Raw genomic sequence first — 260,005 nt, forward strand, 5'->3', positions numbered from 1 at the left:
CATGCAGTTAGCATCATAGTAACTTGAATTCCTCTCTGCATCTGTCACAGGAAAATTGTTGGCGTGAATATGCAAGGCCTCTTTACACAGACAAATGAAATTTAGTAGGTATGTTTCTATTCATTGCTGATAACTAGGTAAAATGTTAATCATTTGGGGTCTTTAGCGTGATTTCGAGGAATTTGAATCCTTTCCAAAATGACGAAGAACTAACAATATTCTTCTACCCGTTTAAACAATTTTTCGCCGGAAACGAAATTCTTAAGCGTGTGGATACTTATCCACCTTATTTATTTTCACCGAGATAATATTTCTTTTATGTCTTTCTTGATGCTTGCCGACTCTTCTTTGATCAGCAGTAAATACGGCAACTAATAAGATGCGATAACATTTATCTCTAGTCGACATTTAAAAAAAAACAATTAGAAATAAGCTTTAATTAGTTTTTACCGACATTGCAAATCATTAAATAATCTGATTTATCAGATAAACAAACACATTAAAATGCATACAAATGAGACATTTCACATAGCACATGTAGTTAAAAATAAGTACGTTAAACACTTTGAAAGCGGAAGTATTTAAATATGAACTTATGGTATGGTTAATGAAACATAGCACATGTTAAATCTTGGAACATGAAAATATGCAAAGTTAGCCCGTAAATTAAAGATATAATTATAAGTCAATATATCTTAAAATAGAAGGGAATACATATATATAAATAAAAACATGCTGAGATGTATGTATTTTTTAAGCTTTATCAAACCAATGTCTTGTTCACAGATCCAGCTATTGTTTTCCATAGATTCAGCTAGTACTGCCGTTATTTCCTTTACGTATGCATTTAACAACAAAAACGAGACTTTTGTTCTTCTATTAAACACACTCTCTTTCAAGTTTCCACCTGAAAATGCCACAAGCACCAACATAAAAGGAAGTTAAGGAGTGTGTTGACATGTTTTAAAGTTAAGTTCCTGCCTAATGCTGTGAGTAATCTATTTCTAGACAACCTTTTCCTCGATAGTTGATTACCTAATTGACAAATCTAGTATCATTTATGTTTTCCAGCCAAACTGAATGAATATCCTCTATTGTGTAATGCCTCTATTAAACCAAACCCCTTCTGCTATGTTTTGGTAGTATGGTCGCCTCCATCTAGGCCCAACGCATTATACTATTGTAATGCCTTAAATAATCAGTCCTGATGTATATCAGCATCGAAATGAAAGGAAGATAAGTAATGTGTTTACATGTGATTTAAAATTATGTTCGTGGCCATTTATGTGTGTAATCTCTTTGAAACATCCATTGTCTCCATATTTGCTTACTTAATTTGACAAAATCTAGTATTATTTATGTGTCCCACTCAGTTAAGTATATATATCCTCTATTCTGTTGTGCCAATATTAAACCAAAACCCTTCCGCAATGTCTAGACCCAACGAAACATAAAATTGTAATACATTTCCATAACAAATCCTGATGTATATCAGTCTGTGCCAACAGCCGCGGGTGGCTGGGTGATCTGACTGTCTGATGCATCCTTTCTGCCTGCTTCCTCTTGCTCTACCTTCCTCTCCTGCCGTTTTTGTCAAAGCTATGCCCAGTTGCTTATCTATGTGGGATGGTCCCTATCCTATCGCCAGAGATATGATAGTCACATATCCAGTTCTTACTTTCTCCCGGAGATGACACGATGTAAAAGAATTGTTTCTTTCCCTCACAGTATTAGTTGGTTCCCTCAAGTTAATATTCTGTTCCCTCAAATTATCATTTCGTTTCTCAAACAGGTAATTCGTCCCATCAAGTTATTATCTCGTTCCCTAAAGTTGTTATTAATTCCCTCAAAATAACAATTCGTTCACTCATATTAACATTTTGTTTTCTCAAACTATCACTTCCTTTTCTCAAATTAATAATTCGCTGCCTTATTATTATTTTGCTCCCTCAAATTCATAATTCGTTCTCCCAAATTAATATTTCGTTCCTTGAAATGGTATTTTTTACCCCTCAGATTAATAACTTATTACCTCAAAGTATATATTTGTTTCCACGAGTTATTAATTTGTATAGTCAAATTAATAGTGCAAAAAATAACAAAGCGGCATTGTCTGCAACCTAAGGTAGACATGACGGGTAACAGCATGTTTGATTTGTTTATAACTTAGTTCACATAAAGAATGTCATTTGTGTGAGTGATATGCAACTAGTGTGATATCTTCAATGTTTTCTTCGCTTTTACTTGTCAAACATCTGGCCATGCACGGTGAATTCGTGAAGCTTTATTTTGTATTTTATATATGTTCCTGCCATAGGTGTCGAACCTTTTTCCGCCGTGTCCCACTATTCCAGCTTCTTCGAGTTAATTTTTCAGGATAGTACCGTAACATTCTGGGACTCTGTATGCAATGTTTTTGTTCGTCTGTTCGTCCAGATCATTTTTGACTCAGAGTTCACCTTTTGTTACCCATAATGTAGATGTGGGAATGAATCCATACGAATTAGGCTATCCTGTTTTCTTGCACTATTTGTTGTAACAGGTTTCTTGAGTGGGTTAGAATACTTTAGCGATGTTGTGAATGGTCGAATGTCAGTGACTGGCCTAGAATTTCACCAACTGCAAATATATGCGTGTGATGCAATATGGCTAAATGACAATGAAGTCAAAATGTCGGAGAAAGAGAACAATTATTTATCTGTGCCGAGCGCTCATGATTATGTTCCGTGTCCTACGCTCACACCGAAAGTCGCTGAGTAAATCGCATAATGGAACAATCTTTATTTAAAATTTCTTGTGAAGTTCATTAACAGATGGCGTTGGCGTGTAGGAAGATCCTCCACGGTCACCTTGTGGTCAATATCGTTGTCACTGAACCAAAAAACGAATATATCTGATCTTCTTCTTTCTGCATGTTTCATGTCTTACTCTAGCATCTTAAGGGCCTCAGAGCTCTGTAAAAGCTTAAATGTATAGTCTCCTTTAACCTAACTTCAGGGTTGACGCTACGATCTAAACATAATAATGCAAGCCGATGTAATCATGTACAGGTGAGGTGTCGACAAATCAGTGATAATGGAGCCATTCGAACGTCCTAATCAGATCGTAAGTACATGTAAAGTTTTCGATGAAGAAGGGACGGGAAAAAGGGAATGCATTTAGCATATATAATCTCCAATGCTCCCAGAGGGATACCACAAAGTAGTTTATGCATATATCACAATGCCAACATACTATGGACATCTTTGTTCCATGTTCAAAACCACCTTTCTTCGAGACACCAAGCTTAAGCACTCTTTTTAAATAAATTTACGTGGACGTAACCGTACAAAGAAAATAGGTACCGTTTATACTCGCCTATTAGATGATGCGCCGGCGGACCTTGGTCTGAACACTTTGTTAGGAGTAATTACTTGAAGAAACAACATAGAACATGATCTGAGAGCGCAATATGCTTACTGTTTGATTCGTCTTATATGCCAGTATACGCGGCATGATGCATCTTCTTTTGAAACATCTCTTGACACCTACTATGACATCTCCTTTCCAAAAATTGCATTTACCAATATAAGGTTGAAACCGTCTTATCTTGTATTAGTTGTTTGTACAGAAGAGAAATCCAATATCGCTCCCCCTGTTTAGGATGTAGAATTTAACACAAGAGGACTGTGCGTACGGGATTTAGTAGCCATGTTTCACTTCTTTTGGCGGAAACTTGTTTCGTATGTGAAGAAGTTCATTTTCTCAAATTGTATAGTGGCTAAGTTGTCTTTTTATACAAGTAAACTCGGTACTAGGACAAAATGGTAGCGGACAAAATGATACGGACAAAATGGTATGGACAAAATGTTAAATGGACATAATGGTATTGGACAAATTGGTATGGATAAAATGGTGCGGACAAAATGGTACGGATAAAATGGTGCGGACAAAATGGTACGGATAAAATGGTATGGGACAAAATGGTACTAGGATTAATTGGTATAGACAAAATGGTATGGTTAAAATGTTGCAGACAAAATGGTATGGGACAAAACAGGATAAAATGGTACATATATTAGAATTTCGATTTCTAATGAAAACAATAATTACCTAAAATCATAATAAAATTTAATTTTTATACACATATTAAAATATTCACGCGTCCATAAACTAACTGAAAAAGATACCAATACAAATGATTTTTATTAAATTCGTGTAACTTCGGAAATGTTAATTGTATTTTATTTATAAAAAATAAAGTGAAACTGCAAATAACTTATGTCGAATCTTTCAAAATGCAACGATACCAAATAGTATTTCAATGCAATTTTAATGACTGTTTTTCTTTTACATACACTTAATTTTTGGTGTCCCGTCGTTTGCGCGCATGTCAAAAACGCGCCGACAATATATTACAGCAATTGTGACATTTGCGATTAGCGGAAAAGTGACACACTAGAAAGCCTGGTAAGACTTACGAGACCTGTGTATATTGCGTATATTTGGTGACGGTCTGCCGTGCAAAATTTTCACAACTCGTACGAGTGACATTTTCCGAACTGCGCGAGTTGAACCTAAAATATAGCCAATCTGGTGTCAGACAAAGCTGACAGTTTAGAGTAGAATAAACTAAATTGCAGTCCGAGTTACAACAGTATTGTACGCCATGTCAAGTTTATCGATCAAAGTATCAAAGTGAACTTTAAGAGGACTTTATTGTCTTGATTATTTATATTTTAAACTTGTAAACAAAATCATCATGTTAGAATATGTTACTTCTCAAAAAGGGACTCGCAAGCTTGCATTTCAAGGTTATCTATTTACCAAGAACACCGATGGCAGTGACGGCAAGGAGCTCTGGCGTTGTGAAAGAAGAACGTGCAAGGCACGAATTCATACACAAGCCAATGTAATCGTTCTTGAAGTTGGAGTTCATAATCACACGGTAACGCATGGGCAAGTCGAGGTTGAAACAGCTCGTGCCAACATGAAAAGGAGAGCAGAAACAACCGAAGAAGCAACACGATCGATTGTTCACAATGAATTGCTGAGTGTTGCAGTTGCAGCCGCTCATCTACTTCCGAAACGAGCAAACTTTTCACGAGATGTACGAAGGCATCGTCAAATGGCTGGACCGACTGATCAACAAGACATTATGGTTTATTCTCAGACACAGAGCAACCACCCATTCATCCGTGTCAACCGAGATAACATGATCATTTTTGCAGCCGACGATGATCTGGATTTCCTTTCGAGATGCCAGCATTGGTTTGCCGATGGCACATTTCGAGTCAGCCCGAGTGGATACGATCAACTCTACACGATACATGGCTTTTTCAATGGCGAAGTTTTTCCTGCAGTGTATGCATTACTATCCGAAAAAAACGAACAAGCATATCAACAACTCCTTCAAGAAATTCTCACCTTGCACGCCGGTTTAGATCCAGTTACTGTTGTATTTGATTTTGAATTGGCAGCAATTAGAGCTTTTCAGAATATATTTCCGATGGCAACAGTAACTGGAACTATGTTTCACTTCGGTCAGTGCGTCTGGAGGAAACTGCAGTCAGAAGGTTTTTCAGAACGTTATAGAGATGAACCTGATTTCGCGCTTCTTGTCAAGCGTCTTCTCGCTCTAGCATTTATTCCAACAGATAGCGTCATAGAAGTCTTCGAATATCTGACCGCAGATCCAGCATACCGTGAAAGTGAAGTAATATGTGATTACATGAGGACAACTTCATCGGAAGACCAAGGAGAGGAAGAAGAGGTACACCAAGATTCGCAATTCAGTTGTGGAAACAATATTCTAGATGCATCGATAACCTACTCTCAGCAACAATGCACTCGAGGGCTGGCACAATGCTTTTAACAACGTTGTTGGTTTTGCCCATCCGACCGTCACAAAAATGGCGCGAAAACTACAACAGGAGCAGCATAGCACTCAACTTCAGCGTCGTCAAATGGAACTGGGAACAACAACCGGAAAGAAGAAGAAAACATATGTTCGCATCAACGAAGCACTTCACACCATAGTGGTCGATTGCAATAACCGAGATCCGGTTACATATTTGGGAGATATTGCTAGAGTGCTCAATATAAATGTTATCTGACTGCGACTAGGTTAAAAAAAGTTTGACCTCATATGATAAATTTTATTTGAGTATGCCTTGGACGTGTGACATTTTTTAGTTAATTTTTTCCATTTCTAAATTATATTGTATAGTAGTCAGAGGTTTTGTACTTGTCTTTTGTCATGAAGCTTTGTAGTTTGCGCTTTATTTTTCTTGAATTGTTTTTTTATTTTAAAATTGTTTGTATAGGTAATTATTAGAAATCATCCATGGTCAGTTCACAATATCAGCCTATTAATGTAATTTAGTAAAAACTTGTCTGTTTTTTTAAAATTTCGTATTAATAAAATTGTAGTCGTACCATTTTGTCTGTACCATTTAATCCTAGTACCATTTTGTCCCATACCATTTTGTCCCTGCCATTTTGTCGGCACCATTTTATCCATACCATTTTGTCCAGTACCATTATGTCCACTTAACATTTTGTCCATACCATTTTGTCCGCTACCATTTTGTCCGGCCACCGCAAACTCTGTTTATGCATACCGCACTGTGTAAGAAACTTTGAGCCACGAAAATCGCTATGATCTGTTTTATATGGTGTGTCAAATAACACTTGCTAGTAACGCCTGATTTAGACAAAATGTGGTATTATATGAGACTGGAACTAGCTGATCTTAAGTATTTTACTTGCATAAGATAGATGCCAAAACTCCAGTTTTGTGCCATATAGACCGGAAGCAGAGTTGACTGTGCCAGAAATGTGCACGCATCAATCTTTGATGAAGGTCCACATCTCTGGTAGCATCTGGCTCTCATGTGAGTAAATTCGTATACTCCAACGGTAAAGTAGGCAACATTCTCCCATCAGTACCATTAAATGGTATTTTTACCACGCTCCCAGCTGAAATTGCTCTCAGTGTCCCAAGAATGTACCCGACATCTTCATCAACCCTCTCTCTTATCACAATCTAATATGGTGGCGCGGTGGCTGAGTTGGTAGAGCATGGGACTCGCAATCAAAATTTAAACCGTCAGCCTAACCCGGTCGTCTCCGTGTGTCCTTGGGGTAGAGTCATTGCTTCCAAACCAACCAAACAAGTTGTTCATATTGTGAGAACATTTAGTTTCTTTTGTATAGGGGCAACGTTCTCCCTTTAATAAAAATTAATTGTACTTTTAAGCAACTCTCAGCGAAAGTAGCACTGAATGTGCCAAAAAGATTGGTGTATTTTTCTATATATTTGGAACAATCTGCTACTGTAAACTTTTTGAAAGGCATCAGAATTTGTATTGAAAATGTATTGCACTTGTTAGTTGTGTATTAGAGTGAGATGACCATAGTAAGAAACATAGCAGAAAGGTTTTGGTTTACAATAGGTACAACACAATGAAGGACTAATACTCCGTTTAGACTGAAAACATGGATGAAACTTGATTCTTTTTTCTTCAAATTATGTAATCAATTATGGACTTACCGTTGGTCTACACAAAGAATTAAACGCAACGTTGAATACGAAAATAATTTCGAAACACCTGTCATAACATTATATAACTTCCATTTGTCTCAGAGCTTGGCCACCAGACTGAGTAAGCTGTGATAAAGAACACGCGTTTCGTTTTTCTTGTGTAATCTGCACGTTCACAAATCTAAGAGTACATATGTCAGCCTATTTAAGACACTCTACAACTATAACGAAGTGAGAAGGACTGAATAAACCACCAGTTTAATAACAGCCATATATATTTAGGTAAGTGAATACGCGTTATAATTTTTAAAATCTCATTTTATTGCATTTTTGTATTTTTGTTTCCTCATTTTAGTTTATTGCAGTATATTCTTATATTATATTAACAAGTAATAATGTTCCGTATCATAAAAATTGAGATTTGAAAGGGTAAAGAAGAGTTTGGAAACGATAATGATCAATCTTTTCTATGTTTAAAGATTAAATCAATGTTACTTTTTAGAACAACAATTTTAATTGTGTATCATGACAAGTCAACAGCAGAATTTATTGCATAATTGACACAAGAATCCAAGCTGTGAATTCACGGTTTTTCCGTTACCTAATCCATAACCGCGACGTGCTACCTAACATTGGTCACGCTTCTAAAAAGGTAACAATTAGACAAATCGCACGTAACGATAGAACAAATTCATAGGCTAGGCTATTATGAATTTCAATTTTATTTTCATATTTTAATATATTAGACAATGTATTCTTCATAAGCTCGGAAACATGTGGCTGCACTGTAATGCTTCCACGTGCTGCTTTGTATAACTCCTACGTCGCTGAGATACAGACTTGTGACCACTCGCCAGTGCAACTATCCTAAGGTCTCACTGGACAGTTCATCTGGTGAATTTTCAACCGACAATGACCTATTGCAGAAAAATGAGAATAATTTTACACTAAAGATACAAATATAAACAAACTAATGATTTTTGTAGAAAGCATGCATGTGAGATTTTGACTGCGGCAATCAGGTTAATTCCTGATACAACTGGTGGCTTTTATACTGAACCAACACTGCCATCAACCCCTAAATTTTACATTCTTTTTTGACAGCAAAGAGCTGTTTTGAATATTTTGCAGTGACAAGGCAGCTAAAAGCATCAGTATGTGCCTTATGCATGAATAAAGTTCACTAGAAGTATAACAAATTAGCATAATTTTCATCACCCCTCAACCATCTAGATTTTTAGATATTTACCTCTGTAGCAGACACATGTAAATACGTAAACCAAGTCGGCTGTTCATTTGCAGCCCAATTTACGCATTTGATCCCAGTGCTTGCCTAACTATGACAGGCAGTCACCAAGAAGCCAACCATTTCCAAGCCTAACTCAAAGTACATCTAAATTAGCGTTCGTTTGAATTTATAAATGCTAGGCTTGTGATAATTATGTTCATGCTTTCTACGTTAAAAATTAGGAAGTGTTTCAAAATACGAAACTATCCAGTGAGACCTAAGCAGTAAGAAGGCTAAATACGATAAACAGTCAGTATGGGAAAACAACCATGGTTCCAGGCGCATGTCCAGCAATCTTTAACTGCCATCAATGATAAATGTTTTGAGCCTACCGTCTGACTAATCCTCGGTTAACTGCTCCATTGGCAAGCAATTTTAAATTTCACAACTATTTTGAGCCTACCGTCTGACTAAGTTTAAATTTCACAACTACTTATTAAGCTAATGAGTATTTTGGTATTAATGTTATTTACTGCAATTTACTTCAATAGGACGTGACTTCAGTATATATTTATACTGTATTGCATGTTATTATAAATCCATTTAGGAAATATCTGCGTTCGTTAAATATAAAGAATACAAATCATATGGTGAATAACAAACCTTATAAGTGCACTAGATCCAGCAAGGATCACGTGTGTCAGGGACTGATTAAGATAAATGCAATAAACTGACAACGAAGGACAAGTGCGAAACTAGTATCAAACTAGCCTGAGTGCTTTCGACTCTTTAATGAGTCTTTTCAAATGCAAATACAAAACATAGAAAAGACAAACAAATAAAACAGAAAAACGGTTATGTTTGCAAAACATAAACCTTCAACATTGTTATGTTTTTTTTTTTTGGAGGGGCACCAGACAGATGCCCCCCCCCCCCCACTTGTCCAAAACATAAAAGGTGTGTTATGTGTAATTGTGTCCCCCTCAGATGTGTTGTTTGTCTACTTTATTCAAAAGAATTTCTGTCAAGAAGATTTTTATGAATTTTGACGGGGTATTTTTGATTTTCCTAGAGTATTCTATAGGGTTGTTCATCCGAATAGGTTTCAATCACCTAACTCGGGATTCCTTCCCTATTCTTTTTAGTTGACCTTGGCTAGAGGTCTCCTATTATCCCATGTGTGCTATTTATGTATATGCTATATTGTATGTGTGCTATACTTTGTTTTTGTGTCGAAATAGCCATCTATTTAAAAATTTTCCCAGTTGTTCTAAGATCCTTATTATTGGATCAAATATTTAAAATTTTATTTATTTAGTCTGGTTAGATAATTTTGAATTTGGGCGAAGTAACAGTGTACTAAGGTTTTACAGAAGAAAAAAAAAATTCCTAATGTATCATGAGTGCTATATGATGTGTTGTTCTTCGCATTACTAGTTTAGGGAAATGAGGTCAGCTGTGTTCGGGTGGTGTCAATACTCTCTTTATTTTTTATGTATATCTCCCAACTCGAATTAGGCTGCCTCTTTTTATTTATTAGTTTATTGCCAAAGACTTTCTAAAGGGTTTAGATTCCCATTTGAAGGGGAAAATTCTGTACAGTAAGGGAGTTGTACAGTAGGAAGGTACTACTATAAGAGGAGAAAGATTTGGAACTTGGTTTTCGTGTATTGTTGTGTGAGTGTATTCCCTATGGGGACGTTTTTCCGGACTCTTTCATAGACCTGTTCGCGCCATGTGACATAGCCCTATGATGTCATTGTCACGTACTTTTCCCCTTAGGGGACCCTGTTCCCCATCTAAATAGCAATTTGATTTTAGGATAGACCCATAAAGACAGACAAAGTACTTGAAAAAGATGTAATTAATTAAATTTTTGAGAGAAGAAAAAAATATTAAACTTTTATTTTACATTTTAGTTAAGTTAATTGATTATCTTTGGTGTTTGTCACTTGTTTTTAAATTAATATAGCTATCGAAAAAAAAATTTTTACGTTAATTCCTTATTTTTTCATTGTTATCACTTGGCCACATGTTTTCATTGTTGTTATTACGTAATCCGTAGCGTTTCTTAGTAATTGTTTATGTTTCAACTAGTTTATTTCAACTTGTTGCTTATACTGGAAAATATTTTTATTGACCTAGAAATCGATGAGCCATAACATCTGTTATATGTAAATTTATGTAACCGCAAATTATATCCCGGATATTTCATTGTTATAGTAGTCATTATAGGCTATTAATCAAATTTAGAGCTTTTATTTGTGCATGGCTGTCTTATTCTATTCTTCTTTGTTATAACCATTGGTTTCAATGTTCTAAAGCGACGTATCAAGTAAAATTGTTTTTCTTTCCTGGTGTGGGAACTCCAGTTGGGATTGTGAGCAATTGCAATAATTGTTATATCACTGAAAGTGTGGTCAGAAGAGAATAAGTGTTCTGCGACCGGGTTTCTGTACAGCTTCCTTGTCATCCAATCAGATATATGAAGGTTGATCCTTTTGTGTAGTATTTCAGTTTCTCCGACATACTGAAGGCTATAGATCTTACATGTGATGAGATAAATTATATTCATTATTTTGCACGTTTTGTTTAGTTTTCCTCTATTCACTGTGCTAGAAAATGTCCTGGTCTCTATCATATGTTGACAGATTTTGGACCTTTTGTTGCACAAGAGCCAGATTGACTAGGGTTGTCTTGCTTAGTGATAGACGTTAGCTTCTCCCTGACTAGGATGTCCTTGAGGTTTGTTTTGATCTCCGGTAGGCTACTGCAGGTTTGTTATGGAGGATTAACTTTATTGCGTCAGACGATGCCACGATGGGCCAGTGTTTCTCGATGATTTTACCTATTTTGAGGTTGTCTGCATGGAAGATCAGGATAAATGGTATCCTATCAGCTTTTTCCTTTTTCCATATTTTAGTAGGTCATCGAAGTTTGTTTGTTTAGCCGTGTGGTTTGCCTCCGTAATCAGGTCTTTGTCGTTGCCTCAGAAAATTAAAATGTTTAGATAGCTCTTCAGACCTTTTTAGGAATGTTTCATCGTCGGAGCCAATTCTACGTATCCTCAGTACCCGGCTATATTGGATGTTTCTAATGCAGTGTTTTGGATGACATCTCCTTGGGAGGAGATACTGGTGTTAGTCGGTTGGTTTCGAGTAGATGTCTGTATGGAGTTTGTTTTCTACCTGTCTGGTTGTTGTGTTCAGGAAACGTGGTTTGAGTTGGAAACTTCTGTCGTAAATTTTATTGAAGGATGGAAGTTGTTTGCCTTTGATATGAAATCATCCAGACGTTCTCTTCCAGGTTGAAATTTCATTTCTTTATCATCGATAAAGCGTACCCACTGGTATGGTGTAGATTCAACCGATGAAAAGAGTAGTTTTCCCATACAAATATTAGCATAGGAAGGGGCCATTTTTGCACCCATTGCGGTTCTATTGATTTTGAGGTAGTTTTGCTTCATTAAATTCAAAGTTATTGAGTTTTAGGACAAGCCCCAGGAGTTGGACAAGGAGGTATGTGTGTGGATTGTCTACAGTACTAGTTTCCCATGCTTCTCTACATTCCTGTATCCCTTTGTTGTGTTGTATGTTAGTATACAAAGATGTGACGTCTAAGGAAACAAACAATGTATCTGGAAGTAATGGTTCGCTTTCTTTGCTTTGTATGAGGTAATATGTCGTTTCCTGAAGATATGATGGTAATACTTCATGCAGATACTAGTTTTGCACTGTTCTTTGCCAGGGTATTGCATAAACAATGTATATACAATCTTTGTTTCCTTAGACGTCACATCTTTGTATACTAACATACAACACAACAAAGGGATACATGAATGTAGAGAAGCATGGAAAAGTAGAACTATATATATATATATATATATATATATATATATATATATATATATATATATATATATATATATATGATTGGGAGATGGAGTTTATGCGAGGGATAGCGTCTATCTTCAATTGTATATGTTCCTTTGGCAACGCACATACGCTACTTACAAGTTAGTAGTACTCCATTGTATAACCGTTTGTAACTAGAAATTAGAACACGGGAAGATCTGACGAGAAAGTCGTCTGCGTGCAATGATACAATCAGAGTTTGAGCTACAAATAAAATAAAATAAAAACATTTAAAGGGCCTGGGGAGCACAACTATATACGCGCTAGTGCATCTATGTGTTGCTTCGAGCATTCCTGTACGTAAAAGAGTATGTGATCGCACATCCATTCTTCAACGTTTTCATTAGACTCGAAGGTTTTCTCCAGTCCAAAGACCACATACATTTACAAAATGTTCCGTTGCACCGAATACCAATTGTCATAACTTGCCACATAACTAACATATAAGAAATTAAGTTTTAATGCTGAATTAAGAACATTGAGAAGACTTACAGACCAAAGAGGTGACTATAAGGAGTCGTGGTAGTAATAATAGTAGTATTAGTTTTAGCAGTAATAATAGTAGTTGTAGTAGTAGAAGCAGCAATAGTAGTAGTAGTAGTGATAATAATAATAATAATAATAATAATAATAATAATAATAATGATAATAATAATAATAATTATAAATAATAATAATGATAATAATAATAATAAATTTTTCTCTGCAGTCATTTTAAAGAGGACGAAGATGGACAAACACAAAGGAATGCTTTATATCTTGGTGGAGTTGTGTATCGTCATCGCACTTGGAAATTGTGCTCCTGTTCAGACAAGAACCTTGAATCAAGCTGACGCTATCGTGAGTATTGTTAACCTTTGAGGTGGAAAATGGTCATACCGGTATATGTAGAGAGAAAGAGAAAAGTTATTTTTAATTTATTGTAATAATTCTTTAACAGTCAGTTTTGAAACGTGTGCTCTAGATGTTCATGGTTCTTGAAGGAAATAAATATGAAAAACTTCCATTAGGCAGTCAATCTGTTAGGAACAATCATATGTAGGGCTTCAGTCCAAATGCACCTGGATTATTTGTAATGAAGAAAATATATTAATTCTGAAATACTAAGGGAAAATTACTCATGGCTTATAAATTCCTTCACTTTTTAAATATCAGGTTATATGTGTATTTATTTACATTTATCAACACGTTTGACATTATTTCCTTTTCTCTTGCATCAGTTTTGTAACCTTCATTTGTACGTATATTTACATTTGTGTGTGTGTGTATATATATATATATATATATATATATATATATATATATATATATATATATATATATATATATATATATATATATATATATATATATATATATAATGATTTGAACGGATTGCAATTAATGTAAATTTACATAGAATGTAAAGATGCATCATGTCCACAGGTAATGCGAATGCAAATGTGTAAATGTGTAAAATATGGTGTTGTTAAGATTTAGCATAGAAATGACATATAGATTATTTTCCAGGACTTTATAAACGATTTACGTTCGATAATGTGTATCTTTCTGCGATGCTCTTCATTTTAAAGAACAATTTATATGTGCACAAATTGATAAATACATGTCTGCTTATACCATATCAATGTATGATCCATACGTAGGAACAATGTATAGAGAGCTGAATTGCTGGTTTTATATCTAGGTTCGATGAATTTATGTTTTAATAGATTATATAAGGTTCCAGCGCACGCACCAAGAAATCGACGGAGCAGACAAACAGAACAAGCGCTCTCTGTCGCAAGTTAGCTGTGGAAGACTACATGAATTTTTATACTAGTGTCGAGCTGCTCCACAAGTTGTGCAATAATTAGGAAGAAACGGCTCGTAGATATCTATAGTACGAATCCCGCCTATCGGTGTTGCCTTTGCTATCGTATGATTGCATGCTGGATATAATTGTTTGAGCCATGTGTACAGTTAACGTGCTTCCATTTTGTCTTAGTATTGCTCGAGACCACGTTGGTTTTATTTTATGTGGCTCGGCCATAGTTAGAAAACCATACCACCGCCAAACAGATTCCGTACAATGATATTGCTAGCACGGAGGGTTTCGATTGCAGTTGTTGTATCTTTCCAAAACTATTCATTGGAGATATCTAAAACTGGCAGACATTCAAATACAAGGACGTGTCGATTTTTTTCCAAAAGCAACGGCGCGGAGAATTTTACAACCCCAGAAACTCTTTTCCTGCTACCATTTCAACTGGCCTCAAATGAATTTCAAAATGCAGGCACCACAAACGACAACGGGGCAGAGGTTTTGTTGCAAATGAAGAACATGATCGTCGGATTTGTATCAATTAGCAGTCTGAGAACTTTGGAAGACTATACATATTACGTTGATGCCCAGTAGTTGCCATGCAGGATGTTCCACCTCGTCTTTGGTGGAAACAAGCACTGATAGTATTGTTGCTTCATATTGTCGAACTTTGTAGATTTTGGAATCCAAAAACATATAGTGGAGCAGACACAAAAGGTATTTGGTTTCCACAACGATAGAATCCTCCGTATTTGTTTGGTAGCCCGAAGCTCTCTACTGTCTTGCTCGAAACGTTGAAGCATGAGATGTATAAGTTCTTGAAACGCGGCGTGTTTTCCTGCGATTGCACAATAATGCTTTCAACTTCTACCGTTGCTGTGCTTTACAGTGTATTTTCTTGTTGGCAAATTTGTTCCCATTCGTTCTTCTGGACATTTGCAGACATTCACAACATTGTTTTCAGCATTTCTGGAACACCAGCGCATTCCATTTGTTTATACGAATTTGTTGTAGACGTTTCAACGACTAATGCTTCAGACGCTGTTTTGCTTGCCTAAAATATGTTAGGAGGAATGTTGCGGTGCTTGCGTTTGGATTTTTCGATTGCATTAGACCGAGTGTGTGTTCGTCTTTTGGGATGTAATAAACCTGTTGTGGCTGCATCTGCTTGAACATTGGACCGAATTGCTTTTGCTACTGGTCCAGCAGCAGTTAGGGCGTCTCCTTTTGCTCTTGGATGCGGAACTTAATAATCGGAGAGAAAACTGCAAAGGTATAGCTCGAATACAACAATCACTCGGATACTGGTTTTATTTATGCTCGAAGTTTGCCGAGTCGAACGTGTGATAGTCTACAATTGATATATCCGACGCAAGATTTATATTGCATAATTTATATTGTATGTTTTAAATCTCTCTCAAATATATGACACCCATATTGTGGCGATTGTGTATGTCTTCGTTGGAATTGTGTGGTAGGTGAAACATTTTTCTGGTTTCCATTTATATTTGCAATGTCGTTTCTCCAACGGGAAAAATACTTTGACTAATGGATGTTTTGGCAGTAGTTGTTCGCATTTGTTTGGAAACTTTATTGTATACTGATTCTATACAAGCTGTGACCATTTATTCCTATACCGAATAATGCGAAAGATTTGTCTTTCTTTTGTGTTCCAATCTGTGGGACAAGAGTTGTGAAATCTTTGGTATTTGTTGTTTTAGTTGAAGCCGATTATGTCATGATGTCTGTATTTGGTACATGGAAATTGTTTTCTTAGGGACTGGTAGCGTGTTTGTTTTGTTGTTTCTTGGAGGCTTTGTTGTTTGAGAAAGTCGCATGGAATAGTATTCAATTTAGGTGACATAGTTGTAGTTTTGTTTGCTTTTCATCATTTGGTTGCCTTTTTCTTTATTCTTGGTTATTGCTGTTCATTTTTCTCTTGTTTTAGGCCGCGTATGTGCTGGGTTTTGTTATTAGATTGGTTTATTTAGGAAGTTGTAGCGTTGGTATGCTCGGACAGTGATTTTTTTATACTTGTTTCTGTTTTTTTTCCTATTGGAATGGTATAATTGTTTGTCGATGTAAATGACCATGGAAGGTTATTGGATCGGTAGTTTTGTCCATGGAAATATTCGTGTATTTTGGAACATATATGCATAGGTTGATTGATATTGGTTCCATTTTTGGTTGCGTCATCTTTGTCTGTTATTTTTGGTGGCTGAAAATTGGCATAGGATTATTAATTTGTGTGTTTCTTTGCCTTTATGGACTTTTTCTGTTGATATGATGATTTGTTGGTCATAGGAAATGTAGTTCAAAAAGTCGTAGAAATCTTAACATTTGTGGATTTATATTTATACTGATCACCGTCTTCAAACGTCATGGCAATGATCTCTTGTAGGGTCGGATATTGGTCACTTTCACAGATTACAATCCACGAGTTCGCATGCATAAATGTTTGATTTATTGTAGTATCATCACAAAGTCATGGGGTATAGAATGCCGTGACCTATATCAGTGACTACGGTTTAAACCCTCTTATTCTAGTACAGTTTGTAGCGGACACACTGTGCATAAATGTTAAAAGTACAAAGGAAATAGATTAAAATGTAGTTCATTTTCAAATTATATATCTAACTGTTTGCCCTTCTTCTCGTACATCTGCTAGTCTTTCAGATTCTGGTCATTGCACTTAAGTTGTTAGACAGCAAGAAATAATAAGATATATCAGCCAAAGAATTTCAGCTTATGATAAGTATACAACATTGGTTACTTGTTTGTCTGTATGTGTCCATTTATATTAATAATTAATGAAAACAATAACATGCTTGTTGAAGTGGGTCATTCACTTTTTTTTTACTGTATCCTGCAATTAGGTTACTTCACGGGCTAACTGGTGCTGATTGTAGTGTTAATTAGCATGAAATTGATATTAATGAAGATAATAACTTTCATTGATATTCAAGGCAATAGGTGATTTAATGAAAATTATCATTTGTGGGCAGCGAAGGGTGTTCTTCGTCTTAATTATGCATCGTTTGCATTTCTTTCTAAAGCACCATTTTGGTTTTTAGGGTAGCTCATATTGGTTAGGTTATCGCGAGGCATTATATCAGATCGTTCTGGTGTGAATGCTTGCGTTTATATGATTGAGAAACATGCTAGGACGATTCTTTTAATCAGAAATTTCTTGCTTCTTACAGGAATATCTCAAAAGATACAACTATATAAGTAAGTCGGTTCCAAGCAGCAATGTTCCTCCTAAAACACTGACAAAGGCTATACGGTTAGTTGTGTTTGCAAACACATACACACCACACACACACACACACACACACACACACACACGATTAGCTACGAGATAAAATATACTTTCTTTTCCATTAAATATAAAATTACTTAGTTCTGCCTTCATTCTTCCACGAAACATTGCTATGCTATTCAACCTACATAAATGTAAAGGTTACCAATATGATGCACAATAAATATTTTCGAAAGTTATCGATAACAAAATGAATTTGAAACAAATCGTCCCTTGCACTTGCCTAGAAAACGTTAAATTCAAAGGCAGAATATATATATATTCCATTCTATGATAAATATTTTATCTTTATCGTCGATATTATTATCATTATTAGTACTACTATTATTATTATGTTGATCGTCACCTTTGTCGTCATCGTCGTCTTTTCCTCGTCATTATTATAATTATTTATTTCTTTGCAAGAATGTTTCAAGAGATGGTAAATCTGAAAGTTACAGGTGAGCTTAACAGCGAAACCTTAAGTTCAATGACGCAGCCCCGCTGTGGGTTTCAAGATAATAACAAGAAAGGAGCTGAGAACTATGTAGCAGGTAGGTGATATACAATAGACACATACAGTCAAATTAATTAGGTACTAAGGTGACGTATACAAAATGGTTTTCTTTTGTCTTTTATTTCTTTCTAAACAAGTGGATGAGCAAAGTGAATGTCTAACAAATGTATAATTATATTATGGAAATATAACAGCTTCATAAATACCATAACTTGTTAATGAAGTTTGAAAAAACTCATGCTCATGGAAATAAATTGTTTCAACTTTTGAAACTATAGTTTATTTACACTCTTTTCGGCACCGCTAAATTTCAGAGGTAAAATGTATTAATAATTTGAATTACGTCAGAAGTTTTCGACTGGTTCTTTGTGTCGAGATGTCGCTTTGCGCTTACTGCCCTACCGTGAAAAATGCAACCAAAAATGTTGTTTAAATGATACATTTTAAAAACCTCAACTGAAAGTAAAATGAGTATACGTCAAGTAAGTAAACTAGCACATAAATACAGAAATCACGAGATTCCACTGTATAATACATGTAAACAGAAACCAACTTTATCATGGCAATGATAGCATTAATTATAAAGGCATTGATTATTCAGTACTTTTAAGTGATCTATTCCACCCATATAAATACAAAGTAACTTCCATTCAGGTGTTCAGTTTATATAACACAACGTCGACTACATACTACATTTAATAAATAAAATGAAACACGGGCTTTTGATGTAGTACATGTTTACGTCATATAATTTGTTGTGTTCAGATCTTGAGAGCGTAGGAGTTGAAGACGTGGTTTCGAGTGAAAAACGGTGATACTTTAAACAGATTTTGTTGTATATAACTTTATTCATTTATCTCGTAAGCCTTTAAAGTTCTGCTTGTTATTGTAAAGGAGTGACTCGCTCGTTTCCTTTTAATACTGTGATTGAAATAGCGTATAAACCTTACTGAGTGTACTAAATTTATAAATTCATTACCTACTCCTTTGTGTGACCTTTATTTAACTTATCATGTCTCGTTCAATTAAACTGGGTCTTTTTTATTTAATCATCACTTTATTACCTCTTTCAATTGCTAGTCAGTCGGTCGGTGAAACAATATGCTGTGCAACTTCTTAATTAAGTGTTTTTAGCAGTCAGTGAATCAGAATAGCTGTTAGTCGGCAAAAAGCCTGGGAAAGCCATTCAGTACTTAAATCAGACAATCAGTCAAACAGCTAGCTGGCCTAAAAAGTTTGTCAGCAGACTGGTTGTTTGGATAACTGATCCATTAGTCAGCAAGATAGTTGGCTTAGAAAGTTTGTCAGCAGACTGGTTGTTTGGATAACTGATCCATTAGTCAGCAAGATAGTTGGCTTAGAAAGTTTCTCGGCAGACTGGTTATTTGGATAACTGATCCATTAGTCAGCAAGATAGTTGGCTTAGAAAGTTTCTCGGCAGACTGGTTATTTGGATAACTGATCCATTAGTCAGCAAGATAGTTGGCTTAGAAAGTTTGTCAGCAGACTGGTTGTTTGGATAACTGATCCATTAGTCAGCAAGATAGTTGGCTTAGAAAGTTTGTCGGCAGACTGGTTATTTGGATAACTGATCCATTAGTCAGCAAGATAGTTGGCTTAGAAAGTTTGTCGGCAGACTGGTTATTTGGATAACTGATCCATTAGTCAGCAAGATAGTTGGCTTAGAAAGTTTGTCGGCAGACTGGTTATTTGGATAACTGATCCATTTGTCAGCAAGATAGTTGGCTTAGAAAGTTAGTTAGTAGTGAGGGACACAAAGTTCGTCTCTGAGGGAGATGCTTATTATATCAATTAGCAAATCGGTTAGTCCGCCAATTTGAGCTTCTAGTTAATGTTTTGTTCGTCAAAAGTTCTTGTTTTAGATTTAAGGCCATTTCTCAGCACACGATATGCTATACATGGCGGCCAGTTTAACTGATGAAAGAACGACCCATGATAACCCCAGGAAGAACCACCGAATCGTTCCGTTGTCTAGTGGTTAGAGAGTCCGCCTCGGATGTGGGAGGTAGCGGGTTCGAAACCCGGCCGAGTCATCTCAAAATACATATAAAAATTCAATTAACAGCTGCCTCGCTAGGCGCTCAGCATTAAGATGTTAGTAATAGGAATAGTTGGCCTGATGTCACTATAATGCGACTGGTAAGACATGATGCAACATGTCTGCGGCATGATGCCCCAGTGCTAAACATCTCTATAAACTGCAACACTGCGGACATCGTTGCGATATGACTGAAAAATAGTTAACGTTACGTAAAACTTCGAAATCACAGAGAGAGAGAGAGAGAGAGAGAGAGAGAACCATCAACCCACGAGAAGCTACTGGCAGCATTCTCGCATACCCAAATTAACCAAGTTCGAGACTCGAACGGACAGAGGTGAGAAGGCAGTGATCGGTAAAGAACAGCGCTTTAGACCACTTGGCCACCCGGGAACTCGTTGTTCTCGTCACAAGATTTTATCTCGTTTTAGAAAGACAGTTGCCTGTCAAAACCAAGTTTATTTTTTCCCGCAGTACAACCATGGCCGAAAAAGAAATTATCCTGGAAGATTGAGAAATACTCTACGACTACGAAACTAACAGAAGCCGCACAAAAGTACGTGGATTTAAATATTGAATTATGTATAGCATGACTAATAGTAGATTAAAATTTCGTTTTTTGTTGATGAATATAGGATATTCACATCCAATAATGCAAACCAAGAAACTGTCCTCAACCGGCATGTGGAATCCACAAACACGTCAGTTTCGCTCTTAATTAAATTTTAGTTCAGCGGATCTGAAAAATTAAATAGGCTCCCAATTATTTTTTAATCCACCTGTTGCTCGTATGCCGTGTTTTATCTAGTCTAGATAATTTAAAAGTAAATTTCCCTTCGGCATAAATCAGACATTTACTTTTTGCCTTTTGAGAGAGAATTTTAATGAGGTTTAAAAATATATATTGGAAAACCTTGGTTTTCTAGATAGCTAAGTAATTTTTGTACTTTATGAGCGAGTAATATAATGTTATTTGTGGACTCATTAACAAGGTAGCATTATCTCTTCTTTTTTTTGGGGGGGGGGCACCAGACAGATGACACCCCCCCCCCCCACTTAGCCAATGAGTAAATGTTTTTATGTGTTTCTGATTCCCCCCCCCCCCCGATATTTTGCAGTGTTTTTTATTCAAAAGAATTTGGTTCAAAAATTTAGTAAACTTTTGCCGGGGTATTTTAAATCCTAGTGTTTCCTATAGGTTTGTTTTTCCGAGTAGGTTTTCATCACCTATCTCGAAGTCCCGCTCCTATTTTATTTTGTGACCTTGGCTAGAGGTCCCTATATATTCCGTGTCTGCTATTAGTGTTTTTGCTATTTGTTTGTGTGTGCTATAATTGTTTTTATGTAGGGATAGCCATATATCTTATTATTCCCAGTTGTCTTATGATCCTTATTACCGGATCTTTATTATTTTTCTCAAACTTTATTCAGAGATTAATTGATTTCATTTTGGAATTTGTAGGTGAAGTAGCGATGTGCTACATTTTATTCAGAAAAAAATTTCTGTTATTGTTTTAAAGTGTGTTATATATGTGTCGCTCTTCACAGTTTTTGTATATATTTATCCAATTTCGAGTGAGCTCTGCATTTTCTTTAATGTTTTATATTTCAATCCCTCGAAATTGTTGTTTATATTAAATCATTACTTCCGAAATCAGAAAGTCTTTCGTAATGTGGTTTTTATATACATATATACACATACATACGTATATATATATATATATATATATATATATATATATATATATATATATATATATATATATATATATATATATATATATATATATAAAATTTTAAAAATTTCCAAGAGGAGGGAGGGGGCGGCTGGTGCGAGTGCAAATCCTTTAAAGGTAACTATCTCATCGATAGTTTTCAATGCACTCGCCCCTCCGCCTTAGGTCCCAATAATTATAACCTGACCACAGGCATTCATCGTTTTCATAATATAGTTTACTAATATCATATAAAGTCTTTTTTTGAAAATTCCCATCTAGATATAAAATATTTTGTTTCTCATACATATTATTTTTCTTAATCTCATTTATAATTTTTGTACGATCCTCTAATGTTTTTTTACATCGTAACATTACATGAAATTGATTAATAGGTCCTATTTTACACAGTGGACATTTTGGCGGTACTTGGACCATACGCCGTCTCACTGCAGCCTCTCCTGTCAGCCATGCATTGTGCATGTATTTGAGGCAGAGGCTCTGGATTTTCAATGATCCTAATTTTTTCCAATTTCCCCACGCCCTATCCCAATTAACATATGTATTATCTTTTTCTATTGTACTTTTTTTATTTTTTGTCATTTCTTCCCTAATCCAATTATAAGTTAAATGTTCATCTTTGTCTCATAATTCCTTTTTATCTCTATATTTTACGATTAAATCTTTATCATTCCTATATTTCCTTGGTATTTCATACTGTTTACATAGTTTATTATTTTTGTAAATGTCATTTCTATTTCTCATTGAGAATCCATAACGGTATATATAAATACCTTCCCATGGACTCTTGGGCTCTGCTCTTATTTTCTTAAATCTATTTTTAAAATTTCCTACTTTTATTATGGTGGGGCTGGGGTGTCCTACCCCCCCCCCTTCTTGAGCCTTATGCAATATATCTTTCTTAATTATAGTGTAACTTAAAATTCCAAATGTAGTCTATTATAATTTTATCTAATGTATTTAAAATTTTACTATTTATATCAATAGATTTTAAAATATAGTTCATGTGTACATACAAATAAGTTTTTGCTACTTGAGTTCTTTCCATTAAACGTACTAGCGTTAGAGCCCAGGTTTTCACATTTGATTTGATTGCTTCTTTGATCTTTTTACAGTTTTCCTTCTCTGCATTTTCTCCAAAATAAACCCCTAACGCTTTGACCTGCTTTTTAATTAAATGTGGGGGTAATCCCGAGTAATTATCTTTCCAGTTTCCTATTTTTAGTATCTCAGTTTTTTCATGGTTAATCTGGGATCCTGACGCTTTACTAAACTTTTCAAATTCTTTAGTCAGGTGTTTAAAGGAATTTGCATCCATTATAAAGTTAGTACAATCATCAGCATGTTGTAACATCTTGACTTCCTCCTTTATAGTCGGTATTATTTTTATACCTTCAATTTCTTTGTTCAGTTGAATTTTTCTATTTAAGTTGTTGTTGTTGTTGTGGGGTTTAACGCCATTTTTCAGCACAAGACAGGCTATACATGGCGGCCAGTATTAATGGTGGAGGAAGAACCCGGGAAAACCCCGGAAAGAACCACCGACCCTCGAGAAGCTACTGGCAAGCTTTCTCACATACCCACATTGGCTGAATCTTAGACTCGAACCGCCGCAGACAGAGGTGAGATGGCAGTGATCCGTAACGAAGAGCGCTTTAGACCACTCGTTTCTATTTAAGATTTCAATTGCTATTACGTATAGTAGCATAGATAGTGGGCATCCCTCCTCACTGATCTTTTAATTTCGAATTTTTCTGTTTTAGCTCCATTTACCTGTATTCTTGAGGTTATTTTGTTGTACAGGATTTTAGTCCATTTTTGGAAGTTATCTCCAAAACCAAATTTTTCTAGTACTTTTTGTACATAGTTATGTTCTAATCTGTCAAAGGCTTTTTCTTGGTCAAAAAGTACCATGGCAGCTTTTTGTCCGGTATCATTTATATGTTCAATAATACTTTTAATACTTATAATGTTATGTTGTATGTCCCTCCCCTTAGGTCCACACGTTTGATTTATATTAATTATATTCCCCATTCCTTTTTTATCCTTTTTGCTAATATTTTGCTAAGTATTTTATAGTCAGTATTTAGGAGGGAGATGGGCCTCCAGTTTTTAAGCTCTTTCCTATCACCCTTCCCTTTGTATATTATTGTTATTATTTCCTCCCTCATGCTCTCTGTCATTGCATCATTTCTTAATAAAATATTGTTATATAACCATTCCAGGATTTGCGACAGCTCTCCACAGAATTTCGCATAGAAATCCGTGGTGAGCCCATCTCCTCCTGGAGATTTCCCTTTAGTGAGGTCTCGGATACTTTCAATTATTTCCTCTTGTGAGATAAAACTATCACATAAGACTTTATGTTCTGATAGGATTTTCTCACATTCGATATCTTTTAAGAAGTCATCTATTTCTTTATCTTCTATTTTTTGTGATTTGTATAATTTAGTATAGTATTCTTCTATATGTTTTATAATTTCATTTTTATCAGATGTTGTTTTGTCATTATTGATTTTTATAACATCTATTATTTTCTCTCCCCCTCTTCTAATTTCCTCCCTCCTATATAACCCTCTCGCTTCTTTGTATACCCGCGTAAAGTTTCCAGGTCTTATTTCATAACCCCTTATTTCTTCTTCCTCTATAGTATTTAGTCTATCTTTAAGTTTATTTTCGAGTTCTATTGGATTTATTTAATTGAAATTTAATGGCTTCTTTTTCTAATTTTAATTTTATGCTCCTTTCTTTTGCAAATTTAATTCCTATATTTTTAAATTTTAATTTCAATTCATCCCATTCTTTAATTATGTCTAAATTCCCTTTTTCTAAACTATTATTTATTAATTTTTTAATTTCTACAATAAAATTTGGATCTTCTAATATTTTGTTGTTAAGTTTCCAGGTCCCTTTTCCCCATTAATTTTCATTTGTCACAGTTACTATTATATATATTAATTTATGGTCTGAAATCTTGAAATTTAATATTTTTGCTTCTTTATAATTTCTCTCTTTAAAATTTGTACATAAAAATGTATCTATCCATAAAAATGTATCTATCCATAAAAATGTATCTATCCATAAAAATGTATCTATCCTACTCCCTTTATTGTGTTTGTATTCAAAAGTATATTCTTTTCTTAATAAGTTTAGTTTGCGATATATATCCGTAAGTTTATGATCCTTAGTAAAAGTTTTTGTTATTAATTTGCATTTCGAATCTTCAATAGTTAAACCCCCTTCTCTATCAATATCTTCTTCTGCCCAATTATAATCCCCCCCCCATTATTATATTTTCCATGTTATATTGCTCGATATATTTAGTTAAGTTATTTATAAAAATATGTTTTCTTTTGTTATCTGCTGGTACATAAATATTAATAAAATGTATTTTCCCAAATTTTAGATGAATCATCCTACCTTTAAAAACATCCCCCTCGTTTACCCTTTCCCAATTAAAACCAGGTTTATTTTTAACTAAAATGGCCACCCTCCCCCTTTTATATCACTTCCTACATAGTCATTTTTAATTAAAATACCATTTAAATAATTCTCACAATATGCCTTTGTATTACCAGTAAACCCATTATGCGTTTCCTGAAAGAATAAAATATCGTATTCTAAATTTTTACCAAATTTGTTAATTTTTTCCTTATTTATTCCGTTTACATTAATTGATAAGACTTGGAAGTTCATTTCTTCCATTTTTCCGCTTCTCCAGGGTGTCGCATTATGGTTTTTCTATTTTAAATTGTATATAATTTGTTTTGAATTTGGTTATTTTATATAAATTTGGAAAATTTCATATTGGGGTAGTAAACCCCCCCCCCCCCCATAGTATTGTTTGCATCCTTCGATGATGTTTCCGTCAGATTTGTGTTATTTTCCGTTGTTTCAGTCTCGGTTCTCATCGTGGACGTCGTTTCCTCCATGCTCTCGTATTCGGATTCTGTTTGGTACTTTTTTCTTCATCATCATCATTTTCCATTTCATTTTCAGTCTCATTTTCATCCCTTATCGTTTCTCTCTTTTTCTTTTGCTCCTGGTTTTCCGTTTCTATCTCCTGTTCTTTGTGTGGCTCATTATCTATATTTACTTGTTCTGTTTCGTTTTCCTTTTCCTGTGGCGATTCAGTCCCGCTTTCCGCCTTTCTTTTCTTTCTATTTCTTCTTGGGATTGGTGTTGATCTTAGCGGTGTTGTTTGTTCTTTATCTGTTAAATCTGTTTCTTCTTCTTCCGATATTTCTTCTTCCTCCAGTCCTTTAAATCTATTTTTGGTCGTAATCCCTTCTTTTGCTGGTGTTGTTGTTGCTCTGTTCTGTTAGGGCTTAGGATTTGTTGTCACTCTATCGATGATTGTAGGTCATGGATTCCGGTTAAGTCAATTTCTGGTAGTGATGTGTTGGTTTCTTCCTCTTCATTTCCTTTTTTTCCCTTCCTTATCTTTTTGATCATTTCCAAAATTTCTTTTTGTTGTTGCCACATTTGTTGTTGTTTTTGTTGTTGTTTCTCTTCTTTTTGTTTTTGTTGTTGTTGTTGTTGTTGTTGTTGTTGTTGTTTCTCTTCTTGTTGTTGTTGGTCTGTATTTCCTGAGATGTTCTTTGGCGATGCTACTTTACTGGCGCATGTATTATTCTCTCCTTTTTCCCCAGATTGGGGTCCTTGGTTTGGACAATCACGTGGCCTATGGCCGGTCTGTTGGCATATTGGACAGCTTCTGTCGTTTTCCGATCCTTTATACCACGTCTTTAGTTTAAATCCTAACACGTAGAAAAAGATTGGTATCTTTTTGGCATCTTCCCTGTTAACGTACCTGGTCCTATTCCCCGATTTTATTGGAGCAAAGCCCCAGACCGTCGCCATCTTGTGTGTTACTGTGTTTACTCGGAAATTTTTCTCTATTTTCAGTTTCAACTCTTCACTGTCCACTTCCAGTGGGAGCCCCATCACTTGTATTTCTGTAAGTTTCGGCTCTATTTGTCTTATGAATGGTTCCGTTGTCATCACTGTGGCTTTTGTTCCTTTTATTTCTATCTCTCCCGGGTCTAGTAGAGGTACTTGATCTTTTGTGTAGAGTACGTATTTATTGATTCCAGCGTGTTGGAGTCCATCGATTTTTTCAATGTTGACTCTCATTGTATTTTAGTGCCGATAGAACTTCTGCCTGTCTAGGCGCTGTAGGTGCCGCTCCAAAGTCAATGGTCTGGCAACCTGCTGGGTGGCTAACAATTAATTTGTTGTCTTCAACTCTTGTTTGAAAGAATTTCCTCAGCTTCGATCCTCTCTGAACTGTATTTACTTGCTTGGTTTGTAAATCCATTGTTTTGGCTGTGATGTGAGCTAATTTCACAAGGTGGGTCGCACACCACTATTATTTGGATAATACAATCCTAAATGCTATTTAATGAGTTTAGAGGCGGTGATGCCTATCCAAAGAGATTATCGAAGTGTTAATACTACACTTATTGATACTATTTACCTAATTTTACGTAGGCAAGTCAAAGCATATGTATGAAAGGGTAAAAAAGTAAGATACCTATTAGTCTCCCAATAGATACTAGTACACAAAACGTTAGTATAAGATACTAATGCAAACAAATATGCATGCACATAAATATCTCACACAATATTTTCTTACTCAGCCTTCTTTGCTCCTTTGCTTCCTGTAGCTTGCTTGGGTGGTATGGTTGATATTATCTCATCTACAATTTGGTTTTACGGTTTAGAAGGCGTGCCTACTACAATAAGCAAATCACTTGAACAAGTATCAAAGAAAATTGTCGATAAATGGGTATTCTAAAACTCGAAATGATAATGATTATTATTATTTTCCCATTGGTGAATGTTAACTTGGAGTCACATTTCCCTGTCTGATTTTATTTGAATATTTATACATATAACATTATGTTTATCAATATATATCATTATGACAGTGACGGTAACATAATAACAATTGTAATAGAATTATTTTAAATTAGTATTTAAAACCAGTGGACCATAAAACATTCCTGTTATGAATTATGAATTAAATAACATTACATCGTCTTGATCTATATTTTAACCTTTGTTTCTTAGAAGAATGACTTATCTGAATGACTTCATATAAAATTATGAATCAATCAGGTTTGATTGGAATCAATAAATGTTTGATTGGAATTAATCAGGTTTGATTGGAATCAATACAGGTTTTAATATCGAGTTTGCTTTTTGGTCTAATACAGGTTTCATAGCACCTGCTTCACAAAAATTATGTGTATAAAACGTTTTAGATATGAAGCAAATAATACTTCATGACGTAACAAATGAAGTCATAAAATCATGCAAATAAACGGAGTAATTAATAATGCACAGAAAATGTATTTCAAACCGATTTCGCAACATTTATCCACGTTTAGTCAAATAGAATCAATATATTTCGTCATGCGATAAATAGAATTGTACATTATCGTTCATTTTAAATGAAATTGATGAAACTGAGGAATCACTTAATTTTTTTAGTCGACAAAAAGGCTCGCACAATATTGGCAGTATCCTACTCGTTCATAATTTCATTTGAAACGAATACTCTTGAATAATTCTTTATTAATAAAAAAAAGAAAAGAAGTCAGTATTAACACTGACTGCATTCAGATTACTCGAAATCAAATCATTACAAAAATCATTGTTTCATTCAAACGAAAGAATTACAATTGGAAGGAATGTTCTCACCGATCGTCAACGAACAGACACACACACGTTATAATCTGTCTGTGGTATGTGCAGTGTAGGCGGTGCCTTAATTTATCGCGACTTGCTTCCTTGATATTACATCTAAATATTTCGAGCATTTTCAATTTCGATCTAGAAAGCTGTATAAATTGAAGGTTCGTTTCGATCAAGGAACTGAACATCAAAGCTGACCAGTAAATCGATTTTTTGCCCTGAATTCGGTACTATTTTCTGATTGCAGGTTTAAATCCATGAAACAAATAAAGGTCCACAACCAATTCGTGATTATGAAATATGTGTCGATGATGAACTTTAAAGGTATCGCTATTATGACATGATTTTGTCATTATTATTAACCTTAATTTCAGGGATGCTATGGCACGAGGTTTCGACATCTGGGCCAATAAAACTCAACTTAAGTTGAAATATGTGGCAAATGAAAAGGACCCAGCTGACATCAATATAAACTTTTTCTCTGGAAAACATGGTGATGGTTATCCATTCGATGGACCTGGTAATACTCACTCTATTCCAATAATGCATCTCTCTCTCTCTCTCCTCTCTCTCTCTCTCTCTCTCTCTCTCTCTCTCTCTCTCTCTCTCTCAGATAGCCCGACCTTTAATCATCTTTTCTTCATATCTTTAACTTGGACAATGTTTTAAGTAACTCTCAACTTGGATCGGAGATGTTATTCGTGCAAGTCTTTTCGGCAGTACACACATTGTCTTGCATATACACCCTGACTTTGGCAACTTTTATTTAGTTTAGTATGACCCTTTTCACAGTTAGGAAATCATACCAGTTGAATGAGTGGACTTTATTTCAGTTTGAACGAAATATTATTACAAATGGGGTTAAAATATATGAGTGAAATTATTTTCTCTTCATATATATGAATGCATGTTTGTGCAAAGATAGAAAGATGAATGGACGGATGGATGGATGACTGTATAGGAAGAGAGAAAGAAACGGGTATTCAAATAATTTGAATGTTATGCAAATTTCTCAGTAAAAATGAATATTTGGACATGCCACAAAGGCATATGCGATCCTGTCCACATTATGCAGGTGTGATCCAGACCTATCGTTTAGTATTGCCTTGTCGATTGGTAGGATACGTAGGTGTACATACGTAGACGACAGGTGGTTGGAGGAACCCATTGTGGGATTTCAATGGGCAAATTCTTCAGCGGCTCCATTATTTTAAGTGTTTCCAGTGCATGAGTTAATCCATTTAACTGTAACGAAAACTCATAGTTGTTGTTTCATGCTCATATTTTATTTTTATTTTGTTGGGAGGGGGGACTGGTGGGTGGCGATGAAGGGATAGAGCGGGGAACACAAGCTTGGCTCCTTTCCCCACCCGTAAAGATTCGTTGCTTCTGTATCATGCATTTGCAAATGGAAATTTGAAAAGCTTGACTGCTGTCCCATGGCTGCAAACTACTCACTATACACCACTTGATTTTTTATGACCAATTTTCACAGTTAAGCGAGTATTTATAATGGTTTTTAAATGGTTTTTTTTCAGAGGGAGTGTTGGCGCACGCGCAGTTCCCCACTGATGGAAGCGTCCATTTTGATGACCAGGAGAATTGGTTTCTGGGTACTAAGGCTCAGAAAAAAGGCATTGAACTCTTTATCGTCGCTGCACATGAATTTGGCCATGCCCTAGGATTAGATCACACCAACGTCCGTGGGGCTGTTATGTACCCCATCTATTCTTATTCGTCCAATCTGGTTTTGCATCAGGATGATATAAATGGTATCCAGTCGCTCTATGGCAAGCCTGGCAAGTCTGGCAAGCGAGGATAAAAGAAAATCATACTTTACGGTATTTAAGAACGTGACTATACAGACACTCGACCAACATATCTCACATCACATGTTGTATTATCTGAAAAGATGCTATATTCCTAAAAATATTTTAAATTAATTTAATTATTAAAAAATCGATGTATGCTGAAAACTGTGTGATTTATACAGACAAGGTTCAACTATTCAGCTCGATTCTGGCAGGCTGGAAAGGCAGTGACAAAAAGAACAAAAATATCTTGTTTCGGTTGCAATCTCAAGGCCGCCGTCTTGATGTGTTCGATTTCTGTATGAACTCATCTAATCTCAACATGATTTTCACCCTGAGACGTTTTCGAATGACCATATAGTATTTTGACCATGAAATTCGTACCATATGTACTCTCTTATAAGTTGAGTCAAACTGCAAACAACAAAGATCCTGATCTGACGTAGCATAATTCCCCTGCAGATCATGGTGTGTGTTATTTATTGTACCGAATTACTCCGAACAAACTGCACAGTGCCAGATCTATCTGTGCATTATGCGACTACAGATCTGAGATTGTGCAGTTTGCAATTTCACTCGACTTATAAGGGAGTATATACTGTATTTTAAAATACGTTCACATGGTATATTATCCTGTAAATCGCATGAAATCTCAATAGATTGTAACGACCATGCAGCTGTAAAATGATAGTATTTTATCAAGATTATTCTTTAAAGGAAACTTAACTCATGTACTCCCTTGAGTCCTAAGTTAAATATTGCTTGGAAGTATATTGAAGAAGAAAAAATTAAAATAATTTCTTTTAACAAACTGTCTCTGAAAGTTATATTTGAAATTTGTAAATTTTTACTTCTATTAGCACCTTGTTTTGTGTGTGGGGGGGGGGGGGTTACAAGGTAGGTAATTTGTGGTCAACGCGAATGTTACTGATCTTGTCGATCAAGAGGTGTAGAATTCCACGTGATGCAAACCTGTATCTATTTTCACGACTGTACAAGCAACACTATCCCTGAAACTGATCAAAATGCACAAATATACATGACAATTCGAGCTAAAAATGTTTTAAAAAATCATATGTTGCAAGATTCGTTCTGTTTTATTTCTTTTTATTATAATAATCGTACTTCTCCTCACTTCATAAGTATTTTTCATGGAGGTAACTTATATATCAATGGTTCGTCTCGTTCAAAGGACTGACGAACCAATCCATTTCATTTAAAAGTCGATATACGTTTAAGAAAAAGGTCTTATTTTTCAATTGGTTTGCAACTTTTGGAAAACGCCTAAAGTTGAGAATTAACAGAAATTCCTAAACTTGTCCAAATAAATATTACACATTACATGACGCAATGATTGAAAAGAACATTAATGTGTTGAAATAGTCGAAAATCCTCACCGTGAATGAGAAGGTTTATAAATACACTTTAAGAGACCACATAATTGATACATTTTACTCTATGTATATATATATATATATATATATATATATATATATATATATATATATATATATATATATATATATATATATATATATATATATAAGTATATGTGAATAAACGGCTACAAAAGAGTATTGCTTATTGTATTCTAGCATATTAATTCACCGATTATTCACACATTGAACTTTAAGAAAGTTATTTCTTCAAAAGTTTCTTGAAACCAGACCTAATGCACTAAGGTTCAGGAAGTTATGTCGCGAGTTTGATCTGGAACCCACGTATTATATTCAAGATTTTGAACTGAAGTCTATTCATGTCGTGAAAACCGAAAGAGACTGGTTCATCAGCACATAGTTTTCCTTTTCAAGGACTCCTTTTTACGCGGAAATATACTCTTCGTGGGATCTAAGGCAACTTGTGACGAAAGAGTATAGTAATATATTTGGAGCTCATCTGCATTTTTCGCTACTCTTTTATAAGCTAAAGAAAGATTTATCTTTTTGCAAGAATTGCCAGAAGCAGGAACGATTGTTACCACATATTTATTCAGACACGAGACGTATGCCATTGTCATTAAACAAGATTATCAATAATGAATATGAAGAGAAATAAAATGATTACTATAGACATAAACGACCTTTCTTTCTTTTATATGCTGATGCAGTACCCTTCCCATGTACGCTGATGTCCAACTTGGTGACTGAACAAGCAAAATGATCGAAGAAACTCACATAAACGTCAAAGTTAAACATGATCACTTTAGTGTGAAACGAAGTGAACAGTTTTGGATAATACGATGTAACCTTTCTCATGGTGGATGTAAATGTTACACTTACACCTGTCTGAGAAAGTCACCGAAGCGTAGCAGTTTCATCAAGCCCTGCAAAGTTGTATTGATAGCTTATGAAGCCTTAAGAAGGTATCCAAATATGAAATTTCACGACTATTTAAACAATAGTAACCTAGAAACTGACCTTACGTTAAAAGGTATATATTATCATTGGAAAGTAGGTCACAGTAACCGGCTTATGATATCAAAATGTAGTGCTCATTATGTAAGCACACAAAAAAAAAAATAATTTAATAAACTATACATGATCAAGTTAACGTGAATGTCACGTGCCCCCTACAGAAATTATTGCTAAACCCGGAGAAGGACGGACAATTAAAAGGTTAAATAGCCCCCATTTAGCAAAGCCGACGATCTAGTTGTATAAAGTATAAAAATAATAAGGTGAAAGGTACAGCAGTTTAATAAACTATATCACGCTATTCAACAATTACAGGAACATATTTCATTGCAACTGCTTTCAATCAATATAAGACCTATTCAAACTGCCATTTATTTCAGAACGCGAAATTAAGGGTGAGAGTGTTTTCTTCCGGTGTCCCTTTTATGTTACTCATCTGTAAATTCCGCATTGTATTTCTTCCGGTACTTCCGGTACTCTTATCTCCATTTCCCCAGCCCTCCTTCTCGGTACCTCCGGTACCATTGTTTCCGTTCTCCCTGCCCTCCTCGTCTCCTTTTTCTCTAATCTTCGGGTGGCACACTATCCCATCTTGAAAGCTTCCTCAGAAGTCTTTCTTCAAAATCTCGTCCGAAGTTCGTAGAACTCATTTTCCGCTATTTTACGAGTGACTAGTTTGCTCTCGGAGTGCAGTTTAGTGTCTCCCAACTCTTTCCACGTCCAAACGTGCGCTGTTTCTTTCACAATGAATGCAACAGAATAATGTCTGGCTGCGTGAGAAACCAGCTCCAAAAATTGGCTGTCTTAGTTTTGATTACATACCGTTGTTCCCTTTGAAAACTGACTGGGGTTGTAGCACTGATACGTTATAATGTCATGTTTCCGGTCTCTAAGCCTAAGCCGAGCAGTGAAATCAGTGGTGATTGCAAAACAGAATTTCTCACCACCGTGGCAAGGTTTCCTTTGAAGTTACCGCGAATTTGACCGTAACGCAATGGCTAAGACACGGATATGTAATTTGTTTGTTTCCAAATTGGTTTAAAGTCGTAATATTATATAACAAGAATTGACATTACCCAAAGCTCTTTGAATTACGAATTCTATCAGAAGACATTTATAAGCGTGAAGTATGAATTCTTAACAATTTTCTCACACACCGTGACAGTGAAGAAGTGGGTTATATTGATTTACTTCTGTAAATATTTTGTTCTGGTGCTTCTCAGCATGCATGAACGTATCCATTTTCGTGAATGAACAAGCAGCAGTGTCTAGAAATTAGCATAAGCTGGAAAAGTGTAAATAATCACTGGAGCGGGAAACGTAGGTCACATTGACATACTTTTGTTATCTGCTTTAACAACTGCATAATCACAAGTAACGAATAAACATATCTAAATTTTCACTTAAACATAATAGCTGGATCAAGAAAATAGGGAATAGTGACCTACATTGTATAGGGTTGTGTCGTACTCCTCAAGCTGTAAATGCGTAAACGATCACTGGAGTGTGAGAAGGAGGACACACTGACATACCTTTGGTATACTAATATTGAATTTCGCAGGATGCATGCATATTAGAGTATCTGCTTTAAATGAGCAATGATTGTGATTTTCGAAAATTACAACATGCGGTTTAACACCACGAATCGTTTGTGTATTGTATAAATCTTTTCTTGAGACATATCAGACAATATACACTGATGTAATTACTTCATAATCAGCGGCCAAATACTCCTTTCCTACACGGTATCAAGACTGATCCCCATCGTGATTTTACCGCTTTCGACATATCGATGTTTTCCGAAATCCAATTTGTTTGTTTCCGAACAAAATATTAAACACGCCCCTCTAAACGACGTGACGAAGACTACATTGTCAGGAAGCCAACTTTAAGGTGTTTACTGTTCGGGTAGGTTACGTTCAGAATATTTAGGAATGAATATTTGATAGCATGTTATAGATGATTGTATTGAACAATATATTTATGAATTGCTTAATCTCGTGAGCAATAATATGCAAGCAAAGCAAACTTAATTTTAGCTAATGATACTAAATGTCATATCATATAAACGTTTTTCCACACAAAAAACATGACATATTTTATACATCTTACAATATAATATTTTTAAAATGTTTTACAACTTTCGTAATATGCATTCTCACTATAACTGAATAGCACTTCACAATTCCCATTTTTCACAAGTAAAACAAATTTTTATCCTAAGATGCCATTCTCTGGTAGTATTTTACCCTAATGGCGATGCTGTACATTGCAAGTATTTTTATAAAAAGCTTTAGTAAACATGTGGGTCTGAAAAATCATTACGATCATGTGCATAATTCCATGCTTTCCGTGACATAACGGTAAAAGGGGAACCTGGAGATGTTTGTTTCCACTACACATCAGGGCACATGGATGGCCCTAGCGATTAAACATAATTATTCAAATCTAGCCGACTTTTATTTTGACATAATATCACAGGTTGGTTTTCTAACATTATGAGAGGTTTGCATACCTATTTAATTTAGTTGTATTTTAATACATACAAAATAGAAGTTAGGCCACTCTTTTAATTCCATTGGTCAATCAGAGTAAAATCACCAGTGTCATGTATTAATCTTTTCTTGTGCAGGTTTCAACTTTATTGAAACTATTTGGTACTCGCATGCGGCTTAGAATGGAACATCTGCATCAATTTTTATGAACGAATTTCCCCAGACCGTAAACCACGTGTCACAACCCAAAATGCACAGCATGCATTCGTTATCGATATGATATAATTGCAGTTATATTCTTGTTGAACTGTACAAAATGTATCTTCAATTAAAATTATTCTATATTTTCCATCTGACGATTCCCGGCTACCACGGGGGAAGGTGAAACAAAACCTAAAATGTTATTACAAGTGATTTATCGAGTTTGGAGATACGTACACCCTGAGGTTTCGACAGAGATAAACAGACAAAATTATAAGGCAACAAAAAGAGGGTTTCGCTGTGGCCTCAACTCTAAAGTGTGAAAACAACAAATCGTAACAGTTCTTATAATAATCTGTTCATTTTTTAATGTATTATAACCGGATAATGTAGTTACTGGATATTCAGGATTAATGTGGAATGAAGTTAGGTTAACAGATGGAGAACATCTGGAAGAGAAACAAATGCAAGAAAATGATGTTGTAGAAGAGGTATCGGTAGGGTTATAGGGTTATAGAAGGTCCTGCTCCTAGAACCAGAGCTAATGAAGCTCGGAACATTGTTCGGATAAGGAAAGCTCGAATACAAAGATACATACATGCATACATACATACATACATACATACATACATACATACATACATACATACGCGCACATATATATCTTATTACACTTGTACTTTATGCAAAGACAATATAAAGCAAAATCAACTTTCGTATAGTTGATAAAGGGTTTACTGTATACATATCAATGTTTAGAAACATTTCCTCTCGAGATTAATTCAAAATTTACTGAGGATACTATAATACGTTGAAAACTGTTAATGTCATAAAATATTATTCATGTTCTGTAGAACACATCACAAATCGAGTAAAACTAAAACGAAATGCAGATGACATGCACTTATGTTTATAGTCATGTATTTCTTTACTTTACATAATTGTTATTAGTATAGATACATATGGCAGGTTTGGTTCTTTCTTTGTAAATGTCAAATATTTTCTAATCGATTCTAAATGTCACAGTCGTAAGACTGCAGTCAGACGTATTTCTATTGGAAAATATGTTTTCTATTTAGACCGGTTGAACTCATACAACTGTTATCCTAAACAAAACACAAGACTTCTAGTCATCTACACACTTTCTCTTTCTAAATGTCCCTATTTCATTGATATCTACACAGTTATCTTCCTACGTGTGCCTTTTGCATTGTTATCTAAAACATATTTCTTCCTACCTATTGCATGTTATCCACACACTTATCTCTTCCAACCTATTGCTTTGTTATCTACACACTTTTTAAGCAATTGTCAGAGACTTTATGATTGCTTGGATCTGTAAGGCACAAAGCCTATTAGAATAGTTTCCCAAAATTTCAAGTGGATTGACAAATATTTCGTTTAGTTCCAAACACATAGAAATAAACATGGAGCACAGAAAAGTGACCAAAATATCAAAAAGTGACATTACTGGTACATTATATGTAAATGAAATTTGATTGCTGTACTGACAACCATTGACATGATTTAGACTTGATCATCTATGGAGTTGATATTTCCATTTGGATTTATCCCACCCATCCCCATGCCATAATGAATGAAAAGCAAATGTTTATTTGTTTCAAATTCAAAATTTCAAAATTCATGTACAAGATCAGGCCTTGAACTTAAAGTCAAGTAAACGTCGTTGTAGAAATGACAAAAGTCAGGTATACAAACGCCTGTTTGCATTTGTAAAATGTAATCTCGCGCATAATTTAACAGCACCAGACTCGTATAGATTTGTTTCTCCCTTATACCACTTAATCTGCAATTGCTTGCATTAATTTGGGGCTACCAGTAACTAACTCGATATTCGTCTTGGATCATAGGGGTCTATCTCCTTCCTTCTCATCATCTACAACTTGCCTGATATCATCCTGATGTTAATTTTTTAAACTGGAATGTATTTATACATTTTTTCTTTCTTATCTGGATAGTCAGCCCAGTGTATGTATTTATTACTAAAGTTTCTGTGTATTGAAAGAGAGAAAAACACGCTTATAAGTTTGTTAAAAGTACTTGGAAATCTAATGAACAATAACAGTCTTTGGCAGATTACACAATATTCCAGAGGACTGCAGAAAGAAGTCATTACAGCCATATTATTGCATAATTGATAAACTGGTAAACAGATGATTCCATGAACTTCAATATACGTGAATCTTGATGGTCATTTTACAGACCAGTAATTAAGATAGAGGAGTCACAGAAACCATATTTAATGTCCATTTAGAAGATTTGTATAAGAAATTATTGTTGTACATAGAGCGCATCGTTATAATAATTCAGTCTAGGAAGTATATTATGTATAATTCAAGGTAAATGCTATTACGTACAAGATCATCACAACATTTTAAACTATTGACGAATGTGACACCAAATTAATACCCCCATAGCAGACCAATTCATGTGATGTAGTACAAAGAATCTATCTAATTAAAATTTGAATAACACTGGTACTTGTTCATCGGATTAATGTGACGGTCAAGACTTTTCAGGCTTTTTCTAGTCAGGTGTTATGTATACCTATATTATGTGTATTATTATTATTCATGGTTATATTTAGCATGGGTTATTTAGTAAACAGTAATAGTAAATACTAATTTTCCCCAATGATGGTAATTTTGCACTTTAAGATGAGACATTCTTGCATATAGTGCGTAAAGCGATTCATTCATGGGTTTTATTTTTGCGGAATACGCTGTAATATTATATCCAGGTACAAATCACGTGATCTAATGTCAGGACATGATTTTAGAAAGACCAAGATGACCTCATTTCTAGTTATGTAATAACTGGTCTTGCTTACTAGTTGAAATTGGGAAATGTGTATTTCATTTGTTTCTAAAAGAGATGTATTACGTATAATTAGGAATTCTTATTAGTACCACCAGTTTTGGAAGTTATTCAGCTTTATTAAGAGAGGAATTCATTTAACGATTCTTTGGTATTAGAGTGCTCGATATATTCAGATTAATTGGAATAATAGCTGTCAAGGTAATACTGTGTACTCACTTGACATTTCTTGGAAACTTAATAGCTGTCACTGAATTACTGTGAATTCATCTCAAGACATGTTACCAATACATCATAGTGATTCTACTGTACTGTTGATACATCAGTACAATATAGAACATCATTCGGTATTCCTTTAGAACTATTCAGATTACTCGTTTCTTTTAGAATTGATAGAACATTTAGGACCTTCGGATTTCATTCAATATAATGTAAGTTATTTTTATTTTTCAGTTTGTGTTTTAGGGAAGTAAATAATAGTTTTAATTTTAAAAAGCTTGGTGATTTTTGCTCTTTCTTGTTACTTATATAATACCATAGAGTCGTAACAAAGAAACTTGATTGCTCGTCTGAGATTGAATATTTAAGAGCTCTAAATTAATTTGAATATTTCAGAGATATTGAAATTGTGTTTGAAATTTAAATTTCACTTTGGGCTTAAATTTTCTTAGTCCCTGGTATTTTAATTTCGCATATTCGGGACATTTGTAGTGAGACCAACAAGCTATCAACTGTGTATACAATTCCAGTTTTTCATAATACCAAACAAATATTAGGTTATTTATTAACCCCATTGAACACAAAAAGGTAGAGAAATGTTTTACTCATTTTGAGAAAATTGCTTAACATTTGCAATGTTCAAGGGAGCATAATGTATCTTAAAGGGTTATGAGAAGGTACCTAAGGCATATAGTCAAAGATTTAGACATTGTGAAAAGGAAATTAGTCACGCTGATTTTGCGTTTGAACGAGATAAAGAACAACTGTTTAATTGACGATATACAGTAAAGAAGGTTGATAACGATTACGATAACCTCAGATAACTCATATTGATTGAAGAGTTCAAGAACTGCGTTAAGACCTTGATGGAAAAAACAGTTGAAACTATAAATAATACAGCTGGTACGGATGTTTTTTGACTCACAAAGTTCATTTGTCAATAATTATTTCTCTCCGCGGGTATTTCCTATAAAGAAGTTCGGTCTCATGCGAGTGCTTCCAAATCTCAAACTGGTACAACTATTAGGTATCAAATTTCTGATAAGACTGATCAGAAATCCTTATATCTTCCCACGTACTCTGATTGTAAGAAGAACGGCTACGTAATTTCTGATTGATAAAGGTTGAAATTTAGGCACCAAGATAAAGACAGCTGTTCTAAATGCTCTTGTTTCTAACAGGTTACCGTCACAGTCATGTATTGAAAGAATTACATTTGTTGGTTATAGCAAACCCCAGTCTGATTTTATTACAGAGAATTGTGAACACGTACACAAGTTCTGTATCATTTGCTATTGATTATACTAAGCCTATTCCTGTTAAGATATCAAGAGACACAAGAGCTTCTTTATTATAAAGTACCTTGCCTTTTTCTGAGAAATCTTCTTCTTGCGAAAGTGTTCCTATTCAGGAAGTATAATGTGAATTTGATAATCATCCTCTCCATTGTATTACCTTGTCATAAGACGTAGTCTCACTATCCGTGATCATAGGAGCGGTGTATCCGTTGCCCCTAGAGGGTGTTCATTTATTACTGGGTAATGACCCAGCTCGAGATAAGAATGTGTTTAATCCATTTGCAACTGACAAACCTTCTATTGATAAAACAGTTGGTCCTACTGAAATTTAAATCCCTAATTTATATCCAGCGTTTGCAGTTACTAGAACTAAATCAAAGAGCTCTAGAGAATGATTTTCATCAGTATGTTATTACCTGAAACTTGCATGGATCAGTCTTGCCCTGGTGTGAATCAGTCAAGAGGTATTGATCACAGTAATACTCTCCTCGCCGTTCATAGTCAATTCTCATAGGGTGATTAAAGGTAATCGCTAATTGTCTTACAGGAACAAGATTCAAAAATTTCTTTTTTCAGAGGGCTATAAGCGTTCCTGAAGCCATACAACTACCAACTTGTTATTTTAGGAATAATCGGGTCCTTATGAGGAAATAAAAACCACCCGAGGTACTCGATGGTGATCAATGTTCAGTAAGTGCTGTAATTGTTAATCATAAATCATATTGACAGTACATTATTAATCTAGTCCGTGACACTCTGTTGTCTGGTCATTTAGGAATCAGTAATATTTATCAAAAGATCTTAAATCTTTTTTCTTGGCCGAATTTTAAAGTGATGTTTCCAAATGATGTAGATCTTGTCAAACTAGTCAAATGATAGAAAAACGCAATCAGAAGGTACCTAAGACTCATCTTCAAGCTATTCCTGCATTTGACAAACCATTTGGTATAATAATGGTCGACTGTGTAGGTCCTTTACCTAAGTCCAAGACAGGCAACCAATGTTTGTTGACGATAATTGTGCGCCTACAAAATGTTCAGATATTATTCATTTGAGGAATATTAAAGCTAAAACCATAGTAAAAGCTTTAGTAAAGTTTTTCAAACCTTTCGGCCTTTCAATATCTGTCCAATCAGATCAATCGTTTAAACGTATGTCTGGAATTCTCCAGCAAATTATGCATGAATTAGGCATTCAGCAGTGTAAATCTTATGTCTATCTTCCTGAGAGTCTCGGTGTTTTGGAAAGATTCAACCAGACATTGAAGAATATGATTAGGTCATATCGCTTTGAAATACCATTGGGACAAGGGTGCTCATTTGATGATGTTTGCTGTTACGGGGTCAGTTCAAGAGTCTTTAGGTCTGAGTTCTTTTGAAATAAATTTTGGGCATTCTTACCGTCGAAGTTATTAAAAGAGAAACCTATATTGACTGAACAGTCAGCAATTCATCTTTTTGAATATGTCTCTGATTTCAAAAATAGATTGTCCACGGCTTGAGAAGTAGTAGGAACTGATTTTTCAGTATGTTCAGTCACAAATGAAATTTAGATTAACATATATACAAAGGATAAGAGGTTTCAGCAAGGTGATAAAGTTTTGGCTCTATTACCCATACCTCAAAGTCCTATATATTGTGGTCCTTATACCATTGAAAGTTAAGCGAGTGACTTAAATTACATAATAAATACTCCTAGAAGGAGAAAACAGAAACACGATAAGTATGTTAAGTAAATTCACTTGTCATTTGGCATAGTACAGATTTTGCCTGCAATAACTTATCAGTGGTCATTTAAAAGTTTGCTGAAATATAAGCTTGAATTAAACTGAAACCTATCATATTAAGATGGTAATGCCACAATGATAACAAATACCTGCAATGAACAACTTTAAAACGTCAGGACATGTTTTAGTGTTAATTTCCATGCATATGTTCAGATTTAAAATGAAACTCAAGGTATTGTCAGAGGTAAAGTTCATGATAATCTTAGAACATAAAAGATATTTGTCAATTTTGCCCATTATACCAATGATACTGTAATAAATAGTATGAAATCTTGACCGTGTTGTACAAAGATTATTTGAAGATATTATGAAATTATTGTGAGCAAAGCATTGCCATTGACTGAGCAGGTACGATACCTATGCTGTATAGCTTGAGGTAACAAAGGTCATTTAATCTAGTTAAATTTTCTTTAACAAGATTACGTGCTTTAGTTTTTATGCCAAATGAGAAAGATAAATTCCGTAGTTAGGATTGTTAAAGAAAAACTGTTCTCCAAGTCATGACATTTATTGTATGTAATACTTAATACAAAATACTAGTCTTTACTCATAATTGGGTCACTTTGACTAGTGTCTAGGTTCACTAGTAAAAAGAATGCGATTGGTTATATCAAACACCGGTTAATTCGGTCATGTTGGTAGATACCATTGTTTGCATGAAAATATCCTATTTTTTTTTCTTAGTCCATAGTACAGTCACGACACATTGGAAGTCTTGAAAAACGTAGTTGGTAATCAGTGTTGCTTAAGGCTGTGGATGGATACACCCCAGTAATTATTTAGAGTCTATAAAATCAGTCTATATGTTGTAGTGTATTAAAGGTAACATATAAAACTTGGGATAAGTGATATTAGTGAATAATGTAATGCAAGGTATAGCAGGTAGATCTTTCTAGGATCATTGCCATTTGGAACAACTGACCTGAAATGGGTTTTAAATGCAATGAATTTAACCCGGACTGGAATGATGTGTTCATCGAATTCTCTCCAGACTTTTACCAATGTATATACATACAAACATTCCAAAACGTTTAGATAAAAATATGAATTCAAGGCTCATGAAAAGTAAAGTTGACAAAACAATGGATGGTTATGGATCAATGTATTTAAGTGTTTATTACAAACAGTTCATACTTCTTTGGATACATGCACTACTGTCTAAAGGATATTAACAAATAACAAAACTTTCGCACTGTTAGCCACGTGTTATCATGAAGTATTTGACAAGTAATTATTGCTATAAAAATTATCCCGTCCGGGAAAACAGTACCATAATAAGGTCGATGGAAACTATAATATATCCACTGAAGAAATCCATATCGAACAGATTTCTGAGCTGATAAAAGACACATATTCAGCTGACTGTTTAAAAATGTGTCGGCAGTATCATGGTGACCTTACGTGTCTCTATCACGAATATATAAAGTCACTTTCCCAAAGCTGATAACTTTTATAGATGAATTCGTTTACGTTATAGACTCTGCAAAAATAAACTCAGAAGTCAACAGTAAACATTAAAGCTGATATCAAGGGCTGGTTATATTGATTTGTTTCAAAGCATATCTTTCAATTGCTTGCAATTTTTAATAAATTAAGTAATATGTTCTCTTAATGCCAAATTACAATACTATCTAAATAGATACGTGCAGGATGCCGTGGGGAAGCATATCCTCGAAAAGAGGCAAATGAAATATGTCCTTAAAATGTGTTTAAAATTGATAAACTGTTCAAAATTCCTATTATTGTCTGTTTATGCTGTGATTTGTCTGATGGGCAATACAATCATTTTATTGATACAAACACAAATGCTGCCAGAATTATATCGTTTGACATATGTTAAGTACATGTATCGGTATGCAAGCCGATCTATCCTTAAGAAAGAAATCGACTCTTCCATACCTCATGGCGTTTTCCAAGAATTCATGCGATCATACCATTCTTTTTCAGTATGTGTTTAATTAGATGTGTTATGTTCTGTGTCGATTAAAATAATATTGAAATACTTCGTGCGAGAAACGAGTCAGGTACATTTAGTTTCATTTAATGACGCGAAACCTGAAAAATTCACTGAGACTGGTAAATTGCCAAAGAAGGACTTCTTCATCCTGAAATACGAACTCACTAAACTGCTGTGATCAAAGACAGATGACGAGCAGATCTTGATGACTTCAAGACAAAAATCAGGAATGACACTTCTCAAATATATTACCAAGCTATAGAATGTACCAAGAGTGAAATTATATATGCAATATTCGGAAGTTTCCACTGTTAATTTAAGGACCTTGCTGCCCATTTAGGTTCCTGAAAATTCCTGATAAATGATAGAAAATCAGTAATTAATTTTCGGAAATTTTTCATTCCATTAAATAAGTTACAAAATGAAAATACAATCAGTAACAAAACAATTAAACAAATCAATGGTACAAAAAACATACAAAGAAGAAACATTTTCTTATGTTTGCAACATGCATGGATTACATGTTAAAATCTAACAGTATACAATACATTACAAATACAAAGCTTTATCTTAAACTATGATTGGAAGCAATTGTCAAACAGTAGATCAATTTTACACTTTCTTGGTCTTATGTGATACTTTTAACGTGTATGCTCTTTCATATAATTACTTCTGGCATACTTATAATTATGTTTTATATTCAACAATTAAACCTAAACATTTTTGTCCTTAACTTCCTTCCCCTCACATCCTCTTGGTAATTAATGAGTTGCGTGTCCGGAATGTAATTAATTACAGTCTCAGTCCAAACATAATAGATGTATGTTAGCCCCTGTGTCTTAAATATCCATCAGTGGAAACGTATTATATTTAATGTTTCTTTTTTATTTAATGGAAAACACAGAAAACATAGTTCATTTTTCGTGGATTAATATTTGGTACTGTGTAAACGTATCGGCAATATCTTTCAAACCGCCGCACAGAAACATCGCCATCTAAAATATAGCAAAGTAAAAGATAAACTTGCAAGAAAAAAGTTTGTAACACTTCTCTCTTTAAAAATGTTATCTCGTTAAACTTGCAACACTTGAACTTTTTACCTAAATCATCCATTGTCCGTAAAAAAATACTTATTGTTTCTCCATTATAAAACGAAACATTTAGGCATAAAGCACGTAATCTTTGACCTTAACGTCTTAAATCACTTAAACTTTGACCGGGAAGAACAGAATATAATTCAAGTAAGAGCCATAACAATCAAAGCATGTCTCATTCTTGCATTGATTAGCATGTTTTCCCTTGGATTCATTCTTCTTTCTTTAATCTCTCAGCAAGTTTGCAGTTCGTGGGGAAATTTACAAGGTAGGTCATCGTTTTTGTAATGCTAATGAGCAAAATCCTATAATAAAACATTTGTATTTTCAGTCCAAGGTATAATTGTTGGTTCAGGTAGTCTCCTTTTAAATTTATTTGCTTCCTCTCCTCATTCGACGAACCACTGTACTTCGTTGATAATGCATCATTTACACGTGAAAGATATAAGTATATTCGTTTATATTTCTCCTGCAGTTGGGTTTTTTAAGAAGGCAGCCATGCTCTCTATCGTGGTTTCGAGTCTCTGTTCGACCGACATTGGTATGTGAGAAAGCTTACCAGTAGTTTCCAGTATTTCAGTCGTTCTTCCTTGTTTTTTTTTTAAATTTGCCGCCATGTAGAGCCTATCATGTACTGAACATGCCATTAAACCCAAAAAAGCGCAAACCGGTCTCACACTAAGTCAACCATTACACAAGACTTGTAATCAGGTTTGTTCATTTACAATATAAAAGAATATAAATACACTATAAAAGTTAAAATTGCTTTGTTTCAATTAATCAGTGCTGACAAATCATAACACAAAATATAAAGACCTTTAAGTAAAAACAACTACAGTGGAATGATACGTCTATCGGTTTAAACTTAAGGAACAAGATAAGGTAAACGCAACAATTATTTACGTTTCCAAAATATAAGTTTATTTAAATAACTTACAATGTAAAAATTCCTAGGATGTGATCCTTATAATTCTAATAAGGTTTGTATCAATTTTTTTCACTAATTGGGAAACTATTCTAAGGTCATCCGAACGAAACTTCTATAGTGCTTATGTGTTACCGTTATAACAGTGAATTCAAGACAGTTGTTATTCCAGATGTGTTTACTTCAATGAAAATCTCATAAACGAATATTATCACTAAAATCCCTGTCATTTTCACATAATCCGATGTAATTGGCTACATATTCAAGTAATTGATTATAATCGCTTAATCCCAAAGTACTGACTGTTTGAAACAATGATTATCCACTCTGTTAAATCCAATGAATATACAATGGTAATTCGCTATTTTCCTCTCAAAGAATCTTAGGAACGCTGTGTATAACTGGAAGAATGAACACGGTGTGTGTATCTTCATTATATATTGTCCTTTCCGGCTTCAAATAAGTAATCTCTGAGTCATAATAATTTCGGACTCTTATAATCTCAACATAATTCAAACTTGTAAACAAAAACCGTCCTGTTGCGACCTTCAAATCTCGCTAGACCAATCAAATGTTAGAGAGCGTGTGCCAGGGCAATTGTACTTTGAATTCCCACGCTTCTGTCCTATACAGACGTTCATTATTCGCGTGTCATTCTGACCTGTTTAGTTGTTGATTCCACCTTTGACCTACCTTATATTGAATGGAACTATTACGACGGAGTATACGTGTACTTTTACGATAGCTCTAACCATTGAAATAAATTAACTTCGTAGTCTCAAACGAATTAAATAAGACTTATATTATAGATTCAAAAGATGATAGATATATAGGAAACATTAAAGGCATGTTGGGATTCTTTCAAATGATATTTAACCATAATAATACAAGACAGTTACCACTAGGGTTAGATTCTCTCTACCGTTACCATAGCGATTACAATATTTTTCTAATTTATTTATATTTTCAGTGCGCCTTGCCGGTACCTATGGTAATACGACTTGGATCGGCTATGGTCGACTGGAGGTCAACAAGGGTGACGGATGGGGTACTGTTTGCGACGACAGTTGGGAAGACGATGATGCAACAGTCGCTTGCAAAATGCTTGGATATAGGTAAGTTGTCCACATCAAGTGCATACGTGTATGTCATGTGGCATGGATGCTAGACCACTAACTTTCCAATTTCGGAAGCTCCTTATTAAAAGATTGATTGGCACCTATCCATGATCACTTTGGGTGTGTTTTTGGTCTTTTCGCTCAACATGTCTGCACTAGTGAAGCATGACATTGCTAACTATTGTCGTGAACGCCATCTTGGTTTAGATCATATTCCAAGGTTAAACATGGTCGCCACTTGTGTACAAAATTTAGTTCCTGTCAAATCTAGGGTATTTGTGGTTCCCGTGTCCAAAAACTAGAGAATATGTCCAATCTAGGGTAGCCCTCCGTTACATTTTGTCGAAACAATGACTTAACACGACCACACTCGAGATCACCAAAACGGTCGATCACTGCGAAAGATGAACATCCTCTAGTCAGAGCACTGACCTAAACACAACCCTCTTAGGTTGTTTTCTCCTGGAACTCTGGTATCTTCCACTATAAAACGTGTATGTTTTACGACGCTTTTCAGAAATCCGAATATTCGAAGTTTCACTTTATCGGCAGTAAAATATACAACATTAAATGAAAAGTGTTTGCAGTATGTTATGCTACTTTATGGCTTGTAGACGTTAGGCAAACGTCTTTTCAACTCATGGAAGAAGTGTTGATTCCATCTCTTGGAGGTGTGTGTGTGTGTGTGTGTGTGTGTGTGTGAAGAGCATATCGTTATTCTTTTTACAGTTGTTATTTTATGGTCATGTTTGAGGTCAAAAATCAAATCCCTTACAGTCCAGATTACAATCTTTTTTGCTGTTAAGTTTGCCACTGTTCCTTACATGCGACCTTTGAAAATTGAAATATAACTTTTGGCTTCTCTGCGTGAGCTTCCATTGTAATGATTCCTGAGTATGCTGTTATAGATCCTTTCAACGATCTTTGTGGAGAACTGATACTCGCCATTCGGAACAAATCGTTGCTAACGATAGCTCTCCCGAAATCATAATGCTACGATTTATCCATTCGATTATTAAAACTAATTGAAACGGGAATCCCAAAGGTCGCTAAAACCGTAACTGTTACCGACGTCTCTCAGATCTCCTCCTATGACTGAGGAGATCTTATTTTAACCAGATTGAGAATAGTATATACGTAATTCGAAAAGAGATATCAAGCCATTGGTTTTGGTTTTATTTTACCATATTTTCGTTTGATTGCTTTGTTTTGCATGCTTATTCGTGTGTAACCTTCTTTGTTCGATTTCGTATAATGTATATATTTTTCCTAAGACATGGTGTCGCTGTTGTGGCTGCTACTTTTGGAAAGGGACCCGAAAATCTGCCAATATATTTAGATGATATGGACTGCAAAAGGACGTACACTTCCCTCGAGCAGTGTGACCGGTATAGAACCAGTTGGAATAAACACAACTGCGGACATGGTGAAGATGCCGGTGTGATATGCCACTGTAAGAATTACACTCCTTTCCCCTGCTGCCACTCAAGTCTATGTGCAGAACGTATCATTGTTCATTTTACAGTTCTTATTTTATCATGGAACTCGATTTTTCAAGTAGACATAGCAAAAAAGAAAGATATCGGCTCTTCGAGCTCTCTCCTCGTGCAACACATACTACGAAAGGGTCAAAATGTATTATCAATGTAGCTAAGAAGCTACACGGAATATGTGCATGGTGTACTAGCATGGACAATAATTTCATTTTTATTTTAACCTGGTAGAGAGCTTTGCATTTGACCTGCAACTTGTAAGCTCGGCTATCGTGTTTGTACGTATGTGTGAACATGTATATACTAGAGAGAGAGAGAGAGAGAGTGAGACAGAGAGAGAGAGAGAACGTGTGTATACTAGTATATAAAAATGTGCGAGAATGTGATATATGTGCATTTTCAGTTTCAGTCTATCTGATACGTTTTTTATAAATAAGAAAGAGCAACTGTAATTTCAAATTATATACATTTAATAATGCCTGGGATCATGAATATATGAAGGTGCCACGTACAATGGATGACGTATAATGATACAAGTTAAAGCATATTAAATAACATATTGTGTATTGGATCAATATGATTCCAGTGTTGTGCAGTGTGATTCATTATCATATACGGTAGATCCAAAATAGCACCGTTATTATATTATATTGTGCATGAATAAATGAACTTAAACATTTTTACTGTATGCTTGGCTATGAATTCTGGATTACCTGAGATAAACAGTTTTGATATCTCACTAGAGCAGGAAGAAAGAAAAAAAAAACAATTTTTTATTGGCCGCCAATTTATATTGATAACATTATTATTATGAAATTCGAAGTTTTTCATTGACGCTTCCACGGTCGAGATGTAAATAATGGCCGCTTGACGTTAAAACGTTAGAAACAAAACGAGTTCAAGTCCAACAATGTGCGAATATACTTATTTTTATTAATACGCTATTTTACTTCTGTTTATATTTTCTGTGCGAATAATCATAAAAGAAAACCTCAGAATATAAATGGTAAACAGCTGACATGGCGCTGGATTCAGTAAGAAATCTGCTTCTTCCCTGTTTTACTGTACATTACTAGCCAATACGTTTGAGCAAAAACGAAAAGAAAATGTGCTTTCCCATAGTGAATAATGGATGTATTTCATCTCGTGGCTGAAAACCTGAAGTATTGTCGAAGCTGGCGTCATAGCCAAGAACGCACTTAAACCTTCAAGTACAGCAGAGCATATATATCCTGGCTGGTGTAATAGCCAAGAAGGCACTTAAATCTTCAAGTACAGCCGAGCATATATTTCCTCTCTCTCTCTCTCTCTCTCTCTCTCTGATACCTAAGACAAACGAGTTTTTAAGAAACAAAAAAGATTTTTCATATATTGTTTAATCTGAAATTAGGCATGTGAGGACATTCATTGAAATCAATTGTTTGCGACCTTAACCCTGCATGGTGGGGAAAAGGAAAACAATCTCGAAAAACGATTTCATTTTTTTCAGATGCGAACGAATGTGACGAGATTGTCTGTGAGAACAATGGGACTTGTCTCGATACAAAAGGATCTCCCAAGTGTCTTTGTCAAACAGGATGGGAGGGGGCACATTGTCAACTCGGTGAGTTTTTTTAGAGGGTCTTTTGTGGGGGTTTTTTGTAAGTTTATTTCCGTGTCATCTTCGACATATAAATGAAAAGAAAATGTTTTGTAACATTTCTTCAGAAACGTGTATGGCGATTTAAACGAAATTGCTTCAAGAGAGACTGTCAAATAAAAGAGAACTTTAATTGCAAGTAGAAGTAAATGTTAAGTAAACAATACATACATACATACATACATACATACATACGACGACAATAAAGTGTTATAAAACTTCAAAATTCAAAATAACTAGGAATGTTCCGCGATTAAATTTCGTTGTTGGTTTGTGACGTCTATTTATTACAATGGTTTGGCAGGACAATATCTTCCCTTCACAATGACGCGTGTTATTTGACACTGAAGAGTAATCGTGAGGGCAACTCCATCGGTACTTATGGAACAGTAAACTTGTGCCTCGCTGTCATCATATTGGTTAAGAACGAAATTTAATTATAAAAATTACTTTTGATGGTTTATAAGGAAACTTCAGGATAAAGCATTGGTAAACGCATGAGAGGCAGCGTTTGTTAAAGTTGATATCAGGTTAACTTAGACCTGTCGAATCCACAGCTGCTTGCAACCAAGCTTAATATTACGTATTTAGAACTATAAAATAACGTCAAAGTGATGTATTAAGATAGATATATATACTGTCGCTTATATTTAACATTCAGGTAATGGAATCACAAGTACAAAGTGGATTATTTTCATTTGATACATCGTAGCTTGAAAAGCGTATAATTACTGTTTTTCTAAAGCTTTTGTCGTGCCGGCTAATAATAAGTAAGATATGTGTCCATTTAGTGCTGATGGAAGTGTCGGAGTCAATATTCGGTTACGGTGGCAAAAGCTCTGTGCAGGATTTGCAGCAGAAGGTTGCTTTATTATTCGGGCTTAATCTTAAGGTAGAAGTGCCCGTTTGATACTCGAACCCGTTCTTACCCGTCCAACACTGTGGTCAAAGTCAAGGCCATTTGAAACTTTTACTGTGCATTTTAGTGAAAATTGTCCGCATCATCGTCTGCTCCACATCGATTTGAAGGATCATTCCATATTTTAGTTTCAGTACTTCGACCATATTTAAATACTGGCAATGTATTACAATTCAAGGAGGCATATTATACTCTTAATGCAAAGTATATACCTTAAAACTTATTTCCTTTCTTCAAATCAAATATGTTTTGTTTTCTTTAGGGAATGAGGTGATTTTACGTTTTCTTTCTAACCTTAATTCAAAACTATTTCTCATTATCGCTTCCAAAAATCAGCCCGCCCTTATATGCTTTGGAGTCATACTCTGAAATAATTCCAGGATTATAGAATAACTGCATTATTGATTATTATCCTACACCCCGTGTCATTAACGTGCTGCTTATTGGCTCATAAATATTAAAATATAAATGTTCGATGTATCTGCATTTGAAGGCCCTAATACAGCAAAAATTGAACTTGATGGACTCTGCAACAAAAGCCTTTCACGTTGTCCTTACGTATCCTTCTGCTAATGTACATGAGCTTTGGTATCAGCCATTTTCCAATTGGATCCTAGTCTACTTAACTGAATGGGAGTGTAGAATTTTAGCAGTGTGCTTGTCTCCACACTATGTTTCGACAATGCAACCTGTACACGTGATAATGAGTGATCTGCTTCGCGTGAACAAGATGCCTCGTGCGCTACATGTGTTTTGGACCTCTAGGATAACAGACATTTTGCAACCGGCTTGCATGTGTGTCATTCTGATTTTGGAGTCCATAGCGGGACTAAAAACATTAATATCACCAGCCAGGACCACTACACGGTTTTAATTATTGTGCCAACAAATTAACGTGATTCATTTATTAGCTTTCCATACCAAGCTTGCAAATTAATATTTGTATCCGATCCTGCTTTAAGGAAATAAGCAACACATATTTTTCCAAACTCTTAAGAAGTCTTATTGTCTTTTTGAGCCTTTTTGTGGACCAACACCTCTACTTCTAAGACAAGACAGTGTTTCCTTTGCCTCTGTTCTAAAAAAGGTTAAATATTTGAGCAGAATCAAACATTCATGTTTCAAAAAGTCCTTATGATTCAATATTTCTATATTCATATTCCGTCAGAATGCTATTACAAACGCCTCTCTATCTTCAAGATCCTTGTCATCACCACGACCGCTTCCTTAATTTCCTTACATTGTGAATATGTCGCTAGCTGGATTCTGTAAATTGTCATGCCTCTTTTCTTCAGCAAGTAATATTAGCCGTGTTTGCTACAAAGCAGCTTAGCTGGTATTATCACATAATCAACAATTAAACAGGAAGTTTAGTTGCTTTAGATGTTTATAGTTTGTGGAGAGATATTACGTTTTTGTCACCATGTGCCCCTGTGCTCCTAAAAGCGAGGTTTTAAGTACATTCTCTCTCTGTCTGTCTCTCTCTCTCTCAATGTAATTGTTGCGCTAGTTATGCAAGACAACGTGGAAAATAACTCTTGTATTTACAATATGAGCAAAGTTTCCAAGGAAACTCAAATGAGCATAAATTGAGTTTTCTTGCATATACGTTTCAGCCACTCTTTCTAGGTTAGGATATGCTTATTTAACGGTTCGCATGACCTAATGGCAGCCAAATTTATACTCTGCAACGCTGTGTGCACTTCGTTTGAGACATGATTCATCTGTTAAATGTTGTTTGACGGCACCTCACAAAAAGTGTGATCAAATCGCATATAATATCTTAGCCTACACTTGTAGTTGAAATTCTATTCCCAATTTAATTCTGCCTGTGCATATGTAAACATAAGCAAAAGAGTATGCATTCCAATAAATTCAAAATCAGAAGAGAACATCATCTTTCTCTTTCGTTCCTGTTTTAAATCTGTGCACATTAAGTTTACATCGTGAGGTAAGGACTGACAATGTGTTTCGTATAAATCTGCCACTAATAAATCAGCTTTGAATACATCATCATGAGGATCAATTAGATAACTAAGGCAAGAACTAATGGCAGATGTAAACACATCAAGCTTAAAATGCGACTTGTTGTACCCCCATAACTTATTATGCCTGAACTGTTGAGTCTCCTCCTAGATTGTAGCTTCGTTTAAAACAATTGCTAACCTATTTGTCTCACAATGACGGTCTATAACTTTTTGAAAGTTAATTGCAAAATGAAATCCTCAGAAAAAGATAGGAATAAGCTGTTGTATGTTGTGAAACTCCGCATTTCAATTGTCAACTAGCTGCAAAAAATGGTATCGTCCACATTTAGAATTTCACTGCCCTAAAGTATGCGATGTGTGTTTCACTTCTTCATACAAAAGTATCATGAGTTTCCATATCGCAAAGACCAAGTTTGCATACATCTGATTTTTTTTTAATTTTGATTTTTGTTGTTATTTAATCTAAGTTCATCGTGAGCTATGGAGTTTGGTGATAGAATCCATATCAAAAAGACAACCCTACATAAAAGAAAACTTTCTTCAACACACTATCGCAGAAGTATCGTGCTGATCGTACAACTGGTTATATTCGCATGAATCTACCCCATGTCTTACTCTTTCTAAGCATTAAATATATAGCATCTGCAACATAAAGGTTGGACCTGCATATGAAGCAAATATTTAGATCATTCATGCATTCAGAACATTCATGTAAACTGTATGACGTGCATACACATAGTTAAAATATGGTGGTGCAAAACGAATTCGTGTTGGTGGGGTTGGGTTGGGGGTGTTTTCGTGTTTCTTTTGTTGTTTTCTTTTTTTTTTGGTGTGGGGGAGAGGCAGTTAGTCATAACGATATGCCACAATGATTAAAATACTCCCTCACGGTTTTATCAAAAGAAGAGCATGTGAAAAATATTCCCTAAACCTTAATGCAAAACTTACTTTGCTGTGTCCTTCACCCCAAGGTCAAAAGTGAACATCTGCCATGCAGAATAAATTGTCCTTACTTCATGATGATTCATTCGAGGAATAAACAGAATACATCGACAAATACGCAAAGTAAACATTGATAATAAGCACTTTGGATAGATCTGGTTGGAATTACACTAGAGAGACATGTTACTCACTTTTAACAAGTATTTAATCAATGGTTGTATAGCTTCCATCAACAAAGATTGTAATCATCTCAAGAAGACATTACCGTGCAGTAATACGGATCAAAGTGATGAATTCAGAATAAAGTGATCTTAACAACGAAATGTAGAAGTACTATACTGAGTTGATAAAACCAAAAGATTCCTTTCAGTTTTCTTTACATTGTATTTCTTTGCACCAGTGTGCGTCAAAGCTGGTTTAGAAACTTGTTTTATTATCCACCGCTACAATCCACATTTTACTGAATCAAAATTCACATACTTTAAGCAAAATTGGACTTACAGCCAATATGAGCATTATGAGAAGAAACGTTTATGCTTCAGTAATTACCTTGATTAGCAACTACATACGATGGCTCAAATGAAAGGGGTGCAGTCCACTCATCTATTTCCTACACTAATTTCCACCTGTACTTCTTTTAAACTGTTGAGGGTAACTATGTTGATTATTAAATACAATTATTTATTTATTTATTTATTTATACGTCTAACTAAATTGGTCACACTAAATTGTGTGCTACGATGTACATAGCAGGGTAAATATATGTGGTCAGGAGCTAAACGGAAATGATGTACCTATGGTGGTAAGTAAGTAGGTCACCGTGGCTTGTTTGTTTAGACTGTAGTACTAACATAACTGTGTATAGATATAAACGTTCACGAATCGAACTTCAAACAAAATGTGAAAACAGTCATTGAAGTCATAAATATTGTCAACATTGACCTCATTCTGCAGTGCATGTACGGTACTTACCATGACGTATCTTCTCACAGCCTCCACACTTGGCGCTCAGCAATAAGAAGTTAAGTGTTTGGACTGGTCGGCCTGGCGTCAGGATAATGTGACTGGCTAGGACATGATGCTCCAGTACTATACATCACTATACACTACCAAACTGCAGACATCGTAGGGATATCACTGAAAAACAAGACTGCAAGAACAAACTTAAAGACCTAATAATGTTTCCTACCTTAGATATTCTCAGCATGTTTTTTTTTAATGTTTTCTAATTTCATGGTGTTTGTTTTTGTAATCATATCATTATATGATTTATAGTTGTCTAATGTTGTAAAGCGCTTAGAGCTTCTAAGGATTGGGCGCTATACAAAAGTCCTCATTATTGTTATTATTATTATTATTATTATAAGCATAAATTATCAGACATTATACATATCTCTTCAATAAAGGAAAAGCGCGTTTCGAGATTTATCTCTTTCACTATGTTCATAGTGTAGTGATGAGATAAACTCAAAAACTTAACCTTTGCCAGTAAACTGTGACGTGAAGGTCATAGCGACTATTTTTGTACGGATGTGGTAATAATAGAAGTGGAACATTCGTCTAGTTTATTGCATTTAGGAGAACATGTTGCAAGCATATTTTAACCAAAGTCAGTGAATCGTGTAATTTTGATCCAAGTGATCTGCAGTTTCCTGAAGGAGTGGTACACATCAAGACCTATCTCTTCTGCACGTTTCATGATCATAGGTATATCAGTAGCTATAAACACTTTAAAATACCTATGTGATCAGGAGCTAAATTGCAAAAATGTCAACCTAAGCCATCAAAAATGTCAACCTAAGCCATCAAAAATGTCAACCTAAGCCATCAAAAATGTCAACCTAAGCCATCAAAAATGTCAACCTAAGCCATCAAAATGTAAAATGCTGGTAAAATTGAATATCTTTAGTTGTAAGTATATGGCACCAGTATAGATGCATAGAATGATCACGTTTGGTGATTCTGGGGTGGACAGACGTTGAGACATACACTTAAATGATATTTTTACCCAAAGTCCGTAAAGCGTGAAATGTGGGTCATCTTGATATACTTCTCTATGGAAGGTGTAGCAATTACATTCCCTCGTTATGTTTTTTATTCCATGTACATATACAATATGCTAAACACAAAAACGTAAACAAGAACATAAAAATAATGTACATATGTATGTATACATTTAGACCCCTTAGCATCTTCCCCAGGGGGTAAGTATTAATGGACACACACACACTCTAAACTGTTGCCAATGACCTATTTTTAAAAATAGTAGCAATGCAGTGAAGTTGTGCATATGCATATGATTTTTTTATATGATGACGCCAAATTTGACACCCAGAATGGGGGGATAGTACAATAGTTATGTATTCGTAGAGGTAAGCAAGCAAACAAAGTACGTTTGTGGAAACATATATGGACTAAATGATGGCCATACATTATATTTAGAACGAGATTATAGTATTTTCTAGATAGATAAAGCTATATCGTCTTCCTTTGATTTTCCACTGTTTCTCGATCTCCACCATTTGTAGCAATTATAATGCAACAATGGTAGGTCTAATGTACATACATGATTTCAAACTTTTCAGTACATTGACTTTTTTAATTTGTCTTAACTATCTGTCTTGTTTAAAAACAAATGTGACCCATATAGTGACAAGGATCTACTGTCTAGTTTTGATCTCATGCAGACGTATACACATCACGGTGTTGGCTCCTCTGTACATGAAACTGAACGACACCATGGAGATATCAATCTATTCACGAACTGGTCCTGTATGTACATACAGTGTCAGGTTTGTGTCAAAGGCATATTAACTCTAGCCAGAAAATTGTAATATGGAAAATATTTTTTCTTCTTCGTAATCATTTTTATTGCATTTCCACATATTTATACATCCATGCACTACAAATGCCTTTTGCTAAATTTAAAACATTATTATGCTAACTTGTTTTGATATTTGTATGTTTTTTTTCAATCAACTTTTGAAATGACCCTTCTATGTAACTGTAGCATCGACTCCTCACCCCTAATGACGATAAATGTGACTCTGACAGAATCAGACGTAACCTACAGACGACAGACGACTGTTGACAGAAGCAGACGTAGCCTACAGATGACAGATGACTGTTGACAGAAGCAGACCTAAGACAAACGATATTATTATGCTAATATAAGTATAAATCACAAAGACGAAGAGTTTGTTTATGGAACAAAAGAATAAAAGATTTTAGGCCCAGTTATACATGCCAATGTCAATGAATAGGAGACTACTGAATCAAACGGTTGATAGATATTAAATCAAAAAATTGAATTCTCAAAAAAAATTATTTTTGAAATGTAACTGAATGATGAAGCAGTGAAATGAGTCACAGCAACAAACAAACTCCAAATATTTTTAATATTAGATGCAAACGAATGCGCCATGGGCCTGTGTAGGAATGGAAGCTGTACTAATATGAATGGATCCTACCACTGCACGTGCTACTCGGGCTTCACTGGACAAAACTGTGACACTGGTACGTTACTTTGAGGGATATACGAGTCAACACATTAAGGACTCAAAGAGAGTGTGAGAAAAGACAATTCCACTTGTAGAAATTCTACTCTGATTTAAAGCAAGTGTAAGATATAATTCCTTGTAAAAAAAAAAAAAAAAATATCTGACTTTAGTAGAGCATATTTCACCAAAATCTGGCGCTTTCGTGATAATTTTTACACATTTCATCAGTGCGCATATGTAACTTTTAACTCGGTTTACATAAGATTATATATGTTATTTACGAGTCTGTATGGAACGAACATGATACCGTATGTCCATCAAAAGTATACGGAGTATACATTTATTTCCTTTTCATACTGTATAAATATAAATTTCAAATGAACATATTTTACAAAGAAAAAACTGTTTTCCTTATGTCTGCGAAAATACAATGTTCGTAGTACTAACCGAGAACACCAAAATTAGAACATGTCAGCAAGAAGTTTGTATTTACCATAAAACCAAATATGAAATAATTGTAGAAGAAGTAGCAAATGGAATGGTATTTGTTATAGCGGCATCAATAATATATTATTATTATTATTATTATTATTATTATTATTATTATTCGATTGAGTACAAATGTTTGATAGAAGGAAAACAAGCTAAACCTACATCGTATTAAGGTTGTGTAATAAGGATCTCGAAACCGACAGAAAAGGCAATTGATATTGGCCCTATTAGTTCCGATCTATACTATAATAATAAAACATGTACCCGTTCAAAATGTCTAAGTGACTGTCAATTCCAAAAACTAGTTCTCGATTGAGAACATGCTTCGTTCCTTTTGCATATGTAAATAACTGAGCAGATTCCATATATGAGACATATGAAACATATCTCAGTACACAAGGGCTTTACAAGTTTCTATCATGCATCGATACACAAGGTTCGTACACGTTTATGTTTCAACATGCGTAACACGGGGCAAGCAGTGAACTATGTAGGTCACTCTACCGTGTTCTTGTATTACAATTCGTGCTTTGGAGAGAAGGAAACAAACAGGAATCGCAAAAATAAATAATGATGTAGTATAAAATATTAGCACTGTTGGAGCTATTAGTTAGTACTTCATCTAGTAGTAGTACTAGTAACAACAGCAACAGTAGAAGCAGTAGTATCAAAAGTAGTAGTAGTAGTAGTAACTAGTGTTGTATTAGCAGTAGCAGTAACAGCATTCAACTTGAAACATCAAGAATTTTAACTGGATTTACATAATATGCTTCTTGAAGATGTTTATTTACTGAAAATTGAATGGAAATTACTAAGCATACAAAGTACAACAAAAATTAACATTGTTGACATTAACATGTATATTCAATTTATATATTTTGCTTAATTTTTGTCTATGTTTGTAAGTTCTAAACAACATGTCTGCAAAGCAAAAGTTCAAGGTCAGTCTTGTTTACAGTTAGACATGGTTTCTTCCGTTGTAAATCTTCCCATTTTATTAGGTCAAGTAAAATGTAAATAACTAGGGGTTTGATAAACAAAAAATAATGTATTACTGAATTAGCTCAGTATGTCAGATATAATTTGAGATGAAATGCTTATTTAAAATATTCATTTAAAATTAGCAATGGGCTCATTGGTCAGTTGGATTAATATACATTACTTTGGATTTTCGATAACTCATTGAAAGGCATTTTGAATTGTACTTTTGTTATATCAAGGCATTCAAGCCTATTGGAATTTATTCGGAGATTTTATATATATGGACTTTTGACTTTAGGACATCTGGGATTTTTTAAGGATTGTTTTCACCTTAATATAAGTATTTATTGAACTCTCAGTTGGTATTGTAAAGAAATAAATTGTTTGTTCATTTTGCTTAAAATTGTTGGCTTCACTATCTGTCTGTTACATAGTTTAAGACCTAAAGTAGTAACATTATGTCTAAGATAATACATTACTATTAAACGTTTTGAAGGAATTATTCTTTAACTTCAGCTACATCTCAAAGCAATCTCAGGCTTGTAAATGCTTCCAATGCCTATGACTTTAATCTCTCACCTAGTCATTAATCTCAGGCTTGTAAATGCTTCCAATGCCTATGACTTTAATCTCTCACCTAGTCATTAATCTCAGGCTTGTAAATGCTTCCAATGCCTATGACTTTAATCTCTCACCTAGTCATTAATCTCAGGCTTGTAAATGCTTCCAATGCCTATGACTTTAATCTCTCACCTAGTCATTAATCTCAGGCTTGTAAATGCTTCCAATGCCTATGACTTTAATCTCTCACCTAGTCATTAATCTCAGGCTTGTAAATGCTTCCAATGCCTATGACTTTAATCTCTCACCTAGTCATTAATCTCAGGCTTGTAAATGCTTCCAATGCCTATGACTTTAATCTCTCACCTAGTCATTAATCTCAGGCTTGTAAATGCTTCCAATGCCTATGACTTTAATCTCTCACCTAGTCATTAATCTCAGGCTTGTAAATGCTTCCAATGCCTATGACTTTAATCTCTCACCTAGTCATTAATCTCAGGCTTGTAAATGCTTCCAATGCCTATGACTTTAATCTCTCACCTAGTCATTAATCTCAGGCTTGTAAATGCTTCCAATGCCTATGACTTTAATCTCTCACCTAGTCATTAATCTCAGGCTTGTAAATGCTTCCAATGCCTATGACTTTAATCTCTCACCTAGTCATTAATCTCAGGCTTGTAAATGCTTCCAATGCCTATGACTTTAATCTCTCACCTAGTCATTAATCTCAGGCTTGTAAATGCTTCCAATGCCTATGACTTTAATCTCTCACCTAGTCATTAATCTCAGGCTTGTAAATGCTTCCAATGCCTATGACTTTAATCTCTCACCTAGTCATTAATCTCAGGCTTGTAAATGCTTCCAATGCCTATGACTTTAATCTCTCACCTAGTCATTAATCTCAGGCTTGTAAATGCTTCCAATGCCTATGACTTTAATCTCTCACCTAGTCATTAATCTCAGGCTTGTAAATGCTTCCAATGCCTATGACTTTAATCTCTCACCTAGTCATTAATCTCAGGCTTGTAAATGCTTCCAATGCCTATGACTTTAATCTCTCACCTAGTCATTAATCTCAGGCTTGTAAATGCTTCCAATGCCTATGACTTTAATCTCTCACCTAGTCATTAATCTCAGGCTTGTAAATGCTTCCAATGCCTATGACTTTAATCTCTCACCTAGTCATTAATCTCAGGCTTGTAAATGCTTCCAATGCCTATGACTTTAATCTCTCACCTAGTCATTAATCTCAGGCTTGTAAATGCTTCCAATGCCTATGACTTTAATCTCTCACCTAGTCATTAATCTCAGGCTTGTAAATGCTTCCAATGCCTATGACTTTAATCTCTCACCTAGTCATTAATCTCAGGCTTGTAAATGCTTCCAATGCCTATGACTTTAATCTCTCACCTAGTCATTAATCTCAGGCTTGTAAATGCTTCCAATGCCTATGACTTTAATCTCTCACCTAGTCATTAATCTCAGGCTTGTAAATGCTTCCAATGCCTATGACTTTAATCTCTCACCTAGTCATTAATCTCAGGCTTGTAAATGCTTCCAATGCCTATGACTTTAATCTCTCACCTAGTCATTAATCTTTCTTTTCATCGACATATTTAAAGTGGTATATTCTTCATAATAATATAAGACTCACTCTTTGTTCTCCAGATATAACAAACATTTGGTAGGCCGAAATTAGTTTCTTCGATACAGTTCCAAGTTCAGTCATGAAATCATATGTGTTCAAGCTTTCTGAGAAGTGCCACATCGTGATGTGAAAAGTAGGACACCATGTCCTCATTTACACACTTATTAATGATGTGTAATTTCAATATTCAGATCAAGTCTTCGATTTTACAGCAATTAAATGTTACAATTACATCGAGAAGTACAGATGGTCTGCTTCAATCGGTTAGTTTCTCTTCAGCATCACATAGTACTGATTGACCCTGTGTTCTGACAAACCGAAGCATTTTGTGTTTAAGTAAATATGTACATGTGATTGTTGACCTTTCCAACAACTTCAGCTTTTCATCGAAACAATTGATAACAGTGGTAGCAGCAGTAGTATTAATAGCTGCAACTGTAGTTTTTGTAGTGGTTTGTTTAAATAGAAGCATTTGTTTTTATTATCGATTTTGTTATTAAAAATAAGAACAAAAGAAGAGAAATGGGTAAATGAAGAGAAAGATATAAAGGTAGAAATCAGCAAGGTTTTAATATAACTCACTTAACTTCTTCTCTTTAAGAAAGAACTTTTAATAAAAAGAACTGATATTAATGTCCATCATTCAGACACGATTTTACACCAACAGCCCCATGAATGTCCACTGCCACTGGTAACTCTGTGATTTCCCTTTCAAAACTTGCTTCTTTTCACGGTTTGTAGTAAAAGTCATAACATGAAGTTCGTATATCATTACGAAAATCAATTGCTTTTAGATATAAATGAATGTGCTGATACTCCATGTGAAATCAATGGAACTTGCCTCAATACGCAAGGGTCGTACAAGTGTCTGTGTCGAGAGGGATGGCAGGGCGCACACTGCCAAATGGGTAAGCAACAAGTTCCAATTTCTAATATATGAATGTTTGGAGGGGAATACAAACAAGTAGTCATAAATACCATTAGATCCCGAAAACAGAAAGTATAATTAAACGGCGTCCTCTCTTGGTGACTATTGTTGTTTTAGTAGTATACAATGTAATAGCGGTATTAGGGCGAAATAAGTAGTTTTCTTGGTACTACTATTGACAGTAGTAGTAGTAGTAGTAGTAGTAAAAGTAGTAGTTGATGCAGTGCAGAACAGCTCGTCTTGTATATCCATTATTCGTCGACGTTAGCATTAGCAAATATAGAACGTTTATATTAACTAAATATCTCTGATAACATTGTCTCAGCAGGCACACAAGTTTATGTGCTCACACATTCTGTAGAGTAACACACCATCACTTTAACAACACGTCACTTTGACCTAGATTTGAGGCCTCATTTTCCGTAGATATATTTAGTATCTCTAGGTTAGTTACGCAGACACTACTGCTTAAACAATCATTACATGTTATGTGTAGATACATCGTATGGAGCACTACACCATCATGTCAAATGCTGGACACTGTGACCTACTTATTTTCTCTCCGGTCATAATATACACGTATTATGCCTACATCATTTTCATCATAACAGTTACTTATACGGTCATACAAATAGAGAAATACTAACTCGTGGTATCAAAATTGGGATAATGTGTCTTCATTTTTATATTCATATGAATCAATGCACCTTTGATGTTTATGTGAGGTTTTTCTACCTTTTCTCTTTGAAATAGTATACATCACGATCATATTATAAAAATGAGTAAATGTGACGTATGGAAACCACCTGGTTTGTCTTCATCATCACTCGGTATTAATGGCCTGCATACCTAAATAAATATGTGCAAGGGAACTTTGCTGCCTACAAACAGCTTCATTACTGCTTAGAAACAGATATATTAGAAATAAGAGCAAAAATATTGATTTAGCTTTTCCAACAAAAATAGCTGTTATTTCCTTTCTATACTGTAGGAATTTTTGTAACAGAAAAGCTTTCTGTATTGAAAGAAAAAAAAATGGAAAAAAAAGAGGAAAATACATAAGTAGATACAGATTAACAAGACTGAACTCATTTCACTTCCTTTCTGTACCAAAATCTGTGGAAAGTCATTTATTAAAAATTTTAATATTTTGAACATGGTTCTAGGCAGATGTTCAAATAAATAACCACTGATACTAGTAAATCATTCATTTAGCGTGCAGGCTTCTACTTTTCACAGATCTGAGTAACCGTCATCACAATAAATACACCTGTTATTGAGAAATGTAATTTTTACATATAAATGAATTATGTGATCATGGATGTGATAATAATGGAACTTGCCTCAATACACAAGAGTCGCACAACTGCTAGCGTTGAGATGGGTGGGAGGGGGCACATCCCCAACTCGGTAAATAATATGTGACATGTACAAATATATAAATGCTGAGAGTGGAAGAGAAACAACGAATTGCCTATAAACAGTTCTACTGGAAGCAGTAGTAATAATAACATTAGCTGTGATGATTATATTAGAAGTGATAGTTGTATCTACATTTATGTGTGCAAGTAAACTCTAATGTTTACTAAAGGCTTAAATTATTGTTGAAAACACATACTAAAGTAACGTTAGTAGTTGTATTAGCAATAGTGGCACCAGCAGTATATTTATGGCATGTATCGTTCAAATTGGTATCCATTCCTAACTTTCTTTAGATTGTATCACAACAAGTACATATAATAATTGAGAACTAAAATCCTTTTTAGATATAAATGAATGTACTGAGACTGACTGTGAGAACAATGGAACTTGTCTCAATACACAAGGTTCGTACAAGTGTTCCTGTAGAGAAGGGTGGAAGGCGGAACACTGCGAACAAGGTAAGCTACATTTCCCTTAATGCTAGTAAGTGAATAGTCAGTTACATAGATACATACAGCTGGGGCATATATACATGTGCTAATGAAAGCTGTAATAATATGCTATGTGTACTTGTTTTGCTAGTAGGTCTGGTTTTAATAGTATACAGAGTAGTTTAGTTGTAATAGTAGCAGTAGTAATATTTTCCATATACTAGTATCAAAATACCGCTGGATGAGAGTATGTACTTCATTGGCAAGGTAACAAAGTAGTATTACAGTCAGATGTATTGGCAGTAGTATGTAGTAGTTGCAGTCGAAGTAGTACAGAAACAATAGTATTCTCTTGTTTTTTGTTGCTCTAGCATGAAAAAGAAACATTAATAGACTGAAAGAGAGAAAGAGCTCAAGGTATATGTTAACATGGTTATGTATAACCCATCTTTCTTTTCGGAAGAAAAACAAAACACAAACGTACTACAAGCACTTCAGATACTGCTTGACACCGATTGCCGAATGAAAAGGAACTGGCGCATTATGCTAATTATTTTAGTGAAACCGCATGTTGATATGACAACTAACAGTTCGAAAAGAATCGCGATAAAAAGATTTGTAAAATACCTATAGTGGCGGCAATATTGGATAGATCCATTTTCATAAAGGATAAACTATGTATCATATGAAGTCTTCCAGTCTTCCAGACTTCCAGTAACATATCCTTGCTAAAATGAATCTCCGTTCAGGAGGAGTGGTGATAAGACGATTTTCAAGATGGCAGCCTTGGTAGGCATATTGGACATCTGATCTACGCCATTTTCATTTAGGACTACCTAAGAATCATATATAGACGTTTAGTGAAATATTATTCAGAATAGCGATAACATGTTTTCCAAGATGTTACACTGGCGGCAACTTGTATTGGTGCTTATTCATGGTTTAATTATTGAACATAATAATTTAGCTGCAGAAGTAACAGTACAGGCAAGTGCTAGAATAAACATTATGCCTGAGGATAGAGTAGACAGAATATGGACAATGAAATTAAGCAGTGTTGCAGTTAGATGTAATAGATTATATATGCATTGGAGGCACATAAAGTGTTATTAGTTGTTTTAGAATTGATTTTGCTACAATATTTCCTTATGTAGAACTGATGTAACGTAGTGTTACTTTCACTGCTAAAAGAAATAAGATAGTAAGCCGACTTTCTCGTCCTTCAATGTCAGTCAAGACATAGAATACATGAATACCTACCTGGCACCTCGGAAAACAGAACTCTCTCTCTCTCTCTCTCTCTCTCTCTCTCTCGTACTTTATGTTACTTATAGACAAATAACACCTGGTCACTTACAGTGAATAAATCAACCTATTTCTTCTGTTCTTCTTTATTTCAGTCAGATACAGATAAGGGCTAATATGTCGCTTGATGATGTTCTAAGCGCCATGTCTGATCGTACATTAAACTACATGTAGACTTAGAAATGTGCTGAGTGATAGCATAATGTTGCACTGTCCATTCTAGTGAAGTTCGGCACATTCTGGACAGCGAGGTCTATATAGGACTCTCGGCAGGCAAACACAATCGTAACTGTATCTGCTTTCCTAAGATTTCTCTTCTCTTCGTTCCACATGGTATCAATCGTGGCAACCTCTCGCATCCCAGCACAAATTAACATCCTATTCGGAAAACCCACCGTGGGCTGGTTGCTATATAGTCACGGTGACAAAAAGTCGATCAACATGCTATAATGAACTCTCATTTTCCGGCCATGGAGAATTTTTCCCGCAAAAAAATTCTTTGGAATCATAGTGAGAATCTAACTTTCATGATCAAAAGGTGGGAACACCATTCATTGCGTAATAATTAGTCTGGACGAAAATTATTTCGCCCTAATTGGTGGAGAATATAAAATCAAGGCGGGTTTCACTCCCTTCAACTACGATGAAAATCAAAAGATCCGCTCCAAAGCCTTTGCGACTGGTACACATTCTTCCGCCCACTTAAGCAATGCTATTATCAATATAATCGTACCAAGACCTCCAGTAGATAGCGACCAACTTAACATATATAACATTATATAGTCCGGTGTTACTGCACATAGACTGACAAACTCTTCTGTGACCTTTCTATCTCTAGCCCACACAAAGACCAGACAGTTTTTCACATAAGCATCAGGGACATCGTCACCATATACAACAATCAATGTTGCGAGAATTTCCAGAAATGATGTGTACATCACTGACGGGCATTCTTTCTGTAATAACACCCGCCCTTCAAATATATATGTCGTCTGCAACGCAGACAGTTCCAACCGTTTGACCGGAACGTTATTCAGGCCCCAGTGCTATTCTCCGAACTTTAATTCCCATAAAAAACGGCCCGAAATAGGTCTACCCCAGCTCCGAACATAGTTTCCATAGGCCTGATGGCGACAACTCCGACAGACCCCAGCTAATAATAGTCCTGGTCAACAGCTTCTTCGCCATTGATAGAAAAGTTTTCTTTAGTGCTATGACTGTTTTAATTACCTATAATGAGCCTATTAATTACTAGTTTTAATACTTTCATATTCAATTTGTTTGCTAGTACAGTTTGTTTATACACGCTGGTAGAGTTTGTCACTTAGGCATTTCTTTTGCTTTATAAATTGTGTACGTGTTTTACTTGCGATCAGAAACAATTTTACTTGGTTACAAAAAATATATTATTTTTGCATCAGGTAGATATAGATTATACTCCGGTAGGCTTGTTGGTTTGAAATGGTCTTGTTTTCTTTCGCAAACGTAAGTAAACGTATTTTATGTTATGATAAATTTTCTGATACTGCTAAAGAACTTTTTATTCTAAAAAATAATTGCTTTGAGATCATATTTAAGCAAGATCATCAGATATTATATTCTTGTAAACACACCTGGATCGATCTAAAACAGACCTCGGTTACATGCATTATTTCTTCGTAAATGCATTGCATTTTCTACATGGTACACTTTTGATCGATGGGTGATTTGTTAATATGATTACTATGATTCGAAATATCAGCACCAGTAGTAATACTAGCATATATGAACAACAGCGATATCCGTCCCAGTAGTAGCACTAGCATATATGAGCAAAAGCAATATCCGTCACAGTAGTAATACTAGCATATATGAACAACAGCAATATCCGTCCCAGTAGTAATACTAGCATATATGAACAACAGCGATATCCGTCCCAGTAGTAATACTAGCATATATGAACAACAGCGATATCCGTACAGCGATATCCGTCCCAGTAGTAATACTAGCATATATGAACAACAGCAATATCTGTCCCAGTAGTAATACTAGCATATATGAACAAAGGCAATATCAGCACCAGTAGAAATCGCATCATCAATGAGCAGCAACAATAGGTGTGCCAGTGGAACAGATAGCAGCAACATAATTCCAGTAGTAAATATAACAGCATTTGGAGCAGTAAAAATGGTAACATGCTTAAGAATTTTTATTTTGATGCTTAATAATAATAATAATAATAATGATAATAGTATTAACTTATACCACTGGTTTGCAGGTCAGAGAATGATTTATGCAACAATATCGCATGTTCCTTATTTCTATAAGAAACACTTCTTTGTAAACAGTAAGCAAAACAAATCTTGCTTGGAAAATTGAAACTAAGGGAAAACTCGACACAGAAAAATTCTAAGAACTTCCATTAACTTTCAGTTGTGTACCTTTCTAAGTTGTCATTATATTTAAGATAGGTCTTTAATTGAGAAATTTGTTCTTTAAATTTGAATCAATGCGCTCTGATTGGATGGGAGAAAATGGGATTTGCCTCAGTACACAAGGGTTGTACAAGTGTCTTTGTCGAGAGGATTGAGAGGTGACATACTGCCATCTCGATAGGTTACATGCTCCATGTGCTAGTTTATAAATCCTAAGAGGGGATTACAAACACAAAAGCGGACAATACAGTTCTAAGAGTGTACATCTCTTGGTAGTTTATGTGCTTTTGGTAGCGAACAGAAAAGTAGCAGTACGTGTAGTACTTTATAGTGTAGTAGGAGATTTTTGTATTGATTTATTGGATAATAATAATAATAATAATAAACCCAAACGGACCTGAGATCGCTCACCTGACTGTCATCGCCAACTAAACTTGCAAGAAATATGTGTAAGTTTTATTTTCTGTTGAAATTCCTTCCAAATTTGATGATTCCGTGTTATGAAAACCTCTAGTTCAAAATTCTGCTACTTTTGTTATTTTATATCTTCATATATATCTGATGGCATGAATGCATCATTTGTCCAATAAGGAAAGGTCCCTATGCCAGGACGCTTTGTGTCAAAATCAGCATCATTTGTCCAATACTGAATGGTCCCTATGCCAGGACGCTTTGTGTCAGTATTGGTTACATTCGGTCAAACAATTTTTCTCATAACGTTGTGTAAAAACAATATTCTTCTTTTAGTGGTGAATTGGCATAATTTATGGAATATTAAACACTTTCTGTCAGGATACCTTGTGTAAATTTTTGTCAGAGATTTATCTGTGGCATTTTAAACTATTCAGTTAAATTTTAGTCTATTATTAGCAACAATAGTCATATTTGATTTCATATAAGCATCGGTTAAATATATAAAATATGAGATAGATACAATTACCTCAAATGTAAATGTTTGAGTAATGAAAACAGAAAGTACAATTATCGTTGCATTTAGGTTGGTGGTTCTTGTAGTCTGAATTGTGCACATAGTAGGTGTGTTGGTGTCAGCAGCATTATCAGTACTAACATTAATAATAATTATTGCTTTATTAATAAATTTGTTGTTGTATTTGTAGTAGTCCTGTTAGTAGTAGTAGAAGCAGTTGACATTGTAGGTCTTGTTAGTAATAATAAGATTAATAATAATACTACAACTACTACTAATTATAGTAGTAGTAGTAGTAGTACTACTAAGATATTATGTATTATGCATATCAATAATTCGGCTTTCAAATGCTCACGATTCAACTTTTTTCTGTAAAAGGCAACTCAGTAACGTATATTTAATAGTGAAATCCATTCGTTGTTCGATGTTAATAAATGTTTCGATACTGTTTATGAGAACAATGGCATTTGCCTCAATATGCAACGATATTACAAGTGCGTATGTCAAATAGGCGTGTTGGTCGCATATTGGCAACTTGAAAATGGGAATACGATCAACAGCAGTAATGAACATTAAACTTTGACCTAGATTTAAGGCTTCATTGTCCGTTAATATACTTTATATGTTTTGTTTAGTTATACGGATACTACGTCTTGAGCAATCATCAAATTTAATGCGTAGATGCGTCCTATGGAGCACCACACCACCATGTCAAATGCGGGACACTGAAACCTACCTATTTGTTCTCCGGTTATAATATATACGTATGAAGCCTACATTAGTTTCTTCAACATGGTTACTAGTAGTCATGCAAATAGGTGTAAGCTTTCATCCTGAGAAATACGAAATCGTGATCTAAAAACTGGGACACGGTGTCCTCGTTGTACACTTCAGTGACTATATACAGTTTTAATGTTTAGGCGACTTTCATTTTCCCTTTTTATTTGTATGACAAATCTCTTTTAAATATACCAATATGATTTTAAAGAAAAAGAGTAAATGTAGCCTATGTAAACCAGTTGGTTTGGCTTCATCATCATTCAGTATTATTTACATATGTACCTAACTAAATGTACTAGGGAACTTTGCTGTCCCCTAATAGTTTCATTACTGTTTATAAATAAATATATTAGTAGTAATAGCATCAGTAAAAGCATTGGTGTCACTTTTTTCAACAGAAATTATTTTTTTTTTCTTTCTATATTGAAATGAGAAATCGAAGAGAACGATAAACACATATTTGGCGAGGAATATATGGAGATAAATATCATCAAGACTAAATGTAACTCATTTTAAAACTATGGAAGACATTTACTAACAATGGCAATATTTTAAACTTGGTTTTACACTGATGTTCAGATAAATAACCTCTGCCACAAGTTGTTCATTCATTTAGAGAGAACACATTAACCTTTCACAGAGATGAGCAAAAGTCATCACAATAAATTATCTATCACTGACAGACTTAACTGTTTTAGATATACGTTAATGTGCTGGGCTTGAATGTGACAACAATGGATCTTACCTCAATGTACAAATATCGAACAAGTGCCTGTGTCGAGAGGGGTTTAGAAATAAATATATTAGTAGTAATAGCATCAGTAAAAGCATTGGTGTCACTTTTTTCAACAAAAATTATTTTTTTTTCTTTCTATATTGAAATGAGAAATCGAAGAGAACGATAAACACATATTTGGCGAGGAATATATGGAGATAAATATCATCAAGACTAAATGTAACTCATTTTAAAACTATGGAAGACATTTACTAACAATGGCAATATTTTAAACTTGGTTTTACACTGATGTTCAGATAAATAACCTCTGCCACAAGTTGTTCATTCATTTAGAGAGAACACATTAACCTTTCACAGAGATAAGCAAAAGTCAACACAATAAATTATCTATCACTGACAGACTTAACTGTTTTAGATATACGTTAATGTGCTGGGCTTGAATGTGACAACAATGGATCTTACCTCAATGTACAAATATCGAATAAGTGCCTGTGTCGAGAGGGGTGGGAGGGGACACATCGCCAACTCGGTAAATGACATGTGTCATGTAAAAGTATACAAATGCTGGGAATGGAAGGGATAAACAAAATTGCTTAAAATGGACATTAGGGGTAGTATTAGTAGTAATAATAGAAGTAATGGTACTTGTGTTGCTAGTAGTAAAAGTACTAGTTGCATCTTCACACAAAAGCTCCGTTGTCTTGTAATGGCTTCAGTTTTTGTCAAAAGACATACAGAGGTAACAGTAGCAGTCGTAGTGACAATAGTAGCTACAATAGTATAATTCCGTCATGCATCATCGAAATTGCTATCCTTTCACAGTCTAGGTAGATTGCATCGAAAGAATAAAATATATAAGTGAGAATGAAATCATTTTTAGACATAAATGAATGTGCTAAAACTGACTGTGAGAGCAGAAGAACTTAATTAAATACGCAGGGGTCGTATAAGTCTTTATGTTGGGAGGGGTGGAAGGAGTAATACTGCGAACTCGGTAAGTCACATTTATAATGTGTTACTACCCCATTGTTTTGGTGAATAGTTACTGGAGCATACAGACATTTGCCAATGACAGCCATAGTACAATGCTAAGTGTACTTGGTTTGGTGAATCGTTTTTTTTGTGTGTGGGTTTTTTTTTTGTTTTTTTTTTTTCGAATGATGCACAGAGTAGTTCGGTTGTAGCAGTGGTAGAAATGGCAGCAGTGACATTTTCCATATACTAGTATCCAGGAACGGCCTTAGCCAACGCGTGGCCTGATTTGGATCATTTTTGCGGGGCCTCCTGGATTTACGCGGGGGGGGGGGGGCTCCCTGTGAATACGGCATTTGGAAACAAACTTTTAAACAAGGTTAATATGATATTGAACTTAACATTTTCTTCCATCGCCTTAAAATTACTTTCTCTCAATAGATATAGTTTTAAACTTTACTAACGCTCGGGGCTAATATGAGTCCCGGGTCCGATTGCGCCACATCGACCCCATAAGCCTGTCGCCGGCCCTGCTAGTACCAAAATAATAATAGAGGAGTGTACATACAACAAATACATTGGCAAAGAAAAGAGGTTGTATTACGATTAGATTTAATGGCAGTTATATATAGCGACTGTAGTAGTAATATTAGTTAGTAGTAGTAGTAATTACAGCAGGAGTAGTATTAACATGTTTTTGTAATAGAAATTATTTTGTTGTTGCTGTTGTTGTTGTTGTTGTAGTTGTTGTTGTTCATCACTGATGAGCTAAAACAGTTAAATGACTGATATAGAGAAGGGGCTGGAGCTAAGCATTAACATGGTGTCACTTTTGTAAGGAAAATACCCATAAAGTGCGACGAGCTCTCGAATACCGCTTGACAACAACGGCCGAGTGAAAGTGCACTGATACATTAAGAAGTCTTTCAGTGAAAACCCCATGATTAGCAAGATGCCTACTGTGGTGACTATATTGGATGACCAGCAGACCTATCTTCGTTTTGGATAGATTGGACATCATAAGAAATCTTCCAGTAAAATTCCCTTGCCAGATGACACTCATTTCAAGAGGAATAAAGATGAAACAAGATACTCAAGTTGGCTGCTGTGCTGGCCGCATTGGACATCAGATACGCACCAATTTCATTTAGGACCAGCTAGAAATCACACATTGTCTTTTGGTGAAACATTTATGTTTATTTCTCATTTATTCATGAACAATAGCGATAGCTCGATACTTTTTAGTGGGCTGCAGTGGTGGCCATATTGGATGTCTGAGGAACACCGTTTTCATTTAGGATGAGTAGTGTACCTCTATGTTGATAATATGTCACTTTGACCTACTTTTCACGTCTCAGTGACCAAGTACACGTTCTAAGTTTAGGTTAGTTTTATGGACACTGCTAACTGAAAAAGCCATAAATATAATGTGTACATTCATGGCAAATGTGGAACACTGTGACTTATTTTTGTGCTCCGGTGGTAATATACGCATTTCATGTCAAGATCAATTTCTTGGACAGAATTACATGCACATTCATGATTAAAGATCAGTCAATACATCTGGAAGAGTAATGCATCTTGAAATCAGAATAATGGCCAGTATCCCTCAATAATGTATAAAGCCACATGTCAACGCGAGCTTTCGTGTCTTCTAACAGCTTCAGTTTTTGTTTGAAAGACAAATGGAAATAATTGCAGTAGTTGTAGTAGCGATCGTGGCAACAGTAGTATAATTTTGTCATGCATCATCCAGATTGGTGTCTTTCAACAGCTTTCAGTAGATTTCATCACAAGAATGACATCATTCAAACTGATGTCCTTCTACAACCTCAGCACATTTCATTACAAAAATGACATCAGTCAAATCGACATCCTCCCGCAGTTTTCTCTAGATTTCATTACAAGAATGACACCATTCAAACTGATATCCTTCTGCAGTTTTCAGTGTATTTCATCACAAGAATGATGTCTTTCAGACTCTTAGTCGATTTCATCACATGAATGTCATCATTTGAATTGGTAGCCTTATACAGCCTTCAGTGCATTCCATCACAAGAAGTACATATATAATTGAGAAATGCAATCCTTTTTAGATATAAATGAATGTGCTGAGACTGACTGTGAGAACAATGGAACTTGTCTCAATACACAAGGATCGTATAAATGTTTGTGTCCAGAAGGGTGGGAAGCGGAACACTGCGAACTCGGTAAGACAGGTTTTTCATTAGCTGCTATCACAACACTTAAGGTGAATCGTATTACGGTAGTATGTGTGGTAGTTTCGACGGCAGAATGAATGAACACTGCCATTAGGAATATCATTAACATTCAAACGTATATCAGTTCAGTAAAGGCATCTTAAGAAGTCTTAGTTATCGTTGAGACATTTAATTCTTTTCTTTACATTTGAGTGAATGTGCTGACACTGGATGTTAAAACTGGAACTTGCCTCAGTAGGCAAGGGTAATGGAAATGTCTGCGTCAAGATGAGTGTGAGGGGTCAATGTGCATACTATATAAAATCTCTATGTTCCATTCTCATTACACTGGTCTACAGTTTTTTGAAGTCGTCACCTTCTGAGATAAAATGTGTAATTTAATATGGCTTTTATGTGCTGAATTTAAATATGACAATTAAAAAAACTGATTGATTACTGGTTTCAGGATATTTAAGTTTTTACATTTTACATATATGTATATTGTGTAAATAGTAGAGTCGTAATCATAATTGCAAAGCGAGATCTTTTCATGTATTTATGTTTGCTTTACATGATAATATTTCACCTGTCAGGTCTATGTAACACGTTTAAAAGAAACTGCAACAGGGTTATATAAATAACATTTACAATAAACAAAGGCAAAAATATATTATGTGTATAGAAGTACATTGCCTAGTCCTTACTGAGTGTCTACTAGGCGCTTCTCGACTTGCCTCGTGCATTCATTAAATGGAGCATCTCTTGTCACTGTCTAGCAATAGTCTGCAATCATTGATGGGATCCATTTGCCCTGATAGCGTTTACCTATTGTTACAAGGTCTTGATGAAATCGTTCGGCGTGCTCGTCGCTCACTGCTCCGCATTTCGGTGGAAAATAATATAGGTGAGAGCGCAAAAAATCTTTAGTGACAAGTTGCAGCCAAGACTTTTGAATGCCTTTATGAGGTTTTGCACCAACTCCCTGTAGTTATCTACCTTGTGGTTTCCGAGAACATTTGTTGCCACTAACTGGAAGGCTTTCCATGCCGTCTTTTTCTTGCCACGCAGTGAACAGTCAAATGCATCATCTCGAAGAAGTTCACGAAACTGAGGACCAACAAAAACACCTTCCTTTATCTCAGCTTTACTTACCCTTATGAATTTTCTACTGAGGTGCTTGAAAGTTGCATGTGTTTTGTCCATGGCCTTGACAACGTTCTTCAGTTTGATGTGCAAGGATGGTAACAAAATCCTCCTTGATTCAACAAGTGGTTGATGCTGAACAGTTTTCATCCCAGGCTCCAGTGATTGTTGGAGTGCCTAATCTCTCTTGTCGTAGTGGGAATATATTGCACGACTATCCTATTTGCAGAAAAAAAGCAGTATATTTTTTATCCAGCCTTCATACCAAGCAAGAGAGCAAGAACGTTCAAATCGCCACAAAGCTACAACTGATGTTGGTCAGTCATAGTTTATGCACCTCAAAAGTTGTTTCATATTTTCATAGGTTTCATCCATATGGACTGCATGACCAACTGCAATTGCTGGCGAAACATTGCCATTGTGCAGCAAAACAGATTTAAGACTTGTCTTTCATGAACTAATGAATAGTCTCCACTCATCTGGATCATAAACGATATTGAGGGCTGCCATCACACCATATATGTTGTTGTAGGCTACAAGATCGACTTTCATGAAGAACAATGGGACAAGATCCATTTGCTGGTTACGAAACATGGAAACCCTGACATCACCTTCCAGCAGATTCCACTGCTGTGGTCTCGAGCCCAACATCTCTGCCTCACTCTTGGATAGTTCCAAATCCTTGACAAAGTCATTCAATTTACATTGTATTATGAGGTGTGATTCAGAGAAGGAGGATGAGCGAAAATATGGGTCATTAGACAGTGATGGTTCAGGACTAGAATTTTGATCCTCGTTCTGGTACTTCAGGAACCGGCAGTCCGTCTCCGTGTGGTACTGGGCGAATGACTGATGGAATTGTTGGATAAAGCACAGTTCACTTTTTCTTCCTTGACACACCTTTTCCATCTGGAGGCACCATGCAGAAGTAACAATTGCTGATATGATATATTGGCTCTCTCCAAATCATTGGCTCTGCAATATGCATAGCTTTCCTTTTCCTGTTTAACCACTTACGAAGATTTGTTGCACAAGCGTTGCAGCATATGTGTGGGGCCCACCTCTTGTCCTGATCTACAATTTTGCAGCCAAAATAAAGGTGATAAGCTTTCTTAACCATAGTGGTTATACTGCGCTTTTGTGATGAAAAATTCACTTCACCACGAACATAGCAGAGATTATCTGCATTGTTCACACATCTACGGGTCATCTCTGCTCACTTTGGCTAAACAGAAATGTGTCCCTTTGCAAACTAAAACACTGATAAAGAGAGCACGCCACTTTATGATTTCTAAAGCTGATATAGGGCAATTTGCTCAACAGAGTGATGTAAGCTTAGTTATGATTGCATCATCTTTGTCTTCTATGAACAACATGATGCAATTCATATCATGTATGATGCAATACCAGCATCTGATAGCATCATTTGCCTTAAAAGCAAGTACTGTCCAAACCATAGATTTATTCGTAGATCGTCAAAAATATATTTTAAGTAATTCTGGTTTATATTGACATCACTTTCTTTTATAGCTCACTTATCCTCCACCATTCAAAAGTCAATGGTCGTATATACTGACCAATTATCATATCTTTAACCCTAGAGCTAATGAAAAATTTTAAACATCCTTTTCGTTCTCAGTGATCCAGAATTAACAATGTTTGACTATTTTTGTTTAGGAAGCATTTTGGCTGTAGACCACTGTTCTCTAACCGTTGAGAGAGTGATTCGGTCATCTATATCACAATGACATTTCGATATTAAAGTCAGTAATAACGATTCAATGTGTGCTCTCTTGGTGGTTAGTTTATATCTTTCGTAGTCTACATGGCAATAGCAGTAGTGTATGTTATAATAGTAATGTCTAGTTCTGGTTGCAGCTATAGTGGTAGTAGTAGTGGTGGTAAAATAGTAGCACTTGTTGCAGAGCAGGGGTGCTCAACATGTTGGCGTTAGGTGAGGTGGCAAAGACTGCACTGCCAACACCATAAGGCACATTGTTTTATGCGCTACTATCCAAATACTGCAGGTGAGCAGTTACAATCAGAAAGTGAGTGGTTTCACATCCAGTGTCAGCAGAGGAAGCAGTGGTATAATACAATGTGTAATCGAGTTAGTGGTTCGTCTGGTTTTAATGGCGCACCGTAGTGGTAGCAGTCGCTTTGGAGACGGTTTCCATATGGTAGTATCAAGTGCTGATGGAAGTGTAAACGGGTTTGTATTGCGGTTAGACGCGAATGCAGTATGTATGTGTTAAGTTACAAATATAGTAGCGCAGTGAAAATTATATTAGTTTTTAGGTGTTTGGTAAAATAAATGATTTGGTTTTTCCTGTTTTTCTGGGGGAAAGAACGCATGATGGAGATAGGATCTGGATATGAACATCAACGTTAACTTTTACGAGTCATTTGTCATTCTTTATTGAAGGAGATTAAACATAATGAAGTATGACATAACCATCGCTTGACACGACCGTCGAGTGAATCTGCACTGCGATTAGTAATTCTTGTCTGTCATTCAGTACTAAAAGATCAATCCTTTCACAGTTTTCAGTCATACCCATCTCATTTACGATATATATCAAAGTAAAATTGAACTGGTTTATTTCCTCTTTTCTTAGATATAAATGAATGTGTTGATCCTGGATGTGAGAACAATGGAACTTGCTTCAATACACAAGGGTCATACAAGTGTCTTTGTCAAGATGGGTGGGAGGGAAAACACTGCCAAATCGGTAAGTTACAAGAAACGTTCCATGTAAATGTATCTAATTGCTTGGGAAGGATACAAACTAAACATTAAATCTTTTTCTAGCGAAAGCAGTACGTACAATTAAAGGTGTGCTATCCTGATGTTTCTTGTAGCTATGTAGTGCAAGTTGTAGTAGTATTAGTAGCAGTGGCGGTAGAATTAGTAGTGGTGTTATTGTTGGAGAGTATTTTGGTTAACTTAGCGAAAGAGAATAAATCGACATACTTTCTTGTGTTCTCCTTTACGTCTTATATACATATATATATATATATATATATATATATATATATATATATATATATATATATATATATATATATATATATATATATATGTCATGTTCTGAGCACTATGTCCGATCGTAAAAGGCCCTACCTGTAGACTTAGGAATGTTACTGTAGTTGTTTGTTTGCTATGTCCATTTGTGGTCAGGTTCAGTACATTCTGGACCGATGAGTCTATATAAAGGATTCTCTGCAAGCAGACACGATCTTAACTATATCTGCAGTCCAGAGATTTTTCTTCTCTTCGTTCCAGATAGAGTAAAACATGGCCATTATCCGCTTCCTCGCAAAAATAAATTAACGTCCTATTCCGAAACCCTCTAAATGTAGTAACTCCAATATTCCAGTTTGTGGAGTTGGATTTGCAGTTATAATCAAACTTTCATGATCAATAGGCAGTAGGAACTACATCAATCATCGAATCATAATTAATGTGGACGAATAGTATCTAGTCATAATTTGTTGCGGCTATAATGAAATCAGTTGTAATTCCGCCTAACTACTATGAACAGAGGCCAGCAAGAAAAACCTTTGCGACTAAGATTCATGCTTCCACCCACTTAAGCAATGCCAACATCAATATAATCGATCTCTCCTCGAGAGGCCACAACTACATCACACCAAGACCTCCAGCCGATAACCACCAACTTCATACGTAGAAATTATATAGTCCGGTGTCAAACCACACACACTGGAAAAACTCTTCTATGACCATTGTATCTTTCGCCAACAAAAAAGACAGTTTTTCACATCAGCATCGGCGACATCACCGCGATAAAGAACACAGAAACGATATGTAAATCTGATGAGAAGTTTGTATGTAATAACGCAGACAGTATCAACCGCTTGCCCAACCCGTTATACTGGTCCCACAGCTATTTGTCCGAATCTTAATTGCCTCTAACGACAGACATAGATCAACCACATTTAAAAAACTGACGTATCCATAGGCCTGATGGCGACAACTCCCACAGACCCCAACTGATAATAGCCCTGGCCAACAGCTTCTTCACCATTGATAGGAAATTTTACTTTAGTGTCATAAATGTTTTAATTACCGATAATGTGCCTATTGATTGATTAATAATTTTAATACTTTAATATTCAATTCATTTGTAGTGCAGTTATTAATGTCTTTTGCTACATCAAATTTAATGCGTAGCTTGTTTGCTTGCAATGGATCAGAACCTCTTTTACTTGACTGCAAAAAATCTATTATTTTTGCAATGGGTAAATACATTTTATGAGCCGGTAGATCCGTAGGTTCGTCTTGTTTTCCTTACGTAAAAATATTATCTGTTTTGTTATATTTTCAGACCATGCTAAGAATTTTTTTATAATACTGAGCAAATATTTCTTGTAAACACATATGGATCAATATATGAATTAAACCTCAGTTACGTGCATTATTTCTTCTAAACTGCATTACTTCTAAATGGAACACCTTTGATCGTTGGTTGAATTTGTTTGTGTGTTGCTTGTACGGTCATTATACTTGATAAAAGCATATCCACGGCCATGTGAAATAAATATGAAGGGCCGGCGCCAGACCCGGCCAGACTATCTGGCGCCCTAGGCAAGGTTAGATTCTGGCGCCCCCCCCCCCCCAAAAAAAATATCAATTTCCAATTTTATAAACAATGAAAAAAAAAATGCGCCCCCTGAAATCAGCGCCATAGGCGGCTGCCTAGTTTGCCTATATGGTAGCGCCGGCCCTGTAAATATGTAACAGTTATCGTAACAGTAGTTGTGCAAGTGTCTTTCTCACGACTGGTGGAAGACACACTACAGGTTCATGTATTATCAGCTAAATGATATTGGACTTTAGTGCACAAAAACATCAGTAAACGTCGTAACAATAAAGTATTTTTATTTTGCTGAATAATAATAATAATAATAATAATAATAAATTGTATCATTCATTGGCAGGCATAACAGGTGAGAGACTTATTTATGCAACAGTGTCGCATCTTAATTTCTATAGGAAACTCTTCTGTAAACAGTAAGCAAAACAAGTCTTGCTTGGAAAATTGAAACTGACAGATAAGTAGATGCCTAAGATAGTTTAACAACCTCCATAAACTTTCATTTGCCTACCTTTCTAACTTGTTATCATCTTAACAAAACATTTGTAACTGCGAAATTCGTTCTTCAAATTTGAATCCTGGTGCTCAGACTGGATAAGTAACTTGCCTCAGTTCACAAGGGTTGTACAAGTGTTTTAATCGAGAGGATTGAGATGTGACATACTGCCATCTCGATAGGTTCCATGTTCCATGTGATAGTCTCTAAATTCTAGGCGGGGATTACAAACACAAAAGGAGATAATACAGTTTTAAGTGTGTACATGTATAGGTGGTTTATGTGCTTTTGGTAACGAAAAGAAAACTAGTAGTACATGTAGAACTTGATTGATTGATTGATTGATTTATTGATTGTATTTTAAAGGTGCATTAGCACTGTTAGGCTATTTAGAACCAAACAAAATATTTTATGTATAATCTTTTAAAAATTATAAAAAGTCTCATATCGACCAGCGATATGAAAACCAAATAGTTGAAATTAAAACGATAAGATGGTAACGGTGAAAAATAAATCTTCCCGATCAACGGGGGATGTAAATGGTGTATGTTAATGAAGAGTGATGAAAAGATATTAAAAAGGCACGGTATATATATATATTGCATTAAACTGCACAAGGTGATAGCATAAAAGTTAGAGTTTAGAGTAAATATTCACTGTTTTCAGGAACTCTATAATACAAGTGATGTTTATTGTATCAAAAAGCTCCTTCATGTCATGCACATTGCAATACTGATCGCGTGTAGGTTGCAGGTCGAAACACTCTGTCATAAAGTGCTTAACAGTGAATGGTTCATTGCAAGAAACGCACTCTGGTGGGTCTTCACTTTAGAGTATGTGTTAGTGGGATTCTTGCAATGACTATCTAATCCCTACGCATGATTTTGCAGGAAGGAGTCCATTCTCCTAGGGTTGGCTTGATGGCGTGAAGTTTATTATTCGCTGCGTCATTCCATGTTCCCTGCCACTTCTGACGTAAGGACTTTCTGATGCTAGGTATAAAATCAGTATACGGTATTTTAAAATCAGATGGTTCTTGAGTAAGGACCATTTTAGCAGCGCGATCCGCTTTTTCGTTACCTTTAATACCAATATGGCTAGGTAACCAACAGTATATTATATTGTGGAAGACACTCAGCTCGGAATTTTTGACGAGTATCTTTTCAACAATGGGTTCTCCAGTTTTCTATTGTGTAGTGACTGAAGTACTGATAATGAGTCGGAGAAGATGATGCTGTTTCAAATACATTTGTTTTCTATACATTGCAGAGCAAGGTCTATTGCTCTGATTTTGGCTGAAAAAATTGATGTTCCATTTGGTAAGCGAACCTGCGTTGTGTGATTTCCACAAACTAAGGCTGCAGCAGCCTTTTCCTGATCCTTTGATCCAACGGTGTAAATTCTTGTGTAGTTTTTAAATTCAGTGAGGAGTTCATGGTAAGGGTTGTGGAAGACAGAAGGGTTTCTCTCGGATTTTTTTCCATCGTGTAGCGTAAAAAGTACTTTTGTTTGTTTAAGTAGCTAGGGCGGTGTTTCGGAGATGGACGTTTTCTGAATTTTAGAAAGTTCTATTTTTGTACTGAAAGGCTGGATGATATTATAATGCCAAAGGAAGGTATGGCGTTTGGTTTATTTTCGTAAAAGTTTTTGTATTTGGGTTGAAAAACAGCCAAAAAAAATGTAGGATTCAGAGGGTTTGATTTTAATTTGAGAGCATACTGTGCGGAAAGCATTTCTCTACGATGCGATAACGGTGTTTCGTTTGCTTCAGCTAGTAGGCTTTCACACGGGGGTGTTTTAAATGCTCCCAGAGCCAGTCTTATTCCCTGATGATGAATTGGATCAAGCATTTTAAGATATAACTTTCTGGCTGAACCATACACAACGCAACCATAGCCCAGTTTGGAGCGAATAAACGTTCTATATAAATTCAGGATGACTTTTCTACTTTAAGTAGTTCAAGTGCTTTTAAGTATTTAGCTTTCAAGTTCTTTAGGTGTGGAATAAAAGTCAGTTTTCTTTCAAAGATAATACCTAAAAAGTTTGTTTCCTCAACAACTGGAATAGGTGTTCCATCCAGCGTGAGTATGGGTTCATCGTGGTGTCTTCGTAGCTGACAGAAATGCATACATACCGTTTTTGATTTCGAGAATTTGAAGCCGCTCGTACTGGCCCAATTTTGTATCTTGTTTATATTGTGCTGTAGTTGTCTTTCAACTGTATGCATGTACTTTGATCGATGACATACTAGAAAATCATCAACGTATAGCGAGCAAGCCACACCAGGAGTCAAACACTTGGTGATGCTATTGATTTTGATATTGAAAAGCGTCACTGATAAAATACTGCCCTGGGGCACACCCATCTCTTGCTCATGCAGACATGAGAGAGTAGAGCCCGCTCGTATCTTGAATTCTCTGTCTGAGAGAAAGTTGGATATGAAAGAGGGCAGACGGCCTTTTAGACCCAGATTGTGCAGGTCATTTAGTATCCCGTACTTCCATGTCGTGTCATATGCCTTTTCTAAATCAAAGAAAACCGCTACTAAATATTCCTTCTTGATAAATGCATCGCGAATAAATGTTTCCAGTCTAACCAGATGATCATTGGTGCTCCGTCCATAACGAAAGCCACTTTGGAAAGGAGATATTAAATTGTTAGTTTCCAGGTACCATATAAGCCGAGAATTGATCATTCGTTCCATTGTTTTGCACACACAGCTTGTGAGTGCAATTGGTCGATAGCTGTTAGTATATGCGCTATGTTTACCGGGTTTGGGAACTGGTATTACTGTTGCCTCTTTCCAAATTTTTGGTACATTACCAGTAATCCATAAATCACTGAAAATTTCCAGAAGGACTGTTAATTAAGGTTCTGGAAGGTGTTTCAAAAACTGGTAATGTATTTCGTCAGGCCCAGTGGATGTATCGTGGGCCTTATTCAGAGATTCCATCAGCTCAAGCAGTGTAAACGGTTGTTTATAACTTTCTGAGTTATTCGATGTGAATTTCAACCGTGTCTTTTCTTTTTGAGTTTTTAGTCTTCTGACGGCTTCTGAATAATTAAACGATGAGGAATTTTTAGAGAAACTATCAACAAGTATATTATCGATGTCATGTTTGGAATTAAAATTCTTGTTGTTTAGTTTGAGATGTCGAAAGGAATTGTATTTCCCCTTTCCATTTATTTTGGGGATCGTGTCCCAAACTTTCTTTATAGAGGAACGACAATTTAAAGTTGAAACATATTTTTTCCATGATGCTCTTTAACTTTCTTTATTCGTGCGGCGGACTTTGGCCCGAACAATACGGTACTTATTTAAATTTTCGGGCGTTGGACGATTAATAAATTTTTTCAGTGCTTCTCGGCGTTGTCTAATGGCGTCTTTACATTCTTTTTTACTGTTTGGTGAGGACTTGGTAATGGATTCTTCTGCAATGTCGATTAAAACAGAAGTAAAATATTGAAAAGGGTTATTGTCGTTTAAAACAGTATCCCTGTTAGCCTAGTTGTACAACGTGTTTCAAATTTGGCCCAGTCAGCCTTCTTTAAATTCCATTGTGGAATTGTTTCGTCAATTGTAACGTCGGTGTTGTTAAGTTGTCAAGTTTGGTCAAATCCTATTAAATGCCTTTGAAAAAAAATTCGTTTCAAAATTTTTCTTTTTTAGGAATCCGGTACATAGTTAATGGCGTACGGGTATAATTCGTACAAATATTATGGGTCTTTATGCAGGCATACTCACTGTCAAATTTGAGCAACTTCTTTTCAGCGGCTTTGGAGAAGAAGTTGCTTAATATTTTTGCTATGTATGATAATGATGCCCACATTTCACGGCAGATTAGGAGCAGTTGTACACATGTGAAAGCCTTCTATACCAAGATATTCACTGTTACTTTTCTCTCTAAGTTTGGCTATTGCTAATTTAGAGGTATTATAAATAAAACATTTAAAGGATTTTCTATTTTTAGTAACGGCAGCCATATTTAATGGCAGATAGACATCATTTGTGAAACCTTAAAAGTCCCTCATGCTAGTATGATCATTACCAAAGTTTGACCAAAGATTTTTATATAAAATAAAGTTCAAAGCAATTGTTGACGTACATACATAATCAGGTCCATTGTAATAATAATAATAATAATAATAATAAACTAATAATAATAAAATATTCTCATTGTTATCATTATTATTATTATGCAGATAACTAGGTAAATTGACATTCCTGAACCTGGCTAAACATGTATCTAATCTTTTCCACATTTCTATAATGATAAAAAGCGAAAAGTACCAAGAAAAACAACTGTGTGGGAAAAATAAATTGATGCATGGATAATAGCCTTTAATTTACAGCTATAGTTTTAGCTCTTTCAGCCAGTCATCTCAAAGAAGATATATATATATATATATATATATATATATATATATATATATATATATATATATATATATATATATATATATATATATATATATATATGTGTGTGTGTGTGTGTGTGTGTGTGTGTGTGTGATCAGTATTCTTGTTATTAAGATATATAATTTGGTAGATATGCATGAGTGGGTCAAACGTATGTGCTTCGTGTATTTTTCCTTTCAGTGAAAATAATCAAGACAAACAATACAATGAAATACACTTATTTTCTACTAATGTTAAAAGTATGAAAATTTATGACCGTGAATACCGACTGCCAGAAATTATTCATATCTATTGTCATGATGCCATGCTCTCGAAGTAAGTAATAGAAAAGAGTGAAATGCTACAAGCATTGTAAATTTCAACACATAATTTATTTCTCTAGAAAACAGGGTGAAAAACGTGAAAAAAGAATTTACGGTATTGCGAATTAAATCCCAAAATAATCATAGAATTACAGATGCAAGTCCTAATAATTTAAAGTCCTAAATAAAATTCAGTTGAAGTCCAAAATAAATCCAAAACTAAAGGTGAAGATGTGTATTCGGTAGCCTTAAGAGTGTTGATGTGTCAACATTCTTTTGTTGATTCACTTTAATATAATTCCAGGCTTGAATTCACTAGAAATTCCAGTGAATGTCTCCATCCAATAATTAATGATGTATGTAGTATGTCTTCCAATGGAATTTTCATGCCAGTACATAAACAATATGACATATCAGTATCGATGAGTCATATCTTCCATGTAAAGGTATGTAAATGCCATTGGAAGATAGGCTATATCAGCGTCGATAAGTCATATTTTCTATGTACTGGCACGTAAATGCCATTGGAAGACAGGCTACATGCAGCATCGATAGGTCCCATTTTCGATATACTTGCATGTCAATGCCATCGGATGACAGACTACATACAGCATTTGTAAGTCATATTTTCTATGTACTGGTATGTATGTGTCATCGGAAGACAGGTTACATACAGCTTTGGTTAGTCACATTTGCATGTACTTGTAAGCAGGTGTCATTGGAAGACAGGCTACATACAGCTTCGGTTGGTCACATTTGCATGTAATTGTAAGCAGGTGTCATTGTAAGACAGGCTACATACAGCTTCGGTTAGTCACATTTGCATGTAATTGTAAGCAGGTGTCATTGGAAGACAGGCCACATACAGCTTATTTAGTCATATTTGCATGTAATTGTAAGCAGGTGTCATTGTAAGACAGGCCACATACAGCTTATTTAGTCATATTTGCATGTACTTGTAAGCAGGTGTCATTGGAAGACGGGTTACTTACATGTTTTGGAGGTATATCATGCAGTAGTTGCAAGGCCGGATCAGGTCGGGGGGGGGGGGGCAAAATTTCAAAAGGGTACTGACTTTCCTCGAAATGGCACCAATGCCGAAGTCCAGGCGTTTGTTTACTCAGAGTGCGCATATTACCCAATAAACGTGCGCAAGAATAAAACGATGGTCACACTTCAAGTGACAGTTGAGTGTACGTTTGTGTGTGTACATTTGTTGGGGGAGGTAGCCTGGGGGTCTGGAAACCCTGGAAACCTCCACCCCACACGCCCCGCGATCCAATTCGGAGTAGTGATGGTAACCGCAACAACAGTAGAAATGGTAGATGTACTTGGGCGAGAAATTAGTGTTCTTGATGGTGTTGCCGCTCTATGAAGAAGACTTAAACTTATATAAATGTCGATGGAGAAAGAGAACTGGAGGTTTTACATCGACATCGACATGGCTAAAACATAACTAATCTTCCTTTCTGTAACATGTTTCACTAAAGATCATTTTGATAAGGACATTCAAGTATAATGAATTCAGGTGATAAATTCAGTTGTTATTATTATTTTTATTTTTTTTCGGGGGGGGGGTGAGGCATTGTGAACGAATATAATGAAACAGGACCAACCTCAATCAACGGAAAGCTCATAAGAGCGTCTGTGTTGGGGGGGGGGGGGGGGGGTACACTGCCAGCTCGGCATATTACGTGTGCCCTCTGCTTGTATCTAAAAACTGATTTAGATACAATGACAACAAATAACAATGTTTGTTCTAATGAAAGCAAAAAGTACTATTATAGTTATATTTGGGTTGCTAGTTCTTGTAGTTTGAATAGTGCACAAAGTAGTGGTGGTGGTGTCAGCAGCAGTATCAGTACTAATATTAATACTAACTAATGTTGTATCAATGAATTTGTAGTTGTTGTAGTCGCATGAGTAGTAGTACCTAGTAGCAGTTGATATTCTATGTGATGTTTAGAAATAATAATAATAATAATAATAATAATAATAATTACTAATATTAATAATAACTTCTATTATTATAATTATTATTATTATTATTGTAAAGATGTTATTTATTATGTATCTCAATAATTTGGCTTTCAAATGCTCTCGTTTCATCTTTTTTTCTGTAAAAGTCAACTAATATGACGTATATTTAATAGTGAAATTCATTTGTTCTTCGATGTTAATGAATGTAACGATGCTATGTGTGAGAACAGTGGGATTTGCCTCAGTATTTAAGGATACAACAACTACCTCTGTCAACGAGGGATGTTGGTCGCATATTGGCAACTTTGAAAATATGAATACGAACAGCAGCCGTAGTGACAAGCAAATACAAGGAAGTGGTGATAGAATTAGTGGTGCACGGAGAGGTAATCGTAGTAGCAGGCACAGCAGTTACTTTTTCATATCAAACAAACATAATTTTACTTTCAAAACTAACCTTACCTATTCCCAAACTTTGCAACAAATGTCTTCTTTGAAAATATGATTTTCACTGCGGTAATTTTCGAGTGTGTGTGTGTGTGTGTGTGTGTGAGAGAGAGAGAGATGGGAGGTGGAGATCGTTGAGTATATAAGGGGGAGATCCAACCTAAACATTTTATTTCAAAACAAGATTCTGGATAAAGATTCAAAATTCTATGGATGTGTGTAAAACATAATAGAACATGTTTCGCCAGGTTTGTTGAAGCAAGAAATGAAAGAACTCACTAAGGTAGATAAGACACTAAGTGCAACATGTGACAACATTGATTCCCTTATTTATAATATTCCTTGGTGTACTTGTATGTTTACTTCACACCTTACTGACACAGAGTATTTAAATATCAAGGTGTCTGCATGTAATGTGGTGTCAAAACCTGCCTGGAACGGTGTAGAAATCGAAAACATCCGAGAGAGTTGCTGTAGCGGCCATATTGGATGTCTGAGTAAATCCTTTTTCATTTAGGAAGAGTAGTACACCTTAATAATATCACGTTGGCCTCATTTTCACGTCTCAGTGACCAAGAACGCGTTCTATGTTTAGGTTAGTTTTGCGGACACTACTACTTGAAAAAGCCATTAAATATAATGTGTAAATATATCCCATGGAGTACAACGCTATCATGGCCAATATAGGACACTGTGACCTATCTTTGTGCTCCCGTCATAATGTACGCATTTCAAGTCAAGGTCAGTTTCTTGGTCACGGTTACATGCACATTCGTGAACAAAGATCAGTACATGCATCCTGAGGAGCAATGAATCTTGATATCAGAATAATGGCAAATGCCACCTCCACCCCAAAAAAATGTTTAAATACATAAGTGTAATTGAACATTGGTGTCCTCTAACAGCTTCAGTTTTTATTCGAAACACATATGGAAATAATTGCAGCGGTTGTAGTAGCAAATGTGACACCAGTAGTATAGTTCTGTCATGCATCATTCAAATTGGTGTCTTTCAACAGATTTCAATAAATTTTATCACAAGAATGACATCAGTCAGACTGACATCCTTCCACATATTGCAGTAGAATGTGTCTCTTAATAATGACATCATTCAAATCGGTAGCCTTACACAGATTTCAGTAGAATTTGTCTCTTAATAATCAATCATTCAACTCGGTAGCCTTCCACAGATTTCAGTAGAATGTGTCTCTTAATAATGACATCATTCACATCGGTAGCCTTACACAGATTTCAGTAGAACTTGTCTCTTAATAATGACATCATTCAAATTGGTAACCTTACACAGATTTCAGTAGAATGTGTCTCTTAATAATGACATCATTCAAATCGGTAGCCTTACACAGATTTCAGTAGAATTTTTCTCTTAAAAATGACATCATTCAACTCGGAAACCTTACACAGATTTCAGTAGAATGTGTCTCTTAATAATGACATCATTCAGATCGGCAGCCTTACACAGATTTCAGTAGAATTTGTCTCTTAATAATGAATCATTGAATCATTCAAATCGGTAGCCTTCCACAGATTTCATTAGAATGTGTCTCTTAATAATGACATCATTCAACTCGGTAGCCTTACACAGTTTTCAGTAGAATTTGTCTCTTAATAATGACATCATTCAAATTGGTAGCCTTACACAGATTTCAGTAGAATTTGTCTCTTAATAATGACATCATTCAAACTGGTAGCCTTACGCAGATTTCAGAAGAATGTGTCTCTTAATAATGACATCATTCAAATTGGTAGCCTTACACAGTTTTCAGTAGAATTTGTTTCTTAATAATGAATCATTCAGATCGGTAGCCTTACACAGATTTCAGTAGAATTTGTCTCTTAATAATGACATCATTCAAACTGGTAGCCTTCCACAGATTTTAGTAGAATTTGTCTCTTAATAATGACATAATTCAAATCGGTAGCCTTACACAGATTTCAGTAGAATGTGTCTCTTAATAATGACATCATTCAACTCGGTAGCCTTCCACAGATTTCAGTAGAATTTGTCTCTTAATAATGAATCATTCAAATCGGTAGCCTTACACAGATTTCAGTAGAATTTGTTTCTTAATAATGACATCATTCAAATATGTAGCCTTACACAGCCTTCAGGACATTCCATAACAAGAAGTATATATACAATCTGAGATATGTAATCCTTTTTAGATATAAATGAATGTGTTGAGACTGACTGTGAGAACAATGGAACTTGTCTCAATACACAAGGATCGTATATATGTTTGTGTCTGGAGGGGTGGGAAGCGGAACACTGCGAACTCGGTAAGGCGCTTTGCATTACTTCTAAATGGAACACCTTTGACGTTGGGTGAATTTTGTTAGAATGTTGATCGCACGGTCATTAAAGGTAATAAAAGCAGAGATCCACGGCCATATCAAAGAAATATTTAAGTGTGACCAACTTCAGCCATTTGGTTTGTCTTTATCATCACTGCGTATTGGGAACCTTAAGTTTTGACAAATATCAAATATGCCTGACTAAATCCTTACATGATAGCGACCTTTGCTGTCTTCAAACAGCATCATGTCTTATTAGTACTGCTAACAACAATCGTAACAGTAGTAGTAGTACTAGTATTTATTGTTATGTTGAAAAAAAGAAACTTATTTTACAGTCTTTCTGTGGAAAATATTTAGCAAAATCTACCAGGAAATGGTAACCGTTTTGAGCATAGCTTTCAAACGACGGGTGCTGAAGATTCATGTCCGTGTCATTTAACATTTAAACTTGTATTCCATTCATAGTTTACAAGAAAAGCCATGTCAATACATCTTTAACTGAGCAATTTGATTTTCCTTCGACTTAAATGAATATACAAGGACTTTATGTGAGATCAGTGGAACTAGCCTCAATACACAGTAGTTGTACAAGTGTCTGTGTCGAGACTGGTGGAAGATTCAGTTGGTAGGGCACATTTTCCATGTTCATGTACCAGTAGCTAAATGGTACTGGAGTTTTAGGCACAAAATGCAGCGACAGGGAAATAAAGGCGTATTACATTAGTTGTGGTTTTCTTTATAAAAGACTAGTAGTAGTAGTAGTAGTAGTAGTAGTAGTAGTAATAGTAGTAGTAGTAGTGGTAGAGTCAGTAGTACTTGTTGTTGCTGCTAATGTAGTAATGTTAATAATAATAAGGAAAAAATCTTAAAAGATTTTAAACCTACAAAACGTTAAAATTCGATTTTAAACATATTTCTATAGTTCGACGTCTATTTGTACTTCTGCTGCTATATTTGTTTATTGCTTTAACCAGACCTTTAAAATTTTGTCCTCAGTTTAGAAATTCAAATCATTGAACCAAATACAGTGTAATGTACGATTTATGCTGTTCTGAACTGTCAACGAATGTGCTGAGAGTAGATGTGATAACAATGGAACTTGGTCAGTACACTAGGGCCATTCATGAACCCTTTCCAGGTGGGGTGAGAGAGGGCTCGTGATCAACTCCGTAACTTAAATTTTCAATATGTTGGTATCTAAATAAGTGAAAACTCTGTGAGAGGGTCAACTCACAACAACGGCAAGACAGAATAGTACCACAAGGGCGACGAGACACAGAAAGACATTTTTGCAGACTACGTTGATTCATTTTTGAAACTGAAAGAAGAAGCCAGCGGTTATCCTTCATGGTGCCACGCTCTCGAGGACCAAAAGAAATTCAAAGAGAAATACCGGGAGCAGGAAGGCATCGCTTTAGACAACGTGGAGAAAAACGAAGGTCGACGATCGTTTGCCAAAGTGATGTTAAATTGCTTGTGGGGTAAAATGGCACAACGACCGTGTTTATCTTAGACAGAGTATTTGACAGAACCTTCCAGCTACTTCCAGATGATTCTAGACAAAACCAAATACACGAATCACGTGGTCGTCGTTCGTGAGGACTTGATCTTAGTCAATTACGAAGAAGAACTGAACTTTGTAGAAGCTGACGAATTTGGGAATATTATCATTGTTGCTTACGTGACATTCCATACTCGCTTAAAATTGTACGAAGCTTTAGAACTGTTAGGAGATCGCGTCCTGTACTTTGACACGGACAGTGGCATCTACATCGATCGCCTGGGTCAACGTCGCCCTCACATCGAAGGAGACCGTTTAGGAGTCTGGACGGACGAGCACTCCGGCGACAAAGTTTTGCTAGTGGCGGTCCTAAAATTTACGGTTACGAAAACCAGGACCAACAAGGAGAAGTGCACACGGAGTGTAAAGTTAAAGGATTGCCTCTAAATTATCGCACCAGTCGAGTGGTGAACTTTGGCGTGCTGAAAGAAGCTTTGCAGTCTGGACAGGATGGTAACTATCAAGTGACCACCTACGAACCGCATAAGATTGTACGTTTATCCACACACCAAATCGTCAGTCGACCTTTGGAAAAAGAGTATAAAATCGTGTACCAGAAGCGAGTGCGGCTTCCAAACAAGTGGTTTGCAAACAAGTGCATTGCCGTATGGACACGTTCGATATTGGTCAGCATATAAAAAGGGACAACGTCCAAAACCGATAGTTTATTGTAACTGCACAGACCAAGCAAGAAAGATGAATCCTTTCACACAGCAAGTATCAAGCGAGAGGATTTATTTACTAACGTCATGGAAAGCTATGTGCAACTAGTGGGATGTCCAGACCACAACACTGTATATTATGGACACCCTGATATCACTTAGTATAAATAGGGACGACTTCCAAGAACGACACTTCATTGCAAGGACAAACGTCGAGAAAGATGAATCACTTTCTGCAGATGGGGAAAAAAAGAGGAAAGAACAAATATCATTGACCTCTTTCACCACCATACCTTCAAATCAAAGTGCGTCCAAGAAGAAAAGAAATTCAGTAGACCTAAAGGAGTATGTTATCATCCAAATGACTCAGGCAGCGACTTCAAGAAAATTTAGGACAACAACTTACATCAACACGGTAAAATTTACAGACTTTGCGCCCGACGTTCCAGCCGAGGAAGCAGCTGATTTCATCACGTACTTATTTGACTCACTGTTAGAGGAACCCAAACGTCAGTGTCAAGTCAATGATCGAGGTCGTTTGAGCCTATCTATGTATCACGACAGTTTGAACTCTCCTGCATGTCTCTGGTTTATTACACATGCAGAATAAACTATTGAGGGCTATAGAAGACGTCCAGATCATGAGACAAAAAGTTGACATCACATATGGAAAAGCGACCATTCATATGGCATACGTCGTACCTCCATGGGAAGAAGACAATAACCGCCATTGATCTGCTTACCGATTAGTGCACCTAGCACTATGGACATACCAACAGATGTACAGATGAAAGGAAGTACGTAGTGGAAAACATCAACGCTGGGACACAAGTGGTATGTGACCAGATTTTAAACGTGTCTGACGGATAAAAAGAAAAGCACGAACTTTGTCCTATTTGATTGTTTGCTACTTGTTCTAGCTTTTCTCAAAAATGCACTTTTATTGTAGTATCAAAAATTTCATTCTTTTATGAAATTGCATGTACGTTGTATTTTTTTTGTGAAGGCATGAACTTTAATTTTAAAAGTAGTTTTCTAGAAACAAGAAATAGATAACTTGTGAATAGGTTTGTTCCATGTCCAAATTTGTATGTATTAAATGGATAGTGCTTAGACCAAACCACAGGCCATAGAGTCCATGTATATATTTGAATACATATTTTTTACCCATGCAATAGACTTTTTTGAGTCTCTATTCTGTCTGTGAGTCTTTCTTTGGGCGAAGGGGGACATATGACTTTATATAACGAATGACGGACATTGTTGACGTCATCATTAATATTGTCCCTATACAAACCCAATAGTTTTGTCCTTATACAGGCCCAATATACTTATATTAAAGTCTCATTGTCCCCAAAGTGCCGGTCCTGTATTCCCCATGTTAAATTCGCATTGTCTCTTGATAGCCCCAATCCATTGTCACTCTACATCTCTATGTTCAACTCCCCTTGAGGCCAAAATGATCCATTAAATTTCTCTATGTTCAATTCCCCTTGATGTTATAATGGCCCACGACATTTAAATAACCCATGACGCTATAGTGGCCCACGACCTTTTTGATTGGGGTTTCCATTGACACTTTGTTATTTTCTGTCTGTCTAAGTTTGTCCCAATCAACCCTTTGTCCCTACAAATACATTTCACCGTATAAAATGTTTTGACCCTATAAACCCCATGATGCCACCCAATGTTCAATTCCCATTGTCACTATAAATCCATATGTTCAATTCCCCTTGTCCCTATACAAACTCAATCCATTTCCTTGTCCGTATACAGGCCCAATATTCTCCATGTTAAATTCCCATTGACGCCAGAGTTTCCCACGACTTTTCAAAAACCCTTGAGTCTAGAGTTGCTCACGACCTTTCAGTAAACCTTGAGATTAGAATTGACCCGATCTTTTTTGACTATTTCCATTGAGGCTAGGGTGCCCCCATATACTACTTGCGTTGTATCATTAATTTGCAGGTATAAATAAAGTGAGCGCATTATTTATGCAGCAGTATCGCATCTTTATTTCTGTAAGAAACACTTTGTTGTAAACAGTAAGCAAAACAAGTCTTGCTTGGAAAATTGAAACTGACGGATAAGTAGATGCCTAAAACTTCATACAACGTCGATAAACTTTCAATTTTGTATCTTCCTAAGTTGCTATCATCTTAAAAATACATGCTTAATTGAGAAATTCGTTTTTGTTTTATTTTAATCCACGTGCTGGAACTGGATAGGAGAAAAATGGAACTATTTTCAAGGGTTATATAAATTTCTTTGTCGAGAGGATTGAGAGGTTGCACACTGCCTTCTCGATAGGTTACATATGTCATGTGCTAGTATCTAAATTCTGATAGACGGTTACAAACACTAGAGTAGACAATACAGTTATAAGTGTGTCAATGTCATTGTGGTCTATCTACTTTTGGTAGCGAGCAGAGAAGTAGTAGTACGTGTAGTACTTGTGTACAGTAGAAGATTTTTTAGTAGTTTTATTTAATAATAATAATAATAATAATAATAATGACAAGAAATAATAATAATAATGATAATAATGACAAGAAATAATAATGATAACAATAATTATAACCCTAAGTGGACCTGCGATAGCTAACCTGACTGACGTTGCCAACTGCACTTTGATGCTTACTGTTGAAATTCTTTACAAAGTTTCTCGATTCTTTTATGAAACCCTCTGTTTCAAAGTTTCGCTATTTCTATTTTTATATACCTTCATCTATATCTGATGGCACATCAGCATCATTTGCCCAATAGCTAAAGGTCCTTATGCCAGGACACTTTGTGTCAAAATCAGCATCATTTGCCCAGTAGCGAAAGGTCCCTATTCCAGGACGCTTTGTGTCAAGATCAGCATCATTTGCCCAGTAGCGAAAGGTCCCTATTCCAGGACGCTTTGTGTCAAAATCAGCATCATTTGCCCAATACCGAAAGGTCCCTATTCCAGGACGCTTTGTGTCAAAATCAGCATCATTTTCCCAATAGCGAAAGGTCCCTATGCCAGGACGCTTTATGTCAAAATCAGCATCATTTGCCCAATAGCAAAAGGACCCTATACCAGGACTCTTTGTGTCAAAATCAGCATCATTTGCCCAAAAGCAAAAGTTCCCTATGACAGGACGCTTTGTGTCCAAATCAGCATTATTTGCCCAACAAAGATCAGTAAATGCATCCTGAGGAGCAATGAATCTTGATATCAAAATAATCGCAAATGCCACCTCCACCCCAAAAAATGTTTAAATACATAAGTGTAATTGAACATTAGTGTCCTCGTACAGCTTCAGTTTTCATTCGAAACACGTATGGAAATAATTGCAGCGGTTGTAGTAGCAAATGTGACAACAGTAGTACAGTTCTGTCATGCATCATTCAAATTGGTGTCTTTCAACAGATTTCAATAAATTTTATCACAAGAACGACATCAGTCAGACTGACATCCTTCCACAGATTTCAGTAGAATGTGTCTCTTAATGATGATATCATTCAAATTGGTAGCCTTACACAGATTTCAGCAGAATTTGTCTCTTAATAATGAATCATTCAAACCGATAGCCTTCCACAGATTTCAGAAGAATGTGTCTCTTAATAATGACATCATTCAACTCGGTAGCCTTACACAGATTTCAGTAGAATTTGTCTCTTAATAATGACATCATTCAACTCGGTAGCCTTACACAGTTTTCAGTAGAATTTGTCTCTTAATAATGAATCATTCAAATCGGTAGCCTTGCACAGATTTCAGTAGAATTTGTCTCTTAATAATGACATCATTCAAATATGTAGCCTTACACAGCCTTCAGGACATTCCATCACCAAGAAGTATATATACAATTTGAGATATCTAATCCTTTTTAAATATAAATGAATGTGCTGAGACTGACTGTGAGAACAATGGAACTTGACCTCAATACACAAGGATCGTATAAATGTTTGTGTCTGGAGGGGTGGGAGTCGGAACACTGCGAACTCGGTAAGGCACGTTTTCCATTAGCTACTATCACATCACTGGAAGCTATTACTGTAGTAACTGTAGTAGCTTCATAAATTATACAGGTGATTCAACCACTTATGCGTTTGATACCGACGACAGGGTGAATGCGCAGTGCGTGTCTATCAGTAACATTCAAACGTATATCATTTTAGAAAACGCATCTCAAGACGTCATTGTTATCGTTGATACATTTAATTAAATTCTGTACATGTGAATGAATGTTCTGACACTGGATGTGAAGCATTGAACTTGCCACAAGGGCTATGCAAATGTCTGTGTCAAGATGTGTGTGAGGGGTCAATGTGTTAGCTGGGAAAGCTGCATGTTCAGTACACATTATTTAAATGCTGAGAGAGAGATTCAACCATCTACATTAAAAAGACCTTTCGCTAATAAAATCATTAAGTACGATTTAAGGTGTGCTCTCTTGATGGTTATTATATCTTTCGTAGTCCACAGGGCAATAGTAGTAGTGGTGGTTATAGTAGTAATGGCACGTATTGGTAACAACAGTAGTGGTATTAGTAGTAGTGGTAGAAAAAAAAAGTTGTATAGCATGGGAGCAGAATATATATCTCTATTATCGTAGTCGTCGTTGTAAGCGATGGCGTTAGGAGAGGTGGCTGGGGCTTTACTGACAACTCCATATGGCACATGTATTTATTTTCTTCATGCGCTACTATCAAAATACTGGAGATGAGTGGTTACAAACAGCTGTTGCAATTGACTTTTCCAGAGAAAGCAATCGTAAAATACAAAGTGTACTTTTTGTTGGTGGTTCGTCTGGTTTTAATAGCGCACAGTGGTGGTAGCAATCGCTTTTGAGACATTTCCATATAATAGTCGTATCAGGTGCTGATGGAGGCTATATTGTACATGAAGCATCAGCGAGGAAAGCGAGTGGTATTGCGGTTAGACGCAATGGCAGTATGTATGTGTTTAGAAATAAATAAAGTAGTGCAGTAAGCATTCTATTGGCATGGGTTTAATAATATAGACGATTTTTTTTTAATTGCGTTGGGAAAAAAAACGAATGTAATTGGTTCTGATGGAGAGAAGGATCTGGAGGTGTACATCAACATTAACTTTTGTGAATCACCTATCTTCCTTTATTTAAGGAGAAAAAAACGTAATGAAGTAACCATAAATATCAGCCAACGTGTGATAGGAACGTCGAGTGAATGTGCACTGCGATTAGTAATTCGTGTCTGTTATTTATTGTTGAAAATTCAATCCTTTCAGTTATCAATCATACCCATGTCAAAAAAGATATATATGAAAGTGAAATTGAACTGGTTTATTTCCTCTTTCTCAGATAGAAATGAATGTGCTGAAATTGGATATGAGAAAATGGTAATTGCATCAGTACACAAGGGAATTGTTGTTCTAATATTGAGCAAGATGATCAAATATTAGATTCTTGTAAACACTACTGGATCAATATGAATTAGATCACAGTTACGTGCATTACTTCTTCTAAATTGTATTACTTCTAAATGGAACGCCTTTGATCGTTGGTTGAATATTTTAGCATGTTGCTTGCACGGTCATTAAACTTGATAAAAGCAGATCTACGGTCATATCAAAGAAATATTTAAGTGTGACCAACTTCAGCCATTTGTTTTGTCTTTATCATCACTCGGTCTCGACAACCTTAAGTTTTGACAAATTTCAAATATGCGTAAATAAATACTTACATGCTAGCGACCTTTGCTGTCTTCAAACAGCATCATGTCTTATTAGTACTGCTAACAACAATCGTAACAGCAGTAGTAGTACTAGTATTTGTAGTTATGTTGAAAAAAAAGAAAGTTATTTTACAGTCTTTCTGTGGAAAATATTTAACAAAATCTACCAGGAAATGGCAACCGTTTTGAGCATAGCTTTCAAACGACGGGTGCTGAAGATTTGTGTCCGTGTCATTTAACATTTAAACTTGTATTCCTTTAACGTTTACAATAAACACCGTGTCAATATATATACGTCTTTAATTGAGCAATTTGATTTTCCTTCGACTTAAATGAATGTACAAGGACTTTATGTGAGATCAGTGGAACTAGCCTCAATACACAGTAGTTGTACAAGTGTCTGTGTCGAGACTGGTGGAAGATTCAGTTGGTAGGGCACATTTTCCATGTTCATGTACCAGTAGCTAAATGGTACTGGAGTTTTGGGCACAAAATGCAGCGACAGGGAAATAAAGGCGTATTACATTAGTTGTGGTTTTCTTTATAAAAGACTATTAGTAGTAGTAGTAGTAGTAGTAGTAGTAATAGTAGTAGTAGTAGTAGTAGAGTCAGTAGTACTTGTTGTTGCTGCTAATGTAATAATATTAATAATAATAACGAAAAAAAATCTTAAAAAGATTTTAAACCTACAAAACGTTAAAATTCAATTTTAAACAGATTTCTAAAGTTCGACGTCTATTTGTACCTTTGCTGCCATATTTGTTTATTGCTTTAACCAGACCTTTAAAATGTTGTCCTCAGTTTAGAAATTCAAATCATCGAAACAATTACAGTGTAATGTACAATTTATGCTGTTTTGAACTGTCAACGAATATGCTGAGAGTAGATGTGATAACAATGGAACTTGCTCAATACACTATGTTGGTATCTAAGTAAGTGAAAACTCTGTAAGAGGGTCAACTCACAACAACGGCAAGACAGAACAGTACCACAAGGGCGACGAGACACAGAAAGGCATTTTCGCAGACTACGTTGATGCATTTTTGAAACTGAAAGAAGAAGCCAGCGGTTATCCTTCATGGTGCCACACTCTCGAAGACCAAAAGAAATTCAAAGAGAAATACTGGAAGCAGGAAGGCATCGCTTTAGACAACGTGGAGAAAAACGAAGGTTGACGATCGTTTGCCAAAGTGATGTTAAATTGCTTGTGGGGTAAAATGGCACAACGACCGTGTTTATCTTAGACGGAGACGTCGTTCGTGAGGACTTGATCTGAGTCAATTACGAAGAAGAACTGAACTTTGCAGAAGCTGACGAATTTGGGAATATTATCATTGTTGCTTACGTGACATTCCATACTCGCTTAAAATTGTACGAAGCTTTAGAACTGTTAGGATATCGCGTCCTGTACTTTGACACGGACAGTGGCATCTACATCGATCGCCTGGGTCAACGTCACCCTCACATCGAAGGAGACCGTTTAGGAGTCTGGACGGACGAGCACTCCGGCGACAAAGTTTTGCTAGTGGCGGTCCTAAAATTTACGGTTACGAAAACCAGGACCAACAAGGAGAAGTGCACGCGGAGTGTAAAGTCAAAGGATTGACTCTCAGTTATCGCACCACTCGAGTGGTGAACTTTGGTGTGCTGAAAGAAGTTTTGCAGTCTGGACAGGATGGTAACTATCAAGTGACCACCTACGAACCGCATAAGATTATTCGTTTATCCACACACCAAATCGTCAGTCGACCTTTGGAAAAAGTGTATCAAATCGTGTACCAGAAGCGAGTGCGGCTTCCAAACAAGTGGTTTGCAAACAAGTGCACTGCCGTACGGACACGTCGATATTGGTCAGCATATAAAAAGAGACAACGTCCAAGACCGATAGTTCATTGTAACTGCACAGACCAAGCAAGAAAGATGAATCCTTTCACACAGCAAGTATCAAGCGAGAGGAAACTCGAGTGCGACCCTGTGCTTCACTATCATATCACCAATGCAGTACCAAATCTTAGTTGTTTATTTACTAACGTCATGGAAAACTATGTGCAACTAGTGAGACTTCCAGACTACAAGACTTTACCTTATGGACACGCTGATATCGCTTAGTATAAATAGGGACGACTTCCAAGAACGACACTTCATTGCAAGGACAAACGTCGAGAAAGATGAATCACTCCGTGCAGATGGAGAAAAAAAAAGAAGAACAAATATCATTGACCTCTTTCACCACCATACCGTCAAAGCAAAGTGCGTGGAAGAAGAAAAGAGATTCAATAGACCTAAAGGAGTATTTTATCATCCAAATGACTCAGACAGCGACTTCAAGAAAATTTAGGACAACAACTTACATCAACACGGTGAAATTTAAAGACTTTGCGCCTGACGTTCCAGCCGAGGAAGCAGCTGGTTTCATCACGTACTTATTTGATTCACTGTTAGAGGAACTCAAACGTCAGTGTCAAGTCAATGATCGAGGTCGTTTGAGCTTATCTATGTATCACGACAGTTTGAACTCTCCTGTATGTCTCTGGTTTATTACACATACAGAATAAACTACTGAGGGCTATAGAAGACGTGCAGATCATGAGAGAAAAAGATGACATCACCTATGGAAATATGGCATACGTTGTACCTCCTTGGGAAGAAGACAATAACCGCCATTGATCTGCTTACCGGTAAGTGCACCTAGCACTACTGACATACCAACAGATCTACAGATGAAAGGGAGTACGTGGTGGTAAACATCAACGCTGGGACACAAGTGGTATGTGATTAAACGGTTATTAATGTGATTAAGTGGTTAAACGTGTCTGACGGATAAAAAGAAAAGCACGAACTTTGGCCTATTTGATTGTTTGTTACTTGTTTTAGCTTTTCTCAAAAATGGACGTTTATTGTAGTATCAAAAATTTTATTCTTTTATGAAATTGCATGTACGTTGTATGTTTTTTGTGAAGGCATGAACTTTAATTTTAAAAGTAATTTTCTAGAACCAAGAAATAGGTAACTTGTGAATAGGTTTGTTCCATGTTCAAATTTGTATGCATTAAATGGATAGTACTTAGACCAAACCACAGGCCATAGAGTCCATGTATATATTTGAATACATATTTTTTATCCATGCAATAGACTCTTTTTTTGAGTCTCTATTCTGTCTGTGAGTCTTTCTTTGGGCAGAGGGGGTCATATAACTTTATATAACGCCTGACGGACATTGTTGCCAATGTCCAGTACCGTGACGTCATCATTCATATTGTCCCTATACAAACCCAATATTTTTGTCCCTATACAGGCCCAATATTCCCATGGTAAAGTCCCATTGTTCCCAAAGTGCCGGTCATGTATTCCCCATGTTAAATTTGCATTGTCGCTTGACAGTCCCAATCCATTGTCACTCTACATCTCTATGTTCAATTCTCCTTGACGCCAAAATGGCCATTAAATTTCTCTATGTTCAATTCCCTTTGATGTTATAATGGCCCACGACATTTCAATAACCCTTGATGCTATAGTGGTCCACGGTCTTTTTGACTGGGGTTTCCACTGACACTTTATTCGTTTCTGTCTGTCTAAGTTTGTCCCAATCAACCCTTTGTTCCTACAAATACATTTCACCCATTGTCACTATACATCCCTACCTTCAATTCCCCTTGTCCCTATACAAACTCAATCCATTTCCTTGTCCGTATACAGGCCCAATATTCTCCATGTTAAATTCCATATACTACTTGCGTTGTATCATTAATTTGCAGGTATAAATAAAGTGAGCGCATTATTTATGCAGCAGTATCGCATCTTTATTTCTGTAAGAAACACTTTGTTGTAAACAGTAAGCAAAACAAGTCTTGCTTGGAAAATTGAAACTGACGGATAAGTAGATGCCTAAAACTTCATACAACGTCGATAAACTTTCAATTTTGTATCTTCCTAAGTTGCTATCATCTTAAAAATACATGCTTAATTGAGAAATTCGTTTTTGTTTTATTTGAATCCACGTGCTGGAACTGGATAGGAGAAAAATGGAACTATTTTCAAGGGTTATAGAAGTGTCTTTGTCGAGAGGATTGAGAGGGTGCACACTGCCTTCTCGATAGGTTACATATGTCATGTGCTAATATCTAGATTCTGATAGACGGTTACAAACACTAGAGCAGACAATACAGTTATAAGTGTGTCAATGTCATTGTGGTCTATCTACTTTTGGTAGCAAGCAGAGAAGTAGTAGTACGTGTAGTACTTGTGTACAGTAGAAGATTGTTTTAGTAGTTTTGTTTAATAATAATAATAATAATGACAAGAAATATAAATAATAATAATGACAATAATGACAAGAAATAATAATAATAATAATTATAACCCTAAGTGGACCTGCGATAGCTAACCTGACTGACATTGCCAACTGCACTTTGATGCTCACTGTTGAAATTCTTTACAAAGTTTCTCGATTCTGTTATGAAACCCTCTGTTTCAAAGTTTCGCTATTTCTGTTATAATATACCTTCATCTATATCTGATGGCACATCAGCATCATTTGCCCAATAGCGAAAGGTCCCTATGCCAGGACGCATTGTGTCAAAATCAGCATCATTTGCCCAATAGTGAAAAGTCCCTATGCCAGGACGCTTTGTGTCAAAATCAGCATCATTTGCCCAATAGTGAAAAGTCCCTATGCCAGGACGCTTTGTGTCAAAATCAGCATCATTTGCCCAATAGCGAAAGGTCCTTTAACCAGGACTCTTTGTGTGAAAATCAGCATCATATGCCCAATAGCGAAAGGTCCCTATGACAGGACGCTTTGTGTCAAAATCAGCATCATTTGGCCAATAGCGAAATGTCTCTATGCCAGGACGCTTTGTTTCAAAATCAGTTTCATCTGCCCAATAGCGAAAGGCCCCTATGCCAGTACGATTTGTGTCAAAACCAGCATCATTTGCCCAATAGCGAAATGTCCCTATGAGAGGAGGCTTTGAATCAATATTGGTCACATTCTTTTGAGCATTGTTTTTACACATAAATTTGTATAATTTGTTTTCTACTTTTAGTGGTGAATTTAAAAGCACTTTGTGTCGGGATACTTTCTGTAACATTTTACCAGAATCTTCAGATTCGGCTACAGTTTGTTTATTTTTAGTAACGGTGGTCATATTTGATCGTCCTAAAAGCTTTTAAAAAAGAAGTCATTTAAAATATTTCCTAGTTTTGAAATCGGGTACATATTTAATGGCGAATAAAAATATGCTTCATATATATTTTAAAGGCCTTAATGAGGGTATGCTTATTGTCTAGTATTTTTAAATTCTGTTCAGTGGATTTTGGAAAAGAAGCCATTTGTAGGTTTTGCTATGTATTGTGATGATCAGAATATTTGACAGTAGATTTTATGACACAGGAGTCCAAATTAAAAGCTCTCTTGACCAGGATGCTCTCTGTCCACTTTTTGTCCACTTTTTAAAAGAGTTCACGTTATGACGCTCTCTTTAAAAATTAGCGGTTCCATGAAGAATTAATTTAAAAGTAATGGCAGCCATATTTAATAGCAGATAGACAATATTTGTAAATACTTCAAGTGCCTTTGTTAAGTGGGTCTGAAGGAGGACACACTGTCAAATCGGTAAGTCCCATTTTCCATGTACTAGTATGTAAATGCCACTGGAAAACAGGCCACATACAGCAAAGGTAGGTGTCATAATCAGCATCATTTGCCCAATAGAAAAAGGTCCCTATGCCAGGACGCTTTGTGTCAAAATCAGCATCATTTGCCCAATAGTGAAAAGTCCCTATGCCAGGACGCTTTGTGTCTTTTTTAAAAGAGTTCAAGTTATGACGCTTTCTTTAAAATTTATCGGTTTTATGAAGAATTAACTTAAAAGTAACGGCAGCCATATTTAATGGCAGATAGACAATATTTGTAAATACTTCAACTGCCTTTGTTAAGTGGGTCTGAAGGAGGACACACTGACAAATCGTTAAGTCCCATTTTCCGTGTACTAGTATGTAAATGCCACTGGAAAACAGGCCACATTCAGCAAAGGTAGGTTACATTTTCTTTGTACTAGTCAGTATGCAAATACCATTGGAAGGCTTTTTCTATGAACTAGTATGCAGACAACATTAGAAGATTGGCTATGTATAGCATCGAGAAGTCACATTTTCCATGTACTAGTAATTGTCATTAGAAGACAGGCAACAGACAGCATCCGTAAGGAAATGACGCAGGAGTTGCAAATGTTTTGTTTCAGAGGCACATGTAGTAGTCATGATTGTAATCGGAACACACAAGTAGCATCGGTAAATGCACTATTGAGAGAAGTTAGTGTTGTTGCTGTTGTTGCGGCTCTAAGAAGAAGACACAAAATGAAAAATCCACCGACGGATTAAATGGACTAGAAGCCTAAATCAATATGACTAAAAATAACTCTTCTTCCTTTCTGTAACATTTTTTCAGTAAAAGTCGTCTTAATAAAGACCCATATCTACGACAAATTCAGTTGTTTTTGTGAGATCTTTTATTTATTTTTATTTTTTTTGTCATTTCAAAAGAATCTGCTGAAACTGAAAGTGAGACAATAGGACTGGCTTAAATACATGAAACGTTCGTAAAAGTGTGTCAAGAGGGGAGGAGGGGCACACTACCAGCTCTGCATATTACGAGTGTTATATGCTAGTATCTAGTTAAATGTCTGGAGATTTAAGGTCGTTTGTTTGCAACTGAGCTTTGTCAATAACTCATTGGATGAATGAGGAATTTACTAATCAGAATAGATATTTCATTCAAACCGACATTTTTTCTTTTGTTTTGTGAAATTTTGAATTGGATGTGAAGTGTTGAAGTTATAAAGAGTCTATTTTGATTAGTGCTGTGTAGCAAATTATGTGCATATATCCTCTTCGGTTGCAACAACATTTCTCTGGCAGCCCGATTTTGCAACGATTCAGTCCTAGCTGGTTATCAAATCGATTACATGTACATTGGAAACCGGCGTTACATGATTGCTGATTGAGAGAGGCTACCAGCACGACAGGGATTTACAGGTCTGGAAACTTTTGTCCCTATGAAAGATTATTTTTAATAAAAGCCACGAGGTGAATTGATCCATCGAATAAAAAGTAGAACGGAAAGATGGATGAAGATAGAGAGATGAGGAGGAGGAGAATTTAAAAATTGCAAAGGCCGACGGAAAACAAAAGAATATCAACAAATGCTGTCAATACCCACTTTCGAAGAACCATCTTAATTATGGACAAATGACGGCAATTTCAATCTAAGCTACAGATTCAAGTCCATGTATGCTGTCTCTGCATATAAACTGACACACATTTCCTATCTCTGTTTAAACTGATACACATTTCCTATCTCATATTTATTTAAGTGGGTAAAGAACGACGTGCAACGAGTAACCCTTGAAAATACAAATATATCATGACATAATGATTAAGAATATATATATATATATATATATATATATATATATATATATATATAGAGAGAGAGAGAGAGAGAGAGAGAGAGAGAGAGAGAGAGAGAGATGCAATAAACTGACAACGAACAGTGCGAAACTAATATCTAAATAGCCTGAGCGCTTTCGATTCTTTAATGAGTCTTTTTTCAAAGGCAAATACAAAACATAGACAAGACAAACAAATAAAACAGAAAAACGGTTATGTTTGCGAAACTTTACATGGCTGTTTCTGTAGGAATTCAACCTTTTAACTATATTATTTGTCAACTAGTTTATTTCAGCTTGTTGCTGATACTAGAAAATATTTGGACTCTTTCAGTACAGTTAATGCGTTCTTGTAGTGGGCTCAATTTAAAACATTAAAATGTAACAACATTTTGAAATAAATATTGTACTAACTAAATAGCTTCTCTTCGTAGATCATATTCAAATTTTGCATTTCTGATATCAGCAACAATTGTTCCGGTAGCATTTAAGATCAACGCAGGGTTGTCATTCATGAAGGAGCATGGAGATTTGGGTACTTAATATATATTTTTTTTTAAAAACTACCACACACTCACCCTCTCTGTGGACATGACAGTAAACAAATAAAAATACTGGGTGCAGCAACAAAATATATTTCTGATCACAGCTTGAGGGATTCAGTTTCCATTCCTACACTGGAGAAAAACAGTACCTAAATATGAATGGAGGAAGACAGTTATGACAGCACATTCACATGCACACGAGCAGCAGAGAGAGTGAATCGTACAAAGTTGTTTTACCAGAAAACCCTTCTATCAAGAACATTTCTGATAGAAGAGTTATTTTATAAAAATAACCCTTATTTTCAGAAAATAAGACAAAAAAGATGTCATTTTACTGAAATAAGGGTTTATTCTCGTAAAACTCATTTAATAAATTAATTTCTTGCCCGCGACGGTCTATTTAGAAAAATATCATGTATAGATTCACTCTCTCTGCTGCTCTCGTGAAAAATATTTTTTAACTAAATAGTGTGTCAAGTCCTATACGGTATCGTGTTCTGGGATCATGCAAATTTATTGTTACAAATCCGTGCGGTTTTGATTGAGCCTTACTGAAGAAATTTTTGAATTTATTTATGTCCATGTCTCCGCTACACCATGTTTGATGAATATTTCTCAACGTGTGTATGTCAACTCCGTTAAACACCGCAAGAATATTGCAGTTATCTCTGATCACTTTTGGAATTTGTGTATACCGTTGTGTTACATAAATCACGTCTGTGTTTTTGTGTCTGCCCCGGGAAAATATTCTTGCAGGATTTGTTTGTTTATCCAACATCACATCATCGTACACAACTAAATTGTTAATTGATCCATCGATGTCATCAATGCCCGGTGCATCATTGATGTCGGTGATAAATTCAACTATGTCTTCACCGTCTTCGTTGATTGCTTTTGCACTCTTGTTAAAATCCTTTATTACGTCATAGCATCGCTGGTCATCTACAGACGGAGCAATGAAATACAGTTTTTCCCATTTCATCCACTTCATTATCAGATTTAACAGCAACTGTGTCTTACCCGATCCGGATGGACCTATAATAATCATTCGGACAGAATTTGGTAGCACGGAATTATGCTTAACTGGTTCTTTTTTTCTTGTTGTGGAAAAGTCAGTGACTTCCATTTATATACAAGTAAATAAAATATGGATCTATATTGTGTGAAGTGTAAGACGCGGACCCCAACAAATGATCTAATAACCATCACGACAAAAAATAACAAACAAGCATTTTCTGGTAAGTGTGTGCAATGTGGCACAAAGAAATTTAGATTTTAAAAAAAAAGCTCAAAATGGTAACATTTCCGGAGGTGATATCGCAGCAAAATTGGGAAAATTACCCGGAACTCCGTGGGCAAAATATCCAGGAGAAAAGCATCTCCCCGAATACAATTACTGCGGCCCTGGAACCAGACTTGACATCAGACTTGACAACCAAGATCAACCAAAACCCGGCGAGTATCCAATAAACGCTATAGATAGCGCGTGTCATGCACATGATGTGGCTTATAAAAGTAAAGATTTGCAAGATCGGCATATCGCGGATGTGAAATTAATTCATGCACTAAACACGATAAAAAATAAATCCTTCAAGGAGTCACTCGCTAACTGGTTAATAAGATCCGCAATGAAATCTAAAATAGTATTAGGCGCTAGTAATTAAATAACATGGAGTCGATTTATTATTCCCCAGTCGGATACTGGAGAGGTAACGCAGCAATTGATAAACTCGCCAAAGCGGCATCAGTAACACGCGCAGTTGCGAAAAACTGGTTATCAAAACAGGCAATATGGCAAATTTATCTACCACCGCCTAAACAAATCAACTTTGCACATTTTGATGTTAGTGTGCCAAACGAAGTTCATCAGACTGATATCTTATTTCTGCCGCATGATACTATCCGAAGACGAACATATAAATACGCGTTAACTGTCGTTCATGTTGCAAGTAGATACAAAGAAGCAGAGCCGCTAACAACAAAGACAGCATCTGAAGTTGCTTCTGTGTTTAAACGAATTTATCAGCGAGGACCTCTAAACTGGCCACAATTATTACAAGTTGATCCTGGCAAAGAATTTCAGGGCGTGGTATCATCGCTGATGAAGCAACATAACGTTACCATACGACGAGGACATACTGAAATTCATCGTGATCAGGCAATCATTGAGAGATTTAATCGAACACTCGCCGAAAGATTATTTGGATATCAATACGCGAAAGAATTTATTCAAGACGGCAGATCTCGTGAATGGGTTGCAAGATTGCCAAGCGTGATAGCCGCGTTAAATAATGAAATTACCAGAACAACCAACATGAAACCTGTTAACGCAATCACAAAGAAGTATATACCCAGGCAACGAACTAATGTTTCAACTCAGCCAGTGCGGGTAATGTCACTGTGAGGTATTTATATGAACCCGGTGAGCTAGAAGGAGGAAAAAAAAGAGCTACCGACCCTGTCTGGAGTGTTACAACACACAGGATATCTAGCATAACCAGAACAACTGGTAGACCAGCAATCTACAGATTGGATTCGACTGCTCCTCAACGTGGATTTACACGCGAGCAACTTCAGGTGATTCCTGATGATACACAATTACCACCACGATCGCTTAAATAGCTGCAGCAGCACCTCTACGTCTATTACACTCAAGACAGGTCAGCATCACATTTTCACGTGTGTGACCGAGACTGCTATCTTTTCTGTCTACGGTGAATTGTCTTGAGTTGTTTTTCGAATACGGCCACAACATTATACAATTACAACTTGCACAGTGATTATTTTGTTGTTGTCGCAGCGCAATGATAAATTCAACATCAAGTCCAAATTCTCGATTATTTTTTTTTGTCGCTCTGTTTGTAATCGGCTAATTTTTTTCTTATTATATCATCAGTCACTGACTCATTGACGGTGTCAGTCACTGACTCATCTAATACAATTCTTCGCAGTTGAGACATTTTTCTTACTCTGGACACGGCTAAATAAACTAAATTTGACCACTCGATGCGATCATCAACAATCCAAAGGGTTGTATCTGAATAGTTAATCCCTGCGATGAGTGAATTGTCATAGCATATCCTAGCGTCCATGGGGATTTGTTCATTTTTAGTGCGCGTTCAACAGCATTAACATCAACTAACACAATATCATTCAATACTAAATTTTGTTTCTCTGTTTTCCCAGGAATATCAACATCAGTATTCTGTAATCGTGTATCAGCTGGTCTATAACATAACGGCACCGGCAGCATTGGAAACTTTTCTCGATGTAATTGAAATAACCGCTGCTGAAGTGTGTCTCTGACTATTTTTCTACTTGCCACTATGAGATCACTTGGTTTCCAACCTTGATAGAAGTCACTCATTGAAGTCTCTGAAATTATCTTACGCATGATTACACATTGAACTTTATTTGACTGTAACCTGATCAGTTTTTTAAATCTCCTCAACTTTTCATCAAGTGCTCTAAGATCATCATGTAGTTCTTCGTAATAATCAACAAAGCCTTTCAACCACTCATGCGGAGATGCGCCAACAAATGGTGGTGGTTGACCGTGATCACCACACGCTATCACAGCAGTATTTTTCGTCAACAACCATTCAAGAAATCGTTTTGATGTATCCAACGGCACAGCGTCTATTTCGTCCCAAATTGTTATTGCGGGAATATACTTTGTGCCATTCGCTCAGGAGTCCACGTACCGCTACTGTATTTGAAAAAACTGTGATATGTACAAGAATTAACTCCGCGTTGTTTCATCTCCCTGGCAAGTCTGTGTGTGGGTGTTAACACAATCATATCTGAATTTCGGAATAATTCAATCGCTCGAGTTGTCTTACCACAACCGCCTGGTCCGTTTAAATAAACGGTTTTGTGTCTGGTAATAGGGTCGTACACAGATGGTGCAGAAGATATTTCGGTCATTGCTGATTTACGATAACTGTCTTTGATCTTAACGTCAGCTGATTCACAATATCTGTGTAACGTTTCATTTTTTATCCTCCAACAACCCCATGATGAGGAATCAGTTATAACATCATCCAACGATGTTAAATATTTTTTATCGATATAGAATGAGTCTGTTGCAACTCTCATTGCGGTATCAGGAAATCTATTTATCATCGACAACAAATTTATAGAAACATAAGACAGCATTGAAGATCTCAAATGCGTGTACTGAGATGATTCTCCATCGATATAACTAACAACCGTGCCTAACTTTTTTCCATCTGACAGCAACACATCCTCACGGGTACAAAATATATTTCTCGTGGCAGCATCAGCTGTTATAAAATTCAATTCAGCATCATCGATAATTAATCTACTGTGATGTAGTTTGTGATCATACGCTCCGCCTTGAGTGAATTTACCTATTAATCTTCTTCCAAGATCCTTCGCTAATTTTTCGCTGTTGTTACGTCTAATCTTAAGCAGTTCAGGAGCTCCACTGATAATATCATCCGTGGAAGTTTCTGGACGTTCTCGTGTCCAATCTTCGATGACTTCTTCGAGACTGATCTGCGATGGTGTTGGTAACCAAACTTCAGTTTGTGAACTGTAACATATAATTGCTTCGCTGACCGTCAGCGATACCAATATTCGACTGTCAAGCATGTATCGCAATAACACTATTGGCGCTCACCGTTTTTTACTAAAATGTTTACCAAACCATACATAGTTGATCGGGTGCAAATTCTCAGCGAACTCAAACGATGTTATTTTTGCAAATCCAGTTAAATCAAAATCGGGTAAAACACCGTTTACGGCAACTCTTGTCATTGAGTTTGTGGGATGTCCAAATCGCTTAAAATATTCGCCACATTCGCCATACCCGAGAAAACTTCCCGGGTAACACGCAATCATATCCACGGATGTCATATCGTTGTGATTTTATCGGGTATTCCATAACCCGCCGTGTCCGTATTCTACACAGCTCTGTTGGATGTCCGTGAGGAAATTACTTCGAGTTGGTTTCCATGAATTTCGTTCCCTGGCTATGTGAGCGGCAACACTTGGAACAGTAAAACAATTAGTCAGCAACTGATCAGTGTCGAGTTTCAAATATTTTTCTGCGAGTTTTTTCATTTCAAAGTGCAGTGACTTCGTCCGGTATATTTCCCCGTTGGGTTTCACAAACTGATCATATTCACCATCTTCGTTACTTTTAAACAACCATACCGACACAGGATCGGTTTTACTCATTCGATAAATACAATCAAATATATTTCCGTGATAATATTTCACAACACGGTCTCGCGGAAATATCATAACCGAGTCAGTCCAAGCGTGATTGTTATGATCAATAATTGTTATTGGTGCTCCGTAGCGGTTGTATTTTGATTTGTATAATTCTTCTCCGGTTAACGATTTTACCTTTATAGGAAATCTTAGCGAGCGCTCTAGATCAGCAACATCGTTTATTGATGCCCCTGTATCTTTGACTCGATTAGCCCACGCTGTTATCTTAGATTGTCTTAGCAAAGTTAGACCGTTGCTTCGCATTTTGTTTTTAAAATGTTCTATTACTCGCTCGGCTACACAATTCAACGTCGACATTTTCATCGGTTTAAGTTTATCAAGTTTTGGTTTCTTTATCGGATAAATTCCGTAAACGACCGCAGTTACAGGATACGCTCGAGCGTAATACGGAATATCAATTCCAGTGAGCATTCCCGGTCTGGAATCTCTACTTAACAAAACGGTTTTTCCGTTGGCAAGGATAGGATCGCGTTTATCACGGATAATCCATGTATCTTCACAGTCGTCGTCGACAACTTTGACAATAAATTTTATTAAAATAAAATATTTTTTATCATCGAGATATCTAACAATCACGTTTGCTCGTGTATCGGTCATAGTAGCATCGATGATATTTTCCCCGAAAAGTTCTTCAATGATATCTCCAGTGCCGTCGCGGATAATTTTATACGTCGAGAACACGTGACTTGCACCATCATTGTAAAATTCTTGTTTTGCACGTCTGATGACGTTATTCAATTCCGCTAAATCTTTTCGTCGTACATCAGCAGTTAACCTATCAAGATCAAATCTATTCCTGGTAGGTTTTATCGCTGACAATCTCTCAAATTCTTCCATATAATATTTAGGCAAACATAATTCAATTGAAAAAACACATAAAATATATGTCTGAAAACTATTGCAAATGGAAACTCATCGGAACAACTCAATGTTGTCAGCGAAAATGCACCGGTGAATACTGCCCATCACATAAACAAAATATTAAACGAGGATCTAACGGTGGAGTTATCTGTGTAGTATGCGGTATTACAACCCGTGGAAAAACAAAATTATGCTCAAGTTGTGGCGGTAAAAGATTTCGTGAGCTTGCCAGGTATTATCAACGCAAGCATAACATTACATTAACCGAGCAAGATTATATTGACCGAAACAAAATATAAGTTTTCGCTAATTTGTTTAAATTTGACAATCAATTAGAAACAAAAAATCGCATATGGTATATGAACTACGAAAACATCACAGCGCTGACTGCCGAGCTTGATTCACTTAAGAAATTTACTACGTGTAGTGAAATTTTCAACTCAGCATGGTTAATGCACGAATACGGTAAAGTCAATGATGCCCGTGCGCAGGGTTATCGAACACATAAAAATGAGTACCGGATAATGAAAATTCTCAATGACGAACTTCGAACTAAAGTTGTCTATCAGAACCGAGATAACATAGCATTGCTATCTCCGGTAGCTAAAACAATAAAAAGAATTCTTGATGAAATCGGTAAAATATTTGAACAAGAAAAACTAGGTAAAACTCTTTCTGATCAGCTTGATAAACTGATCAACGAGGATTGAAAAAAAAATAATTACCGAAAAATAATTACCGGTAATTATTTCTGATAAATTTATCCATGATAATTCCTCAATGATCATTATCGATAATAATTATTGCTGCGAAAATGCAGTGTTTTTGAAAAATTAATTTTTTTCACCCGGTCAGGTAATCATTGCCGGGGAAATCCCGCCGATAATCATTGTCAGTAATTTTTTTTCGCTGAAAAATCTCACGATGATATAATGAGAATCACACTCACCCCGAAGCAAATTTCACAAATACAACTTCGAAAAAATGTTACTCCGATCGATCAGATCGCGAAGGAATTTCACATCGGATATAACAGAATTTATGAAATCTGGAGACAAGCTGATCCTGACTCGATCAGACCAAAAATAGTTACGAAACCCAATCAAGCACAGAGAGATTTACTGACACGTCAGCGGGATTCATTCGAGCGAAATTACAATCTCGGAAAAGAAAAAATCAGCGAACTAATGGCCGTCAATGATAAACTTGTCAATGACAACGCACAAGCGCAAGCGGAGATAACACGATTAAATAATCTAGTGCAAGCAATGGATGCAAAATGTTTCGAAGTAGGAATAACTATGCACCTTGAAAAAACGTTACCGGAATTACAGCGAGCAAGGGCCACAATTCAGCGACAGTTTCATTCTGAACAACAAGCTAACAACGGTCTTATTCGGCGGTTAGAAGATTTGCGATCAAAAAATAAACTTATCAAAACCAACATCGAAGCAGCTAAAGCTGAACACGTTGAAATTTTCAAGAAACCTGCCGATAATTTCGAAGCTATCCTTGACGCGGAGGCAAAAGCGTTCGAAGAAGAATTTAAATCGATGACCGCCGCAGATAAGTCTAAAAAAAATAAAACCACCCGATCAGGCAAATCTAAGAAACCCTCCGTGAGATTTTCCGAGAAATTATAAATATCTCACTATGTCATGCATGATCCTGTCAACGTATTTAAGTGCATCGGTGGCATAACACGGATGTGGGTCATCCCCGTCAGGGTATTCGTCGTAATTTTGGAGTTCATATTCGTAATAATCTGCGCGCGCTAAACAATCTTCGTCGTTGCTTATGTAGTAATACATGATCCTGTAAAACAACGGACTTTTACACGAAGACTTACCATCGCAGAAACAACGGCAGAAACAACCAGGATCGTTATCGAGTTCGTCGTCGAACACTGAATCGTAACATTCAAGTTCGTACACGGATATCCCATCTTGACAATCACCACATGATACCGCGCCGATATATGAAAGTTTCATTGATATACTTCAGGCAAGTTTTTAATTGTTTTGCTCGGGAAATTTTCCACTGGTGAGAATGTCATTTAACTGCGTACGAGTCAAGCATGAGTGTACATAATTAAGAATTTCGTCTTGATCCATATACACGTATATGGATTCATCTTGTTGGAGATTCCAAAGATCTGCATCTGTCAGTAATATTTTATCGCTACCACCACGGGAACATCTTACAGCGACAGATCTTGGCCGATCATATTCTTGTGTCAGAAATGCATTCTTGATTGCATCAGCAAGTGCTTGTCGATCATGAATGTGTACCAGTGCTTGAGCGTACATATACTTATGGTTTTTATCCAATTATTTGTTTGGATTTTCAGTGCAGTGTCATCATTAGATTTGGAAACATCTGGTTTCAAGGACATTATCGTGTTGAAAAAAAAATAATTAGTTTTCCATAGTAATTTTTCTGAAACAGTCTAAAGTACTCAATTCATAACGGTATTAGGTAGTCAAAATCAACAAAACAGACCAGCGTCGTAGATTTTACAGGGTAATTGCTAGTAAATATTAACAAAACAGACCAAAGTGCTCATTCCATAGGGGTATTTTGCTATGAAAATCAATGAAATCGTGCAGTTTGCATAAATTTCGTATAAAATAAAATATTTCACTGCGGGGTGGGAAATTTTCCGCCCGCGAGAATGTCATTTAACTGCGTGCGAGTCAAGCATGAGTGTGCGAAATTGAGAAGTTCATCTTGGTTCATATACACGTATATCAATTCGTGATCACGCAGTCGCTGACGATCTTCATCTCGCAGCAACATTTTATCGTTGCCTTCACGGAAACATCTTACAGCGACAAATCCTAACCGGTGAAGATGTTCCGGTTACTTAAATGCGTCTCTGATTGCATCAGCGAGTTTTTCCCGGTCAAAGATATGCACCAGCGTGTGATGGTAGCAATTGTCCATATACCCATGGTTCTTTCCAATTATTTTTTTGGATTTACGATTTCACCAGCAAGTTTATGCTAACCGTCTCACCACGTATGTCCAACAAATTTCCTGACTGGTCAGTGAGTTTAAAATTTATTCTTGACAGCCACGGGTTATGACGCCGCAGATAGACCGGATTGATCGGCTCTTGCATAATCAAAAACCCAGGTGGTTCTTCAGGAGTAAATGAATACAGGATGAACCCCTGCTGTGCTGTTGTGGTTGTATCTGATGCGCTGTAGCTACCCTCGATGACATCACATACAAGATTGACCGCGACGACATCAGTGATATTTACGATTCCCGGAGAAATATGTCTGCCATCTCCCGCTGTGGAATTATCGTGTCTGAGGATAACGGGTACCGGTAGTGTTTGCTTGTGCGCGGCAAGGATATCCTCGAAGGATTGATCCAGGAGATTGGATAACGACTTTAACATCTCGGGTACAACATAACCAGGGAATCTAAAATTTGGTAATTCAGCCTCTGTTATTTTAAAATATTCTAGAAATTTGTTCTTAATCCGAGCATTAACTACCATCTGAACCGGTCGACTGTTATAATATCTCATATCATCGATTAATTGATTTATTATCTCAATACGTTTAATAATCTCACTACGTGGACTGTATAAATCAGAAATATGTTCCTGGAAGGATTGTTGCAGATTTTTAAGTTGTGTTTTATACAATTGGTTAATTTCATTAAAATCTCATTCAATCTCCTCTGCAAGGATTTCACGTATATTAGTTGGTATTTCCTGAGTATAAAATGACCAACGTGGCCCGTCAAACGGTGGTGGATTTCCAGCAGTATAATCGTGATAGATTCCTGGTCTTGGATTCCTCATTGCATTTATTGAGTGTATATGCGATGATTGAATTTCATGATATGATTTGTTATCTGTGTAATAATCGGATTTTACAGGTTCTGGTAGACGCGGTTTTACATTCGGTTTTTCTTCTGGCCATCCTAACACTGTTCGGATTGAACTGTTATAGATATCTACGGCGTAACCGGGTGCAGCAATCTCGATGGCCGTGGACAGCGTTGGCTCGTGTGCGGTTATTGATATTTTTGCTTCTTTTCCCGTGATACGCTTCATTTGACGCTGTATTTCTTTGTTGATTTCTTCTATCTGATAAGAACCTGTTGGTAACCTGACGCCGTTCCAATCTGGTGTGCCGTCGGGGTTATTCTGATACGAAAATACAAATCAATTATCTGGCAACTGTCCGTGAAATGATGTCGACCTGATGTTGGGCCAACTGTGATATACTCGTAATTGTGCCAACGCGATTTCTTTTACTGGAATTGCAGTTGGAAAATTAATATTAAACTCTGGTTGCGTCGAAGATATTGTTATCATTGATGCTTTTACCGGAGCTGTATTTGCGGCTATCTCTTGAAGTATCTCCGTCATTATTTATCTTCATCGTTTTCAAATTAAAATTCTTTGTGTTTTCGTAATCGTTGTATGCGCTGGACATCAATGTGAATTCGGAATCGGATATAACTGTATCGTCACGGCTGGATGATATCAACGAGGACAATTTCGAGTAGGTGCTTGTGGCCGCGTTGTTTAACTTTTCATATTCGTGTAATTTTGTTAGCGCGCACGAGGATATTTTTTTTTTGCAATTATTAGCAACTCCTGCAATCGTCGTTGATGCTGAAATTGTGATTGTAATCGCGATTGCAGTTGTCACTGGTGTCAGCGCTGATAATAATACACCCGTGGATGCAACTACCGCGGATACCGAATACACTATTGTGTCTAATACAGTTACACGCCGTTTGTATTTTTTTATCTTTGTTGCGCATTTGTCAATAGTGTTTTTTAACTCTGACTGCCTTTCGCGTACCTGATCATATCTATATTGCTGAGCATCTAATGTTGTCGTTGATGCTGATTTTATTTTATTATTTTACGCGGTAACCAATTGAGGCGTTTCAGCTACAAATTCCAAACACCACCAGTAGGATGTTGCGGTTAATTTCTTGTCTGAGGCTTCCAGTATAAATGTTTCTTCGGTTTCCTTGTTTAGTATTTTAGTCACAACCCCGGAATATTTGTCAGTGGAATGTCTCCAGGGATATGTTGTGAAGATTTCAAACTTAGCGGCACTGAATACAGACAGTCTATACACGCCAGTGGCTGTTGCTGTATATTTGATAGTATTATTTTGTCGGGACCATGTTGCGAATCCCGATGATACCGTGTATACGATGTTGGTGATATGCCCGGGGGTAACTCCAGTGGGGACTTTAATCAGACTGGTTTTGTTAACGATCTCAGGAATTCCCGCTACGATATTCTGCTGTGTTTGTTTGATCGTGTTAATGTTATTTTCTATTATCTGAACTTGATCTGAAAAACTTTTTTCCGTTCTGACTACACCTAACCGGGTATTAATCTTGTTGATATCGTTGGCTTTATTAGTAAGATTTGGTATGATTTCAGAAAGTTTCGTGTCGATGACTGGAGGAACCACAAAGAACTTATCAATGGACTCATCAGCTTTTGCGAAGTTTCTTCGAAGTCTTGTAAACGCGCCCACGTGAACATCATACTCTGCCCGCAACGTGGTTAGTTTACCGTCAATGGCGCTAGTGCTTGTGTGGACACTCGTGTCTACATATTGTTTGTTTGCGGCATCTTCGTTCGAGGCTGGATCTCTCAACACGGTTATTTTATTTCCGTTCATGCTGAGTTCTCCTGTCATTGTATCCCCCGTGGTTTTTACGCGACCAGCAACACTTTTTTCGATTTTGTCGTTGATGTCTTTGATTGATATATTTTAGTCCTTGAATCTACCACCGTCAGTAAATTCGGAAAAGTTACCCGTGGTAGCTCCAAGAACCCTGCGAATTATATCATTCCACTCAATGTTGCTCGTTTTTAGTTTTCCTTGCTTGTCTTGGAAAATAGCAACCTCATCTGGGTCTACTCCAGCTAGATTCAAAAGATCGTCGACTTCATCTTTGGTCGCATACTTTGATAAATCGATATCTTTTTTTTCCTCCGCTATTCTGCTTGATCTTCCGTAAATATCTACCATGTTCTGTTATAGGTGTTTTTCCAAATTGATTTGCGGTATATTCATGCACGACTTTGTGCGGATGAATTTTTGGGTGCTTTGTTATCTCATCAAGAACGTTTAAAACCTCCTGACCACAAATGGGCGGATCAATCAGTGTTTGTGTTGGTAACGTTGACTGCCACAGGAGACTTCGTCTTCCAGGAGTATTTTGTATTTTATTTGCGTACCTGAGAAACTCAACTGGTGGTGCTAAACCGTACGAATCAAAATAGACAATTCCACGTGGATCGATCGCGTAAGCAACCCAGTGAGTTCCAAGACCGTTTTTGTTGTCGAGATTAATAATACCGTTTTCTGGATTATTCGGTTGTTGCGGTAATTGATCCCGCATAAAGACACCTCTGAAATTCTTTATGCGCAATTTTTTAACAGCATCAAGCAAATCAAAATTGCTCGCTGGAAGCGTTTTTAAAACCGTTTTGGATACCATGAGGGTGGGGTTCCTGGGAGTCTGAGTCCACGGCCTGTTTTTTTATATCCTCGTCCAGTAAACGCTCTAGATAGACCAGCCGTAAGTGGTCCCAAAATATCCTTTCTACCAAGAGCAGTTTTTACAATCGCTGGTGCCAACGCCTTGATAGCTTTTATTTCTGCACTTGGCTGTGTTAGAGGAATTTGTCCAGTCATTGCTGCTATTGCCGCAGGATGAAGTATTCCTCCTCGTTTGTTATATCCTTTTCCGACTGCTTTCTCATTCCTGCTGCGGTTCCAACTGCTCCAAGTGCTGCGGCTTTTGCTGCTGCTCCAAGTGCTCCTGGTATCGCAGCAGCTAATATTGGAATGAATGGAAATATTCCACCAGACTTAACCATATCACGGACAGCTGTGGCAGCAAAATCAAGTTTGATTCCTTTTCCTGATGTTCTGGCTTTGTTGATTTGATTAAGCTGCGTTTGAGTAACCGATAACTTATTTTGACCACCACTAAGTTGTCCGTGTTTAAGTGTTATTGACATTCCTGTCGCTGATGCTTGCTTTGATTTTAGTTTGTTGGTCTGACCAGGGGTCAGAGCGACGTTAGCGTGATGATATGACATTTTATTTAATAAGATATTGATCTAATTGTTTACATATTTTCTACTGGAGCATCGATGACTCTCATTCGTCCACCACCACCTTCAAGTAGCATTGCTTTATCGGAGAGTATGACCGCGATTGCTCTGAAACCACCAACGGGGTAATCACCCACGTTAGCCTTGAAGTGTATATCAACGACCGATTGTTTGGTTAAATCAAGATGTTCCAGCGAAAAGTAATAAATCGGATACAGTATTGTAAAATCCAACTGTGATATCTGCAAGCCGGTATCAATATTTTGGTCACGTCCTATAAATGTCATCAGGCGATGATACGCACGTGCGACTTGATTGTGTTCAAAATCTATCGATATATCTTCGGATGGTTCTTGATGTCCGTTTATTCGCAGCGAAACTTCAGAGACATTAAGTTTGTCAAATATCATATAAGTCCGCGTTTGTGAATTTACTCTATTAGATGCCTGGAGTGCAACGAAAATATGTCGTGGTGCTGACACTCCTTGCTGTGATGCTATGTGCCACGTAAAATGTCCCGCACTGGAGCCCTGGATGGTATCTGTAGATGTTATTAACCATGATATCAATGATTTACCACCTGTGTCCATAAAAGAGAGTAGCCGTTGCTCTTCAACTAACGATGGGGACATTACTGGCATCCACAATGCAAGTTTGAGTAATTTTACTACACCGGCAGGAGCAGCGGCATCTCGCCAGATAGCGTCATTGCTATCACCTTTTCTAACAAGTACATCTGTATGCTTGGCTCCAAAAATAACCTTTCTGACACCTCTACAAAATCCAAAGATGTGAGACAGCGGAATTGCACATGAAAATCTTCTACGATCACCTTTTAACATTATTTTACGTGTAGCAAAACCAGGATTGTAATCAGGGTTGGGAAATGGTAAATTTCCTATTGTATCAAGAGCAACGGGATTAGCAGCACGGTTTGTTGGTTGTCTCAGAACACTAGGTCTGTTATCTGGATGATCATTATTATCCTTAGCGAACATCATAGTCGGACCAGCTGATCTAGTGTAATCATCTGAGTATCGCGCCAACCCGATAATTGTTGTAGCAACATCAACATTATCCTGAATTGTCTCAATTTCTTTGCCGTCTATGAGATATCTAGCGCTGGAAAATAGTGCCATGATGCCATTATTTACAAAACCAACTTGGATATTAGCGTCATATGGGTTACCATTATCACTTCTTATGATTTCACCCGTGATTTCAAGGAATGCTTCAGCAGGTAAGAAATATCTACTTGTATCATGAACTCGTAATTCAATTCATCCCGGTTGATCGTGTGATGTTGCTTCATAAGAATAATACTGATAATCACGCACAGACTCATCTTTGAGTATTGGTGCATCCATATCAAAAGCTGGATCAGACACGCGTTTGAACATTTTATAGTAAATCATAGTCGTCTAAAACGAAAACCACTTCCTGATATGAACGAGGTATCTATTTGTTCGGGTTTTTGGCTTACCAGCTCTGCGAGTTTTTGATTTGCAGCCTGATTTATTGCTTTACTGACATCAGCGGGCATAGTTTCGGTGCTCGGTAATTTTACTGGTGGTGGTTTAACCGCTTTCGGTCTGCGTATTAACCGTACCAATCTATCCTTGACTGCCGTAAATGCTTTCCCGGCAAAATCACCAACAACTCCAAGGGCTTTATCCTTAACAACATCAATAGCCTTCATCGACAATTGTTTTGCAATCGGTAACGCCTTAGGAGCTATTCTTCTAAACAAACCCGTAGCAACATCACCGACACCATCTCCGTAGTTTGCTCGATAGACCGGTAATCGTGAATTCACTACTCTGACTGGAATGGGTTGAGCATTGTGTATAATCATTTTATTTAATTGTTGTTTCTCTAACTAAAATTACTGTGACCTTCAGTCGCTGTAGTAACCGTCTGCGAGTTCATTAATAAGTTCACGGTAGATGCTGATATCCATGATACCACGTTGAAATAGTCGCTGACAGATATCTGCGGCTTCATTTATAATTTCCGGAGAGTTGTTTCCAGCACGTTTTCCTCCTATGAGAACTTCTAGCCGTGATACATCATCGACGATATTGTTAGGACAGGCAATAAAACCAGACCCTAAACCACTACCGGTTACACCCGGGTCAGGTGATGGTTGTCTTCGTGGTCGAGATCGTTCTTTTGTTGGTGTTTCAGCAGCTGTTTGAATACCCTTTTTCATTTCATTAACTCGCTCAACAAAATCAACATATTCACGCTTATATTTTTCAGCAATTTTTTGAATACCTTTATACTCGCGAAATACTTTAGCGTTCCACTCATGTTCTGGAGTGTTACGAAATTCTGGTTTAGAAGCTGATGACGTAATTTATATCCCGCTGCAGCAACAGCATAAGGATCGCCCATAACTTGTGTGTAACCATCCTGAGTAAAATATTTAGTTTCTAATTTTGGTTTAGATAGATACTCGACAATATTTTTAACATCTTTGATTTCAGCAATTGTTTTGTCAGCAGACTTCATTGCTTCGCTGATCTGTTTTGGTAATTCCGCGATAACTTGCTGTGTTGCTGTTGTGGCTTCAGCGATGTTTTTGGTTGGCTCAGTGATTGGTTTAAATAATTCTTCTGCACCTGTTGCAAATTCAGCTTGTGCTTGTTGCCGTGCTTGTAATTTTTCTCTGACACTATCACGGACAGGAAGAAATTTTTTGATTGCTTCTAATCGCTCTCGAGCTAGTCTAGTAGTAAGTGCTTCTCCGATATTTGCCATTATTTGATAACCGATTATTTAATTCCACTAATAAAGTTAATGTTAAAAAATATTTTTCACGAGAGCAGCAGAGAGAGTGAATCTATACATGATATTTTTCTAAATAGACCATCGCGGGCAAGAAATTAATTTATTAAATGAGTTTTACGAGAATAAACCCTTATTTCAGTAAAATGACATCTTTTTTGTCTTATTTTCTGAAAATAAGGGTTATTTTTATAAAATAACTCTTCTATCAGAAATGTTCTTGGTAGAAGGGTTTTCTGGTGATACAACTTGTATGATTCACTCTCTCTGCTGCTACACGTGCATTTGTTTAAGAAATAAGTGTACATTACGTTGGGGTTTTGAAAATTGTCTTTTTGAACATGTTTCCAAAATTGTTATTTTTGAATATCAAGGGTAAATTTGTTTTTGTTTAATTGAATGTGCTGAGACTGGATATGAGAACATCTGAAATTGCCTCGATACACAAGGATCTTATATGTGCCAGTGTCGAGAATGGTGACAGAGTATACAAACAACTCCATACGTCAAAGAGAACGCGTAGTTATTTAGTTTGTTGCAGTAGTCGTAACATAATCAGCATTATTGTTGCTGATTTTCTTGCTGTTGTTATGTACAAATACTATTTTTTACAAGTTTGAAAAACACTCACTCGCACACAAGCACACACACACACTCTCGCTCTCTCTCTCTCTCTCTCTCTCTCTCTCTCTCTAGACAACCCACTTACCCACCTGTATGCACTGTTTTGCCTGCCAGTGTCCTTGAGTCGGAGGAAACTATAATCCATACAAATGCTAAATTACAGGATCGAGACAACGCGTTGCTGCAAAGGAAATGCGTTACCATTTAGTTGTTATTTTATTACTGTTGTCAGTTTCGCAGCTGTTATCAAAGGAAAATTTTGTGATATTCCGTAGGTATGGGTGTTGATGGTTGTGGTATCACAAGCGCCATCGGTAGTAGCAGTAGATACAGCAGTACTTTGCGGTGTAAGTAGCAGTATATAGAGTTTATTCCCGCTGTTGTTGTTATATCAATACAACTACTGGAATCAAGATTCACAGAGGGGATATATATTGGTCCGAAGACCCCACTTCTAGAATTCGAAACTGAGTTTCCAAACTATAAGCCATTGTCGAAGTCAAAGGTCATACAAGATGGCGTCACGTCTAGAGGTCCATTCAGCTGTACATAATTGTGAATGCATTCAGCGTGGTATTGGGATATTGTCTTTAACATGATACTAAAAAATTAAATTATTGAATGTCAATTGCAATTTTGCTTTCAGACATAAATGAATGTGCTGAGACTCGATGTGAGAACAATGGAACTTGCCTCAATACACAAGGTACTTACCTGTGCCTGTGTCAAGAGGGCTGGATAGCAGCAAACTGCCAGATCGGTAGGTCACATGGAACACGTGGTTGTGTGATAGTAGTAACAGTAAAGGCTGTATTTGTTACGGCAGTAGTAGTAGTAGTGTTTCTGTTGCTGATGTTCAAACAGTTCTTGTTACTGTAGTTCTTATGTGAAAATGTATATTTTATTGATTTTGCAACAAGTTTAAACATGTGTAGATATAGATGACCCACATGTTAGCATTACTGTGGAGGTAGCCTCATCTTCGCTAACCAAGGTTCCGATGTATTAACCCTACACCTTGGCGAATAGATCAGATGTTTCAGTGATTTGTCCTAGTGACATCGATTGGATGTCACGAGTTGTCTCCCTTAGTATGATATGCCAGATTAACAATAACATACAACAGCAGTTCATTTGTACATGGGAAGAAAGTATTGAAGGCAATTGACTTCAAAATGATACTTTATCATTTTAACATCGAACGTATGACAACGTATCAGAGAGAATCCATTACAAGTGTATCTGAGGTAAAGGGTTTATTTATACAAACACGGACCGGCATTCCATTGTCTCAATCAATGGAAGTATAATAGAATTCATAGAACCGAAGAAATGAAAATTCTGATCAATCCACCAAGATGTAGATAGGGCTAACACATCACATCGGAACCTTGGCTAGCGAAGTTGAGGCAGCCACTGATCGTGGATATAATCTATACAAATGACGTTTCATCGATCGAACAGAAGAACACGTAGTGCAAAGCAAGTGTGTCAGCACATCTGTACAAGTGTTGGCCAGTATCAATAGCAATAAATCAACAACAGGCATATAAATCCAGCCTTAACAACTTTTTCTGATTAAAACTATTCTCTGTCTGTCTGTCTGTCTGTCTCTCTGTCTCTGTCTCTCTGTCTCTCTCTCTCTCTCTCTCTCTCTCACACACACACACACACACACACAACCCCATATGTAACAGTAAAATGTCTTAAATAATCTTCAGGCTCTGTTTGTCTTCTCAGATGTGGATGAATGTTTGGCGGCACCCTGTAGATTCAATAGCACCTGTCAGAACAGTTATGGTTCTTACACCTGCCTATGTCAAGATGGATTCACCGGAGACAGGTGCGAGACAGGTAAAAATAGAAGATCCTCTTAATCAACCTTGGGCAGATCCACGAATCTGTGTACCAACTAAAATGACTGCAAAACTAGTAGAAGTGATACGATTTCACCGTAATTAGTCAATTGATAATTTGTAATTCTGTTTCGACTGTGTTACAAAGAAAATACGTTGATGCAAAATTCATTATACAATGAAGTCCGAGCCTTTGCTACTCTGACCATGAAAACCTTGGATACTTCAAATTTATATTCGATCCGAACATATATTTCAATTTATGCGAATAATCAACAAATACAGCAACCTATCTACTTAGAATCACTGTATTGTATGGACTATATGGCCTCAACAGTGCTTAGATGGTGATATTGTTACTGACATGCATCCTTTACTTGCAGTGTTACCACAAAAACTTCACAAAAATGCAGAGTCCATCAGAATCAAGAAAAATCCATATATTTAAAAAAAATCTATAACTAAGTGCAAATTCAAATTTTTTCTCAAATCTGGAATTGATAATTAAGAAAGTTTTATGTTAAAATGATATATATGTAATTCGTCATCAGCGTACATTCAGTCATTATAAATTCTTTCATGATTTAGAAAGTTCGTCTTGACAGCAAACGCGGACAAACACACACGAGTAAAACGACTAGAAGTTAAAAGGTACGCGAGAAATTAGCTTTATTCTAGTCTAAATCATTCCAAAGCTGCTCCACAATAGCACAGTCCAAAAACGACGGTTTAAACAAAAACGTTATACTAATTTGAAATTCCACTTTGTCCAACCAAAAAGTGTTTGTTGCAACAATTATATGCAGTAATTTATACTGAACCCAAGTTAGATTAAATTTCCATTTAATTTTGTATGTTAAGGAAAAATGATTTATCCAATCCAATTGATTTGGAAGATTAAGTCATATTTTCTATTTAGTTAGTGCTTTCGTTTCTAACAGGTATGTGTCTTTCACCTAAGATGCTATAAATAGCTCTGCAATCTTCTTAGTTTCAAAAAGTAAGATTTTTTCCAAAATGTTTGCTCGAGATTTAATAGGTACTCGATTAATAGATGATTTCACAGAGTTAAGAACCATGCATATCATAAAATGTGGATCCCAACACACACACACACACACACACACACACACACACACACACACACACATATATATATATAATTTACTTTTTGTCGTAAGAGGAATTCAACTATACTCTTGACAATTTCATACATATATAGTCTACCTTTTTCAGACTATTTTTTCCTGGAAAAAGAGAGACCCTCTGACTTATAGTTTCATTATTCAAAAGGGTTTCTGCAAGAAAATCTGAAAAAGTCTTTTTATTATATTATTTAGAGTATGGTATAAGAAATAAAAACATCCTTGCAAAATAAATAAGTCTTCCTTTATCATGACATTTGTTTATGAATTTTATTTTTATTTTGTCGACTGACCCTTTCCACAAATACTTAAATTAAATTGAACTATTTATTTGCTTTAATGAACCAATCGGAAGGATTTTGCAAAGTTAATAACACATTATAATAACTTGCATGTTTGCTAAGATAGTTTTAGTTTTTCAAAATACAAATATATTTGGTCATTGTCACACCTTCTTCAATCCATCTAACTCTAAACATCGCCCAGTCAAGAAACCATGGGTCAGAGCTGAGGTTCTCAACCTGTGTGACAAGAAGAGGGAACTGAAGAAGAAAAAGAACGATACAAAAGGGGCATAGCAGTAAAAGGCAGCCACCCGGTTAGTCAAGAAAAGCATGAAAAAGAGCAAAAGAGAACTGGATAGAAGAAATGTCCAAAGACATTTAGGGAAACTTGAAAACGAACAACAGCAGAAAAGCATACCAACTGGTCTGTGTTCTAACAAGCACAAAACAACGGCGGGTTACCTCCTTACAGGACAAAGCCGGAAACTGCCTCACAGAAGAAAACGGTATTCTGAAAAGATGGACAGAGTACTGTGCAGAACTCTACAACCACTGAGCCACAATAGATCCAGAGGTAACGAACGTCCCTCCAGCATCTAACAACGACAACCACCCTATCATATACGAAGAAGTAGAAGCCGCAGTGAGACCACTGAAAACGTGAAAGTCATCAGGAGTGGATAACATCCAAGCAGAACTAATCCAGGCTGGGGGAGAAGCAATGATTAGCGCCCTCACAAACATCTGCAACAAGATCTGGCAAACAGGACTATGGCCATCGCCATGGACCCAATCACTGATCGTCACCCTACCCAAGAAAGACAACTTGCAACAGTGTCAAAACCACCGTACAATCAGTCTTATGAGCCATCCAAGCAAAGTCATGTTAAGGATACTGCTGAACAGACTAAAACCACAGGCTGAAAAGATCATTGCAAAGGAGCAGGCGGGGTTCAGAGCAGGTCGCAACACACAGGGCAGATCTTCAGTCTCAGAATATTGTGTGAGAAGTACCTCCAACACCAGCAGGATCTGTACCACGTCTTCGTGGATTTCAAGAAGACATTTGACAGTGTAGGGCATGCAGCCCGGTGGGCGACCATGAGACTGTACAACATCAATGACAACCTCATCACAGTAATAGAGTACCTCTATACACCAGTGTTGTATAATTCAACGGCAGCATAGGGGACTGGTTCAGAACGATAGTCGGAGTCAGACAAGGCTGTCTGCTCTCTCTCTCTCTCTCCCACACTATTCAACATCTTTCTGGAGAGAATCATGGCAGACGCGCTTGATAAGCATACAGGGACAGTCTGCATCGGAGGCAGAACAATCACCAACTTATGTTTTGCTGATGACATTGATGGACTAGCAGGAAATGAGCAAGAATTGGCTAGCTTAGCAGAGAGCCTTGACAAAACATATGCATCCTATGGCATGGAAATTAGTGCAGAGAAGACCAACATGATGACTAACAACACCAAGGGCATCAGCACTGACATCAGGGTCCAAGATACAAAGCTAGAAACAGTCCACAGCATCACGTATTTGGGGCAATTGTAACAGATGAAGGATCGAAGCCTGAAATAATCTCCAAGACTGCACAGACAACAGCAGCGCTGACAAAACTGAAACCCATCTGGAAGGACAAGAACATTGCACTCAGTTCAGACGTCACACTGATGCACTCACTGGTGATCTCCATATTTCTCTACGCCTGCGAATCATGGAGCATAACTGTGGACATCCTCGGAGTCACATACAAATACCATATCACCAATGAAGAAGTACGGCAAAGGATAAGACAAGCCATTGGACCTCACGACGACCTCCTGTTCATAGTGAAAATACGGAAAATGCAATGATATCAGTATGTTTCACGATAATCAGGACTTGTCAAGACAATCCTACAAGGCACTGTACAAGGAAGAAGAAAGAGAGGCAGGCAAAGAATGGGGTGGGAAGATAACATTCGAGAGTGGACAGGCTTGACACTGAGCAACTCACTGAGAAAGACGGATAATCGAGAGGAATGGAAGAAGCTGGTTGTTAGGTCTTGTGCGGTGCCCTAACGGTCTTCCAAAATACGGGACTGATGATGATGATGATGATGATGATGATGATGAAATCTAAATCTACCATATGAAGATTTTGGCGGCACAATTCTTATGTTACGTGTATTTGATTTAATTTTTATTTGATTTAATTTAATTGTCTGTTTTTAATCTTTTATTTTAATTTCATCACATTTCCATGTATACAAAAAATTGGCTAGGAATTTCATATTTTCCTGTTTCAGTTTGAGCTGAATATTTTCACAAATACCTAATAATATAAACATTGTTTCTATTTCTGACCTAGTTCCTTTTCATTTTTATTTTGTTCTCGAGTAAAATGATTGGTTTTTATCAAGGTCATACTAGGAGTACGTGACTTTTTATTTGTAAACAGCCTCTATTTCTTAATTCTGGGTTTCCGAAATTGCGCAACAGTCAGGTTTTATATCAATGTCTATAGAGATATTTCTCAGTTGGGCTTTTTTTTTCCCCCTTTACACTGGAAAGTGTCTGTTGTGGCAGTTCTGGAGTTCTATTTAATTTTTATCAGATTATTTGGATTCTAAAGAATAATTGTTTTTCCTGGAAATATTTCATTGCTCATACAAAATTCTCGGACGAAGATACTTATTTAAATTTTATTCGGAATTCAATTACCCGAATATTATTTCCTGTGGTTCACAAAGGACAGTACACATCAGCTCCATACTAACTACAGTATACGTCATCGCCTTGGATTTTTGTTTCGGGACACGAACTTGAATTCATTAGAACATTTCATTTCTAGGACTTCTAAAATTTAATTCTTGGATTATTCTTGGATTGTTTATGCATTTGATTCTTAAAATCGTAACTTTCTTTTCATTTTTGCATAGTTTCTTTTTTCTCCAGGGAAATAAATTATTTGTTAACGTTTTCGTCGCAGAAGACTAAAACCAGTTGAAAAATCGGTATTTAACTGGAAATATCATCAAACGTCGTCAACTTCTACGCTTGTTTACAATTATCTGACATCTGCGAGCCTACCCGACCTGAGTGTATACGCATTAATTTATATATGTATAACGTCTGATAGAATCTACTTTGTCAGTGTGTGTGTGTGTGTATATATATATATATATATATATATATATATATATATATATATATATATATATATATATATATACTCTCTTTGTATAGCCTTGTGAATGATTCCATATTCGATGATATACCAATTATATAGAGATCTGTGGGCATTATTCAAGGTATGATATTCATGTGCGCATGTTTATTTTGGGTCCAAAGATAAAGTTGTATATGTATAAGATTAGTAATAACAAGGTTTCTTAGGGTAGAGGACCACGTGATTCGCAAGTGATTGGTCTAATTCCGATACAACTCTGTTTCAGATGTCGATGAATGTGAAACCATCATTTGTGAAAATGGCGGCCAATGCCTTAACACCCAGGGGTCGTACAGGTGCCTTTGCAAAAATGACTGGACGGGTTTTAGATGTGAGGAAGGTATGCAAGCTTTGATTGGGATCAATCAATCTTTGGAAACCAAGCCTGCAAATAAATTTATTTTTTTTATTCAAAATGCGTTTCATAGATGTACACCCATATGTAAAATTGCAGGGAGTCTTTCTTAATGTTTACACTACTTGAACATAAAATTCCACATCGATTGTCCAGTTTTGTAGTTTGTGTGGGGTAATACGTTTTTACTTTCATTTTACGAATAAAGTACCTTAAAAACTAGTAATGGTTCACATTTAGGCTTGAAATGATTAGGTACCGTCCTAGTGCATGGATGTTTACAGCTTTTGTAAATAAAGATTTTTGTTTTTTATTGCTTGTATTGAGACCCTGTAATAACTACATTATTCGTCCGTCCGTCCGTAAACAAGCTAGTTTCATAATATCATAGCTGGGAACAGTTCTATCTTAACCAAATTTGATATGCTGCTTTATACTAATGAATTCTCGAAAGGGTTCGATTGCGACCTTCGATGTCATGACTTCATCATTTGGAGGGCTTATGGCCCCTGATTATCTGTCTCTTCTAAGTTGTGTTTCCACAGCTTAGCTTTACGAACGATTCCTGGATTTTTCCTATAAACTTGACTGTAGATAGGTAGTGATAAGACCTTGAGTGAGTTCGATTACAGTGTTACATGATGTCAGTTGCATGAGCTACGTCCCACTGATCACCCGTCTTCCTGACCTTGGTTATACAACACAGCTTTACCAAGGACTCTTGGACTGCAACCAGATTATTCATGGATCTTTATGACATTGATAACTTAGATGAGTCTGATTTCGTCTAACTTTCTACATCATCACATAAGGACTTACGGCCTCTGATTTCCTATCCTCCTTAATTTTGTTTCTGCAGCATAAGACATTTATCAGCTACCTTTATATTTAGGAGACCTTGTATTTATTTATGCTAATTCATATCCTTATTCAGAAGAGAATTTTCCTTGAATATCTCTCCTCCTGAATGAATCCATCGCGAGAAGTTATGATTATTTTAAAATTCATCATATCATGTTTCAACAGATAGTGTCAAATCTTTTTGACATTAAGCTATAGAGACATTGACGTTAGGCTGTCAGAACATTTGTAAAGGTACAACTACACGGTCCAAACAAATTCTCATAAAAGTTATATTACATATCCTCACTTACATATATTTATGACCTACAGAAATCAACGCTATTGCATTTATGACTGGGGCCCCGAGTGGCCGAGTGGTCTAAAGCGCTTTCCGTTACCGATCACTGCCATCTCACCTCTGTCTGCGTGGGTTCGAGTCTCACATTCAGCCAATGTTGGTATGTGAGAAAGCTTGCCAGTAGCTTCTCGTGGTTCTTTCTGGGGTTTTCCCGGGTTCTTCCTCCACCACTAATACTGGCCGCCATGTATAGCATATCGTGTGCTGAAAAATGGCGTTAAAACCCACAACAACAACAAGAACCGCATTTATGACTCATTGCGGCGTGCAGGCGAAATTATGGGACTTAAATTCAAGAATGCCCTGAGCTCAAACACATGCAAAATGGGTGAGACTATTATAAAGATATTTAATTTTGTTGTAGTTTTGACCTGAAGCTTTGCCATACCTACAGTGTGGTGGCATGAATTTTACATGGCACTCACTGTACATTAAGAAAATTTCGTTGCATCTCTCATGTTCCGGTTTTGATACTCGAATCTATTGTATGTCTAAGATCGTAGTGATTTCTAAATGAGCAATATTTATAAACCGATTTCCTTGTTTCATTCTATTTCAGCGTCTTTCAAATGGCTCTAGCGTGACTCCGAAATAACTCCATTCAGTTTTGTGTATGTAGATCTCTTGAAATCACACTAGAGGTTTTCAAACGAGATTTTTCACTATAAAGAATCTACAGAACGGGTCTGTCCTTGGAATATGACATTAACTTGATCAAGGGGTCATTCTTGGCATAAACTAATACAATGATTGTTTTCTTATTTAAAGATATTAACTTCTAAGTATTTATCAAAATATTTTCCATTTGTTTCATTATTTATAAAATTTCTTCAATACCTAACACTCTAGTACAGAAATGAAAATAAAAACTCCAGTGGTTCTTTCAGCTAATGTGGAAATTACTATACTTGGGATGCAAATGCAAAGCAAAGCATAAGGATCGAGTTAACCAAAACTGTTTATCAGTCGAAACTATGTTCTAAAATTCGACTGTCTACTTTGATGAGAAGTAGTTTAGGCAAGCTTATCGAAACAGCTGTGTAACATTTTTAAGACACATGAAGTTTAACATCTGACCTTTCAGGTAAAGAACACCAAGAAGGACAGGAAGGAGTTCAAGGGTTAAACGCTCTTGAAACTTCCTACATGGTATATATCGCAGCCATATTGGGAGTAATGGCGTCTACGGCCATTATCACTACAGTTGTGTACTGCGTTAAATACAGACGACTTCTACGCATGTATTCTCAGGGACAAGGTACTTATGGCGTATCATTCAATCTATTAATCACTTTATTTCGTTGCCTACTGTCATGCGAAGGTTTTTTTTTTTTTAAAGCCCACTACCAATAAATCACGTAATGATAGGTTTGTGGAAAGTGAACTAAAACACTGGAAATATGTGATAATCTTATGCCTAACAATTCTGGAATATGTTGTTTTCCTTTCTATCACATTTCGAGATATATTTTATTTAAATCTATAAATATTTAAAGTTTCATTGCAATTTTGAATTATTAGAGAAGATTGTTTATGCCGATGATCGTGGTTAGCGCTAAGATCGATTTTTCGGAATTATCAATCACTGCACATGACTGAGACCCAAAATTCTGAAAGTGAAATGAACTTCAAAGTCGTCTATAGGCTAACACTGGCCTAAAGGTTAGAGTTCACGTCTCCTATTATGGCGTGAAGTGACTAGATAGGTACCATTTACCATGAATATGACGTCAGCCCACAACAGCCTAGACGCTGGTGTATGATGGTATCAGTTTACAGCAGTTTCAAGCAAACGACGTCGATTGCATTGCTTTTTGGCATAACATTACTTAAAAATCGAAATATTCTTGGTCTTTTCGATTACACGCTTGAATAATACCTCGGATTTAATAATCTAGTTTAAACAGACTCTCACGATACTCTGTAACCCCTCCACCATACCATGGACCCTCGTTAGGCAAAGATCACACGGAGTCACACAAGACCTTCTGTTAAATCAGACTACTGATGTAAAATAGGGGCCATTTTGAACGGCCTTATGCCAGCGATTTTTACGCTACAGTAGGCTAGCGTCAAAACTACCCCATGATGTAGCATCGTTCCTAGCAGCTGAAGCCTGTCAAAATGGAAAGAATTTTAAGATATTATTTCTCGAAAAACTGCTGAAATAACTAATAAAGAAAACCTAAAAAGTGCGAGATTTTAAATAATGATTGCAAATGTTATTTTAATGTGTAACTCCTGTGATGAAGACCGATACTTCTCAGATCTCGCCGAAAGTTATACAACCATATTCACGATTCAGAAAGTGTCACTCGATTACCTCTTTAGGTTACCCTGCACGTTTTTCACAAAACTTCACTGCCTCATACGTATATTGTTTTCATGACATTCAATTAAAACTGTCTCCTACAGGGATCTTTTCATTTTGTATGATCCAAAACAAAATTAAGTATTCCTAATTTATGAATTAATCCTATCTTTAAAGTCCTAATTATTACACATCCGTTGGTTCCGCCTTATGAACTAGCAAATATGCATCGACAATAGACATAATTTTGCATCTTTTTACCGTGTCATGTTCTCACAAACGAAGTGTACTCTTACTACACTCAAATACACCTTTATTGATAATTATGCATCTTTACCTATTTGAAAACAAAAGTTCAAGCAAACCTTACTAGTGAAACTCTTTTAATTTTATCTCAAATATTTGATATACAATTTTGTTTTCTAAAACATTACATTCACTCGGAACTCAGTTCCATTTGAAAACCATGTTCTGAAATAATATCCTCGGCATCTGGTACATGTTGCCAGCTTAAACAACACTGTTTCGATCTGAAATAAGCATTTCTGGATTCGACTTTAAATAACAAATGGTCGTATTGCTCAAATGTCCGGATTAACCTTTTAATTAGAAATTCGACAAAATACAAAATACGTAACTATGGGAATAGAGTAGGGTGTTCCGAATGCATTGACTTAGAGACCTTCCAGTTGACCTTCTAGTTTACGTTGGACCACCAATCCGTCCAGTTCATGTCTTCAGGATTTGTATGCATAGCGATAATTAAACAAATTGCTTTAATCATCGGGCGCAATTGAACATACTGTTTGTAGCTGTTGACAAGGCAACGTACGGGTCTTTCCAAATTGTATCTTATTGTAAATTATACTGCTCTGACATCACGATGGTTCTCCCGCTGTGTAGTGTTTGACCGTTTCACTGGGACTCTAGATACTGCTGTCTTCTGGAATCAATACATAGTCTTACATCCCATAAACCAAAAGGTGTTAGTAATGGAGTCTTAGGAAGCAATATCCAGTTGACTCTTGTTCCCGAATTCAGTCAAATCGTCATTAATCGGTTTTGATTTATTGGATTGATCGTTCTTCCCATATATATTTAGCTATTTTTGTTTGTCCTCGAGTACAGTCATCAGCTTGCCGAATTTAACACTGTAAAGTAACGAATAACTTCAGCGACACCGCCATTGTTATCTTTAAAAACTGCCCATTATTCATCTTATCAAGTCTTGTAGTTTACTCCATCACACATCCACGATGCAAAATAATTATTCGCATAGCAGACGGCACAACGGATCGAGGGAAATTTCCAGTTTCTTTTATCTTGATTCATTTGCGATTTTAGTGAACGCATGAAGAAGTTAAAAATGTTAGCTTGTCTTGGAGTATTCCTGTTAATTCATGCTCAAGCACAGACGCCAAAAGTCGGTACATGTTGTTTTGTTTTTTGGGTTTTTTTTTTTTTTTCTTGTTTTTCGACTCTGACACAGCCGTGAGTTCTTCATTTATAATGTTCTCGTTGTGAGACAAGTGATAGCCAGGAATATCAGTGCGAATGGCATTGCCATCAGATCGTAGGAAGACAAGTGATAACTAGGAATATCAGTGCGAATGGCATTGCCATCAGATCCTAGGGAGACAAGTGATAACCAGGAATATCAGTGCGAATGGCATTGCCAATTACATCAAAACTGTATAGATAATACCAATCGTCGATAAATTCCTGTTAACATTTCTTGTTTATCTTTCCCATAAAAAGTTTGACATTTTTACCTATCAGGAAAGTGGGATGTTTGGCCATTTTGCAACTATGTAAGAATTAAAGTAGTTCTGTTTAAATGCGCATTGATACTGAACTAGTGCAACACGCTAGCCACTCAAAATCACTGCAGGTGTTATGAGACGTATGCGAAATATGCAAATTTGATATGGGTATATAATGTTAAATAATTCAGTAATCATGTGATTAATGGTTTTCTGTTTGAATATGTATTTGGTTCCATTCGTACGTGCGTTTGTCTGTCCATGGAAGCTCGTGAGAATGATTGCACAAAAATACTTGTCCTTGGCAAATCATATTTTGTAGACATTTATATATGCATTGTAGTGTAATGGCCTGTTTAGATTGTTATATCATTCAAGTAACATTTTCTATTTTACATTTAGGAAATTTTACTTTCTTTGTAAACTCTTTCTTCTCACGATTACTCAAACCACGTGCAACAAAGAAATTAAATTTCGTATGATTGCTTATTTCGATAACATGATTATATTGTTTTATTACTTGAATATATTATGCAAGTTTCATCGTGGTTTTAGACATTTCGGACTTTGATATTTTTTGTTGTCAGCGGTGTATACCATATAAATTTAAATGATCTTTAACAAGATTTGTAATCGAAAATCATACATTTTATGAGATGATATATTTTACATGTATTTTGAAGGATATAGCATTGAAAGATATTTACAATGACAAAATCACTCGCGCGCGCGCGCGCGCCCACACACACACACACACACACAAATACACAGAAGAAAATGTATACAGAGTAGTTTTATGATTTGTTCTCAGTAAAATTAGTTATATTAATCGATCGAAATTTATTTTATTTTCAGCTGGATGGACAAGGTGGGTAGTCGGTTTTTCTTTTGCATGTATCGCTGCTGCAGCATAACAGTGTAAATTGGGTTACATGGGAAATAACTCCTGTTATCATTTTTCTGATTTGATTACAGGGTAAATATTTTTTCAAATCTAAATAGATGACCCCAGTACAGTAGGCTGCGGACAAATATTCACCTAACTATCTTGTTGCAACTACCTTCTGATTCAGAACAATAATTTCGATGCCAATATTAATTATTAATTGATTTGAAATATGCAAATCGATGAGCCAGTCAGAAAAGGATATTTGCAATTCACGCGGTTTTTGTTAATGGAATTGTCTCGTTAAAAGATATAATCGGCAAACAAAATTATTAGAAAAGAAGTCAAATTTAAAGTGCAAAACTCACGCAGACTACTTAACATAGTGGGGAGGGGTGGACAGAGGCAGCAGATTCTGAACCGAGACACTTCTGATAGCGTACTACATAGTGTCAGCCTGACTGATAGCGTACTACGTAGTGTCAGCCTGACTGATAGCGTACTACGTAGTGTCAACCTGACTGATAGCGTACTACGTAGTGTCAACCTGGCTGATAGTGTGCTACGTAGTGAAAGACTGATTGAGATTGTACTACGTAGTGTAAGATTGACTCATTGCGTCCTATCATAGTGTAAGACTCAAAGCCGGACCTGGGATCGGGGGCGGTCCCAGGGTTTCCGCCCCCACCCCAAAAGAAAAAACAATGTACACACACACACACACACACAAATGTACAGTCACTTGTCACTTGAAATTTTGACCATCGTTTTATTCCTACGAAAGGTTATTGGGTATTACGCACACTTTGAGTAAATAGACACAGACTTTTGCTTTGGTGTCCTTTCGAGGAAAGCCATGGCCCGTTTGAAATTTTGGAACACTCCCCCCCCCCCCCCAACATTTGACCTGATCGGGCCCTGCAGACTGATATTGTACTAAGTAGTGTACGATTGACTTGTAGTGTACTACTTAGTGTAAGACTAATAATGTACTACGTAGTGTAACACTGATAATGAAAATTAGAGCGATGGATTATTCAAACAACTTTATCATTCATCTGCAGTTTCTTTCACTAATAAGTGCTTCATAATGTTTTGCAGATCCAATGAGCGTGTGGATATTCTCATGAAAAGGGAGGAACAAAGGCCAAGTTGTGCTTTAGAGAAAATGTGATCCCTCTGTGTTGATCTTAATGGTGTTGGTGTCTTGTACAGAAAAAAATATTTTCATTCTTAACAATTCAATCTCTTTGTGTTTAAATAATAGTTAGAAAATAAAATGATTGAGCAAGCCAGGAATATGCTCCTGTTGATTTCGAGTGGTACTACTGATGTGACACACGCACTTGCACACACACACATTCACACACACACAAACACGCACACGTGCGCGCGCGCGCGCATTAAGACAATCCCACTCCTGGATGAAAGCACTAAAATAATAAGAAATAATATGATATTAGCTTCATGGCGTAACATACGGCATCTAGCGACTAGCCTAACTGATACTTCCACTTTACAAAAAATCCATAACCGTCAAAACATTTCCTCAGCCAGTGTAACAGCGAATGCGCGGTTGTCTAGAAGGGAGCAACAACAATATCTTAGGTGTCTTGTCAAGCCCTATCCAAAGCCTTCACTACTTAAATGTCATATAGTATGTCATATCCAAAGCCTTCACTACTTAAATGAAATCTTTTATGTCCTATACAAAGCCTTCACTACCTAAATGTCATATATTATGTCCTATCCATAGCCTTCACTACTTAAATGTCATATAGTATGTCCTATCCAAAGTCTTCACTACTTAAATGTCATATATTATGTCCTATCCAAAGCCTTCTCTACTTAAATGTCATATATTATGTCCTATCCAAAGCCTTCACTACTTAAATGTCATAAAGTAAATCTGATCTTAAGCCTGTACTACCTAAGTGTCATAAATTAAGTCCTATCCAAACCGCGTACTACTTAAATGTCTTGAAATAATAAGCCCTATCTAAGGCCTTTACTACTTAAATGTCTTGAAATAATAAGCCCTATCTAAGGCCTTTACTACTTAAATGTCTTGAAATAATAAGCCCTATCTAAGGCCTTTACTACTTAAATGTCTTGAAATAATAAGACCTATCTAAGACCTTTACTACTTGTTACGTGTTTAGGCTCTTACATAACGTAACAATAAAAAAAGTCAAGACAACAAGCTTTGTAAAGTTAGATAATAAATTTATTTCCCTGAAAAAACAAAGTACAAATGTGGAAAAAGGACTTACGTTTTGGTGATCAAATCCAAAATTAATCCAAGAATTAAAATAATATAAGTCCTATTATTAAAATGTTCTAAATGAAACTGAGTTCGAATCCCAAAATGAAAAACGATTACGTCTGTGTAACATATGAAGTGCTGCAATGTCAACGGTCTTTTGTTGAATCAGAGAAAATATTATTCCAGTTTTTGAGTTCCGTATAAATTTCGATATGTCCTTGTCCAAGAATTAGTTTAGAGCACAAGTATTTCCACGGAAAAGAATCACTTTTCTTTAAAATAATTTGAAGAAAATAAAATAATTAAGCCAAATTGGACACAACATAAAACACTTCGACTTCTCAAGTGTTAAGGCAAGAATAACTACTCTTTCTCAAAACCTCAGTAATAAGTCTAACTAAAACGCAAAACAGATGCCAGGATGTGGGTCAATCCTCTAAGAACCCAGAGTTTATAACAATTGATACATGTTATTTGACACGTAGGCCAGATATGACCTTGGCTGAAATCAATGGTTCTTACACTGTGAATTAATAATAATAATTAAAAAGTTGTTTACCAGAACTCTTACTGGTTCTGAATCAAGGTCAGAAACAGTGTTTCTATTATTAGTTGTTTATAACTGAATTAGATTTCTGGACAATATCAAATCCAGTAAAACAAAATTACATTACAATAACATGTAATGGAATTATTTTTTTTTAAATTAAAACGAAAAAACAAATAATTAAAGTCAATCAAATATAAATTCAATCAAAAATATACATAACATACTTAAATCTCTTATATTAATAAGTCCGATCCAAATCCTTTACTACCTAAGTGTCATAAATTAATAAGTCATATCCAAAGTTTTTACTACCTAAATGACTTAAAATCAGTCCGATCCAAAGCTTTTCATTCCTACATGTCTTAAAATAAGTCCGATTCATAGGGTTATTTGTATTGCCATGTTATTGTATAACTGTTACATGTTGTCCTCTAATACTGCACTGTTCGTTCCTAAATAGTTTTAAAAGCACAATTCCCTCTTCCCCCCCCCCACACACACACACAAACACACACACACATACACACATACATACACACACACAAATGCTTTTGCAATAAGATCGAGCCTGTACATTTGTACTAACGTTATTGTCATTAATGTGTATTAATATTAACCACACTCCCTAACAAGAAAAAGTTATCCCGCATTTATTTTCTTTTGTTCGCTCTTTGATTTTCAATTTCTACTCTCTCAACTTCCATTTTTGACCTCGTATTTTTAAAACATATATTGTACCTATTGTTTAAATGGTAATGTCCTTCTGTTCACGTGCATGAAAAGGTATGTTTATATGAGAACAAATTTAGAAGAAGCTCCTTTAGGTATTTTGCACCACTTAAATTAAACCAGCCCAGTGGTTAAGGAACCACCAGCCCACCAAACCACCCGTTCCAGGCGAATTATATGATGCACAACACATTCACGTTATTATTCGCTATATTATCTAGAAAGGGACAAAAGTTGAAATACATTGAGAAATTGGTTGTTTTGTTTATCTTGTCCGTCAAAAGAGCATTATTATGGCGTCAGTTGCATCGGAGACAACTGAACAGTGCGTCACATGTATGGTGTTTTTGTCTGGGACAGCTGAACCGTGGGTCACAAGTATGGTTTTTGTGTCTGGGAAAGCTGGACGGTGGGTCATTGGTATGGTTGTGTGTCAGGGACAGTGTGTCACAGGCATGGGTTTTGTGACTGGGACTGCTGTACGATGGATCACAGATATGGTCTTTTATGTCTACTAGGGTAGTTGAAAGACTGGTCACAGGTATGGGTTTCGTTAACTAATAAATAAGTCAACGCTCGTGCGTCCGTGTCAGGGAAAGATAGCTTCTAAATTTGTTGGTTCACATCACATGTCAAAGATAGCTATCTTTTATTAGTTCTTGCTCTCCGCCTAAAAGTTTTCTATAGGAAAAAAAAGTCTTTTCTTAAATATGCGAACTTAATTTGTTATATAAATGTGATTAAACAAAGAAAATAAAGAACCATATAATATTTGTCTGATATGTACATTCAAATGTTTATTGTTTGGGCTTTTCGCCTTTTCATATTTGTTTGTGTATTTGTTTGGGGGTATCGCAAAATGAGATCCGCAACCACAGAAAGCGCTACTCTATGTTTAGACTAGTCTTCACGGTATGTTGTCAGTTTGTTTCATGTATGTAATCGCTGTCAGACAAACGTTATCTCGATGGATCCAGTTCATCTGGACAGACTGATATTTGTCAAATGATTTGTATACGTATTGAGAAAGTCAATAATTTGGTGTAAAGAGGAATGTCGGAGATTCATAGATCAATCTCTCAACTGGATCAAACTAAAATTGCCAGATAATAAAGCGATACATGTAAAATATCATAACAGCAACATACCGCAAGTTCAAAATATTTTTTAAAATTTCCCAGATCTTGAGATAGATAGATAGATAGATAGATAGATAGATAGATGGATGGATGGATATATCTCCATTGGCCTTGTCGAACAAGGGAAGTAACTCTTCGCGGCATTTAATAGATGCTATAGCAAGTAGGACGTGAAAAACAATTTTGGCACCAAAGGATACTTATTATAGGCCTGTCAGCTTAAGGGAAATTCATGAAAACTCGTGGAAGGAGTTGAAGGCCCAAAGCTTTTTTTTCGCTCCATGACCTCAGGCGCCCGTGGTTTTAGCGCCTGGGGGCAACCGCCACGTACGCCGTCCCCCACCCTCATTGGTACGCTACTAGATGGTATGAGCATTTACCACCCTAAAAGGGACATAACTCGTGAAAGACGTATTAGACCATAATGTTGGAACGCTATGCGCATGTTGACCACCATCTTCGCTACGTAATAATGCTTAATCAACTTCCTTTCAGGTCAACCCTTGTATGCTCTCTGAAATTATTTTGAACAAGTGCCATCTTGCGCTCGAAGGAATTACTGCCATTAGCAAGAGAAATCAATTGACCAAAGAGAGATCTCGCCTCACCATTTGGGGGTTAATATCACGACTCGTGTTATATCCACACATATTTAACACTAAAGAAAACATTGCGTGAAAACAATTTAAATAAGAGAAACTTACATAACATATTCGACGATGTCCACAGGGCCCAGGGCACAGCCAACATAGCGTCCCATAGCTATCCTGCCTTGTCCATAAATATGGTTACAGTACTATTAACATCACTGTCTGTGAAATCAGACGATACTACAAGGGGCTCCTGGAGCGGGGGGGGGGGGGGACTGTGAAATCAGACGATAATATACAGAGTTCCTTGAGCCTCTGGAGCCCTGGGCACGTTGCCCACTTTGCCATACGGACAATCCGGCCCTGGTTATCTACGGATGCTGCAGATAACATTAAAATTGTTTCTTGTGTATATGTAACAAGCATTATGGTGTGATCAGTATCGTTCGGATGCATCTAATCACACACTGGGGCGGAAAACCTTGTTTCGATTAGCTACCTATGACAAGTGTCGATGTAGAACGAAGTGGATCAACAACTCTTAACTGAAATTTATTTATAGGTTGTATTAGGGAAACAGCGTGGCCTAAAGTAGGCAGCTCATCATAATGGCTGCTCCAATGTGTTCGAGAGATGAATTTGAACAAGTACAAAGTATATTAACTTCAGCAGTTATTTAAATAGAGAAAAGTAATTAATCTCACTAGATAATAGTAACTTCTGAAAGTGTAATTAATAAATTATAAAATATCAACAATAACAACCCAACCAGTTTGTTGGTTATTTTGTGGGTAATTTTTTTTTTTTTTTTTTTTTTTTTTTTTTTAACTTATGATGTTCAGCAAGTTAAAATGACCAAACCGAGCTAAGTCTTTTCAGAGATGCATATCTGAAGCAAGCCGTTTGCTCTATATTACACCAATCAATCATACACCAACATAAATGGATTTAAGTTTAAAGTTCTCTTAACGATATTTATGATGTACAATGCCTATTTTAATAACCAGGATAAGTAGTGAGGAGAACTCGATAAAATCTTTAAGTTTAAAAAAGCTAACCCTGTGCAGAATACGAAACTGTAAAGCAGAAACTAGCACGTAACAAGTATAGACACTTATATACGTTCGTACGAGGCTGACGTACAGTTCTAATGATATATGGCCTTGTCCTATTCATGACGGTGCCATAAAAAAAATATCACGAATTTATTTTATCAACACATGTTAACCACAAAGGAGAATTTGTCATCAATCTGTTGAAGGTTGAAATTTCCTTCTTTCTGATAACTTTGGCACTTCTGCAAATATCTAGGTAACTTATATTAATTACAGTTACTCCGTCATTATAAGTCTTTCATTAGTAATCACTACACAGACAGTTAATTCTCCGTTTCAGGGCCGCGGAGACGATTTGTGGGCCCTGGGAAAACTTCTCCAGAAGGCCCCACTGAATTTTGCACACAAAAATATATCTTCGGCGGTGGGCCCCCTGACCGTTGCGGGCCCCAGGAATTTTGTATTAGTTGTCCTACCCTGTCTGCGGCCTTGATCCGTTCTATGCAAAAGAGAAGTTAGTCATCCTATTTTTCACTATGAAGCCCTTTGGAGTAGGTCGAGCTCCTGAACTGCTAGTTATGTATTGAAATATCTCTACTTTTTCTGATTCATTTAAAAGGTCGTCTGTTGAGACTCTGCTAGAAAAATATCTAGGATCCATGATCGGAAATCGGATGAGGTTTATCAGTGTTCCGCACACGTCCCTTTTATTAGGTCCCGTTGGTTCCAATTTCCGTATCCGGCACTGGTGAGCAGACCATCGCAAAATAGCTTCATACACCACATTCTCGCTGACGGCGAGGTAGTCGGATTTCAGTACCAATGCGACCGATTGTTGAGAAAGTTCATCAAACTTTGTAGACAACAGGATCTGACGACCATGACTAAAAACGAAATTCAGACACTTTTGGAGTAAAAAGTCCTCCCCGTACTGTCTTGCATGTTCCAAGATTGCGCAGACGTTGCCATGGTTAATGGTCCTAAGAAGCCAAGTGGCACATTCACGGGCCAGTTCCTGTACTCTAAACTTTCGTGCTAAGTAGTGGATGTGAAGAATATTGCCGGAAGTGACGTGGTTCTCGCCCGTGTACAGAAAACGCATGAACGTTTTAAAGCTTTCGACGGGGATCTCGGAAACCTGAAAGATATTACACACAAAGCATGAGCATGAGAAAATGTACCGTAGTTGGAGACATCTGAACAAATTGTAGAATTTCTTTTTGCATGTCATGCATGCAGTGTGACGCACATAACATAATACAGTTCTGAACACGTGTTAATACTATGCCGCGTAAAATGGCATATTTTCAAAGATAAAGCAGGTGATGTATTGCAATAAACGTGCACCACTAAATTGTTTTGTGGTAGAGATGCTTGAAGAAAGTTCACTTTGGAGCGGTTCTAAAACATTCAAAACTTGCAAAGTATGTTATAAACGATTTAAAATTGTTGAGTATCGCCTTTTGTGACCCAGATAGTTTCAAGTGCAAAACCAACCTCCTCCCAACACACACACACACACACACACACACACTCATCCTAAATCCCGATGTAAATTACAAATAGACGCTGTCGCAAGATGCACAGTAGAGGAAATAGCTGTGGTCATAGCCATTTATTTGTCATAGGTATATAAGATTTTACGGGAAGAATGAACATCAGCCTGTGCATGACGGGTGTCGGATTTATTGTCGGAGGACAGTAGTGCTGTATCACATTTGGTAAAGAGAAATCTATACACGGCCAATCCTTAAATGGTGCCAACAGTCAGAGCCTAACGGTGTCAAAATACCGAAGTGCAGGTAGGCATATCCCATCCATTTACCACAGTACTGGGCCCTTATAGCGTTTGAATATCTGCTGGAAGAACATAATTTACCTGCCTACACTTCCACATTATGACAGCGTCAGGCATTGATAATTCATGCTATTTGGACTTCGATTATATGTTATTCTTGCGACAAAAGGCGGGTAAATTATATTGTTACTGAGAATAGATTTAGAGATATAATTTTAAACAAGAACAAATACAATTAATAAGGTATGGATAACTAAAAATGGGGTTAAGAGGTTGTGGAGGACCCCTCAATTGGGATTGAATTCCGTATATATTATCATCAATTCCGCCATCTTGTGTCTTGAAATGTCATGTAGTGCATGACGCGGACCAGTCCTAACGCTGGAGGGTGAACCCCATTTTTTCATCAGGAGTACTAATATTCACTCATTTAAACCATAAAATTATAGGAATCTCCCCTCTATTATAGTCAGTCCGCATTTGATCGATCTGACAAATATCTCTGTACAAGCTAGCAGAAACTGTAAAACTCGTTTACTGTCCACGACAGCTGAAGGTACATGAAGCCCAGCCATTTTCTGATTTTAACGAAGCAGTCTGCTCTTCTCCGTCGGAGAGGCCATATTATCGTCACCATGGTTAAGGTTGTTTTTAATCTAGAAGCATGCAACGTGTTGCACACGAAATAACAGAAATTTATTTTATTACTTTAACAATCAGCATGTGTGAACTTTTATAGCAGCATAAAAGAAAAAAAGAATCATAAACATTTTCCGGATTTTGCTCGCCTGATGTGTATTGCATTTTTGAACGAACTCGAATTTTCTAGATCTCGGTTTTGTATCAAGTCTGTTTTTCATGTTTCACTATTCCTGGAGAAGACCTTGAGGGGTGTGGGTGTGTGTGTGTGTGTGTGTGTGTGAAATAAAGTTATATATATTTACACCAATATCCTGTTAGGCTTTCATATAATCATGTATCCTAACATATAGTAGGGGATATATATATATATATATATATATATATATATATATATATATATATATATATGCTGGCATGTTCGCTTTTCAACGATTCTCTAAGCCGGCATATTCTCTTTTCAATGATTCTATTGCAGCCGACATGTTGTCTTTTCAATGATTCTCTAAATTTGCCTATTAGTCACCCAATAACATGTAATTACAACTACAACAATGAAATATCGGGGATATAATTTACGCGAACAAAAGCGTACACAATATAAAGATGACGCTATGTCTCATCGATTTCTAGGTCAATATAAAATATCTTTCAGCATCCGCAACAAGTCATAGTCATGTAAAGTTTTACAAAGACAACGATTTGTCTGTTTTATTTGTTTGTCTTGTATATGTTTTGTATTTGCCTAAAAAGAATCATTAAGAGTTGAATGTGCATTGGCTAGCTAGATACTGGTTTTGCACTGTTCGAGGTCGGTTGTTTATTACATTTATTTTAATCAGTCCTGACAAACGTGATCCCTTGCTGGATCCAGTGCACTTGAAAGGACTGTTATTCGTCATATGATTTGTATTCTTATATATATATATAATGAATACATATTTGAATGTATATGTAAGTGCAGGCGACATAACAAGTACACACACACACACACACACATTGAAGTACTTGCAGTCAGTATTTCTATGAAACGGAATTGCAACGGATTGAATACTATGAGATGCAACTAATTACTTTTCTCAAATGATGCTGGATTGTTCAACGAAGTCATACAAATGTTATATCTATTCAACGTTGGTTTAGGGGTTTTCTGTCACAAACCTATCTGTACTTCTTGCATTCCTCGCTGTTTATGAGTGACATTAAAGTACGTCATATCACTGAGAGGCATACAAAAAATATAACATGAATTTATAACACCAACAAATAATAACTTTGTGACATACTGCAATATTACCTCTATCGTTTGTGGACTCTTCTCTCCAGAGAACATTTCCTCAAATACTGAACTGCGGCTGATAAGGATGAACTTATGCGCATGTACAGTGCCCTTTGCGTCTCCTTCCCCGACGCTGAATGATATATCACATCCGATGTGGTTCTCCAGCATGTAGATGTACCTGCCTTTTTCGCTGCGATATGAACGCCAGTCCCGCAGTGACTGTACCCTCGACGACGTCATATTAAATCAAATTGTCTCTGATGCTTTTTTCAAACTAAAGGATGGTTAATATTCATTTAATGCAACAAATGAATCCAATATATGACATGTGTCCTGCATTCAATAAAGACATCCATCTAGCACATTCGTTTGAGTATATAACCGGTAGCTATTGATACCGACGGTGCACTTTGGCACTTAACAAAGTTATGCAAAAAAAAAAAAAAAAACATTAACAATATCGAAAGAGTAGAATCCAGTCCCGGAATATTATGACGTACTGCACAAGCAAGTTTTACTTGGTCTTAAAGTACACAAATATTTCAGTTACTAACTGCTGTAATTCTGTTCAAATTTCTATAAATTCAGCTCTTTTTCAACTTATTAATAATCCCAGAAAAATCCAGTAAATTGGTAGATTCTTTCAAATTTTTCGTTACCGAAAACTTTTTGATTCAAAGAGATGAAATGAAACAAATTCAAAAATGTTCCTTATCAAATAAATACATCAGAAATGAATTGCTAAAGTCCTGTCTCTTAGACCCCAATATAGAGATCTTCTGTGTTTATTGGTAACCAGTATTAATGGTAACCAGCAGGTAGTGGAGGAAACAAATCAACCATTAAGAGATCACCTTCCACAACTTTGTTAGTGATCCTGGTTTTAAAGACAGATTTAAAAAGACCTGGAATGTACAGGTTGACTCTATGTTCCGATCTATGATTAAGAAATGAATATACTCAATGCTATCTATGGGAGAGTAATTTGATAATGTATTATTATTATTTTAAGCCATGTACCATCCAAAATGTCAAAAACTATGTATCAGACCTCGTGTTCTAATTGCCTTACTATCAAAAATATAATGTCGGCATGTTAGCTTCGTTTGAAATAGTTTGGGTCCCAGGCGGCCGAGTTTGTCTACGATCGCATCTCTGTTCGCATGACTTTGGGTCCCGGCTCGACAACAGTGGGTAAGTAAGAAAGGTTGACAGTAACTCCCCGTGGATTGGTGGTTCCTCCCGAGGGTTTCTCGGGTTCTTCGTCCACGAGATATACTAACCGCCATGTATAGCATGTATAGCCCATATGTATAAAAATGGCGTTAAACTTCGGCCACAAAGCAAAAACCAAACTAATCGTTTGAAATAAAAATAAAAGAAAATGCGCACAGTTGTTGTGTACACGCATTAAAAAGAAAAGAATTAATAATCGTGTATTATGTCTGCTACATTGGGTAAGTTCTTGTCTACGGAAAAAGCATTTCAGTCAGTTAACAACTTTTTGTGAGTTCATACGTGAACTTGGTTGGGTAGGAAATATCTGTACCGTCTTACTCTGTAATAAGGGAGATTGCAACGGACAGGTACCATTCCTTGCCTGTATGTATGTAAGTAGGTAGGTAGGTGTCAATGAGTGGCAGATGTTTAGAAGGATTTTGTTACGACCCAGTCACGTAACCTGAACTAGATTATTCGAAACATTAACAAGCGAACACTAGTGGTGGTACCCATGCTTAATCAATTCACTTTAAAAACACTGAGGAAAAACAAGTAGAGTACCAGCGTACAACCATGAAAATCCGATGCTACCTTTGCACATATTCTTGAAAACTTGTAGAAAAATAAAATCAACCTCAAACTCAAAGTCATTAAACCCACCCCATCCCACCCACCTCACCCACCACACAGACACGCACGGAAGTGTGTAAGTCTTCGCGTAAATTCAGGAGGAATCTCAAAAAAGAATTCAGAATCTCTTGCAATTGTTAGTAGGGATCAAATCGAAAGTCCTATGTTCGTGATAAAAAGTTAAATTCTTGATGTAAGTGCTTAACAGTCCAGGCTCAAAGAAGTTGCATTTCGAAAACGCTAACGAAAGCGAATTGGAAATATATTTTGAGACATACTTTGGAATATGGGGACAGGTAATGCATATAAGTATCCTTATCCCATATACATGACACAACATATTGTATCTCAACTTTATTTTAATTCACAGCATAATAATTATATCAATAATTCTAACATTGGCGTTACAATTAATGGACATATTTTTCTACATGAGATTTGGCTTAAATTTAAGAATGAAATAATATGTATCAATATGAGTTTTTAAGTATCTTGGAGTTTTTTAATCGTTTTGAAAACCGTACAGTTGCTCTTAATAGTGCAGTGTCCAGTAATTACTTAGGGCACTGCCTTATTGTTCGTACAGTATTTATATATATACCTTATCCCAGCACGAGAAGTATGTGCTAGATACACAACTCACGTTCTCACGTTCTCTTTTAATTTAACATGAGTAGGTGTATTTTTCAAGAGAAAAAAAAAGTCAAGTAACAATCTCAGTTAATGACTAATATCATACGAAGCCGTCATGCTTTCATTCGTATTTGTGGGTAGCTGGGTGGATTTATAACGATGACTCAAATAAAACAATCCTTACACATTCAAATCTAATAATACATTGTGTATCATCTTGATAAAAATGCAAGTAATAAGATACACTGAAAAATAAGTGTGATCTTTTATTGACAATAAAACTAATTAAATCCATACAATGATAAATAGCTGAGAAGGGAAACAGCAGGAATATGAAAGAAGACATGATAGGTGAATAATTGATCCCTGTAGGAATCAACATTCTAAGCAAGATTATTAATTAAGAATCGTATGAAGCAAAATGAAATGTAAAACAACGGAATTCGGGGAACTGACAAAAGTATAAATTGTGAGGCGAAAAACGTCATTTAAAACAAATTTGAAACAAATGATCAAATCCCTTCTGGGATTGTGAATTGGGGTTATTTTCAGTTCGAAATTTAGCTTTTTGGAAAGTTAGCACAAAATTGATAAAACACATTTGAGTTAAATGTCGAATCCAACAATAACTTTACCCTTCTGTTGCAGACTTTTATACAAATGTTAACCACGTCAGACTCGTACACTTCACTATAAAAACTTCCTTAGAACCTGTATAAGGATTTCGACCAGAGTGAATAATGCAATAATACCAACACAATGCTAAAATGGGGATTCCTGAGTCGAAATTCCTGCAGTGATTAACAATAATTATCCATAATACGGAATGAAGTTACGAATCTAACAGAATACTAACAACAGGTGGACCGGGTATTTCAACGAACCCAAGAATATTAATTTTTCCCCATGCGTGTCAGATCTCCGCTGTCGCATATTGATTTCATTATTCAAGATAATGTATTTAGTATGCAGTCTTGTTTATATCGTCCCGTTTAACATTTCATTTGAATTACCCTCGGTTTGTCGTTACTGCAAGTACTTTATTTTCTAAATACGTCCTGACAGGAAATTAAGGTAGCATCTGGCCTAAAACAAATTTAGGTGGCACCGACTGCAGATGTCATGTGACCCAACATGCCTTTTCACAGATATTGTAAGTGATCGTAGCAGACTTTTCGCTCAGCCATTCCGCTAGATGACGTGTTTATAAGGTAGGGTAGGTGATTATTGCAATTTGATTAAAATCAGATCTTCGCTATCCAGCGTGATGATCTGACGACGACCGTTTAAGAGTCATGTTCTGGTGGCCATTATATTAGCCAATGGAAATGCAGCTTTCAAAAGTCTGAAAGGGAATCAAATTGTTCGATACACATTCATGCTCCACATCCACACAGCTCAGTCTCCAAACTCGAAGATATAAGACTTCAAATGATTTGTTGATAAAATTAGCGATTAGGTAATAACATAGGTTACCAGAACATGACCCTCTGAGCGGTCGCTGTCAGATCTTCGTGTATAACAGTGAAGACCTGATTTTAATGAGATTGGTGATGATTGTTTATATTGGCATACACTGGTCTTATTCATTTTGCTGTGAATTTTACACTCGGGAACGACCTCTGTCTGCGTGGATTCGAGTCTCGGATTCGGCCAATGTGGGTATGTGAGAAAGCTTGCCAGTAGCTTCTCGAGGGTCGGTGGTTCTTTCTGGGGATTTCCCGGGTACTTCCTCCACCATTAATACTGGCCGCCATGTATAGCCTATCGTGTGCTGAAAAATGGCGTTATACCCTACAACAACAACAACACTCAGGAACGAAGGGCGAGACTGAAAACCATTCATAATTTAATCGATATTAAAACATACTGTGTTTATGATGGAATGAGAGGCATACGTTTTAAGTGACATTTAGGTTTATCATTACATACTTATTTTCGAGATCTCGCGTGGAAAGTAATGTAGCATATTAGATACAGCGCCTACATTATTCCTATCCAGCAACCTACATTTCCTCCTTATTACTGGTTTATGTTAACAATATATTGGACACATCGAGCCTGATTGACAAAAACGTGCGGAACCTGATCGACCTCAATGTTGCGATATGTTACATACATATTAATTCAAGAACCTTCAAGATTTTAAAAAGACTAATATTTGTTAAGATACAGAAATATGTTCAAGATAACACACTCATGTTCGCACGCAAGACTGCAAACAAAGAGGGAAACTTCCTTCTCAATCTTAGCAATGAGACGGTCAATGGCCGACATGTAAACCATGAACAACAAGGTTTATACCCATATAATTTTGTTTAAGCGTCAGATAATTCATTCGTACCAAAGAAACAGCTTTCTTTCTTTACATTGGATCACCCTTTAGCGTAATTTGATTGCCCACAGAGTGGAATACAAACATATGATGTCGTACTCTTTATTGGTTTGTTACGTACATATTACTTCAGTTATATTGCCTATAATCCTATCATACAGAGTTCAGTGCCGTCTTAAGGCATGGGCACACTGGGCCTCACACTTCTAGCCTTTTATTCAAGCGGGTGGGTAGGGTCGGGGGGGGGGGGGGGCACAGTGCATTGCTTTGCCCAGAGCCTACACTGTTGTTAAGACGGCCCTGTCAGAGCTGGCTGGCTATTTCGTACAGTGTGCAACACTAACTCAATAGAAATTAGGATTAGTGCTTGATACAACGTGGTGAATAAACGGTTAAGTTATTAGACAGAAGAATATTGCATAATGTGTTGGCTACTTTATGTATATAGTAGGAACATGTATAATGAGTCAAATTAGCAACGTCCACAATCCCAACATGCACGTTTCAATTAGAGATGATGACAAGGCTGGCTTCGTGATCAAACAGCAAAACCAACGACTTCATTTTAGTCAGGTCCCTGTAAAAAGCCCAAGGTGCAATTTTTGTTGGAAAATGAAGGATATCACAATAATGGAAGTCTTTCTCACGCCGTGTGCATGAACGCTTATCAGTTTGTATGTTTGTGTGAATCGAGACTGGTTATTTATACGTCAGAGAAACTGTGTATATGTGTTAGAATAAAAGACAGATGGATGATTGATTGGTTTACTTTATTACGACAGTTTGAGCAGTTTATTTGGCAACATCATGCCCAGGAAATGGGAGTTAAGTGCTTTTTCCAAGGATCTGGATTGGTTCGAACAGTAGAATGTCGGATTACGAGTCTGATACTCAACCATCTAAAATATTGCATATCCCTGAGAGAGAGACAGACAGACAGACAGACAGAGACAGAGAAAGCCGATGTGTCCATTGATGCTTCTAGAATTTGTGTCAATAGAGTATTTCTTATTTGCAGCTCTGTGGTGGTTGTGCGATTCCGCTAGACTGTGAGTACGGATAAGTCTTTACAATCATAAATGTAAATCCCTACGACCGTCATACAATCGTTCATCTAACTGTTACATGTATGAGATATCTAAGTGTCATTGAATTGTTCTAAATACCGTGAGCACCATTTAAAGCCGATAATCACACGGACGTTTATGACAAACACAAAGACCCCTCGTATCCAAAGAACAAGCTCAATAATAATAATTTATATAAGACAATCACAAACGTACCGTATATAACCGGACTGACAGTACTCGGCTAAGAGATCGGGACTTTCTGACTTGAGTAGCTTCACCAACTGGTTTACTCTTCTATGTTGTGTGTCACCAACTGGTTTACTCTTCTATGTTGTGTGTGTGTGTGTGTGTGTGTGTGTGATTTGGATTTATAACGTAGCTTTAACAATTTTTCATTCATGTCGCTACGCTGTCTGCAGTGTGTCATTTTATTGTGATGTTTAGTACTCGGGCATCATACCGCAGACATGTAGCATGATGTCTCACCCAGTCACATTATCCTGACACCAGGCCGACCAGTCCTAACACTAACCTCTTAATGATGAGCGCCAAGCGAGGTAGCTGTTTGTACCATTTTTATGTTGTTTTTTATGACTCGGCGGGGATCAAACCCACGACCTTTCGCATTCGAGGCGGATGCTCTAACCACTAGGCCACCGAAGCAGTCTTTCTGTGTTGTGAGTTTATATAAAATAATATGCTCTTGAATCAGCACACAATCTTCATATATATTGTTGTTGCCGTTGTGGGGTTTAACGCCATTTTTCAGCACAAGATAGGCTATACATGGCGGCCAGTATTAATGGTGGAAGAAGAACTCGGGAAAGAACCACCGACACACGAGAAGCTACTGGCAAGCTTTCTCACATACCCACATAGGCCGAACCCGTGACTCGAACCCACGCAGACAGAGGTGAGATGGCGGTGATCCGTAACGGTTAGCCCTTTAGACCACTCGGCCACTCGGGGCCCCCATATATAGATTCCAAGAAAGAAAATAGTACTGCGCATTTTGTATTCGTAGTCTCGATGGGGAAAATAAACCCTGACTGATTTTATTTGTGTTTATGATAGGTGGAGTTTCAATATTTACAGAAGGCTAATAAATTACAGTAATCGGCTGAAAATATCTGTATGTATACGACCAGTGTACACTTGTATTCTTTACAGTTGTCGTCTGTAATGATGCGTGTTTCATGGTTTTGTTAACGCGACTGTAACAATGGGGATCTTTTTTTATCCAAACACTTTACATTTTCAGAAGTATAGTCTAATAGACAAGGGGATAAATGCCTCACACGGCGATTATTCTATAGGTTCGTAGCTACTGATACACTGCAGTCGTCTGCTTAAGTAGTAGTTCGATTTCGGTGCAAGTTTTTATTTGTGTCTAGTAGAAGCAATACTCAAATATCTACTTGAAATGTGCTCTATCGTTGGAACATAAGATAACGCTTGAACAGCATAAGTCTGAAACGTCGTATTTAAAATGACTTCGAGTTACAAGTCTGGCTGGCAACACGGCAAGACATCTCACGCTCGAAACATGTATATGTTTGAGCATGAGATAGGAACAGATATAAAATTCGTAGTTGAGGAAGGAAAGAAGGAGATAAAGGCTCACAAATTCATCCTGATGAGTAGAAGCCCCGTGCTTGAGGAGATGTTTTCATCACCGGAATCATCATCCATTCAGCAAATTGATTTACCGAATGTTCACGGAGACATTTTGAAAGTATTTTTGCGTTACCTATACTCAGACGAAACGGCATTTACATCCAGTAACGTACAACCTGTGCTGGTTCTAGCGAAGATGTACAATGTGGAAATCCTGATTAAAGAATGTTCAAAGTGGATCAAGAGAACCATCAGCCTTGGAACCGTACTGAATATACTAGAACACGCTTACGAAGTCAAGGAACACGACCTTTTAGAAACGTGCCTGCACTTTATATTCAAGCACGCCCGACAAATCTTACAATCACCGAAGTTCGAATCCCTTTCTCCGGAGTGCTTGGAATTGGTCTTAAAACCAGATGACTTGGCTGTTGATGAGTCGGTAGTATACGAGGCAGCAATGAGGTGGGCGGATAAGCAGTGCCGCATTCAGAATATTGAAGTTACAGACGCCAACAAGAGGGAAGTTCTCGGCAAAAGATTACATCTGATTCGATTCCCTGTCATGGATCACAGATACTTCGCCACTAAGGTCTCTTCTAGACAAATTCTGAACGAGAAGGAGAAGATAGAAATATTCCGATATCAAAATTGTAATGCAACGAATAGAACAAAACTCAAAGATTTTGTAACAAGAGGGAGATCTTTTGCATACATCTAAATATAATATGTGCAACTGAAATATAGTTGTCAAACTCAGTTGTAGGTTGCAACCTTAAATCAAGAACATAAAATTGTTTACGTACTATATCTCCCACATTTAACAAATAATTGAATGGTTTTTTCAAAGGGTATAGTCGTTGATTCACAGTGGTCTGTATCATTTAATTATATTTAAAACTTAAGACTTTGTAATTACTGGACACTGAACTATCAATTGGTTTCACAAATTTAAGACATGTATGGACATTTTGCTTCAATCCGATAGTCAGTTTATTTAGTAGAAACATTTTACTCTGAGAATCAGTTTAGTTCGTAGAAACATTTTACTCTGAGATACAGTTTTGTTCTTAGGCCTAAGTTTCTCTGATAATTAGCTTAGTTCTCAGAGCTCCTTTTCGCATAATCGAATTGTTTTCTGTTCTGATAGAAATTATTTGCAGTGCCATACGATAACTGTGCATGTTCGATAACTTGTAAACAAGCATTAATTTTCCAGATACAGTACATGTTACAGTTCCTGTTACTATTTTATCATGAGTTGTTTCCCTTTTGATAGTCCGAGTTTTTATCTGAAGGTGCAAAGGACAGTTTGAATGCATAAATTTAATACCACAATCACCTGCCTAGCATGAAAAAAAAATCACACAAAAATAAAATACACGTCAGGTCAAAAATGTCCATATTTGTTTTATAGCTATATTAAAACAAAGCATAAGAGTTATTCATAAGAAGCATTATTCGCTTGACCAGAGAAGTCAAGGGCAGTTCATCGCACAAAAAGTTTATGCACCCCAATCTGAAATTTACACCGGCATTTTTCACGTCCGAAGGTAAATTTTGACACCATGTGATATTCAGAGTACACGAAACTATCCACTGCCGCCTGACCTTTCCTGCTCCGTGATACAGTACTTGGACAGTTATGCTGCGGTAGGAGGTCAGAGCGTATTCTCCATTAAAAGTATGAATCTGCGTAACCACACGGTAACGGCTTAGGGTAAATGATCACTACCGGTCCTAGCAAAGTTAAGTGACGTAATGTATTGTTAATTCGACATGACATCATTCCTGGCATTCAACCAATCAAACACTGCTATCTGACTCATTCAAGTAAGTGATTGACTCAGTTTTTATCCTTTTAGACCTTTGTCTTAGATAGCGAAGAAAATCCTTCTAGCCTGCTATTTTGGTTCTAAAACAATACATTTATAACCAATGATATGCTGAAATATATTCCCAAGATTTTCCAAGATTCATTTTGAGAAATTTTATGATCAATAAATTTGACCGTTGTAAGGCAAGATGAAGGATAAGACCTGTGTAAACCACATGTTTCCGCCCACCGGAACCGGGGCGTCAGGCCTGTTGTAACGTGTATGTCGAAATTATCAATTGCGCCTGCTTGAAATCGAATGGAAAATTATTTATATTTTCAGTCATAACACTTAAAACACATTTCTTCTCTTTTTGATAAACCGACATTCTAACCAAAAATAATGTGTTTACATTCTAGGCTTCGTTGTTGGTAACATCTCCCACTGCAGATTCAGGCGATCCAAATTCTCGCGTCCTATATCGTCCTTGACGTGAGAGGTCAAATGGTTCCTTGATACAAACAACCTATGATAATAATTCGATTGTGTTTTGAATACAAAGGCCACAAGATCTACTAATCTAATTTGTTAATAAATAATTGATAACCAGCTCATATAATGACTTAATCGACTTTAGATTGTTATGTCTAAAAAGTAAATTCTTCTTATCCAGCTCATAGATAACGCTCAATACATGTTCACATAACCTTGCTAGATCCGATCGTCAGCGTCTACCCTATTAGGGACTGTGGGGGTGTAGTGGTTGTCTAGGGGTGGGGTTCTTCTTATAGACTTTAACGAATTATGAGAAGTTCCCCTGGTCCTTATTCAGAAGGTTAATTCTGGACACTATATTATTTATTGACTAAATATATTTATGGCTACGAGCCCCCAGTCAGCAATGCCGACAGTTAAATTAAAAGAAATACAAAGATGAAATTTAAACAATAACAATTTAATAAATGAAATTTAAAAGAATTTAAAGTAATCAATGTCTCTCTTTCACCCAATGATCCCTTTGATCATCATTTGAGTTCACAGTGTGAGGAGATTTTTCCCTTCTTGAGTGCTACTCATCTAAATCTCTTCGTTCCCTTGTCTTTCTCTCCTTTCGTGATCTCCACTTCCGCTTCCTCTTCTATAATCCTTGTTTCTTGCCGTTATCTTGACTTCCGGTTCCTCTTCTAGTATCCGGAACCCTTGACGGTATCCCTTGAGGTCACCCGAAATTCACTCGGTATCTCTCACCGTCACCCGAAATTCTCTGAACTTCTCTCGTCCCCCGAAATTCTCTGAAATTCTTTCGTCCCCCGAAAGCTTCCTGTTGAAAGGTATAATGCATTAGCATAGGGTTATAAAAATCTTCCCTCACACTACGTCACTGAACTGAACCATCAGTTTAAGGCGGGACATTTGGGTCGCGCATGCGCACACATCGAAATTCCCATACACTTCCGCCGCTTACAAAAATGGCGCCATAACACAATCACACAAAGGATTCAAATATCTACATACTGAGCCCTATCAGTATATACATACAAAATATTTCAAATATGATTGTACTAAAATATTACTACGATTAGTAATATGACTATCTATATATTTATATATATTTCCTACACAAGCGTACCAAATCCACAATATTCACATTCAAATGGTGATAAACGGCAATCCGTTACTCAATGGCAAAATCTATCATTACGTAAACAAATTTCTTGTCTACCAAAATATAACTACGCAAAGAATTACAATATTAATTCTTATAGCGGCTAGCGAGCAATACAATTCTTCACAAATACAAATCGTCCTTTCAAAAGGGCGTAAACGTAATAATCCACGAAATAATATGCACACATATTACTAGCGAAAGAAGAGAACATTTTCGCCTCACAAATAAGGTGTACATAGTAACATTATGAATAATGATGCAACGAATCAACATCGTAATCAATCGTAAACAAAAGTACTAGCTAAAGTCATGAAAACAATGCAAAATATTAAGGTCATAATTAACTATTCATACTTCAATACAAGTAAAATGTATACATACGACAAATTCTCTTCAATTAACAGCAGTCGTATCAAGCAGAATCAACGTAACATCAAACTTACCTGATCGAAGCTATTTCATGAATTTCCTAAATTCCGCCAATTTTTACGAATGGCTAACGGAGTGTGTGTCACTGCGACTCTTAAACACCAACTGACGAATTTCAGGCTTGTACAAGTCTTATGCCAGTTTCTCGAATCAAGTCCCACCTACAACGCATCCCGATTGGATGGCGACGGACTCTGGTCATTTGATCGAACTGTCAATCATAAAAATGTCAGTCTGTGTGTCCCCATGTACTGTCCAGCCTACCATTGTCGGCTTCCGGCTCTTTGAAGTTGTCTACGTCACGTGTTCCCATGTACAAAGATTCCCGCCAGATTTCCACTCAAGAGCTCAAACAAAGACTGGGTTACGTAAGAGGATTAGCCAACTTAGGTACTTGGAAAAACAAAGCTTACCTGGCTCAACTTACAGACTTATAAATACATGTATAATACAAGGGGTTGGGGTAAAACATCACAGGGACCAGCACTTTAATTATATTCTCCTACAACATCATGACTATCCAAGTATCTAACACGGAACAGGGAAAGTAAGAGGAATCTAATCTGTCTTTAAGGGAAGACAAAGTCAGTAATTACCGTCCTCGAGTTTAGAATTTGCATTCTTCTAAATGCAGAATTAAAATGGTATATACATTAATGCATACCATGTAAATAAATTTCAGATCACTTTTAATACAGTTATATAATGCTTTTTTGAATAGTTCAATACGGAATTCTCTTCATCAACGACCAAATTGTGTTTGTTTTCTCTTTAGTTCTCACTTGCAAGGAGAGGTAACTCTTTTAAAAAATAAAATTGTAGCCAGATGGTTAACGGAAAAAATTCGGACCAAGGCATAGTGTTTACTCAATCGATAAATCTACATCACTGCAGGTATCAATCTTGGCAAATTTTCTTTTTTACCAAAGAGTTTAAGAGAAATCAGCCTTTAATATCCACTCTTTTTCTTATAGACGAGGTTACATTTGTGACGGCTCTAACCTTTATTACCGTGATATAATTGTCATGTGAATTAAAGTGCCCGCAATCGTGTGTGTGTTTGTGTGTTTGCTAAATTGAATACTAGTAGAATACTAGTGCGATCATGTAAGTTCGCTGTATTTTCCGTCGCAAATTATCAGACACGTGGTTTGATAAAATAACATAATATAAAATATGAACGATTGTTACACTCAAATTTCATCTAATTTAAGGCATCTTCTATCATTAAAAAATATAAAGTGTTTCCCATGAACTGTGAAGAGCGTATGATATAATCAAGTTAATTATGTCAAAAAAACGTTCTATCCTTGATCGACGTTAGCCTACTTTGTGATATGCAATCTTTCAGCATCTAAAATCATATGCCTATTATTGTTAACTAATAAAACAAAAGAATGTAACATAGCGTTAATGCTATTTTGATATTTTGTGTATAAATACTTGTCCATTTCAATTTTTAATCCTTTTATGCCGTGTAAAAATTTACATTTATAAGCATACATATCTGCTGTAATTAATATCCATCTTAATAAATAGTGCAAAACTTAAACGAAAGGAAACAGGAGAAGAGACGAGAATAATACATTTAGAGTTCAATCATTATAACCACATAGAGGTGTCGGTGCTGTCACCAGAATAGAATTCAGTTTGTCTTGAATAATCTGGAGAGAGTTTACACAGGGCGGCCTTTTTGATAAATTAATTTAGTTCAAGATTTTAAAGGGAAGTGGTCAAATAATAATAAAAATGGACTTCTATGATTATCTTGAAAGGTTCCTTGAAGAATACATTCATACATATATACACACCCTTATGCAAATTGATCTTAAACAATAATCCTAAGTTTTATTGAGACTATTTTGTTTTAAAAATTTAAAGATGGAAAATGGTTTAGTATCGGAATGTTTTTAGGATTGCTCTTTATGTGTAGTTTATATTTGTCACCATAATTTTACAGAATTTAATAATGTACTTGTATTACTGTATTACATGTACTTATTAAAATACTGTCTAACAAATTCATTAATTTACATTTTTCATAGTAGCTTGTTCTTTATGTTCACTTACGTTGTAGTACATTGTGACTTAACATTAAAAATCATTCATGTTTTTGACCATTTCTAAATGACGATGCTTTGCTTGGTCATTTTACACACGTTAGCTTGTATGTTTGTGTGATTTTATACTTCACTTGCATTCACAATTACTTGACAACTTGTGGCATCAGAAACTGAATGTCAATTGCATCACTGAATGGGGTGGGAGGTAGGTTAAATGTCTATACGGTCATCTGTTTCGAAGTAACTGTAATGATATTTCCAATTTTTGTGTCATTTTCATATAGGACCAGCTGGACATAGATGTGTTTTGGTAAAGACCTAATGTCAATAACACCCATCCAATTACTAGTAATAGATTTTCAAGACGGTCATCACTGATAAACACAATGTTTATTTGGATCAACTTGACACAACTAGAATACTTCTGATTAATATTCCAAAACGACTTTCCATTTGAGACGAGTATTTAAGACTAACGCGGCATCTTTAGATCTATTCGGATAAAAACAGCATGCTATGGCTTACCATTCTGGAAGCCATTTTAACTCATTAAGCAGAGCATCGGATTCATTAATCACGTTTAGCGAGTTCAATACCATATTTGGTCAGCTGAAATTGTTCTCCCTTTTGAAAGGAACTTAGCTCTCGTTTCCTTTTCATGATAGAGACAATAAAATGTTAAAAGCGCCGTTAAAACGCATATTTTGGCGGAGTAGTGATAAGATATTCCAGACGGCTGCTCTTGGTACCATACTGGATATCAGATTGGTATCAATTCCCTTTAGGACCAACCCATACATCACAAGAAGTCTTTTGTGAAAGCACGTGATCAACTTGACCAGCTTCCAAAGAAGTAGCAATAAAATCATGTTCAAAATGGATGGAGGCAGCCATACTGAAGTTCGAATCGGTACCGTTTACATCTAGGACCAACTTTACAACCATAAGAAGTCTTTCAGTGAAAACCCCCATGTTAATATGACTTTATTTTGATGGGATAGTGACAAGTTTTTAAAGATGGCCATATTAGACGTGCAAGTAGCGCCAATTTCATTGCGGACCAACAAGACACCACCAAGTCTTTTAGTAAGGACCCCATGTTGATATGACGGTCCATTAAGGAGGTGCAATAATTAAGATTTTGAAGATGGCTGCCGTGATGGCCATACTGGATATGCAAGCAGCACCATTTTCATTTAGGTCCAACCAGGCCAAATGATGAAAGCATGTATAGTTTTATAGCAATCCTCAAAGTAGATGGCAATCTTGTCATAACAGATACAATAGACCATCGATTAAGTTCTCCTGGTTTATGACCATTTGAGCTAAAACATGAATTCTCAGAAGGTACCAGTACTCTAATGGCGAAGAAGAATTTCCTGGAATTCAAGACCATGTTGTCATTTTAACTGCTGTACTGAAACCATCTCCGACATTCTTAAGTGATAACAAGGTTTATTTCACTGGCTGCTGTGGAGAACATACCAATATAGATTGGCACCATTTCACAAATATTTTAGTGATAATTCCATGCTTATATGACCATCCATTCAGGTGGAGTATTGATACGACCTTCAAGATGGCCATATTGGATGTGTGAGGCACATTTTCATTTAGGACAAACTAGATATCTCTTCTGGTGCAAAATCTCCTATGTCTATTCACAATATAGTAGCATTGGTACCATTTTCAAGTAGGATTAAATAAAACCACATTTTGATATTACCGTCTATTCAGGAGATGCAGCAATAACGTTTAAAAGACGACTGATGTGGTAGTTATATTGGATGTGCAATGGGCATCATTTTTAATTGCAACCAACCAGACATCATATGGAGTCTTCTGGTGGAAACCCCATGTCAATATGACTAGGATTAATGATTATCAAGTTGGCTAGCATATTGTATAGTAGATCAGCGTTGTTTAATTCCAAATAGACATCAGGCGAATACCTGTACCAATATGGCTTTCGTTCATCGAGTAACGACAAGATTTACAGAATGGCTACCTTGGTGGCCAAATGGACTTCAGATTGGCCCACTTTTCATTTAGGACCAAGTAGAAAACTCATGTTTATAATACCATCCATTCAGAACGATTAGCAATAATAATTTCCAGTTATCGGAGCAGCACCATTTGCATTTAGGACCAACCTGACAGATGGATGAATGTGTGCAAAATATTTCATGGAAGACATGAATTTGGAAGGAATAGCAATAACAAACTTGTGCCAACGGACATAGAGGAACAGTTGGACATTCCACAAACTCTTGGTATATGACTAGTAGAAATAAAAACATGGTGGATCAGAGATTTCCATCAAGGCTCTCGATGTAAGGGTGAGAAGAACTATAAGTACATTGTACTAGGGTCAAGAACCCTGTTCTCACATCTCACCCAAAGAACTGCACCATTTTCACCTGGATCCAATCAGACATCTCAAAACATCTTTCAACGAAAACCCACAACAACTATTTGCCTGTAAGAAGCAATAGTACTCTATTTCTCATTATGCATATTTGCATTAACTATTGTGTTAAAGAAAGTTTATTTTTGAGTAAAAAACTCTGTTGTATGTAGGATATTTTTTGTGTCTGAATAACTCGTGTTCATATGCCGTGTATTCCAACTTGTTTGGATTGACATATTGCTAGGTGGAACATGGCTGTACGAACACAAAACAATCTTGTATTACAATAATCATCTTATTATCATTACATTTCAATTTGTAATCAAGAATAAGGTTTAGAACTTTTTATGGTTTATAACTCACATAGATCTTAAATATGCTAGACACCATACAACATCTCAAAGCAAAATTTTAAACATTTTATATATTGCTCTCTTTATTCCTTCCATTTTCTCCAAGTTCTCGGTAAAGTCACACTTGATTTTGCTTTGGCCGAAGCTTAAATATCTGTATTAGCATTTTCAAGCAAACATCATTAAGGTCTATACAGTACTTGGTTCAATTCCATTCGATAAATAAATATGCCCTTATCGATCATATTATCATCCATTTAGGTCATGTGATTTCCAATGAGCACCTTTGAAAATATACTGATTAATTTTAACCAATAACAGTACCAAGAACTCAGACCTATACGACCTGTGACAAAATTATTATTTAAAATGTGTGTGCATATTATCGATGGAATTACTTGAAACTCTTTTTCCATTTGCTTTGTACGTTTTCATAACAATCGGTGCTTCAAAGATAATGTTTGAAATTTCAGCAAACTACTTTATCTGGGTACATTTAAAATAAAGGAATTGGCCATCATTTGGTCGATTGTAGTTACTGTTTCTCCCTGCCTTTTGAATAACCAACAAGAAAGATGTTTCTTTTTTGTAGTTTTATTACAGTTGTGGTAGCAGAGTGATGCTGCCTTCCAAGTGTGCATCAGAAATTTAACAAAGTATCAACAGACGATAGAGATGCAGCTGTTCTGGTCTGACGACAATGATTAGCACAGAAAATGTGAGTGTTCTGAAGGATTTAATTCTGAGTGAAAAGAGGAATTTTACTTCCCAGGCACATTCAAATGTAAGTCAGCATAAACACATTATTTGTGAGCGACCGAAAATCAGACTTAAAAAAAAAAGATTATGAGATAATGCCTCGTCCGGTTGATCTCCCTACCAGAAATGTCCCAAAACAAAAAAAAGGCTATCTCACAACATACAGTATTCATGCCCGATGTCATCATAAGCAGATTAGGATGTAACAATGCACTGTTAAGATGGTTTGTCAATATGGACAAAGAAATGGTTTATGTAACAATAGATACAATTTCAGTGCATTTTATATCAAGTTTGTGGCTTCCTTTCATAGGGACTGTGAATTTCTCCACTCCGAACCAATGGTTGTATGTACAAGTTTAACCAGCCAACAATAAAAAAAAAAATCACCATATAGTTTATTTTGCTGCCAATAAGGCAAAAAAATCGCAGTAGGCGACATTTGCGAAGCCCTATGTGATCCCAGAATACATTTTTTTACATGTATGAGAAAAATACATATAAAATTTCAAGAGTCACACTATGATTTTCTTGCACGATCTCTTCCCCGAAATGATGATATACTTTTTACGTTGTTTTTTCCACTCTTTTAAGAAATAATTTTTTTGGGTGTACAAAAAAATACATGTATATAAAATTTCAGGAGCCATGCCAAGACAGTGTTATATCCGAATTCGTGCTATAACGGAGCGTACTATAGCGGAGTCACACTGTATACACGTATGTGCCAATGTGTGGTTTTCTGAATAAAGTAAAATATTATATATGCCTTTGTTTTCACAACACGTGTATTTCTCATGTAATATACATCGATTTAAGATGATAATTGTGCCAATGAAACATTTTTGCGCCCGCATTTATTAAACACACACACACACACCCCCGGCAAATTTTTTCAGCTAACTGACCCGGTTGCTTATAACACAAGTTTGGTCTATAACAGTCAGGTTCTAAGGCTCCCAATTACCATGTTAAAGTGGGGTCACACTGTAACTATGTCTGGTTTAAAGCTTGCACAGTACAACCAACATGAACAAACAACAAAACAAAACGCATTGCAAATATTAAATGTTTATTTTATTTTCATCTCTTTAGTGTAATTGTAAAAGTGTAATATTCTTCTCAAAATGTTCAAATTAGAAATATTATACTGTAATGAAACTGTCAGAACAAGAAGCAAACTGACTGGTGATGGGGTTGGGGGAAAATTTTTCCAAGCACACATCTTTTGGATGAACAAGTTGCAGCATTTACTCATCCTTGTCATCACTGTACTAAATAGAGAACACTACTTCATTAAACTGCTAGTGGTAGTGTAGTGGAGAAATGTGCTGTGTTAAGAAGTGACTACATGTACTCTTACTAAAAAACAAGAAAAAACATTGGTACCCAACACAAGCTTGATACAATAATGGTTACTTGACTATAATGGATTACACAGGCCTAATATGGTATCAAGTTTGTATTGGATGCCAGTTGAAACACCACCCCATACACACAAAAAGACAGCATCCTTTGCAACATGTTCTAAACTGACAAAAGGCAAAAATGTTTAATATTTGATGCACAATAGACATGATGCAAATCTGCATCAGTTTGTTCCTGAGATCAGCAAGTAACAGATTTACTCGGCACAGTCAACATTCATCTGGTCAGGACAAGCGGTTTTCCTGAGCCCCAAGAAAAACTATTTAATGTAAGTTTCAGTGTCTCTAATATACAAGCTATGATCGAAGACTCTTTCTCTTGAAGTTGCTTTCACCTAGGGCAGAGAGTCAATTGAAAACACACAAATATCCCAGAAGGTTGCAGCTTAGCAGTTCAGAGTGACAACCTCTTCTCTGTTCTCTATTTCTGATAAAATCTGTTATCATTTCTGTTGCACCTCCACATACCACAAAGACAAAAAGTAGCTCTGGTACTCAACAACACTGGTCAAGTTGTTATCAGCCATGACTTCACTAACTTGTATCCAAGGTCCACTCTGAAGATGAAAATACTAAAATGAACATAAATCAGGTCACGGCTTTGATATCAGTGCATTTCTATACCTAAAGTGAATGATTCCCATAAGGGTGGAAAAGAATGGTACAAAATTAAAATAATTTTAAAAAACCCAAACATGGAGGTTAATCTAGGGTGTGGATGTATGTGCAAACATACATATACAACAAAGAGGTGATTGTTATATTTAGTTTCCACCAAGGTGGGCATAACAATGTTGAGGGAAAAGTCATCAACACTTTATTAAGAAGCCCCTCCCCCCATTTTATACTGCAAATGGGTGGCAATACAAATACAAAACAAAACATTAACTCCACAAACTGCCATATGAACATAATTAAAGTCCTTCTAAGCTAGGCAGTTATAAACATAGTAATTATGACTTGATGCCACAATGGACCGAGTGTCATGTTTTTGTACAATGGGATAGTGTTAAGTTCGCAATACAACAGCTGTGTATTTCAATCAGTCTGTTTTAGACAGTCTAAATGCAGAACTCGTGGTTTGTTTCATTAAAATTTTGCCAGCTTTTAAATTGACAAAATCTTCAGGTTAAACTTCCAAATAAATAAAGAAGGAGTTCCCAATAGCCAAATAAAATTTGATTGCCTATACAACTATAGATTCAGCAGCTTTGAAACTAGGTTCTCAAAAGCTTGACGACTACAAGTTAAACCAGCCTTTACTTACTCATGTAAGACAGAATTCCAATAAAAAAGGCCACCTCTGTTAGCACGATATATATATATATATATATAGGACGTTTACTTTGTCAACTGGCACAGACTTGCAGCAAACTTTCAACCTGCAGTCAATGGATAAAAAATACAAAGGTTAGCATAGGTAAATTAGCAAAGACTATTTTATAAAAAAAATATGAACAGTAAATAAAATATTCTCAACAATACAACACTGTCCTAACTGGTGATTACTATAGTGACAATATCACAACCTATGAAATGTAAAACTATTACAAATTCTTATTAGTATTTTTAAATATTTGATTCAAATCATGAGAAACCAGGAAGCTCAGTTGGTGGAAGATCAGAATCATAATCCAAGGGTTGTGGGTTCAATACCCATCATCTGTGAGCCTGACTTAGCTGCCTTGGCATGTTCTTGGATAAGGTACTTAGAGCCCATTTCCTTGACATGATATAACCGATAAAACAACAAATATTCAAATTTTCTGTTCTTGTAAATAAGAATTAAATAAGAAGTCCCTCAAAAGGGCTGACATCTAATATCTGAAACAAATTTCCAGGAATTCAAGATAATTTCTTCTTTTCCACTGCCAAGTTCTGAAATCATCTCTCATCAATATCCAAACTAAAGGATAAAAAATTACAAATATAATAATGCAGTAACTGGAACTAAAACCAGTGTTGCACTTACAATCCCTTGAGCAAGGGACACAACTGTCTCACAATTTGTTTAGAAGTTGAAATTAGTGTAATCAAAAAAAAAAAAAAAGTTTTCATTATAAATAATGGATGAAGAAATGCACCCAACAAGTTAAAACCATTCAGATTTGGGGGACATGTGGCCACAAATTGTGATACACCTGCAATCAAGTGCTCAGAGAGCAACACTGTTCGGCTGAAACGAAAATTAAAACATAATTGCAATGCACAAATTATGAACTGCTTCAGCAGGAATGATTTCATTTGATCCTGAAGCTGAAATGAATTGCAAATAGTTTAGCTCTCAACATTGCTCAAGAAATTGCTTCCATCTTTTGGAATAAATGCATTTCTTGGTCCCATATTTTTACTGTCTGCAGCTTCTTTTTTTAACGATCATCCCCGTTTTCTTCGTTCAAAATTTGATGCTGCTGTTCAACAAATCACAAAATACTTTGTAAAATTCAATCATAATATGCTCAGGAGTCTAAGATCATTACAGGTTTAATACATACGATGGCATGCAAGAAACACTTTTCTATCTTGTGACCATTATCTGTTTCAATGATCTGTCTGACTGAACAGGCTGTTCGTTGTGTACTCCATCTGATGCGGTGTACAATATCAACTGTAATGCTTTTTCATCATCTTTTAGCTATACTGCAAGGAAGCACAAGTTAATATAATGGTGGTCTTTGGGATTTTGCTATAAAATACAAAACTGTCATTTTGTTTGCTGCAATTAAGAGGTCTTTTCTAAGGTTTCATTTCCTTTACTGCCAAATAATACAAATTCTTTATTTCACATAAAGTTGAATAATACTGTATTATTTCCCGAGCTATGGAGGCAGTGGTTTAGAAAGTATAAACTGTATTCAACTGCAGTTTTTTTATCCCCATTGTTCCCTGGATAGCTACTTATCGGTCTTTTGAGAAAAATAAATGTTGTCATTTCAAACATTGTTGCATCATTTCTGTACAATTTCTTTCTTCACGGGTGGATTTTTTCTTGACAGCCTCTTATGCAAACATTATTGAACTTCATAATGCATATGCCGTTAAGAGCTCTTTTACTGAGCATCTAAAATCATCAGTAAGTATTTTCATCAACAAATTATACTGTTAATTTCTTACTCATTTTAAAAGCATTTTCCTGAGATGTAACTTTTCATACAAACAACGTAAAAGTATTACCAGATACCTTTGATGCATCTTACATTCTATGATTTCCAACGTTGGTATCAATCTCTTTCTTCAAAAATGCACAATCTTGATAACATGAAGTTTGTGTTGCTTCTTGCTTTGCAGCTTTCTGAAAAATCCTCATTTGCTCTCCTTTATGCTTTCCATGCTGATGCCAGAGATGCTGCTACATTTTACCTAAATTAGAGCTGTGTTAACTACATTTTACATATACGTATATATAAAAAATTCTTGTCATTTGTTATTGTCCAGAGAACATTTCTCTTGGGTCAAAATACACAATCCATGCTCAAATGTCGATCCATTGTGCAAAGACTTGCAACAGACTACTGATGGCCATCAAAGGAAATTGTCAAAAATCTGGTTATAAACCAATCTGGTGTAATTTTAGAACATCTGATGTTTATATTCTTTAGAGTCACTTAACAAATGAGCATAAGTTTTAGCGAACAAAAATGTTCAAAGACAATGCATCCATAGGCCATAGCTGTTTACTCATTTCCAGCCAAACCATATCACAGCAAAACCTGAATTCGTAAAAAACTACTGTTGCTTGTTTTTGCTTTTAAACTACAGCCCTGCAGTATCAAATAATAGCTAATGTGATGTGGGTGGGCTGTCAAAGAAGTTAAATATCCAAATCTGGCATCTATACTTTGTCCATCAATGAGAATGTATGCTTCATTCACTTCAATTAATATTTGCTGACAATGAAATCCAACATACATAGTTTATGGCTCAGCATTTTTTGTCTTTGAGTACTATAATTTAAACAAAATTGCTTCAATCCCCTTTCAGTGAAATAAGAAACATTGTGCCATTCAATTAACTGCTGAAATCTCACTGATAACAAATCTCAAGATAATCAGAGCACATCAGCTGTCTGAAAACTTTTTTCAATGACAGTGTTTACCATCTGATGCTAACAGCATTAAAATACTCAAATGCTTACCTTTCCATTTTTCTGTTACCTAATATCTTCTTCATTCATGAAGAGTAAGTAACAGCAGAGTCAAATTCATGCCGATTTCTGACTGATGTTGCTGATGATACATTCCTTGATCAGTTTTTGCTTGTTATGATGGATCATAATCATTTTATAACAGATGCACACAAAAAATAGTATGTATGTAGTGGTGCTTTACTACCTTTTGCCATAAAAGTGGTTACATAAAGTGCCAACAAAAGGTCATGCTTGAAAACTTTACCTCATCTTTTTACCATAAGACACAAGTACAAGTTGGTATCTCAATACTTTTCCTCCTTTTCCTTACAAAATGATAGACATAAAAAATGTCAAGCTTAAGGACAATCACTTGTCATTCAAGACGGAAGGAGGATGGCGTCATTGTGATGCAAGATCAGTGCACATTTTAAAAACTCGTTGACAGCTACTGAAAAGCTTATGATGTTAACAAGACGATGTTCATTAAAGATGTTCACGTCCAAAATAATGAAGGCAGAAATCTTGTGTACCTCACGTCCAATTCTTGCTTCAGGCTGCACGTTCTTCATACCCATTTTTTGAAAGTGTTTATTGTCTTTTGGGTAAAAAAAAAACAACAGGTTTTGCAAACTGCCTTCTCAATGCATGAAATCTTTCAACATCGAAACAAAAATCTCTTGTTTACACGTTTTTGCAACCTGTCTTGTCAATGTATGAAATCCTTCAACAACAAAACAAAAATCACTTTTGTCGACATAGGTATGAATGGGTAATGATGTTTGTCGATGACTAAATGTACACGTTGTTGATGCTGCTTCTATAGATTTCTCATGGCTGACAACAGGTTTGAAAAAAATTCTTAAGGGTGTATTCAACATTTGCATTTACCTTAAAAAATCTAAGACAGTCATCGTTTGTGGACAGATACAATAAATTTATTCAGTACTCAACGAAAAAGATCTGTTAACACCAATTCAATCCATCTGTAAAACTCCAGAATGTATGACTGATCAATTTTTCTCCACCCATTTCATGCCAATATCCACTTGCTGTTTGTATAGATTTTTTGTGGTTGACAGCAGGTTTGAAAAAGAACGTTTCTGATTGAAGTGTATATATAACATTGGCATTAACTTTTCTTTAAAAACGACAGCTATTGTTTATAGGCAGATACGATTATTCAGTACCCACTGAAGAAGGCTAACACTTTTTAACACCAATTCAATCCATCTGTACAACTCCAATATGTAGGACTGATAAATTTTTTCCACCCATTTCAATTGATATACAACTTACAAATACACAGAAAGTAGGCATAGATTTAAAAAATCAATTTAAAACTAACCAATCTGATGACTGGATGTCCAAATGACCTGACAAGCAAGTTCTTCTACGCTTTTTTCTGCATTAAAACATTTTATCTTCCAAATTGTGTTACAGTTCTGTGTAACAAATCAATTCAAACTTTGATGTCTTCCACCGAAAATGTTCTTAAACTGTAACAGATCTGTATATCAACTTCCAAGATTAATATCCTATCAACTATGAAATGCAGGGATCCACTAGCAAAAGCTATCCATTTACTATACTGAGATGATCCTTTGACACCAACAAATGCAACCTTTCATTTTCAAAGGCACCAATTTCTCTTGAGAAAAATTCAAGGCTATGCTGACAAAACCATGACTAGGACCTTTCAGTTCAAACACGAAAGGGACCAAACATATAGATGATCAATTGAGGTCTCCAATTAAAATGGACATAGTAGTGTATTAATCAGTTAAAAACTCTAAGATTACAATTTGTACTGTGATGATTCTGTTTTGTTATCTTCCAGAAATTCTAAATGAGAAGATCTGGCATCTTTATTTATTACACAATTATTTAATCAACCACAGTTGATCTTACATTTGATACTAATGCTGAATTCATAAAGCAATGTGCACACCTGGACAAGAATTGTTTATTCAGATATCCAAGCAACAATATACATTAGCACACCAAGTCTTTCATACATTTCAACTCACTGTGAAGTCTATTCTCGCTGTACAGGTGAAGGTATTTGGAAAGCATACAAAAGGTATGCAATAAATACAAAACATTTTTGTCCAAGCTGGTGGAAAGAACTTGCTTGATATGGTGCTTTAATATCTCATCTTGATAGCCTTGATTTATCCGTATGCCATTAACCTATTCTTACCACCAACTTGGAACAAAACATAAAAATATAGTTTTGTGTACTAATCATGAAGAAAATTCATATCTGCCAGAATATATATTAGAGTTGAGGACAATTCACATTCTCGAGTTGTGAAAGTTTAATCATAAATGAGCAAAGTATCTGCTGTAATGTATACATCACCATATAGGTCCCTCTCACAGATCAACCGATGCTGCCTCACACTGTACGAGATTAAGCTGCCGGTATTTAATGTTGTTAACATTAAAAGATCCTGATGCATCAACTTAATTAGCTCTTTACACTCAAAATGAATTTTTTAAAACTCCTTTTAAATAAAAATATAACTTGCAGCTACTCAAAATACCAGCTTGATCAAATGTATCAATTAAATTACTGTCTTGCATCAGCCATTATAAAGACGTATGCAAAGAATTTGGATGGTCTAAGTGGAAGGGACTTTGATGTTTAGCTGAATGGGAGAACAGACACTTTTGGTTGAAGAAGCTAACAGCTGCCAACGATTGTCATCATCTTAGCATAAGCTATTCAAGTCATCCATGGAATGCATGCTCATCATAATGGGCCCATCAAGTCTTCTTGAGTAATCACACTTGCTTTTCTAAACTATTTGATTAAGCTATGATTGTACTGTCCAAGACATTTATTTTTGTATCTCAGAATAAAAGTCTTCTGTCATGGACCTGCCTTCAACAGAAAAAATGTGCCGTGCGTTCTTTTAAAATCTTTAAATGTCTATGCTCAGGCAAATACGAATATCACAAATTTAAAATTACCTTCAAAACACACAATTATCTTGAAAACATTTGTGAACGGTCATGTTACCACACTGGCATATCCAATACTGTTAAGCTGAAAATGTATGGATATCTTTGATCCAGCATGTAATGCATGCCAATGCCATTGTTACAACCATTTTCAGCTCTGCAACGGTTATTTTACCTCCCTGATAATGTTTTCTGTCTCATCAATTACCAAACCATCAACTAATACGCATTCATCAGAGCTCTCATCGTTGAATCAGCTTGTAAATCTCTCCATTATATGTGTTTACATTTTTGTCAAGATCCTCCATTCCATTTTGCACCTTGTGATGTAATTCATAACTGCACACAATTAACTGCCAAGAGGGTCTTCCAACAATGTTGAAAAATCTGACTGGTTTTAATGCATTCATACTACTTTTCCCCAAAAGTGTGCTACAAGTTGTCCGGACTGTAATTTTTGTCACGTGCCTCGAGATCTGTGATTCCAACACTAATCACAATCCTAGATTAAGAATTCTGAAGTACTCCATGTAGCATAGGAATGGAAACTGTTGCTACCAGTTGAAGTACTCACCCTAATTAGCAATCTCAAGTTTCCAGACTGAGCATATGTTTACTATGGAATCATAAAAACTGAATGCACAGTTTTAGTTCTATGATGATCGCCTCATCTTTTTTTAAAGTGATTTAACCATAGATTTGTCTTGCCCTAAACTTATCACCAGTAAGCCCAGTTTGCATGCTCTGCAATTCCACGGTCAAATCTTCATTTGAATTCAATGAGAGTCGTGGATTGCATTTTTGAAAAATCAAGCACTTCATTAACAATGAATACATTACATTGGGCTAATTAAAAGTAAGAACAATGGCATGAATGCTTCACCAGTGTAGAAAAAGACCATGTGCTTGTTAATTCCATACATGTGCAGAAATTGTAAAATGCTCAGCAAGCTATTAAGTTTCCTTGTAGTATTATCTTTGGTTATTTCGAGAAGATACTGCATTATTTGGTGAATTCTCCACTTTCTTCTGATAAAGATGATGTCCCTCTTCTACATTAATAGTTCAAGAAAAAATGAACTACTGTATTCAACATTTCTTTCATGACATTACAATATGAATTTTAATTTGGCACATAATCTTGCATGCCTTTATGACATTCATGTATGCCCATTTTCAAGTAGAAAAATTCAAGCAATTTGTTCACGACGAAATTTATTTAAAATACACAACATAACTGTCACATGATGTTATCTTCCATTGGTGGCACAAGACCTATTAAAATGAACATGATTCAATGTCTGTATATAACATAAAACAGCAGAAATGGTATGAAATTAGAGGAAAGTTCCTACACTGCCACAGTGATGCTTAAAATAGCAGAAAGCAACAATTCAGCTTTCTATCCAAAAATTCTGAATGTTCATTATGTACAGTGTTTTGTCCTATTTAATGCAGAAAATGATATCCAAATTCATGTGTTCTCACATTATTTGTGGCACTTAAAATTTTAACGACGGAAAGGTGGAGGTCCATCAGGCCTTGGCCTCTTCATTGGAGGTGGTCCTCGCGAGTCATATGGTGCAGGGCGCCGTGACCCTACACTGTAAGCATCTCTGCCACCCCTGTCACGATCTCGATCCCTATCGCGGTCACCCCTTTCACCCATCCCCATGAGGCTCCTTGGGGTTGATGAGGAAGCCCCAAAGGAACGGGAAGGGGGACCTCCTGATCCTCTTGTTGCTGGTGGGCCATCCCTAGGTGAACCTATAATGTTTAGAAGTGAACAATATTTGTGACATTTATATCATTATGTCCATTTAATTGGTTTTGTTTGATTCTATGGAACTGTTCTCAAATTGCAACAAAGTTGCATAAAATTTAATTATATAACTTTTTTTGGCAACAGTGCATGCTCTGTCATCATCTGACACTTGTTAACCAAAATTATTATAACCTCCATTCCTTTCCTTCACTTTCTTTCACAGCTGCAATGCAGGAACTTCATTCATATGGACTCCAGTAACGTTTATGTAAATAGTAATGTTTATGTAAATGGAATTTTCTAGATTGTATGCTTAAAAAATGGAGTACAAAATCTAGCCTCCGAGCAAAAGTGAATTTCAGAACAAAACAAGTTTATCAATTTTACTGCAATATAATCTTTTAATCAGATGCTTATAAAATATCCATTTTTGACTGCTTGTGAAAATGGAAAGTCGCATCCTATCTGTTTTATCCAAGTGAATAAAAAGACATTTCTGGTCTTGCTATGAATTAAATGAAGTTGATCTTGACAAATAAAAATATCCATAGTTCATTTGGTTGATTTTGAAATTATTAACAAATATTGATATTACTGCTTATATCTGGTTAAATTTATCTTAAAGAAATTAATTTCTTTTCAATGAAAACAGGCTGATGCAATTGTGCAGTTCAAGACAAAAGTTCTTCATACTATATGTTTTTTCACTTTCACACTGGCATTTGAACTGAAGAGAATAACATAATAAGGTTCACATTTATACTGTCAATAACAGATGGATTTATTATTTGCCTTTTGCCTGACTATTCTTGTTTAATGTAGATCCTTGCACTGTATTTCAACTCTAAATAGAAAGAGGTTTTGTATCTATAAAATATTTTCTGCCCTGCTATATAACCTGTTTTATTCATCTATAAAATATTTTCTGCCCTGCTATATAACCTTTTATAAAACAATCTGTAAAATGTGAGAAATTTCTATCAATGCTTGTATGTCTGAGTAAAATGTATCCAAGATGCTATGATTGATATATATATATATATATATATATATATATATATATATATATATATATATATATGTATATATATATATGTTATAGCTGTTTGTGCATCTATAGAGATGCAATGATTATTTCTTAAGATTCTTCAATCATCACCAAATGTTCGTTATAAGATGCATAAACTTGCCACATGTCGTTCCACTGGTGTTCTTTTTTATGATAATTATGTAACTTATCATAAATATTCACTGCTGTTTCCTGTCATACTTGAATACATCCTTCATGCAGATCCTTGAACCACATGGATTCAATTAGAATAATCACTACCATGATGAAAACATCCTGCATGAATGCTCACAAATATCAAACAGTAAGAATATCAGATGAGGATCCTTTAATCGTTGATATCTAGTCGAGTATAGTGATGACAGGTATCACAGTAGGCTAAGAATATTCCACTTTTATTGTGCATTGTTTAAAAACTCAGCTCACATCATGGATCAGTGAGAATAGTCAGAAAATCCAGTACATCCCTGATGTAAACTCCACAGATTATGAATGGTTTAAAATATCCAGCATTATGAAATTCATCCTTCACTGAATAAGTGGTGTTTGCAGGTCGATTTAAATCTTTGGAATAACATGTCTCCAAATTCCATCAACAGGTGAACTGATTTCTAACAATATCTGGATTGTAAAATTTGTGAAATTCAGTTCACAGGACTTGGCAATATGTTTCATTGTCAGGCACAGAGAGAACTGGCCACGAAATTTTGTTGCATGAACTGTGTAAACCTAAGAATGATCCTGACATCTGAAGTATCGTTCATGCAAATGTTCCAATGAAATGAAAACTGCATGTATTTCATCCTGTATGTAAATTAAAATTACTAGCTGAAATGAAGCTTGCATGTTAATGGTACAGCAACACATGGGTGACTGCAGAAGTGTCTCATTATTTTGACTAAAAAAATCGAATGTTAACTACATGAAAATTCACAAGCATACATGCCCACTGCAAAACGCATGATGACTAAATCACCAGCCTTTAAGAATTATAAAGGGTAACTGACATTAAAAAAAAGGTGCAAGTTAAATGTTCAATCAAGTTGTCCAAATCAAATATTTTGTGGTGCATCAAGCCCTAAGTGACCCATAATTACTCTCTGCATGACATCTGCCTAGCAGATTGAGCAGCAAAGAAATCTGTTAGTAGGAGACTTTATATTGAAATTTCTTCCAATCTTGTTGATTGCAGACATAATAAAAACAAGTTCCAAGTTTCTTTAATATGTATTTACCTCCATATCTTGTTCAATAGTTGATTTTACAGAGGCACAGTTTTTCTGTTTATGGAAGTAGCCTCCACATTTGATGACAAGTTGGGATCATTTGTATTAACAGTTCTGTCAAATCAAGACTTGTTATGTAAAATGTAGTCAAGCTCTGTTGAGTAGTTTCTGAGACGCAATTTACCCATTTTTAATAATGGAAGCAATATCTGATGGTGGATCTGCATTATACGGACTTAAAAGCCCTCAATGCCTGGATACATTTTGTCAAATCTGGTGAAGTTTAGTTTTGCAATTTCTGAGAAGACAATTGTTTTGATACATTTTGGCAATAGTGGTCATTATTTGATGGTTTTTGTCAAATGGTTTTGACAAGCTGATTACCTTTTTTATCATTGGTAACAACCGATTGTGGATTCATATATTTTGTCCAAACCATAAATATTACCATGCCAAGATGAAATTGGTCCATTTAAACTAACAGAAGACAGATAATGGAGGACTGATGCATAGAACATAGATGATATAGGCCATCTAAGACAATATAAGCTCCCTCAAGGCCAAACACAATTAAACATTAAAATTCTAAGTTGATGAAATGAAATTCACAGATCAATAAATCTTCTTTCTGCACTGTACATGATATCACAGGTCAAACATTTGAATAAACAATTGGGAGTTTATATTTAGCAAACAGAATTGATGAAGGTTCTATCACTGTAAAGTAATTATTTGCCCATTCTTTTCACAATGCTTCCTTTTTATCACAAGTTAGGAAGAAAGACCCATGCCTCATCAATTTAAAAATCAAATGTAACCATAGTAATCCAACCATGATTTTCCTTAACATTATCATACCTGGTGGTCCAAAACTTCTGCTTGGAGGTCCTGAGATGCGTGCTGAATCTGAAAACAAGGATGTTGCACAAATGTTCATTACATTCAAGAAATGACTTTCAAAACATTACTGATGCCAGTATTTTTTATTGTGTTATTTTTATAATTTCATGTCTGGTGAAGATGTTTTTAGTCAATATTTTTCACCTATTGACATTGCTACAAAAATTAATACAAACATCATCAATCATTGCTATCCTCATCATCTTTATCAAGCCTGCGTTCAAGACTATAAGAAAAGTCATACAGGCCATGTAGGCACTCCGAACCAACCATATCAGTAATGGGTATATTATTAGAATTAAAATGGCAATTATTCAATTTATTTAAACGCTCATGCATCTGAATTCTTTTGGATGGTCATTATTTACATGCCCCAAGAAATACAGCAAAATCAATGTGGACATTTTGGACATGGTCAATACAATGGTGTGATCCAGTAAAATCTAGACTGAATGACATGCACTGTGACATCACAATCAAAGCAGTTAGCATTGAAAACAACTTTGTCATTTAAATGTTATGATAAACCAACATCATTCTGTCGATCCAGTTTAGTATCTGGTCACCATTGTAGAAGCCCCCAGTGTTCAATGATTTTCAGCTGGAAATTTTTCGATAAAATTTACAGACCTTCTGAACTAAAATACCTTCACAGTAAGGCAATCTATTTTGTTTCCTCAAGTTGGACACATTTTCAGTAACGTGTAATAAAATATCATGCACTGCTGTTGTCAAGCTGAAAGTGTGCATTCAAAAGTCTGCAGCCACAGTAAACATTGTTTTTAAAGTTTACCTGAAGATTTACTTGGGCCATGGAAACAGTAATCATCTTTCCCACTAAGTGACTTACTCAAATTAATACATGATGTTCATTAAACATAACTGTTGCAGTTCCAGACTCTTCCCCACCTAGAGTCTGAACATTCCTTTCTATACTTCTGTTCTATTAAATCCTTTTAAAAGGCTAATTGTTGTTGCTTGTTGGACGCCATTTAAAATAATGTAAGCAATAGCTTAATCATGCAGATCTCGTGCAATATTGAAAGCAAACAATAGTATTTCTGTAATTTGTTATTTTATTCAATGCATCCATATTATGATGGTCACTTCCATAAGACTTAGAGCAAAATCATACGAGTTGGCAGGCCTAAATTTAAGTTGCAGAGCATTGAACAATCGGGATTAAATAGACTTTGGTTAAGCTATGTTAGTACTCAATTTTAGAACAACCAGTCATTTCAGTAAATGCACCTACATGTCCAGTGACATACACTTGATACTCTTCTCTTGCTAGTTCTGGATCAAGATCAAGAAAGTCTATATCAAACAATGGACTGATACTTCTCAGAATCTGGCCTTTGAATTCATGAAACTACTACAAATTCTCAAATCTCTATCAAGTATTGATAATAGGAATTACATGAAACTCGTAGCATTATCTAATTTGTTATGAACAACAACTTAGCATATTTTTACAGCATTAGCTTGGATTATTTTACCATCCCACCCCCTTTGTAAGCCAATTTATTCTGCAAGGTTCTAAAGATTAACCTATTTGTGGAATTATGTCAGTTTTATTTCAGCTCAATGAAATTCCAAACAGCAGCCTCACTGCAACAAAAGCTTTTAATGACAAGCTTTGTCTTACCTCTGTAGGAATCATAGTCTCTGCTAGGTGGGGGTCCACGATCAAAGTCTCGAGAGGGCCCTCGACTTCCAACATCCCTGAAAAAGAAAAACACAGCCTAGGCCTTTATCTCAAAAGACAATTAAGGAGTTGCATGACATTATTAAATAACATGCAAACCCTCACAAAAGCATGGGGATACAGACATGATTTTAGTCTTCCATAAAAAATGCTGAAATATTGTAAGGGGGGTTAGGGTGTCCTCACCCTAAGGGGTTTTGAGGAGCAGCTACTCCCATCCAGGGGTCCAGGGGGCTGAAGTTTTCCGGCCAAAAACACATTTTACACGTAAAAAAACTGTTCATGGTGCAACTTATGATCATAAAAATATTTTAAAAAATATTTGACAACTAATAAACTTATTAAAAATGTTCAACTTTACTTCAATATTTTCACAATATTTTTTAGTCACATGAATTTGTTCTCCAACACTACTGATGCTGAAGTTATTTCATGTGCATGTCAGTTCACATCATAATTAAGTCACAATAATTTGTCAATTTGTGCAGCAAATATATTATACTTCTCTCTTTTCATAACAAATCTGAAAAATAAACACCCAATTACATCAACTATATAGAAATAATCCAATACATTCACTTTTCTTTTTCTCCAATGAAGACAACCTGTTGATATGCCAGTCTAGCTCTTTTTGCGGCTATGGCAAAGATTTCTTTAGCCTTCCTTTTTGTCATCACTAACAATTTTGGCTCAATGTGCAATCATTTCTTTTCCTTCTGAACGAAAGCCTTTTCCCTTTCAAGCTGGTGTTTGTATTGGTGACATGCATTGCGCATTGCAGTGCACATATTCTGACAGAGGACTACATGTGTTCTTTCATGCAAGAAATCTTTCTTCTTATAGTAATTAAATGCACTTTTTCCAGATGCCTTCTGAGCTTCTATTTTTCTGTATGCAGCTTCTTTTGTAGGTGCTGTTCCCAAATGTTCCAACCACAATTACCATAATTCAGAGCTTTCTTGCAGAGGTCCTTTAGTGTTCAGTTTTCTGATAAACTGTGCAAGTAAATTTCCGTCAACTTTTTGCCCTAGCCATTCCCATGTTTTTTTTTTTAAAAAAACTTTTATCTAAACTTTTTGTCATGCTCTCTCAACAACTAGGCATGCCATGTTTTGCAAGCAGGCTTCTTTTTTCCATTACCACAAGTTTCCATTACACAAAGATTCACTGGATGAATTTAAACCTTTGACCAATCAGAATACTCTTTATGACAGTCATGTGCTAACTAATATATGGAACAAATAAGTTACAAGGGTTATTATAGAATGGGACCGAACAGACCGTTTTTTAAAAACCTGGATCGGAGATGATATAAAAAATGGACTATATCAAGAAAAATCTGACTCAAGTCAAAGAAAAATGGAATTCTGTTTTGAAATGGAGAAAAATCATGTCTGGGGATAACTAATCAGTCCCCATATCTACTTTGCTGATTATTGCAAACAGCACATAATATGCCTGTCTTGCGACATTTTTCCTACAAACAAGCCCAACTTTTGCATCTGAGCTAGGGAGCTGGTAAAGATCATCAAAATATATTGGCGCTTAAAAAGGTAACACTGAACAAGACAAAACAACTGGCCACTGACCTGCATCATCATCTGATGTTACCTTGACACCGAAGGGGTATGAATGAATACACAAGACAATGACAAGAATAAAAAAGCCAACATTTTATCAAATATCATCAGTATTAAAGTGATCCCCATATATGGACAGAGATCACTGATTTATATCTTCCTTTCTTGCAGCCTTGTTCTCAAGGCAGGGGACCATTTATACACAATATATATAACTGGATTAATTTCCATTTAAATACCTTCTGGGGTTCAGAAGTGTTACACTAGAAATAAATGAAAACACATTTATGGTTACATTTTCCCTCAATGTAACCTTGCCCACGACGGTTACAGCTATGGTGTTTAACAAAGCGGTCATGTTCTATGAAAAATTGTAGCACTGATGGGCAATGCAATGGATGGTTGAACAAGCAAGCAAGCCATGCTTCTGATAAATAAGCAATATTCCACTGCCGGTCCATAATTGCAAAAATGCATCCTTTCCTCAAATACAAGTTAAACTTACAAAGAATCATTTTGAATCCAATTGCCTCCACCATTTTGGGCTGATGTACAAAGTAACAATGCACTGCTCTTACACGCTATAGGTTACTTGGCATTACATACTTATTGAGACAACTCATGAAATCCAATAGATGACATGACAATGCACCCAAATAGCTGATTGATCCTGCCAAGATGTAGATATGTTTAACAGAACTCGGCTGGCAAAGATGGGACAACACCACATGTCAGACTTAAGACTGCTGTATAAAAACTAAGTACATTCATGTCCCATGATAATGATTGCAAACTTGCCTTAACACAACATACAATAAAGTGTGATGGATAAATGTACCAGAGGAAGTCAAAGGGACAAGGCCCTAAAAGAGTCTCTTGGTGAGGCATAAAAATGTTTAATACTATACAAGATCTAACGTCATAACAGCAGCCCTCACCTTGATGATCCATAGTCCCTGCTTATAGAATCTCTGTATTCTCTGGATGAACCCATGTCACGGCTAAGGTATTCGTCGCGTGGTGGCGCCATATCTCTTGAAGAAAAACTGTCTCTACCAGAACTACCAAATGGGCGGCTTGTTGGACCACCCATGTCTCGGCTGGAACCATATTCACGGTCGAACATACGGCTAAATAGGAGAAAAAAAGTATTCCATGCTTTAAACTGTAACAAACAAGATGTATGGTCCAGGTGTCTGAGTTCATTGCTGGTCTTCACATACAGCCAACAGTAGTTGAAATAACCTGCCCAGTAAAAAATATAGTTCATACTACTTATTGATCTTCAAATATCACATTAAATAAACAGTAGGATTATACTTTCTGGTATTTCCTTCATCTGGAAATACATGACCGATGGGGAAAATCCCAGTAACTGTGCACGTGTTGGTATATTGTGTGAACAAACTGTTATATCTTGCAATGTAGGCATTAAACTATTCTTAAAAATAGCCTTAATTTTTTTTAAAGGAACTATGAAGTTACTGCCCTCGTCTGTATATCATGCTGTAACAAATTATTCTTTAATAGCAATGAAACAATTATCATTTTACATGTGGTAGGAGACAACAGTAGGGATTTTTGTGGGCCAACCAAAATTTAACCCCATTTCCAATGCAAAAGACGTTAACTTTTCAATTTCAGCATGAATAAATCCTTATCAGAACTTTTTTTTAAAAAAAAGGTTATTTCCAAAATGGACTCTTTGGGTCTGTTTATATATTTATTTATATTAAAATTTGTATCCGCGTGAATTACTTTAACATATCTACCATATTAATTTATTACTACACACACCTTGATGGCCCCCTATCACGGGGAGGTCCAAAGTCTCTTGATGGAGGGGGAGAATAGGCACGAGAACTATAATCTCTATATGAGCTGTCATTCCGACTGAAAGAGAAAGTGGGTTACACGAACGATGAACATGCAAGGCAAATCAAACATTTCATGGCTAAAACCAAAGATAACACAATAAAATCTAGAAGAGAACATAAACAAGAACACAAGATATGCAAAATCAAATGATCACATCTCGTGAAATATGCTTAATAAGAGGTCCAAGTGGGCTCACTTGACATCAGCCACATAGCCAAATGCAAGTGATTTGACAAAGACATCTAGGTCAGTAGACATTTTGTGGACATTTCTTTACTGAAAAAACTTCTTCAAGGTTTTATATTTATCCCAGTCTAATGGCATATTATCAATTATCCAACACCAAAAGACCTTTATGCCATATGCATTCTGTCAAAATTGGTCAAATTCTATTGTGCATTTCTAGTTTTACTAATGGGGACCAAAACTGACAGAAGAATGGCATTTTTAATACCAATTTCAAAGGCTTTCAAGCCAGAACAATTTCTGTCAAAACTGGTAAAATCTGGAAGAGTATTTAAGAAGAATTTTTTCTATTTTTAGTGGCAGATGGCAGATTAGCATCACCCACACCAACACTGGTATCAATGAAATAAATTGAAAACCTTTCACGCCAATATGCCTTTCAAATTTGATCAAATTCTTGTGTGTGGATTTTGGTGGTTCAATGTTTTATTTGCTATATTTAGTAATGGTGGTGATAATTGACAGATCAGAAATATCTATTTTAACATGACATCATTCCAGGATGCTTGCTGTCCAATTCTGTTGACAGCTTGCTTTTGTGAAATTGTTTAAAGGTAATTTCTACTTGGAGCAACAGCTGCCTATGGATGATAGATAAGCAGCAATTAAACAAATTTTAAAGAGCATGCTGCCAGGATGTTCCCAGTCAAATCATGTGCAAATGTTTTGACAGTTTGAAAAGTTTGTAAAATTGTGAATGGATGGCACACAATGGCCAGGAGATTTAAAAAGAATAAATTAGTGTTAAAATGTCCAAGAATTTGAAACTGCAAAATAACGACCAGACTTGTGGATAGCAACATAGCACCTGTAGTACTTGCACTAAAAACTCAAAATGGACTATAATACTCAAAGAAGGCAATTTAAAAGCAAAATTTAACCTCACCCTAACTCAGGGGTCTCGAATTCGTGCCACATGAAGTTATTTCCTGCGACTCACGAAGACACCCAGGATTTGTAAAATTAATAATGCAGATTATTTCTTCATAACCAGTCAGTTTGATAAAAATTAATTGTTACATTATTTACTTCTTGTTTTCAACAATTCACCTAGCTACCTGCTTGTTATATGAGCCACTTTCACTGCACGAAAAGGTTTTAGTGATGGGGCCCTCATTGCAACTTGAGTTCAATACCCCATCATAGCTCAAATACTAGAATTCCAATGTCACAACAGATCCAGATGACGATAACATTATGTCGGTTTATGGATCATGATGTGTTCCTTAAATATAGGAAGACTTTACAGATGTCTTGCAACTGATATCTGTGAAAGTATATGCTGTCTGAGCCAACATTCATGACTATACACAAATAGCCAACAATTTTATAAGTGTATTGAAACGCTATACTTTACGGCATCCAACTGACTTATTCTGCTATAATTTAGCAACTCTGCTTTTATTGCTCCGAGTATGTCTATTCTTAGCCAAATATCTGGTTTAATGAATGCAACATGTGGCTTTAAACCTGTACAAAAAAATCCTTTAGAGCAATCTCTAGGTAATAAATGAAGCAAATGCAAATGTTAGTAAAGGTTAAGTAGCGACAACCTAAAGAATAATGTGCTTTATTTTTTTTTCCTCACTAATGTCCAGGTTTAATATACGACCAATATGAGATAAAGAGTACATGGCCTTGGTCATAGGAAGATGGCTACAATTCCAAATAAGAGTAGCTCAATGAGAATGACGCTCAACTGGACAAAATGTATTTCCTGGAAAACAAGACTTTTTCATTTTAACTGCTGAGAACTGCAACTATCTGATATCTTTGATGTGTAACAAGATTTTCAAATTTAATGCTGCAACAGCCATAGTGGATGTTATGATTGGCACCATTCTCATTTTAGACCAACTAGATGTCATTCAAAATCTTTTGGTGAAAAACCCATGTAAATATGACCAATGACTTCTGAAGTGTTAATAACAAAATTGTCAACGACTGCCACTGTGTGTATTTTGGACATCTGTTCAGCACCATTTTCATTTAGGACCCAATAAACATCACAGACGTTTGATGAAAACAACATATTGCTAAGACTGGTAATTAAGAAAATGGTGGTTATATTGCTGGACAGATCAGCACCATTTTCATTTGGGACCAACCAGATACCAACATGAAAACTCAATGCTGATATGAACATTCACCCTGCAAAGTAAAAGTAACAAGACTCCCATTTGCAATGGCCAAACAGAGTCAATTTAATTTAGAACAAACTATCGCAGATCATGTGATATAGGTACAAGTGCAAAGTCTAAGCATTCTATAAATAGGTTTAGAGAAGGAGTGATAACAAATGTGTGTTATTGGACAGATGGAAAATGGACAACAGGCCATAAACTCTACTGGTCAATGACCAGTTGAGCTAAGACGTGCTGCAAGTCTAGATCAGACAATTCATTTCTAACCTGATTATTGACTCTGCTCAACATTTATAAATAATAATCACAACTGCAGAAGGTCAGGTGGAAGAGCAACAATCCAAGAATCATCAATGCAACACTCTGAGCCTGCTCAAAATCGACTTAAGCAGGATGACCTTGTGAAAGGCACAAGATTCACACTTGCTGGTCTTATGTTATGTGTTTAGGTTCAAATAAACAGTAACACAAGAAAGAGGGAGAACAACAAGTTCTGAAAATTTTTACAAATTATTAATTCCCTGGAAAATTACTGTAAAAATGTAACAAATAAGAACTTATGGTTTTAAGAATCAAATCCAGATTTTTTAAAGTGCTAGTATTAAAATGTTTTAAAAAATTCAAGTCTGACGAAGAACCCAAGATGGAAGGCACTGATGTATGCTGTATCCTGTTCAATGTTGTTATCTACAGTTCCTTGTAGAAACACAAAAAGTATCCAGTGTTCGAAATCCGTCTTTGTTCAAGAATTCTGTTTGAGCACAAAAATATTTCCAGAGAAACTAATTAATCTTTTAGAATCCAAATAATCTGAAGAAAAAATAACATATAACTCAAAAAATGGCTACAACAGAAGGAAATGGCTTGACATAAAGTGTTTTTAAGCGCAGACTCAGATTTCTCTTTAAACCACTATTTGAACTAAGTAATGTGCAATTTTGGAAATGCCTAATTGCGAAATAGAGGATCACGTAATCATATTTGCATTTAAAAAATTCATATAGCCCCAATCATTTTACTCCAAAAAAAAGTTGTTTACTTCACTAAAACTATTCACAAGCCACAGGTCACATATTCAATACAGCCTCAATCTCAACCTTATTATTCCTACAATAAAAATAAATTTTAAAAAACCCTTGTTAGCGTGATGGTTACTAAATTTGAATTTAAATTTGAATTAGGGTCGGGAACCAGGTCAGCCTTACGTGTTTACTAAAATGAACAGTCAAGGTCAAATGATTTTATGGAAAAATATCGAGTTCCTAGTAAACAGAATTACATTATTTTGACATATAATGAAATTTTGAAAACTAGAAAGATTTTAAAACTTACAAACAATTCAATCAGATATAAATTAAATCAAATATGTATAACACAGGACATGATACAATTAAAATAGTGCTGAACATGCCATCAGAAAACAACCTACCAACCAGACAATTAAACCACTGTTCTCAAGATTTCATTCAACAGTTGATAGCTGACAGTGCAAGCAAGCATGATCATTTTCTTTATCAACACATCTCTTTTAACTTTTTTCAGTTATTAGGACAAATCATTTTTGAGAAAGAAGAATCAGATACATCAGTGATGTGATTCTATCAATTTTAAATTGTTTGACAATGAAAGAGAATGCTTCCAATAGGTAACTGATGTAATAAACTTTCTTTAATGAGTTTAAACCATTTTGTCAGAAAATAATCCCTTTCCAGATTAAACAGTCCAGGATTATTTTTTATAAAATCTCAAGACACTTGATGAAAATAATCTTACTTCAGGAAAGAGTCTTCAAACAGTCTGGAGTCTACAAAAGCATGCTTTCATTATTGCAATACTCGTAATCATTGCAATCAAGAGAAATATAAAGCAGATGTTGTCTGGAACAACATGAGAAAGGGGTTAATTTTAAACACGTGACTGCACATTTAAAGTTCATGCATTGATTTAAAATTAAACTAATGACTGTTCAAGTTACAACATTTAAAGCTGACACTGACAAATTAAATGTTCATTCAGGAATTTAAGTAGATTCTCCAACTCTGATATTTAACAGAACATGTGTGTGTTGTGTGTGTCTATCTACGTACGTACGTATGTATGTATGTATGTATGAGAGAGCCTTATCTTTTCCCCCGTGTTCAACCATACCTTCTGACTAACTTCTTTGCCATTTGAATCTGCAGGTTGTAATACATTCTTTTTTTCTTTTAATTTAACACTGCCATGGGTCTCTTCATGTCATAGCAAATTCCAACTCTACCACTACATTATGCTACAGTACTGGATCAAGGTCATTGCTATCTATATCAATAACATTTATTTTCAAGTTCATCAAAAATGACATCACCCAGCCTGCACCATTAGCATTGTTTTGATCAATGTGTGTGCGCACGTGTGTGACTTGGATTTTTAACATAGCTTTTTTTTAAAATCAGCCATATTGCTATCATGTATGCAGTCTGGAGGTTTATAGTGACAATTAGCAACGGGGCATCATGTTGCAGACATGTAGCATTGATTATCCCACTCAGCCACTTTATCCTGACACCAAGCTGACCAGTCCTAACACTAACCTCTAAATACTGAGCACCAAGCTACGACTCAGACAAGGTTCAAACCCATGAAATCCTTCATCGACGTAGATGCTCTAACCACTAGACTACACAAGCATATCAAATTTGGGTGCAAGAAAGCTGTGATGTATGTTGCCTATGATCTCCCTATCTAAACATCTGAGCAGTATTGTTTTCAGGCAGTTAAGATGCAATGGCTTAGTGACATCTCTACTTACTGCCTGAGAAAGAAACAGATTACGCTATACCTAGTCAAGTTTAGTTCAATATCTTTTCTGATTGTGCAACAAATATACAATCTGTGAACCAGACACAGTGACCTTTGAATTTTACTTCGTTACAGTTCCAGTTAAATACTTTGATAAATTAAAGGCAAACTGATATGATACTTGTGATAACCTATGACAGATGTTAGGTTGTCCAGAGTGAATGGTGGTCGAAACCTTTAAAATGGCAGCCAAACCAATCTCAGAGTGGATGAATGATTAGCTGTAAAGCAAAAACAACATAATCCTAATTCCCTTTCTATACCAACGGAGTTAATGCTGTAAAATAAACTCTGCAATGTTTCAATGATATAAGAAATAAAGAATAAACAAAACACCCTTTTTATAACTCACTTCATGCAAGTCATAAAAAATGCACCCTGTTTCTAAGTGATGTACCCTTATACTGTAAAGCAAGATGAAGGAATGTTGTACATAAGAAAAATTCGGTTTTATTTTAGAGGAATATAAAGGTCTGCAAATAAATAATATCAGATTAATAAATTATAAAGCAAACTCCAAATTTATGCAAGTCTAATCTAATGTGATTCATGATTATATCTATTTAACCATAATACAAGAATACATTATGCCAATGTACATGTTTGTGAGACATTGTATGATGACAAAATTCCTTGTCCAGCACTCCAAGATAGGACTAAAATGGCTACATCTAGAATTGTCAAATGGATGCCTTTTGGTGACCGCTGGAATTACAATGCAGCAAGAAGAAACTGACATCAAAAATTTATAATTATACTACAGTTTATGCTGAAAAGACTAAACACAGTATACTTCATAATATAATCGTTTTTCAGTTGCAAGTTCCTACATTAAGATGCCTTCTATTCATGCAAACTAGTCTCATCACTCTAATGCAGGTGAGATAATCTGTGCCTCATCCTAATGAAGGTAGGAAAATCATGGTTCCCATGCTTTCCTAAAGATAAATTTCCAGGTTGATATTACTTTTTTCAAAGTTCAAATATGACCATCTGAATGGAACTAAAGAACTTTTTAGACTATAAAACAGGCATTTTCTAAATCTAAAGATATGTCTCTTTCAAAACTCTGTACACAAAAATCTTTGATTAAATTGCATAAATATACTGCAAAAGCACTACAAATGCGTGCACAAGTTCCATCTCTCTCCCTGAGAGACATAACCCTACACACAGATATATTTCATAAATCACTAACGGCATCAGTGACAGGTTTTTTATCCACTCAATATCAAGTGCCCATCCAAGAAACATTTCACTGTGTACTCAGTTTCATTAATACAGGAACAAATGCTGGCAGAGATAAGTATAATGTAGGAAGGCCACATCTTCCTGTTATTATAAACTGAGTTTTATAGATCTGTTACAACTGCAACAAGAGTGCAACTGGATGCCTGTGCAGATTAAAAAAATTTGTGCAACAAAATTCTCAATTTCAGCTTTTGCAACTGCACATCTGAGATGCAATCCTGAAAATGCCCTGAACATAATATACAGATGATGATACCTTTGTCAAAACAGGTTGAACTTCATAAATTAAAATGAAATAATGAAGATATTTAGTAGAGACAAAAAACATTACATCAGCAACAAAACTCCAAATTAGTGTGATGTACTTTTCTGAAAATATTATATGCATGATATCTGTTTGCTTGAGACCTAAATATGGAAAACCTATGACAAAATTTGCTTAAAGGAAAAAGAAAAAAAATACAAAAAGGTCAGATTTACTTCGACACGAAATTCTGTTTCAAACTGTACTGGGTTTAACTTGTGCTTCAAAACCTCACTCAACTCAGTTAACTCCATAAACATGAAAAATGATTGCAAAAAGTAACTGAGAAGGAATAAATATGTACTATACCCAACAGTTAATATCTGACCTGTATTTAATCAATGAAAAGTTTATCATGCGAATGAGAATCACTGTGCACTCAATTACAAGATTACATTTTATGAGTGGTTTTGCTGTAATAGAATAAAATCATTTCAAAATGTGCACAAAATATTTGGAGACTGTCACAATCATAGCTTTTATTGATCAAATGTGCAATAAAAGACACCATATGCTTAAGGCAGTAGAAATAAATGTTCTGAAAATACACGTAACTTTCAGATACAACAATTCTGACATCTAGTTGAATAAATAAAGTTCTACTGTAATGATGAGAAGCTACAGTGAAAAAAAAAAATTCCCACCTGTCTAGCATGCCACTTCTGGGAGGGGATGAAGAGAAGGGGTCTCTGGAGCGTGGTGGTCCTCTATCCATACCTCCCCCATAGCGATCCCTGCTGTCCATGTGGTCCATTCTATCCAAGCCATAACCTCGATCATCATCTGGAAAATGTAAAAACAGCTGTCTGCAAAGTGCTAAATAACCTGAATTATCATTTGCTTGGTACTTATATTTTTTGTGCGAATTTTCTAGCCGTTCAAGGTGATGAATAGCACACACATATCGATAGTTGCCAACCCTCCAGGTTCGCAATTAGTGAAAATAGTGAATTTTGACATTCGTGAAGCGATTTTTGAGACCAGGAATATTTGTCAGAACAAATGTTTAACATGGTTCCAGCTGATAAAAGTAGGATGTGTTCAACAAGAAAACTCACAAACAATGCTTCAACATTGGTAGCTTGCAGGTCTTCTGTCAATGGCTTCAAATATTCCAGAGCTGAAATCTACTGCGAGTTCTTAATTTTCCCAACCTCTATGTGCTTTGTGCTACCAATATGCTTCCTCGCATTGTCTCTGCCACCATGCCAAATGCTAAGATTTGTGGCATACTGCATGAAAAAAGCATGATGGATATTGTTGTTTGATGACTCAATGCACTGGCAATTTGTTTTATATTCCAAACTAAACTTTCACATTTTGTGCAATACATTTCTTTTTCCTTGTTGGTAAAGACATTTTCAAAATGCGATGCCGAATGGTAATTCAAATCTGTTTCTGGCGCATGCATGAAGAGAAAATTCCAGTTAGGCCCCAGTTTCTCTCAAAAGCATTTGTTGTTGTACGGTTTAACGCCATTTTTCAGCACACGATAGGCTATGCATGGCAGCCAGTATTAATGGTGGAGGAAGAACCCGGGAAAACCCTCGGAAGAACCATCAACCCATGAAAAGCTACTGGCAAGCTTTCTCACATACCCACATTGGCCGAATCCTAGACTCGAGCCCATGCAGACAGAGGTGAGATGGCAGTGATCCGCAACGAAGAGCGCTTTAGACCACTTGGGGCCTCGCCAAAAGCATTTGTAAAATTTTTCTTATACATATAGATTAAAATATGCTAAAATGCTGGCTACCTGGCCAACTGTGCCAATCTTATGACTAGACATTAACGGGAAATAGGTTATTTTATTAAAGATTTAAAATAATTGAGAAATGGGGAATTCGTGATTTTTTAGTATGCAGTGTGAATCCGTAAATCGCTGAAAAAGTCATGAAATTGACACCAAAATCAGAGAAACCAATCAGCTTGTCTAACAGAAAACTGGAGGTTGACTGATACCTGTGGATTTAAAACAGCCGTAATGTGTTTTCAATGAACATTGCTCTTACACGACTTTAACACTCATTCTTACACTGCAAAGAGGAACATCTCATTTTCATTGTTCTTGTAGTACTATATATAGTACAGTCATTAGAGTAATTGTATAATACTTCTAAAAGAACAAGACCCCCCACCGTGTCAAAATTAAGGTGGAAGTAGAACAAAAAAAGGTGAGGAGGAAAAGACCAAATTACAATATTTCCCCAGCATGATTTATGTCGTAGTAAGGGCAAATGGTTCAATAAAAACTATACTGCACACAGCTAATTTTTATATGCATGACTTATTACACTACCTTGCAGGCGTTCCTGCACAGCACTGATCTCCAAGTGCACATATTCATATATATGAATGGTTCATGTACTCACATTTGTCAATGCTTCAACATATTCTTTTGGTTTCAAGATTTTTATTTATCCAGAAAAATTCAAGTTCCAAATAAGTAGCATGTAAACAAACCTCTTGGTCCTCTGTTTGGTGGTCCATGGGAATCTAAACCCCTGGGTGGTGGTCCTCTAGAGTCAAGCCCACGTGGTGGTCCTCGGGAGTCTAATCCTCTAGGTGGTGGTCCTCTGGAATCTCTCATTCTGTCTCCTCGATCACCAAATGAATCCCTTCTGGATACTGGACCATCACGACTGAATAGAAAAAACAATAATTGTATTGGCCTAAATCATTGGTTGACCCAACTTCCTGCATAATTTATGGCAAACTTCGATAAAATAACTTTAATAGGAATCAATTCTAAAAATCAATCATGCATTTGATATGTAATTTCAATAAAATGTATCAAATTGTGTCCTTTTCAACTTTTAATCAAAGAATCTGAATATTCATTTTTATTCTTCCATGTTTATTATTAACACGTTTCTGGGGGCTTATTTTCCATTTCGTCTTAAAACATGCATCACTTCCTGGATGCCAATCTTAAAAAATTATATAATAAACAGTTTGATCATGCAGATGCTTTACATGAACAAATAGGTGCAGTTTAAAGCATCCGGGATGCTGCTGAAAGTTAGTCTGGTTCCACAACTAATTTCACTAATTTTAATATGAAACCCAGATCCAAATAGAACACAGAAGAACCAATTATCCGGATTTTTCAGCAACAATCATTTTCCCGTTGTTTGTATGCTGTATGTACGTATTTTACGGGCAATAATCCTAAGACTTATGACAAAATTTTAGAGTTGGCAGGTCTGCGATATGTGGGCTAGAGTTAAAGTTATTACAACCCCCAAAAAATTCTTCGTTATCTCAATAACCTTAGATTTTGACATTTTTGACCCCCAACTCACTAGGCTTACTTCTTACTCATTGTCCAAATCCAGGAACATGGTTGATAACTTCAATTTTTTGTTTGACCACAACATGGAATGGCTTCTTCCTTACCCTGAATGCAAAATTACAAGTTTAGTCCAGGACTGCAACATAAAACTAATGCCAGTTTTCTTCTTTCAGTCAGTTACCTTGACCACTGACACAACACATGAAGTGCAAGCCATCCACAAAGTTTATTTATTGTAGATGTGAAAATTCAAATTATAGTGCAGATATCATTTTTATTCTTTGTGACCTTGACCATGAAATAAAAGCGTAAGAAGAAAGGTTGTTGAGATGCCAGGAGACTGCATTTGTACATGCAGAAGATGGTCCCAGAGTAATACAATATTTCTTCTTCATAGCTGCCACCCAATTATTCCCAGTTCAAACAAGATCAGGTGTAATGTTTAATTGAGACACAGATAAGAAAATATGTTTCACATTTCATTTTTGTTCTTTTTTGTGTGACTTTTACAACATGTTTGGAGCACGAAAACTGCACTGTCCTCTATGAGCACCATTCTGAGTGAGCTGGGAATTTGAAGGTTATAGTCAGTAAAATATTTTGGGTATGAAGCCCACACAATGACCATAACAAAAAAGGACCACGGGAATGTCTCAGTGTATCCCCCCAGGGGTGTAAAACTGAGGGTAAAAATAACCCCTTGGTTACTTTTTTTAAAGCTTGAAATAGGTTACTGCAACTTGCACAACATTCTCTCTCTCTCTCTCTCTTAACATACAAATAACCTAACAAACAAATGCATTGTCGATTCAAAGCATAATTTTATTAGTTCATTTTTCTTTAAAGTCGTACTCTCTTTATAATCTTTATGATGCAATATTATAGACCAACACATTACATACATACAAGCCAATACAAAAAGACTAATAAATCTTTTTAACCAAAGGCAGTTAACTTACTGCCTGTAATAAAATGTGTACTATCATCAATTTCATTGTACTTCATCCTAGAACAAATTCAGTCAAACATCAAGGAGGCTAATGATTCATCTTGTTTCTAATAAGTTACACTTGAACTTTATGGTCTTTTATTGCAGCAAAGTTAAAAAAAAAAAAAAATCTGCAGTGACCAGTGACTGTAGTCCAAATAAACGCATTTGTCTGTGCAAGTTTACTGATTTATTTGTTGTGAAAGAATGTCTTGGGTTATAATATTTTCTCCAGATATCGTGGTGAATGAGGGCAGATTTTTAAAAATTATTAAAACTTTTCACGAAAGAGTTATTCACTTTTGCAGTCCTCGCAATCATGTGATCACATCGGTAATCCTAATGGATATGCCGTATTTCAGTCAAGGGAATTATTTTCTCCATTTTTCATTAAAGTTAGATCCAGAGTTACCCTTATGTGTACTGCTTCTTTCACTTTCTTCTCTAAGGATTCTTAGTGCATGAGGTTTTAATCTGGAGATTACTTTCTAATGCAACAAGCACTGAGGTTAAACATCAAGATTACATCTTGCTGTGCTCGATGGAAATCGCATGAGGGCTCGAGAGAAATGGGGAAGCTACTCCGTCTCAACATTGTCTATGCTAGTCTGGTTCCTTATTTCATATGTTCCATGTGTTGCACTCCGCTATACGAATAGGAGTGAAAGACAGGGAACCAGTCAATGCCTATGCTCGAAGTATACACTATGCCACCCCTCATCCAATACATTGGATATTAAACAAATCCTTTGCGTAAAAAAAAAACGCACAGCAACAAAATGTGTGCGTCGATTTTCTCCAGCGGGCGTCCCTGACGCACAAATGTGCGTAAAGGAAAACACTGTCTGGAACAATCCAGTTCAATACAAAAAAAAAAAAAAACCAAAACACAATGATACATACCCTATTCTTCCACCTCGTCCTCGTGGTGGTTTGCCTCTTCCTCCAAATGCAGGGCGTTTGCCAAGACGATCTGGAGGGCCTCTTCCAAATCTGCGATCACCTCCAAATCTGGAACCTCCACGATCACCTCCAAATCTGGAACCTCCACGATCACCTCCAAACCGTGACCCACCTCGACCACCACCTCCAAACCCTCTGGGTTTTCCTCTTAATCCACCACGACCCCTTGGGGGTCCTCGTGATGGCCGACGTGGACTGTCTTCATCGCTCCCACCTTTCATTGCTTGATCTACATGCATGGTCTTACCATTGATGTCCTGAAATTAAAATGCGTGACTACAGATGGATATGGAAGTTGCAAAATGTAAAAACTTTAACAAGGTGTTATTTTTTTAAAACAACCCACTATGACAAAAACTGAACTTTTTTCTGTATGACTGATGGACACCCAACATACAAGCAGCTCATTATTATTTGTGAATGACAAGTGGATGCCCACCCACCCCCGCATGGAGCTTAATATTAAAAACTGATCAGCACCTTGTAGGAGCTCCATAATAAACATTGCAAAATTCATCCCTCAAGATTTTAACATGTAAATCTGATATCTATTAATAAATAAGTATGCTGGATATACAATGATCCAGCTGGTTCATATCAAGGCCAGGACAATGGTCTCACAAGAAAATATGAAGACCTTGTGAATAGGACTATATAAAAAAAATTAAATTCACAACAGCTGCTTTCTAATTTTAATCTGCAGTTTAAAACTAGAATGAAGACATTGTACATTTCTGCAAAATGTATAAATTGGTGCTGAATTATTTAACAATTATACACTTTGCTACAATTCTAACGTTTAATTTCTGTTGGAACTGTTGCCAAATAATTGTGATGTCTAGATAAACAAATGGTCAATTCTCATTCAAGAAAATTAAGACCGCTCAGCTTTTTCTAAAAAAATCTCTAGCTCTCTAGATTCTGTGAAATACCAACTTGTCAGCATTTGTTACATGGTAAGGACACAATTTTTTCTGGGATTTTACATTACTGCTCACATTCTTTATTCTGCAACAGAAAATATTCTTAACATACACTTTACAGTTGCATGCAAAATTGCCATTTGTTTGCAACTTTCTCTAGGGCATTCCAAATGAATATTTTAACAAGTAACTATTCTGAGGGCGTTCATGAATACTACCTTATCAACGTACATGGAGCGTTCCACAAGCAATGTGCTGCTCATGAAAGTTTAAAACAGTCCACTGCCATGTAATTAACTGTCAATGAACTTGTACAACCTTGCAGACAATGTTGCAAACAGCTTGCACCATTCTTTATAATTGACCTTAAAAAACAAAAACAATAACTCTGCTGTTGAGGTCCAGAAGCAGGGTTAAGCAAAATTCATAACTTGGCCTTACAGTCAGGCAAGCTAAAATATGGTTCAAATAGCTCTGATGACAATGAATATATGTTGCTCCCCTGTGAGTGACATCACTACATCCATGCATTTGACGTCACTTTGGATTTAACACTTTATAAGGTGAATCAACTGATAACATATACCCCAGCTCTAGATAAGATTTACTCGTGGTTTGGAATTAATGGACTTTACAAAATTGCAATTAGATAATTTGTGAACTTATTTGTGCATCACCAGCCATGTCGTATCATGCCAAGTATCACAAAAATTGTCTTTAATATGTATCATAACTGCACTGCATAGATTAAAAAATATGAGGGAAAAGCTATCAAGTCCATGTTTGCACAACAGGCATCAGTGCATAAATCCACAGCAGGATAAACTACATGCCAAGATTATAAACAGAGCATTTTCCATATCTTTCCATCTTTATTTTAAAACATTCACTAAGTACTGATCCAACCCACCAAAATGTTACAAAAAAACAATTTTATTGTATCATATCTTGCGAAAACTAATGTACTGGCACAACTGTGGAGTCATCTATTTAAGAACCCAACAGCTAGGTTACACGTTTAATTACATGTACTTGGCAAGGCTCCTTCAACATTTGATTTTGAACATATCTCTCTTGGATATATTGTGGGTCAAAGTAGATACTGAATGGATGTAGAGTTCTCAATGGAATTCCTTCATTAGATATAACAAATGCAGGCACATGTTCAATGCCATCACGCAGTTATTGATCATTGTTTTGGAAGAAACACGATGAAGTCCTTTCAAATTCAAGGCAAGAACAATGTTAATTATTGCTTATGGTGAGACCTTGTATATGCTGTTTAACTAACTACCTGTCCATCCATGGCTTTTACTGCCTCTTCTGCGTCAGCAGGATTTTCAAAAGTGATAAAACCGTAACCTCGAGATTGCTTCCTGCTTCCCTTATCTCTCTTCAGTAAAACTAGAAGCAAAAAGACAAGGAGGTAGCATCATGAGTCACAACTACAGGGAAGCTGAAAACTTTGCTGGACAAGGGAAACTTCACAAATCTTATTTAGGATATACAGAAGTACATTTTTATGTGTCCCATATTGCAATAATTTTCCTTGAGATTCGTTTCATTTCTAAGAACAAAAAAAAAAACATGGCTCATCAGTACCATCTGTACACATTTGGAAAACCTTCTGGATTTGATGTTCAATGTCAAATCTGGGCAAAGCAATTAAAAATTAGTTCAGGACGAAATTAATTGGCTTTGCCATGCAGAATTCTAAATTGTAGGCTCAGGTTCCATACCAAAATGAAGCTACTATTAATAAACATACAAGGTCTTAAAAATGTAAAAGCATGTAATGAATTCAGTTGAAATCCAGCATTCCTTAATAAAGCTGTGGCATAGAAACCAAAACAGAAGGATGGTCAAGTGTGTCAGGGAAAGGGGAAGTAACTCTTGTAAAGAAAACATGAAAAATTGGAAAACAAAACAAGCCCATTCAAGGGCACTTCAATCTGTACTGGCCTGCCGAATCAGATTAAAATTTAATGTTAGAAGGACAAGCAATCATGGGCCATAACTCTTATAAATAATAACAAAAGGAGCTAAAAACAGAACCCGTGCAAGGTCTTCTCAGTAGAAAGCTGCATGGTCAAAATAAAACAATTACTAGTGGTTTTGCAAAATTTCAACTGCTGACAAACGAAGCTGTATGTGATTACTATATGGTTCTACTGACTTAATGAGCCTTAATAACTGTTGCAGAAAACAGCAAGAAAATTGGAAACATTCACGAGTTCACCATGAAGCAAGGTCTATTCTAGACATTTATTTTAATGGCAGGTAGAAACATCCTCTATCAAGAAATAGGAGGTTTTCTAAATGTGGGAAGTTTACCAAATATTGAACAATAGAATACAAGCTGTAGTGCATGCAAGCTAGCTTGCCACACTTTAACAGTGCAACTTTATTTGTATGTGATTTATCTGATGTTCATGGACACAGAATTATCATTATACAACCCTACAAACAAACAACTTCACGCAAATTGGATCCAACAACTGTGTGCAACTGTAACATCTGATTTATACCCACAGACAATCAATCATTCTGTGTTTGATCAGTTTGCCAAAAAAGGTATTAAACTACACTCATTTATCCAATAACCAAATACAATTGCTCTTTCATTAAAATTCAGCCAGACGCCTTCTCGATCATGTGGGCTAGAATCAGTCTATAAATACTGATCTCTCAAGCTGAGCCAAGTGACATGGGATGGTGAATGTCATAAACCAAATGAAAATGGAAGAAAACAAAGCCAAGACTTGCAAGTTATGCATAATTGAATAACAAACAATGTTGCACCCTAGAATAGAAATCTAATTACGAATTATAAATGAATAATGAATAACCAAAACAAAAGCTTATAATACCAAGTGGCAACACACACACAAACACACATAACAGAAATATCTTCAGATACCCTCAGTTATCTTTCCAAATTTAGAGAAAAGTTTTTCTAGCGTCTCCTCATCCACAGACAAGTCCACTCCACCAATGAATATTTTCCCAGGTCTATCTGCCTCAAGGCCTTTGGCCATACACTACTGCCTACAAAAACAGAAACACGAATTAGATTTGAATCACCTCCAAACCTCATCAAAAGCCCCAATATCATCCTTTCCTTAGTGGAATATCATGCAAATTTCGACAGGAATCTACACTTACTTCTCCTTACAGGTAAAAGAGAAGCCTGATTTGTCAACACAATGTCAAGAAAAGGATACCAAGATCAGTGTTCATCAGTGCTAAATCACATCAATGCAGGGAAAAACTAGTACAATTTTGGACATTTTTCTACAGTGACTGTAAATGGTGCCTGGGCCCATCATCTTGGAACATAACGATTGTTAACAAAACTTTCAACAGTAAATCATTAAATCTGGGCATTCTGCACAATTCTGATATTTTTCATCAGGACAAAATATTGATTCCTTATTGGCCCTCAAGCACTCTAAATATTTAAAACTGATGGCTTTCCGATACATATTCCCCTTCTTTTAACAAATTAACCAACTTTAATCAATATAATCTCTGATCTTCTACCCCCTTGTCACCCAGAGGTTGTAACCTGCATTCCATTATACTGTTTCCTTTTGTGAGACAGGTGTTGAAATCCCAAGGCTCAAGACAATCTTTGATCAGGATAAAAAGGTAACTCTTGAATTTCAATTCCATAGAGTATTGCACAAACATGAAGATTTTATGACTCAACTACTTGTATTTTCTTGCAAGGTTTTGGTTGACATGTCAACAACAAAAAAAGAGAACATTGCTTTTTTTCTGTTCAGGTTCATAAATATATCACCAATGATCTGATCTAAATTTTGGTCAGATTTGAAAGTGAGCAATTTTGCCTGTAAGAGAAGCTTGTAATTGCTTCTTATTATGTTCACTAATCACCGCTCTGTAAATGATGAGGGATTGTCTGACCATATGAAAACCAAAGAAAGAGCAAAACTTATTACAAGCACCAACAGGAATATGTACACTGTGCAGCGTTATGGAGTACTGATACTGGGAGATAAAAAGGCATATTTATGTTTCTGACATTAAATTTTGGCATATTTTGATAATTATCAAGCATAATTTGTGCTTAAATGTCCCTTATCTGGAACACTCGATCCAATGCCAGAGATGGAAATGTGTTTCCAAGCGAGAAAACTTTTGACAAATTATCCAGACAAGAACAATTTTACCTCCAACAACAACAAAAAATTTGGGCAAGAAAAGCTGCCTATTATGTGGATACCCCTCAATGATTTTCACCACTTTTATCAAGATGTACAACATTGGTTTAAATATCTGCCCCAACTGACATGTATCTAAAGAGAAGATTCCAGAAGTCTGACTTGTGACAAAAATTATGACCAATGCCATTACACTATCATTTATATTTTATCAGCTGACCTAGTGGTATCAGTATTTCATAATGAACTACAGAAATGTTCCCAACTAGGTATGGCCACAAAGAAAGCTATGTGAATTAATCTGGATTCACCTTGGGAAAAGGGCCTATGCTAAAATGCAGACAAGTTGGTATTTGGTATGGATTAGAAAAATGTGTAAACAACTGAAATAAAGTGCTGAAAATGCTGCTACAACCTGTGCATAATAACACCATTGGGAAAGGTTAGGTTAAATTCTAACCTACAATTTATGAAGTTCGGGCTGCAGATACTTGGACGAACTGCAAATGGTTGGTAAAAAATACTATGAAAGGATGTACTTTTTGGTACCCATTAATTTTTTATTCATTAAGTCATAAAAATTATAATTAAATGTATCCAATCTTTTGGTTTATAGAACTATGTGTTTTTCATCAAAGCCTTTAAGTTTTCTATTGTGAAGATTTTTGTTTGCAAAAGTGATTAAAAATGTTGACCTTGTAGTTTTACAATGAAGAATAAGATACTCAAATCAAAATTTTTGTAGTATTTTGTATTAATTTTTTATCTTGTATTTTGATGTGTTAAAACTGAAAAGAGTTTCCCTATTTTAAATGGCTTTGAAAATATATGAAAGTATGGTTTAGAGTGCACATATGAGAGAACTGCAGCTCACGGAGGCGTCAGACTAATGGACTCCCACAATGGCCTGTTCTTTTGCCACATTTTTTCAATGTCTACATCAATGACTTACCTGTAACAAAGTCGTGCAAGTTCATGTATGCAGATGACATTGCACTCAGGATCCAAAGTTGCTCATTTGCTAAGCTTGAGGGGGTACTGAATAAGGACCTGGAGGATATGCCAGACTTCTTCACGAAATGACATCTTCCACCTTAACAATGCAAATGTGAACTGTAAGCTTTGCCTCCTCCTCAATGGGCAGCAAATAAAATATGACCCGACACCAACATACCTGATGTGACTCTGGGGACAGATCACTGTCATTCTAAAACCACTTAAAGAAAACTGCAGCAAAACTTAGCACTCAAAACAACATACTCCGCAAACTGGCTGGCTCAGCCTGGGGCACTACTGTTCAGACACTCAAGACATCAGCACTGGCCCTATGTTATTCGACAGCCGATTATTGTGCTCCTGGCTGGGCTCAATCATCCCATACTAAGCTAACTGATGTCCAGCTCAACACAACAATATGAATAATCTCTGGAACACTAAGTTCTACTCCTGTACAATGGCTGCCAGTACTCTGCAATATTCCTCCTCCACATCTGCGTCACCAGGAAGCAACCACAAAAGTACTGGTCAAGGTCTATGCCAGTGAGAAACTTCCACTGTAAATGGACATGACCTCACATCCAGCAAACCGCTTGACTTCGAGATGCCCAATCTGATTAGGTCCATTCCCAGAGGATATGACAGCTATTTCAGCATGGAGCGTTGAGTGTTCTTCAACAGATGTTGTAAACCACTCCCTCGTAGCTGAGCCATCTGTCTGCCCTCCAGACTTGAACCTCCCACGTCATCTGTGGATCACACTGAACCTCTTTCAGACAGGGGTGTTGTGCAGTCAACCTTGTCTGATGGGGCCAGGCCACTAACTCTTCAATGTTGCTGTGGAGCTCTTCACACAATGTCACACACTGAACAAATGTCCATTGACAAAGTTTCCCAGTGGACTGCAGGCCCTGCATGTTGCTGATAATGATGCGGTTAAATAGCTGAGCATGCACTGCACACAATAATAATATGCATATTTTATGGTGTTTGGTTTTTATTTGAATCAACAAGTATCAAAGGACTTCAATAAAAACTTGATGTATAAATTTAGATATATGAAAAACCACTGCTGAATATGTTTGGTATAACCATATCAGAAAACCAAAAAAATCATTTGTGAACTTCAATAAATGCTTCACTGGGGCATCCCATAATCGACTCATTAATCCCTGCTGCCACAATAACTTATCGTACTTTACCTCCCTCATCTCCCGAATGCTATAACATGGCACAGTTTACCTCACTTGTATCCCAGGCACCACTTTTGAGTGGCAGTATTAGTCTAGTCCTGTATACATCAAAGCGGCGCTAACCATTGGTTAATTTCAAGCTATTTTCTAATTATGTATGCAGTCAAACCAGCTGTGGTTCAGTTAGGACATGAAAGTCAACAAATCATAAACTTACTATTACAATTAAAATGTAATAGATAAATTTAAATTAAATATTCAGTCACTTTTTTAAAACTTGCTTTAAGTAACAAGCATTAACAGTATCTCATTTGCACAAGAAAATGCAAGACTGTTCTCACATCTTCAACATCAAGTACAAGACGGAATGAGATTCTAACGGTATATCACGTGAACTAAAGGACCAATGGACGAATAAAATCTGCAGACATTTATGTAAATACAGGCATCTGGCATGTATAAAAGCTAAACAAAGGTGCTGTTATATGTACTTGCAGAAAGCATTATGAACAGAATACCTCTCTCTCTCAATTTTCTGCAACTTTGCCCAAGCTAAATTTGAGCTTGTCCCCTGCTGTCAGGCAAGAGAATTGTTCCTGCACTGTCAGATGGTTCCAATTCCATTGTCGTTTTACGACAAATGACTATTTCAGCTGTTCATTTCTACAATATTCTACATTAGAGCATCCATCATTATTAGGGTTATCCATGGGATTTTGAAAATTGCAGCTGAAGACTATTCGTTGACAAATGTTGCAATCCAAGTACTAAAACTTAAAGATGTGCTTTCCTTGCATTAATAATTAAGCCAGTTAATAACCGGAACTGATTGTGTTGTTACAATTATGTCAATTCTCAATGTCTGTTCTGTCAATGCCAGCTTTGCAGCAAGGGTATCAGCTGCACCATATTCCACCATAAAGCCCACATTTCCCTAATGGAAGTTTATGTGCAGGTCACACCACTGCTGACTTGGTATATTTCAAGCTTTTCAGAATGCGAGATTCCCACTTTAGATCCTGAAATAACACGATGCCAAGATATGAATTTTCTGTGATTGGCTGAAGTATGTGGTTAATGAAGGTGCCTTCAGGTATACCATATGTCTTCCACCATTATGAAATATGGTCTACAAATTACAATCTGCATGTGGCAATTGGTGGAAAATGAATACAGCCATTTGTTGATTTGACCCCTGATGTTATAATCTGTCAGCTAGTTGAGGAGCTTCTAGTAAGGCAATGTATCAAAAGCCTGAGAAATTAACAGTTAAGAGGTCAGTATGTAATTAAGATAGCAGAAATGAAGGATCGTCAATTGGCAAATAAGCACATTTCACATGAATATCCAGAACCATGCTGTTAACTATCTTGCTGTCCTTGAAGTAAGGGAGTAAATGTTTAAAAATGATGCATTCCAAGTTTTACTAGAATAGATGTCAGAGACATACCTGCTGTCAGAACCTTTGGTGTGGACCAGGTAACCCTACATTTGCCCCCAGTGGAAGAAAGGAACACTTTGCAGCCATCAGTCCTGCTCCACGTATCAAAATGCTAACAAATTTTTTTTATTGCCACAACCAATCCTCTTCTTGTTTATCATTCAGAATATTTGATACACGTTACACATGTCCCTCACTTTGCCCAATTAATCATGTACATGTTGTGACAACATCATCTGCTGCTACTGGTCTTTCAGGATCAAGTAATTTTTGTAAAAGCAAATGCATATGGGCCAGTTTGTTATAGACCTCCACGAGACAATTCAATTAGAACCGCTTACATACATGACATCTCAATCATACAAAAGTACCTGACCGAAAAACATTTGTCACATAACATACAAAAGGAAATGATGTTCTAATAAAAATTTATTCTGAATTTTGAAAAAAGAAAACGGCATTGGACACGCACAAAAAAAGGAGACCAGTAATTTGCTCAATCTTGCAAGAAAAACATGTGATCCTTCTGCCTGGCAGCATCTCAGCAAAGTTATCTGAGACAACATCACATCTTTCAATAGTGGCATTCAACTATGCTGTGAAGTCCAGCAGATTCCAGATGGCAGGTGATATTTGTTTCAGGTTTCAGCAGAAACCAAAGTAGAAGTTGGAAAAGTTTCATGAGGTGAAAGCTTCCTCTAATGGTCCAGAAAGCACCATTTGTTGGGGGGGATTCCAGTTCTAAAACGAGACATCAACCCCGATATTTATGATGGGATGCAGTCTGGTGATGTCTTATGGGCTATGCATCATCTAGTCATACATGTAAGACCTCGACAATGATATTTACGATTTGGGTGCTGTATAGCGTATTCCAATGTCATTTAAAATCGGAACGACAAGTCAAATTTTTAGGAATATCACGCTTCACATCCGATATCGGCACTTTTCTACAAGTGAAAGTTATGTTTTAGTCAGACTTTACTTACTCTGATGTTTTTTTCCCTACTAAATGCAAATTCCCATACAAGCTAATGGACATATTTTCAAGTACCATTGGCCTACATTTCACCTGGGTCAAATGTAATGGAAGCCAGGAATACCAAAATCGGTTAAAATGGTGACAAGAATCTTGAACAAAAAACACTTTCTTCAATATTAATATACTTTTATTCGTTTCATTAAAGTATACTTCAATTTAAGCCTAATTTTGGCATTACCGGCTTCCATCACATTCCAGCCAACTGAAATGTATGCAAACAAAACCTGAAAACAGGTCCATTTCTTTTGTGAGAATTTGAATTTATTAGAAAAAAAGACATCAGAGTAAGTAAAGTTTGGCAAACACTTTGACTTCAATTTGTAGAAAAGCATCATTACTGGCTGCCAGCTGTGTGAGATATTCCTGAAAATTTTACTCTCATTACAATGTTAGTCAACATCAAAACAAGATGTACAGTACCGTTACTTAGGCAGTATGGCATACATGCCCAAAACATAAATAAAAGTGTCGTGGTCTTGTCCTACAATGTAAGACATAGCACATGTTGGTTTTACTATCCAAATAATGGCCTTGTACAGCATGTTCCGATGTCATTGACATCGGAAGGAGTAGTCAAAGTTTCAGGGATATCTCACACATTTGGCAGCATACATCGACACTCTTCCAATAATTTATGTGTAATTAATATACTTACTGTGCAGTCTTTATCCTGGCGGAATGAAGATATGACACTTGCAAATGGACGCATTTTCATGTTCTGTTTACATATATTGAATTTGTTCCATGAAACAAAACGTTGCTTTACAGTTCCAAAAGGCATAATATATTTTTATTCATTTTGTTAAAGAATAATATTTCAACTTAACCAGATTTTGGCACTCCCGGCTTTCATGCCAACAAAACTTGAAAACAGGTCCATTTCTTTTGGGAGAATATGAATTCATCTGAGAAAAGACATCAGAGTAAGTAAAGTCTGTCTAAAACTTTGTAGAAAAGCACCGTTAATTTGACTTTCATTACAATGTTAGTCGACTTCAAAACATTACACAGCACTGTTATTCAGGCAGTAAGACCATGAAGCACAAAACATAAATATCAGCGTGAAGGTCTTACATGTAGGACTATGATTAACCTAAAACCTGCCCAAATCAACCACAGCATTTAAATTGAACAAAACATACCCAAAACCGCAAGACAATGTTGGAACGAGTATTATTTTGTAGAAACCGACAAATTATGCGTGTGGGTGCTTAAACTTGGATTCAGGTCATATGCAAGTATTCATTTTTCCTGCATAAACACATTTTCACCTTGTGGTACTCACTGAAGTATCCCATTCAGTACCACACCAATGATATATCCTGTAATAGTTTAGGAAAACAAAATCTCAATGTACCTACAAATAAAGCAACTTCGAGTGTGACGACATTGAAGTAGCGTGGGTCATCCAAACGTCTTACAATGGAAGCCGACCAGCGACGCACATCACGTGGGAACACAAAGAATTTCATACAAACCATTCCAACAATATCTTATTCAATAAAAATGGGATTTTAACCACCCAAACTTATGGCTGAATTACTTAATTCCAGATCAACCATACACACGAAAATTATTTAAATCTTTTTTTTTTTTTTTTTTACGCCACCCAGCACCGACGCTACAAATAATGCCAACAACGTTCACATTAGACCTACCTGTTTGAAAGCTAATACAGTTTTTGAAACAAGAAATACAATTCTCTTTAAATACTTGACTAAAATATTACAACTTGAACAAATTACTGCTAAAATATGTAAAAATGTCTTCTTACATTAAAATGCAAGACACTTTCCCTGCTCAGTCCGTACGCATGCGTAATGTCAAACTGGTTCCCGCATTCACAAGCAGTAAAAACCAGTCTTGACTGTTATAAATAAGGACAAGTATATTGTTAATACTAACAATATATGAAACATTAAGAACGTAAGTATCATAAATATTAATATATCACAGCATATTTTGCCATTTTTAGAAACTTATAACAGCTATTTTATCATGAGCGTAAAATCTCGCGGCGGAAGAGATTTATATATATATATGTTAATCATACGCTATTTATTATCTGATCCGATGTGGTCTAGTGGTTAGGATTCCTGGTTTTCACCCAGGCGGCCCGGGTTCGATCCCCGGCATCGGAACATCCTTTTGACCAAAAACATAATATAAATTTTTTATAACTGTTATTATAATTAATAGTAGCATCACGTATTTAGTAAGTTGTTAATTATTAGTATCCCGTAATTAATACACCTGATCACATTAGTGCGATCTTGGTTGCTGTTGCGTCATCACAACTCAGCATCAGATGATTCGGATCGTCTGTCTGCGTGGGTTGCTGTTCCAGCATGACAAGTTGTCAGCATCAGATGATTCTGATCGTCATTCTGGGTTGGTTCGAGTCTCAGGATTGGGTATGTGAGAAAGCTTGCCAGCCACTTCCCGTCGATTCGTAGTTATAACCGGGGTTTTCTACCGGTTATGCTGGCTGCTATGAGTAACCTATCTTGCCCTGAGAAATGACGTTCACCCACCCCACCCACCCTCAAAGAATAATTCTCCAATAAGCGTGTAACTCACCAACCACCCCAGCATTCAAAATATTATGGTGCCACCCCTCCCCACAAAATGTGAAAAGCAACAAAACAATATTAAAAGCTAAAAAGGTGGGATAATACCAATATATGTGTATGTATGTATGTATGTATGTATGTATGTATGTATGTATGTATGTATATATGCATGCATGTATGTATGCGTGCGTGCGTGCGTGCGTGTGTGCGTGTGTGTGTGTGACCATTTCGAATATATATATATATATATATATATATATATATATATATATATATATATATATATATATATATATATATATATATATATATATATATATATATATATATATATATATATATATATATATAATTTTATCATCAACGATTTATTTGAATTTTTTCTCCATTCCTTATGGGACTAATGGGGTGAGTATCCATTCACACATTCGTAAACTTGATCTGGAATTAATTTTCGAATCGTTCTACTGTAGCTCTTTTGGGTATCGCATATGGCAAGTCCGATATATGTAGTTCTTCTGTCTTTTTCTTAATTTTCCTCAAGATGGGTGATGGTTCCTTGATGTTGACAGTAGTATATAGGGACAACCTAGTGTCAATGGACTTACCATGCAAAAAACGGTCCATGCACTCTGGCGTCAAGGGGAATTTAACATGGGGAATTTTAACATGGATGGAACTGTAGAGCGTCAAGAGAATTGAACATGGAAATTGAACAGGACCGGTGCTTTAGCGTCAATGGGACTTTAACGTCAAAATATGGGGTTTGCACTTTGGCGTCAATGGGAATTGAACATGGGAATGTCACCTGGGGATCAATGGGAATTAAACATTGGTGACGTCATAGGTTTATAGGGACAAAACCTTTTATAAGGTGAAATGTATTTGTAGGGAGAAAGGGTTGATAGGGACAAACATAGACATACAGAAACAAATAAATACACATCCAAACACACAGAAAAGAGGGCAGAAATATTCTAAAGAAAGACTCACAGATAGAATAGAGACTCTAAAAAGAAAAGTCTGTTGTATGGGTTCAAAACATTTATTCAAGTATATACATGGGCACTCTGGCCTGTGCTTTGGTCTAAGCACTATCCATTTAATACATAAACATTTGGACATAAAACAAAGCTATGTACGAGTTGTTTAGTTATTGACTCTAGTAAACTAATGTCTAAAATTAACGTTCACTCCTTTCTAAAATCACTTCATATGCAACAAATTTACATTAAATGTTCGTTTATAAGAAAAAGCTAAAATAAAACAAGTAACAAACAATCAAATAAGAGAAAGTTCATGTTTGTCTCTCTATCCGTCACACACGTTGTTTAAAATCTGGTCAGCTACCACTTGTGTCCCAGCATAGATGTTTCCCATCACGTACTCCCTTTCAGTCGTAAATCTGCTGTTACATCCATCGTAGCAGTCATCGTCTTCTTCCCATGGAGGTACAACATATGCCATATTAATAGTCACTTTTCCATCGGTGATGTCAAATATTTCTCTCATCGACTGCACGTCTGCAATAGCCCTCAAAAGTTTGGAAGAAGTTATTTCTGCAGGTGTGCTAAATTCGAGACATACAGGCGAGTTCAAACTGTCGTGATACATTGATAGGCTCAAACGACCTCGATCTTTGACTTGGCAATGCCATTTGAGTTCCTCTAACAGTGAGTCAAGTAGATCCGTAATAAAACCTGATACTTCCTCGGCTGGAACGTCAGACGCGAAGTCTTTAAATTTCACTGTGTAGGTGTAAGTTGTCGTTCTAAATTTTCTCGAGGTCGCTGTCTGAGTCATTTGGATGCTAAAATACTCCTTTAGGTCTATTGAATCCTTTTCCTTCTTGAACGCACTTTGCTGTGACGGTATGGTGGTGAAAGAGGTCAATGATGTTTGTTCCTTCTCTTTTTTTTTCTGCGTAGAGTTATTCATCTTTCTCGTCGCTTGTCCTCGCAGAGAAAGAAAGAATGGTAAAGAAGAAAAGAAAACGTAGGACACCATTTTTAGTTCCGTTATTCTTGCGGTATTATAGGACAAAGATAATTGAGACAACCATACATTCTATGTGAAATATGTTCTTTGTCCTATAATACCGCAAGAATAACGGAACTAAAAATGGTGTCCTACGTTTACTTTTCTTCTTTACCATTCTTTCTTTCTCTCTCCACTGTAATGTTAAGTCTATCTGTCCATCTCTCAAAACACTCCAGACTAATGTACTGCCCGTTCTACTGTCACACAAGGCAGTAACACTTGTATGCGTGTGCGTGCCTGTGTTAGCTTTCGCTTACACACATATCGTTTGTACGAACATTTAATAACAAAGAAATAGCAACCATTGACGTAAACCATTTAATGTAACCGTGTAGGTGTATGTCATCGTTCTAAATTTTCCTACAATTCACTTATGGGTCTACTAGACTGTATAAAATAATCTTCATGAGGTATCAAACAAATTTATTTCTGCACTGGTCGTGTTGGTTCTGTCATCCTACTGGATTTACCACCGTAGTTCTCTCAATTTTTTGATGCACTAAGGGCAGAGAAAAAGATACAGCACCATAACGCTCCTTGTTCTATCCACAGTCTAAACTGAGAGAATATTGTTACATTTTATTTTTTTCTGAACCCATGTTTTGGCTTTAGAATTCAGAGTTAACCATGGGCAGGGTCATACAGTGCAGTGCCACTCGCGTCATTCTTGAACATTGTTACATTTTTTTCCGAACATGTGTTTTGGTTTTAGATTTCAGAGTTAACCATAGGCAGGGTTATACAGTGCAATGTCACTCGCGTCATTCTTGAAAAAGCATTGTGCTTGTTTCTTTTCTTGAGAAACGGTAGATCCAATGTTAGAATTTTTTCCGTGACACATTGCAGTGCCAAAAAATAAAGAGAAAGCTACGATGTCTGATTTGTACAAGTTCGTCAACTCAAAATTTTATTTCATCCAACGATTTACTGATTTACAATTTGTAAGGATGTAAGTGTTTGAAAAAAACAAAATGACATGACAAACGGAACAGTTCACAGAAATAGGGTGACTATTGATCACAATTTTGGAGAGGTATCTTCAAACAGGCACAGATACCCTTAAGATTTCAATCAAAACTACAGTGACGGAGAGAGAGAGAGAGAGAGAATGTATTTCCTACTTTAAAAATATCACGACACGTACGTTTGTTTTTATGGCATATTTTCCTTATGAAAGTTTCAAAGAAACACTCATTCCACTTACGTAAAATAAGATAAGAATTCTTTATTTCAGACTACATAGTCCATGCATCTAAATTAAAATACAGATATAAAGTAAAATCATTGAAAAGATAAAAGAACATATAAAACATAACATAATCACATCCATAAAAAATACACCATTAAAAAATATCACAAGAGTGAACTGAAGACGCATGTGATTAAAAAGTGACCACAGAATGGTAGATCCAAACAAGTCGTGATGTATTTCGTAATATGACTAACATAATTTCCATGAGCCGCCCATGGCGTGATCGTTTGTGTGTTAGTTTTCTTGTTTGTGAAGTGACTAGTGGTCAGGTACAGGAAAACGCGGTGCGAATAACAACTGAAACCAATTTGAAGTTAAGGCGGTGGAAAATACCGGCTAGCCAATGAAGTCACTTACAATGTGTAACACATTGTTCGGTTGTAAATTCAGGACAAGTAGTGTAGCGGTCAGCCGCAGAATAAAAAAAAACAGTCCGATCTTGTCCCTGTGCGAAAAGGTACTGAAGTCAATTCGAAGCGAACGCGGTCAGAAATTAAGTCTAGCCAATGAAATCGTTTATGATGAGTGAAGCATTGTTTTTTTTCTAAGGTAGTGTGGCAAAATAATGCCAACGCAAGAGCGTTGTTACCATTTCAGTGCAGACAGATTGGAGTGTAAACTTACAATCCCTTTGTTGCGTATTGTACCATTTCTTCTTGCCACATCAAATATTAAACGACCAGAGTACTGGTTCGCGTTTTGAAACTGACAAACATTTTTAATCTTCCTCAAACATTTTGACAATCACACTCACATCAACAGAGACAGAAATGTTACAGTACCAGGTGTCAGTTTTTGTTGGGTTTTTTTTCCCCCCTTCAAACTAGTGAATTTGGGGTTTGTATATAGTAAATAAACTAAAGTACAGTGAACCTCAAGGATGATAACCCAAGCTGTATGTCCATTGATGCATGTATTTGCATCAGAAGAAATATGATGTAAAAAAACACAAAGATATAAGACAAGAATGATTAGAACGAACACAAAGACAGCAAACTGTAGTAACAAAGATGTTTTCCTTCACGTCCGCGTAACTTAAAGTTTCAATCCCTTTGCAAGACAAACTCGGTACCTTTTGTAGAGCTTGAAATAAAAAAACTGAACAAACTTAAGCACTTTGCCATAGATATTTTCTTTCGCAGCAACAGACTAAACAACATAAATACCGTTACAACAATAAATAATCTTGCATCTTCTATAAAAAAGAAAAAGAAATACGTCAAAATATAGAATTAGAGATTAACGATGATTAACCAACAAAACCGAATTTAACAAAGGCAATGACATGTGTAGAAATGCCTCTCACTCTGAGAAGGTATTTGGATGTAATCTGCCATACACCAACAACTTGAAAAAACGTATAAACAGAGAGAAACCTTAATTCAAAATTTAATTTTATTCCAAATTGTTTGTGTCTTTAGGGAACATACCTAAGCACTAATAAAGGGTGGAACAGGGAAGATACACATAAAAGCTTTGATATTTTTGAACAAAATGAGGTGATATTCCTACAGTTCTTAACTAGTTATATATGCTGGGACGGGTCTGTGGGATATCCACAAATAAAGAAGTACAGATTTCTGGTCACGTTGCAAAGTGTGTGTGTGTTTTAGAAAATGGTAAAAATTGGTTACACAATTTTCTCGTGACACTTATAATGTGAAGAGTCTGTGCAACTGTCAGAAGCCGAAGTCATATAACTTTTGTACGGTTTGTAAAGATTTCCACTTTAGAAAATGTGAAGTATAAGAAGTTATTATCACAAACAGAAATGGAACATAGGGGCTTGACAGTTGTTGTTTGGACACCTCTGCTCAGCTTCACAACTTACTTGCTCTGTCTCATATTTTGATCTTAAGGATAGATCACCTTTGTGCAGCAACAGTGGTAACAGCAGGAGGAGACGCCGTCACTGCTGTCGAAAAAGGGTAGTTCTTTTAAAAATGAGTTTAGTATATTTTTTTAAAATATCAGATGAATAAAAACGTGCGTTAAAACAGGGTTGGTAGAATCGTAGTCAGCGACAAAGTAGAAGTGACTGAGAGAAGGAGACATCGTTGTCGAGTGGCGTAGTTTTCTGGAGTACGTACGTGTCCCAGCGACACAGTGCCACCGTCTCTAGCTCTCTTGAAGACACCAACTGTCTGGGTATTTTTCTTGCAACTTTTTTCTTTCGTGGTAGGGTTTGAATCGAAGGGTCGTCAAGATGCATGAGGTGTTTAAGACGCACCGCTGTCGTTGGGTTCCTATATGCTTGGCTTTCACTTGCCCTTGTGAAATATACCAAGTCACTGTGACAACAAGAGGTAGAGAGGGTATATATGGAAAGAATGAACTTGGTCAAATCATTTCTGAATCAGCAATCGAGATGAAACGATCGCACGATTTCAGTGAGAGAGAAGAAGAACGTAAGAGGCAGCGAAATGACGTATCGCCTCACACACGAAATGAAGTGTTCGCTCAAATAGAAGACATGAGCGAACCTGAACCAATACCTTCTACGTCTGCGACCAGACATAGAGAGCCTACTCCAAACCAAAGTCCACCAGTATCACCCGCAAAGTATTACCACATTCGAGAGACGGAAAAGCGCCTCTCTAGAAATTTTAGAACCACGGCTTACAAATACACGGTGAAGTTTAAAGATTTCAAGTCCGACGTACCGTTGGAGAAAGCAGAAGGGTTCATCACCGAGGTGTGGGATTCTTTGCTCACCACACTAAAGAGACAATGTCAACCCAAAGAATACGATCGCTTGAGACTTTGCATAGAACACGACGGTTTGAAATCCCCTGTTTGGATCGAGTTTAGCAGCCCTGCAGAATTGACCCCTTCCAAAGTCATGGACAAGATTCAACACGTGCAACAATCCAATGACCAATTTGACATCACCGATGGAAAAGCCACACTGTCCATGACCCACGTCTCTCCTCCTCAAGGGACTGGACGCAAAAAGGTCTTATTGGTGGACGACCTTCGCAACACCAAAACAAGTCTCGTCCGAATTAACAACCCTCAAGACCAGATGTGTTTAGCCCGTGCCATCGTGGTGGGACGAACCTATGCGAACAAGAACGACACGGTAGAATGGAAAAGAACCTGGAAAACTATTCAACAATCCGACCGAGCCAAACAACGAAATGAAGCAGAACTCCTGTTACAACAAGCCGGACTGTCCAAAGACACACCCTGTGGCATTCCTGAGATGCAAAAATTGCAAGATGCCCTAGCTCCACGATACACCTTGAAAGTGCACCCTCAAGAAGTGCGCGGACCTCTGTTGTTTCGACGGAAAGACTTTAAGGACGGAAAATACATTCATGGCTATTATCACGATGACCATTTCGATACCATTACCGCCTTCACTGGATTCCTGGGATACAAATAGTACTGTGAGAAATGTGACCATGGTTATAATAATCGAGAGCAACACAAACAATTCGGATTGAAATGCTCAGGATGTTTGGCCTCTCAACCCTGTCTGAGCGAAGGGCAAGAACCAGTGCCCTGTCCTGCTTGTCTGCGCACGTTTGTCAGACCTGCCTGTTACCAACAACATCTGAAGACGCAAGGTTTACAGCAGAAATGTGCTTGTCAACTCCTGAGATTGTGCCCTACGTGTGGACAAGGCCTATGTACCAACAGCGCCAAGGCACACGTATGTTCAGGAAAGAAAAAATGTCACATTTGTCACCGAATCGTGGACTTGGAACACCATTGCTACATGCAAAAATGCCAACCCCAACAAGAGAAAGAGGATGGTCACAAGAAGAAGAAGAAAGGCAATTTCATCTTTTTCGATTTCGAATGCATGCAAGAGACCGGCATTCACATTCCTAATTTCTGCGTGGCTCATCGAGCGTGCGAGAAGTGCATTCAGGAACCTATCTTCAGTCATTGCCCTCACTGCAGCAAGATTCCTGGAGGGCGTGAAAAAATCTTTCGGGGACCGAACACGTTAGCCGATTTTGCCCAATGGGTTTTAGACCCCATCGACAAGACGTGGAGCCAAGAGGACATCGAACGTTACGGAGATTGTCATCGTCATGCCACGGTGATGGCTCACAATTTCTCCGGATACGATGGACAGTTTCTTTTGAGATACTATACGGAACAAGGCACCGAGCGTCCTAAAGTCACTTTGAACGGAGCCAAAATCATTTTCATGCAAGTGGGACAAGTACAGTTTAAAGATTCGATGAGTTACTTGGCCATGCCTTTGAGTCGAATGCCTAAAACGTTTGGAATGACAGAAATGGCTAAAGGGTACTTTCCACACTTTTTCAATACGGAAGCCAATCAACATGCCGTTCTACCCCATTTGCCTGAGGATCATTATTACGACCCTGACAACATGCGTACCGAACAACGAGAAGCTTTCTACGCTTGGTACCAGGCTCACGCCTCTGACCCTTTCGACTTTCAGGAAGAAATGTTAAAGTATTGTCGTTCCGACGTGGACATTTTACGGCGTTGCTGTGGAAAATTTCGAGAACTGTTCATGGAACACGGAGGGGTCGATCCTTTGAAGGAAGCTTGCACCATTGCCAAAGCGTGTTCCTTAGTGTACCGGCAACGGTTCATGCCTGAAAACACCGTGGCTGTCATCAGTCCTCAAACGACCAACTATGTCAAACGTCAATACTCGGTCAAAGCCCTACGCTGGTTACATTACTTGTGTGACAAGGAAGACAAATGGATTCAGCATGCCCGCAACGGAGGAGGCGAAAAGACCATCGGAACGCATTCGGTCGATGGCTGGGACTTAGAAAACCCCAAGATCGTGTACGAGTCTAACGGTTGCTTATTTCACGGATGTCCCGTCTGTTACCCTGACCGTGGCACTAAAAATCAGTTTTTACAACGAACCATGGAAGACTTGTACCAGGACACTTGTCAGCGACGCCTAAAGTTAGAACAGCAAGGATACCAAGTGGTGGAAATGTGGGAACACGAATACGATCACCGTTTGAAAATCGATCCCGAATTTAAACGTGTCGTGGAAGGTTACCAGTGGGTGGACCCCCTGAACCCGAGGGATAGTTTGTACGGAGGAAGGACCAATGCCACCTGTTTGCTGTACCAAGCCGACGATGAGAAAGGAGAAGAAATCAAATACTTGGACGTGTGTTCGCTGTATCCCTACGTGTGCAAATATTGCCACTTTCCTGCAGGACACCCGCAATTGCTAAAGGAACACATCGACCTGAAAAACATTCGACAATACGAAGGCTTGTTCAAGTGCAAAGTTTTGCCTCCCACGGACTTGTACCATCCCGTCTTACCTCACCATTGTCAAGGCAAACTGATGTTTCCTTTGTGCCGTACTTGTGCCGAAACGTGCAACCAATATCAACCTTGCCAGCACACCCAGGAAGAACGCTCCTTGACGGGAACCTGGGTCAGCGTAGAATTGTTTAAAGCTCTGGACATGGGATACCAACTGTTAGAAGTGTACGAAATTTACCACTTTCCCAAGACAGAACAATACCACAAGGGTGACCCCACTCAGAAAGGCATTTTCGCAGACTACGTGGATGCCTTTTTGAAACTAAAGCAAGAAGCCAGTGGCTATCCTTCCTGGTGTCACACTCCCGAAGACCAAAAGACATTCAAAGAGAAATACTGGGCACAAGAAGGCATCTCTTTAGACCACATCGAGAAAAACGAAGGCAGGCGATCGTTTGCCAAAGTGATGTCAAATTGCTTGTGGGGTAAAATGGTACAACAGTCGTGTTTACCCAAGACGGAGTATTTGACAGAACCTTCCCTCTACTTCCAGATGATTCACGACAAAACCAAATTCATGAAACACGTGGACGTCGTTCGCGAGGATTTGATCTTAGTCAATTACGAAGATCTGAACTTTGTACAAGCCGACGAATTTGGAAATGTCATCATTGCGGCTTATGTGACAGCCCATGCTCGCTTAAAATTGTACGAAGCTTTAGAGCTGTTAGGGGATCGTGTCCTGTACTTTGACACGGACAGGTGCATCTACATCGATCGATCTGGTCAGCAACACCCTAACATCGAAGGAGACCGTTTAGGAGCCTGGACAGACGAACACCCCGACGACAAGATTGTAAGTTTCGCGAGTGGCGGTCCTAAAAATTACGGCTACCAATACCGGGACAAACAAGGAGAAGTGCACACTCAGTGCAAAGTGAAAGGACTGACTCTGAATTATCGTACCAGTCGAGTGGTCAACTTTGGGGTATTGAAAGAAGCCTTGCAATCTGGAGAGGATGAAAACTTTAAAGTGACCACTCACCAACCGAGCAAGATTGTACGTTTACCCACTCACCAAATCGTCAGTCGATCCCTGGAAAAAGTCTATCAAATAGTGTACCAGAAGCGAGTGAGACTTCCCAATCACTTTACGTTGCCGTACGGTCACATCGATATTGGTCAGCATATAAAAAGGGACAACTTCCATGAACGACACTTCATTGCGAGGACAAGCGACGAGAAAGATGAATAACTCTACGCAGAAAAAAAAAGAGAAGGAATAAACATCATTGACCTCTTTCACCACCATACCGTCACAGCAAAGTGCGTTCAAGAAGGGAAAGGATTCAATAGACCTAAAGGAGTATTTTAGCATCCAAATGACTCAGACAGCGACCTCGAGAAAATTTAGAACGACAACTTACACCTACACAGTGAAATTTAAAGACTTCGCGTCTGACGTTCCAGCCGAGGAAGTATCAGGTTTTATTACGGATCTACTTGACTCACTGTTAGAGGAACTCAAATGGCATTGCCAAGTCAAAGATCGAGGTCGTTTGAGCCTATCAATGTATCACGACAGTTTGAACTCGCCTGTATGTCTCGAATTTAGCACACCTGCAGAAATAACTTCTTCCAAACTTTTGAGGGCTATTGCAGACGTGCAGTCGATGAGAGAAAAATTTGACATCACCGATGGAAAAGTGACTATTAATATGGCATATGTTGTACCTCCATGGGAAGAAGACGATGACTGCTCTTGATCTGCTTACCGATAAGTGTACCTAGTACGATGGATGTAACAGCAGATTTACGACTGAAAGGGAGTACGTGATGGGAAACATCTATGCTGGGACACAAGTGGTAGCTGACCAGATTTTAAACAACGTGTGTGACGGATAGAGAGACAAACATGAACTTTCTCTTATTTGATTGTTTGTTACTTGTTTTATTTTAGCTTTTTCTTATAAACGAACATTTAATGTAAATTTGTTGCATATAAAGTGATTTTAGAAAGGAGTGAACGTTAATTTTAGACATTAGTTTACTAGAGTCAATAACTAAACAACTCGTACATAGCTTTGTTTTATGTCCAAATGTTTATGTATTAAATGGATAGTGCTTAGACCAAAGTACAGGCCAGAGTGCCCATGTATATACTTGAATAAATGTTTTGAACCCATACAACAGACTTTTCTTTTTAGAGTCTCTATTCTATCTGTGAGTCTTTCTTTAGAATATTTCTGCCCTCTTTTCTGTGTGTTTGGATGTGTATTTATTTGTTTCTGTATGTCTATGTTTGTCCCTATCAACCCTTTGTCCCTATAAATACATTTCACCCTATAAAAGGTTTTGTCCCTATAAACCTATGACGTCACCAATGTTTAATTCCCATTGATCCCCAGGTGACATTCCCATGTTCAATTCCCATTGACGCCAAAGTGCAAACCCCATATTTTAACGTTAAAGTCCCACTGACACTAAAGCACCGGTCCTGTTCAATTTCCATGTTCAATTCCCTTGACGCTCTACAGTTCCATCCATGTTAAAATTCCCCATGTTAAATTCCCCTTGACGCCAGAGTGCATGGACCGTTTTTTGCATGGTAAGTCCATTGACGCTAGGGTGTCCGTATATACTACTGTTGACAACTTCTCCAATCTCCACTTCTCCATATCGGACCATTGGTTGTGTTCACTTCGGTCTTAGAATATACCTTTTGTACCCTCTACTATTTATAGAGCCTCCGATACATTTTGAAAACCGTTGTTCATCAGCTTCAGGGCCACCATGACCGCCGCCATTGATGGTCTGAAGGTATATCAGTAATGTATATCTCTTTTGTACCAACTGTGTAAGGGACCGTCCATAAATGACGTCACGCACCTGGGGGGGGGGGATCACACACTTGTGACGATGTGTGACGAGGGGGAGGAAGGTGTTTAAAAATGTGACGAGGGGGGTAGGGGTAAAAAATCGGCCAAAACCGCGTGACGTCATTTATGGATGGCCCCTAAGTGCATTTTAGCCCCTTTCGGTAACCTCGTTATCTGTCCTTTCTTTCCGAGCTCTTTAATGTATGGGGGTTGCGCTAGAAGCATTTCCGGTAGGTACTGCCGCTGGTCGACAGTCACTGATTGCAAAACAGAACCAAGTGTTCTTGCATAAGTAACTTAATTATTCATTCTCATTTTAATTTGTTTGTAAAATAGAATAGGTCGAGAATAAAATTTTAAACATTTGATGAACTAGATAAATGTTTTCCGAAGTTATAATGGTTAGGAGCTTTCTGATAGCTTTAGGAAAACCGTCCCAAAGACAAATATTACTGTGAAGAAAGGACGTCTGATAAAAAGAAGTATAGTAGAGATGGACGTGATGCTTTGGGGGTTACGTAGACAATAATGAGATGCATCATATCTCCTGTGGAAGAAGGTCGATTTTGTTAGGCACTTGCCCACTTGGTCTCAAAACCTTAATTCTCAAGCAAAATACATACGTTACAAGAGATCTTCTCGTATTTGAACGTATTTGTTATGATTTACAAATAAAATGATACCGGGAAAATGGTTAAAAATTGCATAATTAGGTATTTTGCGATAATTTCACATAAAATTAATTCAGAACATTATTGCGTTTTGCTATTATGAGTTACGAAAAAGATAAATGTGCACAACGCAAGATGCATCTTTACCAAGATTTCTCGCATTTTAAATTTCATTTAAATTGATAATAATGAATATTCAAAACACCAAAAACATTTTAAGTTGTCAAATTAATACCATTCTAATCATAACAGTTTCCGATTCAAAATATAAGCATGAAAGTTTACGATGTGTATGCCTTTTTAGTCACTCCAAAAATATAACGTATGTATCAGATACATACGACAAAAGACTGTTCATTAAATCTGCAATCGTTTTCACTCAGCTTTCTTAGTTCCCTTTTGGTCATGAAAATATGGCATGAAATTATTACAAATATGTTTGATAAACTATATTAAACACGTACATTCGTCATTTTAGTATTTTTCTCCTGTATGTGACAGTTGAACATCATCATTATTCACATGATCATTGATCTGATATAATCATAATGACTTATTTTCTATTTTATAAGAAGATAAAATGAATAAAATGTTTATACTTAATTAAGTGCTTTCACGAAATTTTTAAAATAAAATAAAGTAAGAAAGTCTTTGAAGTATCCCTCTCAAAGTAGGATTAGTGTTTTCAAGAGGTATGCATGGCCTCTACTCTTGTCGCTAATTTTTAACAATATCTCGTTTCTATTTTATAAATATTTTGCAATCGAGTGTGTCATATATGAAGCAGTGTTACAATCTGAAGACTAAAATCAAATATATAAGAATAATATCTCATGTACGGTGTCGCTACTCTTAGAAAAATGTAAACGTATTCTGTAGAATATTATCTGTTAAGTATTATTATTTGATAAATCAATATAAATAATTTGACCAGACGACTTAAATTGAGAATGTCGTTGTGCATATGCATATATTTTTTAGCATAAAAAATAAATGTATTTAAGTATTTTAATTAGAAAGCGCAATACATGCTAATTTGTGTTCTCTCTCTCTCTCTCTCTCTCTCTCTCTCTCTCTCTCTCTCTCTCACACACACACACACATATCTTACATAGTATCTACTTGCTGTTTGAAAAAAAATATCTTTATACAACTATCGGAAAGTTGGGCCGAATTGTCTTATTTTCGGTCCGAGTTGGGCCGAATTGTCTATAAGTCCAAAAGTAGGTGTGTAACCTGTGCATACACTTGCAATTCAGATCTTTTACAAATGTGGAAGAAGATGATTTTGCAATAGTAAAATAGTGAACCCACAATTCCTTGGCAAATCAACAATAATAACAACACAATCTTAGAAAAAAGGGAATTACAATTAAAATGAATGTTGAAAGTAGCACTTTAAGTCAATTATGAACTTTATTCATGATTATGTTCTGTATTATGCAAAACGCTTTGAATATGCATCTGGTGATGAAGTCCTTCTGTTATAGTCTGACTATACATCCCCGTTTGTTTTTTTCCCCCTACCGAGTTCAATAACGAATACGTTTAATGTGATTAAAGGTGCACAGCACTAAGTCAATTGAATCATTGATTTATAATTTCTAACCTGACTGTGACCAGAATGGCACTAATACTGGCATCCCCTGAACCTTTCCATACTAAGACGGCGCCATATTGCGTACACAATGGGCTAGTTTGTTTCCATCATACAACATAAATAACGTAGTTCATCATATTCGGTAACTGCCGGATAATTCCGTAAATTACCATGACTTTGAGAGTTTAGAATTATATCCATTTGCTCACATGAACAAAGGAATTAAACCGCTTGATACATCCACGTGAAAGGCAACTTTGTTGTTGTCATTCTTTTCATTTGCTTGATCCGCCATTGTAAATATCGGAAGCAAGCGGCATATTCATGTACATCTGTAGTCCTGCATATACCCCTCTGCTGAAAATGGACTTGTCCAGGAACTGGAAATAGATCTCGAGCATGTCCGACTATTATACTGAAAACTTCCGATAAGCATGAAACGCGCAGATGGCCATAGAACACAATTAATTTTACTATATGTTCTCTACATTAATTTCTCAGCACTGATCTTTCCACTGTGTGACAATCAATAGAAATCATATGTTAATCTAAAATACCTTCAAAGATGACTTCACGGTGAAATTCTTGTCAAAGGTTGACCTGCTCTTTTTTTGAGATGCTGGACTGTCAACAGAGCAGTATGTAAACAGAATACAGATTTCACTTCCGGATCATCACCAAGGCCTTATTACTCACTGTGCACTGTCGCCCAAATGCACACGGACAACCACACCCTGAGCTCATATTCTCAAGAATAAACAATTACCTTTAAATCCCTACCAAACATGCATAAATAAAACTCTTCTATCACCACCAAACTGAAAGAGGAAAAAATGTTCTAAAAATAGACTAGAACTACATTCGTACTGAACTGGAAGTACTAATGTGACCCGATTCCAGATGGTGACGGGTACTGAACTGGAAGTACTAATGTGACCCGATTCCAGATGGTGACGGTGTTAGGGCCACTCTACTCACATTCAGTTTAGAAATTATTAATCAGTGGATGAATTGACTAAGTTTCGTACAGTTTTTATCACATTCGAGGTTTCCAATATTGAAATTGGAGAGGGGTTTGTATTATCAGACTGTAGCCTTCTTTAATTAAACAAATCATTTACAAATAAAATAAATAATTTCCACTGAGTACTTTGTTTCCATTGCGTTAAAGTTTTATACTATCAAAAATTCGACAATGAACATCATTTAATGTGATAGTTTCCATTTGCATACGACGATTGCATACTTTCTCAAAAGTGCATGTTTCATACAAGTATTATCGTACGTTTTGAAAATTAATTATATTTTCTGTTGTGCAATTCAAACAGATATGCATGCACCTGATGATTAAAAAACATTTTTCATTTTTCAATGAAAAAATTAAAATCAAACAAAATAGTTAACTTATTTCCATTGCGTTCCATTTTTCCGTTTTGTATTTTACTTCACTGTGTTCCATTTTTTCACTGTATTTTAGTCATACCGATGTATAATCCACTGATCACGTTCCAAATAGCGGGACAGTTTATCAAAGTTATTTTACCAAAGGTGAACTGTATACTGTTTTATTTGTGGGCACTTCTTCCTTTAGCTATGTTAAGCTATCGGCCTTTGAAGTGCCCCCATTTTTATTAATTTATGATAGGTCGTACTTACATGGTCCCTTGAGCTGGTCCATTTGTTTTCCTTCCCAATATATTTCTTTATGACATATACTTCCTTCTTCATACACTAGGTCAGGGGTAGGGGGTAGGCAAACTATTTTACCAAGCATGCAATTTTCTTCCGGATTAATAACAAAATGAACGAGTGCGCAACCAGTTAGAGAGTAGCACTACTGAAATTGAGATTTTTTAATGCCCTTTTATGCCACACAAACCTCTTCACGTGCCCCATTTTGGCACGCATGCGTTAGGTTGCCGACCCCTACACTAGGTCTTGCGGCTGGTTTCTGTATCATGGTACCTATATTTCAGTCATCTTGACCAATGATCAGTCTAATGTATATGTGTGTGTGTTATATATGTGTTTTCTTGTTTTAATCAAGCTATATCGTGTTAGTGTTAGGAATGACCATTTTATATATTTTATTTTGCATTACATGTTTTATCTCCTTTATTTATTTACGTACAAAAAGAAAAAGAAAAAGGCATGAGGTATAATAGCTGTATAAAATGATGTCTTTTGATGGTTGTCCGGTTTCGGTCTAGTAATTATTTTCTAAATAGTGACGAGACCAGAGTTTTTGAACAAAGTATATTATGATGATGATGATGATATTCTTGATGATATTCTTTTATTTCTCCATTTTCTGAAGATTTTAAGACAAAAAAGAAATGCATTTAAATACATAGAATCACAAAAATAGTGGATTCGTTACTTGTTAAATTATTTCCAATAGCAAACGAATAAATAAATTAAAATCATTACTAAACTATATATATATATATATATATATATATATATATATATATATATATATATATATATATATGATAGAACATTTGAAAATGTATCCTCACAACAAAAATAGCCATAGCACAACACAGTACAATCTGGGTTTGACCAAAATTATGGGCTATGTTTTTCATACCTTTAAAAAATAGCCATAGCACAACACAATACAATCTGGGTTTGACCAATATTATGAGCTATGTTTTTCATACCTTTACAAAATAGCCATAGCACAACACAATACAATCTGGGTTTGACCAAAATTATGGGTTATGTTTTTCATACCTTTACAAAATAGCCATAGCACAACACAATACAATCTGGGTTTGACCAAAATAGTGCCCCTTTTATCTTTAAATGATGGAGAATAGTAAAAACATAAATTAAATATGTACAGCTTTAAGTCAGTTTTCTTTGATTTTTGAAGCAATCTATTATCAGACGCGAAGTGTTGAGTCATGACCCAGATTTTACGATGATGACAAAAGAACGTGGTCTAGGGATCAAGACTGAATTATTATGACAATGATATTTTTATGTACAAATCAATCTTCACATAAATTAAAATCCTAATACGTAAATAAGATTAACAAAACAAAACAAAAAAAAAAAACTAATTGCTCAAGATTTCGACCTTTCTAATACGAAGTTCATCTTCAGTCATTAACCGAATATCATCTTTGTGAACAGCTCATGTGCGCATGAATACCAGTTTTATGAGTGAAACGTGTGTAAAAACACTCACTGTCACTACTGTCGCTGTTAATACGCCAGTTTCTCAAAATATGGGGGTGGGGGAACAGACCCATACATGTAATTCACAGCTATTGTGCAGTAGTAAAATGTTTCGTCAAGGATGGTATCACCAGCTGACTTACTCTTGGGTAGGAAATTTAAAGGTATATACTAAAAATAAATACCAGGAAGAACATATTTTGTACTTAAGAGATTTGAATGCATACTGTACTATAGTAACTTAACGATCCAGTTTAAACGAAAGCATTCTAATTGCCTGTTCTCGGAAATCTTACCGTTGTACATTCAATTTTACATTTAATGGCCGACTTTATAAACAAACAAAAAATAGCGTAAACTTGGTTGAACAATCCAGGAAAGGTTGTTTCTATCTTTTAAAACATAAAGGAAGCAATCCCTTCCTACTGGTGCTCAATCGCATTTATTTGATTACACTCTATTACCCATTTTACTGTACGCCTTTGAAGTTTAGGGCTTTGAAAAGGGTTTGATTGAATGCACTCGCACAATGTTAGTCACGTTAAGGAGAAGAATACAACAGCGTAGTCTTACGAATATGTTGTCTTAAATTATGTAAAAGAAGTTTAAGGTATTTTGTATGGTGAATCTCAACACATTCATGTAAGTCGGTATATTAAAGACGGGATGTTTATTTCTGAATGGAAGTCAGTGGCGTAGCAAGAAATTTACCCTCCCTCCCCGTACAATAATGTTTTGTGACCAGCTTCCCCAAAAAAGATGTCTTGATGGGGATTATGTCACTCTCAACACACCCACATCCAGGGCCGTCAAGAGAAGGGAAACCAGATATATATCCCCAGGGCCCGGGCCCCTAAGTGGGCCTGGGCCAAACAACACTTTATAATTTTATAAAAGAATTTTTTTGTTTAAACAAGAACTATGAGAGGCCCGGGTGTTTCTTACCTCAGGGCCCGTGATCGCTGTCTACGGCCCTGCCTACATCCACCCACCACACCTGTATGCCCACACACATCTAGTTGCGATGGATGTTTGGACAATTGCTGCAACAATGAGGAAAATAGTATTCGTGTCAATAGCAAATTAGTTCACAGAAATGTATAATTGTATAATACACTAATCAATATAATCGAGCGGAGGGGGGGGGGGTGTCGAAGTACTGGGAGTGTTGTTTCCCAAGGTACCACCTCTCCCGTCCCTTTTCCTTACACACAACAAGCCGAATTTGTTATAATTTTCACAATAAGGCACTGCCAATCACGCACTATAAAATGGATTACCCTTTAGTAAATTGTATTTCGGTGATTATATTCTTAGGGTATACAATCAGATGGCTCTTTATTTATTCAGATAAATTTTGAATGTTACAGTACTATGAACACAGAATAATAACGTGGATTCAATCACCCGAATGTTTAACGTATTCAGGCAAAACTTGGAATTTTTCTTTTCTATGCGAATAGAATTTTAATGACTATACATCTGTAAATATACTCACATACATTTCGATCTGATAAAAGTGATAAAATTACTAAAATAATTCATCCACTGACTGGAAATTCATGTTATTAGTTCCAGCTCTCGAGGTTATTAGTTGGAGGTGGTGGAGTGGGGGGGGGGGGCTAAATTTAATTCTGGCATTTAATGGCTAAAGGCATGATGAGAATATATCCGCTTCGCAGTAGTAGTGAAACTTACCCCTACCAAACCTCCCGGTAATTTAAACCGTTATTACCAGCCATTTTTGTGATGGGTGTTCTTTTTAAAAAAAATTATTATTATTATTTTTTTTTTAAAATAATTCACTCGCACTCTTTCACATTAAATGAACTACCATATAGTGGTCAGCCGTTCGGCCCTCTGACCAATATGACACTACTTTTGTCACGGTGTCGTTTTTACAATGTTAGTCACGTTAAGGAGAAGAAGACAACAGCGTAGTCTTACGAATCTGTTGTCTTAAATTATGTAAAAGAAGACGCGAAATCAACAGGTCTAGTAGAATTAAGAGATACTTCTTTTTCTCTAAGATACAAAGAGAAAATTTAAGAGGAACTTAAAGCCTTTGAAATAAAATCAATTATAAATAAATATTTTATCACGAGTCCAAAAAAGTGTGTATATATATATATATATATATATATATATATATATATTTATGGCTGAAGACAGAAAATGCCCCTTTTTACATTTTAGTGCATATATCTTAATGTAATCGTTTTCAAAAAATCCACATCTTCACATAGCCAAGATATATATATATAGATATATATATATAGATAGATATATACATATAGATATATATATATATAGATATATATATATATATATATATATATATAGATAGATATATACATATATATACATATATATATATAGATATATATATATATAGATATATATATATAGATATATATATATATATATATATATATATATATATATATATATATATATATATATATATATATATATATATACACATATATATATATACATATATATATATATATATATATATATATATATATATATATATATATATATATATATATATATATATATATATACACATATACATATATACATATACATATATATATATATATATATATATATATATATATATATATATATATATATATATATATATATATATATATATATATATATATATATATATATATATATATATATATATGATCTACGTTGGGGTTTGGACCGAGACAAGGAAATCCCACTCAAGGGGTTACATTTTTTGTCTCTCCACGAGGCTTGCCGAGGGGGGGGGGCATATAATGTAACCCCGCGACTGGGATTTCCGTGTCTCGGTCCATCCCCAACGTAGATTCTTTTTCGCACCCAATAACTTTCTTGAAAGTAAAAAAGAACTCACTTCTGCAATATAGGTCACGCGCCAATATTTACATGCGGTGCAATAATACAAATAAGATAATTAGGACTGAGGCGTGACCGTGTCATCCAAAGTACACAGTTTGTATGCGTGAGCCAAACAAAATAACAAGATAAAACAACGCATATTATTGAGGTATTATCACACTTAATAGATGGATGTTACATGAAATTAACAATAAATAGTTCATATTTATTCCAAGAAACGTTTCATTTTCATCAGTTCCAATTCAGAAAATTCTATTGTAAATAATGAAACGATACTGGGCCCACACCTAAGTTGTAGTGTATAGGCTGTTATTATAACGAAATTTTACATGCAGCATGAGTGGGTTATTCACCGGTAATTAGTGATCTGTGTCACTTTCGTATTTAATTCCATTTTCTTTGGAGGAGGTGAAACTGTTTGTGACATACTTGTGTTGTCCTTAATATTGATTGTAAAATTAACCCCTTGTATAAAAGACCCTCCAAATACTGACCCTGGCGGATAGCCATGTGCTAAATTTCAAGTTAACGAATTCTTTGAAAATTTATTTTTCTGTTCTGGAAATATGGCAAGTGCTACTGTGAAATTTGCTTATGGATTAATGTGTTGAAGGATAAATGATTCCTTCTGGCTGGTAACTTCATTATTTGTCAGTAAATATTATATGTGTATTTTTTATTCAACAGGGGCAAAATGGAGATATTTAACAATATTAGATTCAAACATGTTCGACATAACACATTTTCTGATTGTTACTAAGTTTTCGGTAGTTGTTTAGAGAGTTAAGAGGCTATCAAATGTATAGGTATATAGTCTATGTACATGGATCAGTGTTTTCTGTCACATATCACTTCACACAGCCTTGAGAATTTTATCATATCTGTAGCATTTTTCAGGTCAGTTTCATTAAATGTAACTAACATTATATACTTTGTTTCACATGAAGTATTTAAATCTAGTTTCGTAGCTTTAGCTACATTTAATGACGCTGACCTGAAAATGTACTGATCTAGACCTGCATACTGGATAAAATTGACCATGCTGTGTGGAACTAACTAGCATAATACCAAAAAGCTCGACTTGTATGTGTGTGTGTCCTTCTCTCTCTCGAAATGTTTTTGTATGGTGTGTTCTCAAGGATTGATTTACCTTAAGTTATTATGTTTTTGTTATATATTTGTTCTTGTTGTTGTTGTTTGATATTAGAACAACTACGTCAGGCACAGCAGAAGACAACAAGGTGGGTTTCTTTTAAAGTAGTTCTGAGCGCGTGGACACCTTGACTGAGACGTCTGGTCTGAGATGACTAGACTGAGATAAGAAAAGTAAGGTTAGCAAAACGGCTATATTTCTTTGTCGCATGGGTGAGAAATTTTATGATCGTGAGGGGGAGGGGTACTATACGGGTGAGAAATTTTATGATCGTGAGGGGGAGGGGTACTATACGAGTGGCTATGTGTGTCCTTGGTATAAAATGGTCCTTTATAAAACTCACCAGGCATAACATGGCAGGTCTTTTGACATAAAAATTGCGACTTTTTGAAACTGCAGGCACCCAAAACTTTACTTAGTTTCGAACTGACCATGGTCCGTTGCATGCCAGTCAGATTCAAGTTGATAATGTGGGGTCTTTTGGAACAAGCAATATATCGAATGGGGTCAGTTGGCACAGTCACTAATGCAATAAAAGGGTGTTTTACCACAGCGATAACGGATTCATTCATTTTGGCAGTTTCGCAGACAGAATTGAGATGGCAGTGATCCGTAACGGTGAGCGCTTAGACCAATTGGCCACTTGGGGTCCCTGCTACTACTTTAGTGTTATTTTTTTAATGTACTCGTTTAAAAGAAATCCATATATCTAAATATATAACGATGGTACGAGTCGGGGTGAGAGGTATGTGTCCTGCCAGGTTATAAGTATGGTGTCTTGCAGAACCCGTCAATCATGGTAGGACAGGTCTTTTAGCAGCACAATTGCCGCCTTATGGAACTGCAAGTGCCCTAAACGTTACGGCGGGGGGGGGGGGAGCTATATTGCGCGCGTGTGTGTGTGTGTGTGAGAGAGAGAGAGAGAGAGAGAGAGAGAGAGAGATTTAGAATTTTAACGTAGCTTTACATTTTTTTTTAGTCATATCGATACCATGTCTAAAGTGTGGTAGTTTATAGTGATGTCTAGCACTGGGGCATCATGTTGCAGACACGTAGCATCTTGTACTATCCAGTCACATTATCCTGACACCAGGCCGACCAGTCCTAATACTAACCACTTAATGCTGAGTGCCTAAAGAGGCAGATATTGGTACCATTTTTATAAGTCTTTGGTATGAGACCATATTGCATAAGAGCGTTCGTCAAATTCTTAATCCATGGATTGCTGGCCAGGTACCTTCCTACGCCGAACAACTTGTCGGTGTATTACTGAGAAAGGCACTTCACTGCGATTTCAAGGGCATGAAATAGCAAATAAAGTGCTGAAATTGCCGTTAAAAACATCGAAAATCACACACACACACACACCCTGCTTTCGTCCTCACCCCCATCCTCACCTTCACTTTAGTCTTAGGCTATGTCATTTAGCTGTTAAGGAAAAGCTGAGTGATGCATTCAGTCGAAGACTAGATAAATAGAATTTTGAATTTTTCATAGAGCACATCATATAATATTTCAGTGTCCACAGTGTCACCAACATGAGTGTTTTCAAGACCATTACGCTATATACTACGTCTAAATCGCAAACGTCCTGCTGACGTCCGAGCTTTTGTAATGTTGACATAAATAATTGTAACTGAAGCTACCGTAGTGCAATGAAGTTTGGGATAATATACAATAATTTATTAAATTATAAACTTTTCACTGGAGGGAGGATTGGTCAGTTGGTGTGTATGGGAAAGGGGCGGCGAGGCTTACAGCACATCACCACTTTGAAGGATACATCATGCTGAGGCAAATATGATCAAGTGAATGCCCAAGGAACGTCATTCTAGCCACATAATACAAATTGAAAAACTTGTATTGGTACCTAATCTTAAAATTGAAATAAATTGAGATGGGTTTTGTTTACTTTTATGAACCAAAAAAGTACATATCCATTAAAGGGAGTACGTAAAGCTTAGTTGTTTTGATAGGATAAATAACAAAATCATGACTGCTTAAAGCAGGATTGTAATCCTGGCATCCCTTTGATCCCGCGCGTTATTATTATTATTATTATTACGATAGGTGAATATACCGATGAATATAGGTTTCAACATGAGCATTCAGATATTTAAATTTACTTAAATGTTAATTTAATTCTGTTTCCAAAGGTTTTATGTGGGAACTGAATTAGTTCCTCGAGTCCTATGACCATGTTCGGTCAATAACGAAGAGTTACTTCCCATTGTTACAGATAAAAATCGTTTCAGCGATTCGCACTACTGACACTCACTGATAGTTATTCAATTAAGCATTTTATATTATTGTTATTATTGAAATATCTTTAAAAAGCAAGACAGTATAATCTAATGAAAACATCATTATTCAAGCAACATACTATATCTCAAATAAACTGCGTGTGGGACAATGTCGAAAAGTTATACTTAAATTTTGTCAAAAAATTTACATGTCATTATGATCTGGTGTTATCTAAAGGTAGGGTGACTGGTTCTCCGCCAAGCGACCCAGGTTCAAATCCCGGCACAAGTTTAACTATTTATTTAGTGTCTTTCTTCATTACTTTTTTATAATATCTAATAATAAATAAAATAGTTATTTATCTAAACTATAAGCAGATGCCATGACAACATAATTTGGTACTCAATTGATTTGAATGATCACCTAATTTGGTAACTCAGGGCTCTCTTTTAAAAAAACAAACAAACATGCAAATTGAATGCTGTGCGATATCTTATTGATGTCAGAATGTTTGTTTTGTTCTCTTAAAATAATTAAGGAAGCAATCCCGTCGTACTGGTACTCAATCTCATTTATCTAATTATGTGGTATTACCAATGCTAATGGTCACTCTGATGTTTAGGGCTTTATAACTAGCTTAACTGTGAAGAAATCAACCGTCAATGTAGTGCATTGTGTCTGGTGACTCCTGTTACGCTGGTTGTTTGTGTTGTTGCTGCGCCACTGAGGGACATTGTATGTGTCCAAAACAAAATAATTTCTCCGACTTGTATGATATGCTACACGAACATGATTCAGCGGGGAGTGAGAGTGGCGGTAGGAGTGATTATGCAGGGATGTTTTATTCCAAGGCATCCCCTTCCTAGACTAAAATAAAATGGTAGTATGTCGCCGCCTCATGAACTGGTCCAAAACGCTTTTCCACTGCAGTCGGACCCCTTCATCAAATCCGACTCTAGCTAATGCTTGTCCAATACGGCCCTGTAACTCAAGCACAGTAAAATATATTTCCCCTTATTGAATTGTGTTTGAATGATTATATTCATATGGTATACGATCACACGGATGTATATTCATTTAGGTAAAATTGGAATTTTACAATTCTATGGAAGTTGAATATTAAAGTAGTCATTCGTCTGGATGTGTCTTCAGTGAGGTAAAACCAGGAATTTTGTTACACTATGTACACCGAATATTAATGAGTTTATAGTGTTATGTTTACTCACCTACGTTTTGATCAGATAAAAGGGATTAAATTACATTAAAATTTATACCAGTCACTGGAAATTTGTTATCAGTTCTAATACGTAAGGTTACAACACTTTTGGTAGTGGTTTAGTGGGGGTGGTTGGTTGGGGAGGTAAATTAAATTTGGAACTCAGAGTTGTTGTTAGGGTCTCAACGTTAATACACACCCGGCGGGATTCTCAGCCATTCTAATCTTTGGCTTTCGCTATTAGAATTTACGTAGTTTCAAACACGCCCATGAGTGATCCATGGTTGAACAATCAGACATAGATAACACATAACTGGTGGTACCTTTAAATCTTCATAGCCACGACAGAATATTGGAACAGCTCGCAAAACAAGTTGACAAAATCAGGTAATTCAGATCCCCTGTGGAAGAGTATCTGTGTCAACATTGCATTGACACACACATGTTCGCTTTAAGATGGAACGAGGATGTAAAGCAGATAGACTGAGCACAGGGACCACAACGAGCACATCAAGTCAACCCTCGGTTAGCTAAGGATGGTTGATAGTTTACTGTTGCGCAGAAAAAAAGAAATCTGCCATAGTACGATCACCGGCCTTGATTGTTACTACAAGGGCCATGTAGTATTTGGAGAAGTGACTTTGTCAAATACCCTCTCGACAATGACCTAACAAAACCCACCCCAAATTCGTGCGATCATAGAAAAAAAAAATATGCTTTGTCGCATTACTAAGATCAGTCAACCAACCCCAATCCCCAATCTCGGACCGCTCTGGTGACCTAGTGGTTAGAGAGTCCACCTCGGATGCGGGAAATTGCGGGTTCGAGCCCCGCCCGAGTCATAACAAAGACTTATAAAAATTGTACTTAAGCTGCCTCGCTTGGCGTTCAGCATTAAGAGGTTAGTGTTAGGACTGGTCGGCCTGGTGTCAGGATAATGTGATTGGGTGGGACATTATGCTACATGTCTGCGGCATGATGTTCCACTGCTAGACATCACTATAAACTGCTACATTACAGACATCGTAACGATATGAATGTCAAATTAATATAGCTACTTTAGAAATCCAACACACACACACACACACACACACACACACACACACACACATTTCACCAGAACTGGTGAGCAGAAAGCACGCTTGCTCTGGCTTTTGTAGAGCGTTTTGGCAGGCGTATTACAAATCGTGCCATTTAAGGAAATCCATTTTCTTTCACACTTGCCCACTTGACGGCCACCCTGCCTCCTCCGTTTTCCCAGGTCAATTTAACTTCCACATCAGCTCATCATAACAAAACTGTAATATCCATATACCCCAAAATTCAAGGTCACAAGGATTTCCCCACAAATAAAACCTTAGTGAATGAAAACTCGATACGCCCAGATTTTGAACAGTGGCATGATCTTTACAAAATGTGCCAGTGCATAGTCAACGCGACAGATGGCGTTGACACTATAATGACAGCCGTATTTCTAGGCACTGGTGTGGTTAGCATCGGCATTCTGTGTCATCCATCATTACCACATCCATTGTTGAGCTGCGGTCTAGTTTTCACTGCACCGACTTTTATTAGTCAACGTATCGCTATGAATGCTAAAGGCATGATAAAATGCGCGTTTTGACCGAAGTCAAGCTTAGTACAATAACGGACAAAGGCTGATTATAGAGAGGTTTAGCTTATACAAGATGAGCATGAAAAGCTCGTGGAGTTAAAAAAACAAAACACAATTTAGCGTACACAAAGTCTTTCTATGCCACTCGCTTCTCTGTGTGTCACTGTGTTGGTGTCTATGGGGAAGGGACAGCGAAGCTTATGGAATAGCAAAAGTTTGAAGACTTCATCATTGCTGAGCAAATGTGGTCAAGTGACATGCCCAGAGACACATCAGTCTAGTTAAAAAATACAGAATTGAAGAACTTTTATTTGTACCTCACATTCGATAAATATGAATTTGAGATAGGTTTTTTCTTCTCTTTTAAGAACAAAATAAGTACAGATCCATTAAAATGTGCATTTAACTCTTAGTTGCGTTAGTGGCAACGTTATGACTCTATAGTCTTAAACTAAGTAACGGGAAAGAGCAAACACCAAGTTTAGCAAAAATTAAACAAATAATTTATTTCCATATAATAGAAAGTGAAAATTTCAAAAGCACTTACAACGTTATAAATTAAATCACAAATAATCCTCAAAGTTTAATCACAAGTCTAAAGGTATAGAGTATTCCTAAAAAATTAAACTGGAATTTTGAATGAGTTCCATTCTTGACTCTGGTGAGGTACCAGTAGCCTCGAAATTGCTAATGTGCAAACAGTCTTGATATATCATAATTATATAATCCAAAATTGTCCTTTAAAAATTCTCAGAAATCCCAAAATAGTGATTTATTCCGAAAAGTATTAATGAGCACTTTGTAATGCGAATGAACAATTTAAATAAAATACGTCCTCTCAAATATTAACGAAAATACAACTAAAATTGATTCCTCTGAAGACTGATGAGTAATTCTAACATAATCAACCTTAATATGAAAAAGAATCTAAGACACAATCTGAGAACCATGATGATGGTCATCTTAACGAAAATTTTCATCAAACAGTAAACAAAATTCGTTTCTGGAAACTTCTAAAGTCAGAATCAAGGCAGTATCTAGAACTCAGACCTAGCAAACATGTTTACATTAAACTTCTACCCTCACTTATGAACAGAGATCAATCACATAATATACGCAACATATAATCTTGGTCAAAACGCAACACAAAATATTAAATATACTTAACCGGATAAAGTATAGAATCATAACTGCTGACAGAAGAATTGCAATTCCGGTATCCCTTTCAACTAGCGCGTACCGTAGTACAAACCGTTTTCTATTAAATTTTTATTCGACATACTGATATTCACTGACACGAAGACTTCCTTTTTTGTATCTAGTAAAATCCGACATTTTAAAAGTCAAAATTATAACCGAAAATAATAATAATAATAATAATAATAATAATAAGTTTCAACAAGGTTAAACTATAACTTATTTTTAAAAATATTGAGTATTTTTTTACTTAAACAATAACGTTAAGACTATAAGAACTAGAACGTTAAGACTATAAGAACTATAACGTTAAGACTATATGGACAATAACGTTAAGAACTATTTTGTAGAAATGATATACTTGGTTGTTCAGGTACATCTTGTCAGAATCATACAATTTTCGATTCGCAAAGGTCGAAAAGCGTCAAGGTACTCAGAATAAAAATGGTGGAAAAGATAGTAATAATCTTGAAACTGCCGATAATACTGGTTTCATTGTAGCATTCAAAATTCGAACCCAAATAATTCTTTTATATTTAACATTGATCCCTCATTTGATAAATTAACTATTTCCATATTGTTGTTTAACAAGATTTCAAACTTCAAGAACTATGAAAAGCAAACGAACAATCCCAGTATATACAAAAAATAAATGTATAGCACTCTTCAGATCTAAGGAAACTTTCTAAAACGTCATGTTAGCCGGGAACGGATTTATTGCAGACGATGGTTAATAAGCCAATGTATAATGGAGGTTATTGCTGGAACAAATCCGTTGAAGAAGCACATGTGCATATTCTCAGTTATTTACTCGTTTATTTGTCTCGTTCCAACATCTGTATGACTGGGTTTAATCTAAATATACTTTCATGAAAGGCATTTGTATTATGATAGGTGCATTTTATTTGAGACCCGTACTATCATAACAACATACTGATATATGTGGTATCTTCTAAAATTTGCTATTTAAACAACAGTTGGTTTCTTAGACTCTATAATTCCTAACTAATTGTCTACTGCCACTGTTGACCAGAATAAGATTGGATGTCTAAACCATGTGACGTCATCAGACGTGTATACTTCCATGTCGGGCATATTGATTCCTAGCCACTCAAACCGGCACCTAACAACAGTGTTCTCTCCAGAACATTATTAAGGCACGTTTCTTTTTGTGTCAGAATATCTTAACACATCACATTTTGTTATACGTGTCAACCGCACGATACCGAATTCGTGACTTTTCATCTTTTTTTCTTAAAATAAAACAGCGTTGAAACCAACTTTGTTATTCTTTCGCAAAACACATATATCGTCAATAAACAGATACATTAACAAATGGATACACAAATCAGTATACACATTGCATGATTTTCATACTCTTTGAAGATTGCAATCTTGGGACGCCACACAAAATATTTTTTTTTTCAAATCACAATATTGTCTATTTGTCAGAAATAATTGCATTTGTATTTGATGGCAATATGCATGACTGCATTTCAACTTCACTATTCCGTCTTTAAATGTAAGCCACGGAAAACTTCCAGCTTCATTTCGTCTTTCTTGCTATTGGGGCACTTAATTACAAGTATAGTTTATATATCGTTTCGATGAATTAAATATCCTTACCGACGATTAAATCAGATTTTTATATTGAACATATGTGATGCTAAAAATGGGTTTAACGTGCATAATGTACATCCTTTTTCCGAAATCACATTAAATAATGCTAAGTCGAATTGACCCATTACATATTTGTGGTCTTAGTCGGATAATTTAGGAGTATTCTTTCTGAACGTTATCCAAATGGATCATATTTGTAAATTAATAGGTTTTTATCAAATTTGGTATTTTAATCCAAACTGAAAACCATTGGGATAAATGGCATTTTGATTAGCAGCCCTTAAAAGGGCTGAGCTCACACCGTTTTTCTGGTGGCAACAACTTCCGCCCCTGGCTTTTGTTTGGGATGATGATATATGCCACTACCAGCTCGTCCCATTGTTTCTGGTACTTGGATGGTTTGTGCCGGAATGCTGAAACCTCTCATCATTTCATTTACTATCGCAATTGCTAAGGAAAATGGACCCTAGAGCTGATATCCCCTGCAGTGTGAATGAAACGTTTTTTCTTTTTGGTCAGCTGGCCTTCTCTTCCCTTTATTGGCAGCTTCCAGAACGGTCCTTAAATCTTCCGTGTGTTGCTGGGCTGCTAACCTTTTTTCATATGGATGCCGATCATTCACTCCTCTGCACAGAATCAAAGGTACTCGGCCTCTGCTTGGCAGTCGGCTGCTGTTTCTTTGCTGCTGTCTTTCTGGTTGTGGTGGAAGGGTTTTCCTTGACTCCGTTGCCAGATTGGGTGATCTTTATAGCTGATGCTACTGGTGCTGCTTTAGTGGGGTATTGTATTTTTTTCTGGTTCTTGCATTTTTGGTATCCTCTTTGGCCTCTTTTTTCTTTCTTTGCTTCTTTCTTTACTACCTCTGTATTATGTTTCAAGAGAGCTTTGATGCGTTTCGCCTCAGGAGAAGTCAATGCAAGTAAGAAATAGTCAAGAGAATCTTTATACCACTTCCTCAAAAATTTCTCTTTCTGACTCATTATCATATACTTGTTTTGTTTATGACTATGATGATCGATTTGACATTCATAACAATGCTTTCTGACGAGACATGTACCTATTTAGCTAAGTCTTGAGCAAAGCAAGAGGCTATATGTTGCAGCCTTTTTAGCAATGGTGACTGTATTGTTGTCTTCTTTTCTTGATCTAGATCAAATACACCTCATTGCCTATCTAATATGCTCTTTTGTCTTCCATCTTTTTTTCTAATAGTGATTAATCATTTCTCTCAAATTGTTGATTTTCCTGAGTATTGTCAAATTCTGCATGCAAGTTGACGTTCTATGTGTTGGCCAGAACTATTGCAAACGGATTTTCCAAACAAAGTTGGCCAGATGTTATAGGGTAGAAATGTAATTTGTCCCTCCCATGGTCTGGAGTGAAATCAAATCTCCAAAAAGCATATATTCCTGCATAATCGTCTTACGAAATACCGTGACCGTTGTTAGTACCTAACTGTAAAGTAGCGTCAAACAGTGCCATATATGATCTCAAGTAAATTTCTGGGGAAAGTTACATTTGATATCTTCTTCGATCTGCAAATTGTGACAAAGCTGCTTTATGTTTTTCAAAAGGCTTTTGGTTTGATGAGGTATGTTAATGATCCTTTGAAATAATTGACGTGCTCACAAATTATTACATCATAATACATCTTTCATACTAGTTTGTTACAAATGTGAACGACTTTGTGCATTTCTTTCGCGACTGATGTCATCCCGTGCAAAATTAAATTTGGCAGGAGAGGGAAATTGAAAGGAGGTCATGTTAAATACTGTTTGAAAGAAAATATGTATAGGATGTTTGTATATTTCTTGCATTCTTCAGATAGACTCTTAAATGGACGTATGAATGACAGGACCTCGGTCTGTCATTAATGATGAATATATTGGTACAAAACTCAAAAGCTCGGTACTCGTGGGTTTTAAGTTGATGAGTAAATACTCATGTTTTTGAATGGTATCGTCATACGTATTATTCAACAAGGTGCTCATAATTGTTTGGCTAACACTTGCATTGAGATTTTGTCTCATGGACTTCAAAACAATAATAGGAAGGGAGAGTACTGGTGCAATGTGCTATAATTTATTGAAATAAAGGTTGCATAATAAAAAAATGATACAAGCAATACGATGATGTAATTTGTGTGTAAAGCAAACTGTTTATGTTTTCCTTATCTTCAACTAACATCTCATCGACCATATCAAGTTGTGTTTGACTAAAGTCTAACACGATACCATCGTCTTTGCGATGATTCTCCTTGAATTTTTAAGTAATGTGTGAACCGATTGTCACTCTTTGTGATACCACACGATGCGGTGGGGTACATACAAATTAAAAACAACAGAGTTGCGTCTATACAGTCAGTGTACAACATTCTCGATCCATTGTTTGTTATGTACAAGCTACACAATTCAGTATCTTTAGTTTCTTCGGGAACGTCCTGTCTTCCTCATTTGTTTTCCACTTTACGACAGCATTCTTGTGGGCTGGTAATATTTCGTGTATTTCAGATTCACCATCTTCTACCACAATTTCTAACATTGTTTTTATTTTCATTTTCACTTCTTGCATTTGTACATTTCTTTTCCTGAATTATTGACAATCATTGCTTTTGGGATAGCCAAGCTTTTCTTGTATCGAAGCAAAGAAGCCAAGACTTTTCCAGTCAATACATCTTTCCAATCATAAATGTGTTGTGTAGGCAACCAGTTAGACATACGTCTTGGTAAGTATGAAGCGTGGATAATGTTAGACGAACTTCTTCATCACTGAGAGTTACATAATTTGTTTTCATCAATAGTTGAAAAAAACTTTAATACAAATTGTATTTCGTGCACAGATAAAGTTTTGGTGGTCATGATGTTCTTGCTGCATGTACATTTCATAAATTATCCACAACGAATTTGCTAGGAAAAGAATCTGAGAAAAATAGTCACTAACACGCATACCACACTTTGTCCAAACATTCAATGGAATTGCAGTAGATAGAATCAGTTTATGTAAAAAGGTCTAATAAACGGTATTTAGTGGTATGTTATTTGGAACTAGATCAGTCACTAACTCAAACGCTACACGCCGTGAAGACGTCTATTCTTGATGCAATACTTCTTTGAAACTTTTATTTTGTAATTCTCTAATATATGTCCTCTGAAAATCTGTGTATCGCCTCCACATTGTGGTAGAAGTCGTACCATCGAAATACTTATACGTAATGGGTTGTTGATCAATGGCGAACTCACTTATAACCTGCAGGTGCCCATGCTTAAACGTATATCGTGAAGGATGTATTTGTACTCTGCTCAGTAGGCCAACTATGAATGTTCTCTTCTAAATTATGAGGACCATGCAATTTTGGACCTGCCAAAGGAAGGCAGTGATAACGAGGAGACCATCAGGCATATTCTAGATAAGCTGCGTCTATACACTCCCATTAGTAAAGTGTCCCACCACAACTGAAGGCAGATCAACACATTCTGTATTGGAACTTATTTGGGATACCACAGGAATTCAATTGGAACTTTATACATTTGGACTAGTGATAAAACGTTTAGGATTTTGGGATTTCATTCAGAATGCTGTAAGTACTTTTAAATTGTCACTTTGTATTTTAGGGAAATAACCAATTTCTTGAATTTTACCAAACTTGTAGCATAAGATTATAAAGTCATAACACTTGTATACACTTATCACAAGCACGATTGTACGATGGACGAAGTAGAAACTAGGGACGTAGATACCAGTCGCTTGTGTACCTGAAAAGTCAAAAAGGGATAAAATGCATTTGTCTCTATTTATTATAGTGCTGATCGTTCTTAAACTATTTCTCCAGTTTAATCTCATAGTTTTGGATATAGCATTGATGTTCAAAGTCCACGATTTTGGTCTCAACAACAGCATCTTTTCTTTCCTGTAGAAACGTTTACTGTGGAGTTATTGGTTCAAAAATGAGGTCCGCGAGCGAGATACTTTCAATAATTCGCAAGCAATTTTCCGCTGGGTAACTTGTTTCATGCAATTTTAGTAGTAACAGAAGGGTTGGCGAATGTTAGCTTGCAATACGAGCAATGCATTGATTCTTTAACTTCTGGAATGCACAGTTTGGACGCTAAGCACTTACGACATACCTCCGCAACGATTGTATTAGTCTAAAATGCAAACTCTTTAGTCACATTTGTCACAATAGTAACTGTATCGAATACATTCCCAGATGATAGTAATGGCATCACAAATGTCTAGATGATGATATAACTGAAGTATTTTTCTGTATGGGAAATTGTATCCTCGAAACACGTGAACTCCGCATACCACTTGAGGGTATACTATCAACTTATAGAGGAGCCAAGATGCCTTGAAGGTTTGCATTTCAGGAATGCTACACGCGGTCTTTTTTTTTTATAGCCTGCCTGCTGTAACAGGAGTTCTCATGCCGTTTTCCATTCCACTATTCGTTCTCCTCAGCATACGTTCTGCCTACGATGATGGCACTGGTTACTTACATTTGATCTTGCGAGTTATCGATGTCACAATACTGATTTATAGTAATGCGAATGCCGTCTAACAATAAGGAGGTGACACGTGGGTAATGTGGAAGAGTGCTTTGTCCATCGGTCATGTTAAACTTGTCATTGGATACATTAACCTGTTGAATTCAAACGATGACCTTGGACATTGTTATTACTTCCGGCGTACTTAACTCGATCCAGACAGGAGACTTCAAGCTGTCATGAGTAATAGAGTGTCTCAAATGATTGTCCTCTTAAGCTTGGCCTTTTGTTTCAATACTTCTAACAACGAATTCCGCAAATCTGTTATGAAGCCTTCTGCTTTCTCTGGTGGCAATTCAGACATGAACACTTTAAATTTTACCGTGATGGGAAAAGGTGTGGTTTCTAAATTTGAAATGGAAGTCAGTGTATGCGTCTCTTAAAGAGGAAGGACTAATGCCAGTGAATGAGACAGAAAGTGAAAGAAAGAAGATGGTGCTTTTTTTAAAGTTTCATTGTGATTCTGAATCAAACGAGAAGATATCAAATGAAACGTGTCTCTTTATGATGTTTCGTACAGCGGATATTATACTTAAACCCACATTCACACACAGCACTGACTCATTATGACAGGATTTAAGTTGTACTCGATTTGGCAATCGTTGAATACTATCTCTTTTGTTAGAGATTTAGGTGGCTCTGTAAAGAACCGTTTTTACGAAGAAAATAAAACACTACTGATATTTGGAATTTACACAATAAGTGTTAACTGTCTAAATCACCTTCCGCATCCATGTCCTACTCCTCCATCTGTTGCTGCTTTATTAGTGGTCTTAGCAGTAGTAGCTGCTGGTGGTGGTGACATTTCAGTGGCGGTGAGCGCGGATGTTGGATTGGAAGGCTTAGAAATCTTGGCTCGTTGTAGAAGTCTGATACTTTTGTCTCAGATACTTTAACTTCGCCAAAATGTCTTCTGTCATACCATTTTGCTTTCACTCCCTTCCCTCTACCCTTTACACTTCAAAGTTTTCATAGCTTGTTCTTCTACTCGTCCTTCTTCTTTGTTTATCTTCTTCATCGTTTTCCCATTTCTTTTTCCTCTTGCTGCAGTTGAAAAATATTTCTTCTGCTTCGTTATGTCGCCGTAAAAGTTCTCAAATTCTTCCTTGTTCTCTTTCTAAAATCAAGCACTAACGGCAAAGATGGAGACGGAGGTGACGATAGCACTGCCGTTGCAGGCAAGCATTCTTGAGGAGACGATAGAAAATCAGCAATCGCAAAATTGAAGTCATCCTCTTCTGGAAGGAGACTGGTTACAGCTGCTTTAGTAGTCATATTCATCTTACTCTCTTTCCGGGTATATGATATATCCACAGCAGATGCACCCAAATACATTGCCACCTTTGTTTCAGCCATAGGCAAAGTACTGATCCAGTCTAATTTATTTGTACAAGTGATTTTTCCCACTGCTTCACTTTTTCCTCAAGACTAAACCACCATGTATTCTATGTGTACCACTGTCTAATTCTATACGTTTGTTTCGGATAAGCTGTTTAACCAAGACTACATAGTCGATTTGAAAGTATCGTGGTAAGTCACCAAGATTACGGACACGACGATGTGGAAGATAAGAATTTATGTGGAGAGGCAAGTGTGTCTGAAGCGAGTATTGGTGTATGGACCCCCTTGATCAGACATTGGATGAGAAGGAGAACATTGAAGCGGTGTGGTATGTGTTAACTAACTTAACAATTTCCGATACTCTTCCAAGTCATAGCAAGTGCTTTCCAGTGTTGATAAATGATATTGCCTGTGTCAAATGTTCTGTTGATTTGAAATGACAGTTATTCGTTTAATTATAATTTGTAAAAAATAATCTACTATTAAATGTTAAAGGTTATAGAACTGCGCACCATTATTGCATCTAGTAGGTAAAGTTATTTTGACGCGGAAATATTGAAAGGTGCAGCAACTGAGCGAGAGTAATTTGAACTATTTCTTCTTGTTTTCTGTCTAAAGTACATCCATTGCAATACGTACCATGTGACAAACAGAATCTCATATGGTAATGATTTAGTATTAAATTATGAAATTCGATGAATAATTTCCATCTTTTGCGCGCCAAGGAAAATAAAGTATTTATGATAGACAAAAGTGTGTGGGACCTAATAGTGACAAAAGTTTACTGGTTGTCCTTTGTTCCTGTCTTTGTTCTCCAACCACCTTTTGTGATCGTTCTGTTATTTCCATTTATTATATTGGTACACCGGACATTAGATAACTTTATCACACAAGAAATCCATGAACTTCAGTTGATTGTATATTACAAAAGTTTAAATTGTTTAGTAGAGCAAGAATGTTGAGTTAATTATCGCGATTGATATTCATCTCCGCTTGTGTATTATTATATCTTTCCTTTGTAATGCAGGCGAAAGATCTAAATCATCATACAAATAAACATAAGTGCTTAATGGTAACGTCTTCACAGGACTCTCGAATGAATATAATAATCTGTTCTCTGAGTTCGAGGTGTGTCTGGAAAATAATTCACTATCAGCACCTATAATTTTATAGGGTGCACAAGGACTTCATTAAATTATGATAACTAAAATATTTATCATATCATTTCTTTATGTCGGTGTTTGTCATGACGATGCCATCAAATCTCTAATCGTGTATAAGCACGATGATATTTAAGTCATTTATTAAATCCAAACCTTCGATAACCTCAGTTTCATTGACAAACGTTTACTAGACGTTCTTCGTTTTGTTTCTGTTTCACCTGCTTGTACCCGCTTCTACCTTGATCTTACTATAATGTGCATAGTATTGTACTATAATAGTTATTCCCGCGCACCAGGTAATTACGACGCAAGAAAATACCTGTTCTGTTAGCTGCGGTATATATCCCGTTGGTTTTTGTCTACAGTAACTTTGAGTTACTGATATTCATACCTTGTACTGTTTGTATTATTATCGGTAATGGACAATATTAACATAAAATAGGGTCAAAGCACATTCAGCTGATGGTATATATGACGAGGTTTCACATTTTTGGGGCACTGCATAACTGTTGAGTTATTACAGCTCGAACACACACTGGCTATGGGTATGTACCTGTGTTTATTCATGTATTACAATATCGTTTGTGACGTCCCAAACTTGAACTTTGTTGTGGAGGAAATTATTTGACATAACACATATTTCAACAAAAATACCGCTTTAAAGACTATTTAACAATATAGTCTGTGAGACTGATTATGCTAAGTTACACATTCAAGCCTATAGAAACGTCGGTTCTGTGATGAGGTAGACCTTTCTCGGGCTGTGTTTAGGGGAATTATAGTTCGTACAATAGCAATGGGGCCTGAATAACGGGCTGGGCAAGTGGTTGGAAATGTCTGCGTTCCAGGCATCATATATATATGAAGTTCGGGTGTTATTACAGAAAGAATGCCCATCAGTGATGTACATATCGTTTTTGTAAATTCTCGTAACGATGACTGTTTTTTCAGGCAATGATATCCCTGATATGCTGATGTGAAAAACTGTCTGGTCTTTCGGTTGGCGAAAGATACAAAGGTCACAGAAGAGTTTGTCAGTCTGTGTGTAAAAAAAAACACACCAAGCAGCACACATTATGTAATGTATCCATCAAGTATTCAGTACATTAATATTTATTTTCCCTAGCTTTACAATTTGACAGCTTTAATGTACCTATGTATCCACGTTCATCCCAATGTTAGTTGCCCTGTTTTTAAAGCAAAATGGAAATCTTAGTAAAATAACATCACAACCATACCACTGTCTCACAGCAATGTCATACCATACAACGAACCTCTCGTTTTGCATATGCCTTTACCTGCTTAATGTCTTTTGGTGTCATGATTTAGATTCAAAATACGCAGTATATATAATGAATGGGAGCATATGTTATTTGTATGCAGCCTAATGCAGGCAAGTTTTGTTTTAGTATAATATTAATGTTCTATTGGAAATGAATGTAATCCGATGCTTTAACGAATGTTAAATATCTATTTTCCCTTGTTTGCACGCATACTGCTCACACATAACGGTGATGTCTGAACCACGAAGCATTCACAGCTCTAGATCAAAGGGTCATTGGCTGCCATTATTACCAGGCAAAGGTTACATTGTCTTAACTCTTAAAGATTTTGTTAGATAGCGTCGAAACACCACTAAGAAGCTTCTTGAAATGAATATTAAAATATCATCATTCACTTGTTTGCACTGCTCACATATAACTGTGATATCTATCTGAGTTAAGTAAGATAACAAAACCGTGTATCAGATTGTCATTGGTCGCCATCATTATCAGGCAAAGTCACATTATGTTAACTGTTCAAATCTTTATTAAACAGAGCGTTACAACATAATGCGGGCTGGAAAAAAAAACAACATAAACCGTTCTTCAAGAGACATCACGGCAATATTACTTCCTTTGATAAATGCCATTAATTAATCATTTCTTCTTCTTTGTTTTCGCGGCCTCTCAGTTATTATTATTCTTTTGTGGGGGTTAATTTCTAACAGTCCATATTTAAAAGAGCACAAAAGTTATGAATATATCTGCCTGTATTTCATAATACTTCATATAGTTTTCCTTCAGTGTTTCGATAAATGGATCACTCTGCTGAGCTATACGTTGGCAATTATTTCACACCATGATTAGTAATAAGATCAGACGACGTGTACCCACATTTCTTATAATTATCTTACTTTCTGTTCAAGTTGTTTTCTAACTACTGTCAACCAGATATTCTTCCACACGCGAAAGAAAATATAACATCCAGTTTCAAGTATCATAGCTCACAGACTGTTTTAAGGAAATCTCGATAACGACGTGGGAGATACAAATCTCAAACAACTGTCGGCATCCAAACGGGAGCATGGTTGGTAGGTGAACATGTAAAGTAAACAAGTAACCTCTTAAAGGATGTAAATATCGCAAGAACCTTGCTTGGATATTATGATCACATGTTTTCGATAATAAATGTAGAATCCGTCATCTTGTATCGGATTAATAATTCATGTTTATATTGTGACTTGTACCCATACATCTATGCATTGGTTACGGGGGCGGATATTAAAGAAAGCTATACTTTCGTCTATTTGTGTATCTGGCATTGAGTAGGAAATGATTTTGTCTATATCTACAGAAGATTTAAAACTAAAATTTGTTGATGTTAATTCCACTTCAGTTTTACGCAAACACTTTTATTCTATAAGTTGAGGACGCTCAAGTGAGAATTTGTACTAGCAGCGTGTATGTTTTTTAATGAGAGAGAGAGAGAGAGACACACACAGAAACGTTGTTGCTAAATGGTTATTAGTTTGTCCTTAGAAGATTAAATCGACTCCATTTAGGAATATTATTATAATGCCATGTCTATGCGTTCATAGCATATTACCTAATACATACCGCACTAAAGACGTTTTTCGTCTAAAATGAAGAGTTTTGCTAATTTACCTTGCTAAATTGACTAAATTCCAATTCGTAAAGTGAATACATTTACTATGACAAGAACACATGGAGCGATACGTAGTTATACCAATTTTCTGGTTCTGACCATAGATTGATCTCCTGAAGCATACTATCATAGGTATCTTACATTGGATCTAGTTCTTATACGGGATAATACACAACTAAGATCCTCAATTGTTATACCTAAAGATTAAGAGGAGCTAAACGCTGTACGTGACGATAGTTTTACGTCTTTGGACATAAACCCAGTGTGTATTACTCGGGTATTTACAAACACACATCCAGAAATTGGTTCCTAATACACAAGTAAAACTCCGATCGGTAAACCATAACACAATGGCAGGAGTCTCTTGTTTTTATGAAGCAACATCATGATAATCATCCACTAAAGCTGCAAGCTGAATTTCATGTGTCTTAGTCAAGGTGTTAATTAAGGGGAGATAATATATTAACGTCCTTCGGTTCACCTTGTGTGTTATGGATTTTGAGAGCTGTCAGCATTTTGTTTCAAGAATATTAAGTTGGTTCAACGTAGTTCTAATATGATCTCATCACTATGGTTTTATAGGTTCCAGCTCTTGAGCGGTACGATACAGACATGCAGACGTTAAATTATGATACCTTAAGAGCAATAAAATCTAAACGATATATATGAAGATCTTTCTGCCCACACGAAAACAAATATGTTTACAAACACAAATCTGCAAGCTTATATGAAGCAGTATGAAATGAAATAGCTGCGTGATATTAGCTCCCTGAGACTTCACAATGAATTTTAAATACCTTAGTAAAAATATTAACTATGACAAGACAATAAATAAACTTTTTCTGGTTTCTAGTGAGGATGTTATGTTCGAAGATTTCAATACCAGTATTCGCATGTTATTGACACCGCATTTTTAAAAGACACTTGCTTGTTTATGGGGTTAATAAGATCTTTCTAATTTGTCATTTCTTCTGTCTTCAGTATGAGTGTACGTACTTAAAACATATCTAAATGTTTTGCAACCACGTGTTTTGCTTCCAGACAAGGATGCTATGAGGAAACATACACTACCAAACAGACTTACTGTGATTGTTATATGGAGTTGTGAGTAGCAGTGTCACAACTGGCAGAAAGTGTGAACTGACCCAGGGGTAATACTTGTGACTTGTGTCCGTCTGTGTGCTGAATACACAACATGGTGTTGGAAACGAGTCTTCCCTAGCTTAAACCGTAACAATTTATTATTTGATACATTCTTGCGGATAATTGTTAACGTGTGAATATTGTGATTACATGTTTAGTAACAGTACAAGTCAGAAGAAGCACATGCAAATTCATACTGAAGAAAAAACATTTAAGTGTGATGTCTGTGATAAAACGTTTAGTCGCAGTGAAAGTCTAATGAAACACACGAGGATTCATACTGGAGAAAAAAATATTTAAATGTGAAGTATGCGATAAAATGTTTGGTCAGAGTGGAGATCTGAAGGTACACGTGAGGATGCATACCGGAGAAAAACCATTTATATGTGAAGTATGTCATAAAATGTTTAGTCAGAATGGCCACATGAAGATGCATATGTGGAGACATACTGGAGAAAAACCATATAAGTGCGAGGTGTGCAACAAAATGTTTAATCAGAGAGCGCATCTGATAGAGCACATGAAGATCCACACTGGATAAAAAATTTAAAGTGTGATGTATGTGAGAAAATGTTTAGTCGGAGTGAAAATCTGAAGAGGCACATGAACATATACGCTATTGAAAAACCTGGAACGTGTTAAATATATGATGAAATGGTTAGCTGCAGTTCAAGTCTGAAGAGACCTATGGGGATCCCCGCCGGAGAAAAATCATCTAAGTGTGAAATATGTGGTCAGCTGCTTAGTCTCAGTGTAGGTCTGAAGTTGCACATGATGATTCATACTGGAGAAAAGCCATTTAAGTGCGAAGTGTGTGATAAAATGTTTCGTCACAGTGCGAGTATGAAGATGCATATGAGGATACATACTGGTGAAATTCCATTCAGGCGTGAAATGTGTGATAAAATGTTTAGTCGTAGTGCAAGTCTGAAGAAAGATATGAGGATACATACTGGAGAAAATCTATCGTTTAAGTGTGAACTTTGTGACAAGATGTTTAGTCAGAGTGGAAATCTGAAGAAACACATGAGGATTCATACTGGAGAAAAACGAAGTGTGAAGTATGATAAAATGTTTAGACAAAATGGACACCTGAAGACCCACACGAGAATGCATACTGGTGAAAAACCATTTAAATGTGAAGTATGTGATACATTTTTTAGCCAAAGTGGAGATAAGAAGGTACACATGATGATGCATACTGGAGAGAAACCATTTATATGCGATGTCTGTCATAAAACGTTTAATCAGGGTAGACATGAAAACACACATGTGGAGACATATTGGAGAAAACTGTTTAAGCGTGAAGTATGTGACAAAAATGTTTAATCAGAGACGGCTTCTTCTTGGGGCATATGAGATACATACTAGAGAGACAAAAAATTAAAGTGTACAGAATATAATAAAAGGTTTATTCAGAATGGAAATATCAAGAGGCACAAGAGAGTATATACTGGATAAAGACTTTAAAGTGTGTAGTATGTGATGGTAAGGTTTAATTAGAGTGGATTTCTGGAGATGCACAAGAGGTTAAATACCGGAAAGAAGCAATTCACATATGAAGTATATGATAAACGCTTTGTGGAAGTTTGAAGAAATACACGAGGGTTAATACTGTAGAGAAATCATTGTGTGTGCAGTATATAATCATATGTTTAGTGACTGTGGAAATCTGAAGAGGCACATCAGGATGCATACTGGAGAAAACCCATTTAAATGTATATTGCAAAATATGTAGTCAGAATGGCCACACGAAGATGCACATGTGGCGACATACCAGACAAAAACCATTAAAAGTAAAGTTTCTGAAAAATGTTTAATCAGGGTAGCCATTTAATAGAGCACATAAAGGTACATACTGCCGAAAAAGCCACAAAGTGTGCAATACCTGGTACAAGGTTTTGACATAGTATAATTTTGGAGAACGCACATGAGGTTATATACTGAAAAAGCCATTCGAGCGTAAAGCAAGTAACAAAGGGTTTAATCACAGTGGAAGCCCTATTATTTTAACAAAAGTAACGTCCCCTACCACATTGAAATATGTAATCAAAACCTGAAGGAGACTTGACACGAACGTGGGTGAATGTCAAATTCTTGTATGCCCTCGCTCGTGGATACCGGCTGATAAATGTGTACGAAATTTGGTACTCTCCTACCACAAAGCAGTGCCAACAGAATGATTACTCCTCCACTCAAGGGCTATATTTTAGTCAACGTCAACGAAATTCTGGAACTGAAACAAGAAGCTGTGCTGTAACGTTCTAGAAAACAGGTAACGGTTCCTAAAAAGCATCACCTTGGAACACGTTGAACAGAACTAATGAAGACGAACGTTTACAAAAGCCATGTTGAATTGTGTGTAGGGGATATAGATCAACGTCACATAAAAATAAAAGTCTTGGTAGATTGAAGTCAGAATTTTCAACTCACGGACGATCAATAATGAAGTGGACATTATACTTCACGATTTGATCTTGGTGAATTATGAAGAAATGCACACCCAACAATTTTGGCAATGTTATCATTCCTGCTTATATGACAGCTAACAATCCTTTAAAGCTGTATTTCTTGGAACCTTATGGAGACCAAGTCCTATACTTTGACACCGATAGATGTATGTGCATCGATCAACCCGGAAGCTATCACACACTCACTGAAAACGAACTTTTAGGAGCTGGGACTGTTGAACAATCCTAAGAGAATATTTTAAGTTTCTCCAGTTTTTGACAAAATAGTATTGCTACCAGTACCGAGACAATCAAAAACAACTTCATACACAATGTAAAGTTCAATGACTGACACTGAACTATGCTAAACTTTGACTTCTTACAAGAAGCTTAATTGATGTCAGGATCAAGACCTTTGAGTGGAAACTGTGGATCCTCGCAATATTGAAAATATGTATCAAGATCGTCTACTAGAATTGAGTGTGACTTCCCAATCGCAAAACGTTACGTAACGGACATACCAATCTTGTGAATATGAAAGGAGACAGTTCTAAGACAAAAGATCATTTTGAGTACAGATGTTCACCGATAATAATGTATTCAACACACACACAGTGTGATGGATCAAACAATTCCAAGTTCAATGAAAATGACGTCGCGTGTGTGATTAATGAAAGGAACAAAATATAACTTCTTTTTTGAAATCTTAATTTGTCACACGATAATGATACAATACTATATTTTTCAAGTACATTAATTTTACCATGAATTAAAATTACATGACATGTGTTTTTTTAAAAAAAATCTGAATTTGTTGTATCATGAAAGACGAAACCCGAACTGTATGTTATGTTTGAAATCTGAATTGCATTATGAAAGTAAAATCATGAACTATGGTTTTTAAAATGTAAATTTGTTGTAAAATGAAAGTTACAAAATGAAATGTGAATATGTCCTGTACCATGAAAAATTACGAACATTTTAATGTAAGTAGTTTTAGTACTATGAAGATTTGCTTATTTTCCATCAACTTCGGTATTACTCTATTGAAAGTCTATCACATTATAAGTATATGCCAATCAAAATCATTAGAAACTGTATCCCCATCTCTTTAAACTTTTATGTAAAAAAGGACTCACACTTACGTGTCGAGCTTATCCTCAAGTGTTGTTGGAAAAACGCAAACACCACACTCTGCACGTAGAGTCCATGCTTGAAGCATCATTGTAAAAACACGATCAAGTCCTGCGTATGGAGTCTATGCTTGCAGCATCATTCTTAAACCATGATCAAATCCTGTGTGTGGAATCCATGCTTGAAGCATCATTGTAAAAACACGATCAAGTCCTGCGTATAGAGTCCATGCTTGAAGCATCATTTTTAAAACATGATCAAATCCTGTGTGTGAAGTCCATGATCAAAGTACTGTTAGAAGAAATATAAGATCAAGGCCCACATGCGCAGCCAATACTCAATGCATTATAATAAAAATGCAAACAAGAACAGAACCTACACCTAGATCCCCAACTCAAGGTATTTCTCTAAAAACAACAGAAAAGACATGTCCTGCAGCTTTGAGCCTACTCATGAAGCAGTGTTGTAAATCCAGTGACTTTGACTACAAGGTAAAAACGTTAAGCATGTTTGTTGCAGCGTAAAATATATTCCTTTCAAAATTTTATATTTCAGTTATTACCAGAATGCATGAAAGAGTTACGAAAGTATAAGCAAATGAAAAAATGTTAACTTAAATGTTTGTTGAATGTGGTGTTAAGAGATTGTCTTTCATTCATAATGACATATCACATGTATTGAAAAGTCTCTCAAGGGTTTAGGAAATACAATAAAATGGAAAACACTAACCAAAATGGTGATATAAACTTTAGCAGCAGAGGAGGCGACCCGACCTTTTGCTGAAACGTCACTTGCTTAAAATAAAAGTTTCCTACGAAATCAAAAAATAGGTCACTAACGCTAAACCAAAGCCTCTAACTTACCGAGATTTTCTCTAATTGGGTTACTTTATTTTTGTCGAAATTTGTATGTGTTTTTGTTTACCCGCCGGACGTCACATTTAGGTCGCGCCCCCCTCTGCTGCCTTAATTAGATCATTATTATATCAACCAAAATTTTTATCAGGGCCTATACGATATCGTGATTGAGGAACGTGTACATTTATTGTTATAAATCCGTGTATGGTAGTTTGTGCTTTTGAAAAGAAATTTTTAAATCTAAATATTTAAATCAAAGTTCATTTTGATTTATACTTTGATTCGTAAAAAAATCTCTTCCTGTTATCCTTTTTACTATTATTGGAAATTGTAGTTCTTTCCTAGCTCAGCGACATCTTTGACGGACGGCTCCGGTATCATTAACTATTTCTCCCCACTCATTTATTATTTTACGTCTTTTATCCGTTAGACCCTTTCCACGAGTCGAAACAGTAGAATGTTCCGTTACTCGTTCGGCTACTCAATTTAGCCTTGAATATTTCATTGGTTTTACATTATTAACGCTGGGTTTATCATTTATCGGATAAATTCATAACTAACCGCTGTTACAGGATACTCGTTCATAATTTGGTTTGTCAATACCAGTCAACATTCCTGGTTTTAAAATTTTACTCAGTATGGCTTTTTTTTCATTATGAAGGACAGGATCATATTTATCACGGATAATCCATGTATCGTCAACTTCCTTAATAAATTTTACTTTAAAAAGATATTTTCGATTGTCGAGATAATTAATGATCGTTGCCGCTCGTTTGTCGTTCATCGTGGCATCGACACCTTTGTCATTACGTATGGTTTTGAACGTTGACCACACATGAGATGCGCCATCTTTTCCAAATTCATTCTTGACATCATGAATTTTATTCATCAAAGTTTTATTCTTCGGATCAACCAGAGCTTTTATCGGTAAGTCAGGGATATTCTGTCAAGATTAAATTTATCTTTATAAGGCTTAATCTTAGAAAATCTCTCGAATTGATCCATTTATAATTAAGACATATATATATACAACAATACAAAGTCTAATGGAAACCCTCAAGGATCTGTTGAAAACTACACAAACAAAAGAAAGAATAGGAGATTCATTAGAATACAAAACAAGAACAGATGGAGGAAAGAAAAGAAAAGAATAAAGGAAATCGAAAGAGGAAAAGAAACTGTGTTAAACCTTTCTAAACGAATTCTAACTAATAGTGATTACATTCTTCTAGGTAAGGGATTAACATATTGTCCTAGAACCAAAGTGCATGATAATATTAATTTAGCAGAATCATTTTTTAAATATACAAGATCGTTAAAATTAAAAGAATTTTTCTCACAATCATGTACATCTTCACAGTATGAAAATAGTTTCCATCTACAAAATAAGCCCTTTTACAATAAAAAAGAATCAACATTTACACCTTCTAGTGGACGTGATATTTATCTCGATTTTTATATTGAAGCAACTAAACAAGAAATTTTAAATAGCAGTCCTAAAAGAAAACATTTTACAAACATATCTAAAGAAGAATTAAATTCTTTACGTAGCTTATCGCAAGATGAAAGCATTATTATTAAAAAAGCGGATAAGTCTAGCACCATAGTAATTATGAATAAGGAGGATTATATTAAAGAAGTGGAAAGACAATTAAATGATGAAGAATATTACACAAAACTTTCCTATATTCCTTCTGAAGATACGAAAGAAAAAATAAGCCAATGTATTAATTTATTCTCTGTACACAACTGTTCTATATATGATGAACTAGATATCTTCCCAAATAAAATACGCACACCTCAGTTTTATATTTTACCAAAAATACATAAAGCTGTTGATAAGTCACTACCTTTAGGATATCCAGGTAGACCCATTATTTCTACATACAACTCAGTTACAAATAATATATCGCAATATATTGATCACATTTTACAACCACTAATGAAATCACTACCTTCATACGTCAAAGATACTTTTGATTTCATTACCAAATTGAAATCTTTACCGAAACTAACGGAAAATTCATTCCTTGTTACACTTGATGTGGTTTCACTCTACACGAATATACCACACAATGATGGTGTCGAAGCGTGTAAATATTATCTGGAAGATAACGAATTTACATATAAACTATCCAAAGAACATATTTGTGATTTGATAAAACTTGTGCTCGAAAATAACTTTTTTCAATTTGGTAATACAAACTATCTCCAAAAAATGGGAACAGCAATGGGTAGTCCTATGGCACCTGCTTATGCATCTTTATTTATGGGAAAATTAGAAAATGATTTTCTAAATAAATGCCTCTTAAAACCGGATGTATGGTTAAGGTTTTTAGACGATATCTTTATGATTTGGAGTTATTCATTAGAAGACCTTTATTACTTTATAGATAGTTTAAACAAATTACATCCAACAATAAAATTTACATTCAATGTCTCTAAAACTAAAGTTTCATTCTTGGACGTTGATGTCATGAAAAATGAAAATAATGAAATTACTACCATGGTTCATGTTAAAAACACGAATATTCATCAATATGTTGAATATTCTTCATGCCATCCTAAATCATGTAAAAATGGGATACCATATAGTCAAGCAAAAAGATACAGAAGAATTATTTCGGATGATGCTGTTTTTAAATCATCTTTGACAGAGTTAGGTCAGCATTTTTTAAATAGAAATTACCCTATTGACATCATTAATACTGCTTTCCAAAAGGTATCTTCTCTTACACAGCTTGAATCTTTACAATATAAAATAAAAAATAGAAATGAAGATATCATTCCTTTTGTTATTGAATATAATCCAAGTTTGCCTAATATAGGTAAGATTATCAATAAATATTGGGATTTATTAAACTTATCATGTAAAGCAAGTGTTAAATCGCTACATGAAAGCAAACCCACACTTGCTTATAAAAGGACTAAAAATCTGAAAGATTTCCTAACTAATTCCAAATTAGAAAAACCATCATATAAAATAGGATCATCAACTAAATGTAATAGACCTAGATGTTCACACTGTTCATTTATTAATGAAAATACTTCTTTCTATAGTAATAATACGAAAGAAATTTTTAATATGCGTTGTGACATTAATTGTGCAACATCAAATGTTATTTATTTGATAACGTGCAAAAAATGTGGCATCCAATATGTTGGACAAACCAGTCAACAAATATCTAAACGTATGAACCAACATAGATCAGATATAAAAAATTATATCGATCAATCATTTTCATCTCATGTTGCCGCACATTTTAACAAAAATTCCCATACATTGCAAGATTTCTCCTTCCAACCTATTGTTAAAGCTGATTCTGAAATGGAACGTCTACTAAAGGAAACCTATTGGATTCACCGTCTTAATACGGTATATCCAAAAGGTCTAAATTCAAAAACACTATATGACATTTAGTAATTTTTTATTAATTTTTAATTTTTTTTTTCTGAATTATGTCCCCTGTTTACAATTAGATATGAATATTTCATATTATTTTACTGTGCAGAAAATCTTAATTGGTAAAAGTATAATCTAATAACATAAAAATATGTTTACTAGTTCTTTAAAAATGAAATTGAATTTGTAATTAATTATCAATATAACATGATTAATTATTTATAAAATACTTGATAGTAACCGTAATGCACACCATATTTGTATTATATTTTTATTAAATAAATTGAGTTCTGATAACCACTTTCACAGCTATAAAGATTATACTAGTGTATATGTTGATTACATTTATCTTTGCATTTTTTTTTTTTTTGTGTAATTTATTTTCTTTTATTCTAATAAGCGTGTATTATACATAATACTAATGTTACTAAAACTGTTTATCTCTATTTGTTAATAAATGGTATATATAGTTTTCAGTAGAGATATACGTATCTTTAAGATCCAGTTTTTTATATATATTTATGTATTAAGATATCATTAATCTTTGCTGTATATGCATATCTCCATGTAAATTATTCGTTAAAGTATTAGATAATTACGTTAAAAATGTAAGCTATGCTGTCATCTTGTTTATATCATTGTTTATTTCATTGATCACTTAGAAACAACATATTTAATGACGTAAGCAATGATATTGAATTCAGTTTGAATTCAGTCTGATGAAGCATTAAAGCGAAACCGGTCACACATTCTACGTGTTGGTGTTGTTTATTTTATAATTTATATATATATATATATATATAAGGAGTGACACAAAGGACAAAGGCAATTGGTTAATGATAGGTTCTGCGACTCCTTGTAACAAAGCCTCCGTAAACGAATTCCTCGGACATTATTTGCAAAGCGTGCGTAATGATAGTCTAGGACCAGAACCATGTCTGAAATGCGATGTTGAAGTGAGAAGAGAAACTCGGTTGTGTGCGCAATGTGGTGGTAAAAAATACAGAGAGTTGAAACGATACTATGACAAAACAACTACAATAATGACATGGTTATAAAAATGTAGAAGATTATCTGACAAGATTTTCAAGGTAATGATTTAGACAAAATAATCAATTAAACAAATGTTATCATATATAAATGAGCCAAAACCTTGTAAGAGATCCTATTATAGCAAATTATGAAGCAAATCGTGATGATGTAATCAGACACTGTCGAATAAAAAAAAACAGTCGGAAATGTCATTAATGCTGGTTATCTCATATTCATTATCGGGAAAATAAAACATATCTTTACCATAGGTTCGCATTTGAATGTTTCAATGGATTGATCGAAGATGGTCATGTGATCGATCATAGCGGCATTAAAATCGATAATAATTTATCTAATCTGAGATCTATAACGCAGAGTCAGAATTCTGTATGTGACGGTACTGGTAAATATGAAGAAAAAACCAATTGCAAAGAGGGCAATTAAGTCTGAAAATACAGAGACTGGCGAAGAAATAATATTCCCGTCGATGTATAAGCTGCCAAATATTTCGATATTCAATCAAAATCAGTATATTTTGTCGCAAAAAAACCCCAACCAAATCTGCTCTCTCTAAGAAATATAAACAAAAAATAACTTTCCATTATTGTTGTGAGAGATAACTGCAAGCTAAGCTACATCCGGTAGAGTAATTAAGTAGTTATATCGTTTATATTGCTAACTATTTATTTATTTCATTTTGTTGTCAGTAATTAATGAATTATGATGCAACTATCAACTTATCATTTCAAAGTGATTTATGATGTCCGGTTGTCGATGGGACACTAACAATTCATCGTGAGGGTGTGTAGATGGAAAGAGAGATAATTTTGTAGTATATCTTTCTTCATAATCCCTTTGTCCTACTACTCCCAAGAGAGATAATTCTGTACCAAGAGAGATAATTCTGTAGTATATATTTCTGCGCAGATCGTAATTCATTTTGTGATGGTTATTAAAAAATTAACGATCTGTGTCAGAATTAATATCGTCGAAGTAACATAATTGAATAATAGTTCAAATTAGTATAAGGATAATTTCTAGTTTCTAACTTACAAACAAAATCAAGGCAGAGCTACATGTACAATAAAACAAAGTTATTTTTAGATCTTTTACACAGAAATAAACCTGATTTTGTCAAGGCAGATATGTATATATATATATATATATATATATATATATATATATATATATATATATATATATAGTAGTTATTTTATACAGCGTGTTTCTAAACAGAAATAAATTCACGCTATAATTTTACTCAGTACTATATGTAGCAACACAGAATAGGTAACTATATGATAATTTTTGAAACATACCAGTAAGATTGGAACGTGTCTGATTCTCATCTTGGGGATCAGGGTTCGAATCTCGTGACCGGCATACTGTCGACGGTACCGATTATAGCGGTTTTTCTATAGAATGATGGGGACGCCAGCCCAAAAGCGTTTCATGTACACCCCTCACCACGTGGAACAACGTGGTGAGTGCGGTTTTGCACCTTCTGAATATTGTAAAATTTCATTTCGTTTAGAAGTTTCGCTTGGGGAATGTTTATTGAAGACATTGTGGCACTACCAACAATAAACCGTAGCTTGATGTGAGTTCTAAATCTCACTGAAGGGTACCCCACAAAAACATTCAGAAAGAATGTCGGCCAAACTGAAAAACATCGTGGGGTGCCGAGAAAGCCACATGAAAGGTCTCAAAAAAGGACCCTATCGAAGGCCCAAAGGTCACTGAAGGCCATGAATGATAACCGCTCACCATTCTACGGTTTAATACTTGTTAAAAATACAATATATATATATATATATATATATATATATATATATATATATATATATATATATAATAATAATAATAATAATAATAATAAAATGAATAATATTAATGATATTATTTCTGCAATAAATAATTAAAACAAGATGCCATCAAAATAATTTCTGATTTTGAGTCACTGCAAGCGCATACATTTGAAGATAAATATACACTACCAGCTGAATATAGGTTCATGAAAATTATACAACAGGCCCAGTTCCAGTCGTTTGCTACTGTAAAAGATACGGAAGTTAAAACATTCGTATTCCTCTCAAGTGTGATAGAAAAAAATTCGATCAAAATTAGTTCACGAATACGAAACGAAGAAAACTATTGACACGCGCGTGAGACAGTTATTAACGATTTTGTCAGATCGTGAAAGCGAAAATAGTAAGGAGAATTTTGAAAGTGAAAGTGAAAACAGTGAAAATGACAACGTCACTGATGAAAATGAAAGTTACGGCTATGTCGTGGTTAATTATTCGATCACTTTTATTCTACCCAAGAATCAGTATAAAAAAAATTAATCTGTTGTAATATTTTTATTTTTCTATTTTGTAGATAATATACCATCAGATTTTTTTTCGGAATTAGACACTATTATTTCAAGCTGATCAAATTTAGTACAGGAATGTGCATAATTCAGAATCTGATATCTATCACTCGTGATCATAGAAATATGTTCTCGACGCAGTTGATTTAATTGTTCCTGCGTCAATAAAAAGTTTTCGTTGCCGTATTCATAAATAATTATATAAACACTAAATTGTTCTGTGTCGACTGGAGTTTGTGTCATTATTGTTTGATGGCATTTTCCCCCTTGTCATGTATAAAAAACGTCTTTAAACGCCAATAAATGGTCTTCGTTGACGTATTCATCAATAATTATATCAACACTAAATTGTTCTGTGTTGAGTGGAGACTGTGTTATTATTGTTTGATGGCATTTTCAAGTACCTCCCCCTTGTCATGTATAAAAACTCTCACATGTTGGAACATTTTATAATATACCTCTTGATTTAATTAAATGAAAAACACTCTGCAAAAAGCGTTAAGATGTTACGTATAAATTGAAATTCAGATTTTTAATTCCTTAAATCAATTAAGTGTCCTCTCTGGTTAGTAAGACTGAAATTTATTCTTGATAGTAACGAATTATGACATCGTAGATAAGCAGGATTAATAGGTTATTGTACAATCAAATATCCAGGAGGTACTTGCGGAGTAAAAGTATACCGAATATATCCTTGTTGAGCCCAATTTGATTTTTCAAGATCTATTTGATAGCTGCCATCAATTACGTCACATACAAGATTGACTGCGATTGTTGATGTTATATTAACGATTCCTGGTGAAATATAAAGACCTTCACCATATGGGTTATTATTGTGTCTTAGAAGAGATGCTGGTGGCGATATTTTTCTCCATGATTCACCGATGTTAGGAAATGTTTCATTGATAAGATCGTTAAGTGATCTTTTTAGTTCGTCGGTTTCTAATCAGGGAAGTATACATTTTAGTAAATCTGCTTCATCTATTTTATAGTGATTCATATGTAGTTGTCTCATATTTGTTATTTTTTACTTCCTATATCATAAGTACTAGCATTTATTATTTCAATAATAACTCGATTAGCGAACACAATATCTCATACAATTTTATTTTAAATGTTGTATCGTTTCAATAATTGTCTATTTTAGATCGCTATTAGGATACACCAGAATATACTTTTCAGAAAATTGCACTAATGTCGTGAAGGTAGTTATATGTTCGATTTTAATTTCATCAGCCAATGATCTGAAATCTTTTTCATAAATAATATGATCGGAAGTTTTTATATCAAAGTAAATTATTGAAAATGGTGTTTTATGAAATAATCTGCCATCAGAAGGTTTAATACGATCATCTGCATAATGAGGCCATGGATATCTATCTTGATATTGTGGTTCATATACATATAAAAATTTCGTTAATAGGGAAATCTTCTCGTTCAGGTTCCGACAGTCTTTCATGATGGAATTTCAGGCCCTCCTAAAATAGATCTAATTGACGATTGATAAATATCTACAACGTAATCTGGAGAAATCAATCACGGTAATTGCTTCTTTGTAGATTTTGATCATCTCCGTGAACTCAAAATCCGCTATTTTCCCATCGCTAAGGCTCGCTGATAATAACGAGAATAATTTGGAGTATGCTAACGTCGCTGTGTGTAATTTTTTTATATAATCATGTAATGTTGCATTTGTGCACGTGCATATTTTTTGGCAATGATACTGAGAACAACGGCAATCATTGTTGTAGCTGAAAGACAAATTTTTACAACTACTGGTGTCATCATTGTTATTGTTGATAATAACACGCCTGTTCCAGCAAAGCAGCAGACGCTCAATAAACAATTATATCAACAATAACTACACGGCTGCGATATTTCTTTATTTTTACTACATTCTCGCCAACGATATTTTTCAATTTTGTTTGCCATTCACGTGCTTGATTACAACTATAATGTTGCGCTGCAACATCACGTTGAACGTTGATCGGAATGCTCATTGTATTTTAATTAGGTGGGAATTTAGCTACCAATAAAAGACATCTATAATAAATAAAGCAGTTTTTTTTTCTTCTTCAGGTTGCATAGTAAATGTTACCTGGTAATTTTGGTCTAACATCACTAACATGGATCCACCTGACGAATAACGCCGTGAAATTGTGGTAGATATTATAAATGTTAAAACACCACATACTGAAAGACTGTATATACCGGTAACCTCAGCGCGATGTTTAATGGTTTTATGGAGTGGTGACCATAACACTGGTCAGACGCTACTTTATATACCATGTTGTTAATTTCGCTGTGAGGAATTTTAATCAGATTAATTTTTTTAATCATCTCAGTTATTCACTTATAACATCTTCTAGATTTTTTCTAATCGTTTCAATATCTGATATAGCTATTTTAATATCAGAGAGTTTTACGTCAACAGTCAACGGGGTGCCAAAGAAATTGTCTGAGATTTTATCAACTTTTTTAAAGTTTCTATGAAGTCTTGTAATCTCGCTTAGCTGAGAATCATACTCAGCTCGTAACGTGGATAATTTAGCATATGCTTGTGTCTACATATGTTTTATTGCAGCATCTTCATCAGATGTTGGATCTTTTAAAATAACTTTTTTCCGTTCATGCTGAGTTCACCTGTCATTGTATCACCTGTAGATCGTAAACGACTAGCAACACCTTTTGTAATTTCATTTCTAATATTTGCGATTGATATACTTGAGTCTCTGATTTTACTGTCATTGGTAAATGTTGGAATGTTATCCTCAGTAGCACCGAAAACTCTACGAACTATGACATTCCTTTTGATATTACTCGTCTTTAAGACACCGTATTTATCCTGAAAAATAACAACTTCATCTCAGTCAACTCCAGAGATGTTCATAATATCAGTGTGTTTATCTTCAGTCGCGTAATTTGACAAATCAATATCATCTTTCTTTTTTCTTGCCCTTAGTGGAACCACTAAGAGAAGATATTCCGTAAATAGCAACCATTATACTTTAAGATCTGTTTAAAACGACGCGGTTACTTGTATCATCAGGCACGACTTTATGAGGTGCATCGGAAGATTTTGATATAACGTTAATCAGATTATTTACTTCACGACCATATATTGGCGGATCAGTTAGTGTTTGTGTTGTTAATGATGAATACCTTAGTGGATTGTTTCTGGCGTATTTTAAAAATTCTATTGGCGGAGGAAGCCCGTATGAATCAAAATAAATAGAACCAGGTGTATCAAATGCGTATGCAACCCACTGAGTACCAGGCCCTGAATTATCATCAAGATTAATAATGCCTGTTTAAAAATTGTTTGGTTGTTTTGGTAATGGATCACGCATAAATACACCTATGAATGTTTTGATGTAGGCAGAATTAGCGAAGTGTTCCTGGAAGTCTCAGACTCTCCCGCATCGATAAAGGGTTCCTGGTAATCTCAGACCCCTTTCCTTTTTTTATATCCTTTTCCTGTTGCTGTCTTTAATGCCATTCCAGCGGCGGTTCCAACAGCACCGAGTGTAGCTGCTTTTGCTACAGCAGGGGCTTCAGAGGCTATTATCGCTGGTATAGCCGCAAGAAGTGGACATATACCGCCTGTTTTAATTGAGTCTTTAATGGAATCCGGAGAAAGATGAAGTTGAACACCGGTTTTTGATTTTAAAGCCTTATTAAAATGTTTGAGTTGAGTCTTGGTTAATGATAATTTGCTTGGACCACCACTAGAAATTTTATGTTTTTTTAGTGATATTTTTGTTCCGCATTTAATGGCAAGTTTTGATTGTAATTTTTTTCAGCTGAGCGGAAGTCAGAGTGACATTAACGTGTCTATACGACATTTGTATAGTATCAAAAGCGATTTAATTACGTGTTTTCTACTGGTGCGTCAATAACTCGCATTCTTCCACCACCACCTTCAAGTAACATTGATTTGTCGCTTAGTAAAACCGCGATTGCTCTGTAATTAACACTACTAGCTGGGTTTACAGGAGCTCGAAAATGTATATCAACGACAGATTGTCTAGATAAATCAAGATGTTCCAATGAAGAGTAATAGATCGGATACAGCTTTCTAAAATCTAACTGCGATATTTATAATCCGGTATCTATATTTTGATCACGTCCCATAAATGTCATTAAACGATGATATGCACGTGCTATGTAGTTATTTTCAAAATGGTCAGGGTAATAAACTCACGA

At 36.0% G+C, this 260,005-nt stretch overlaps 5 protein-coding genes and 1 non-coding gene across 14 annotated transcripts; 4 read left to right on the forward strand and 2 right to left on the reverse strand.

Moving 5' to 3' along the window:
• Nucleotides 1–13,397: 13,397 nt before the first annotated feature.
• Nucleotides 13,398–31,388, forward strand: LOC149799949 (collagenase 3-like). Of its 2 annotated transcripts, none has more exons than XM_089957153.1 (6): nt 13,398–13,507; nt 17,672–17,754; nt 18,196–18,323; nt 20,820–20,901; nt 29,158–29,303; nt 30,322–31,388. In XM_089957153.1, exons 1-6 carry the CDS (start codon nt 13,415–13,417, stop codon nt 30,603–30,605), a joined length of 816 nt encoding a protein of 271 aa, XP_089813279.1. In that variant the 5' UTR covers nt 13,398–13,414; the 3' UTR covers nt 30,606–31,388. The 2 variants fall into 2 exon arrangements, with proteins under 2 accessions (XP_089813279.1, XP_089813280.1); XM_089957154.1 differs by lacking the exon at nt 13,398–13,507 and adding an exon at nt 15,561–15,741.
• A 13,663-nt stretch (nt 31,389–45,051) lies between these two features.
• Nucleotides 45,052–135,847, forward strand: LOC149799950 (uncharacterized). Of its 6 annotated transcripts, XM_089959441.1 has the most exons (15): nt 45,052–45,164; nt 46,792–46,936; nt 48,214–48,392; nt 49,922–50,035; nt 57,326–57,436; nt 61,897–62,010; nt 63,797–63,910; nt 73,115–73,228; nt 76,981–77,094; nt 122,155–122,268; nt 123,249–123,362; nt 128,245–128,358; nt 130,659–130,832; nt 134,504–134,516; nt 135,636–135,847. In XM_089959441.1, exons 1-15 carry the CDS (start codon nt 45,092–45,094, stop codon nt 135,706–135,708), a joined length of 1,680 nt encoding a protein of 559 aa, XP_089815567.1. In that variant the 5' UTR covers nt 45,052–45,091; the 3' UTR covers nt 135,709–135,847. The 6 variants fall into 6 exon arrangements, with proteins under 6 accessions (XP_089815567.1, XP_089815569.1, XP_089815568.1 ...); XM_089959443.1 differs by lacking the exon at nt 73,115–73,228; XM_089959442.1 differs by lacking the exon at nt 57,326–57,436.
• Nucleotides 135,848–140,091: 4,244 nt separating this feature from the next.
• LOC149799951 (BTB/POZ domain-containing protein 6-like) lies at nt 140,092–145,237 on the reverse strand. Its single transcript, XM_089957155.1, has 2 exons — nt 144,598–145,237; nt 140,092–142,001 (listed from the first exon to the last, which is right to left on the reverse strand). Exons 1-2 carry the CDS (start codon nt 144,820–144,822, stop codon nt 141,363–141,365), a joined length of 864 nt encoding a protein of 287 aa, XP_089813281.1. The 5' UTR covers nt 144,823–145,237; the 3' UTR covers nt 140,092–141,362.
• A 6,439-nt stretch (nt 145,238–151,676) lies between these two features.
• On the forward strand, nt 151,677–153,489 carry LOC149799952 (BTB/POZ domain-containing protein 1-like). The gene has a single exon (XM_089959447.1). The coding sequence runs from the start codon at nt 151,961–151,963 to the stop codon at nt 152,807–152,809; it is 849 nt and encodes a 282-aa protein (XP_089815573.1). The 5' UTR covers nt 151,677–151,960; the 3' UTR covers nt 152,810–153,489.
• A 17,820-nt stretch (nt 153,490–171,309) lies between these two features.
• LOC149799953 (uncharacterized) lies at nt 171,310–203,912 on the reverse strand. 3 transcript variants are annotated; one of them, XM_089959448.1, is made up of 11 exons: nt 203,826–203,912; nt 196,113–196,240; nt 194,487–194,596; nt 192,210–192,526; nt 189,487–189,665; nt 187,668–187,806; nt 180,157–180,252; nt 179,298–179,489; nt 176,720–176,796; nt 175,030–175,077; nt 171,310–171,878 (listed from the first exon to the last, which is right to left on the reverse strand). In XM_089959448.1, the coding sequence occupies exons 2-11, from the start codon at nt 196,228–196,230 to the stop codon at nt 171,622–171,624; spliced, it is 1,533 nt and encodes a 510-aa protein (XP_089815574.1). In that variant the 5' UTR covers nt 196,231–196,240; nt 203,826–203,912; the 3' UTR covers nt 171,310–171,621. The 3 variants fall into 3 exon arrangements, with proteins under 3 accessions (XP_089815574.1, XP_089815575.1, XP_089815577.1); XM_089959449.1 differs by lacking the exon at nt 180,157–180,252; XM_089959451.1 differs by lacking the exon at nt 196,113–196,240 and having other exon boundaries at nt 203,826–203,887.
• A 208-nt stretch (nt 203,913–204,120) lies between these two features.
• On the forward strand, nt 204,121–204,192 carry Trnae-uuc (transfer RNA glutamic acid (anticodon UUC)). Its single transcript has one exon. It is a non-coding gene; the product is annotated as a tRNA-Glu (tRNA).
• The last annotated feature ends 55,813 nt before the right edge of the window (nt 204,193–260,005 follow it).

Source organism: Sinohyriopsis cumingii, chromosome 5 (genome assembly GCF_028554795.1).
Source record: "Sinohyriopsis cumingii isolate HCF-2022 chromosome 5, ASM2855479v2, whole genome shotgun sequence".
Lineage (NCBI taxonomy): Eukaryota > Metazoa > Mollusca > Bivalvia > Unionida > Unionidae > Sinohyriopsis > Sinohyriopsis cumingii.

Excerpts from the sequence above, each read along its gene's own strand:
- LOC149799951 (XM_089957155.1), bottom strand. The coding sequence starts at position 144,822 with ATGACGTCGTCGAGGGTACAGTCACTGCGGGACTGGCGTTCATATCGC. Across the intron at positions 142,002-144,597 it reads AGAGTCCACAAACGATAGAG|GTTTCCGAGATCCCCGTCGA; the intron begins GTAATATTGCAG and ends AATATCTTTCAG.
- LOC149799949 (XM_089957153.1), top strand. The coding sequence starts at position 13,415 with ATGCTTTATATCTTGGTGGAGTTGTGTATCGTCATCGCACTTGGAAAT. Across the intron at positions 17,755-18,195 it reads ACACTGACAAAGGCTATACG|AATGTTTCAAGAGATGGTAA; the intron begins GTTAGTTGTGTT and ends TTTCTTTGCAAG. Across the intron at positions 20,902-29,157 it reads CTAACAGAAGCCGCACAAAA|GGATGCTATGGCACGAGGTT; the intron begins GTACGTGGATTT and ends CCTTAATTTCAG.
- LOC149799950 (XM_089959441.1), top strand. The coding sequence starts at position 45,092 with ATGTTTTCCCTTGGATTCATTCTTCTTTCTTTAATCTCTCAGCAAGTT. Across the intron at positions 62,011-63,796 it reads GGGCGCACACTGCCAAATGG|ATATAAATGAATGTACTGAG; the intron begins GTAAGCAACAAG and ends AATCCTTTTTAG. Across the intron at positions 77,095-122,154 it reads GGGAAAACACTGCCAAATCG|ACATAAATGAATGTGCTGAG; the intron begins GTAAGTTACAAG and ends TTTTGCTTTCAG.
- LOC149799953 (XM_089959448.1), bottom strand. The coding sequence starts at position 196,230 with ATGGCCAAAGGCCTTGAGGCAGATAGACCTGGGAAAATATTCATTGGT. Across the intron at positions 187,807-189,486 it reads ACCAAACAGAGGACCAAGAG|ATGATGATCGAGGTTATGGC; the intron begins GTTTGTTTACAT and ends TACATTTTCCAG. Across the intron at positions 175,078-176,719 it reads AGACTATGATTCCTACAGAG|ATTCAGCACGCATCTCAGGA; the intron begins GTAAGACAAAGC and ends CCTTGTTTTCAG.
- LOC149799952 (XM_089959447.1), top strand. The coding sequence starts at position 151,961 with ATGACTTCGAGTTACAAGTCTGGCTGGCAACACGGCAAGACATCTCAC.